At 43.0% G+C, this 268,406-nt stretch overlaps 6 protein-coding genes and 1 non-coding gene across 18 annotated transcripts; 2 read left to right on the top strand and 5 right to left on the bottom strand.

Annotated features, from left to right (window-relative positions):
• Positions 1 to 11,025: 11,025 nt before the first annotated feature.
• Positions 11,026 to 11,132, bottom strand: LOC132481394 (U6 spliceosomal RNA). The gene has a single exon (XR_009530816.1). It is a non-coding gene; the product is annotated as a U6 spliceosomal RNA (small nuclear RNA).
• A 51,675-nt stretch (positions 11,133 to 62,807) lies between these two features.
• SMIM19 (small integral membrane protein 19) lies at positions 62,808 to 75,633 on the bottom strand. 2 transcript variants are annotated; one of them, XM_060085753.1, is made up of 5 exons: positions 75,408 to 75,633; positions 73,691 to 73,810; positions 71,284 to 71,421; positions 69,633 to 69,757; positions 62,808 to 64,293 (listed from the first exon to the last, which is right to left on the bottom strand). In XM_060085753.1, exons 3-5 carry the CDS (start codon positions 71,415 to 71,417, stop codon positions 64,229 to 64,231), a joined length of 324 nt encoding a protein of 107 aa, XP_059941736.1. In that variant the 5' UTR covers positions 71,418 to 71,421; positions 73,691 to 73,810; positions 75,408 to 75,633; the 3' UTR covers positions 62,808 to 64,228. The 2 variants fall into 2 exon arrangements, with proteins under 2 accessions (XP_059941736.1, XP_059941735.1); XM_060085752.1 differs by lacking the exon at positions 73,691 to 73,810 and having other exon boundaries at positions 75,408 to 75,631.
• Positions 75,413 to 183,546, top strand: SLC20A2 (solute carrier family 20 member 2). 10 transcript variants are annotated; one of them, XM_060085747.1, is made up of 14 exons: positions 75,413 to 75,570; positions 79,481 to 79,875; positions 81,279 to 81,377; positions 82,191 to 82,249; positions 133,855 to 134,381; positions 140,024 to 140,164; positions 141,431 to 141,516; positions 144,203 to 144,299; positions 153,337 to 153,453; positions 158,179 to 158,382; positions 160,109 to 160,676; positions 169,699 to 169,884; positions 171,153 to 171,237; positions 182,072 to 183,546. In XM_060085747.1, exons 5-14 carry the CDS (start codon positions 134,093 to 134,095, stop codon positions 182,234 to 182,236), a joined length of 1,938 nt encoding a protein of 645 aa, XP_059941730.1. In that variant the 5' UTR covers positions 75,413 to 75,570; positions 79,481 to 79,875; positions 81,279 to 81,377; positions 82,191 to 82,249; positions 133,855 to 134,092; the 3' UTR covers positions 182,237 to 183,546. The 10 variants fall into 10 exon arrangements, with proteins under 10 accessions (XP_059941730.1, XP_059941729.1, XP_059941732.1 ...); XM_060085746.1 differs by having other exon boundaries at positions 75,413 to 75,647; XM_060085749.1 differs by lacking the exon at positions 79,481 to 79,875.
• Positions 131,888 to 133,496, bottom strand: LOC132481192 (uncharacterized). The gene is made up of 2 exons (XM_060085864.1): positions 133,440 to 133,496; positions 131,888 to 133,240 (listed from the first exon to the last, which is right to left on the bottom strand). The coding sequence occupies exons 1-2, from the start codon at positions 133,494 to 133,496 to the stop codon at positions 131,888 to 131,890; spliced, it is 1,410 nt and encodes a 469-aa protein (XP_059941847.1).
• Positions 183,547 to 193,603: 10,057 nt separating the features above from the next.
• Positions 193,604 to 206,125, bottom strand: VDAC3 (voltage dependent anion channel 3). Of its 2 annotated transcripts, none has more exons than XM_060085987.1 (9): positions 205,898 to 206,112; positions 203,656 to 203,724; positions 202,790 to 202,839; positions 199,717 to 199,869; positions 198,823 to 198,875; positions 197,514 to 197,741; positions 196,165 to 196,315; positions 195,281 to 195,338; positions 193,604 to 194,131 (listed from the first exon to the last, which is right to left on the bottom strand). In XM_060085987.1, the coding sequence occupies exons 2-9, from the start codon at positions 203,720 to 203,722 to the stop codon at positions 194,040 to 194,042; spliced, it is 852 nt and encodes a 283-aa protein (XP_059941970.1). In that variant the 5' UTR covers positions 203,723 to 203,724; positions 205,898 to 206,112; the 3' UTR covers positions 193,604 to 194,039. The 2 variants fall into 2 exon arrangements, with proteins under 2 accessions (XP_059941970.1, XP_059941971.1); XM_060085988.1 differs by having other exon boundaries at positions 194,053 to 194,131; positions 195,277 to 195,338; positions 205,898 to 206,125.
• An 11,114-nt stretch (positions 206,126 to 217,239) lies between these two features.
• DKK4 (dickkopf WNT signaling pathway inhibitor 4) lies at positions 217,240 to 220,717 on the top strand. The gene is given in 5 exon segments (XM_060086176.1): positions 217,240 to 217,350; positions 218,606 to 218,647; positions 218,649 to 218,757; positions 219,413 to 219,565; positions 220,467 to 220,717. Coding segments are annotated over 5 exon segments (666 nt in total).
• A 1,514-nt stretch (positions 220,718 to 222,231) lies between these two features.
• On the bottom strand, positions 222,232 to 242,767 carry POLB (DNA polymerase beta). Its single transcript, XM_060085800.1, has 14 exons — positions 242,571 to 242,767; positions 242,185 to 242,242; positions 239,635 to 239,701; positions 238,305 to 238,379; positions 237,631 to 237,689; positions 235,819 to 235,868; positions 233,661 to 233,712; positions 231,796 to 231,850; positions 231,626 to 231,698; positions 230,409 to 230,479; positions 229,728 to 229,814; positions 224,077 to 224,141; positions 223,445 to 223,584; positions 222,232 to 222,464 (listed from the first exon to the last, which is right to left on the bottom strand). Exons 1-14 carry the CDS (start codon positions 242,629 to 242,631, stop codon positions 222,370 to 222,372), a joined length of 1,008 nt encoding a protein of 335 aa, XP_059941783.1. The 5' UTR covers positions 242,632 to 242,767; the 3' UTR covers positions 222,232 to 222,369.
• Positions 242,768 to 268,406: the final 25,639 nt, after the last annotated feature.

Below are 268,406 nucleotides of genomic sequence, written 5' to 3'. Positions count from 1 at the left end.
AGGATACAAAGTCTCTGCTTGTCTTGGAGCTCACAGATGAAGTTATAAGGGACACATGGGGATCATTATAAACTTAGGACTCACCCGAAATGACAGAGTACCTCATGGGGCTGAGCTGCACAGGGGGCCACACCCAACCCCACGGGGAGGCAAGGGCCACTTCCAGGAAGAGCAGACCCCGGAACTAAGTCGGAGGGGATGAGCTAATGGTTAGGAGGTGAGGCTGCCCAAGGGTGTTGCAGGCAAAGGGGAAGCATGGAGAAGCCCATGGGCTGGAAACAGTGCAGTGAGTGTGGAGACCACCAGCATTCTGGCCTTGGTGGAACGTGAGGGTTGAGGGGAGGAGAGGTGGGAAGCAGACTGAACGGCGGCCTTCACCGCTGTCCTGAAGAACTTGAATTTACTTCTGTGGGCGACACGGAGGACAGGGTCTAGGAGAACAAGTTCAAGGCAGGAGGACCCAGCTGGGATGGTGCCGCAGTGTGGGGAGGGCAGATGAAACAGCCAGCCGCTGAGGGAGAGGGGAGGCTCACGACATAGACATGAGGATGTCAGGGAGGAGCAAGAATGACACTCAGGGTCTAGGAGCGCCGTCCAACGAGACCGCAAACACAGGAGAAGCAGGGCTGGGGATGGAAGCCCCTGAGTGCCTGTGGGACTCCAGGTGCAGCCGTCCAAATGTGGGGTGGGGGGCACATCCGGGTTAGAGAACCGGGTTGGTAAAAGTGCATTGGGAGCAGGTGGAGGCCGGATGCAACCGTGGGCTTGGGTGACATCACCAGGGGAGTGTGGGTCTGAGGAAGGGATGCAAGGGGGGTGGCACTTTTAGGCACCGGCAAATCTCACGGAAGGACTTCTCTCCAGAAACCACCTTCTTGGTCAGTCCAGCCATTCCACTGACCGTCATCCACCCCTGGCTGGACCAGCCATGCTAGTTTCCTTTGTGAAATAGGAACAGTGAGTAGACTTGCCCAGGCAACTTATAAACTTTGTTTCTCAGTTGCCCAGACCATTTACAGACTTTTATTTCTCACCGCCAGACTCTCCAAGAGGCACCAGAAGGCTGGCTGGCACGCTGGCCAGGGTCCCAGGATCCTTCTAATGAACTGTGAACCTAACATTTGTGGAAAGCATTGTGCAACTTCTAAGGTTTGTGGTCAAACGGGTTCATCCCCAGCTTAATTGTCAGTGCAGACCCTTAAGAACTAGATTATAGCTTCCAGAAGTTGTTGACTGTTTACTGAAAACCAAAGGAGAGTTCCCTTTTGCGATGTATTTGCAGTTCTGTATATTTGCAGTGGGGGAAGGAGGTTTTCTTTGAATCACCCTCTCCGCATGTAATTTTCTCTGATGAATACCTATAGTGTCTGTGTTTCATGTGAAACATGACTTGGTGTTTCCCCCTGGCTGTTTCCCATGAACTTGGTCCTCTTGGTATGATGGAGACAATAGTGTTGGCTGGAAGCCTTCACAAATTCTTCTCAGCTCCTCAGCCATTTCACTCCTTTTAGCACTAACCACATCTTTCGGTCATTCAGCTATTTAACCCTGATGATGGTTTAAATGATGAGCTTTTCTTAAAACATTTCTGCTTTGTTTCATGTTCCTATGTTCTTTTTTTTTTTTTGGATGTCTTTTTAAAATTTATTTTATTGAAGTATAGATGATTTACAATGTTAAGTTCTGCTGTAGAGAAAAGTGATTCAGTTATACATATATACATTCTTTTTCATATTCTTTTCCATTATGGTTTATCACAGGATATTGAATATAGTTCTCTGTGCTATACAGTAGGACCTTGTTGTCCATCCATTCTCTATATAATACTTTGTATCTGCTAATCCCAAACTCCCTGTCCATCCCTCTCCCACCCCCCCTCTCTCCTGGCAACCACAAGTCTATTCTCTATGTCTGTGAGTCTGTTTCTGTTTTGTAGATAAGTTCGTTTGTTTCCTATTTTAGATTCCACAAATAAGTAATACCATATGGTATTTGTCTTTCTGACTTACTGCACTTAGTATGATAATCTCTAGGTCCATCCATGTTGCTGCAAATGGCATTGTTTTGTTCTTTTTTTATGGCTGAGTTATGTTCCATTGTATATATGTACCACATCTTCCTTATCCATTCATCTGTCCATGGATATATAGGTGGCTTCCATGTCCAGGCTATTGTGAATATAGCTGCTATGAACATAGGGATGACTGTATCTTCTCGAATAGTTTTGTCCAGATATATGCCCAGGAGTGGGATTCCTGGATCATATGGTAGTTCTAGTTTTAGTTTTTTGAGGAACATCCATACAGTTCTCCATAGTGGTTGTATCAAGTTACATTCCCACCAACAGTGTAAGAGGGTTCCCTTTTCTCCACACCCTCTCCCACATTTATTATTTGTAGACTTTTTGATGATGGCCATTCTGACCCATGTGAGGAGGTACCTCATTGTGGGTTTGATTTGCTTTTCTCTAATCATTAGCGATGTTGAGCATCTTTTCATGTGGCTCTTGGCCAGTTGTCATACTCCTATTTTCAAAGTGCTTTTAGATAGAATAATTTTTGCTTCTTTCCTAAGCTTTATATTTTCTCTTTTTACTGGTGAAAAACTAAAGTGCAGACCTGGAGGCAGGACTTAGAGCCTCGAAGGTGCCTTCAGGTGGGTCTGGGTGTGGGCGTGGCCCCAGGTCCTGTCCCTTGGCCCTGCCCGGCCTCAGGTGGTACTTACTCACTGGAGGAGGATTTAGTCACTGGAGTGTGAGAACAAAGAGATTTTTGTTCTGCTTAAGAGTAAAACACTCCGCAGCTTCTGCTGTCGGACAGTTATGCCTGTGATATGGGGGGTATACAAGCTGGTGTTTCTCAAAGGTCAGCTAAGTAGGGTTCTGGAAACCCAGGTCTGTGTATAGTGAAATCCTCACCAATTTCTTGCAGCAAAATATAACCGTGTGAGAATGTCAGAGTGCTAAGCCCTACAATTCATAGTAGTATGGGGAAGGGTCTGGGCAAGGAGACAGGTTTTAATTTTAATTCTCCACTAATTAGCCCAGTAGCATCCCCATAAGTTACTTCTGCTCTCTGAACCTCAATTTTCCAATCTAAAAAGGGTTGAAGGAGATCAGTGCTTCTCACACTGGGAGATATAGACATATTCTTGGGAGCTCTGAGTTCTCTGTGAGAATTTCTTTTTTCCCAATTAAAAAAAAATTCAAACCTACAGAAAAGTCACAAGAATAAGATAAGAACACAGCTTTCATTTCAACTCACTATTTATTAGCCTTTGATCTGCTATTAATTTTTCATGTTGATGAAAACTCATGTAAGTTTTTACCTGGATCCTTCCACTGCCCCCTTCTAACCAAGGGCTGCCCAGCCCCGAGCCTGGGTGTCTGTCCGTGTTTATCTTCCCTTTGGCGTCAGGCAGGACTGCTCTCATTTCCAGGGGGTACCCAGAAAAGAACTGAAGAGGTCTTAACCATATCCACATTGAGTAAAGGCCAAATGATACCATGGAGCCCCCTATACATGAAGGTGGTCCAGTAATTTTAAAAGAAAGGAGTAGGAAGAATAGATACATGCATATGTATAACTGGATCACTTTGCTGTACACCTGAAACCAACACAACATTGTTAATCAACTATACTCCAGTATAAAATAAAAATAAAAAAAAAAGAAAAAGAAAGAGGAATAAGACATAGTCCCCCCCACAAAAAAAGGAGTGGACCTGTCAAACACAAGAAAACCCTCTCCATAGAGTCATTAGCATATTCACATCACCAGTAGCAATTTAGTTGAGCAAAACAACATCGTCTGGCAAATGAATGTTATTAAGTCAAATTGTATTGGTTTGGAATATTTTTTTGTTTTTTTGTTTCTTGTTTTTTTTGCGGTACGTGGGCCTCTCACTGTTGTGGCCCCTCCTGTTGCAGAGCACAGGCTCCGGACGTGCAGGCTCAGCGGCCATGACTCACGGGCCTAGCCGCTCCGCGGCATGTGGGATCCTCCCGGACCAGGGCACAAACGCCTGTCCCCTGCATCAGCAGGCGGACTCTCAACCACTGCGCCACCAGGGAAGACCCTGGTTTGGAATATTTTTATTGAATTGGTAAACCTGTTTTATTATAGTTCTTCCAGAGCTACGAGCGTAAGGAATTTATATCTATAATAACGTTGGTGCAGACTTGAGTAGCACTACTGTAAAAATAAAACTGGGAGCATGCAAGAATATGTTCCTGGGGCACATACACATTAATCCTGTTTGTAAACAATGAGCTGGAAGGTTCAAGTTCAGGAGCTGTGCCTCCAAGAGTACCTTGGGGAGAGGAGAGGGGAGAAGAATAAGGCAGTTGAAATAAGTAGGTTCCTTTACCCCATTTCAGTATAGTGGAATACTGTGTAAAATTTGATTTGGAAAAAAGGGGTTTGGATACCACAGGTCTAGATTATTTCTAAGAGTCCTTTCAGCTTTAGCAACCAAAACCCATTTATTTTCCCTGACAATGGAAAGTACTGGTAGCTTTGGACCCTTTCCCATGCCCACAACCAAAATGGATGTGTATATGTATATACACAGGAGAAAGAGAGAGAGAGAGATTTATTCTGAGGAAACAGCCCACATGCTTATGAAGGTACATGTCCAAAATCTGCAGGGTAGACCAGCAGGCTAGAAACCCAAGGAGAGCTCATGTCGCAGCTGAAGTCTGATGATTGTTTGCTGGCAGAATTCCTTTCTGCTCGGGGGAAGTCAGTCTTTGTTCTATAATGGCCATCAACTGTTTGGGTGAGACCCAACCAAATTACAGGGGAAAATCTACTTTGTTCAAAATTCACAGTATTAAATTGTTTTCTTTTTAATTTTATTGAAGTATAGTTGATTTTAAATGTTGTGTTAATTTCTCCTATACAGCAAAGTGACTCAGATATATATATATAGTTTTCATGTTCTTTTCCATTATGGTTTGTCACAGGATGCTGAATATAGTTCCCTGTGCTATACAGTAGGACCTTGTTGTTTATCCATCTTATATATAATAATTTGTCTCTGCTAACCCCAAACTCCCAATCTTTCCTTCCCTCACCATTCCCTTGGCAATTACAAGTCTGTTCTCTATATCTGTAAATATGTTTTTGTTTTGTAGATATGTTGATTTGCATCATATTTTAGATTCCACATATAAGTGTTATCATATAGTATTTATCTTTCTCTTTCTGACTTATTTCGCTTAGTATGATAATCTCTAGGTCCATCCGTGTTGCTGCAAATGGCATTATTTCATTCTTTTTTATGGCTGAGTAGTATTCCATTGTATATATGTGCCACATCTTCTTTATCCATTCATCTGTCCATGGACATTTAGGTTGCTTCCATGTCTTGACTGTTGTAAATAGTGCTGCTGTGAAAATAGGGGTGGCTGTGTCTTTTCAAATTATAGTTTTCTCCAGGGATATGCCCAGGAGTGGGTTTGGTGGATTGTACGGCAACTCTATTTTTAGTTTTTTGAGGAACCTCCACACTTCTCTCCATAGTAGCTGCACCAATTTACATTCCCACCAACAGTGCACGAGGGTTCCCTTTTCTCCACACCCTCTCCAGCGTTTGTTATTTGGAGACTTTTCAATGATAGCCATTGTGACTGGTGTGAGGTGGTACCACATCGTATCAATAGTTTCGATTTGCATTTCTCTAACAGTATTAAATGTTAGTCATCCAAAACACACCTTCACAGAAACATCTAGAATAATGTTTGACCAAATACTTGGGTACCATGGCCTAGGGAAATTGACATACAGAATTAACCATCACAACACATATCAGCTGGATTCACCTAGAAATAAACTATAATGGAGAAAAGAGTTTGTTCTCAACAACGTCAAGATTCTTCTGAGCTCTTAGATACAGGCTAGGTAGAAAGTACAGTTGACCCTTGGACAACATCGGTTTGAACTGTTGTGGGTCCACTTACACTTGGATTTTTTTCACTAAATCCTTCCTACAGCACTGCATGATCCACAGTTGGTTGAATCTATGGACGTGGAACCTCGGATACGGAGGACCAACTGTAAAATTATTGTGGTTTTTGACTGGGTGTGGGGGAGTTCCTAACCTTGCATTGTTCAAGGATCAACTGTATAAAAGGCAAGAACAGCAATGCCCATTTAGGAATGCCTCCCAGCCGACAGGACCTATACCTGTTTTGTTTATTACAGCATCCTAGGGTCTAATCCAGTGCCTGCTGTGCACAACTTATGTTTTATCTGTATCTGTTAACTGATGGAATTAGAAGAGATACAAGACTTTTTGTAATGGGAACCACAGCTGGGAGAAATAAGCTTTACTGAAGTAATATTCTATAAGTCAGGAAGGTGGGACCTGGTTTTATTCATTCTTAGAAGCTGAATTTTTAAAAATACCTTTTCTTTACTCTGTTAAAGTAAACATGACATAAAATTTACCATCTTAGCCATTTTAAAGTGTACGGTTTAGTGGTATAAAATACATTCATCTTATTATGCAACCATTACCACCATCCATCCCAGAACTCTTTTCATCTTGTAAATCTGAAGCCTGTACATATTGAAAAATAACTCCCAGGCTTCCCTGGTGGCAAGTGGTTGAGAGTCCGCCTGCCGATGCAGGGGACACGGGTTCATGCCCCGGTCTAGGAAGATCCCACATGCCATGGAGCGGCTGGGCCCATGAGCCATGGCCGCTGAGCCTGCGCGTCCGGAGCCTGTGCTCTGCAACGGGAGAGGCCACAACAGTGAGAGGCCCGCGTACTGAAAAAAAAAAAAAAAAAAACCTCCCCATCTCCCCTCCACACAGCCCCTGGCAACCATAATTATACTTTCTGTCTTTATGATTTTGGCTAGTCTAAGACCCTTCTATAAGTGGAATAGTATAGTATTTGTCTTCTTTTGTGACTGACATTTCACTTAGTATAATGTCCTCAAGTTTCATACATGCTGTGGCATTTATCAGAATTTCCTTCTGTTTTAAGGCTGAAAAATGTTCTGTTGCATAAATATACCACATTTTAGTAATCCATCCATCAGTTGATGGACACTGGTTGCTCCCATATTTTAGCAACTGTGAATAATGCTGCTATGAACATGGGTGCACAAATATCTCTTCAAGACCCTGCTTTCAATTCTTTTTGGTATGTACCCAGAAGTGGAATTGCTGGGTCATATGGTAATTCTGTTTTTAATTTTTTGAGGAACCTCCACCCTGTTTTCCATAATGGCTGCACCATTTTACACTCCCACCAACAGTGTACAAGGGTTCCTGTTCTCTACTCCCTCACCAATACTTGTTGTTTTCTATATTTTAATAGTAGTCATCCTAATGAGTGTGAGGTGGTATCTCATTGTAGTTTTGACTTGCATTCTCCTAATGATTAGTGACTTTGAGCATCTTTTCATGTGTTTATTGGCCATTGGTATATCTTCTTTGAAGAAATATCTATTTAAGTCCTTTGCCATTTTTGAATCGGGTTTTTTCTTGTTGTTGTTGTTGAGTTTTAGTAGTCCTCTATATATTCTGGATATTAATCCCTTATCAAATATATGATCTGCAAGTATTTTCTCCCATTCTGTGGATTGTCTTTTTTACTCTGTGGATAGTGTCTTCTGATGCACAAAATTGTTTTGTTTTCATGAATCCCATTGGTTTATTGTTTCATTTGTTATCCACGTTTTTGATGTCATATGCAAGAAATCATTACCAGAGTTGCCAAACTTTTGTCTATGTTTTATTCCAGTAGTTTGTTTTAGAACTTACATTCAGGTCCTTGATCCATTTTGAATTAATTTTTGTATATGGTGTTAGGTAAGGGTCCAATTTCATTCTTTTGCATGTGGATATCCAATTTTCCCAGCACCATTTGTTGGAAAGACTGCCCTTCCCCCACTGAATGATCTTGGCCCCCTGTCAAACATCATTTGACTGTGGATGCAAGAGTTTATTTCTGTGCTGTATTCTATTCCACTGGTCTATATGTCTGTCTTTATGCCAATATCACACTGTTTTGATTACTGTAGCTTCACAGTAAGTTTTTTTTTAATTGAAATAAAGTTGATTTTGTAGTAAGGTTTGAAATCAGGAAATGCGAGTCCTTCAGTTTTGTCCTTTTTCAGGATTATTTTGGCTATTCAAGGTTCCTTGAGAGTCCATATCAATTTTAGGATGGGTTTTTCTATTTTTGAAAAAAAAAGGTCATTAGGATTTCAATAGGGATTGCAGTGAATCTGTAACTTACTTTGGGTAATATTGACGTTTTAACAATTTAAAGTCTTTCAGTTCATGAACATGAGATGTGTTTCCACTTATTTATGCTTTTAAAAATTTTCTTTCAGCAATATTCTGTAGTTTTCATTGTACAAGTTTTTCACTTTCTTAGTTAATTTGTAAGTATTTTATTCTTTTTAACGCTATTGTAAATGTAATTATTTTTGTAATTTACTTTGCAGATTGTTCATTGTTTGTGTATAGAAATGCAACCAATTTTTGTGTGCTGACTTTGTATTCTGCTACTTTGCTGAATTCACTTATCAGTTCTAACAGCTTTTTTTGTGTGTGGAGTCTTTAGGATTTTCTATGTATAAGATTATATCATCTGCAAACAGATAATTTTACTTCTTCCTTTCCAACTTGAATGCCTTTTATTTATTTTCATTTCTTGCCTAATTCCTCTGGCTAGAACTTTCAGTACTATGTTGAATAGAAGTGGTGAAATCAGGCATCCTTGCCTTGCTCCTGATCTTAGAGGAAAAGCTTTCAGTCTTTCACCATTGAGCATTATGTTTGCTGTGGGTTTTTCATATATGGCTTTTATTATGTGGAGGTATTTTTTTCTATTCCTATTTTCTTGAATGTTTTTATCATGAAAGGGTGTTAAGTTCTGTCAAATGATTTTTCTGCATCAATTGAATGATCATGTAGGGTTTTTCCCTCGTTTTGTTGATGTAGTATATTACATTGATTGATTTTCATATGTTGAATGATCCTTAAATTCAAGGAATAAATACCACTTGGTCATGATGGGATTATAATACTCCTAATATGCTGCTGAAATTTGTTTGCTAGTATTTTATTGAGGATTTTTGCATCAATATTCATTAGGGATATTGGTCTGTAGTTTTATTTTCTTCTATTGTCATTGTCTAGCTTTGGTATGAGGGTTATCCTGGCCTCATAAGAATGAGTTAGGAAGTATTCCTTCCTCTGTAATTTTTTGGAAAAATTTGAGAAGGATTGGTATTAGTTGTTTATTTTAATGTTTTGGTAGAATTCACAAGTGAAGCCATCAGGTCCAGGGCTTTTTTTGGTTGGGAGATTTTTTTTTTTAGTACTGATTCAATCTCATTACTAAATATAAGTCTACTCAGATTGTCTATTTCTTAGTCTCAGATTTAGTCTTGGTAGGTTTTCTGTTTCTAGAAATTTGTTCATTTCATCTAAGTTATCAAATGTGTTGGCAAACAATTGTTTATGGTACTCTCTTACAGTCCTTTTTATTTCTGTGGGATCAGTAGTAATGTCCCCATTTCCATTTCTTATTTTAGTCCTTTGAGTCTTCTCTCTTTTTCTCTTAGTCCATCTAGCTAAAGGTTTGTCAATTTTGTTGATCTTTTCAAAGAACCAACTTTTGATTTCACTGATTTTTCTCTATTATTTTTCGTTCTTTTTTTAAACATCTTTATTGGAGTATAATTGCTTTACAATGTTGTTATTTTCTGCTGTATAACAAAGTGAATCAGCTATATGTATACATATATCCCCATATCACCCCTGCCTTGTGTATCCCCCCCACCCTCCCTATCCCACCCCTCTAGGTGGTCACAAAGCACTGAGTTGATCTCCCTGTGCTATGTGGCTGCTTCCCACTATCTATCTATTTTACATTTGGTAGTGTATATATGTCCACACCACTCTCTCACTTTGTCCCAGCTTACCCTTTCACCCTCCCGTGTCCTCAAATCCATTCTCTACGTCTGCATCTTTACTCCTGTCCTGCCCCTGGGTTCATCAGAACCTTTTTTTTTTTTTTTTTTAGATTCCATATATATGTAAGCATATGGTATTTGTTTTTCTCTTTCTGACTTCATTCTGTATGACAGACTCTAGGTCCATCCACCTCACTACAAATAACTCAGTCTCGTTTCTTTTTATGCCTGAGTAATATTCCATTACATATATGTGACCTATCTTCTTTATCCATTCGTCTGTTGATGGACGCTTAGATTGCTTCCATGTCCTGACTATTGTAAATAGAGCTGCAATGAACATTGTGGTACATGACTCTTTTTGAATTATGGTTTTCTCAGGGTATATGCCCAGTAGTGGGATTGCTGTGTCATATGGTAGTTCTGTTTTTAGTTTTTTAAGGAGCCTCCATACTGTTCTCTATAGTGGCTGTATTAATTTACATTCCCCCCAACAGTGCAAGAGGGTTCTCTTTTCTCCACACCCTCTCCATCATTTATTGTTTGTAGATTTTTTGATGATGGCCATTCTGACCAGTGTGAGGTGATACCTCATTGTAGTTTTGATTTGCATTTCTCTAATGATAAGTCATGTTGAGCATCTTTTCATGTGTTTGTTGGCAATCTGTATATCTTCTTTGGAGAAATGTCTATTTAGGTCTTCTGCCCATTTTTGGATTGGGTTGTTTGTTTTTTTTGATATTGAGCTGCATGAGGTGCTTGTGTATTTTGGAGATCAATCCTTTGTCAGTTGCTTTGTTTGCAAATATTTTCTCCCATTCTGAGGTTTGTCTTTTCGTCATGTTTATGGTTTCCTTTGCTTTGCAAAAGCTTTTAAGTTTCATTAGGTTCCATTTGTTTATTTTTGTTTTTATTTCCCTTTCTCTAGGAGGTGAGTCAAAAAGGATCTTGCTGTGATTTATGTCATAGAGTGTTCTGCCTATGTTTTCCTCTAAGAGTTTGATAGTGTCTGGCTTTACATTTAGGTCTTTAATCCATTTTTAGTTTATTTTTGTGTATGGTGTTAGGAAGTGTTCTAATTTCAAAAATATGGAATGCTTCACGGATTTGCATGTCATCCTCGCACAGGGGCCATGCTAATCTTCTCTGTATCGTTCCAATTTTAGTATATATGCTGCCAAATTGAGCCCCTCTAATGTTTTTCTACTCTCTATTTTATCTACCTCTACTCTAATGTTTGTTATTTTCTTCCTTCTGCTAGCTTTGGGTTTAGTTTGTTCTTCTTTTTCTCATTCCTTGAGTTGTAGAGTTAGGTTGTTGATTTGAGTTCTTTCTTGTTATAGCTATAAATTTCCACCTTCGCATAACGTTTGCTGTATCATGTAAGTTTTGATATGTTATATTTTCATTTTTACACATCTCTAAGTAGTTTCTAATTTTCCTTGTGATTTCTTCTTTGATCTATTCGTTGTTTAAAAGTGTGTTGTTTAGTTTCCACAGTATTGTGAAATTTTCAGCTTTCTTTATGTGTTTTTTTTTAAATTTCTAACTTCATCCTGTTGTGGTCAGAGAAAATATCTGTCATAACTTTATATGATATCATTTTTTGTCTACTGAGACTTAATTTGTGTCCTAACATATGGTCTACCTGGAAAATGTTCCATGTGCACTTGAGAAAAATGTGTATGCTGTTGTCATTGGGTGGAATGTTCTGTATATTCTTGTTAGATCTAGTTGGTTTTTTGGGAGTGAGGCATTGAAGTCTCCATTATTGTAGAACTCTCTATTTCTCCCTTCAAATTCTGTCCATTTTTGCTTCATGTATTTTGATAGTCTGTCATTGGGTGTGCAAATGTTTATAATTGTTATATCTTCTTGCTCTACTGAGCCTTTTATTAATATATAATATCCTTCTTTGTCTTTTGTAAACTTATATGATTTAATGTCTACTTTGTCTGATATTAGTATAGCCAGTCCTGCTCTCTTTTGGTTACTATTTGCATAGAATATGTTTTTCCATCCTTCTCATTTCAACCTATTTGTGTTTTGGAGTTTCAGATGAGACTCTTGTAGACAGCATATAGCTGGGTCATGTGTTTTTATCCATTCTACCAAGCTCTGTCTTTGTTGATAATAAGGGACTTACTTCTGTCATTGTGCTGTTTGTTTTCTATATGCCCTATAGCCATTTTTTCCCTCATTTCCTGCATTACTGTCTTCTTTTGTGTTCTGTTGATTTTTGTAGTGAAATGTTTAAATTCCTTCTTAATTTCCTTTTGTGTATACTCTATAAACTATTTTATTTGTGGTTATCATGGAGATTGCATTTAACATCCTAAAGTTATAACATTCTAATTTGAATTTATTACAGCTTAATTTCAATAACGTACAAAAACTCTTCTTTTACAGCTTGGTCCCCACCCCTTTTGGTTATTGTTATCACAAAATTACATCTGTATACCTTGTATGCTGAAAAACATAAACTAATAATTCTTTTAAATGTACTGGCCTCCTAAATTATGCAGAAAACAAGATCTGGAGTTACAAACCAAAGTTACAGTAATACTAGCTATTACACTAATAATTGTTGTTTTCTTTAAATGTATTAGTCTCTTAAATCATGTAGAAAACAAAAAGTACAGTATCATTGTTACCATGATACTAGATTCTACAATTGTCCATGTAGTTACCTTTAATGAGATCTTTATTTCTCCATATGGCTTCAGTTTACTGTCTAGTGTTCTTTCATTTCACTCCACAGGATTCCCTTGAGCATTTCTTGTAGGGAAGGCTAGTGGTCATGAACTCCTTCAGCTTTTTAAAATCTGGGAATGCCTTGATTTCTGCTTCACTCTAAAGGACAGTTTTGCCAGATATAAGATCCTTGGTTGACAGTTTTTTTCTTTGAGCACTTTGAATAAATCTGCCCACAGTCTTCTGGCCTCCAAATTTTTTGATGAGAAATCTGCAGATAATCTTATTGAGGATCCCCTTGTATGTGACTATTCACTTACCTTGCTGCTTTCCAGATTTTCCCTTTGTCTTTTGAAAGTTTGATTATAATGAGACTGTGTGGGTCTCTTTGACTTCCTTTTACTTGGAATTCATTGAGCTTTTTGGATGTTTATATTCATGTCTTTTATCAAATTTGGGAAAGTTTAAGCCATTATTTCTTCAGATATTCTCTCTGCCCCTTTCTCTTTCTCTTCTTTTACTGGGATTTCCACAGTGTGTATGTTGGTCCTCTTGATGGTGTAGTGTCACACTTTTCTTTAATCTTCTTTCTTTCTGTTCTTCAGCCTTGATAATTTCCATTGTCTTATCTTCAAGTTCACTGATTCTTCCTTCTGCCTGCTCAGATCTGCCTTTGAACCTCTCTAGTGAATTTTTCACTTCAGTTATTGTACTTTTCAGCTCCAGAATTTCTTTCTGGTTTCTTTTTGTGTTTCCTATCTCTTTATGGATATTTTCATTTTGTTCACACATTATTTTCTTGACTTTCTCCACATCTTCCTTTAGTTCTCTGAGCATCTTTAAGACGGTTGTTTTAAAGTCTTTGTCTAGTATATCTGCCATTAGGTCTTTTCCAAGGACAGTTTCTGTTGATTTTTTTCCCCTTTGTTTGAATGGGCCTTGTGATTTTGTACTAAACACTGGACATTTTAATCTAATGATGTGGTAACTCTGGAAACTGTCAGATTCTCCCCTCCCCCAGGGTTTGATGTTTTCTGTTGTCGTCTTTTGACTATTATAAGCTGTCTCTGTGCCAAGGATCAGCCTGAGTTGTAAACTTAATGTCTTCTCAGGTCTTTTCTGAGCCTTTCCCTGAGCATGCACAGTCACTTTTAAATTTTCTCTGTATAGTAAGCTGTTTTTGAATGTCCTAGTCTTAAAGTTCAGTCTCCCAAAAGAAGAAAAGCAAAAAATGATGGGAGGGGGAAAGGATGGGATGGCCCTTTAAATCTTCTGGCATTCACTTCAACCTGAAGGGGGAGGAACATGAACCAATGAGGGGAGGTGCAACAACAATGACTTCACCCTCTTTGTCTGTACCTCTGTGGTCAGCAGTCAGAGCACAGGTCCCCAGTATTTGGGGGACAGGGTCCTTTTACCCACTCCAGCTCCCACAAGTTGTGTGCAAGCTGCACAGCCTCTTGCCATGTGCCTGGGAGTGGGGATGTGTAACTGCTGATGAGTCAGGAGCTGAAGTTGGTTGCAATTGACTGCAATTTGCCTCCAAGCCTTCTGCCAGAAGTTGCAAGCCTTCAACAGACTCCAGAGTTCCAAAATAGTTACATCAGGTTGATTCTGCCATTGTAGTTGTTGTCTGGGTGGAGAGACAGATTCCTGGTGCTTCCTCCTCCACCATCTTCCCAGAATCCTCCCTTCAGAAGCTGCATTCTGACGGGGGAAGTCAAAGCTTCAACAGAACCTGGCCAGATTCTTTGAAACTGCCTTAAAGTAACAAAAGTATTGCTGGTCTTCCCTGATGGCGCAGTGGTTGAGAGTCCACCTGCCGATGCAGGGGACACGGGTTCGTGCCCCGGTCCAGGAAGATCCCACATGCCGCGGAGTGGCTAGGCCCATGAGCCATGGCCGCTGAGCCTGCGCGTCCGGAGCCTATGCTCCTCAACGGGAGAGGCCACAACAGTGAGAGGCCCGTGTACCGCAAAAAAAAAAAAAAAAAAAAAAAATAGTATTGGTGAAAGTGAACTTCCACACACTCTTTATCGAATGCACTGTGTGGATTTCCCTGCACACACTCAGGTATTCTCATATACGAGATAAAAAGAGTATGCCCCGAAGTTTTGCTGTGACCTTCCAGGCCTCCTCACTGAGCGAATGCTGAGAGCCTTCGTCATTAAGCAAAGAGCCCTGGTTCCAATTTGACCTGATTCTCAGCTTCCCACACTGTCCATCTGCTGCTAATGTGGCTCCTTATTGCCTGTCCTGGGAAGGGCTTCTCCCTCTGTGCAGAACCATAACTCTGCTCTTCCCCAGAGGAGGGACTCTTACAACCTTCTTTTGGATGATGGACTAACTTTCTGAGTGAAATGCAAGCTGAAAGTAGTGCCCTCCCCTCATGCCCCCTACGTACTTACCTTTGACCTGGTCGCAGTCCAACACGCTCTAGTCTCGTTCTATGGTTAAATGTCTGTATTCTGCTACCCAGTGACACTGTACATAGCCTGTGTCCTCCAGCATCATCTCCTAATAAAGCACAAGCCCATGTCCCAATAATTCTCCACAAAGCACCAATCTCACAGCACCTATGTAAACAGCTGCTCAACACAGTTAAAAAAGATTTTTTCAATCAGAAAAGAAAAACGTGCTCATTAGAAGAAATATGAGAAATACATAAAAGGAGAAAAAGGGTATCACTATGAATTTCACCACTGTTAACAGTTGAAATACTGTATTAAGTTTAACGATTCAGAAAAATATGGAGTAATTAAGTCACTCCCTAAAATATCTCATGTTAATATTTTGTCATAAAAGGTTTACAGGGTCCTTTAATTTTATAAAAGAAATGGAAGATGGCAAATAAAGTTGAGGTGGCTTTTTTCCTTCCCAGGTCATGTTCCAGGCCCTCCCCAGAGGTAACTACTCTCATGGGGGCAGGGGAGGGTGGGGAAGGAGAACAGAAGGAGAAAGGTAAGCACAGGAGTCCTACACAGACAGCCAACGAGGAAGCCAAGCTTTGGGCAGCCTCTTGGCAGCACGCTCAGCCAAGCCTGCTCCAAATGAAGCCCAGGCACCTTGACACTGGGCTCAGGGTGTCCATCCTGAAGGCCAGGCCTTGAGTCAAAGCGTGGAGTTCCATTTGCCATTTAGCAGTGCTTATGTTTGTTTCCCAGAGCTTGGGATACAAGCCATTTGGGGAACAAAAGGGAGATTTGGGTCAGGGCTTGGACCACCAGGGAGCTCCCAAGCTGGCTTTGCTCCTGGTTCAAGTGTAGCTCACATCCAGGACCCATGCCAGGTCTCTGTGGGGTCGTTTCCATGGGCCTCAATAGACCCACATCAGAATTCCAGAGCAGAGACGCGATCCCCCAAACAGAAAGTGACCTTCTGAACAGAGTGTGTCCACTTCTGTGTGAGCGTTCCCATGTCTTCCCCCACCCCCTGCCGCCTGGAAGCTCCTCCTTGACTCCATCACCTTGCTCCCTGATGGGGGGCGCACGTGGGAGCCTGGTCTCTCCTGTAGGCATCAGAGGGGAGGGGCGTTGCCTGGAAACCTGGTGGCGCCTGCTCCTCCTTAGAGGAAACAGACTGTGAGGGACCATGGGGCCACCGCATTCTTTTTCTGGGCTGTCTTGTCCGGCTCCAATTTGTGACGCTTCCATTTATGAAACAGGGCAGAGCAGCCCCCGCACTCAGCCTCCGCGGAGCACCGTGGTGAGTGGCTCAGCACTGCCTTTGCCAAATGCCCGGTGTTTTGAAAAAAATCAAGTTCCTTGTAGCTGGCAGCTGGTATGTTATTATCCCCTGGGGAGGTTGTCAAAAGGCCACATTTCTTAGTATGGAATTATCCTCTAATTAAAATTTAAACCAGTTTAGTGAGAAAGACACCTGAAGCCTCAGACTCTCCAAAGCTTAAGAACCCATATTTTACTCCAGACCATGTGACTTGCCCAGGATCATGAGATGAATAAAAGTCACAATGTCTATGGGGCTGCCAATGAATTCCTTTACATTTTGGTCTTTTCAAGTGAAAAACTGAAATGTAAAATATATTACTATTAAAATGTATATCTCTTTCATGGATGAGGCACTAAAGATTGCTTATATGATAAACAATATTTTTATAATAATTTTAGATAGCACTGTACTGTTTTCAAATTAAATACACGTAATCCACTTACTTGTTTTGATTTTCGGCCTCTGCTGCCTGCTTATAATAGAAGGGAACTCCCTGGCAGCCCCTAGTTTAATTTCCAGTGTCCTGTCCTTTGGGGACCTGCTTCTGGAGCTGTTCTTCTTTTCCAAAAGAGAAGAGAGCTTTCTTTCACAGCTCTGAAGCATAGTTTCCAGGGGTAATAGATTGAACCACATGAAATTGCCATTTTTGTAAGTCAGAAACAGTGGGTTACTGGTAACTTCATATGGTCCAACCTAATATTTTGGTCTAAACGAAATCTGTGAGCAAAAGTGCATGCCATTCACTAAAAGTTCACCTTGTTTGAATCCTCCTTTGATGGACTTCAAGAAAGTGAAAACTGTTCCAAATGCTTTAAAAGTATTAGCTCTTTTAGTCGTCCCCCCCCCACCCCCGCTTAAACTCATGAAATGTAGCCCTCTTATTAGCCACCTTTCACAAATGAGGAAACCAAGGCCCAGCAGATTCAATAAATTGCCTTCTCTCATCAGTTAGGATGTGACCAAGCCAGCTTTGGGCCTGGGCAGTCTGGGTCTGAAGCCTGTGCCTTTTGCTCTTCTAGAATGCCTTCTCACTGAAGGAAACCGGAGAGTGGAGAGCTAATGGGAGTGGGCAGTGGCTAGGAAAAATAACTTGCCTGAATGTCCAGAGGGGTTGGATATTTTCAGCTAAAAGAAAAGGTAAATTCTCAATAGAGCTCCCAGTTAGCACTCTAGAGACTGGGCAGTGGCGGGGCTCATTTATAGAACAGCAATGTCCTCAAGGGCCAAATTGCCTCTATCTTTATGTTCAGTCATCCTCCACACTCTGGCTTGTTTGCTAGGCTGATTCTCCTCATGGGCCCCAAATGGCTGCAGTGGTTCTGGGCTTCATATATCAACCGCAATATCCAGGCAGAAGGAGGGAATCAACCCTGTCTTATGTCCCATTTTAAGACTGAAGAAACCTTCCCAGGGTCCTCAGAAGATTTCTCACATCTCATGGTCTCACAACCACGCTTAAACCAATGATTTAGCAAAGGGAATGAGACAGCCATATTGGGCTAGACAAAACTAAGGTGCCCCCTTGGGGCTGGAGAGGGCCCTGGACTGCTCTGAAGGTCAAGGCCACTCAGAGGAGGGGGAAACAAAACTGGGTTCTGTTAGATGGAGGGAGGTGGGGGGTGGCTGCCACAGGTGTGTTCAGAGTTGGGCGGTAGAAAATGGGGCCAAAAGTTTGGAATCGGCTAGAGGTGGAGCCAGAATGAGGACTAGTGTGAGTACATGAGGAAAGCTTAGGCAATTCAAACAGCCTTGAGTATTCATGACCAATTTTATTGGATTGGTAGGTATTTGATAAGTGCTGTGAAGAGGAATAGAGTAGCACAGTCATTCTCCAATGCTTAGTATGTATATATTCATTAATAAAATAATAAACCCATTATATTATAAGATAAGGACATTTCTTAAGCTATACTTTAAACTATATTTTCCAAAACAAAAGAAAATTTAGTTGTTTTACATTTTTTACAAATCTCTTTAATGTCTGAGTTAATAAAAGACAGCTCTCATATCTGTTTCTGCATTCAATCTGTTGTGTTGTGTTGGTTGAAGTATATGAACAAAATCTAGCTTCACACAGATAAACAAGAAAGGGAGGAGTATTTTAATAGTTTTTTCAGATAATTATGGATATTCTTCTTTGATACTACACCAAAACTCGACAAGTGATAGCACTTAAAGTTTACTTACAATGTGGAATGAGAAACCATACTAATGAAACTGTTATACCATCTTTTTTTATATAATTTTTTTTTTTTTTTTTTTTTTGCGGTATGCGGGCCTCTCACTGCTGCGGCCCCTCCTGCTGCAGAGCACAGGCTCCGGATGCGCAGGCTCAGCGGCCATGGCTCACGGGCCCAGCCGTTCCGCGGCATGTGGGATCCTCCTGGACCGGGGCACGAACCCGTGTCCCCTACGTCGGCAGGCAGACTCTCAACCACTGCGCCACCAGGGAAGCCCTTTTTTATAATTTTTGAATTTTATTTTATTTTATTTTTTATGCAGCAGGTTCTTATTAGTTATCCATTTTATACATATTAGTGTATATATGTCAATCCCAATCTCCCAATTCATCACACCATACCATCTTAATGGTTACAATAAAATCCATCAGTCTATTTGACACTTTGAATGGATATTTTACTCATGAATATTTTTGTAACTTCACACATTTTTTTCATTTGGAAAATATTGGTTTACTGAGTTATGCAGATCTTCTCAATGTTGACATACTTCAAACAATACAAAATAATTCATTAATGTCATCACATAACATATAAAGAAAGTATCAGGAAGCTGTCAAACATATGGTGGTGAATTCAAGTTTTACAGTATTCTAATTTTCCCCTAAACGTTCAGTCTTATCATTGGCAAGAAAAGAAGTATCAATGTTTTCCTTGAAATAAAGGGCTCACTCTTTATTTCCAACACAATGTCAGCCAAATACCCAAGTCTGAATAATCATGATTTGTCCTCCTGCTGTTCTTGCAAGTAAAAATGGTGCTCCGTGACAAAAGTAGCTTGCTCAGATCACAAATGAAGCAGTTGACAGGAACTTTTCTTTGAGACAAACGCCATACTTCAGTTTGCAACACAAGTGCTCCCCATTTTGTTGGGGAGAAATACGAAAATGATGTGTATTCAAGGAGCTGAGGTCTGATGAGATTAACAACTTTTACAGGTTTATCAAGGACTTTCCTAAGTGAAACTGTTTTGTTTTGTTTTTTAACTACGTGGTGAAGAATACAAAGACAGTACAATTTAATGCCACTGCGTCGATTTGTGCTAAGGTGCCAGTAGTTTTACTCACCTTGGCTTTTGTGTCATCTGTGCAAATGTCAACAGACTTGTTCCAGGATAAACCATGAGCCTCAGAAAAGGTATTCAATGTTTCGTGTTTCTTGCCAAGCAACAAGTTTGTTGTCAGAAAAGTTCTTCAGCTTTTTGTGTTTGTTGCCACGTGTTCCCATGAAAGATCTTCAATGTTTATTAGCTGGGGCTGATAATGGTTTAAAACATGCAAAACAGCAAACCCAGCCACATCTATAGATTTGTCCCATTGATAAAGCAAAAGTACAATTTCTGCACATGAGAATTCATTTATACATCAGTAGCCCAAACTTTAATGTAACTAGTTACTGTCATTGGGAAGTGGCACTGCCATGATTTCTCTATGGACTTCATCCTTCAGGCATTCAGCATTGTCAACAGTAAACCTTTTGTAAGCCTCTCAGCTATGGTGTGCACTTCTTCAGCCAACATAGTAAGATAACTTACCCTGTAGGTTGTTTTGGAGGTTTTCCCATTTCTAATGTGAAAATCTGTAACAAATAACTTTTCACTTTCAAAGAGCTCATCGCACCTACGTTTAAAATGTTCAATTCCTTTTTCTGTATATGCTGAGTGACTGGTCTCCAAGTGATACTACAACTTAATTGGCATCATAATACTCTTTCCTTTAATTAATAAACTTTATTTTTTAATAAACTTTATTTTTTAGAGCGATTTTAGGTCCACAGCAAACTTGAGCAGAAATTATAGAGAGTTCCTATATACACCACATCCACACACACTCACCCTCCTCCACTATCTACATCTTGAACTAGAGTGGTATGTGTGTTACAACCAATGAACCTATGTAGACGCATCCTTATCACTCAAGGTCCATAATTTACATTAGGGTTTACTCTTGGCGCTGTACGTTGTATGGATCTTGATAAATGTAGATGACATGCATCCACCATTGTAGTAACATACAGAATAGTTTCTCTGTCCTAAAAATCCTCTGTGTTCTGCTAATTCATTCCTCTGCTCTCCTTCACTCCTGGCAACCACTGATCTTTTTACTGTCTACATAGTTTTGCCTTTTCCAGAATGTCATATAGTTGGAATCATACAGTTTGTAGACTTTTCAGATTGGCTTCTTTCACTTAGTAATATGCATTTAAGTTTCCTGCATGTCTTTTCATGACTTGACAGCTCATTTCTTTTTGGCCCTGAATAATACTCCGTTGTCTGCGTGTACCACAGTTTGTTTATCCAGTCTCCTACTGAAGGACATCTTGGTTGCTTCCAAGTTTTGGCACTTATGAATAAAGCTGCTATAAACATCCATGTGAAGGTTTTCATGTGGACACAAGTTTTCAATCCATTAGGATAAATACCAAGGGGTGCCACTGTTGGATAATGTGGTAAGAGTATGTTTAGTTTTATAAGAAACTGCCAAACTGTCCTCCAAAGTGGCTGTACCATGTTGCATTTCCACCAGCAGTGAACAGGAGTTTCTGTTGCTCAACGTCTTTGCCAGCATTTGGTATCTTTTGGACTTTGGCCATTATAACCGTTTTATAGTGGTAACTCACTGTTATTTTAATTTGTAATTCCCTAACAACATATGATGTTGAACATCTTTTTATGTGCTTACTTGCCATCTGTATATCTTCTTTAGTGGAGGTGTCTGTTCAGGTCTTTTGCCTATTTTTAAATCAGGTTGGTTTTTTTCTTATTGTTGAGTGTTAAGAGTTCTTTGTATATTTTGGAGAACAGTCCTTTATCAGATGTGTCCTTTGCATATATTTTCTTTTAGTTTGTGGCTTGTCTTATTCTCTTAACAGTGTCTTTCACAGAGCAGATGTTTTTAACTTTAATGAAGTCCAGCTTATCAATTACTTCTTTCATAAATCATGTCTTTGGTGTTGTCTCTAAAAAGTCATCACCATACCCAAGGTCATTGGGTTTTCTCCTATGGTATGTCTACGAGTTTTACAGTTTTGTATGATACATTTAGGACTACGCTCCATTATGAGTTAATTTTCGTGAAGGGTGTGAGGTCTGTATCTAGATTCTTTTTTTTTTTTTGCATGTGGGCGTCCATTTGTTCCAGCACCATTTGTCGAAGAGACTATATTTGCTTCATTGTAATGCCTTGCTTCTTCATCAGACCAGTTGACCATATTTATGTGAGTCTACTTCTGGGCTGCTCTTCTATGCTATTGATTTATTTGCTTATTCTTTTACCAATAATCACACTGTCTTGAATACTGAAGCTTTATAGTAAAACTTAAAATAATGTAATGTCAGTCTGACTTTGTTGTTCTTCTTCAATATTGAGTTGGCTCTTCTGGGGCTTTTGTCTCTCTATATAAAGTTTAGAATCAGTTTGTCAATATCCACAAAATAACTTGCTGGAACTTTGATTGGGGTTGCACTGAATCTGTAGATCAAATTGGGAAGAACTGATATCTTGACAACATTGAGTTTTCCTATCCATGAACACAGAATATCTCTCTGTTTTTTTCTAGTTCATTTTTGATATCTTTCATCAGAGTTTTGTAGTTTTCCTCAAATAGATCTTGAATATATTTTGTTAGATTTATACCTAAAATTTTATTTTTGGGGTGCTAATGTAAATGGTAATGTGCTTTAATTTCAAATTCCACTTGTTCGTTGTTGGTATGTAGGAAAGCACTTGGTGTTTGTACAGTTACCCTGTATCCTGCAACCTTATTATAATCACTTATTAGTTCCAGGAGTTTTTTGTTGATTCTTTTTTTTTTTTTTTTTTTGTGGTACGCGGGCCTCTCACTGTTGTGGCCTCTCCCGTTGCGGAGCACAGGCTCCGGACGCACAGGCTCAGCGGCCATGGCTCACGGGCCCAGCCGCTCCGCGGCATGTGGGATCCTCCCAGACCGGGGCACGAACCCGTGTCCCCTGCATCGGCAGGCGGACTCTCAACCACTGCGCCACCAGGGAAGCCCCTATTGATTCTTTCACATTGTTTACGTAGACGATCATGTCATCTGTGAACAAAGACACTTTAATTTCTTCCTTCTCAATCTGCATACCTTTTATTTTCCATTTCTTGTCTTATTGCTTAGCTAGGATTTCCAGTATGATGTTTAAAAAGCAGTGATAAGAGGGGATGTCTTTGCCATATTCCTGATCTTAGCGGGAAAGCTTTGAATTTCTTACCATCAAGCATGACGTTAGCTGTAGGTTCCTTGTAGATTTTTTTTATCAGCCAAGGCAGTTCCCCTGTATTCCTAGTTTACTGAGAGTTTTCTTTTTTTTTTATCATGAATGGGAATGGATTTTGTTAAATGCTTTTTGCATTTATTGATATGATCATGTGATTTTTCTTTTTTAGCCATGTGATGGTTTTGGTATTAGGGTAATTCTGGCCTCATAGAATATGTTAGGAAATATTTCCTCTGCTTCTGTCCTCTGAAAGAGATTGTAAGCAATTAGTATAATTTATTCCTTAAATGTGTGGTAGAATTCACCAGTGAACCCATCTGGACCTGGTGCTTTCTGTTTTGGAAGATCATTAATTATTGATTTGATTTCCTTAATAGATATAGGCCTATCAGGTGGCCTATTTCTTCTGCGTGAGTTTTGGCAGATTGTGTCTTTCAAGGAGTTGGTCCATTTCATCTAGGTTATCAAATCTGTAGGCACAGAGTTATTCATAATATTCCTTTATTATTCTTTTTTTTTTTTTACGGTACGCGGGCCTCTCACTGTTGTGGCCTCTCCTGTCGCGGAGCACAGGCTCCGGACGCGCAGGCTCAGCGGCCACAGCTCATGGGCCCAGCCATTCCGCGGCATGTGGGATCCTCCCAGACCGGGGCACGAACCCATGTCCCCTGCATCTGGAGGTGGACTCTCAACCACTGTGCCACGAGGGAAGCCCCCTTTATTATTCTTTTTAACGTCCATGAACTCTTTAGTAATGTCTCCTCTTTTCTTTCAGTTATTAATAATTTGTGTCCTCACATTTTTTCTGGCAAGAAGCTTATCAACTTTATTGATCTTTCCAAAGAGCCAGCTTTAGGTTTTATTGATTTTCTCTCTTGATTTCCTGTTTTGAATTTCATTAATTTCTGTTCTAATTTTTATTATTTTTTTTCTTCTGCTTACCTTGGATTTAATTTGCTCTTCTTTTTCTAGTTTCCTAAAAGAGAAGCTTAAATGCCTGGTTTTAGAAATCTCTTCTTTTCTAATATATGTGTTCAGTGCTATAATGTTCCCTTTAAGCATTGCTTTCACGGTATATTAAAATTTTAATGTTTTATTTTTTATTTAGTTCAAAATTAAAATTTTTCTCTTGAGATTTCTTCTTTGACCCATATGTTATTTAGAAGTGTGTTGTTTAGTCTCCAAGAGTTTGGGAATTTCTCCATCTGTCTTCCTGCTACTGATTTCTAGCTTAATTCCACTGTGGTCTGAGAGTACACATTGTATGATTTCTGTTCTTTTAAATTTGTTAAGCTGTGTTTTATGGCCCAGAATGTGGTTTATCTTGCTGAATGCTTCATATGAACTTGAGAAAAATGTGTAACTTGCTGTTGTTGGGTGTAGCAGTCTATAGATGTCAGTTGTATCCAGTTGATTGATGGTGCTGAGTTCAACTGTATCTTTAGTGATTTTCTCCCTGCTGGAGTCCATTTCTGACAAAGGAGTGTTATATTATGCATATAAGCATACATAACTGAATACATTTTGGTACCGTTATTTTGACCAAACTGTCATCTGTTAGATCAATTAAGAAAAATAAAGTTTTAATTGTGCTTTCACTTATTCCTTCTCCAATGCTCTTCTTTATCTAGATCTGAGTTTTTGATCTATATCAATTTCCTTCTACATTAAGAACTTCTTTTAACATTTCTTGCAAGGCACGTCTACTGGAAAGAAATTTCCCCAATTTTTATCTGAGAAAGTCTTTATTTCTCTCTAACTTATGAAGGATAATTTCACAGGGTACAGTACTATTGGTTGGTGGGTTTTCTTTTCTCTCAACACTTCAATATTTTACTCCACTCTCTTCTTGTTTGCATGGTTCCTGAGGTGAAACCAGATGTAATTCTTATTTTTGTTCCTCTATAGGTAAGCTTTTTTATCTTCTACCTTCTTTCAAGATTTTTTTCTTTATCTTTGATTTTCTGCAGTTTGAATATGATATGCCTATGTGTAGTTTGGGAGCATTTATTCCGCTTGGTGTTCTCTAAGCTTCCTGGATTTGTGTTTTGGTGTCTGACATTAATTTGAAGTAATTCTCAGTCATTATTACTTCAAATATTGGTTCTGTTCCTTTCTCTCTTTCTTCTCCTGCTGGCATTCCCACGATACATACATATGTTATGCCTTTTGTAGTTGTCTCACAGTTCTTGGATATTCTGTTTTTTTCAGTCTTTTTTCTCTTTGTTGTTCATTTTTGGAAGTTTCTATTGTAATATCCTCAAGTGTAGAGATTCTTTCCTAGCCATTTCTAGTCTACTAAGGAGCCTATCAATGGCATCCTGCACGTCTATTACAGTGGTTTTGATCTTGGGCATTTTTTTTTTTTTTAGAATTTTCATCTCTCTTTTTACATTATCCAGCATGTTTTGCATGTTGTCTGCTTTTTCCATTAAAGTTCCTAGCATTTTAATCACAGTTTAAAAAAATTCTTGGTAATTCCAACATTGGTCCCATATCTGACTCTGGTTCTGGTCCCTTCAAACTGCGTTTTTTGCCTTTTAGTACACATTGTAATTTTTTGTTGAAAGGTGTACATGATGTACTGAATAAAATGTATTGCGGTGAACAGGGCTTTAGTAAAGGAAAGGTAAGTGTGGCAGCGGGGTAGCATTCTATAGCCCTATGAGTAGGTCTCAGTCTTCTGAGCCTCTGTGAATAACCCCGGTGCTTCTCAGTTCCTCTCCTCGTCTTTGGTGGGAGAGGATGGGTAGAGGGGGCTGGAGTTGGAAGTTTTTCTTCCCCATGTGGAAAACTAGAGGGGGCTGCAGTCAGGTATTTCCCTTCCCCACAGTCAGTTAGCCTCTGATAAAGCCCTAGCAGGTTAGGCTCTGGATAAATAGTTTCTCCCAAGGGCAGACCATGTTAAGAAGAAAATTCTCTGGGTTTGTCAAAATGGTTACTTTTCCCTTCCCCCTGGTGGAAGCACAAGGGAATTTTTTCTGATATTCCCTGTGAGCTCCTAGAGGTAAAACTCACAAAATCGTGGGGACCCGTATGACTGGATCCTCCTGCAGTTTTTAACTCTCAGACTGTCCCCTCTGAGTCTCCAGCAATTCATCAATTACAGTTCAGGTTTCCCTACCTGGGCACTGGTTCCCACGGAGTTTTCTGCCAGGGGGGTTCAGATCTGGTAAATCGTGATTCTCTCCATTTACCTATTTGTCTCTTTAAATTTCTGGACAGCCGTTTGCCCTGTGACTTCACTGCTCTGATGACAGATCTAAGAAGAGTTGTTGATTTTTCAGTTTGTTCAGCTTTGTTCTTGTTGTTAGGATGGCGTGATCACTTCTAAGATCATGGTGGACCAGAAACCAGAAGTCACTCACCGTAATACTTTCAGAAATAATAATAAATTATTAACATGTATACAGCCAAGGAAAAGGTAATATTCACCATATTTTTATTTCTTATTCACAATTTCACCCTTTTTCTTTGAAAGTTGTTGCCTTCTGAGCCAGAGAAATGACTATATGCAGATGGTGAAGCTGTGGGCTGAGAAAGTAACCATTCACCTTTAAAAATAAGAAAGATATATTATAATAAATTTTCTTTTATTTTAGAATAAAATTTTATTAAATTTCAAAATAGTTTTACAAAATGTTTAAAATTTTAGAAAATATTTTAATATTTAAAAATATGATTGCAATATAGCCAATATTTTACAGTAACTATAAATGGAGCCTAACCTTTAAAAATTATGAATCACTACATTGTTCACCTGTAACTTTTGTAATATTGTACATTAATTATACTTCGATTTTTAAAAATATCAAATAAAAATGATTGCAACTCAAGACAACAAAATGTGCTTACTTTGTTTCCACGTAGGCTGGAGACAAACTTCAGGATTTCAAAATAACAATTGTTTTGAATAATGAGATTAAAGACATTATAGCAAGTATAACTGAAGTAGTAAGAGCTCAGCAAAAGTACTGAGAACAAACTTAGTTAATGTCTGAAAATGCACATATTTATATCCTAAGTATACTTTCTTGGAAAATTCTGGAAAACATTCCTGAGCAAATGATGTTGTAATATTATTATAAGAATAGTTTCAACCTTGAAAACTTCCTGAAAGGGTCTTGCGATCTCACAGGGGTCCCCAGACCACATTCTGAGAACTGCTGGATTAGCACAAAGGTCTGGAGATGGACAAACAGGGTCAAACACAGCTCCTGGCCTGAATATCAGTGAAAGAGGATGTGTTGACCAGGTATTTTCACTCTGGTGCTTATGGTGGAAACAGCGACTATTGTAGGTGCTCCTCTGAAGTGTTGAGACATTTTAAATTAAAGGAGAAAAGACAGTGTAAGTTGGAGGAGACGGCACCCACCCTGGCATCCAAAGTCTGCAATTTTAATTCATCACTTTTCAACTACCTTGGCCTTCTTCATCCATAAAATGAAAGCTTTAGACTAGATGCCTGATCTCAAAAATCCCTTGCTGTTCTCACCATTTCTAATGAATTAATATGCTGAAAGCATGGTGATTTTTACACTCCCAGCACTGCAGAGTTGTATCAGTTCACAAGAGGGCATGAAAATATGGCCTTAGCAATTTCTACAGACATACAATCATCCACACCAGTGGGGTCCTCGGAACAGATAACAGCGCTGCTGGCCTGCTTCCTGAGTGCTTGGCCTGGAGACTTGATGAGATCAAACTCCAGTTTTACCAAAAATATCTCCACTATTTGGCTTGAAGAAAAAAAGCATAAACAAAAACCTTGATTTGACTAAAATACCAGCAAAGAGGGACAGCATCTGTGACCTTGCTGAGGAAATTTGAAACTGAGTGGCTAAGAGAGAAATTTGCAAGAGAGCTGTAGTATTAACTTACTGTTCTCAAGGCTGCCTAGGAAACTTACCAAGAAAAAAAAGATTAAAAAAAAGCAACCATTACCGGGCTGGAACACTTCAGGTGGGTCCCGCCTAAGGCCCAACTGGGGGAAAAAATGTATAAATTATAGCCAATTGGAGGAAAATATAATGAAAGAAAAGACAGACATTTCAATTGTCCCACAAAAAGATAAAATAGCTAGAAATAAACTTACCAATAAATGTGCAGTTTCTACAAAGAAAATTTTTAAATTTACTTTTGGATACAAAGGAAAAGCTGACCAAGTGAAAAGTGTACTGTCTCTAGCTGGGAAGACTCAATATCATAAAGATATCAAGTCTCTATCAATTTAACATAATTCCAATAAAATTTTTAAATGAATTTTTAAATTCGAGAAGTTGAGTCTAAACCTTGTATAAAAGAGAAAAACAAATACCATTATGATTTCACCTACATGTGGCATCTAAAAAGCAAAACAAATGAACAAACAGAAGCAGAGTAATAGATACAGAGAGCAAACAGGTGGTTGCCAGAGGGGAAGGGGGAGGAAAGAAATCGATGAGGGTTCGAACATCAGTCACAAAGTAAAGGAGTGAAAGGTATGAAGTGTACAGTGTGGGGAACATAGCCAGTAACTATGTGATATCTTTGTGTGGTGACAGATGGTAACTAGACTCATCATAGTGATCACTGGAAATGTATAGAAATATTGAATCACTATGTTGTACAACAGGAACTAACATAGTGTTATAGGTCAATTATACATCAAAACAAACAAACAGACTCATGGAAAAAGAGATCAGATTTCTGGCTACTAGTTGGGGGAGGGGAAATTGGATGAAGGCAGTCAAAAGGTACAGACTTCCAGTTATAAGATAAATAAGAACTAGGGGTGTAAGGAAACACATGATAAATATAATTAGCACTGCTGTATGTTGTATATGAAAGTCATTAGGAAAGTAAATCCTAAGAGTTCTCATCACAAGGAAAAAATTTTTTTCTTTTTCTTTTATTTTGTATCTATATGAGATGATAGATGTTCACTAAACTTACTGTGGTCATCATTGCATGATGTATATGAGTCGAATCATTATGCTGTACGTAAATATACAGCTGCATGTCAATTACATCCCAATAAAATGGGAAGAAAAAACAAGATTTGCCACTAACATTTTTTTTTCTTTTTTTAAATTAATTTATTTTTGGCTTCACTGGGTCTTCATTGCTGCACACGGTCTTTCTCTAGTTGTAGTGAGCAGGGGCTACTCTTCATTGTTGTGCACGGGCTTCTCATTGCGGTGGCTTCTCTTGTTGCGGAGAACGGGCTCTAGGTGCGCGGGTTCAGTATTTGTGGCTTGCAGGCTCAGTAGTTGTGGTGCATGGGCTTAGTTGCTCCGCGGTATGTGGGATCTTCCCAGATTGGGGCACGAACCCATGCCCCCTGCATCGGCTCTCAACCACTGCGCCACCAGGGAAGCCCATTCTGTGCTTTATTGTTATTAAAACAGAAGAGTTAATTTTTACAAGTCTGTCTTTTTTGTCTTCTGCTTTGGTTTGAATGGTAAGAAAGGCTTTTCCTATTCCCAAATCAGATAAAAATGCATCCATATTTCCTTCTATTCTTTTATGGTTTAATTACACCTTTTTTCTTTCTGAAATGTATTTTGGTGTGAAGTAGGGATCTAACATCCCAATACCACTTATTGAATTAAAAAATTCATCCTTACTATTATTTGCTTGAATAAGTTTTCAGCTGATTCTCTGGGGTTTTCCGGGTAGTTAATGTAACTAGTGAAAAATTTTCTCTCCTTTCTAACATTTACACCACCTGTATTAGTCAGAATGTTTGGGTTACCCACAAGAGAAATCCTCCTGAAACTTTCTTAAGCAAGAAATGAAAGTACCAGAATGGGCAGAAGTTGCTTCCGACATGGTTGAATTTGGGGATACGTGTGAGGTCTTAATTTGTCTCTCTGGCCCTCCGCTCTTCTTCTTTCTGTGTGGTTCTCATCTTCAGATGGGTGCACTAGAGCAGAGGCAGGGTGCTCAGTCACCCGTGGGCCCTCACTTAACAGACTTTTCTTGGCCTGGTGACATAACTACACGGAGTCTTAGCAGGCTGCCTGACGATGTTATTTTTAATTGCTTGACTTGCCAAAACCCAATACAAAGGTTAGCATCTTGTCCTGTTGGGCCAGGCAGTTCTATGAATAACTACCAGTCAGCTAAACAGCTGGAGCTGGACCATACCTTCCTGTCTCATTTTAAATGTCTTAGTCTCGGCTTATGGAGAGGAAAAATGGACTGGGAAGGTTTCCATGGCATCGGCATCCACTGATGCTGCATTTCAAGCCCGTCATCCAGAATGGCTGCTAAGGGAGACCTGTCCACCCTGGCGCAGCGGCGGTGCCTGGAGGGAAGTGCCCAGTGCAGCCCAGGAGTTTGGGTTTCCTCCCAGTTCAGGATCCTCCCACACACCCCATTGCAATCACTCTAACTCAACGGGCTTAACCCTCAGCACTAGAGGTGAGAACAAAGTACAGAACTCAGTTGTTGCAATTCGGCCTGATTATTAGACTGGATTTCAGTATTTTCAAATGTTTGGCTTTCTTTGTTTTGTTTCCAGCCAAGCCACATTGGTCTGGAATTTGTCACTTTTCTGGTACATTTTATGCAAGACTTTGAGTCTGATTTAAGCCTTGACTTCAGGGAGCCTGAGACCGAAGGGCCTCCTTCCCTGACTACGTAGCTGACCAGCTTCCCTGCCTGGGATAGGGTAACCCTCAGGACCCCCAACTTCACATTTTCCCTGAGGGTCTTTTACTTACAGACCGGCTCTCTAAACCAATTTCTACCCTGATAAAGCCTTTTTGTATTTGAAAACCTACTGTTCCAGGACTTCCCTGGTGGTCCAGTTGTTAAGATTCAGAACTTCCACTGCAGGGGGCACAGGTTCGATCCCTGGTTAGGGGAACTAAGATACTGCATGCCGTGCGGCCAAAAAATAAATATAAATAAAAATAAATTTTAAAAGCACTTAAAAAAAAGAAAACCTACTGTTCCTCCCCAAAACTCCCCTCGGGCTTAGCCCTCTGCCTCTTGCCCATCCCACTCCCCCCACCTCCTTGGGAGGGGTCCCCACCCTCACTGCCTCACAGGGCGTCCAAGTCACCTTTGGTTTTACGGTTGCTGGGAGGCAGGTGAGGGAATATTCCAGAAGCTGTCACAGTGGAGCCAGGGGGCAGCAGAGCACACCTGTGGCAGGGGCCGGGCACCTCTACCCCTGTGGTTGCAGGTGAGAGCGTCTGTGGCAGAGTCAGGTTTCCACTGGTGTGAACTGGTATGAACTGGTGTGGATGCTCAGCATTTCACTGGCACTGGCTCTGGGTGTAGGTGGCTTGAATTTTCTAACCACATGGAAAATGAGAGACCATGGGGAAAAAAAAATAACAGCAGGATCAGATTGGGAGAAGATATTTGCAGAATATAAACCAAATATGGTCTCTTATCTAGAGGATACAGGGAAAGAAAAAAAATTTTTTAAAAAGGAAGTCCAATTGGGGAAAAAGAGAGAAGCAAATCCAAACAACAGTAACAACAAAACCAGGCAATTCAAGAAGAAGAACCCAGAAGGCTAATCAGCATATGAAGATACATACAATGTCAGTGGTATTGAGAAGTGAGGCAAAACAAGAATATATCCCTTTATACTTGCTAGAAGAGCAGAAAGCAGAAAGCTGATGATGCTGGGAGCCCGTGGGGATATGGGAACAGCAATGGAAGTGTGGATTGCTGCAGTGATTCTAGAGAACCATCCGGTGGTACTTGGCGGAATCAGGTGGTCGCTCAGCCTGTACCCAGTCCCCTCCAGAAGAGCAATTCGCACGCCCGCCCACAAGGGGGCATGTACGAGGATGTTCCCTGAAGCATTGATTGGAGGGGGGATTTGGAGATAACCTAGGTGTCCATAGCAGAGAGAGTGGATAAGAAAAATGTGGTAGATTACACTAGGGGCTTCTCTGCAGCAGTGAGAAGCAATGAACCAGATGTGCATGCAGCAGCATGGATGCCTTACAAAAATAGTAAGAAACAGAATGACATTACAGAATACCCTTATGTAAATTAATTATACATGCACAGTAGTGGTGATGCTTACACAACACAGTGACTATGCTAAAAACCACTGAACTGTACATGCTAAAATGGTGAATTATATGACATGTGAATTATATCTCAAAATACACATGCACATAAAACAACAGTAAATGTTTTCATACGAGCAAATAAAAAAATACTTAGCATCTCAGACACATTAGGATGCTTGCCTATGCAGGTTAGGAAAGAGGGAGTAAAAACGGGGGCAAAAGTGAATAAAAGAGTAAAGCTCGGGGCTTCCCTGGTGGTCCACTGGTAAAGAATCCACCTGCCAGTGCAGGGGACCAGGGTTCCAGCCCTGGTCGGGAAATTGAGACCCCACATGCTGCGGGGCAACTAAGCCCACGCGCCACAACTGTTGAGCTCGCGTGCCTCAATGAGAGAGCCCGTACGCCACAACTAGAGAGAGAAGACCTGAATGCTGAAACTAGAGAGAAGCCCGAGCTCCGCAACAAAAAGATGCCACGCACCTCCACGAAGATCCCGCGTGCCGCGACTAAGATCCGACGCAGCCAAAAGAATAAGGAAAATTAAAAAATAAAATGAATATATATATTTTTTTAATCCTATGTACAGCCTAGTTAGCTTTTATATATATATATATATATATATATATATATATATATATATATATATATATATATATATATATTTATTTATTTATTTATGGCTATGTTGGGTCTTTGTTTCTGTGCGAGGGCTTTCTCCAGGTGTGGCGAGCGGGGGCCACTCTTCATCGTGGTGCGTGGGCCTCTCACTGTCACGGCCTCTCTCGTTGCGGAGCACAGGCTCCGGACGCGCAGGCTCAGCGGCCATGGCTCACGGGCTTAGTTGCTCCGCGGCATGTGGGATCTTCCCAGACCAGGGCTCGAACCCGTGTCCCCTGCATTGGCAGGCGGATTCCCAACCACTGAGCCTCCAGGGAAGCCCCAAAATGAATATTTAAAAAAAAATTTTTTTTTAAGAATAAAGCTTTGTGCAGTGAATGGTTAAAAAGCCGGGTGAGGATTCTGGCCCAGCACAGCTGGGGGACCCCAAGGCCAGCCTCCACAGAGGGCCTCCTCTTGCCCACTCACGTGGCACCTCCTGGAAAACAGCCCGTTTTCAGAATGCACAACCACTTCTTTCCCAGCCTCCTCCAGTGTTGAGGCCAAGCTCCTTTCCACACCAAAAAAGCCCGGTCTCTCCTTTTCTTTCATAAGAGCTCTCGATTCTAGATTAGGAAAAGCCCTGATTGTCAAGAAACATTGAGCAGTTTTCCTTCCTCGTGGACAAAGAGGAGTGACTCAGCATTGAGATATCACAATTCTCTGGTCTCCCTTGCCTGGAAGGGAAGCGAATGTTTACTTTTTCATGGGACAAACTGTTTCCAAGGAAACAGAGACACTGAGTTCAGTTCTCCATCCAAACATCCTTCATACCTGCTTACGCAGGGAATAGAGATCCACTCAAACTGCCCTGGGCCAAGAAAAGGAGTTTACTCTAGTGTACAGGAGCATCTCTTGGAACTCAGAGGCTGAAATGTAGTCACACTTCAAGAAGAAAATACAACAGGAGGCTGGAGAGTTGCCAGGAGCCAAGGATTCAGTCCTCTGCCCTTCCCCCATACCTCTCCCTCCCCCTGCTTCCCTCTCTTTCTCCCCACTTTACTTTTTCATGCACAAGGTAGGATATAGGTGTCCCCACAGTTGGAACAACCAGCAGAGATCCATATGTCACTGAGCCTCAGTACCCAGTTCCTGGGAGAAAAAACTTGTTTGGCCCAACTTGGATCGTGTTCATTTAGCTCTTGGGGAGGTGGGATCAGGTGTGGCATGGGAGTGGAAAGCGAAGTCACATACTACGAACCCCCCCCCCCGAGGGGGAGGTGACAATTCTCAAAGAAGGGGTTCAAGCTGGCCAGACAGCTCCAGAAGGAGTCTACTGAAATGTTTACAAAAATCTATCATGTATTAATCAGAAATAAAGACTCCATTTAATTAAAAAAATTTTATTGGAGCCTAATTGATTTTCAATATTGTGTTAGTTTCAGGTGTACAGAAAAGTGATTCATTTATGCATATACATATATTCAGTCCTTTTCAGATTATTTTCCCATATAGGTTGTTAGAGAATATGGAGTAAGGTTCCCTGTGCTATACAGTAGGTCCTTGTCAGTTATTTATCTATTTTACATGTAGTAGTGTGTATATGTCAATCCCAAACTCCTAATTTATCCCTCCCCCTCACATTTTCCCTTTGGTAACCATAAGTTTGTTTCTGAAATCTGTGAGTCTGTTTCTGTTTTGTAAATAAGTTCATTTATATATATATTTATTTTTTAATATAAATTTATTTATTTATTTTTGGCTGTGCTGGGTCTTCATTGCTACGCGTGGGCTTTCTCTAGTTGCGGCAAGCAGGGGCTACTCTTCGTTGCAGTGTGTGGGCTTCTCATTACCACGTCTTCTTTTGTTGTGGAGCATGGGCTCTAGGTGTGTGGGCTTCAGTAGTTGTAGCACACGGGCTCAGTAGTTGTGGCTTGCTGGCTCTAGGGTGCAGGCTCAGTAGTTGCAGCGCACAGTCTTAGTTGTTCCCCACATGCGGGATCTTCCCGGACCAGGGCTCGAACCTGTGCCCCTCCATTGGCACCTGATTCTTAAACACTGTGCCACCAGGGAAGCCCTCATTTATATTATTTTTTAAATTAGATTCCACATATGAAAACTCCATTAATTTTCAAAAGCCAAAATCATATAGGCCACTTTCTGTTGTCACAATACAATAATTTAAAAAATTAAAATAGAAGTTTCAATGAAAACCAGTCAAAAATCATTTAAAACACTCCAATTATGGAATCAGGCAAAAATAGTATTTAAGAAAATTCATTACTTGAAATGGCTTTGTTGTTAACTAGGAAAAAGTTAAAATAAATACATCAAGAATTCTCCTCAAGAAATTAGTAAAGAAATAGCAAAAAAAATATGTGTTTTTTTTGTTTTTTATTTTATTTATTATTTTTTTGTGTGGTATGCAGGCCTCTCGCTGCTGTGGCCTCTCCTGTTGCGGAGCACAGGCTCCAGACGCGAGGCTCAGCGGCCATGGCTCACGGGCCCAGCCGCTCCACGGCATGTGGGATCCTCCCAGACCGGGGCATGAACCCGCATCCCCTGCATCAGCAGGCAGACTCTCAACCACTGCACCACCAGGGAAGCCCTAAAATGTGTGTATTTTTTAAATCTGAGGAAAGCAGAAGGAAGAAACTGAGAAAGACAAGAGCTCAAATAATGAATTTTAAAATGCAAAAATGATAGAATTAAATTCAAGAGCCATTTCTCTGAAAACAACAAACAACAATAAAATAGACATACCTCTAGCAAGTACAGTTCTGAAAAATAAACATATAACATTAAATATTAGAAAGGAGACATGTAGAAGAGATTTGATAAGTATAAGAGAAGGTCTTCTACAAATTAATATTAATATATTTGAAAAGTTGAAGAAAATAAATGATTTTTACATAAATGACCAAAATTAATGCAAAAAGGAGTAGCAGAACTGAAAAGAGCAGTAACTTTGAAAGAGATGAAATCGTCATTTAAAAAAATTGCCAGGGATTAAGAATCTGCCTGCCAATGCAGGGGACATGGGTTCAAGCCCTGGTCCGGGAAGATCCCACATGCCGCGGAGCAACAGAGCCCATACACCACAACTACTGAGCACGTGCGCCACAACTACTGAAGCCCACATGCCTAGAGCCCATGCTTCGCAACAAGAGAAGCCACTGCAATGAGAAGCCCACACACCGCAAACAAGAGTAATCCCCCGCTCGCTGCAACTAGAGAAAGCCCGCGCGCAGCAACATAGACCCAACACAGTCAAAAGTAAAATAAATAAATTTATTTTAAAAACTGCCAGGGACTTCCCTGGGGGCGTAGTGGATAAGACTCCATGCTCCCAACACAGGAGGCCCAGGTTCAACCTCTGGTCAGGGAACTAGATCCCACATGCATGCCGCAACTAAGACCTGGTGCAACCAAATAAATAAAAAAACAAGTAAAAATTTTAAAACTGTCAGTGAAACAGGTACCTATTCCAGCCAGCCCAACAGCTGAGTCTCTTCAAACTTTCTAGGAGTAGATAGCGTAAATATTACTTAAAATCATGGAGAACACAGAAAAAGATTAATGATCTCCCATTCACTGGGACCATGTTCAACTTCATACAGTTAGACAATGAAGCCCAGTGTGAGTGTTTCACACTTCGAGACAGCTTCCTTTTTTGGCATGTGTGCTGGGAGGTGGGTAAATTGAGAATTTAGTCCACATGGGGTTGGTTCCCTCCTTCAGGACGGGGGCTGACTACAGTTGTGGTTGTATCAAGAATTTACTGTTTTGTAAACTTTTTAGACAAATATATATTTTTATATAAAACAGAAGCTGAAAATCTCAAAATTACACCTAAACTTTCAGGTAAAGATATGCTGATATTTTCTGTTATTCTATTTCATTTTTTCAAGTGCCAAACAACACACTAAATTAATCTTCTACCATTAATAGGTGAAAACCCACAATTTGAAAAACACCTGAGAAACTGGGATCCCCTTAGGAAGTGCCATCCTTGGAAGAATGAGCATTTGCGTACGTGCATGCCTGTGTTTGTGTGTGTGACATACACTTGTTCTCCAAAGGCTGTCGTGTCACAGATATGTTTTGAGTATCTGCTCAACTCACAATCCCCTCTCGGATAATGCCTTTTTCCATCATGGGGGTGAGACCTGTTTCCTTGGTCATGGCCACTTGGACTAGGGCTGGAGCCTGAAGCCAGCTGGATTATGGCTCCTTAGATGCTCATCATGGCTCCTTCACCACGTTAAGCTAACTCGAGAGAGTTTCTAAACTTACAACCAAAGCAGCTCTCGTACAAGCGTAGAAAACATCTCTAAGGTACAAAGTTTGATGTATACTTTAAAAATTCATTATAAATTGCCTTATTAAATATATTATTTGAATTTTCCATTTAAGGGGTTGGCCCACTATGGTCTACAAGTTAAATCCAGCCTGTGGCTTATTTTTGAATAGCTTACAAACTAAGAAGGATTTTTACATTTTTAAAGGGTTGTAAAAAAAAAAAAAAGAGTAGAATCTGTGACAGAGACAGCATGTGGCCCACAATACCTAAAATATTTATTATGTGACACTTTGCAGAAAAAGTTTGCCACCCTCTGCTTCCTACCCTGCATATTTCTCATCTATTTGGTCTGTCAAATATTCAGAGTTTGTGTGTGTGTGTGTGTGTGTGTGTGGTACACAGGCCTCTCACCGCTGTGGCCTCTCCCTTTGCGGAGCACAGGCTCCGGGCGCGCAGGCTCAGCGGCCATGGCTCACAGGCCTAGCTGCTCCGCGGCATGTGGGATCTTCCCGGATCGGGGCACGAACCCGTGTCCCCTGCATCGGCAGGAGGACTCTCAACCACTGCGCCACCAGGGAAGCCCCGGTCACATTGTTTTAAGCTGTCTCTAACTTTTTTTTAAATTAATTAATTTATTTATTATTTTTGCTGTGTTGGGTCTTCGTTTCTGTGCGAGGGCTTTCTCTAGTTGCGGCAAGCGGGGGCCACTCTTCATCGCGATGCGCGGGCCTCTCACTGTCGTGGCCTCTCTTGTTGCGGAGCACACGTGCAGGCTCAGTAGTTGTGGCTCACGGGCCTAGTTGCTCCGCGGCATGTGGGATCTTCCCAGACCAGGGCTCGAACCCGTATCCCCTGCATTGGCAGGCAGATTCTCAACCACTGCACCACCAGGGAAGCCCTGTCTCTAATTTTTAAAAATATAGACTGACCTTATTTTTTGTTCAATCTGGAAATCTTTCACTTACAAGAAAGAATACAATAACAGCTTAGAGTATATGCATTTCTTGTTGTAATTTGTTTGGGGCCAATTCTTACCCCTTGTTTTTGCTTTTAGTCAGTTAAGAGTGAAATGGTATCTCAGCCACATTGCTTTTGCCTGCAAGTAATAACCTATTCTTTCTTTTTTAAAATTTTTTTAATTTTTAAAATATTTTAATAACCTATTCTTTCTTAAACAACCTTATCAATATGCGCCATATTCTGGCTATAAAACAAATTTTTTTTTTTTTTTTTTTGCGGTACGCGGGCCTCTCACTGTTGTGGCCACTCCCGTTGCAGAGCACAGGCTCCGTATGCGCAGGCTCAGCGGCCATGGCTCACGGGCCCAGCCGCTCCGCGGCATGTGGGATCTTCCCAGACCGGGGCACGAACCCGTATCCCCTGCATCGGCAGGTGGACTCTCAACCACTGCGCCACCAGGGAAGCCCCTATAAAACAAATTTTAGCACATTTTTAAAATTTGAAATCATATTAAACATGTTCCTTGACTATAACAAAATAAAACAAAAGTCAATAATAGGTACCTGAAAAATCTCAAAATGTTAAACAACACATATATAAACCATGGGTCAAAGAAGAAGTCTAAAAGGTAATTAGAAAATATTTTGAAATGTATGAAAATAAAAAGTTAACATACCAAGATCTGTAGAATGAACCTAAAACAGCTTAGGGGAAATTTATAGCACTAAATGCTTATATTAGGGGGGGAAAAAAAAAAGGTTTCCCACAGTCTCAGTCAGTTGGCCTATAACAAATATCCATAGACTGGATGGCTTCAACAACATTTATTTCTCACAGTTCTGGAGGCAGGAAGTCTGAGATCAGGGGGCCAGCGTCGTCAGGTTCTTGGCAATGGCTCTCAGAGAGGGATCCCATGTCTCCCTTTCTTTTTATAAGGGCCTCACCCTCATGATCTCATCTAACTCTATTCACTAACTGCAAATCCCATCACACTGGGGCTTAGGGTTTCAACACACGAATTTGGTGTGGGGACATGTTCAGTCCATGGCACACAATAATCTAAGCTTCCACCCTATGAAACCAGAAAAAGAAGATCAAATTAAACCCAAAGCAATCAGGAAGACAGGAATAACAAAGATAAGCCCTGAGTGCAATAAAATCAGAAACAAAAACAATAGAGAAATCAATGAAACCAAAAGCTGGTTCTTTGATTTGATTTAAAAGAAAAAGAAAGAAAGAGAAAGAAAAAACTTGAAAAACCTTTAGCCACACTGACCAAGGGGGAAGAAAAAAAGAGAAGTCACAAATTACCATTATCACTACAGAACCTACAGATATTAAAAGGATAATAAGGAAACACTATGAAAACTTCTATGCTCATATATATGACAATTTAGATAAAATCAACCAATTCCTTGAAAGATAAAAACAAAAAATCACTCAAGAAGAAAATAGATGACCTGAAATAGTCCTATATCTATTGAATACATTAAATTCGTAGTAAAATAAAATAAAATATAAACTTTCTCATAAATAAAACTTCAGACCCAAATGATTTCACTGGCAAATTCTACCAAATGCTTGAGAAAGAAATAATACAAACTCTACACATTCTCTTCCAGAAAACAGAAGAGGAATACTTCCCAACTTGTTTTATGAGGCCAGCATTACTCTAATACCAAAACTAGACAAAGATATTACAAGAAAACTACAGACCCGTATCTCTCATGAACATGTACTGCCAAAATTCTGGGCAAAATATTAGCGAATTGAGCTTGGAAATATATAAAAATGGTAACACATCACAACCAAATGGCGCTTACCCAGGAATGTAAAGGTATTTTAACATTTGAAAATCAATCAATGTAATTTATCATATTAATAGACTATAGAAGAAAATATTCATGTAATTCAGAATGTGCTAGATGATGTCTTGGTATAAGCCTTTAAAAATAAATTTTGTCTTAAAGTTGAACACTTTTAATCTGACTACATAGGATTTCTTCAGCCCAGGAAATTTTTTTTTTTTTATGTTGCTTTTGATAATTCCTTCTGTTTGATTTATTCGGATGTCTTTTGCAGGAATACCAGTTATCCATGTATTGGATGTCCTCTATTGTCTAAACCCACATTCTCTGTTTCTTTGTTATTTCCCCTAAATTCTGGGATTCCTTCTCAAGCCTTGTGTTATTTACTGCTATATGACAAACCACCTCAAAACAAAATGGCTTAAAACAATAACCATGTATTACTATTTCTCAAGAATCTATAGGTCAGCTGGGTGGTTCTGCCCATCTGAGCTGGACTCAGCTAATAGCTTGGTTTGCTCATGTGTCTGTGGTCAGCGGGAGGGATGATAGCCATGGGGTGAGGCTATCTTTAGCGGGAATGGCTTGGTTCTGCCCCATGTGGTCACTCGTCCTCCGGAAGGCTAGCCTAGGCACACGCTCAGGGCGAAGGCGGAGGACAGGCTGAGGATCCAGGATGCTCGAGCACTTTTCTAGCTTTTATGGGTCAAGTTTGCTGCTGTCTTTTTGTCACGTCACGCGGCTGAGCCCAAAGTCAAAGTGGAAGGAGCTCCAAAGTTATAGGGTAAAGGGCTTAGGCAGAGGGAGACTCTAAATTAGGGTCATTAATGTGATCCGTCTACCATGTGCTTCATCCATATGACCTATTCAATTCTCTACACAATCAATTCTGGTCTGTAGATTATATTTTGCTATTTTGTTTTCAGTTTCCATGTTTTCCCTTTTGATCTCATCCCTGACCCTTTTCATTCATTCTGATGTCTTTTCATCTTCCTCTGTTTACTCTTTATGATTTTTCTGTTGTATTTCATATTGACCATATCTTCCGGTATTCTGTTAAGGACAGCAGTTTCTGAATGTTTCTTCTGGTTTTTGGAATTCTCCAAGTCTTCAGTATGCTGCTCCCTTCTCTTTGTTGTGATATATGTTTATAGGCCTCATGTGATATCTTTTGAGTGAATTCTAAGACAACATTTATCAATAGTTAGAGTATATGGGTTGCCTCTGGCCTCACTCTATTTGAGTGATGATAAAAAAAAATCCCATCACATGGACCTAGAGATGATCATACTAAATGAAGTAAGCCAGACAGACCAAGACAAATATCACCTGATATCACTTATATGTGGAATCTAAAAAAAATAATGATACAAATGAACTTACTTACGAAACAAAAACAGACACACAGACATAGAAAATAAACCTATGGTTACCAAAGGGGAAAGTGGGTAGGGATAAATCAGGAGTTTGGAATTAACATATACACAGTACTATATATAACATAGATAAATAACAAGGAACTGCTGTATGGCACAGGGAATTATATTCAATATCTTGTAACAACCTATAATGGATAAGAATCTGAAAAAGAATAGATATATATGTATGTATAACTGAATCACTTTGCTGTACACCTGAAACTAACACAACATTGTAAATCAACTATATTCTAACCAAAAAATTGTAGGAGCAAAAAAACCCAAAAATAAACAAAAAAGTCCCATCACAGATCCACCTCTGGAGAGGAGGTGGTGAGTCCAGCTCTCAGTCCAAATCTAAGTTTGAGGCCAGTACTCACCAGTGTACTTAGTCTCCCTCTGCCTGATTCTGTAATATTCTAAACAAAGGAAATACACCTGGGGCTGCCCAGCTACCAGGATTCTTCCCAGCTACCCATGACAGCAATTCTGTGCTTGTGAGGAATATTCTGCACCCCTTCCAGCTGCCACCCGAGAGTTCCTGTCTCTTAATGTGTGTAGACGGATGACAAAGGGGTGTGGGTGGGCTGGAGGGGGGCAAGGTGGTGGCAGCTGTGCTCTGGCGGTCTCAACTCCGCCCCCCCCACAAAAAAAACAGTCCCAGCGTGGTGGAGACAGCTTTTCCAGTTTTCTAGCCAGGTTACAACTGCAGCACGGCCATGCCCGTGACTGTCTTGCCTTTGGGTTTAGCCCCAGTACAAGGACAGCATCTCACACAATACTTAGGGACTTAGTCTGTAATGTTTGTCATAAGAATGAACCAATAAATGGACCCAAACCTCTGAGCTGTGAGTGGGGTGTAGGTTTTAAAGCATTTCCCACCGTTTTAAGGTAGTGTCTGTTTTGTAAATTAAGAGTGGCATGCCGTGAGAAAGTTGAGTACATGTTTTCAACTCTCCTTCATTTGACTTATAATTAATTAGGAATAAGTCCTCTGAGAATCCTATTCATTGATGTGCATCAGTCTTAATTACTGGCGAGGGTATGAGCTTTTACCTTTATGGATATTTTAATAAAAGCTTGGGAGGTGATGCTTTCAAGAGCTACTTGTCAAATGTTACTTTAAACCAGATTTGGATGAGTAGAATTTTATTTTCAATAAGTAAAAAAATAAAATGCACATAATACAAAATTCAAAAAATAAAAAGGGTGTATATACCATGAAACATATCAGTCATATCCCAGACCTCCAACTACCTGGTTTCCCTTCCCAGAGTCAGGGAACTGACTCCTGTGAAATTATTTTACGTGTTTCCAGAGATATTCTGTACATATGTGAGCATTGTATACACATATTTATACACACACATAGCCACATACTAACCACTTTTTTCCTTTGTGATTTTCGTCTCTTAACAAATCTTAGAGATATTTCCATATATCAGTACATGTATAGATTTACTTATCTTTCAGCCTTTCTACTGAGATTTTTAAAGTAGATTTTAAATTTTCATCAAATAAATAGTTATACTTCATTTAAAAAGTCAAGTAGCACAAAGGGGTTATTACAGATTACAATAGCTCTCTTTGTCACTAATTCCTAATCTTCCTAGAGGAAACCACATTCAACTCTTTTCGTTATTTCTTCATGGATCTATTTCTCATATTTCTAAATATTATATAAAATATCCAAAATCTTGGATTGTGTTTTCCATTTTAAACATTATCCATTATCTTTTCACCATTCCCACATTTAGATGTGATGAAAGGAGCTAGCGAATGAGTTGGAGGTCAGACCAGTAGAAGGAGAATCAAGAAAGTAATATTAGAAGGGCCAAGAGAAGTGTGGATTTCAGGACCAGAGGGCTCAATGGTGTCAAGGGCCCTAAAGCTGATAAGGAGGTGAGGACCAAGTAATGTCCACTCTATTTGGCTATCCAGTTGTTGACTTACACTTCCAGCTGCAACAGCTTCAAGAGGGCTAGTGATTGTTGTGAAATGAACAGAACTGTTTGAAAGTGGCAAAGGGAACTCATTCTGGGTTGTCTGGACAATGACCTGGGATGGGGAGCGAGGAAGGCACAGGTGAGGACTGAGAACTCAAATCCCTGAACCCAAGCTCAGCTTCTCACCGGATGTGTAGCTTCCTGGATATTTTACGAACCCCAGTCTCCCCAGGCTGGGCGTCCGGAGTTCCCAGATAACTCCTTAAACAGCAGGCACCCAAACTGTCCTTAAGCAACACAATTTTCCCTCACTTGTCCTCAAAAGAAAGACAGGTGGAGGGAGAGCGCCTCATCTGGGATGCAATCCCAATATATCTCTCTATGAGATGACGGAAGGATCAGGAAATCCATGTCTAACCTTCTTTTTTTTTTTTTTTTGCGGTACGCAGGCCTCTCACTCTTGTGGCCTCTCCCGTTGCGGAGCACAGGCTCCGGACGCGCAGGCTCAGCGGCCATGGCTCACGGGCCCAGCCGCTCCGCAGCATGTGGGATCTTCCCGGACCGGGGCACGAACCCGTGTCCCCTGCATCGGCAGGCGGACTCTCAACCACTGCGCCACCAGGGAAGCCCCTAACCTTCTCTTAATTATCCATGGCCTAGTAAGTTTTTCCAACAACATGTATTTTTAAAATTTCTGCCATGTGATGTAACAGACGTCATCCTGAGCTCTGGTGCGTGACCGGAAGAGACACCGCGAGGACCCTGCCCAGCAGGACAGGACTTCTGGGGAAAGGACAGGAAGTCGGATTTCAGGAGGCTGAGCAGGACTAGAAAAGTAAGAATGTAGAGACAGGAAGTGAAGACTAATCATTCAGGAAGTCGGTGGATACGATGGAGAGAATGGGAAAAACGGAAAGAGTAAGAATCCGAAGGATTCAGGAGAAAGTGAAATAAAAACCACAGGTTCCTTTGTCAAGTTGCCTGTATGTCTGTTGAAGAAAATGCTTTGTGTGCTTGCTTTACAGTTCAGACCATCAGAACTCAGACCCGTTCAGATTTAAGAATGGACTCCAGGGCCAGCATCAGGAGTGAGGACCTGGACCCCCCGGATCCCAAATATGATTTGAAAAATCAGTTATTTAAATCAGAGATAATGGGACTTCCCTGGTGGCGCAGTGGTTAAGAATCCGCCTGCCAATGCAGGGGACACGGGTTCGAGCCCTGGTCCGGGAAGATCCCACATGCTGCCGAGCAGCGAAGCCTGTGCGCCACAGCTACTGAGCCCGCGCACCTAGAGCCCGTGCTCCGCAGCAAAGAGAAGCCACTGCAATGAGAAGCCCGCGCACCACAATGAAGAGTAGCCCCCGCTCGCTGCAACTAGAGAAAGTCCGCGCACAGCAACGAAGACCCAGCGTAGCCAAATAAATAAATAAATTTATAATAAATAAATAAATCAGAGATAGTAAGATACTTTCATGGGAATTCCCTGGTGGTCCAGTGGTTCGGACTCTTCACTTCCACTGCTGTGGGCCCAGGCTCGGTCCCTGGTCGGGGGAACTAAGATGCACAAGCCACACAGCACGGCCAGAAAAAAAAGGTATGCACTTTCAGATAGCCTTAGAAATGCACACCAGGCTTTGTCACGTCAAAGAAACCATCTGCTGAAACAGGAGGAAGTTACCAGGAGTAGGATGATGGTAGAAGAACTGAAATTAAGACAAGAGGTACCTCTTTTTTTAAAAAAAAACGGTGGTTTTTTTTTTAGGAATTGCTCTTTTTTATCCATTAAAAATTTTCACAAATGAAAAAGGCCCTATTAAAATTAAGTGGGGAAGGGCTTCCCTGGTGGCGCAGTGGTTGAGAGTCTGCCTGCCATTGCAGGGGACACAGGTTCGTGCCCTGGTCCGGGAGGATCCCACATGCCGCGGAGTGGCTGGGCCCGTGAGCCATGGCCACTGAGCCTGTGTGTCCGGAGCCTGTGCTCTGCAACGGGAGAGGCCACAACAGTGAGAGGCCCGTGTACCGCAAGAAAAAAAAAAAAAAAAAAAAAAATTAAGTGGGGCAATATACTGTGTGCTTCCTCCAAGAAAATTAGAGGTTGGGGCAAGACAGCTATGCTGAAGCCATACTGACTTAGTGACAAAAAGGAAAGTCCAAGACCCAAGAGCTGGTGGTTTTAAGCTACTACGTGGGCCTGGGTGTACGTGGGCACATGTGCTGGGAGTGGGGTGGAGGCCACCTCAGAGCTAAACCAATGGGGTGTATAGATGATTTCCCTAAAATTCTGTAAGTACACATTGAGAATGGTCTTTAGGAATTCATCTCGTCACAGATATTGCCTTCTTTAAAACAGTCCCATAAATAAATACTCAGCTTGATTCTTCTCTACTGACGCTGGGTTGTGTAACCTCCTTGTGCCCTGCAGGGCTGCGGAGGAAAAGCCTCCACGCTTGTAGCATGATTCTTCCTAAGTCAGTCTGCACCCTTCATCTGAGCACTGGAAAATCTGGCTGGGAATCACCTGAATGATGATATTGCGTCAAGAATAGGAGCTCCTGGGCTTCCCTGGTGGCGCAGTGGTTAGGAATCCGCCTGCCAATGCAGGGGACACGGGTTCGAGCCCTGGTCCGGGAAGGTCCCACATGCCACGGAGCAGCTAAGCCCGTGCACCACAACTACTGAGCCTGTGTTCTAGAGCCCGTGAGCCACAACTACTGAGCCCACATGCCACAACTACTGAGCCCGTGTGCCTAGAGCCCGTGCTCTGCAACAAGAGAAGCCACCACAATGAGAAGCCCATACACCGCAACGAGGAGTAGCCCCCCTCCGCCTCAACTAGAGAAAGCCCGCGCACAGCAACAAAGACCCAATGCAGCCAAAAATAAATTAATTAACTTAAAAAAAAGAGAATAAGAGCTCCTGTCACCTGGGCTGGCATTTGGGTGCTGCTCTTAGGAGCTGTGCATTAGGGATGTATTCCGCATCTCTAAGCCTCAGTGTCCCTTCTGTAAAATGGACAGAAGTATGTAAAAAGTGTCAACATAATATGCAATGCGCACTAGACTTTAATTAAGCTGAAAAAAATATTAGAACTTTTATCAGACTAAAAAAACATACTGTAGGGACTTCCCTGGAGGTCCAGTGGTTAAGACTCTGGGCTTCCACTGCAGGGGACAGGGTTCGATCCCTGGTTGGGGAACTAAGATCTCACATGCTCCGCAGTGTGGGCAAAAAAAAAAAAACAAAACTAAAAATCACGTTGTAAAGGGGCTACAAGGAAAGCAAACTGCCCCCCGCCCTCACTCCTCTGTACTTCTTCTCCTCCTACCACGGCCGTCACTTTTAGCCTCGTTCTATTGTTATTTATTCTAGGAGTTCGCTCCCTATCGGTAAATTACACATCTACACCATTGTGTATCTGTACCGCTACTGATTCATTAGCTTTAAATCTATTCAATTCCTGCCATAACAGTTAAGGATTTGGTGCCCTGATACCACTGCAGCTCTCACAGGACACTTCAACCTCCATTTCTGGCTCTATCGAGATGGACTCTTTCCCCCCAACTCCCCATGTTGTGTTATGAATGTTAGTGACCAGGCTCTTCCTCTCCGTCTCAACTCTGGGGGCTGAACCTTTATTTTAAAATATCAGAGGTGGTTACAAGCATAGCCTGTGTTGCAATCCTAATGCTCTTTTCTGCTGTTTGTCTATAAATCGATTCTAAATGTTAAAGATAATTAGCAGCATTGACATTATCATGACTGTCAAATAGTGTCTTTAAACACAGTGCTTTCTCCCAAGCACCTGTGTCCCTCAGATACGAAGGTTCTAACGTGCGATTCAAACAGGCCACGTTGCAGTTTGCCTTGTATTTGGAAAATGTCTTTCTTATACTTTTTCTCAGGAGTTTCTAATTTCTCTTTCGTTGTTGTAAGAAGGAACAGATGTGTTAACGTGATATGTCTTCTTGACCAGATCCCCACTCTTCCAGGTTCTTATATGTTATCTATTGCTTGGAAACTATTCCATTTTTCTTTTTGAAACTCCAGTTTTCTCATGTGTAGACTGTGGTTTTCTCATACAGCTTTTTGCTTTTCCTGGTGTCTCTGGTTACTTTCTTGGATCCAATGCTTTTATTATATTGGGTTAGCCAAAAAGTTCATTCAGGTTTTCTGTAAGATGTTACAGAAAAACCCGAATGAACTTTTGGCCAACCCAATATCTTTGTTTATATTTTCTGAGTGAATCATTCTATTTGGTCTAAATAAATGGTGGCACCGTCTTTCTCCCTGGGTCCTCCCCTCCAGGACCCCCATGCTCTGATCTGGACCTGGTCGATTTCTGGGCCCACTACACGGCCACCATCAGTACTCCCCTGGCTCACAGGCACTGTAGCCTAGACCCTACTCCTTGTTTTACCAGAAAACCTTCCCAAGTGTTTCCAGTAAAGGAGTGGGTGGGAAGTAAATTTCCTGCAGCCTTGCCCGTCTGAAGGGCCATTATCCTGCCATCACGCTGGTGGGACAGGTGTCTTATAAACCTCTTCCTTCCTGTTTGCTGTTTGGAGGCTTTTCGAATTTTTTAAATCTCTGGAGTTCTCAAACTTCACAGTGAGATTTCTAGGTATGGCTCTTTTTTCACTTATCTTTCTGGACAACCTGTAGTCTCTTTCCCTACAACGTTTTTCGGATAAACTCATTCCTTCTGTTTTCTTTGTTCTCTGCTTCTGGAAAACTTACTAGTTATAAGTCAGGCCTCCCAGATTAAGGCTCTATGCCTCTTATTTTTTGGTGAAGTTTTCTGTATGTTTGTCATTTTGGTTTACTTTCTGAGGGATTTCTTTGATTTTGCCTTCCAACCCTTCTGTTGAATTTGTAATTTCAAAAATCTTTCTCTTTGTCTTTCTAAGGGCTCTTTCTAATTTTCTGTTTCTTTTCCACGGATTCCTTTCCTTGTTTCATGAATGTATTTTTTTACTCATATCTCTGTTGGTACTACTTACAGTATTTAAAGTGTTATCTTCTGTTTCATTAATGAGTTCTTTGTCTTCTAGGGACAGTTTTTCTTTTTGTGTACTTGTTCTTTCTCTTCCACTTTGCAGGTCTGACTCAAATGTCCGATTAGCTTTGGGTATCTGCTTATATTTGGAAATGTGGACATTCAAAGACTGACTGCGAGTACTGGGTACAGAGGTGGGAGTTTTCCTCTGGACACACTTTGCTTTAGACTTAGGCAGACAGGCTGGCGGAGGCCGTGCTCTGCAGAGAACCGAGAAGCGGGGAGTTTTACTTGGGTCACCATCAGTCTAGCCTCTTTAGTTCTCCCCGGAGAATTCTTCTGATGTCTTTAGAAAAGATGTTTTGTCTTTGCTTGGGGTTTAAACGCCTGGCTATAAGGCATCGTGCATAGAGAAATAGGGGAGAATTATGGGGGAAGAGTGATTGTCATGTGTGAGTCTCTAACCAGTCCCTGTGTCCACCCTCACTTTGTGCCCACCATGGGATCTGAAGGCTCTTCAGGGCTGTCTATAGGTCCACTCTCACCCCAGTGCCTGCAATGCGGTCCCATAATCTGGGCTCCAGAGGGTCTGCTTCATCACTCAGCCCGCTACACACTTTTTGTTTTACAGAAGTTTGTCAAACTCCCTTGTTTGTTGATGACACACCTTCCTAGCCTCTTTATTGTTAAAGTTTTAAAGATATTATTTATTAGCATCTTAATGCAGAGTTTATACTTTTATGTACTCAGTCTGCCATCTGAGACTGAAAACCTTCCATTTCCTTTAGTAATCAAGAAATAATTCCATTGTTAATACTACTCAGCCATAAAAAAGAACAAAATAATGCCACTTGCAGCAACATGGATGCAGCTAGAGATTATCACACTAAGAGAAGTAAGTCAGAAAGAGAAGGGCAAATATCATATGATATCGCTTGTATGTGGAATCTAAAGTATGACACAAATGAACTTATCTATGAAAGAGAAACGGAATCACAGACACAGAGAACAGACTTGTGGTTGCCAAGGGGGAGGGGGCTGGGGGAGGGATGGAGTGGGAGGTTGGGCTTAGCAGATGCAAACTATTATACAGAGAATAGATGGACCACAAGGTCCTACTGTAGAGCACAGGGAAATATACTCAATATCCTGTGATAAACCATAGTGGAAAAAGAATATGAAAAAGAATGTATACATGTGTATAACTGAATCACTTTGCTGTACAGCAGTAATTAACACAACATTGTAAATCGACTATACTTCTATAAAAAAAAAAAAGAAAGAATTCCATTGTTGCTTCTCAGGAAGAAGTGGGAAGGATGTTCTGAAGTGCAGGCAATTTCAATGGCTAGAATGACTGCATGGGGGAAATTCATGGAAGATGAGAATGTTTCTCTTCTCCTGGTCCCCAAGCAGCCCTGTAGGAGAGCAGGGCAGGCTGAACTACTGCCTTTCCACATGCCACTTTAGACAGACTGGGTTTCTTTTCTCCCACAGCTTTGTGGGACTGAATTTGGCACTAATATGTGCCTTAACGAATGCTTTTTATGTACCATGTGTAAGACGCACATCATTTTATTTACTCTTAGCCACCTTACAAATTAAATATTATTATTTTTATTTTATAGTTGACTAAAGGGAGACTCAGTGAGATTACATATTATATCCAGGATGACACAGCTAATAAGAGGTAGACCTAGAATTTCAGCCACGACTGGTTCCCATACCTGTCCACTCTCCACTGTAGCAGGGAAAGCATATGGATGTGTAACAACTCATCTCCCCTTTCCCTCCACTTCCCCTCCCTACTCCTAAGTCTGAGGCAGTGTGGTATAGTGCAAAGTACTGACTCAGGAGCCAAAAAAGTTGGATCTGGGTTCTTGCCTCTGTCACCTTTGATGAGATGTTACCTTAGGTCAATCCTTAGACTTTCCGGACCCTTACTTTCCTCATCTGAATAGAAAAATATAATAAAATCAGCTCTGTCCCCACCACCAGATGCAGGAGGATCACACAAGAACCTGTATATTAAAAGGCTCTGCAGTAATCATAGCAACAGCTCACACCTGTATAGTCCTTTATAATGTGCAAAGTGCAACAATATTGTGAAATAATCCCTACCTGTTTTACAGAGGAAAACTGTGGCTGAGAGCATTTGGGTATCATACAGCTCATACTCTGCAGAATCAGAACTGAAACCCAGGTTTTATTACTCCAGATTCTATTATTTTCCCACACTCTAATGCTGCCAGCTTATTTGCAAGAAGATTCTTTAATTATTGGGCAATTAACAATAGAATTTCTTCACAGAGCTCAGTCATTGCAAATTCTATTCTTTCTACTCTTAATTTTATTTATATACTACTTTTCAGGAGCTCGCCTATTGCATTAAGTAGATACTAATAAGTAAATAATGTCAATTATTTATTATTCATTTATTACTTTAATATAGTAAATCATACCACAAAGGCCAAAAAATATGAAGCAATTCTTTTTTTAAAAAATAAATTTATTTATTTATTTTTGGCTGCGTTGGGTCTTCGTTGCTCTGAGCAGGCTTTCTCTAGTTGCGGTGAGAGGGGGCTACTCTTCCTGCAGTGCACGGGCTTCTCATTGCAGTGGCTTCTCTTGTGCACAGGCTCTAGGCGTGCAGGCTTCAGTAGTTGTGGCACGCGGGCTCAGTAGTTGTGGCTCGCAGGCTCTATAACACACTCAACATCACTAATTATTAGAGAGATGCAAATCAAAACCACAATGAGGTATCACCTCACACTGGTCAGAATGGCCATCATCAAAAAGTCTACAAATAAATGCTGGAGAGGGTGTGGAGAAAAGGGAACCCACACTGTTGGTGGGAATGTAAATCGATACAGCCACTATGGAGAACAGTATGGAGGTTCCTTAGAACACTAAAAATAGAACTACCATGTGACCCATAAATCCCACTCCTGGGCATATACCCAGAGAAAACCATAATTCAAAAAGATACACGCACCCCAATGTTCATTGCAGCACTATTTACAATAACCAGGACATGGAAGCAACCTAAATGTCCATCAACAGATGAATAGATAAAGAAGATGTGGCACATATATACAATGGAATATTACTCAGCCATATAAAAGAATGAAATTGTGCCATTTGCAGACACACAGATGGACCTAGAGACTGTTATACAGAGTGAAGTGTAAGTCAGAAAGAGAAAAACAAATATATTAATGCATATATGTGGAATCTAGAAAAATGGTATAGATGAACTTATTTGCAAAGCAGAAATAGGGACAGACATAGAGAACAAACGTGTGGATACCAAGTGGAGGAAGGGGGGTTGGGATGGATTGGGAGATTGGGATTGACATACATACACTACTATGTATAAAATAGATAACTAATGAGAATAGACTGTATAGCACAGGGAACGCTACTCAATGCTCTGTGGTGACTTAAATGGGAAGGAAGTCCAAGGAAGAGGAGATATATGTATACGTGTGGCTGATTCACTTTGCTGTACAGCAGAAACTAACATTGTAAAGCAAATATACTCCAATTAAAAAAAAATCTCCTCTTGGACCCGTCAAGACTTAATCCATAGTGTCCTTCACTGAAGAGATATTCCCAATTTTGATGAAAGTAAATTAACATATCTTTTGCTGGAGTCTGTTTGTGAGTGTTAATAATCATTCTTTAAGATTATTCTACTATAATCTGCTCCATGAAATTAGTCACCACCTCCTCTAAGATCTTGAAAGACTTTATTTATACTTCCTTTATTTTATCTGCTTTAAGGAATTTCTTGTGATGTTCTGTTTTGCTTTCTGAAGTCTGACCTCCTCAAGGGTAAGGACTGAGTGTTGTTCATCTCTGAATCCCCATTGCATTCTGACTCATGGTAGTTCCATGTTGGTGGAATGAATAAATGACCCATGGTAGTGGCCGTGTCGTTATCTATGTGGAATTCCAGTAAGTCATTTCCTCTCGCCCCTACAATGCATTAGCAGAGAACCTTCCGCTCCCATGGTCTCTTTTGTCCACAGTGACTTGGAATTGGAACTCAGACAGAGTGCGTAAAAGACAGCATCAGATGCTGGTCCCAAGAGAGCTTGAAGCAGGGCAGCCCTTCGGGGCATGTGTGCTGCTCTTCAAGGAGGGGAGGCTGTCTGCAGGGAGAAGAGAGCAGAAGTCCAAGGGGCCAAGGGAGGGAGATCAGGTTTTCCTTACTTCTTGACAGGTTTTCTGCTTCTGATCCCTCATGAAGCTTTGGTCATAAGGTACCTCTCTATTCCTTTACCTCGAGAAAGCTCCAGTAAGTATCCCAAGGATAACTAGTCACATGTTTTCTACTTAGTAACAGAGTAATGGCAACTTTCACATTTTCATTAGAGGTAATAGTAACTTACTCAATATTATGGCTAAGGCATCTTTTTAAAAAAAATATCTTTATTGGAGTATAATTGCTTTACAATGGTTAGTTTCTGCCATATAACAAAGTGAATCAGCTATACGTATACATATATCCCCATATCTCCTCCCTCTTGCGTCTCCCTCCCACCCTCCCTATCCACCTGAAGAGAGAGAGTGGTAAGGCATCTTTTTATTCTTTTAATAGCCATACAAAAGTGAACTCACATTCAACGTCTTCCACTGATCTCTTTTTTCCTTTAATGTTGAGCCTTCTTTTAATTTATTAATTTTTATTTTTGGCTGTGTTGGGTCTTCGTTTCTGTGCAAGGGCTTTCTCTAGTTGCGGCAAGCGGGGGCCGCTCTTCATCGCGGTGTGCGGGCCTCTCACTATCGCGACCTCTCTTGTTGCGGAGCACAGGCTCCAGATGCGCAGGCTCAGTAGTTGTGGCTCACAGGCCTAGTTGCTCCCGGCATGTGGGATCTTCCCAGACCAGGGCTCGAACCCACGTCCCCTGCATTAGCAGGCAGATTCTCAAACACTGCGCCACCAGGGAAGCCCCCACTGATCTCTTTTTAACTGGCTACACTTTTTGTTCTTTAGGTGGGCACACCATGCTTATTGCATCCAAAAATTTTCACATGAAAGTGGAAAACTCAGATAGCAATTTGGTGTGTTGGTGGAAGAACCCGATAAAAAGGTAGGAATCAATATCACTCATTTATTTGTGTGTTAATTCTATTTTATATGTTTTAAAAACATAATTAAACCTGAATCAGTCTTCTATGATTTCACGTTTGTAGTAGTTCATACAGTAACTAGGTTGAGTGAATTTTTCTTTTTTTTGGCTAAGACTTGTGGCTTGTGGGGTCTTAGTTCCCCAACCAGGGACTGAATCCGCACCCTCGGAAGCGAAAGTGAAGAGTCTTAACCATTGGACCGCCAGGGATTTCCCAGGCTGAGTGAATTTAAGAAAAAAATTTTAATTGAAATACAGTTGATTTACAAGTTTTTTGGGTTTTTAAAAAATAAATGTATTTATTTTATTTTATTTATTTTTGGCTGCATTGGGTCTTCGTTGCTGCGCGGGCTTTCTGTAGTTGCGGCGAGTGGGGGCTACTCTGCGTTGTGGTGCGCGGGTATCTCATTGCAGTGGCTTCTCTTGTGGAGCACAGGCTTTAGGCGCACGGGCTTCAGTAGTTGTGGCTCGCGGGCTCTAGAGCGCAGGCTCAGTAGTTGTGGCACATGGGCTTAGTTGCTCCACGGCATGTGGGATCTTCTCGGACCAGGGATTGAACCCGTGTCCCCCTGCACTGGCAGGCAGATTCTTAACCACTGCGTCACCAGGGAAGCCCCATTTACAATGTTTTGTTAGTTTCAGGTGTACAGCAAAGTGATATATATGTATATATGTATATTCTTTTCCATTATAGGTTATTACAAGGTATTGAATTTAGTTCCCTGTGCTATACAGTCAGTCCTTGTCTATCTATTTTATATATAATAGTGTGTATATGTTAATCCCCAACTCCTAATTTAGCTCTCCCCCCCCGCCCCCTTTGGTGACATAAGATTGTTTTCTATGTCTGTGAGTCTGTTTCTGTTTTGTAAATACGTTCATTTGGATCATCTTTTTAGGTTCCACAAATAAGTGATATCATATAATACTTGTCTTTCTCTGTCACTTGTCTTTATACTTCTCTTAGTATGATTATCTCTAAGTCCATTGATGTTGCTGCAAATGGCATTATTTCATTCTTTTTTATGGCTGAGTAATATTCCATTGGGGAAATGAAAAAATATATATATATACACATATACATATATATATATTTTCTTTATTCCTCTGTTGATGGACACTTAGGTTGCTTACATGTCTTGGCTATTGTACTGAGTGAATTTTTTATTTAAAAAAATGTTATTGTATAATACAACACAGACACCAAAACCCACACTAAACAAATGTATAGCTTAATTAGTAATGATAAGGCAGATACACCCTTGTTATTACCACTCAGGTAAAGAAATAGAAACTCGCTCCCCCCAGCCCATGTGCCCATCACAGTCACAACTCCCTTCAGGTTAAGTTTTAATTATACAAATGACAAAAGGATTAGGTAAGCAATTATGTAAATAATTTTGCAAAGAGAAAGTTTACATATATCATATTAATTTTTAGCACTTAATTTAAAAATCTTACTTGCAGTAAAAAATTTTATCATAATATTGGAATAATCACTACTCTATATAGTTTATTGTGTAGTCTCTCTCTAGATAGATAGATAGGCAGATAGATAGATGGATAGATATGTATATAGCTTTAATATATTATCTTAGACCGATAGACAGACATATATTTGGTTTTAATATCTTATCCTCACTACACCCCTTCCAGGGGTTTATTTAACAAACAATGAAGCTAAAGATCAAAGATAAAAAAATTTGTTCAAGGAATAAGGGTAGAATTGAAATCAAGCAGATCTAACCCCCTTTCCATGATATCCTGCTATGATAATTCTAAGTGGTTCTTACTTGTTCATTAAACAGGTTTGCCATAATCTATGCATGTTCTGTTACTGTATGTTACTGAAAGTAAGAAACTCCATTATTTTAAAAATTATATCATACAAATATTTCACTCCTGAGAATGGTCTTTTTTTTTTTATTCATCCTAGCAACACTTTACTTTATTTTTAGCATAAAACAAATAGGCTGGCTCAAAGCGAGTATACAACAATTCTTACGGAAGACATATTGTCAGACACTATGCTGAGCAGTTAACATTGGGAATTTCATTTAACCCTGAAAATAGTTCTTTGAGGTGGGAGTTATTATCTCCATTTTATAGGTAAGGACACAGCGAAGCTGGTAGAAAAAGAGCTGGGATGGAAATCAGGTCTTTCTCAGGCCACAGCTCACACTGCTAGCCCCTTGGATGCACATCCACCACACACACCTACTGACTTTGTGCTCACTGGGTCACTGATGGTACCTGCACTGTAGGAGTCTTCTTTTTTAACTTGTATATTCTTGAGTAAGTGAACTGAAACTGTAGCAGAAAGAGATACTAGAAAGAAGCAAATGAACCAATCCCACATCCTATATGTGCTCCTAAGCCTATGTCTCTTGGCTCTTTTCCTGATTTACAGCGTGTCAGGATAAGTGCTTTGGAGGAAAAGCAAGACTTCATCCAATCGTCAGTAGAAAGCCTTGGTGGCTGCAGTTTCTGTGACTTACAAAAAGGATACACAGGAGAAGAGGTAGGGAAAGCTTTGTGTCATACTTATTAATTACTGTGGATATCTTAAAAAAATATCAAAGAGTGTTGTGACAGAGTGGCAATGAAAGAATAACTTTTTCAATATGAACTAGAGTTATTTTGAATTTAGTGTGTGCAGCAGCTTATGTAAACCTGCCTGTCACTGTGAAAGCCCTTGTCTTCTTTTGTTTTCAAAGTCATAACTTAAATGACAAACAAATATGTTAAGTGGCTTTTGTGAACTGGCTACAAGCTTTGCATGCCCAGACTTGTCTGGTACAAAGTGTACAAAACAGACATGTGATTTATAAACTATGGGGTAATCAAATGAATACAAAGAAAAGGAAAGAATCCTCTATATTTGAGTATTTGGGAATGATGCTCTAAAAATACTGTAAGGAAAACTTGCTGCAATTTGCTTGACTTTTCTTTGATCTCCAAGGGAGTTGAATAAGACTGATAAATTAGGTGTGCTAATTTATTCCCCAGCAGTAACATTTGCATTATTTTCTACTGGAAACATGCTTGAACCTCCAAACCATTCTGTTTCTATGAGAATCATAAGAAGCACAGAGGGACAAGGATCTCAAGAGACAACATAATTCTGGTTTTTAACATTGGGCCTCTCCCCTGATTTCTCTGTGCCCATATTTCCATCTGGAAAAAATGGAGATATTTTCATTACTTGAAGGATGACACAGAGACCAAAGGGTTTTAGATGTCGTGAGATACCTAGCTGTGCATTCACATGTGGCAGTTTTGTTTGATGCTTGATTCCTGTACTTCATACGTTTTCATGAGCTGGCTGCTTTGCCTGGGACTGCAGAGAAAGCTGATGAATACATGCTGTAGGGACTCCATCCTTGTCTGATTCTGCTCCTTCGAGCTCTTAAATATAGACACTGATTACACAGTAAAAAAAATATTGAACATCACCAAGGATCATTCCATTGCCTTCCCAGGGGATCAGGTGGTATATCACTTAGGATGTGAACATCCCTGGGGTAAAGGCAGTCTTATTTCCATTTAACAGGTGAACAAATTGAGGCCTGGTGAAGTTAGTGAGCCACGCTCAAATTCAAATACATACCACACAGATAGAAATAGGCTGGAACTCAGGTTTCAAATTGGGTGTTCTATTAACTAAACCATTACCTAGTTCATTTTGTATCTCTATTGGTGCTTTCAAAATTGTCCTGAAACATACAGAAATGAAGAATTGTCTTTGATTGTATTAAATGTGGCTTGATACAAACTAAATCAAATTCAAATTATATTTTAAATTCTTAGGAGGAAGATGAACTAGATCCTTCTGATTGGCCAAAAATCACAAGTTATAATAGAGTTCAAAAGGAAATGGATTGTTTGGACCATGAAGTGGCTTCCCTCTATTCAGAACTGTTTCAGGCCAAATTTACCCTCAAATAGCTTGAAAAAGCAAATGTCAAGTGTCAGTCAAAGCTGTCAGCTAGCAGAACAGTAAGTGTATGGTTAATACATTCAACTCGAAGTTCTCCACAACAGTAATTAAGGACTAGTGTTTTTAAAAATCTTGTAACTCTTTTGAAGCATACTTGATTTGCCGGCGTCTTTTTTCCTTTTAATAAACAAACAAAGCATATATTCCACATATAAGTGACATCATATATTTGTCCTTGCCTGACTTACTTCACTTAGTATGATAATCTCTAGATCCATTAGATTTTGCTTAAGAATTATAAATTGTGGGAGATGGTGACTTAAGTAAATTAAAAATGTGAGGCTGTGGTAATCTACTAAACCTGAATGTAACAACAGAGAAATTAATTTGTAAAAACCTGCACCATGACTACTCTTTCAAAAGATGGAATTGGTCCACTAAAGATTGTCTGAAACCAAATGGCGCATCTGTAGATTACCTGCAATCCCTTCACAGCCCCAGGCCAGCTTTGTTCCCTTTGGAATTCAAAGAGCTTTGCATTTGCTGGCCTTTACTGTTAGCGTGAAGGAGTTTAAGAAATCACAAACCAATTAAAATACTGGTGTAGCAAAACGAGTTTGGAAAGGCAAAATGTGTAACCACACACACACAAAAGGTTAATGTTTTGGGATTGTTTGCTTTTTTTGACTTTCCAGGCGACCATTTTCATTGGTATGATGAACTGAGATTTAACTACCAATGTTTTTTGAAGAATAATTATATATATATATTTAAAATTGTAACACCTTAAAAATATATAGTATACTTACTGTGCTCTGGGATATTTTAAGGAAAATAAATCCATCCTTTTTTTTTTTTTTTTTGCTTTTAGGAGGGTATTAACATGATACAGCTCACATGGTGAAGAAGTGAGGTCTCCTGCCATCAGCATGTGAGGGAGCCGCCTTGGAAGCAGCCCTTCCAGCTTTCAGCTGAAGGTGACCCCACCTGAAGGCTGACATACTCACTGCTACCTTGAGAGACCCTGAGCCACCCAGAGACCCTGTTCTCGAATTCTTCAACTGTGAGAAAATAAATGTTTGTTATTGTAAGCCACTAAAAAAATAAATAAAATAAACTACTATATGTTGTTGGAGTTTAATCACTGTCACAAAGTATACAGGACTTCTAGCAAGGGCTGCAAGGATGGTAGAAACACTATTACTCTCTTGCACTGGGAAAAAATAGAAAACTATTAAGACAGCTTTATTCCATAGGCCTGGCTGCCTTCTTGGATGATTTAATTAAGTGATCCTTTGTTAAACACCTAGAATTTTTAAAGTATCCACTGTAGTGGATAAAGAAAAAACTTGACAGCAAACTATATGTTTGTCAGAAACTGCCTTTTTATATACCTGCCTTCGTACCTCTCTCTGTTTGCCCCTGGAGACATTTCTTCCCATTTAATCCATACATTTCTCAGTCTTGCAGAAGTTCAGGACTGGACGAGTCAATCCCGTTGTTCTCTTGTCCTCATTGGTAAAATGGTAACCAAAAGCTCATCTCTCTTCCTACCTCACTGGGATGAGACAGGGTTGACTGTTTGAACAGATACAAAACTGTAGAATCACTCTCTTTATTTAGGGATTCCAATGCATTTAATGATTTTGGTGGGGAAGAGGTGACATTCTCATGGCTAGAGTTTGAACTAAGATGATGGAGAAGCGCAGAATTGGATGTGGTAGCCACATGACTAGGTGGAGTTTAGTTAGTTGCTTACATAATGATTTCAGAGGCCGTAAAGGCTCTCTTATGCCTAAAAATTAAACTTCTCTGTAATGTCTGAAACCTCCATTCCTTTCCAGCTGAAGGCTCTCTCTGTTAAAATGCAGAACAAACATCCTGTTTTATCAGTCATTTATACTTTTGTGGAAGTGTGTTTTAGATTCTTTCTTGGAATAGATTTTGATAGACAGAAGGACATTGGAAACTGTGTGAAGAAGTAGAGAAGAGAGAAGCATCATGTTGTCCAAGACGCCTTCAGACACACTGCCTGTTTTTCAGTTTCGCCAATGATTGGTGTGATACAAAAAACAGATTCTGGTTGACTAAGAAGTTGACTGACAAATACTTTTTCTATAACTTAAAAAAGGAATTTCAAGCTTATAGAAGGTTAAAATAGTACAAAAAGTCCTACATACTCTTTATTCCCACTTGATAAGAGCCCCTACTTGCTCCATCATTGTCTTTCCCCAACGGGTCATCCATTAGGCCTAGACTTTGCTTAGATTTGAGTTTCCAGCTGCTATCACTTCTCTTTCTTTTTTCCCCCAAAGAACTTCCTTTAGTATTTCTTTTACAGCAGATCTGCTGATGATAAAGCCTTTCAATTATCATTTACCTGAAAGTATTTCATTTATCTAAACATATTTGTAACAGCTACTTTGAAGTCCTTGTCTGATAGTTCAACATCTGGGTCATCTTGGAGTCAGTTTACACTGACTGTTCTTTCTCTTGATGGACCATGTTGTCCCATTTCTTCTCTTGACTGTGGATCACATTTTCCTGCTCTTCTCTTTCCTGTAATTTTTGATTGTATGTTGGGCATTGTGGATGATACAGTGTTAAGAGACTCTAGATTCTTTTATCTTCCTCTGAAAAGTGTTGAGTTTTGTTCTAGCAGGTAATTAATTTGGCAGGATTCAAATTGTATCTCCAATGGTAGGCAACAGCTGAATACCCTGCTTAGTTCTTTCAGCCTTTCAGCTGTTTGTTTTCTGCCAGTCTCCTTAGGGTCTCTCATGTAGATTCGTAATTCAGGGATCAGCCAAGGACTTGGCAGAATTTACATATATATTTTGGGGTGCCCCCTTCTGGGGTTCACTTCTTTCTGTGATGTTGCCCCTCACTTTTCAGTCTAGAAGCTCTGAACACTGCCCTGTTCCTCAAACCAATTTCACTGTAGCTTTCTCCTTGAGTTCTAGCTATTCTCAACTGGTGGACTAAGAAATACCTTCAGGCAAAAAACCCATTTAAACATAAATCTCAGCCAGTGCCATTCCTTCTTTCAAGTGTCATCTTCTTCCTGGTTTGTCTGCTTATGGTTTCCTTCAGATAGTTGTTTTTATGCTTTGTTCTGAACTCATTATCTGTAAGAGAGTTAGTCTGACACAATTATTCCTCCATTACCAGAAACAGAACCTACAAACACTTTTTTAAAATATAAAAAATAAACATCAATTCTGTAAATTGTTGCCAGTAAATTAATTATTTCAGCAACTACCTACCAAGTATTTACTTTGGGCTAGTTACTCTTCTGGTACTGGGCGCTAGAAAGCATTTCAGATATAAGATTTATATTAGCTTGTAATCAACTTAAATGGGCCTTTTTTTAAAACCTCAAGATAAAATGTTATTCAGAGACACTTGCAATCCCTTCCCCCAAAATGAATATAATAAACATACATTAACTTGTTATGTCATAAATACTTTACATTTCTGTGGTGCATTTATTTTTCAGATTTCTGAGGCCAAAGGCATTTGCAGTTGAGTTTAATAACATCAATATTGGTTGCAGTTAAAAAGCCCCAACTTTCTTCAGCTAGCTTGCAATTTGTCAAAATATTTTTTTCATACAAATCCCTGGGATGGAGCCACTTTCTCGTAACAGTGAGACCTCTGTCATTTCTTGATTTGGAAAAGAAGAAACTTTGGAACTAGAAACATCAAAAATAAAAGACGTGAACAGCACAGTTGTCCTTCAGTATCAAATCTGGTGCTGAACGGCTACCAACAACCCCAGACAGTGACTGGCTTCCCCTTTGACTTATCACTTTCCTACCTCTGGTGTGGAATGCTGCATAAATGGCTTTAGCTTTTCACTATATCTAAACAAAATAAAGGTCAGCATAGACTCCAGTGCTAAAGGTCACTCGTTTATTTTGGGGCGAGAGGTCCAGGATAGAAGAAAGATGACCTGCTGCTGGAAGTTTCCATGTTCTTCCACCTCCTTAGTTCTTGGCTTAATTCCTCATCCCCACTCTTAAATCCTCAGTCAAGACCTGTCTCGTCCAAAGAGACTGATAGGAGGTTGAAAAGGGACAAAAAGACAGGTGGGAAATGTTTCTTGCTTTGTAGTTTTGTGTGAGTCTGGCTCTGGATTTATTAGGGTGTCAAGTGGGAAACAGTTTAAGACTAAGCTCCAGTCCCTCTTCTATGAGCCTCACTACTTTGCATACAGGTTGGATGTAAGCCAGGTGTCCTTTCTACCTCCGGTTCTCCAGCACCTATTCTTATTCTGTCATTAGAATCAAACAGCCTATAGAGGATGACATATGGCTAGCAAAGTTTGTCCTCCGTAACTGTGTGTAGAACGAATCACCTGGCTCCCTGTAATATGCTTTGATCCCTTCTCTCTTTTATTAAAAAATAAATAAATTTATTTATTTATTTATTTATTTATTTATTGGCTGTGTTGGGTCTTCGTTGTTGTGCGTGGGCTTTCTCAAGTTGTGGTGAGCGGGGGCTACTCTTCGTGGTGATGCACGGGCATCTCATTGCGGTGTCTTCTCTTGTTGCAGAGCACAGGCTCTAGGCACGTGGGCTTCAGTAGTTGTGGCACGCGGGCTCAGTAGTTGTGGCTCACGGGCTCTAGAGCGCAGGCTCGGTAGTTGTGGCGCATGGGCTTAGTTGCTCTGCAGCATGTGGGATCTTCCCGGACCAGGGCTCGAACCCGTGTCCCCTGCATTGGCAGGCGGATTCTTAATCACTGTGCCATCAGGGAATCCCCCTTCTCTCTTTAATTATATTTTCTAAGACACATTTATTCTTTTTAAAGAATTTTTATTTTATATTGGAGTATAGTTGATTTACAATGTTGTATTAGTTTCAGGTGTACAGGAAAGCGGTTCAGTTTTACTTATACATATATCCATTCTTTTTCAGATTCTTTTCCCATATAAGTTATTACAGAATATTGAGTAGAGTTCCCTGTGCGATACAGTAGGTCCTTGTTGGTTATCTATTTCATATATAGTAGTGTGTATATGTTAAACCCCAACTCCTAACTTATCCTTCCCCCACCCCTTTCCCCTTTGGTAACCGTAAGTTTGTTTTGTAAATAAGTTCACTTGTATCATTTTTTTAGATTCCACATATAAGTGATATATGAAATTTGTTGATTATTTTATATATAGTACTAAGATACATTTATTCTTAATATCTGAAATTATTTTTATTACCATTTCTCTCTTATTTTTACTCAATACTTAAATATATTTCCGACATTACAGCAATTTCACCCTAAACTCTGCATCTCGTTTTCTCATGAATCCTATCAGGAGCTCCACCTGAAACGGTGTGGGGTCATTAGCCAGCATCTGTGCCCCCTGGAGCAGCGGGCTGGGCCCAGCTGTGCACCCAGGGAGGCTGCCCCCCGTGCTTACCGCGGAGCATCTTATGCAGTAAAAGAGAGAAATGAGGAAACAGAGAACACAAGTGTTACTGACCTGTTTATTCGTCATGCCTTTTTTCTTCCAAAGAAAATAGTTCCATCGAACCCTTGGTGGATCCAGGGGCAGAAGCAGGACAGTCAACTGGTGTCCCTTTGAAGTGTGGCTGCAGGGCATCCCCCGCTTTCCCAGCTCAGCTGTGGAAGCAGAGAAGAAACTTCAAAGGCGGACTTGCTGTTGATCCTGCTGGTGGAGGCGTGACTCCCATCAGCGGGCTTTAGAGAAGAAATGAGGAGGAATCTTCCTCTCTCACTTGCCAGAGTTCCACTCTCACCAAATGATCTGTGAGGTTTTAGTCGTGGCTGTCTGTCTAGTGGATGCAAATAAAAAACCATCACAGTCCATTTCGTTGTGATGGATGTTTATTTAGGTGCACTGTACAAATCAGCTGAGTAGCCAGTTTTCGTAATTTGTCCAGATTTGTGCCCCACATCAGGGACAGCAGGTAAACTGCTCCCGTTCCTGATTACACCAGAACAAAGTTTAAGAAGACTGTCCCCTTGCTGCTCTGCTATCCCCAGGTCATAACTGTAAATGTTTACAATCCTTCAGTCCGAGTATTTATTCTACATACAGGCGGTGCGTTCAAACTCATCTGTGAGTTAAGAAAGAATTATTCCATTTGGTCAACAGTTCACCTTGTACAATATACATATATTTGAAAGATTTAAATTTTAAAAGTAAATGCAATTTCCCTGAAATGATTTTATTTGGTCTAAACCTTTTCATTTAAGATGTATATTCTTTACTTCATAATTATAAAGGAAACGGCAATAATGCTTGAAATATTAACTCTAACTCTTAAAATTATAGTTTTGATTCAAAAATGAATTTATGGACAGTTACATGGACAGTTGAACTTCCCTGCCACTATCTCCAACCGGCTTTTATTTAAATATGAAAAATTGGGTGAAAACATTTCAATGTACAGTACAAAAATGTACAGTACAAGATATGAGAGTCTGCAGGGAAGCTTATTATGTTAAAAAAAAGCCTAAGAAACCATACAGTTACATTAAAAACTGATAGTCACATGACCCAAAAGCAAGCCGCTGACACCAGTCAGAGATGCCCATGTATTCCGCAGTGTAGCCCCAGCACGGCCGAAAGAAGATTCTTCTGGTGGAAGAAACTCCTGGGAATACAATTAAGGGGAACAAACTCCAGTCACAGAAAACTTCTACAGTTAGCAGGGGGGTGCGCATCACAATTTCACAACACAGAAAAGACAGTTTACTGTGCAAATTGTGAAGTAGCAAAAACGGTTAATTCAGTTAGAGGTAACAACAGCCGTAAGAACACACATTAGTCCGTTATCCATATTATATTTATCCCAGAACACAGTCAAAGAGGAAGTTCTTCCAATGATTAGATTTTTATTTTTTAAGTTGGCAAATAAGTTCCAAAGTGGCATCAGCTCCAGACTCCTGCTTCCAAAGATGTGTTTTTATTTCCTGATTGTATCCTGAAGGGATCAAAGTCTTCACAAGGTAAAGTCACCGTCTCTGGTGACAGTCTATCTTCCTAGGTACGTGCAGACTCTCTGTGTTCAGGCCTTTTGAGGAATTTCTTATTTGTGGAACAAATGATTTGGAGATGAGGTTTAAAAAAGTGAAACAAAACACACCAAAAAAGTGGGGAAAAGTCACAAATAAAATGACTTTATGGAGACAAGTTTTAAAAAAAAATGCTGCTCATGATTTAGCAGCGTGAGGAGACTGCCCTCTTGCACAACGATCATTTCTGCTGCTCATTTTCTGAGATTTCATTCCAATGAGAGCTGTACACTGTCAGCTTGGCTCTGTGGCTGCTGATAATCATACTTTCTGGCTATTGAAAAACAAACAAAATAATAAGCAAGAAAAAAGGAGATACGATTAATAAAATCGCAAAATAATTATGAGCTCACATCATTAAATCACAGTCATGATTCTCAGTAAAGAACTAGCTTAGAATTAAACAATTTTTTACTCATTAGAGGAAATTTATTATACTTCATGATCCTCTAATTTCTCAGCAGTGCTGATATCTATTTTCGGATGTTTATTATTATTGTTTTGTACATCAGGATTATTCAGAGCATTGAAATATAGGGTAAACACTAATTAAGCTACTAAACTTAAATTAACATTCTGTAATGTCCTTTTTTCTTATTCCCCATCTCCACCTCAAGATAAGTTAATAATAATGCTTTTGTCCACATCATAAGGAACTTGACTATATTTTAAATGACAAGCCTAAGAGATTTACTGAACATTGTCATTAATACAAACTAGAAGAAAAAACAGACTTGCAATTCTGTGTTCTTTTTGTGCTTCTGAGAAATATTTATTGAAGGTCTTAAACTGAAACTAGAGAGAGTGCAGGGCTAAAGTCTTTGCAAATGTCATTCACTGCTTGGCTTTCAAACTTTCAGTCTCTTCATTAAGTTTTTACCAGCCAAGGAAGAAATACTATTTGTTTATATACTCAGGGTGGATCCAGATTATTGTGGCCGAAAGCTTTACAATTTGGGGAGTCCTCTTTAAGGAAAAGAATTTTGTTTGCTATTTCCTCTTGAACCTTCAGACTAAGTCAGGACTAGACATGCCATCAGCACTAAGAATGATGCAATGTGATGGGAATCTTTATTTTTTAAATTTATTTATTTATTTATTTATGGCTGCATTGGGTCTTCATTGTTGGGTCTTAGTTGCTGGGCGCGGGCTTTCTCTAGTTGCAGCGAGTGGGGGCTACTCTTTGTTGCAATGCACAGCCTTTTCACTGCGGTGGCTTCTCTTGTTGCAGAGCTTGGGCTGTAGGCGCCTGGCTTCAGAAGTTGTGGCACGCGGGCTCATGGGCTCCAGAGTGCAGGCTCAGTAGCTGTGGCGCACGGGCTTAGTTGCTCCGCGGCATGTGGGATCTTCCCAGACCAGGGCTCAAACCCATGTGCCCTGCATTGGCAGGCAGATTCTTAACCACTGCACCACCAGGGAAGCCCTGGCAGGTGGATTCTTAACCGCTGTGTCACGAGGGAAGTCCCTGGACTCTTTAAATGTGCAAATACTCACTGTTTACAGGAACAATGGCTTCCAAAGATGTCCACATCCTAATCCCCATAATCTGTGAATATGTTACCTTCTGGGGCAGAAGGAACTTTAAAGATGTGTTTAAGGTAAGGACCTTGAGAAGGGGGATTACCCTGGATTATCTGGCCCAACCTGATCACAGGGGCCCTGAAAATCAGAAAACCTTTCCTGGCAGAGTTCAGAGAGAGAAGGAACTATAAAAATGGAAGAATGATCAGAAAGATGCAGTGCTACTGGCTTTGAGGATGGGCGAATGAAGCCAGAAATCAAGCAACATGGTGGTTTCTAGAAGCTGGAAAAGGCAAAGAAACAGCTTCTCCTTTAGAGCATCCAGAAAGAAACAGAACTCTGCTGACACCTTGATTTTAGCCAGTGAATCTGCTGTAGGACTTTTAATCTCTAATTGTATGATCTGTGTTGTGTTAAGCCACTGAATTTGTGGTAATACAGCAGCAACAGAAAACTAACATGCCTTACAAACACAGGTGTTCTGATAAATTTCATTTCATGCCATTCTCATCACAGAAGGAAAAAAACAGCTTTACACTGGCTTTATAATTGTATATGCTATACTACTGAATACTTTTTGATTGGCTCTAACTTCTGATTTTTGTTTGTTTGTTTTTTGTATTTGGCTGTGCCTCCAGCCATGTGGGATCTTAGTTCCCTGACCAGGGATCGAACGGAGGCCTCTGCAGTGAAAACACTGAATCATAACCGCTAGGCCGCCAGGGAACTCCCACAAACTTCTGTTTTGACTAGGCATCAATGAAAACCTAACTCTTTACTTATAATTTTCTACAGAGCTTCTGGTTCCCTGTTTTTGTTTTTTAAATACTTAAATTTTCTTAAGGATATTTTTTTTTTGAGGTGAAATACAAAAACATAAAGCTTGCCATTTTAACCATTTTTAAGTGTCCAGTTCAGGGACATGACCTACATGCACACGGTTGGGCTGCCACCACCAGCACCTCTTCTCGATCCCCCCACCCTGACCTCTGTCCTCATTACACAGTAACTCCCCACTCCCTCCTCCCCCACTCCTGGTGACGACTCTGCTTTCTGTCTCTGTGAATTTGCTACACAGAAGAGAAATCACACAATATTTGTTCTTTTGTGACTGGCTCCTACCACTTCACAACAAAAATAATTACGAAGCATAATGTCTTCAAGGTGTATCCATGTCGTAGCATGTGTCAGAATTTCCTTCCTCTTGGGGCTTCCCTGGTGGCGCAGTGGTTAAGAATCCGCCTGCCAATGCAGGGGACATGGGCTCGTGCTCTGGTCCGGGAAGATCCCACATGCCGCGGAGCAACTAAGCCCGTGCGCCACAACTACTGAGCCTGCACTCTAGAGCCCGCGAGCCACAACTACTGAGCCCACGTGCTGCAACTACTGAGCCTGTGCTCCACAATGAGAAGCCACCGCAATGAGAAGCCTGCGCACCACAAGGAAGAGTAGCCCCCGCCCACTGCAACTAGAGAAAGCCCGCGCGCAGCAAAGAAGACACAATGCAGCCAAAAAAAAAAAAAAAAAAAAAGAATTTCCTTCCTCTTAAAGGCGAATAACATCCTATGCATGTATAGACCACATTCTGTGGATCCATCGGTCAAGGACACTTGGGTTGTTTCCATCTTTTGGCTACTGTGAATAATGCTGCTCTGTTACATTCAGTTTTACTTCTTATTCTGAACTAGTAAAACATGAATGCAAAAGGGACAAAAGAGGAAACAGGGAAGGTGTACCTTCCTCCCACCTGATTAGTCCTGCAGCTCCTTTCCCCAAAGGAACTGCTGTTACTACTTCTCAGGATAAAATTTATGCTGAAGAAATTTCTAGAGGTTCTACTTGTGTAAAAAATACATATATGGTTTTTCTACTTTTCACCTGAAATTCCACTCCACCTGAGACATATACCAGTAACATCTTGCTGATCACTCTTTCTTGCTTCTCTCTATGCGTGTGCGCAAACACACAGACATATTTCTTTTAAAAATATCCAATCTTTTCCCTTGAGTCCCACAGTGTTCCCATCAAGGTAATGAATGTTAATAATCTGATGTATATCTTTCCAAGCCTTCCTCCAGGCTTGTGTAATTATACAGAACATTTTTAGAAACAACCCAATCAAAAAATGGGCAGATGATCTAAATAGACATTTCTCCAAAGAAGACATACAGGCACGTGAAAAGATGCTCAACATGGTTATTTATTAGAGAAATGCAAATCAAAACTACAATGAGGTATCACCTCACACCAGTCAGAATGGCCATCATCAAAAAGTCTATAAATAATAAATGCTGGAGAGGGTGTGGAGAAAAGGGAACCCTCCTACACTGTTGGTGGGAAGGTAAATTGATACAGCCACTACGGAAAACAGTATGGAGGTTCCTTAAAAAATTAAAAATAGAGTTACCATATGATCCAGCAATCCCACGCCTGGGCATATATCCAGAGAAAACTATAATTTGAAAAGATACATGCACCCCAATGTTCATTACAGTGCTGTTTACAATAGCCAAGACATGGAAGCAATCTAAATGTCCATATACAGATGACTGGATAAAGAAGAGGTGGTGTATATATATATATATATATATATATATATATATATATATATATATATATATATAATGAAATATTACTCAGCCGTAAGAATGAAATAATGCCATTTGCAGCAACATAGATGGACCTAGAGATCATTGTACTAAGTGAAGTAAGTCAGACAGAGAAAGACAAATATCACATCACTTACATGTGGAATCTTAAAAAAAAAAGATACAAATGAACTTACTTACAAAACGGAAATAGACCCACAGACACAGAGAACAGACTTGTGGCTGCCAAAGGGGAAAGGAGTTGGGGAGGAATGAATTGGGAGGTTGGGATTAACATACGTGTACTACTGTATATGAAGTGGATCACCAACAAGGACCTACTGTATAGCACGGGGAACCATACTCAATATTTTGTGGTGACCTATAGGGAAAAGAATCTGAAAAAGAACATATATATATATATATATATATATAGCTGAGTCACTGTGCTGTATACCTGAAACTAATACAACATTGTAAATCAACTATATTTCAAAAAAAAAATTCTATAGAACATTTTTATTACACGTAGATAGGGATGTTTTGGTCATTTGATTTTCAAGGAGCAGTACCCTAGCAAATATATAATTACATCTTGCCTTTTCTCATTTAATGATACACCATGGAAACCACACCTCATTTTTTTAAATGGTGACATCAAAGGCTGTGGCTTGGATGTAAAATTCATCCTGGCTCTTTGCCTTTTAACCTTTGTTTTTTCTCCACCACTTACTCACAGGGTTTAGTACCATAGGACATGTTAATAACCTCTGGCCTGGAAGCCGTTCCTGTACTGCTATGGCTGCAGCACATAGTAATTTAATTGTAATAGAAGTGACCGCAAACTCTATAAACACAAAATTTCAAACCCAAACTAAAGTAGGTTCAACTCGATGTCCCCTCAGCCAGATCCCCAAAATGCTCTTGGCCACCTCAACGCCATTACACATGAGGGAAGTGCAAAGGAGGGAAATTAGAGAAGGATGAGACGGCAGCCACACCCATTGTTAAGGCATCTAATTTCTGCCCAATTTTCAAAACGTGAAACACGTTGCTAGGGCTTTTCTCAGGGTCTTGGAAGGGGCCCAAATAAGTGAAGTGTCCTGAAACACTAACTTCATGCAAACCGGGTTTGCTGATACTGTGTTGAGCATCTAAAAAAGGCCCTACGTTTTCATTACCAGCTATTTCTTTCTTAAAATAAAAAATATTTTTTTTTAATTGAAGTATAGTTGATTTACAATGTTGTGTTAGTTTCTGGTGTAGAGTTTCTGGTGTTGATTTACAATGTTGTGTTAGTTTCTGGTGTAGAGCAAAGTGATTCAGATATACATACATATATTCTTTGTCATATTCTTTTCCATTATGGTTTATTACAGGATATTGAATATAGTTTCCTGTGTCATTATCAGCTTTTTCTGATAACCTTTGCCAACGAGACTCAACCCCAAAGAGTCTATCTTAAATATGCTTACGTATGTAATTAAGCACAGAATATACTTACAAATGGAGTACATTTCCAGTTGCTGTCTTAAACGAATTTTGCTTATTGTGTCATAAAAGTTGGGTTCTGACAGAGAGTCTGCTGGAGGTGGCACACTGAATATCCTCATAATTTTCCTTTTATTTCTAAAACACAAAACCAATGCAGAAAAGAGATTTGTATTCATAGCTGTAGGACTGTAACATTCACACGATCGTAGTAACCAGAAGCTGCATTAAAAGGACGTAAGTGGCCCCGAGTCCATCTTCTCTTTTGTCCCCGTGAGATGCTTCCTGGGCTCAAGTATTCTTTCTTTCACTACAAGTATGAAGCTGTACGTGTACAGTCACTGGGTTATAAGAAAGAAAAGGCAGTAGCTGAACATGCCCACTTCATACAACAAAGCGTCTCCCCTCAATCCCCACAAAAAAGCCCTGTTGTTTGGAAAAATGCTCAGACAAAAAAAGTATGATTTTTTTCCCTCCCTCTCATGTCATGCAAATAAAACTAAGTTATTGCGGGCAGAGAATAAACAGAATGTGAGCAGACCTTAATTTTGAAAAACAATGAATAAACGATTTCTTAAATAGAGTAGCATGGCCTTAGTGGGGTCATCTAGTTAAAATTAACAACAGTCTGTCTCTGCCTTTAAAACAGTGGGGTGGGGAGGAGACGGTGGCTATTTTTAGGGGAAGGCTGTTACCTGCTAGCGGCTCCCCCATGCTCTGTGGAGGCCTCCTCTTGCCTTCCCCACCCCGCCCCCCCGCCCCAGCCCCGAGAGTCCAGGTGGCCAGCGGGCCAGCGGCTCAGGGGTCTCAGGGTCGGGAAGGGCGAGCCTGCAGGTCCCGTGGCAAGTGTGGGTCTGAACTGTTCCCCGGGCCGAGCATCAATTATTCTTGGTTGACTAATTATCCTGAACTGTTTAATGCCTTTGACCTTGGTAGAGGACGCCACGAAGCACATGGCTACGGGCAGGAGCAGCTCAATCCAACTACTGCTGTTTCTCCTCTTCAAAGCACGCCCCTCACTGTGCATTTTTTTTTAACTGTACTTGAAGGAAAGGAGCCAGGGAGTGTGGAAAAGAACAGCTGAATTACGCTACAGCATCTGGAATCACAGCAAGAAATATTTATTGAGGATTTACACCATGTGGCACATCAGAGACACATAGGTTAAATAAAAGTCCTTGTTCTCAGGGGACTGAGTTTTGGGGGATGGACAGACAAGTAATTGGATCATACCAATACTATGCACAAGAAACAGAAGGGAAGGCTTGCAATTTGCGAAGACAGAATTGCTGAACACATAGGAGTTAGAGTTTGTGCATTTCAGGGACACTGGCCCAAAATATGTGCTCATCCAAGGGTCACAGTGAAGCTGGCTGAATGAGAAAACTGAGCTATATCAGAAATGATAGAATAGGAGTACAGAGCATCTGGTCTGGGTGCCAAGAGCTGCACTTAAATCCCCATCTCTCAGAGAAGCTGGGTTTTCCAAGCCAAATCCTGCTGTCCAGTATGTGAGGGCTGACCCGACTAGACAGTGATTTCATAGCAGGAACAAAAATGCTGATGAAATTACTTTTGTGCATTTAACTGAGATCAAACCAACCAACCTACAAAACGTATAAATGCCCAGGTTCTTATCGACCCTGAGAACCTAAAGCCTTTACCTCTTGGCATACATGAAGAGCCCAAAGCTGACAAGTATCACGACCAGGTACACGTTGGTGGCTTCATTCCAGGCCTCGTGAACGCTGTAATCGATAGAGCCCTCGTCACCCATCACTCCGTAACCGCCAGGCATGGGACTGTAAGGCAGCAAAGAGGGCAGGGTTTCTTTCAGTTAGTGATGGTGTGACGGCTGGACAAGGGCTGGCAAACAGAGGGCCTGCTGGCCAGCTCCAGCCCCCTGCCTGTCTTTGTATGGCCCGGGAGCCAAGAATGGTTTTACGTTTCTAAACGGATACATTTTAAGCGGAGCATCTTCCATTTTTGCCTCACAGCCCTCAAAGCCTAAAATGTTTCCCATCTGGCCCGTTAAGAAAATGTTGGCCAACCCTGGTCTAGATCACTAAGGCATGGAACGCATTTTCGCCTATTTCTGACTTTGAAACATCACAGCTCCTACATAAAGGTTCAAACTCGGGATTTAAAAATCATATTTCTGAAAGGATAGGGGTTGAAATGTCACTGCACGGTTTCCAAAGTGTAACTATCACCGGGACGAAAGCAACTGAATACTTTAAACAGAGCTCCACACAACTGGCTGGGATGCTAAGGGAGAAGCACAGCGTTAGACTCGTGACAGCATTCTGGATGAGATGCGCCAGCCAGGACCGCGCTCTTCCACAGGCCCGACACACCTGGAAAACGAAAATGTCTGGAGCTTTATCGAGTTTTGGCCTCCTGGCCCACTGTGGAAGCTATGGGATAAAAAGTTACTTTTTGCTATTGACACAGCTGTGACTTCTATTCAAGGAAATGCATTCTTTGGACATTCCCACAGAAAATGAATGGTAACACCAAGTGTATCAAGTAGCAAGGGAAAGAGTACTGGTTCCTTATTTGCATTTGGGAAAAGTTCACTGAATTTTTCCTTAAAGAGAAAGTTCTGCTCTTGTGTTAAATCTAAACTAGGTTAAGTCTAAGTAAAATTACCTAATATGTGAAAGAAATTCAGAAGTGTTGTTTTAGATACTCTATCAAAAGGAGACAAACTGAACAAACGACAGGTGGTAACTGTACTGTAGTTTCTACTAAGATAGCCATTTTCTAATACCAACAAAAAAAGTATCTGGAATGTCCAAGAAATTGTTTTGCAATTTTTTCTAGACATCCTACAACAGTGAAGGCACTGCAGAAATTCCTCCACTGAAATATCTTGCAATCTGTCCTGTGAGCCTCCAAAATGTTGTTGTTTTTTTTTTTTAAAGGAGAGTGATGGTCTCTTTCTTTTTGTTAAATATTTATTTATTTATTTGGTTGCACTGGGTCTTACTTGCGGTAAGTGGGCTCCTTAGTTGCCTCTCCAGGGCTCCTTAGTTGCGGCTTGCCGGCCCCTTAGCTGTGGCATGCGAACTCTTAGTTGCAGCACGCATGTGGGATCTAGTTCTCTGACCAGGGATCGAACCCAGGCCCCCTGCACTGGGAGCGTGGAGTCTTATCCACTGTGCCACCAAGGAAGTCCCCAAAATGTTCTTTAGTGTAGATTTGGCTCAGTAAGTTAATAAGTGTACATTAAGGGCAGAGTCTGTTTTCTTTCTTACAGTTTGCCTCTGCATAAAATGAATGAAATTTCCTTGGGGTCTGCTCCCAGGCCAGGTGGCATGTTGGCCTCGTTCTGGCACCTGAAGTCTCTGTCAGACGTTTGCAGACAGACTGTATTAAAGCGAGTATCGTGAATGGCCATTTAACTTAAATTCTAGACACTGAGGGCAAGAGTCATTCCTCTGAAACATCTATTGGCGTCTGATGAGCATAAAGATTGGTCTTTTAAAAATTAGCCAGAGAATAATAAAAACAGAACTTAAAACTTTATAGATGCAAGATCTAAATATTATTAAATCATTAAACATACCCAATTTCTAGATATTAAAGATTGGCTATGGATTTTTTTTTTAAGAGAGTGGGAGGCGCAGGGGGATTTGGCGTTATTCACAGTTTCAATTCTTATTCCTTAAAATTGAACTCCAGAGTTTCTCTGGATGTAACATTATTCATAGTTACATGAATAGTTACATGATTCATAGTAATCAGCCTACCTTAGGAATGGATACTTTTGGACCATCAGAGACTATAACTGTCTTTACAATTTACGGAATCTAGAATTTTTTTCTAGATTTTCGGTGGTGCCAAAACATAAAATAACGATGACTGGCTTTGGCCATAAGAGATGACTTCAGAGGTCTGATTTGAGGGGCTGTGGAAGGGCCCGCACGGCCATGCAGTGACAGTGGCAGGTTTCAGGATTGGGAGTTACTAACAAATTGGAGAAGAAAAGGGGAGCAGCCGTAACAATGGCTACTGAAACATTCTGCAGGTGCCCTTTATCTGACACACTATGAAAGCTTTTCCTACCTGTTTTCTAACACCTGACTGGATCTGAGCCGGATGAATTTCTTGCTTCAGTGTTCCACAAAATTCTGTTCATGTGCCACTCAATAAATGGTGTATTCCTACAGAGCTGTCTTCCTCCTCCTATAAATATGACAGTTTTTCATTATATTTAGGGAAGGATTCTGAAATTCTGCTGACCAAGAATGGTGAAATTTTACTGTGAATTATACAACTTGATTGGTACGCAATGAACTACTGTTCTGGGGACACGAACTTGAGTTACTTAGTAGTATAGTTGTGAAAGAAGGGTAGGCCTCTCCTGCTTGGTCCTCCATCATGACCAATGGCATGCCTTTGTAAGACTGCCAGGAATAAGGAGCAGTCCTGTACAAAGTCACAGTACAGACCACAGCTCCCATGTGGCCTGAACTATGACCGGTCCCCTCCCAGGTCGCCACAGTCTAACCAAGTGTACACACGCATGCCTGCTGAGCGGCTACTGCACACCTCACGGCCTCCCTCTAAGTCTAATGCACAATGCCCAGGGGCGTTACAGTGGTTCGTTCCTGGCAAGTTAATGGATGTTTCAGCAAGACCACCATGTGCTTGGATTGTCATTCAGGGCTTTTCTGAGAAAACGGCACCTTTTCCACATTATTTTTCCTGTAAGTCAATGCTTGAGCTATTTCAGTAAGGAGTTGCTAGGATGAGCTGAACATAACTATCCAGAGATAAAGTTGGCAAAATGTGACAACTGGGGCTTGATTTCAGTTTGACAAACTTTTAAGTAGAGAACTAGTACTCTTCTTGGGATCAAGCGGCTGTATCATTAAGTTTTAAAATTTTTTCCGTATTTGGGGTTCCCGATGCCGTGTTGAGGTGGTTCAGTTTTGAGGATCACTTGTCATCATGTCTTGAATGGTATCCATTTCGTCTCTCACTTAGAGCTTTGCTATTTTGAAACAAGTTCAGATTGGAGTCACTCATACAGTTCTACGAGCTCCTTACAACACAACCCATCGCATCAATGTGGTTTTCCCTCAGTCCTCTGAAACGCTAAAGCTTGGGTTGCTGAAGCGGGAGGGTACAAAGTCACAGGCCTTCAACCAGCAAGACGAAGGCAATTAACATCTGAGGGGCCTGTGCTGGGCAGTCCACATATGCATTTAATTGTCACCAGCACCCTGCTGGGAGGCACGAAAGCTCCACTTGGCAGACGACGCGGGGTGGGGGGGGCTGGGCATACAACTCGCCCAAAACCACCCAGGCTAGAGTCGCACGCTGGACTCCCAAACGTGGGCGCTTCCGGCCCTGCCCAGACTCGTGAGACCTGCCAGTCCCGGAAAGAGGAGCAGTCTAGCGGGCAAACAATGTAACCCCCACCCCGGCAGGCGGCGGGGGCCGGAGCCGCCAGGGCTCGGCCGCCGCGGGCGGCGCGCGGTGCGATCCTGAAGCGCGCCCGCTCCACCCCCCCAACCCCCCATCCTCCCATCCCGGGTGCCCTGCGCTGCGCAGGCGGCGGCCTCTGCCTTTCGATCCGCGATTCTGGAGCTGCGGGCCTCACTGTTCCCTCCGGCCTGGGGCGCGGCGGCAGAGGAGCTGGGACGGCCGGGCGCGGGGCTAGGGGCGCCCTCGGGCTCCCTCCGGCTCCCTCCCCTCCCTCTCCCCTTCCCCTCCCTCTCCCCTTCCCCCTCCCCCCGCATGGAGGGGCGGGGCGGGGCGGGGCGGGGCGACTCACGCCGCTCGCTCTGTAGGCGGCACGCGGCCTGGCTGCTCTGCTCCGCGCTCTTTCCCCGGCAGTCGCGGCTGGACGCGCGGAGCCGGTTACCGCACGGACCGGACGACCACTGCTTCGTCATTTCCTGCCGGCCCGGCGGCTTCCGGATGGAACGAGGAGCCAGGTCTTTCTCCCCCCGCCCCCTCTCAGTGTGCGAACCGGAGGGACGCCGCGACGGCCCCGGTGCCGCCCCCCGGGCGCGTGAGTGCAGCCCGGCTCCCTTCCCCGGTCTCGCGGCGCGGCGCTGGCCCCGCCCCCGGCCCCCTCCCCGCGACCCTGGGCGGCGACCCCGGCGGTGGGTCCGGCTGCCGCCGCCTGGATTCCACGTGGGTCTGGCCGCGCCTCGTCCGAGCGCGCGGGGAGAGGGGACGGGTCCTCCCGAGAGCGCGAGCAGCTTCCAGCCCCACCTCGGCACGCCCGGGCGCCGTCTCGGCGTGGGAGGGGGGAGTGTGCATTGGCCCAGGGTCGAGATTAAGCTGGAAACGCGAAGATTTTCCTTTTTCGTAATGAGGGCATAGGGTTATTTTTAATATTTGCTTAGGAAAGCACGTGCTCTCACTGGCTTTGCATGTTCCCTGTCATAATAAATGATGTGTGGCCGAGGCTATTGAAGTGTTCTAAAAACTGGATGTGCCCAGGATGCTGTAGTCTTGTCAGTTTAAGTGACTTTTGGATATTTAAAATTTTTGTAAGGACTTGCAAAATTCTAGCATGAGACAGGTAATGAATTTATGTAGGATTTCAGCATGAGTATTGAAGTAATCAGATTTCAGTGGTTGGCACAGCCTTGCAAATAAATGGCCACTTGTCCACGTGCTTGAGGTCTTAACTATTCATTTTGAGCGAGTTCTCCAGGATCAGCTGACTGCTGATTATAATTCATACTAGGCCATGTAGAGGTTGTATCCTTAATTGATAAGCAGAGATTAGAGGTAACATTTAACATCCTACCCCTTATCCAGCTTTCTCTGCTTCTTTGTGGATCACTCTGTTAAAATTAAACTCACCTCTGGATGAAGAGCATGGCTTGGTACATAACATAAAAGCTTTATTTCTAGTAGTACCACATATTAGTTAATATATATTATATATACATAATCATGTGCATTACTTTGTAACTGTTTAGTATGATTACAGAGTTGGAAAATTAGGAACGATAATAATGTGCAATGTTGAGTACTGATTGCTTGCCAGGCCTTTGCCAAATGGTCTACATCCTTTTCTCATTTAATCTTCCGGATAGCTTTTTGCATAAACATAGGTTGCTTAGAAATACTTGAGTACACGAGTTTGATTTGAACGTGTCCAAATGCGGAATATGTACATTAATTGCTTCTGTTTCTGTTTTTTGTAAAATAAGGGTGTGGGCAATATAAAATGACTCATAGAGTAATTTAATGTGTTTTTCAAGTTGGAATAAGGCTTTGCATTTGCACAATTAGTCCCTTTATTGGGGTATTCAATAGTTTCCAAAGCCCTGTGTCTCTTTATCAGAGTTCCCATTACATGTCATTGTCACCCAATAAACAGGCTATGCTTGGATGTTGGAAAAAAGTAAATGTTGGGAAAGCCTTCATGGTCCCTTCTGAAAGGTGCCCCTTTTCCATATATAATTTCTAAGCAACGTTCCTAATGAAGGGTTAACGAATGACAGTGAAACAGGAACATGATTTTCCAGTACCAAACCAAGGAAATAAAAACGGGGTTGGCTGTTACTTTGTTGATGAGTCTAACTTACATGGGTATGTAAATGTTGAGAATGTTAAGTAATCTACATTGTAGGGGTTCTACCTTACTTTTCAGTTTGCCTTTACATGTCTTAAACATATTTGAGTCCAGTACTTTGTGCATGAAGAAGTTAAGATTTTGACTGGATTTAATTGAGTAGTTTTGACTTCCTTAAACAAGAAGTTTATTCTGTGTTTCCAGGGGTACAATGTAATAATTTATGTAGGCGTAACAATGATGAGAATGATGGTGGGATCCAGCAGTTTGCATCTTGGGAGAGTAGGATCGGGTGAGAGGCCTGCAGAGGACGAGCGAAGCGCTTGGAAATGTGTCATATTTGTGATTAGAGCATATTGGACTTAACGCATCTTCAGACAGTGGTCCGTCATTGGAGAAGAAAGGAGTGAGAATGCTTTGCCAGTCGGTATTTATAAGAGGGTTCCTTTACCTGAAGGCGTTCTCTTCTGGGAGGAGATGAGTGGACGGATGTAGGAAGACAAAGATGCATGTGTTAACACTTCCACCCACCGTGACTAACTGATTCCTGCCAACACTTGTATCTTCAGGCACTTTTCTAGTAGATATTTGATATCTGTGGGCAGCCACTAGTAGAAGAAGAAGCGAAAAGGGTGGGAGGAGACAAAGCACAGGGCTTTAATGAATAGGCTTTCATTGGGGCAAAATTGAGCAGCTGGGCCTCCGCAGCCTCTATGACGAAAACTGTTCCAGTAATACTGTGTGTGTCTGTAAATCTCTTATACGTTATCTGTATCCAGAAATCTGGAGAATATCTCTTTAATGTGCTTCATAAACAGTGGAAGATATTTAGAATACAGTACATGAGAAGTTATTAATTTCTGTATGTTTGCCATTGTTGGAAGCCGGAGTGACTGTAATGCCAGCATTGGCTCCTGTTCATGAGACATTTAAGGGATGTTGTGTTTCATCGGGTTGGCGGACAGGTCCCTCTTCCTTACTTCAGAACTTGGCTCTCACGTGGAGTGAGTGCCCTTTTAGGTCCCGGGGCGCAGGGGCCGTTTCTGGGTCCCTCGTGGCCGTATTCCAAGAGCCAAGGACAGAGGCCGGCCTACGGAAGGTGTGCAGTAAATATTTGTGGAATGAGCAGATACACTGGAATCCTCTCTCTGTTCCCACCTGTCATGGAAATCCAAGTCACCTCTAGGGGCAGGGCCACTGCAGGCTTGCCCTCTCCAACGTCCCAGCTCACAGTGAGCCCTTTGAATGGTAGCTGTTTAAACCACATACTTTGGCATTTAATCTTTTATGGCTTTATATGGTTGCATGAGCGTTTCCTGTGTTTTGTTTCCCCACCCAAAATACAGGCTACTCGAGGGCAGGGAATACATGTTTACACAGGTCTGTGTTTGAGAACTTCCTTGTTCATCCAGTATAATAATTTGTACCGAGTAGGTTTATTTTTACCTATTGAGTGAATATTAGGTGCCATGAGGGGAACATCAGAAATATTCAAAATGTGGTCCCAGTCCTCGAGTAGGTAGCATTTCAGGTGGGCAAACATCGTGTACACACGTGGAAGAATACGAGAATTTGGAGTTACATAAAGCAAATAATGATAGCTAACATTGATGTAGTGCTTAAAATGTGCTTTTACATGTCAGTGTATTTGACTCTCACAACAGTCCTTTGACGTAGGTACAGTTATAATCCCATTTTTCACATGAGGAAACTGAGGCACGGGGAGGTAATTAAGTCACCTGCCCGAGACCACAATGTGAGTAGTAAGCAGGGAGGTGGGATATGAACCCAGGCAGCCTGGCTCTTGAATCAGTGTGAGTTCTCTGGGGAGTTGTACTTTATCAAAGACAGAAAAGAGAGCTAAAAGTTGACCCTAGTTCCTCAGCTGTAAAGGAAGCTCTTTAAAAATTTCAAAGTAGCATACATGGTGGCAGTGACTCTGAGCTGCAGAAACAATGCTGGATTTTCCAGGCAGAAGAGGTTGATAACGAGATGGTTGAGGGGACTGTATTTTGAAATGACTGAGGATAAGAGGAGAAAAACCAAATTTTGAACCTCCAGGCTGAGGGGGACTAGGACTCTTGCTAGGTGTCGAATTCTAGGACAGTGATTCACCAGGACAAAGGGCAGTGGCTGTTCAAGGTACTAATTCAGTGTCAAATAACTCATGTGAAAGAACTCTTCTTTTTTAAACACTTTTAAGCCCCTGGTGAATGTAATTTACCAGGATGGGAGCATTACTAAAGGCTTCCTGTGCCCATCTGTCCGTTTGCCTTGTCCTTTTGTGAAATCTTGACCCACTTTTTCAGCTTGTCTTGGACAGTGGAACACACTCTTGGGGCCCGGAGGCCTCTTCCAACCAAGTGATATTTATTTGGTGGAAAAAAACTGAACGGCACTGTTGGTTTGGTGACAAACCTGGAGTGAGGTCACTTTGAAGCCATGTGGACTTGGATGAGGGCCTGCAAACAAAATCCAGCGAGATGAAGGGAAGTGGTGTACTCTGAAAGCCCAGTTTTGTATCCCTTTAGTCGGGAGCTGACAATATTATTTTGGGGGTGCTGGGCACCAACAGAGCCCATTGAATCCACGTGACTTGGCCGATAGGGGAGCGCACACGTCACCGTGCCCGCTGTCCAGGAATCAGAGGAGGAGGTGCCCTGGAGTGAAGCCTGGGCCACAGCCCCGGTTAGCAGCTCTGCAGGTACGGCGTTCTGCGTGACATGTCGCTTCTGCTGGGGAGGAGGGTGTGACCTTTGTCTTGGGGGCAGCTTTTTTTTTTTTTTTTTTTTTTTTTTTTTGCGGTATGCGGGCCTCTCACTGTTGTGGCCTCTCCCCTTGCGGAGCACAGGCTCTGGACGCGCAGGCTCAGCGGCCATGGCTCACGGGCCCAGCCGCTCCACGGCATGTGGGATCTTCCCGGACCGGGGCACGAACCCGTGTCCCCTGCATCGGCAGGCGGACTCTCAACCACTGCGCCACCAGGGAAGACCCTTGGGGGCAGCTTTATAATTTGAGTAAGAAATGGCATGTTGCTGCTATCATTTTAACATCAGCTCATATTTTGGGATGGCCTGTCAGAGCAGCAGCTTATGACTATGAATATTGTCCTGCAGTTGTGTTCTATTTAAATATCCGAGGATATAGTTGGGACAATTTGGGCTAAAAATAATCTCCATTGAAGTGTTTATCCAATTGGCACGTTAGCCTTAATCTTAGTTTTGGCATCTTCTCTGAACGGGGGATTTTTAGGGAAGGAGAAAATGACACAATGATTTGTTTGTCTTAAACCTGTCAAGCTGGAGTAATGGCATCCCTACTGCCCTGTTTTATGACTCTTAGGGCTGTAGAGCTGCGTCCCGAACGTGACCTAGTGTGGTGGTTCTTTAAGTATGAGTGTAGACAGAATGACCCAGGGTTCGTTATACAGTAACAGGAACAGATACCTTAGCCTAATCCCAGAGGTTAGAGCTCTTTAGAGCTGGAGCTGGGCGGGCATCTGTATTTTAAGCCATCCTCAGGTGATCCTAGTACCCATCTCCCCATGTAAGAAGAACCAGCCCTGTCTTTTATAGATGAGCAAATCAGGGCAAAGTCAGATGGCTTGCCTACAGCTGGTTCAGTGGTGTCTAGATTTTATCACCAGATAGTATGCAATTTCAGAATTTTATGGCTAGAAGAAATTTTCCAGGTCATCAGTTCTGTAGCTCACTTTACAGCTCAGTATAAATCATGCTTGTTCATACCATTTCCAAATAAGATATGAACGCAGAGAAATTGTGTTTTCTCAAAGCCCATCTTCTATCCTGGCCATGGTAAACATCAAAACATCAGTCACCAGAATTTCTTTACAATTTTAATGGATATTTTTTGTTAATTTCAGGAACAGTCAATTATTTGCAGTATTTTTTATTGTATAAACTGTGATGCCCTATAAAATTTTTTTGAAAATATATTTAAAGTTGAAGTGAAGGATTGAAATTTTTTATCTGAGTTACTTATTTTTCAGTCTTAGCGAAAATGTAACACTGTGTGAGAATTTTCACTATTAGAGTTTTTTTGTTTTTAAAATCTGATTGATTTTTAGCTTTTTTTTTTTTTTTCAAGGCATCTTACCTTGGAAACAGCACAGCTTGGCTTCCGTGTCATCGCTGAGTTCAGAGAATCCTAGTTTCACCGTGTCCTCAGTAGAAACCAGAGAACCAGGTTTGTTCCTTCAAGAAGTGTCCCAGTGCCTTGGAATTCAGCAGCTGTTTCCAGAAGTAAATAATCATGTCAGATGCCTGTGAATGGACTGTATGGCCAAGTGACCTGTTACGATATTCATGGAAGAATGGTTTAAAAAAAAAAAACAAAAAACACTGAAGAAAAGGCAAATTTCAAGAATCGGCCCAATGCCATTTAGGATTTTTGAGCAGCTGAAAGAAGATAGTTCTGCAAATATGAGCAACAAGACTGTAGCATATTTCTTTACATGTTTCTTACATTGTCTTTGTTAACCCATTGCTTTTGTGTATAATATTTGAGTTATTTTTCCCCTGCTGCTAAAGCTGGTAATCTGCTTACGATCAGAGTTTCAATCTGTGTGGATAGAGAAATAGTAGATACAATAGGAGAAATGGGAGCTGATAATAGGATGTTGGCCCTCAGAAATTGACTTTCACTGAAGAATTCCTCAAGGCGCGGGATGGTGAGAAACTGCTTCTTCTCAGTGATTGTTCAAAGCTTTGCGGCTTTAGGTTCCTCTTCCTTTATCTTCCTCTCAGCCTCTGTGTGTGCCTGCATTTTTTCTTGCACAGTTTTTTTGGACTGAAAATCTGATGACTCTATTTTTTCAGCTTAAAAATAAGAGTTATACGAATTACAGCTTCATAAATAGACCTTTGGTAAGGTAGCTCTTCTACCCTTGGTTATTTCCTAGGATTAAGAGTAGAATAATTTCCCTTCTTTTTCAGAATAGCTCTTCCTTATTGTTTTTATGTTCTTGTTAAGTGTTTTGTTTTCTTCTGTTGTTTCTAGATGGAAATGAAGGATGATCTCTGTGTTCTGTTTTCAGTTATGTAGGAGTCCAGAATAAGGTGGGTCGTAGAAATTTATAGGAAATTTTCATCTTTTCACTGTTATTGTTTTAACCTTGTGTTAAGCTTCCATCAGACTTTTTTTTTTTTTTTAGCAGTATTGGTGTAAATGTCACCTTCTTACTCTGCCCTTTCTTTTTTAGGGCAGTATTAAGAAGCAGGGATTTCTCCAAATACTGATAAGCACAGAGAGAGAAAAAGTGAGGGAGAGAGAAAGCTTTTGTGATTAGTAAATGAAGCAGTTGGTCACTAAGGTCATTGATGTGTATGTGTCAGTGTGAAAATTAGTTTGTGGAACAATAAATGCTGGAGAGGGTGTGGAGAAAAGGGAACACTCTTGCACTGTTGGTGGGAATGTAAATTGATACAGCCACTATGGAGAACAGTATGGAGGTTCCTTAAAAAACTAAAAGTAGAACTACCATATGACCCAGCAATCCCACTACTGGGCATATACCCTGAGAAAACCATAATTCAAAAAGAGCCATGTACTATGGAGAACAGTATGGAGGTTCCTTAAAAAACTAAAAGTAGAACTACCATATGACCCAGCAATCCCACTACTGGGCATATACCCTGAGAAAACCATAATTCAAAAAGAGCCATGTACAACAATGTTCATTGCAGGTCTATTTACAATAGCCAGGACATGGAAGCAACCTAAGTATCCATCAACAGATGAATGGATAAAGAAGATGTGGCACATATACACAATGGAATATTACTCAGCCATAAAAAGAAACGAAATTGAGTTATTTGTAGTGAGGTGGATGGACCTAAAGTCTGTCATACAGAGTGAAGTAAGTCAGAAAGAAAAACAAATACCGTATGCTAACACATGTATATGGAATCTAAAAAAAAAAAATTCTGAAGAACCTAGGGACAGGACAGGAATAAAGATGCAGACGTAGAGAATGGACTTGAGGACACGGGGAGGGGGAAGGGTAAGCTGGGATGAAGTGAGAGTGGCATGGACATATATACACTACCAAACGTAAAACAGATAGCTAGTGGGAAGCAGCCACATAGCACAGGGAGATCAGCTCGGTGCTTTGTGACCACCTAGAGGGTTGGGATAGGGAGGGTGGGAGGGAGACGCAAGAGGGAGGGGATATGGGGATATATGTATACGTATAGCTGATTCACTTTGTTATAAAGCATAAACTAACACACCATTGTAAAGCAATTATACTCCAATAAAGATGTTAAAAAATAATAATAATACAGGAGGGAGGAAATAGGTATGGATGAAACAAGTTGACTGAAAAAAAAAAAAGAAAATTCGTGTGTGGATTAGAGCTAAGATGGTTAACTGACATAAGTAAATTTTATTGTTTTCAGCTCTTCTTAGTTTTGCTGCTAAGTCAGTTGACCTCATCAATACTTTTCTCCTCTGGAGACTGTGGAAACCATTGTTCTCAATCAAGTTTTACCCAGCAGAGAGAAACAGGTTTAAAAATTTAATTAAATATAGTGAAATTCCAGAAACCATTTGTCTCCTTTTAATATTTCCATTTCCAGAGGTTTCTTTTACTTTATCCCCCCCTTTTTTTTTTTTGCCTTCTACCCTACTTATTTATCACCTGGTCTCACTTTCACGTTTTTCCTCATTTGTCCAGAATTTCTTGTTTGGTGTCTTTGCATTTTGCCTCCTTCCTTCCTCTTTCTATGACTCATCTTCCATTGAAAATGCTGTCTGTCCCTTGGGCATGCCTCCTCCCTCGCCGGCCCCGCGTCCTTTCTTGTCCCCTCTTGTAATTCAGTTCCTGTCCTCTCACCCCTGCCTGGTTCCTCCCCTCTCACCCCTGCCTGGTTCCTCCTCGCCTCTGCTCACTTCTGTCACCTCCCGTGGGTGACGACCTCTCCTCCACCACCTCCGTCTGCTTCTGTCCGTAGAGCTCACTGATCTGTCACGGCTTCCATCGAGTTCTGATTCCTGCTCAGCCCTACATTTATGCTGTTTTCTTCCTGTACCTTTTGTGCATTTGCTCCGTGAGCTCTTTTTCTATTTTCCTTGTCCCTGGGTGGCAGGTATTACTAGATGCATTTGTTGTCTGTACTTGCATAGAACACAGGTCCTTGCTGTGTATTTCCTGGGTAGCCAGGATGAATCAATTATTATTGACTTTTCTTGGAACATTGAGCTTCCTGTGTTTTCTGCTTCTAAGAATTAGATTGGTATTCTAGAAGACTAATATTACTTTAAAGAGAGGAGAGTCATATGATTTTAACATATGATTTTAACATTTTTAACTCTTTATTCAAGAGTTCATGCCATTTCACTTCACTGCCTTGTCTTGAAAAATTAAAGACAGACATCCAAAGCAGGTTTGGGGGTAGGGGTGGGTGGAGGATGAGAAGAGAAAGATAAATACCACAAAAGGACTCGGCAATCAATTTCTATAACTGGACGGAAAACGGAAACCACAAACCGCAGACTCAAAGATTTAGTAGGTAAAAGGTCCCCTAAAAGAATAAAAAGTATCAGTAATTCTGTTAACTAATATGAGTACTAAGTCATCTGTATTTTTATATGTTCCTTGAAGTTCCAGGACTTTAATAACAAAACAGAAACTTAATCTTGTAAATATTCATTTTATTTTGAAAGACTTGATGACTCCTTAAGTATTAACCTGTGTCATTTTGTAATTATACGGTACCAGTCTCCAAATGTCATGAATAACCAACCCTGTTAGTTTCCTGTGTGGGAAAGCGTATAAATTGTGTGGTCTTGCCCCTCTGGACTCTGGAGTCATGTTGTAATGAAAAGGTAGCTTTTTGGCAAAATCTTAACGTTCTGCTGTTGATGGTTTACACTGTCGTATATTTTTCCTTCATTCTTGCATGCACTATGAGTGTCGTGCTGTCCTGTAATTTCGTTTTGTGCAGTGAACTACTGGAGATGGACTTATGTGAGTGCAGATGCAGCTTTATTAAACGTGAAAAAGAAAAACCCTATATACCACATAATGTAGTGTCTAAATGCTATGTTAAGAACAGCCCTACAGATTCAAGCTGATCACATTGAATCTCCCTTCTGCCTGCGTCTGCCCTCCTTGAGGTAGTGGTTGGCAGGTATCTTGAAGCTGGTTCTGTAATGTTCACCACCCATGAGCAGAATCAACATCAGAACCACTGTTAAATACTGACAAGAAATGCATGCAGATGTGCTAAATACAGGACTGTGTTCTGGGATTACAGAGGTGAGCGAGGTGTGAGCCGTTCTCGCTGGAAGCTCATCATTGAGTAGGGAATGTTGATAAGTGAACAACTGCAATACAGTAGGGCAGATGCAAAAATATACGTAAGTAGCTGCTGTCATAGGAAGAGATTAATTGGGAGAGTCAGAAAGTAGAGGTCAAAACCCTCAAAAAGTCAGATATAATGTGTAGGTAACGGGGGATGTGCGTGTGTGTGTATTGCAATTATGAAGTAATTGCTGGTCTCTCCTTATTACCTGTGTGAACTGGGTCAGTTACTGAAAGCACAGAGGCTCAGTGTCTTCACTTTGAAATGGTGATAATTGTCTAGTAATGTTACACGGGTTCAGTGAGGTAATACATACGAGGTGCCAGTATGGTCCATTAGTCAGTTATTGTTTAAAGACTGGAGAAGGAAACACCCGGTAGAGAACATGGCAGATGAACATACTCTTATTATGTAGATAATGTTGCTGCTCCACATGCTTGGAATTCCCACTTCAAATTTGGTTTTATAGTTTTTTTTGTTTTTTTTTGTTTTTTTCCGGTACGCGGGCCTCTCACTGTTGTGGCCCCTCCCGTTGCGGAGCACAGGCTCCGGACGCGCAGGCTCAGCGGCCATGGCTCACAGGCCCAGCCGCTCCGCGGCATGTGGGATCTTCCCGGACCGGGGCACGAACCCGTGTCCCCTGCATCGGCAGGCGGACTCTCAACCACTGCGCCACCAGGGAAGCCCTGGTTTTATAGTTTTTAGGAAAACTTAACCTTGTAGTCAATCCCCTCTTTTTTTTTTTTTTTAACCAAAAGAAGTTTATTTCACTTAGTCTACTTGCCAGGTGTAGTTCTCAGTGACGGTGATTTCTTCCCATACATCACATCCATTCTCAAATTTAAAATTTGCTACAGTTAAGCATATTTGACAGAAATATGCCACAGGTTTTAAAGTGTTTAGCTAGAATGACATCACTGGGCTAGGTCTCTGTAACGACTGCTATCAGGAAAATTAGAGTAAGATTTATTGGATACAGACACTTTGGAATGTGTTATAAAATCAGTCTTTGTAGAGTTGTAATCACAACACTGGGTTATATATACGAACCTAAATTTAGTTTCTGGATTATATCTATGTTTTTGTTATTTTAAAAGCTGTTTAAATTAACTTCTTTTAACAGAACCAAACTGAACAGTCTGCATTTTCTAGTGTAGTAGAAAAAATTGGCACAGTGATTTAATATTATTTTGCTTATATTATGGTTGATTAATTTCTTTAAAATCTGGGTCTATGTCCTAGACCATAGGATAAACCAGGCTGGGTAAACTTTTCACTTGAAACAAATGATTCTTCTGTTCTGGGTTGTTGAGTCTTGTTATAAAAGTCCACTAATTCATTGCATGATTAGACTTGTCTATTCTGTCGTGATTTTGTGTATTGTAAGTGTTGTATTTGGGGTAATTTTTAAATAACAGTATTGGAATGGAACTACCAGCCCAGAATTTTGATCAAAATATATGTCTTGTCTAAAGCATCTTTAAAGTTCCTTATTTACAGTCAAGGGATTTAAATCAGTTTCGTTTGTATTTTATGGCCGGTGTTAATTTGTATTGATGTTACATTCATTTCCATAGCAAGGGAGACTTGGTGCATTAATATTCCAAAGTTTAGTTTAAGCTGGCTGTGATTAGACAAGTGGCTTTCACTTGTATTCTCTGGAAGATTCTCCACAGCAGTCCTGTGGGCATGTTAACACGTTTAATCACCCTAATGAATGTCTAGTTAGCAGAGGGCTTTGGGACATCACAGCAGATTGAGGTGTTGGTTTTGTCTTTCAGTGCTCCATATTATATACTTTGAGAAATGAAATGTTTTTCTGATAGTGTTTTATTTTTTCTTGGATTTTTGTATATTATTATTATTGGTAACAACAACAATTACCATTATGGAGCCTCAGTAGGGCCAGGCTCTTGACATACATCGAACTCTGCTACTAGTCAGGTAATTTTCTAATAAAATTTGAGGTTATGAAATACATTTATGTAATATACATTTATGTATTATGTGCAATATGTGTTTATATTGATAAATAAATAGGCAGATAAATGTTAGGGCAGTTCTGCAGATGCATAGGTTTGTGGTGAGCGTTACATCTCCCCACTGTGAAAGTGAGGATGTTGAGCTTTTTGAGCTGCCCAAGGTCACACAGACGGTAAATGGTGAAACCAGGATTGTACTCCAGGTCTGATGAAATCCCATGCTTTCAATCACTTTTCTGTTCTGCCTTTAAAATATTTCCCCTTGAAAAAGTAAAGTTTAGCTGTCTTATAAATGCATCTTATTTTGAGCTAAGGTGGTCCTTATTAATTCTATGCTGTACAGCTACTTTTTCCCAAAAATAAAACAACTGTGTTCTTGACGGTGGGAGTACTGAGGCTCAATGTTAAAAGTAACCAATGCTTAGTGGAAAAACAAAACCAAATACTATAGGAAAGTATAAAGGAAGTGGTGGAAACCACTAGGTGTGTGGTTTGATGTATGGTTGGTCTTCCAGACTTTTTGGTGTATAAATACATATATGTCTATTTTTAAAGCAAAAATAGATTCATAACATGCATGTTGTTTAGTAATTCTTCTTTCATTTATTATATATTGGCCATCATTCCACAGCATTATAAGTTTACATCTTCATGAAAATTTTTCTTTTTCATTTTTTAAAAATAATCCTTTTATTTTAGAACAGCTTTGGGTTTATGGAAAATCGCAGAGCTGGCGCCAAGAGTTCCCTGTTTCCCTGATCATTAACATCTTACCTTCGTGTGGTGTGTTTGTCAGAACTAATGAGCCAGTATTGATACATCGTTATTAACGGAAGTCCATGCTTCCTCACATTTCCTTAGCTTTTTTACCTCCTGTCTTTTTGTGTTCCAGGATCCCGTCCAGGATTCCATACTTCAGTCCTCAGGTCTCCTTCGGCTCTCCGTGCCTGTGACGGTTTCTCATAGACTTTTCTTGTTTTTTTATGACTTGGACAGTTCGGGGGCATACTAGTCAGCTGTTGCAGAGGGCCCCTCAACTGGGGTTTGGCTGATGTTCTTCTCATGGTTCGACTGGGGTTGTATGTTTGGGGGAGAGAGACCCCTGGGGCCAAGAGCCGTTTTCATCCCATCGTTTCAAGGGGTCCCGCTGTCTGTGTGACGCTGACCTTGGTATCCTGACTGAGGCGGCGCCTGTCAGGTGTCTGTACTGCAAAGTTACTCTCTCTTTCTCCCCTTCGCATCTGTGCTCTTGGGAAGAAGGCAGCACCCACGTCAGGAGTTGGGGGCCACGCTCCACCTCTTTGGGGCAGGGCAGGGGACCTACCTACAGTGTTTGGAATTCTGCAGCACAGGAGCTTTGTCTGTTCTCCCCAGTATTCATCTGTCCAGTCGTTTACTTATATCAGTGTAGACCAGTGGGGATTTATACTTGTGTTATAATCTGACACAACACTACTGTATTGCTCAGATCGTTCCAGCTTTGGCCATCTGGAGAGCTTTCCGCTGGTTCCTGTCTCCCTTTGCCACACCCTGTTATTGTGGGTTAATGTCTTCCAAGCAGCTAATACCATAGCTGCTTGGTATTCCATTGTAAGAGAACACCATAAAATATTTAATCCCTCTTTAATGATAATTTAGGTATCAGGTTTCTCACCATTGTAAACAAGCCTGTGATGAACCGTCTTCAAAAACTGTATTTATGAAAATATTCTTTGATCCTTCAGGAAAAGCTGCAGTGTTAAAAGGACTGCCCGTTGTACATTTTAGGTGTCCCTGACTCTTTCTCAAGGATATTTAAGCGGACTTCTGAGGAGTGTGAGCATTTCCACCTGACCTGGGAGAACAGTGGTGTGTTCATCACCGTAATTGCCTCCGTTCTTTTTGCTTTTTTTCATGTGATCGGGGCTGGTGGTGCAGGTAGCACCAGTGGTCCCCAAAGCTGCTTTGAGACTGAATCTCCGTGTCCCTATCACCCAGCTTTATCTGTCAGCTTGTGGCCAATCTTGTTTAAAACTGCCACCCACTACCCCCACCTTATTATTTGCATTGAATTTATGGATGGAGTGATAAAGGGCAGAAAGTTTCCTTTTGCTTTTTTCTAAGCCATACCGAAGCCAACCTTAACTGCATTATTGTATTGAAAACTATTTTATGGCAAATAAATATTCATCTTGCTAGCCCCTGTTGTTCATTGTATGAGGATTCTGGTCTTATTCTAACCTCATTCAGACTCTCCTGCCTGGCACTTGACGAGATCGCAAGCTTTCCCTTTTCTTTCATGGATAGGCTTTGTGACAGTCAATCAGCTTTATTCCCCCCCCACACGCCCCCCCCACACCCCCGTCTCAAGTGCCTTGTTTGTATTATTTCTGAATTCTGGCTTCCTCTTATCTACCTGTTTCCATTCAGGGAGCACCTTTTAAAGAGGAGAAATCAATGTTACTCTTCTCATTTCTAAGCAAAAGTTTAAAAGATAAATAAAAAATAACCACAGTTTCAAATACATCTCTGGTCAAGTGCATTCAGTTGTCCAGGGCTGATGTGTATTGTGGATTTAAGTTCTTGGAAGACACGCTGTGCAGCAGGTGTGCTGTGGGCATATTTAAGATTTTACATCTGTAGTATTTCACCTACTCTACCTATATTAAGCTACTGTTTAAACCCTTCTTGATACAGTCATCATCCTCTTTGCTTTGAGATGGTCTTAACTTGGACATCATTGCTACGTGCCAGCTGTGTGACCTTGATTGAATTTCTTACCTTTCCGACTACTCATCTGAAAAGTGAGGCTGTTTAGCAGCCACCACCTCACTGGACTGAGTGTTGAGTTGAATGAGATCAGCTGTAGTGCCTGGTGTGTGATAAATGCTCAGCAAATATTATTCGTCATCTTTTCCTCTCCAGCCATCTGGTATATCTCCCCTTACTTGTTTATACCTTCACTTAGATGAAGAAAAACGGTTTATTGTAAGTAAGTCACCACCTTCATGTTTGCCTCAAACTTGTTTTAAACTTTTTGTTTTGAAATGGTTACAGATTCACAGGAAGTTGTAAAAATATAGAGTTCCCGTGCATCCTTCACCAGTTTCCCCCAGAGGCAACTAGTACCAGAGCAAGAGTGGAAAATAGACCTCGGTACAATCCACAGAGCTCAATCAGATTTCTCCGGTTTCACATGCACTGTGTGTGTGTGTGTGACTATGTGTGGGTGTGTATGTATATGTGGTGTGTGTGACTGTGGGTGTGTATGTATATGTGGGGTGTGTGTGTATATGTGGGGTGTGTGTGTGTGTGACTGGGTGTGTGTGTATATGTGGGGTGTGTGTGTGACTGTGGGTGTGTATGTATATGTGTGTGTGTGTGACTATGTGGGTGTGTATGTATATGTGTGTGTGTGTGACTATGTGGGTGTGTATGGCTCTGTGGGTGGGTATGTATATGTGGTTGTGTGTGTGTGTGTGTGTGTGCAGTTCCATCGCGTGTAGATCTGTGTAACCACCACCACAACCAGGACACACAACTGACCCATCAACTCAAGGCTTCTGCTTGCTACCTCTTTATAACCTTCCCTCTACCCACCAACCCTTGGTAACCACTAACGTGTTCTCCAGCTTTATAATTTCGTCCTTTTGAGACTCTTATATAAATGGAATCATGCAGCCTGTGACCTCTTGAGATTGGCTATTTTAACTCGGCATAATGCCCCGCAGATCCCTTCACACTGTTGCGTATATCAGTTTGTTCCCTTTTATTGCTGAGTACTGGCATGGTATGGATGTATCACAGTTTAACCTTTTGTCTTTTGGAAGAACATTTCGGTGGTTTCCAGTTTGGGGCTGTTCCAGATAAAGCTGTTGTGAGCATTTGTATACAGGTGTTTTGTGTGGCCCTGAGTTTTCATTTCACTAGGATAAATGCTTAGGAGTGCAATTCTTGGATCAACACTCCTTTGATGGACCGTTGTAAGCTTCTTTGAAAATATATGCTAATGCATATATATTGTAGATATACCAGCCATTATAAATCATCTAAATAATATACATTGTCCTTTGTTTTAAACTACCTTTCTGTATAAATTGTGGCATGCGTCCAAAGTATAGAATTCTGTCTTTTTTGTACTGTAATGTAATATGTACTAAATAAATATTTCATTTTGTTAATGAATCCCCTTTCATACTTTATCAAAAATTTTCTTGGACATATAATTGTTCTCAGATACTAAATTTGGATGGGGGAGATAGTTCATGCAATGTTTTTTCTTTTTATCAATTTTCTGCGATGTGGAGCTGAATTTTTAAAAATACTTAGATTAGCGCAAAAAACCAGCAAGTCCATTAATTGACTAATGTCTGGCAAAATTTCAGATAATCAGTAGAATAGTGCTGGCACTTTTGCTTTCCAACATAATGTTTGGCATCCTAAGATGTTTCATGAAATCATTGTCTCCAAAGTTTATAATAAATGATAAATTATTCAGGTGAAAATACAAATACTCTTTTGACATGTGAAGGGTCCTTAATTGTGGTAGCCATGGATTTATCTAACTTTATTTAATTGGGGCATCAAAAGTCCACATAAGGCCGATATGAATTATAGACGGTGGACAGGGTCAGCTGGTTGATCGGTTTTGGCTTTCCCAAATGTAGCCTTAAAATAACCGATAAAGAAAAAGCTCTTTGTAAAAGATTGGGAGAAAGGAAGGAAGAGGATGAACTGTAAAAAGCAGTGGTTCTTAACTCTGTCTGAATTATCTAGTTAGCTTTAAAAATTAAACAAGTACCTACACCCAGGCCAGTTAACTTAGAATCTCTGGAAGTGACGCCCAGGCACTGGTATTTTTAAAAAATGCTTCCAGGTAATTCTGATGTTTAGCCAAGGTTGAGAACCCCTGAACCAACAGGAATGGCATCTCTGCTCATATGTCTTCACCTTAGAATTTGCTAGTGTTTGTGTTTCATGCATCCATCTCCTGCGTATTGGACTAATGTGGATTCCGCATACCTTTTATTTACGGCTCTGCTGAGGTGCGTATTTTCCTAAGGGGGAAAATAATCACACTTGTGAACTGTGGACACGTTTAATCTACAAAGCACAGCTTTACTCTGTATTACAGAAGAGTGCCTGTGACATGGAATCAAGTACCCCAAACAGTGAAAAACTCAGAATCACTGAAAAGTCAAAAAGGAAGTTAGATTTCATCCAAGGTATACTGTGGGTGGGAAACTTTGGGAGAAATTAGGCATTTAGAAAACCTGCCTGGGACTTCCCTGGTGGTCCAGTGGTTAAGACTTCACGCTTCCATTGCGCGGGGCACGGGTTCAGTCCCTGGTCCAGGAACTAAAATCCTGCATGCCGTGGGGTGCAGCCAAAGAAAAAGAAAACCTGCCTGGAGTGTTGGGATGAGAGAGCTGAATCTATTTATAGATCCTATTGTCAGCTTTATTTAGTTTCTTTTCTTTTTAAAATTTATTACCTTGCAAAAGCAGCATTTGCTTGTAACAAGTGAAAGTATACAAGGATGAACAAAGAAAAAAAGAATTCATCCCCCACCCATGTTCACAGATGTGAATTCTTCCACACCTTTTCCTGTATTCAGAAAAAGTATGTCTAAGGATGTAAGGTTTGTCGGGTTTTTTTGCTTTTAAGTAGGATCATACTCAACATATTATTCTGAAGCTTGCTTTTCCTCCTTAATGTATCATGGATATCTCTCCATTGTCAATAGATCAGCTCTAACTCTTGTTTCCAAAAAATGAATTAAAATTTTCAATATACCATAATTTATTCAACCATTTCCCTGCAGATGGATATTCAGGATGTTCCTCCCCACACACTTTTTTTTGTCACTACAAACAGTGATGCAACACGTATCTTTGTACGTATAACTTCAGGTGCTTGTGCTTTTGTGTCTAAAGTATTCTTAAAACCTGTGGTTTGGTTTTAGGCAGATTTCTTAGTTTCTGGATATCTTCTCTGATAGAATGAGTGAGTTAAGTTCAGTTGAATTCCAGTTAATTGGCTGCTTCTGGGTATTAAGTTGGGCATTAGATAGGAGAATCAATTATTTTAGAAATGGATCTGAATGAATTCTAGTGACCGTAGGTGTTTTTCATAGGTCCTAGAATTCCTAAGGTTTCACCTTAAACAGGCCAATAGATGGGCTTCATGGGGCTCCAGGGATCATTTGATATTGATTGCAAAACTGTGTACATTTTATGGCTTTCATCAGATTTTCAACAGGGCTGTTGCCTCGAGGAAGGCTGGCATCAACCTAGGAGAGATGACTAATCCCACACATAGCAGACTGGATCCAGAGTAATCTGAATAGGTTGTGGTCATGTTCTAAAACCAGCAAGATGAAGTAGCCTCAGGAGGAACCATCTGCAGGAGTTGAGGACTGCCCCACATGCACCTGAGACAAAAACGAGCTATGAGTTTATTTGGCCACAGGCTTCTGTGAGCCTCTCTGTGATGCGGCTGCTGAAAATAGACGTTAGACCACACCTGGTGAATGTGTTTACTCCGGTGACCCATGCTGAGGTGAGACGTCAGCAGGGGAGGGAGACCGGTGGTGGGCTGAGAAGTGAAGTCGCGGGAGGAAGCACCGGAGCAGGAGTTGGGTTGTCGGAGCAGAAGGAGAGGGTGTTGAAGAGCGACGTGCGTTAGGCACTGGCAGGACCGGAAGGTGGTGTGGAGAGCTTGTGCGTGTGGACGCACAAGTGCTCAGTAAATATCTGAAGGAGTGGACATCACAAGGCAAAGGATTGTGACCTGCTCTGAGCTCTGGTGAGAGTTCTCCAGTGATGGGGTGGGTGCCCTGGAGAGTAATGACTTCAAGCGTATGATGGGGGACCAGGACAGGGGCTGTAGAAGGCATTCCTGCTCTAAGTGAAAGGTTGTACCATAGGACTTCAAAACCCTTTTAATCGGATTGTCATTTCTTCTCTCAGGTGCTTAAATTCCAAAACAGGAGAAAATTCTAGGATAATATTGTAGGCTCTTTTAAAGTACTTTTATAGAGGGGATGGTTTTAACTCAAAGGTTACATGATTGCCAGTACAGGTGTTTCAAAGGTGCTGAAATGTTAAAATATAACAGGTTTTTATCTGAAACTTGCGGCGCATAAGTTATTCCACTGTTAAACCTGAAGTAGCTAGTCTAGGCCTGTAGTGTGTGGACTTTATTTTTGTTTCTTTAGAGAGGAGAAAAGCCACATTCTTTTCATGCTGCAAAAAGAGAGTAAAAAAGGAAATTTCACCACTTCCTGGCTTCATTGTGGCCTCCGGAAACATAGGACACTATCTTCATTAGACTAATTGTTCTGAATCCTGACTCAGATGATAATAACCCTGCCTGGAATTTGCGTCTTGCTTGTTGTCTGCACAGGCCTGCATCCAAGTTTGCATACTGCCCTGTGCAGATGTAGCTCTGATATTTCACTTGGGTGACACAGATATCTCTTATCGCCCCTCAGTAACTGAAACAATATAAAAATCCTTTAGGTTGTGGAAATGGATACATACTGTCAAGTTTTTTTTTTTTTTTTAATTATAAAGCTCTGAAAAAAACCAAAAAACCAAAAAACCCTGTATCTCACACTAGTGGTCTTAGAACAGCTCGGGGGCTGTTGCCACTTCCGACCATGGGTTCCATTTCTTTTTGTGGCGCCAGAGAGGTCTAGGTTAGGGCTTAAGGAGATGGGCTCCACCACTTGCTAGCTCCGGGACCTGATCTCCCAAGTCTGTTTCCTTGTAGAGGGAAGGTAACGATAGCGCTTACGCCCCGAGACAAGCCCTTAGCACGGTGCCCGGCTCACGGAGAGGACTCCCTAAACATTCTACTGCTATGTCGTCTGCTGTCCCCTCTTGAGCTCCTTTCTATTTTTTTCCTGACGTAGCAGATAGTACCACTGATATGTCTTACACTGTCTGGAACACAGCATGTCTAAAACTAATTTGTGTGTTCCCTCCCCCCCCCCCCGCCCGCCTCCTCTCATCCTCAATCTACTTCTGCTCTGTCCTGTCTCCTCTCCACCCTCCAGAGGTGCGGGGGGCACCGCAGGCTCTGGAGGATTGAATTCCTGCTCCGCCACTTAATGCCGCATGACCTTGGACAAGCGCCTTAATGTCCCTAAATCTCAGTTTCTTCGGTGATCAACCTGATTGCAATCTGTCTTCTAGAATTGGGAAGATTCCCTGAGAGGAGTACACGTTAAGTGCTTAGTGTCGCTCCTGACACTTAAGTAAGTGCACGAATCCATGTTTATCACTAACAATTCTAAAGCTAGAAGCGGTGGTGTCAGCCTGAATCCCGCTTCCTTCCCCTCCCCTGGGAGTCATCAATGCTATTGATGCTACGTCAAGAGTCTCTCCTCTGTCTATCACTGCTTTTAGGTCAGGGTTTCTTCACTTGAGTCCACTGCTCAGAGAGGTTCATAATCCCGTGAAATTATGTGTTTATTTTTTGACCTAGGTGCATTTTTCTTGAGGAGAAGGCATCTGACCTTTCTCATTGACTTTCACACAGGTCAGTGACCCAGGAAAGGTTATACTAACTACTGGCTTGGACTCTTACCTCTCGACTGTATTCGGTAACCTGTCCATTGACATTCCTCCCCGGGTCTCTGTGCCTCTGATCTACTCTTCACACTGTTGCCCAGTTATTTATTTATTTTGTTAGTGTTCTTACAGCCCCATCCTGTGCATACGGTTGTGTTGACTCCCTGTTGCCTGTAGTGGCTGTTCTCACCCCCGCCACATAACAGAGTCACGTGGGAAGACTGTTAAAAAACACCAATGCCCAGTCCCCATCCTGGACCAATTAATTGATACTAACAAACACCGGACATCAATATTTTGTTTTAAAGCTTCCCAGGAGATTTTAATGTGTAGCCGGAGTGGAGAGCCTCAGGGCTACCAGACAGTGGACCACCGAGTTAGCCTGGCACATAGGGACCTCAGCAGTCGACTTTTGCAGCCTAATCTTTTGCCCCATTCACATCCTGTCACTTACACTCTGGGCACATAGTTTTTGCTATTCTCAGAACAGGCTCCGAGCTTTTGCCTGGACTGATCGTTCTTCCCCAAATGCCTTTCACTCTTTCTCTGCCTGGTCATTTCCGTCGCAGACCCTCCCCAAGTCCCAAAGACAGTTGCAACCCTCCTTTCGTGCAGACTTCTATTACAGGCCTTACACTGTATTGCAATTATTTGTGTCTGTCTTCCATACCACACTGAACTCCTAGAAGGTAAGATCCTTATTTATTTCACCTTTCTCATGCTTGGCACCAGCTTAACAAGTTCCCTGAAAGTCTGATGAATAAGTCAATGAGAGGGGAAAGCAGCCTGCTCTGGGGAATCAGAAAGTCCATGGGGTTGGAGAGTGTAAGTAAATATGCTGTACCAGATGTGGTGAGGAAGGCTCGGCAGAAGTTCATCCTCTCCTGTTGCTTTTTTGTACTTTTATAAAAAGGAAAGATCGAAGTATATGAGTTTCTCACCTGGGACTAGGAAAGTCGAGACCAGACAATAGCTTCAAACATTGTCGAGCGTAAAGTCATGTCATGTTTGGCTGCTGAGATGGTACAGAGGTTTCTGAATGAGAGATGAAGAATCAGCCACTCCGATGATGGCAGCTGTTTATTTTGCCCAGTGGATTATCCTAACTTAGTTACTGATTTAAAGATACCCTTATATGGACGGCTCTCCAGACATTATATGTTTCTAATTTTGATCTCATCTCTGACCCTTAAGTTTTAGCTGCCGTCTTCTCTTGGCTGTTGTTAATACTTTTTTTCTCAGTGTGTCTCAGAATTGTGCAACACATTCTAAAGAATCATAACTTAAATGTGATTGATTCCTCCTTTTCTTCAGTGCCCAGGATTAAATTTTGAAAGAGATTACTTTAGTGAATGATCTCAGAGAGATTCTTTTGGATACTGTTCGGGGTTTTATCTTAATTATTTTTCCTGTACACTGGCCTACCACTACAATCTTAGCAGAAGATATGGCTTATTTAACACTTTTACACAAAGAACAGTAAGTACTAGTCTGACATCATGATTTGCATGTTTTTCTGATAGGCTGTGTATGAACAACTAGAATACCCTTTGTCTGACTGGCTGTTTATTATCCTATAATCCAATATCATATCTTAGAGTTGAATAATAACAAGAATTTTCTTATTCAAAATCAAAGTGTTAGTTGGAATTTATTAATATGCTACTCTTTTACGTGTCCATCATCTTATTTAAAAAGAGGGTTTTTTTTTTTACTTTTTAAAATTCAAGTATAGTTGTACAATGTTTTATAAGTTACAGGTCTACAATGTAGTGATTCACAATTTTTAAAGGTTATGCTTCACTTATAGTTATTATAAAATATTGGCTGTATTCCCCATGTTAAGCCTTAAAGAAATCTGGATTTATCAAGAACTCCTCCTTTCAATATAGTTGACGTGAAAGGATCTTAATTAGTGAAACTAAAAAGAATTATTTTTAGTTATTTTTTAGGAACTTTAAAAAAAAACAGATCTGACTCAAAGAACTGGGAAATGCACCCTTTCCTGGCAATTAGAGAGACAGGAAGAGAATGTCAAGAAAAAGAAGAAACCGAGTCTTACAATGTGAGCACTAAGGTCTAAAATGGATCACTGTCTCCTGTTTCACAGTCTACAATCAACCCCAATACCCTGGTACCGTTTGTCCACGCTTCTTTTTGTGAACCAGGGTCTGTGTAAAGGAGCCGGTCTCTGTGTTTCTGAGAATGGCCTCTTGGATTATTATAATTTCTGGGCTATTACAGTTTTAAGAGCTGAGTCGTTAATCCTTCTGTTTTTTTGTTTATTGCTGATATTCTGAAACATGAGCCCTCATTGGAGCACTTTTAAAAATGAAATATACAGTACTTAAGGGATAGAATCATGTACATTTATCTCAAGGGACTAGGCTCTGTCCTCCTATTGAAACCAGCCACCTACCGAGTTCTTGTAGCCAGGTGAAGTTAGAATCTCTTATGAATATTTCAGCTCTTCTAATTTGAGGTTGATTTTGAACTGCTTACCCCCGAAGTGACCACTTCTCAGTGTGTCTGGTTGAGAACAGACCACATCCATTTACAACAAAACTTAAAAGTTAGAAAGCAAATCCTTGATTTCCCAACTGTTTTGGTAAACTGGTACCAAGTGTCATGTTTTCCCACACACTTAGGCATCTTACGAATGCTTGGCAACTTGAGAATGGAACACAGGAGCCATGAGAACTTACTTGAAATTATTATTAGTAAAACGGGCAGCCTTGGGCTGCTATTATGAGGGTCCTTTCAGCTTTACCCAGCAAGTTTCCTGTAAAAACCCAGAATCCCAAAGTAGATTCTCTACTATGTACAGGTGGTTCAAACAGGAATTCCCCTACATCATTATTTTACATAGGTAAAATAAATATTTTTTTTAAAAATCCATGCCAAGTACTGTTCTGAGTGTTGTATGTCCATTGACTCATTTTTACAACAGTCTGTTAACTTGCCTATGGTTGCTAAGCTAGTAGGTAATGAAGTTGGGATTCGAATGAACCCAGCAGCACGGCTCTATTAAAGGGCTCACCTACAGCCCTCTTTTAGTCCTTACCCTGAAAAGAGATTGTAGGAGCTGTTGAAGTTGGCTTAATTGCTTGTGAAACAGCGTGGCTGAAATAACAGAAGTGAATACTGAGTGCTAATGTGCCAGAAGGTTTTGGAGGTTAATAGCTTGTTGTCTGATTCTTAATAGTTTCCCTATAATTGGATGGAGTCGACTGAGAAGTGGGCATTTACGATTAGCAGTTCAGCATAACTTGTTAGTTCACATTCTGTTCACCAGTGCGGAATTGACACTACAGTTTGATCTGTGGTGGGTGAAATTTTTACTGCTCCATTATCTATGAAAAAGAGGTTTCGAAACAAATAGTGTAAGACTGCAGGAAATTTTTACTTATTTCAACACAGCAGAATATTTTCAAGTACTTTTAGCAGTATTTTTTTAGTATAATCTGTATTTTCATCTTAAAAACAGAGGGAACTCAGTTTAATATTTGTTAATAGGTTCAAGTAATAAAACTGCATTTAAAAGTGTTTTCAGTTTGGATATATAACTACTTGAAGCCAAATTAGACTAGAATTAGTAAGATTTCATTAACCTACCTTTTGAATCATGTGGCTTTTTCTACTTTTTTCCCCCTGAAATCTCAAATTTAAGTACATTTAAGGTTTCTTGTTTTAGATTAGCTTCAATACTAATAAATTATAGAGGTTCCGACTGTACTTAAATGAGCCTATGCTTATGTTTCCAATGAAGGTACATTTATTACATGAGACATTAGTACAGCTTTGTTTGAATCTGGCAGCCGTGCTGTGTCTGTCTAGCAGTTTAAACCTAGCGTCTCACATGCACAACGGTTGCCCCAAGAGAGAAGGGGAGGGACAGTCTCTGATCTTCTGAGTGGAGGCTAATGTTGAGGCACAGGAAAACATGGCTGACCCTTGTGTTCTAGTACAGTGCTCTGTGAACTTCAGACGAAGGAAAAAATTAAATATATCTAGCACCTACTACATACACGTTCTGTCCTTGGTGATACAGCTCTATCTGTATTTCTGTATTGATACACATCTATCTATTGGTCTAGCTATCTAACTATCTATCTATCTTGCTATGTATGCATGAACATTAGTTTGTTTATTTAACAAAATATTTATATATTAAGCACCAGGCACTGTTCTGCATGCTTTACAAATATAAACTCATTTAATCTTCATAATCACCCTATGAAATTTGTATATTGTTATGCCCATTCTAAAGATGATGAAACTGAGACACAGAGAGAATAATTGCCCAGAGTCAACAACTATTAAGTGTGAAACTAGAAGGAACCCGGGCAGTCTTGCTCTGGACTCCATACAGTCATTGGACACTTTGCAGCATAAACTTGGAGAAATTAAGGAACTTTATTAGTGATCTAAACAGCTATTAATTGACAGAGCTGAAATCCATTTCCCAGACATACGGTCTACAGACATGCATCACAGCCTTCCTTTTTCTCCATCTTTGCTCATGTTGTTGGTTCTGTATAATGTTCTTTCCTCTCCTTTTACTGTTGAAAGCTTATCAGCAGGCAGAGGCTCAATTCACATGCCACTTTCTCCACGATGCCTTTCTTTTTTTTTTTTTTTTAAATTTTATCCAGTTTTATTGAGATATAATTGACATACAGCACTGTATCAGTTTAAGATATACAACATAATGATTTGACTTAACAAATGTCATGAAATAATTACCAAAATAGGTCTAGTGAATATCCATCATCTCATATAGATACAACATTAGATATAGGAGAAAAGCATTTTTCTTTGTGATAAGAATGAGTAAAATTTTAAAAGCAGATTAAGTGATGCATTTTGCTGAGTTTATGTCAGTCAAATGCTCCTTTTTTAAAAGGTCTAAAATTTTTTGTTTGAAGTCCTTGGAGCATTTTTTTTCAGTTTAGAATTTTTCCGTTTAAAAAAATTAATACTGTATACATGCTACATATTATATGACATCCACAGCAGGACCTGGGTACAACCCAATAATCAAACACATTAAAATTTCTGAGGCAAAACATATGGATAAGCATTCAAAAAGTGGTTTTCAGGGCCCACAAATAGCATCACACTGGTTCAAATGAAGCCTGCCATCAACAGAGTTATGGAAATGCTGTGTTCACAGAATTTTTAAATTATAAAATTGTGGGTTAAAATTGTGAACCTATGGGTTTTTTTTGTTTGTTTGTTTTCTAAACACAACTTTAAACGTAAGACACTGTCACAAAGAAAAAACAACTTGGTGAATAATTTTTTTTTAAAGTCTCCAGCTCTCTCCAGCCTACATTTTTGGCATTCTTCCCCATAGGTATCAGTTTTTAATCAGAGGTGGCACGTTTTGAGACACTGAGCTGTTCTTTCCCATCTTAGTTTCCGAGCTTAGTTTCCGATGCCTTTCTTGACGAACCCAACTAGAAGCCTCCTCTTCTTTTCTTAGATTCCTACTGGAGAGGATTTTTACCCTTTGGGATGCTTACTGATTACCCTCTTATATGGTAGAAAGTTTATATATATACTGTCATGTCTCCTATCAGATTATAAGCCTCTTGAAGGTGGAAATGTCACTAACACCATTTTCTGCTATAGTCTTGGGCAGCCTGCCGTTTGTTCAAATCTTGCAAATGCTTGGGAGTTTCTTAGTGGCAGGAAGCAGTTGTTTAACAAGTGTTTGTTAAATGGATGACTATTAGGAATGTATGGTGAGGATAAATTTCCCCCAGAGACTTCTAAGATACTTAAAAAATTAACTCTGTTAAAATAAGTATTCAAACAACAGCAGTAATAATGCTGCCCTTATTTTCATAGTCCTGATATAATTGTTATAAATTATGCAGAATTAGCTGTTTATCAAAGGCTGAAAAAAGAACTGTCTTGAACTTGCTACTATGTGTATATATATTTTTAGCTTGCAAAAAATGCTGGAGAAAAAGTGGTTTATTCTTTGAGTCAGATTTCTCTGCTCATGTGTGTGTAAATGGTACTCTTAATCCACTTCTGAAGTATTAAGACGGACTGAAAGGCTGTGAACTCTGCCCATGTAATCACTCTGAAGGCCAGGATGGAGAAGTCATTACTTCAGCACAGAGAGTTGTAGCATCGAAGGCCACTTATATTTGTTTCCAGTTATAGGATGAAATAAATAGAGTACTTACCTTTTTAGCAATTTTATCATCAGACCATATCACTGTTTCATTTTAGTTTGATTAACGTGATAGTGGAGATGACAAAGTAGATGTAGTCATCAGAATTGTGGATTTTTTTTAAAGCTAGAATTGTGAATTTTTAAGAGTAAGATAGACGTAGATTAGTCTTAAAGGATTTCGTTTGGAAGTAAAAGGATGCACTTTTACAGACCTTTTGAAGATTGTATATTTGTGAGCGTTTGCTATATAACAAGCCACCTAATTCTAGCAGCTGGGAAAAGGAAACCTTCTATCTCACAGTTCGGGAGGTCACCCCGGTGGCTCTTCCGGTTGGAGCTAGCCCGGCTGGTCTTTGCAGTTAGCTGGTGGCTTGGCTGGGGGCCGCATGGCCTGGGATGGCCTCCTGGCCCGTCGGGCCGTCGTCGGGCTGCCCGGGGTGAGGCTTCAGTGGCAGAGGGCAAGTCTGTGTCCACGTGGTCTCATCCTCAGAAGGCTAGCCGGGAGTCTCCAGGTGGTGGTCTCAGGGCTCCGAAGTGCAGCAGGAGGCGGCCGGCTCCCCGGGGCCCGCCCTTAGGTCTTTGGGTGATGTCTGCAGGCCAAGCCCAGGTCAGTGTGGGCAGGGGCTCTTCCAGGGTTTGGATACAGGGAAGCAGGAACAGATAGGGGGGCTATTACTGCATCACCTACCAGATATGAAATTTGGGCATACTGTTGGTCAGTGTCCCTGAATTCTGATCCAGCCTTAGGCTTGCAGCCCGAGCTGCTCTAATAGAGGAGAACTGAGCAGGCTGTCCAGGCCACAGGGTTTTCAGAGACAGTTGGCAGACCCTGGCTCCCCTGAAATACTTAACAATTGTTTGAAGCCCCTTTCAACGTTTTCTTTTTTGAAGCTTGGAAGTATGAAAGTAGGGAGGCTTTCACCCTCACTCAGCGACATCCCAAACTGACCTTCAGTGAGGGCTGCACTGAACGTGGAAAGGGTGCGACCCTAAAGGCGCAGTGGTGTATTGAGAGCGCGTGCGTGGCCGTGCCTGACCCGGTGTCTGGCCGGCCCGGAGTCCTCACGCCGCCCCTTGCTGTTGCACCACCGCCCCTGTTTTATGGGTGGCGAGAAGCAGACTCACAGGCCCGCTGAGCTGCCTGGGGTCATACAGCTGGTGGGTGGGGCTGCCTTTTGAACCAGGTCTTACTGACTCCCCAGCTATGGTCCAAAGAAGACTTTCTCCCCAGTGGGCTGGGGATGTTTTTTTCAGCACGAAGCTTTTGAGTACTTTTTGCCATCCTCTGAGAAACTGGGGACCGTGGGGAGATGTGAATTTTTTCCCCTTCCTACTTTTTTCCTGCCTTGTACCTTCACTAGTTAGGCCAAATAACCAGGTGTAATTTGAAGATGATAAATCACTCAGAGGGGAAACTTTACTGCTGGTTCCAGATGTCATTTCTAAATATTTTGGAATAATATATCTATGACTCTTCTAGATTCCAAAATTCAGAATCCTGAAATACTCTAGGACATATATTTAAAATTTCAGTGGGGGGGGATAAATTAGGAATTTGGGAGTAACATGCACACACTACAATATAGAAAGTAGATAAACAACAAGGACCTACTGTAGAGCACAGGGAACTCTACTCAATATTTTGTAAAAACCTATATGGGAAAAGAATCTGAAAAAGAAATATCTATATGTATATAACTGAATCACTTTGCGGTACACTTGAAACTAATACAAAATTGAAAGTCAACTAGACTTCAATAAAAAAATTTCATTAGAAATCACTTTCATTTAAAAATGAAGCTGCCCCCCTCCCTTGTGCTCCCATGGCCCACAGCACATAACTGCATTGCCCCATTTACCAGAGCCGTGTATTTGCCAGGTTGGGGCTGGGGGGGTCCCTCCCTCTCACTCAGCCGTGAGCTCCTCGACATAGAGACCTTGTCTTTCCTTTCTGTATCCTCAGCAGCACGTCCCGGAACGGCTACATTCCAGTATTCCGGGAACAGTATTTGTTACATGATTCTATAACTCGATTCCGTACCCAGGGAGAAACGCTTTTCTCCTTTTCATCTCTCCTCGTTTTGGTCTGTTTGTCCTCCTTTTAGTCCTTTCTCTTTTCTGAGTCGTTTTCTTCCTGTTTGTCTGAGTTCCTCGGCTTTCCATTTCTCCCACCCTCTCACTGGCGATCTTTATATTCATTACATGTTGAAATGACAGCATCTTGGGTGTATTGAGTTAAGTAAAAAATGTGATTAAAATTAATTTCACCTGTTTCTTTTTACTTTTTTAATGTGGCTAGAAAATATTAAATTATAGAGGTAGCTGCTCCGGAGGGTCGTTATCCAGGCCAGTCCAGTAACGTGAGTTCATCAGAACAGTTGTCTTTGTCTGGATGTCATGGGTCTGTGGGACTGAAGAGCCCCTAGGCGCCGGCCCCCATGCGCACAGCTCCTCATCCCTGCCACCCACAGTTCAGGACAGCGAACGGGGAGGCTTTACCTTGCTTTAAAATGAGGCACAGAGATTTTTCTCTACTGTCACAGGTATGCCTGGAACAAGAGTACAGCTGACTCTCACATTCTTTTCACTAATGAAAAGGAAACAGCAGGGTGACTCGTACATTGGAGGCTACACTATTTTCTTTGGAATGTTTTAGTTCTTGCATTTTGGAACAGGTGTGGCCTCTGTTGAAAGCAACAGTGGAGTCATACCCAGCATATTTGACACGTGAAGAACTGGAAAACCGCTCGGCGTCCCCTGCCTTCAGTGTACGGGGTGTGGGTCCATCATCTTGGCCCTCTGCGATGCCAGATCCTATGCATAAGTATTTAGGGTGTATTGGCTTTTTTCCTTTTTTTCAGTTTAGGCTAGAAATAATGTTTTGGCTTAGAAACTCTTTGACTGAACTGTGACATAATAGGATAAGGATAATTGTGTCTAAAATAGCCTCTTGATGTCCTCCCTTGGCATTAAGAATTCCGGAGTAAGTCCGCTGTGGATCACTGAGAACTGATATGTTAATCACAGGTCAGCCATCTTCGATAAGTTCTTTTCTTTTGGCGCAGAGTTGGGGGGCCCACTCCAGTGCCTGGGGTTGGGATGGTGAGTGCAGGGCAGCTACCATCTCACGGGGGTGAGCACGTGCTGGCTGTAGCCGCCTAAGGCTGGGCCTGGGGGTGGAAGCCCAGACTGGCAGCCAGCAGTTTTTGTAAACAACCGGGAGGGGGATTGTGCTGGCGGCTGCCAGCTCATGCCAGTGAAAACCAACCCTTCGCCACTTTGGGTGGCGTGCCACAGGTGGCCAAGTGCTTCATAAGGACACAGCCAGGTCTTATGGGTCCATGTCACCTGTCTGTACCAGGGAGTTGGGGTGTGAGCCTCAGAGCTCAGACCTGGGATTTGGGAGCTGAGCAGAATAAATCTCTTGAAATCTAAACTGACATATGACATTGTAAAATTGGGAAAACGGACAGCTCTGAAAAGATTTGTAGGATTATAGCTGAATAGTTAACATGGAAGACATGTCATAGAGAGGTTAGGAGCAGAGGTGGAATAATCCCGTGTTGATTCAGTGAGAAGCGCTGGACAAGGCATTGAATTTCCCTGTTTACCCATCTGTTGAAAAAACAAAATGGGAAAATGACATCTCCCAGAGATGTTTGGAGATTTGATTACTGTTCGTAGTGTGCCTGGATAGCTCTCATAAAGGGTCCAGTAAGAGCAAAATATGTCATAAGAACTTAAATATCTACACAAACTAGTCTGAACCATCTTGTGTTAAGCAGTTCTGTGTCTTTGATCCAAGTTGTACTTATTAAGGCAATTTGTATTTTTCAAAGAAAGTTCCGTGTTACTTCCAGTTTTCTTTTGAATATCAGCTCTGTACTTGGGGTCTTTAACTGTCAACTTGAGCTTCAACATGATTTATAGGTGGTCTGTCCCCTCTAAGGGACAATTGACCAGTTCCAGACAGCCAGGCAGTTAAATACACTTCAACATGCTTCTTGCTAAGGACGATGCCTTTTGCAAATATTTGAGATATTTGTTCTCAGTTGTCATTTATTAGTGAACCTGTATCCTCACAGCGGCTCCTTGGGAGGTTCAGAAGACAAAGCCAGAAGGCAAACGAAATTCGTTCATTACGTATCAAAAAAAAGAGCTTTCATTTACCGCTCTTTGTTGGTAGACTTGCTGGTATGTGTCTTTGATGCCTGTTTAATTTCACGTAGTACCACGTCTAATCATGCTGTGTAAATAACCTGACAGAATATCCCTTTACTTGGTTTTTCCTCGTGAAGATCATACAGCACTGCCACCTTGTTGCCAAAGTTTTGTCTGATTTGAAAGCGCTTAAAAATCAAGTGAACGCCTGCTGTGAAAAAGAGCTTACTCTCTCCCCCTCTGTCAGTACTTGCGAAAACAGGAAAACAGCGTAAAAGGAGATAGCACCATGGGACTGAATTCAATAATTAGCATAATCATGATGCTCCGTATTGTTCCCCAGGGCACGCCCCTTGGCCAGATCTCCCATTAAGAGGACACCGATGTTGTCCCAGTGAATAAATCCCCGCACACATGATGCAGACCAGCGAGTTCCTGCCCGCTGCGCCGGTGCAGTTAATTTTAGCCAGGGTTTGTTCTATGAGTTGTAAAACTGTTTACCCAAGTAGAAGTTAGCAAGCTGAAATGTGACTTCTCCGCCCCGTGTGAGAGGCGTCTATTTTAGACTCAGGTTGTGCTGGAGATCCCCAGAGAGCAGTCTTGGAAGAATTGCAGCCCTGATTTTCTTTGAAAGTACTTGTGAGTACTGGGTGAACCTTTCAGATTTCTCTTTGTTCTTTTCTCCTTAAATCTTCCTAATGTTGCTATCATAGTAATTTTTTATCTCTTGGGAAAACTGGGAACTCTGGGGTGGGCACTTTAGAGGCTTCTAAGAATGGTGGCGAAAGGGCTTTCCTTAAATGTATCCTAATGTAAGAAACCTGCCTTACTCGATTTTCCCAAGAGAAAGTATGTGATTCTTACTATTTTTATCTTTGCAAAAGGAATCTGTGGACTGTTATATACTTTATCTGCTCAAATATTTGATTAATGGAATGGTGTGTCATTGAGCTTTATTTTCAATGGTTACCTAACTCTTAGAGGGAAAAAAATGTTGAAAGTGGATTCCTGTTACACTTACTGTGAGCTACAAGTTTATGCGCAGAAATAATGGGAGTGTCAAATGTAATTTTGTAAAATGTGTAGATGGACAGTTTTTGTTAAAGGAGCATTTGGTGCTTAAATCCATATACTCCTGGAGAGAAGCCCTTAAAAAATAAAATGAATTTAGGAGGAAGCTTTTGGAAAGTAATTGAAATTATCTTCTGGAAGAATTCCCTAATCTTGACTGCTCTTACTGTAACAAGTCGCCAGCTTAAATTTGGACTGAAGAAAACTAAAGATTTTAATGTAGAATATTTTCAATTAAGTCTGAATCACCTTGCTTAGTTCGAAGTGTGTTTTAATTCAGAAGACTCTGACTTCATGCCACAACTTGCTTATGACACAGAACCCAGCAGGAATTTCTTTATCAATTAATACATACATTATCTCCCCCCCCCCCCCGCCCTGGAATGTTGATTTTAATGAAACAGTTCTAACAGGGGGTAGTAGCTGCTCCCAGGCGTTAGGGCTCCATCATCTGTGGGCCGGGAGGAAGGCTTGCCCTCAGATGCCATTTTCCATTTGGAAAGCTGCATTTAAAGACTTCTTTGTTAGTATGTATTGTCTGATTTTAAATCCGAACAACCCAAGGTGCCAACAATGAAAGGAAATGTTTCACTGGTACATTTAGTAGGAAAAGAATGTAAGACGGGAAAATAGAACTGAGTTCTTAGGCTATTTTTAGAAATAAACTTTTTTTTTTTAAACTTAAGTCTTTTTATTGAGTAGAAGAGAAATTTGCCATCCGGATTCATTGTAATTATAACAGAAAAGTCTGTAATGTCATCTTCAGCAGTTAAAGGGACTTTGTTCCAGGATATTCTTCAGAATATATACTTTTATCCAAAGAGAGTAACTGCTCTTCCTTTTGTCTGTTAATAAGGCAGCATCAGAGTCTCAGTGGAGTGTTTCCTCAGTGGAGTGTTTCTAGAGGTACACTGTGGTTGTGTATTACATCCTTTTCAAGCTATTATTCATCTGCTCAACTGTAGTTTACTCCTGCAAAAAAGAAAAGCTGTCTAAGATTTATCCATGTTTTTAATTTAACAGAAAGAAATTTCCAAAGGTGTCTTTACTACAAGGAAGCGTATGTTCTTTTAGGAGGAGTTACTAAAATGCTCGTAGACACTTTCCGAGTGTTTGCTTTTGTGATTTATGCCCTTTGAGAGAGTGATCTAGGCCAGGAGGTGATGTCAGTGTCAGCGTGGGAATTTCTCCTGTTTGCTGGAGCCGCGATTCTCCTCCTGCGGCTCACCCTGGGGGGCTGGTAAAGGGACAGTGGTCTCGGTGCCCTCCTGAGAAGAGGCTCTGTTGACTACTTGTGACCTTGGCCGTGACCAATCACAGTGAGCTCAACCTAGAGTCACCAACAGGGGGTCCAGATGCTGAGAAACACGGGCAGCTTTGTGGCCTGTGGAAGGAGCCCGGGACCCGTGGTTTCAGCCGTGTGCCGGGGACACCTGAGCCTCCCGTAGCCCTCCTGCACTTAACTTTGTGCAGGTGTGGCCTCCAGCCCTGTTTAAGCTGCTCTCCCTGGCAGCCTGCCCTCCTGTCCTAGTCCTCTCCCTCTTAAAATAGGTATAGCCCCAGAGGCTCTGAGAGAGTAACTCCTGATCGCAGTAGATTTCTTTTACTGCGGCTTCAGTCCTAGAGAAGAGTCTTCTGATCTGAAGCTTTGAGGGCTTTTCAGGGACGTGGAGAGGAACCTCTTCTCTGGCTCCCCTATCGTCCACATGCGGTTTTTAATAGGTAACTGTGTGGCTAGACTTACATTACCTAACAGGTTGCCTTTTGGTTGGGAGCCTCATGCATGTGCTCAGTGATCACACTTCTAGAATGTTCTCTGTCAGAAGGGACTCTTGCAGGAATAGGAGTTGATACAGTGAGTTCTGGGTGAAAGGAGCAGGAAGCAGAGGGGTGTCTTCAGCGCTGCCTGTCTTGGGCACAAGTGTATGGTAATAGGATCTGGCCCTCGGCAGGAATGCCGATTGCTTCTGGAAATGCTGGGACGGCTGTTACTATTTAGCATGTATTAAGCACCCCCAGAGCCATACAATGCACAAAGAAAGCATAGTTCCTACACTCAAAGAGCCCACGTGCTCAGATGAGGCGGGACAGAGCCTGGGCCGCGACTTGCTCACTGAGTAAACCTGCAGAGCGAGGAATAGAAGGAAGGAAGACACATGGGGAGGGTCGGGGGTCCCCCGCGGGCTGCTTTCAGCCCCTCTGGGCTTCCGCCTTGTAGGACTCGGGCAGCCGGCAGTGCCCCGGGGCCCTGCTTCCCCGTCTCTTCCAGCAGCTGGGGAAGTGATGGAGGTTAAGAGGGGGATGGCCCCCAGGGCCTGATCCACAGCCCCAGGTCTCCGGGACCATTCCCCACACAGGGAAGGAGATCAGGAGTTTCACCTGCACCTGGAAAGGGACTGTTTATTAGTCTATAAAGGAGGAAACTCGATACCGCATAAAAGCAATAAAAGTAAGGAGCATCTTTCTCCACAGAGTGATGTCTGGATAGAAACCTGAATTGGGGTTCCCGATGTTCTCTCCCTCTTAAACTGATACATGATTGAACAAGTTACTTCATCCCCAATCTGGCTGGGGATGTCGAGTCAACAGTTGTGTTAGTTAGAGAAGTGCTTTGAGCTTCTCTGAAGAAAGGCGTTTCGAAGGTCAACTCAGCATTACTGCAGCCCATAACGGTGTCAGAAGGGCAGGACTCAGAGGGGGCTAACAAGGCAAGCTCGGGTACTGGACATTAGTCAGAGGAGGATGTGGTATGCATCTGTGAGTCATTTTCCCTTTATACTCAACCTCATACCATCTCTGACTAAGGTTCTGGGTCTAGTTCACGGCTCCACAACTAAAAGGGACTTGGAGAGATCCCAACAGAGAACCTCAAAAATGATTAAAGGGTTGAAAAATGGTGCCTATAATAAGATGTTAGGGAACTTCTATTATTTAGGCTGAAGGGAAAAAAATGACCAGGGGACTCTTGGATTGTGATTCCAGTATCTGTGTGCCTCTGGACAGGGGGACGATGGCCAACTAGTATCCAGTTCTGTTGAGGATGTAAGGGTTCGGTCCAGTAAGGGTTAGGTTAGAACCGTGGTCCTCAATGTGTGGTCCTAGTACCCTCAGCATCAGTACCACCTGGGAGCTTGTGAGAAATGCACGTTCTCAGGCCCCACCCAAGACCTGTTGATTCAGGAACTGTGCAGGTGGGACCCAGCAATCTGGTTTTAGCCAGCCCCCCAAGTGATTCGGATGAAGTTGGAGGACCACTAGATGGGGTACAAAGGACAGTATTACAAAATGGGGAACTTGGGTACTGGAAAATGTGAACGTTTTTCCTGAAGTCATCTAAAACTGGGTTTATACTTGCTTGCAGTGTTTTCAATATTCTGTCTGAAGTCAGGAGTTAAAGGACCTGTCAGAGCCCCCTCTAGCCCTAACTTTGCTCTGGATTTCCTCTGTCACTGAGAGAAGACTAATAATTACCCAGGAGAATTTTGCAATTACTTTTCTGAACTCAGTAGTTAAGACAGTGCCCATTTCAGACGAGGAGCAGATGGCATATTGTGACAGGAGCCCTATTGTGTTAGATCTCCTGCTCCCCGTGTGACTTGTCAGCAGCCACCTGGGGGCAGGTTTGGGCAGCTGTGAAAATGGGGAGCCCCTTGATGTTGGCCCGTGACCCCTCTATGCCGCAGACTGCTGTAACAGTCCCCATTTCAGGGGGGCTCTTCCCCATTTCAGAAGAAGCGTGGGGACAGGGGACAGGCTGTGATGCCACCCCATCTTCCCAACTCTGTCCCTTCCGCCTGCAGGATGCCATCCCTCGTGCCTGCAGGGGGAGTTCCACCTGCCACCTGGGAGCTGGGGACAGGGGGACCTAAATATATTGTGGTAGTGGGTCTCCCTTAGAGCTGGAGGATAGGGACCTGTTTATCCTTTTGTTTTGTATCCGCAGCAAACAACCAACGGGACACCTAGTAGGCACTTAACACAAATACCTAGTGAATTATTCTGTTGCACCGTCCAAGGCCACAGGTGCTCCGCCCTTGCCCATGTAATTAATGATCTCGAATCAGGCAGCTGGCAGTTCTGACCGTCCCCAGTCCAGGTACTTATTCCTAAGAGTCTCTCTCCTCCCCCTGCAGCCCCCCATTTTGCACATAATAAAAATGCATCTTAATTTAGTTGTCTTTGCCCTTTTGTGTATTTTTCCTTTGTACTTTTGCTTGAAGGAGTTGTCTGGGGTTGAAAACAAACTACGGAGAGTGTGTCTGTTACACTTTGTATAGCGTTTAGGACAGTCAGAGCTTCCTGTGATCAGAGTGAAGAGAGGGTTCTCTGAGGACATGTTTTGCCAGTGCTGCGTAGAAAGTGTCGCCCCAGGATCGCACCTTTGTCCCCAGAGAGGCCACGTCCTGCCTTAGCCCGGCTCTGAGGCCCTCAGAGCTCAGCGCTGAGAACTGGGATAGTGGCATCCTTAGCTTTTATAGCTGTTCTTTATCACACATTTGCAGAGTATTCAACATTCCTTCAAGCGAGGGCAGTCTGGCGCAGACTCGTTTGCCTTGTCATGGGCGACAGAGGGTGAAGGTGGCAGGTGAGTATTCCAAGGCTGTCACTGAGTCTTCAGACCTCATTATGTTGGAAAAAACTAACTTCTCAGACATGAGGCCGCGTGTACTGTCACGTTCTACATCTGTGTCCACGCACAGAGTATGTGAGACCCGGTCCCTGTGGTGGTTGCACACAGAGAAGACAGGTTTGTCTTAGTGATTCACAGAGCAGAGACGACTGACTTCTAACGCCCTGGATCAGTCTCTGAATAGAAAATACTGTCTTTAAAAACCCCGTGAACTCTCAATAACTATATATCCAGTAGAGGAAATGCAAATGGCTGCTTGATTTGGTTCGTCATGGTAGCAGGCAAAAGGCTATTTTCATTTCTGTACAAAGAGAAATGACAAAATAGTCTTCTTGGGTATTTCGCCCTGGCAAAAGTAATTTTGTGTCTAAAATCAGTCATATCTAGTCCACAGATGTGTCATTAAAAATGAGAGTGGTGGGACTTCCCTGGTGGCGCAGTGGTTTAAGAGTCTGCCTGCCAGTGCAGGGGACATGGGTTCGAGCCCTGGCCCAGGAAGATCCCACATGCCGCGGAGCAACTAAGCCCATGCACAACAACTACTGAGCCTGTGCTCTAGAGCCCGCGAGCCACAACTACTGAGCCCACGTGCCACAATTACTGAAGCCCGCGTGCCTAGAGCCCGTGCTCCACAACAAGCGAAGCCACGCAATGAGAAGCCCGCGCACCGCAACGAAGAGTAGCCCCCGCTCGCCACAACTAGAGAAAGCCCGTGTGCAGCAACAAAGACCCAACGCAGCCAGAAGTAAATTAATTAATTAAAAAAAAATTTTTTTTAAATGAGAGTGGTTAAGTGGTTTGGGATTAACTTTGTCTCATGGTAGTTGTTGAGTCAAAAAAATTAACTTCTTCGAAAGGAGAGGAAAAAAAACTCCTTAGCTGGTTATTAGACTACACAAGAATTACCTAATAATTCAATAAAAGATCCCCAGAGACAACCAAATAAGGTACAGGTTAAATAATTTATGGTGTTGCTATATAATGCAACACACTGCAACCATTTGAAATGAAGATGTTGGATGTACATGGAGTAAAACTAGCAGGTTACAGAAAACGTGTATCGCCTCATTTTTTGAATGGAAGGCATTTTTAAATGGGCTAATGGCTTTAATTCCTGTTTTAAAAGGAAGGCATTTATATGTACATAAAAAAAGAATGCAGTGCACCAGATATAAACAATAGCTATCTGTAGGAAATGAGCTCATGCATCATGTTTCTCCCCCTGGCTTTTTGGTTACCTGTATTTTAGACCTTTTTTCTTCAACGAGCATATATTACTTATGTAATAATGAAAAACTTTCTTTTCAGAAAGGAACTATTGTAATTAATTTCTTTTTAATAAATTTATCTACTTATTTATTTTTGGCTGCGTTGGTCTTCGTTGCTGCGTGCGGGCTTTCTCCAGTTGCAGCGAGTGTGGGCTGCTCCTCGTTGCAGTGCACGGGCTTCTCATTGCGGTGGCTTCTCTTGTTGCGGAGCACGGGCTCTAGGCACACAGGCTTCAGTAGTTGTGGCACATGGGCTCAGTACTTGTGGCTCGCAGGCTCTAGAGCGCAGGCTCAGTAGTTGTGGCGCACGGGCTTAGTTGCTCCGCGGCATGTGGGATCTTCCCGGACCAGGGATCGAACCCGTGTCCCCTGCATGGGCAGGAGGATTCTTAACCACTGCACCATCAGGGAAGCCCTGTAACTCATTTTTACTTTGACTTCTATATTTTATTTAATTCACCAGTGGCCTCCCAGTGGCTTACATAATTAATGTCTACCACTGTGGATAAAACTAGTACACCAAAATGTACACAAAAACAATGGTCATTTTGCAGTGGTGGGCTAGGAGCATTGTTCCTTGCCTTACTTTCTCCTTTTCCATATTTACCAAAATTTTTATATGCATGCATATTATTTTTACAATGGAAAACTGGAAGAGACTTGAGATCTTGTTTCTTGGGAAGAGGCCCACATAGGCTGATGTGTAGCAGTTACCAGTGGAGGTGGATCCTGTTAATTCTGCAGTGTGAAGGGCATTCGGCAGGGGTCTGCCATCACTACTGGGTGCTCTGGAGGTTCCGTGAACCCTCACCTGAATGTCCCATTGGCCAGGGTCTCAGGTTCAGTGTTACGTGGAGAGCGAAGGCAGGGAGCTGGGGAATCCAGCATATTTTAAAAAGTCATTAAAATGGTGTGCCTAGTGTTATGATTACCCACTTAAGTTTTGTCAGGGGCCATCCTTCTGGATCGTAGATCCAGAGTAGTGGGTGGTGGAACCATGTGCTGGGGGCCTCGGGTAGTGTTTCCACAGAACTTAGCCGTGTGGTATCTGAGTGTATCTCAGCAGCGTTTACTGAGGTGAGTGATGGCCCTGTAGGGGAGCACCGGCTGTCTTAGTTACTTCTGCCACAGGCTGCCAGCATGTCCCTGTGGCCTTATTCAGAAGGCTGTTTTGGGGAGCTGTTTTGGTACGGGTGGCCGTTGATTTAAGAAAGTCTTGAGCAGAAGCAGGAGACCTCCCTTTCTGCCCGCTTTGTATGGTGAGGCGAGAGGGTAAGTCCTTTTGATGGTTACATGAAGGGTCTCTCATTTCAGTCTGTTCCTAAGCCTTAGCCCAAATGAGTGGATCCACCCCCGGGTTCACTTGAAGACACAGGTCTGGACTGAGATTCAGTTGAATCCACTTTCAACAGGACTGATACCTTAAGCTTAATTTAAAGCCAAAGAGCCTTGAGAAACCAGAAGGAATCTAGGATCCGGTACAACCATGTTTTGACCCTAGTCTTTGGTTCAGAACCTTTGTTACTCATCAGGAGTGTTTCCTGGAATCCTGAGAACTGAGAAAGCTGGTTTTTCAAGTTTCCTTCTTACTGTTTTCATCCTTACAAGGAGCGTTCTTCTCCTCATCCTCTCTTTCCTTTCTTCATCATCTTTGTTGCTTTCTCCTGCACTTATACAGTAGGAATAATCTCGTAATCCTTCTCCACACTCTTGCCTCCCCGAGGAAGTATAGGCACATCCCCCATGGGCTTATCTTCATTTTCTCTGGGCAGGGGAGGGGAAAAGAGCAGTGGGTGAACCATTTAACCCAGATAGTCAGATACTCAGTGGTTGGAGCCCTGTTCCCAGTGAGGACCGTGGAGGCCACTTCCGCACATCCTTGCCACCAAGTGATTCCAACTTCAGTGAGACACAGAGCTGTCCGCACACAGTGAGAGCACAGATGTGTATCAAGATGAATAAGCAGGTGGTCACGGTTTGATTGATAGAAGGCTTTGCCAGTTGAGTGGCACGAAGGAAGGAAGAGAGCATCTTTTCAAAAGGGGTAAAGCAGGGACTTTCCTGGAGGCGCAGTGGTTAAGAATCCATCTGCCAATGCAGGGGACACAGGTTCGAGCCCTGGTCTGGGAAGATCCCACATGCCGCGGAACAAGTAAGCCCGTGCACCACAACTACTGAAGCCCGTGCGCCTAGAGCCCGTGCTCCGCAACAAGAGAAGCCACCGCAATGAGAAGCCTGCGCACTGCAACGAAGAGTAGCCCCCACTCGCCAGAACTAGAGAAAGTCCGCGTGCAACAACGAAGATCCAACACGGCCAAAAATAAATAAATAAATTTATAAAAAAAATAAAAATAAAAACAATAAAAGGGATAAAGCAGATAAAAGTATTTCGTGAAACTATAGGCTACATTAGAAAAGGCAGGAAACTGGTGGCTGTCGAGGGAGAGTGTGGCTTTTGTAAGAGCAAGAGGAGAATGAACCTTGGCTTAAAAATTTGGACTGAGTTTCTTCCTTTTTGTTTTTTTGTTTGTTCATTCCCTTTTTGTTTTGTTTGTTTTTGCCTTTACTCGGAAGATTAAAAGCAAAAATGAGAGGGTATGGATGCACTCAGCGTAGCGAGGTGGTTGGGAGTTATAAATGAGCTCATCTACTATCGTAAAGGTTTAAAATTAAAAAAAGAGGGATTGCTTTCAACTTGACCTGAAATTAAAGTGGCGACTGGTGCGGGAAGAGAGTCTCGCTGAGTTGTTCTGTCACTCTGTGCCTCAGCCTGCTGTACAGACTTGAGGATCCCTGGGGACCCAGCAGGCTGTGCGTCCAGCCTCACACCTCGTCTGTCAGGCCTGATTTTTGCCATCTCTACTTTTGTTTACATTCGCTTGATTTTTCCTGGATCTTTAAGTCATAGTGTCTTCAGGCTCTGTGGGCCTTGTCAGTAACGATTAAGGAAATCCAGAATTTTTACTTGAAGAAAAATGACGACGTCTAATCCAGAAGAGACTTCTTTGGTCAGATATAAAAGCTTGACCTTATCATACTAACTATTAAGCATTAGAAGGATATGTTTTTTTAAGTTTAGTTTGTATTGTGTTCTGAGAAGAAATGACCCCCAGTAGGCAACAGTATAATAAGAAAGATTTTGTTTTCTGTCCCCCTATTAAATATTAAGTCCTGAACTTTTAAGAACCCAAGTGATAAAATTGGATCCAGCTGTGTAAGAGCAGTACCGGTGTAGAGGTATCTTTTCTTAAAAGGCAAATCCAGTCACTTAAAAATTTACATACAGTAAAGTTCACTTTTTCTGGTGTACAGTGGTATGAGGTTTTGCACATGCTCAGGTTTTTATGGCCACCAGCACAGCCAGGATACATAATAATTCCAACTCTTGTGCAGCTCCTTTATATTCAGACCTTCCCTCCACCCCTTGCTCTCTGAACTGTGAAAGTAGTTTCTAAGCCCCAAACGTCATGGTAGAGGGTGAAACTCTAACTAGCTAAGGGGACTTAAGCACAACCTTTGACCAGTAAGTGTCTTATGCTGTCCCATGGGTGATCCCTAGCAAGCCAGACTAAAGTATATAAAAGGGAGAAATATCTGAGCAGAGACATCAACAGCTGTACCCTGTAGGGAAAGTAGACTTCCACAGAATTAGTCCAGCCAAGTAAACAAACAACCAAATAACAACAACCTCTGGTGGGGAGGGAGTAACCAGTAACCAGAGTTGCTACAATATATTGTCTAAAATGTCCATTTTTCAACAGAAAATTATGGGACATGTTAGAGAAACTGGGCAGTAGAGACTGCTTTTGGAGGGGCCCAGTTACTGAACTTAGCAGACAAAGACTTCAAAGAAGCTATTATTTTATTTTCTTAGTTCAAAGACTAAAAGAAACCATTCTTAAAGAATTAAAGGAAGATGTGGGAACAGTGACTCATCGCATAGATAGAGACTCGTTAAAGAGATAGAAATGATAAAAAAAAAAAAGAACCAAATGTAGATACGACACCCAAAGCCAAAGCAGCAAAAGTAAGGACAGATAAATTGGACTACCTCAAAATTAAAAGCTTCTGCATGTCGAAAGACACAATCAGTAGAGTGAAAAGCCAACCTACAGAATGGGAGAAAGCATTTGTAAATCATGTATCTGATAAAGGGTTATTATCCAAAATATAAATGTGTAAAAAACTCCTACAACAACAGCACAAAACAACCTGGTTCAAAAATGGGCAAAGGACTTAAATAGACATTTCTCCAAAGAAGATTTACAAATGGCCAGCGAGCACATGAAAAGATGTTCATCATCACTAATCATTAGGGAAATGACAAGCAAAATCGCAGTGAGACATATCACCTCACACCCATTAGGATGGCTACTATTAAAAAACAAAATAAAATAGAAAATAATGTGTTGGTGAGCATGTGGAGAAATTGGAACCTTTGTGCACTGCTGGGGGGAATGTACAGTGGTGCAGCTGTGGTACAAAATAGGACGGCAGTTCCTCAAAAAATTAAAACCAGAATCACCATACGACCCAGCAATCCCACCTCTGGGTGTATACCCGAAAGATTTGAAAGCAGGGACCTGAAGAGGTATTTGTACACCCATTTTAGTAGCATTATTCACAATAGCCAAGAGGTAGAAGCAACCCCGAGGTCTATCAGCAGATGAATGAATAAACAAAATGTGGTCTATACATACAATGGACTATTACTCAGCCTAAAAAAAGGAAGGAAATTCTGACACATACTACAACATGGGTGAACTTTGAAGACATTATGCTAAGTGAAATTAAGACAGTCACAAAAAGATAAATACTGTATGATGTCACTCATATGATAGAGTAGTCAAATTCATAGAGACAGAAGGTAAAATGGTGGTTGCCAGGGAGAATGGAAAATTACTGTCTAATGGGTACAGAGTTTCCGTTTGAGATTAAAAGTTCTGTAGATGGATGACTGGGATGTTTGCACAATCATGTGAATGTACTTAATGTCACTGAACTATACACTTAAAATGGTTAAATGGTAAATTTTATGTTTATTTCAACCACAATTAAAACATTTTTTTAAAGTGGATATTTTCAAGTTGAAAAGTACAGTAACCAAAATGAAAAACTCATTAGGGGGCTGCACCGTGGATGTGAGTTGTCAGAAGAAGGAATCAGCAAACTAGAAGATAGAATGACAGAGATTATGTGGTCTGAAGAACTGAAAGAGAGAAGAATGAAGAAAAATGAACAGAACCTCAGAAAAATATAGGCCACTGTTAAGTGTCACAATGGGAATACCAGAAGTAGAAGAGAGAGAAAGGGCCAGAAAAAACACTCAAAGAAGTCATGGCTGACAACTTCCCCAAGCTGATGAAAAACAGTAACCTACACACCCGAAATGCTTAACAAACGCCAAGGAGGATAAACACAAAGAGATCCACACCCAGACATATTATAGTCAAAATGTTGAAAGTGAGAAAATCGGAAAGCAGCAAGGGAGAAGTGACTTGGGGAGTATGAGGGAAGCCCACCAAAACTACAGCTGACATCTATCTCATCAGGAACAGTGGAGGCCTGCAGGCAGTGAGAATACATGTGAAAGTGCTGAGGGAGTCCTGCATCCTGCAGAGCTGTCTTTCAAAATAAAAGCATTCCCAAGAAAATGAAAACTGAGAGAATCCCCTCCTAGCAGATCTGCCTTACAAGAAATACTAAAAGAAGTTCGTTAGGCTGAAAGGAAGTGACACAAGACAGCAATTTGAATACACACACGAACTCCAGTAAAGGTAATTAAGTAGGTAATGATAAAAGACAGTATAATTACATATTTTTCTTCTCTTAACTGATTTAAAACATCACTAAAGAGTAGCTTATATCTGGTTGCTTTCTGGTTATTTTAAGAAAGCTCTTTATGTTCACATCAAAGCATCCTCCCCAGCTCTAAGTTTTCTGAAGGAAAAACTGAGGCAAAGGGAGCTAGTGACTTGCCCAAGAAAGTTTATCTTAATCATGCATAAGGAATGAAGTGCCGGGATCACTCTCAGAATTGGGAAATAATTTTCAAAGAAATCTTATAAACTGTCTTATCTCTCTTTTATGTGTGTGTGTGTGTGTGTGTGTGTGTGTGTGTGTGTGTGGTACGCGGGCCTCTCACTCTTGTGGCCTCTCCCATCGCAGAGCACAGGCTCTGGACGCACAGGCTCAGCGGCCATGGCTCACGGGCCCAGCCGCTCCGCAGCATGTGGGATCTTCCTGGACGGGGGCACGAACCCGTGTCCCCTGCATTGGCAGGAGGACTCTCAACCACTGCGCCACCAGGGAAGCCCCTCTTATATTTTTTAACTTCTGTCTCCGTGGTTCTTTGAAGGTGATATCAAGTAAATGCTTATGGTTTCTTAATTTAGTAACAAGACTTTAATTTCATAGTCTCAGAGATATGAAGAACTGCTAAATTTTCACCTGACTTACCAACCAGATGAACAATTTATGGACTTATTGCCTTGTTTGGGCTGCTTACACTGCTGTTTTGCACTTACTGGTGGAATTGAATCAAGCTTGCATTGCAGCCTTCTGATGAGGCACTTCAGAGCCTTGAACAGACTTTGCTACATCACAGAAAGTCCGACTAAATCATTTTCATAGTTATCTGTCCTCTCTTGCTTCTGCTGCCTAAGAACTATTGCCTAAGAACCTCTGGAATGAGAACAAGAAATATGGGGCTATAAGTTGAGCATGGAGAATACTTAAGATAAGAATCTTCATCTATCAACTCTTCTATTTATACTAATGTTCCATTAATAGAAATAATACGTAGTGGTATCAGGAATCAATGTTTTTGTGTCATTCACATTTTTATTGAGCTTCCATGATACTTGGAACAGAATTAGCAAGTAAATATGTAAGAACCAAGATATCTATTTATATACATAGTTCCATTTTAAACTGTGGCTGGAGGAAAGTATTTCCCTAATATAGTTCCTGGAACTTAGCCAAGCAGCCCAACACTTCAGGGCACAGAACTGGAACAAGTGATCCTAGGTTTGCCAGTTGATAGAAGGGATGTTAAGTGATTTGCTCATGAAAACGCATCTATTTTTGGTTATGAGTGAAGAAAAAAATTTACCTAGAATATTTGGAGGTAATCTGTCTATAATGCCTACAGAAAGGGAAAAACGTTCAGGAGCCACTTCTGTCTTGGAGTGGAAGGAAAATGTGTAAAGCTCAGCTATTCTAGTCCCTGGCTTTCAAGCAGTATCACACCTAAAACACTCCGCAAGATGGTAATAATCTATCTTTCAAATCTTCGCTGCAAGTAATTCCACACTTCCAGTGGGAGCTTATGGAAGTGTGTGGCAACCCATTCAGTTACAAAGTTTTTTCCTCCTGAGTGTAGTTTTTCTTCTTACGATGAAAGACTTTCTTTTAAAATTGGGGTATAATTGCTTTACAGTGTTGTGTTAGTTTCTGCCGTATAACAAAGTGAAGCAGCTCTATGTATACATATATCCTCTCCTTGGACCTCCCTCCCACCCCCTAGCCCGCATCCCACCCCTCTAGGTCGTCACAGAGCACTGAGCTGAGCTCCCTGTGCTATACAGCAGGTTCCCACTAGCTATCTGTTTTACTTACACATGGTAATGTATTTATGTCAAACCTAATCTCCCAATTCATCCCACCCTCCCCTTCCCCCTCTGTGTTCACATGTCCGTTCTCTACGTCTACGTCTCTATTTCTGCCCTGCAAATAGGCTCGTCTGTACCATTTTTCTAGGTTCCACATGTATGCGTTAATATATGATAATTGCTTTTCTCTTTCTGGCTTACTTCACTCTATGACAGACTCTAGGTCCATCCACGTGTCTACAAATGACCCAGTTCCGTTCCTTTTTATGGCTGAGTAATATTCCATTGTATGTATGTGCCACATCTTCTTTATCCATTCGCCTGTCGTTGGAAAGAGTGTTTGCTGTGTCTCCAACTGGGTCAAGAGTGGCTGATAATGTATTTCCTTTTGGTAACCTTTTCATGGAATCACTGAATTATCCGTTTAAAATGGAAACAATAGGTAGGGGCTTTGTTGCTCTAACCCACCACTCAGTCATTCAGGTCCCATTTGAACACCTCCAGGAAACTAGCACTTATGCCTCCTGAGGCCGTCTTTCCGTTTCTAAGAAATATTTTTCATGTAAGTCATGTAGGAACTCCTAAATCTTCCCTTCTTCAGGCCCAAATCATCCTAACTCCTTTAACTTTTAATTCATTTGAATTAATTTTGCTTTTATTTCTTCATCCTTTAAAAAATATTTTTACTTACTAGGTTTAGACAGTGCCTTCCCAGGGAGCAAAAGGCTGTGTGGAAAACATCTGAATAACACACACGCTTTATGAGCCAACAAGAAATTTAAATGTCAGAATGACAAAAATGCAGGAGGGAGAGTGAATATATCCGGAATGGGGCCTGGTACGGAAGAGCTGAGCCGACAGGCTCTGCAGTGGAAACTCTAGCTAGAGGACCAAAATAAGTTTGTTCACGTTCCATAAATTCATGAAGGCCGTTGACTGCACTGCTCAGGAGAGGGTCAGAAATTTCCACTCCCTCTCCCCACAGGACAATCCTGTGGTTCATAGTTCCAGGCTAAACTGCCTCTTCCCGGCCCTGTGGTCTCTGGATGATGTAAAATAATAGAGCTGGACAGCACTTGAGACATCAGCTGACCCTGAAAACATTCCAGGGTGCAGGCTCTGCAGCCTTCTCGGTAACGTGCTCTCTTTATCACCCTCTGCTATTTCCCCATGGTCTCTGCCTCCCCACCCCTGGCTGAGGCCAGGACCTCGAGGTATCCCAACCCCCGGGGTCAGGAGTAGTGTCATCAAGAAAGCCCGATGCATGTCAGCCAGGGGCATCACTTCCGCTGCCTTCACACAGGTTTGGTTTGAGCGCCGCCTACACAGTAAGTGGGTGATCACAACCTGTACTCTCAGTTGGGACAGTCACATCTTCAGAAGGACCAAAACTGGAATAGATAACTTCTAAAAGTCCCTTCAGATCAAACGTTTTATGATTCTCTAATTCTGTGACCCAAGATAGGCTAAAAGAGTGAATCATAGGTTGTTTCTTGTAAACATTAACCTCAACTACTGTGAAGTACTTGGACCATCAGGAAATTTTCTTACTCTTTGGGTGAAGTTCAGTCCTGATGGCCAAAGCCTCCAGAGGAGCATGAGAAGGATGAAGCAAGAATCCAGAGAAAGAGCACATGCGACCGAGGAGGAACCTTTAGACTCCTGCACATCGAGGCCACAGACCATGCAGAGACCTATCCACCGAGGGCTCAGGCACCAGAACAAAGGGACAGCCATGAAAGTGAAAAACAAAGATAAGATAAATGAAGAGAACAGAAGACGTATTCTGCGTCTTAAGTCATGGGTCGTAAGGAAGCAAGAATTGTCTGAGAGGCCTAGGCTGAAAACAGATTCATATGAAATTCATTTTCTTTACTAGGAAAAACTAAGCATATTTTGGTTGTACATGCCTAACTTTAAAAAAAAAGTACTTTTCTTTGTAGTGTTTGAAGGTTTTTTTAATTGATAAAAGTAGTAATTGCTCATTGTAGACAATTTTCATAATATCAAAAAATGTAGGGCTTCCCTGGTGGCGCAGTGGTTGAGAGTCCGCCTGCCGATGCAGGGGACACGGGTTTGTGCCCCGGTCCGGGAGGATCCCACATGCCACGGAGCGGCTGGGCCTGTGGGCCATGGCCGCTGAGCCTGCGCGTCCAGAGCCTGTGCTCCGCAACGGGAGAGGCCACAACAGTGAGACGCCCACGTACCGCAAAAAAAAAAAAAAGTAAAGAACACCTAGAGAGAGTCGCTCTTACTGGGCCTGTTTCTTTAGTCCCTTAGCCCCCGGTGCATTCTTCAACACGGTTGAAATATGGCCCAGGCCATTTTGTGTATGGATTTTTCACTTAGCATTATTACTATGTTCCAATGTCATGTAAAACTCTCAAGTTACACCATTTGAGTGACTACATAATATTTCATCTTTAGAAGTCACCCGTGTTTCTGCAGCCATTCTCCTGTCTGGGGACAGTTAGGTGGTTTCCTCTTTTTCATGATCATTATAAATGACCCTGTTAATAAACATCTTTATACGTGAGTATTTCTTCACATTTTAAGTTATTTACTTGTTTTCTTTTTTTTTTTTTTTTTTTTTTTTTTTTTCTTTTTGCGGTATGTGGGCCTCTCACTGTTGTGGCCTCTCCCGTTGCGGAGCACAGGCTCTGGATGCGCAGGCCCAGCGGCCATGGCTCACGGGCCCAGCCGCTCCGCGGCATATGGGATCCTCCCAGACCGGGGCACGAACCCGTATCCCCTGCATCGGCAGGCGGACTCTTAACCACTTGCGCCACCAAGGAGGCCCTATTTACTTGTTTTCTTGAACTTTTGAGACTGATGTCATAAAGAACACCCATTCCCTACCTGAGTCCTCCTCGTTCAAGGTAGAGGACTGGGATGGCCCTGCCTCTGGCCCAGCCTGGCAAGTGTACAAGCACCGTTCCTCACATGAAAATAAACACCGTTGCTCGGAACTGTGTAAATCATTTCTGACTGTACTTTTGGGAGATGACATTACTGGACCGGTTTTTGAGTTTGGAGTGTCAAACAAGGTGACACTTTTATTATCTCATGCTCTCGTCTACTGTAACTGACCTCCCGGAAGCTTTGGTCCATGAGATGTCCACAAGTTCACATTTCAAGTACCTGCCGTCTGTGGCCCTCCACAGAAGTGATTTTCAGCTGAAATGCTTATATTTGCCCTAACCTTGAAGGGAACCTCTTTTTGGGTCCTGCGGCACTGCTGTAGACTTACCTCCACGGGAAGGCCGCTGTTCTCTTCTCTGTGGAAGCACTCAGTGCCCATCTTGAAGGGCGGTCAGTAGGCTCTCCCAGCAGCAGGCCTTCCTCTCTCGTCTCTGGCCTCGGAACAGCTGTGTCTGCGTCCCTTTCTGTGGGCCTTTCCCTGTGCAGTGCAGCCTTCTCCTCTGATCCTGGTGTGCTCTTTGCTTCTTGACATCATTGTCTGCAGCAAGGGTGACAGCCTGCCCCTGACCCCTGGCTCCACTGGTGGCCCTGGCTGGTTTTACTGTGTCTGAGTGGAATGTTCCTTCTTTCCTCAGGTAAGGGAGTGGCTCGCTCTTTCTGTTTTTAACTATTTAACTTTTATACCTTATCCTAGGGGACTTGGGGGTTGGGGGGACAGTGTGGCAGTACAGGAAGGGGAAATATCAAAGATGACCCTGTTGTTTTCCTTCTTTTTTTCTCACCTTTGTTGAGATATAATTGACAAATAAAATGGTAAGATACTACCATTTAAATGTTACAATTTAAAGTGTCGGGCTTCCCTGGTGGCGCAGCGGTTGAGAGTCCGCCTGCCGATGCGGGGGACACGGGTGCGTGCCCCGGTCCGGGAAGATCCCATGTGCCGCGGAGCGGCTGGGCCCGTGAGCCATGGCCGCTGAGCCTGCGCGTCCGGAGCCTGTGCTCCGCAACGGGAGAGGCCACAGCAGTGAGAGGCCCGCGTACCGATAAAAAACATAATAAATAAATAAATAAAGTGTACGCCGTGATGATTTGATATGTATTTGTACATCTACATCGCGAAAGGATTCTTGTCATCTCGTTAATTAGTGCATCCATCACCTCACCTATTTATATATTCCAGTGTTATTTTCTAATCAGCTTGATTGAGGCATAATTTATATACAGTCAAGCCCACCAGTTGTAAGTGTACAGTTCCATGAGTTTTGGCACACATGCACAGTAGTGTAACCACCACCAAACTCAAGAGAGAGAACAGAAAGTTTCCTGTGGAGACGTGTGTTTCCATTTCTCTTGGGTAAATGCACCTCAGAATGGGACTGCTGGCTTGTATGCTGTATTGTATAAGAAACCACCAAATTGTTTTCCAAAGCGGCTTTACCATTTTGTGTGGATTTTTTCTCTTAGTACCTTTTAGGGTTCTTTTTTCTCTGCCTCTTCGCCTCCCTCCACCCCTCGAAGAAGTCCCTGCGCCTTACAGTGTAAGTCAGTCTTCAAGCAAAGACAAGGCCAGAGTCGGTACATCGAGGAAGAAGAGCCGCACTGGAGGGAGACGGGGGCATATGAGTGAGAAAGATGCTTCTAGAAGGATTTGGGAACCTCACGCTGTTACGATTCCTGTGACTACAGTGATACCATAACTTCACGTTGCTTGAGGCTAACCGCAACTTACAAAACACTTCGCATGCATTAGGTTTGCTATTCCTGTCCCCCTTTGCAGATGGTGAGACAGGACTTACCCATGGTCACGTTGCTAGTTAGTAGCGGCTCCAGGCTTGGGCTTCAGGTTTCCTGACCATTGCCCAGGGCTTTAGCTGCCAGTAACGGCAGGTCGCCACGTGTGGATCCCTGGCGCTGAGCCGGGGGCCCTCACCCACCACCATGCTGTGTGCTGTTCTTCCTACTTTTCAGATGAGGCGTTGATATGACTCTCCCAGGGCTGTGGAGCCAGGAGGAGGCTGGAGTGGCATGGACCCGGGGCCCTGACTGGTCCTGTGCTCTTTCCCTTTCTCTGGGCAGGAGAAACAAATGCTCCTTTCTAACAACAGAGAGAAAAGGAGGAGGCAAAGGACACACGGGGCTGGGCAGGGGCCGCATCTGTTGGCCGACGTCCTGGCCACTTCTGTTCCAGTTTGCGTCGTTCCCTTTTTTTTTTTTTTTTTTTAATTTATTTGGTTGCACCAAGTCTTAGCTGCAGCAGCCGGGCTCCTTAGTTGCGGCGTGCCTGCAGGATCCAGTTCCCCGACTAGGGATGGAACCCGGGCCCCCTGCATTGGGAGCGCGGAGGCTTAGCCACTGCGCCACCAGGGAAGTCCCACGTTGTTCACTTTGCACGTCATACGTCGTCGTTTCCAGGCTCTGTGTCCATGCTCAGGCCCCAGCGAGGACACCTGCTTCTCCTGCCTCTGTTACCTGCGTCCTCTGCCTCCAAACCCCTGTTCCAGGTGGTGCCTGACCTCTGGCTGCGTTGTCACCTTGCCTTCTGACGTCATTTTCTCCCTCTTCTCCTCTCCTCGTCCCCTGTGCCCATCCCCCTGCCTCTGCCGTCATCAGAACAGCATCCACCTGCCTTTCTCCAGGCACGTCTGCTCCCAGGGCCGCTCCGCTTACCTGTGAATATGCTGTTTAAAGGGGGCGGAGGCCAGTTTCAGACCCATTCTAGTAATGTTTCCATTTTTTTTTATCATTCGTGTGAAAATATGAAACTCAGCGTTATCTACCCTAAATATACTATTACTTTTGAAACTGTCTTTTTTTTTGCGGTACGCGGGCCTCTCACTGCTGTGGCCTCTCCCGTTGTGGAGCACAGGCTCCGGACGCGCAGGCTCAGCGGCCATGGCTCACGGGCCCAGCCGCTCCGCGGCATGTGGGATCTTCCCGGACCGGGGCACGAACCCGCGTCCCCTGCATCGGCAGGCGGACTCTCAACCACTGCGCCACCAGGGAAGCCCTAAACTGTCTTTTTAACATTTAAGCGTTTGCCGTCAATGTTTCCGTGAGCTATTCAAGAATGATGTTGTTAATAGAAACTCCTTATGACAAGATCTACATCCTGAATGGTGAAAGAAAAATGTTTCTGCTGTACTGTTCTCTGCAAGTCATAAGATTCCAAAAGTGAATCTTCCGTTTTATTTAAATATTACCAGGAAAAGCTAGTCGTTTCTTTGTCTTACTAGTCAGGCTCACCCACATGTAGCAGAGGGTCACTGGATTTTACGTCGCACCCCTGAAGAGATATTTCAACTTAAGTGTCAGAATTCAAGATCCAGTCCTGGTTTCCGGGAAAGCAGGTGGTACATTTTCAGAGGGTGTGTGTGCAGCACTTGGGCCTCAGGGGAGGTGTTGGAAAATAAGTTCAGAGCCCCAGGTTCTCTGCATGGGGGACCTGGCTCTTTCCCGTCATCTGTCAAAGGGAGGGCCTGGCCTGGGTGTGGCCCCTGAGTGTCAGGGAAAAGATCCGCACAGCCCAGAAGCCACCCAGTGGATACTGTCCTCGTATCTGCTTTTGGGTGTATCAAGCTGGAGGATGTAAGCAACTATTAATTATGACTCAGCTCATGTCAGTAAATGAGATGAAGCCTGGTCAAGTAGGACCTTGCCCTACTTAGCTGTTTCCTAGCAGACCCAGGAAATAAGACATTTTACAGATGTATTGAATTCCTTCTGCATCATAGGGACAGGAGAAGGACTGCAAAGTTATTGGGTGAAATGTAAGGGCAGCTCAGTAAGCATCCTTCAGGATGAGAGGCGTTCTTTAAAAAGCTGAGTTTGGAATTGGCACATGAATTGATGAAAATAGGTGTGTGCTTGGGGAAGAAGCCAAAAGTCATCTTTGGGATTCTTTTCTGTGTGGGTCTGAGCTCCTGAACAGGCCACAGTCTGCCACCAACCTGGTTGTCTGGGGCTGGTAGCTGGACTGGGGAGATGGTTAGACCCCAGGCTTGGGGGAGGGGTGTGCAGGGTGGAGGGGGGCTGGAGCAGCACCTTTGCTGGAAGGTCCAGGGGTCTCCTCGGGTGTCGCCTTTGGCAGCATTTCAGAGCAGGACCCTCCCACCCACGCTCCTCTGTGCACAAATGTCTATTAAGTGCTACAACTCAGCAACATTGCTGTTTTTAAACAGCATACAAACGTGACTAGAAATATCCTGAGAACGTTTGTTTTCACCCTTCCTCTAACATTCAGGTTTCTAGGGTGGAGAAGAGGGTGTTAGGGAGAGTTGAGGCGGAGGCTCGTGGAAGAAGAGAATCTGTAAGCCCCAACTCAGGAGCCCTGAGGAGGGCTCATTCAGAGCTGAAGGCCTAGACACGAGGGCAGGAGAGCCGAACCGAGCAGCTTGTTCAGAAGGCACGGAGGAAAGACGGGACCTTGTGAACAGGACGCGTTTTGACACAGCTCATGGAACCCTCAGTACCTCCTGTGATAAGTCCAACAGTTGAAGGGCTCTGTTCCTCCAGTGCAGGAGGTTGATGGCGTCTGAAAATTGACGACTATCTCGTAACGTTCGGTCCTGTGAATCCCGGCCATTTAGGGGCTTTCACACTCGGGGAAGGAGAGGCAAAGAGGAAGCTTGTTCCAACCTCCCCCCTCCTCGTCTTGACCGTTTTCAGAAAAGCCCTCCTAGGGCTTCCCTGGTGGCGCAGTGGTTGAGAGTCCGCCTGCCAATGCAGGGGACACGGGTTCGTGCCCCGGTCCGGAAAGATCTCACATGCTGCGGAGCGGCTGGGCCCGTGAGCCATGGCCGCTGAGCCTGCGCGTCCGGAGCCTGTGCTCCGCAACGGGAGAGGCCACAACAGTGAGAGGCCCGCGTACCGCAAAAAAAAAAAAAAAAAAAAGAAAGAAAGAAAAACCCTCCTAGGAGAGTTAGAAGGAAGAAGGCATTTGCTGGAGGTTTCAAACAGCACGGCCCCTTGTTGAGAACCATTGCTGAGGACGAGAAGAGGCATTTCCAAGTGATGCTTCCACACCTCAGACTCCTCTGTCTCCAGCTGCAGGATTCCCATGAACTCACATGTGTTGATTCTTTCCATTAACCGCCTTCAATGTCATGTCTAGGCTTCCCCATCCCAATGTTAAGTAAATATTTACCTATGTTCTAATTTTCTTCAGGTTTCAATTTTTACAGTTAAATCTTTAACTTGGTGTGAGGTAGGGATCTCACTTTTTTCTTCCTTCCAGATAGTTAGCAGCTAGCACGTTGTCCCAGCATCATTTATTGAATAAGTCAGATTTCCCCACTGATGTGATCACCTCCCTTCAAAATCCTACTTTCAGACACCAGCACTCCCCGATGGCATCCTGGTCGGGCCTCAGCCGCTCTGAATTTGGGCCATGTTCTTGGCAAACTCCCACTGTGGCCTCCTGCACAGTGGTCCTCTGGCCCGCCAAGGGCTCGGTTTCAGTGGCGTTGCTATCTTTTTCCATAGAGCAGATTGTGTGGTTATTTAAGCTCTGTATTTTGCTCACATTTGATAAAAATCAATGGAGAAAGTCAGGGTGTTGGTACTTGCAATAAGAAGCTGGCCAGTTAAATATGCAAGATAGAAATCATCTGGTCTCAGAAAAGGGGCAAGCATTTCTCCTCAACCAGCTGCTTTTGGACTTAAGCTGGTTGGCTGAGGGTTTGAGTGTGGAGGAGAAAACATAGACACAGTTGTGGAGACAAGTTATCTAAGGTCATCTAAGTAGGAGAGGGAATCCCTGCTCTGAAATGGTGCCAGGGGGACCATAAAGACAATGAAAAGCCTCACTCCAAGCAAATCTGGGCTGAGGGCATCGCTGCTGAGCTGCCTTCACCCCTGTGTATGCCATGTCCAGCCACGAGCTGTGCTCAGACACCATCCTGCCACCGACACACAAAACCAAGTACAGTGCAGAAGGGAGAACACACCCCGCTCAGTGACTTTTCAGCCCAGCTCCACAGGTAGGCGCCAGCTCTCCTCTCTCCACCGCTGTTGACAAGCCAACGCCATGGTTGGCTTCTTTACATCACTTCTCTTCCCCGTCACCACCCCTGCCCTGGGCCCAGGACACCCCGTCTGCGCCGAGCAGGGGTCTCGTAGGCAGTCTCCCCACGTCCACCCCGGCCTCCATCCTGTCCCCGCTTCCCACTGTGGCCAGGGGGCCTCCCAGAAGGAGGGTCTGAGCACGTCAGCTCCCTTTCAGCGCCCCTTGTTGTTAGGCGGTGACCACAGTCTTTAATATGGTCCAGCTCAGCTTCCATCGTGGGTCCTCTCACCCTGGCTGCCACCGGTCCCCTCCCCTCATCCCGCTCCTTCCCAGCTGGGAACCGCCTGGAACGTCTACCCCAGTCGCAGGTTGACCCCCCATCCTCAGATGGCAGGGGACCCTCTCCTGCCCACGCAGACCAGGACTTGCCCCCATTCGTGGGCTCAGGATGCTGCACGTACAGCAAGAGCCTCCTGCCTCCATAGCATCGGCTGCAGCTGATGGTCTGACGTGTGTTTGTCGATGAGCGTGTGCTTCCCTCCCTGGACGGGAGCTCCGCACGTGCAGGACCCTGTCCGTCATCACTCAGCGTCCTCGTGACGGGCACACGGGGGCATGCAGTAAATATCTCTTGAGCATTGTCCTTGTTGGCTCTCTGGGCCACCTACCCTGACAGATGAGCTTTCATCTAGAATTCTTTTATATTTTAAGATAGATAATATTGGTCCAGAATGGTTTAATTTTGTATTTTCATTTATAGAACGTTGTCTCTTGCCTTTAGAGTGGTTTTTCCCGTGTCTCCGTTGGACCCAAAATCTCCAGAATTGCATGGACTACAAAGCTTAGAAAATGCGAAGGTGGTCAGGGCGCAGTTTTTATTTCATCGTGTGCCTTGTAGCATTGCCTACCCTGCCCTCCCAGCACGCGTACTCACCACATTTTAGTGAATTATATTTTTTAAAAAGATGGTTCTCAATATATGTTTATTGATTTGTTTTTTTTTTTTTTTTTTTTTTTTTTTTTTTTTTTTGCGGTACGCGGGCCTCTCACTGTTGTGGCCTCTCCCGTTGCGGAGCACAGGCTCCGGACGCGCAGGCTCAGCGGCCCTGGCTCACGGGCCCAGCCGCTCCGCGGCATGTGGGATCCTCCCAGACCGGGGCACGAACCCATATCCCCTGCATCGGCAGGCGGACTCTCAACCACTGCGCCACCAGGGAGGCCCTATTGATTTGTTTTTTATGTATTATTTTAATTTGAAAAGCACGTCACCATGGTATACAGTTTTTGGAGGAAAGGAAAAAATTATCTCTGACACTGCTTCTTAAACTCAACCACTGTTACCATTTTAGTGATTACCTTTTGGTCTTTTATATGCCTTTTAACATTGCCACAATCACAGGTACATAAATTTTATGTCCTGCTTTTTTCCCTCTAAATAACCTTAATGTTGATTGATCATATTGTGTATGACGTGGTGTATGAGCCTATTTTATTCAGTTCAGTTAGCATTTATGGGCACCATTCCCGATGCCTAGAACCACTCAAAGGAACTACACAGATGTGGTACTTTGACTATATAATAATAGAACACCACCGGTCTGAGGCTTTTAGTGACATGTTTACTTCATATATGCATTAATTTTGTGATGTCACATCTTCATCCCAGGAGGAAGCCTATGCAAGAGTTATTTCATTTGTTTAACAGCTTCTTTCTTCACTTGTTCAACAGCTTGATTAGGGCTTACCCCGTGCCAGGCGCTAGTCTGTGTGCTGGAGACACAGCAAAGTCCTTGCGTCCCGTGAGGGGCCAGACAGGAGTGAGTGAGTGAGTGAGTGAATGAATGAGGTGGTCGGTAGAAAAGAAAAAAGGCCGGGTGAGAGAGAGGGGTAAGGGCATGGGGGGTGCTCCTTGACAGGGTCAGGGGGGGCTGCTCTGGTGACATCTGGGTGGAGAGGGACTTGGAGCAGGCGACGAGCTGTGCAGCCATCAGACAGGCTGTTTCTGGCAGAGGGACCAGAAGGTACAAAGGCCCTGAGGTGAGCGAGACAGTGAGGGTGGGGGTGGGCAGGAGCTGAGGTCAGTGAGCCCGGGCAGGGTTGGGGGGGAGGCATGAGGAGGTCGGGCGGGGAGCCCGAGGAGATCTGGTGGGGGGGCCCTAGGAGATCTGGTGGGGGAGGAGCCCAAGGAGATCTGGGGGGGAGCCCGAGGAGATCTGGTGGGGGGGCCCGAGGAGATCTGGGGGGGATCCCTGAGGAGATCTGGTGGGGGGCCTGAGGAGATCTGGTGGGGGGGCCCGAGGAGATCTGGTGGGGGGGCCCTGAGGAGATCTGGTGGGGAGGCCCGAGGAGATCTGGTGGGGGAGGAGCCCAAGGAGATCTGGGGGGGAGCCCAAGGAGACCTGGTGGGGAGCCCTGAGGAGATCTGGTGGGGAGCCCCGAGGAGATCTGGTGGGGGGGCCTGAGGAGATCTGGTGGGGAGCCCTGAGGAGATCTGGTGGGGGGGCCCGAGGAGATCTGGTGGGGGGGTGAGATCTGGTGGGGGGGGCCGAGGAGATCTGGTGGGGAGCCCCGAGGAGATCTGCGGGGGGAGCCCTGAGGAGATCTGGTGGGGGGCCCCGAGGAGATCTGGTGGGGGGGCCCGAGGAGATCTGTTGAGGGACCCCCAAGGAGATGTGGTTGGGGAGCCCCGAGGAGATCTGGTGGGGGACCCCCGAGAAGATCTGGTGGGGGGGCCCGAGGAGACCTGGTGGGGAGCCCTGAGGAGATCTGGTGGGGAGCCCCGAGATCTGGTGGGGAGCCCTGAGGAGATCTGGTGGGGGGGCCTGAGGAGATCTGGTGGGGGGGGCCCGAGGAGACCTGGTGGGGAGCCCTGAGGAGATCTGGTGGGGGGCCTGAGGAGATCTGGTGGGGGGGCCCGAGGAGACCTGGTGGGGAGCCCTGAGGAGATCTGGTAGGGGGCCCGAGGAGATCTGGTGGGGAGCCCCGAGGAGATCTGTGGGGGGAGCCCTGAGGAGATCTGGTGGGGGGGGCCCGAGGAGATCTGGTGGGGAGCCCCGAGGAGATCTGGTGGGGGGCCCAAGGAGATCTGGTGGGGAGCCCCGAGGAGATCTGCAGGGGGAGCCCTGAGGAGATCTGGTGGGGAGCCCCGAGGAGATCTGGTGGGGGGCCCCCAAGGAGATGTGGTTGGGGAGCCCCGAGGAGATCTGGTGGGGGACCCCCGAGGAGATCTGGTGGGGGGGCCCGAGGAGATCTGGTGGGGAGCCCCGAGGAGATCTGGTGGGGGAGCCCCACGGAGATCTGGGAGGGCCTCCCAGGCCGTGGTCAGGCCTCTGGCTGTTCCCTGAGCGAGGTGGGAAGCAGGGCGAAGTGACCTGATCTGCTTCTTGCTCTGACAGGGTGGCTTCACTCCAGCTTCCCTGTCCCCGGGAGCCCCTTCAGTTCCCACCCTGTCACCTTTTGAAAGAGTCACTTCATGTCTGACCGGGGCCTGCTGAGCTCAGGGTGTGCAAATGGTCAGGTAGAGAGTTGCCACACCTCACAGTGTCACAGAGCCACATTGGGTCACCCTGCTCCAAGAAATTAGGCACGATCCACATATTTGAAAAACTCAGTAACTCTGAATTTCTCGTTTCCTTATCTTGTGCTCATCCAAGGCAATTTTTTCTTTCTAAAGTAAAGACCACATATATTTTTCAAAGTGCATAAAAATGTATCCTATTAAGACTTCCTATCAGTCTGTGATCATAAAGCAGCTCCACCCTGGAAGGTTCTAGAATCAGCTTTTCTGGGGGTGGGCTGGGCAGTTAGCCTGATGATAATCTTCCTTGGTCAGATCTGCCACATGCCAGCGTGAGATCCTGTCAGCAGTTTCCAAACATTTCTTTCTGAAAGAACAAACTGTTGTCACCGGTTCCTCAGGGTAATTGATCTCTTTTGTCTTCTTCCTGTTACCAGACTGGAAAGGAAAATATGGAATGTGTTTTACCGCTGACTGAACACAACCCAATGAACTGTCCTGACAGTAGTTTGAAAACCAGCAGCTAGCAGTTTGTGCAGCTCCAACATCATCCGGCACTTTCCAGAGCAGGCTCATTGTTGATGAGAACTCTCGGCCTGACGACGTTTGAACCTCAAGCTCGGTGGCTTTCAAATACTTCTGCAAAAGAAAAGTACCCAGAGCTCCCTTTCCAAAATGGCCACAGATGAGTATCTGTGGATGGTCATCTTGGGTTTTTTCATAGCTTTTATCTTGGCGTTTTCCGTGGGTGCCAATGATGTTGCCAATTCGTTTGGTACCGCTGTGGGCTCGGGTGTGGTGACCTTGAGGCAGGCTTGCATCCTGGCTTCAATCTTTGAAACCACCGGCTCGGTGTTACTGGGGGCCAAAGTCGGAGAGACCATCCGGAAAGGCATCATTGACGTGAACCTGTACAACCACACCGTGCAGACACTCATGGCCGGGGAGGTCAGTGCCATGGTCGGTAAGTAGCCTCGTCTTTCCACCCGTGGGAATGTGTCCACTGACCCATTTCTCATTTGTCATATCCATAAATGAGATTTTTGTTTTAACTTTTCAAAAACTGGTTTGATGGTTCTTTTTTTTTTAATTGAAGTCCAGTTGATTTACAATGTTGCATTAGTTTCAGGTGTACAGCAAAGTGATTCAGCCATATGTATATGTATGTATACTTTTTCAGATTTCTCATTTACTATATCTTATTTGTGCTCTCTGTGTTTTAATTCAGTTATGATTTTGGTCAGTGTTCAAATATCAAGCAACCATTTCTTTCCTTGAATGTATGGCAGACTTGCTTGTTCAAATAGATTTTGGCTAAGTCGGCGCTTTTCATAAAGTCCAGAAAAAGATATTTGTAGCATAGCTCTTTGTCATTTTAAAGCTGTTTAAAAGTTATTAAAGAAAGAGCACGTCTAAGTGAATGTGTTTGAGAGGTTTACTTAGGTTTATTTATAAACCTTGAAGGTTCATTTCTATTTTTTCATAGATTTTTCATCAGTTAGGAAGTAATGTTTCGAAAACTTGGTTGCCCAAAACCAGTATTTATTAGCTTAACTTCTGTATTCTCCGTTGAAGTTTTAGATCAGTTGCCAATTGACTCTTAAGTGACTGTGTTTTCAAGAAATTCTGGTCTTCTCTGTCATTTGTGTTCCTTTTGTTAGTGTTTGTTTGGATTTTCTGATTCCACCCCTGGGAGCTCCATCTAGTATGCTTGTGGGTTTTTTTTGTTTTTTTTTTGTGGTACGTGGGCCTCTCACTGTTGTGGCCTCTCCCGTTGCGGAGCACAGGCTCTGGACGCGCAGGCTCAGCGGCCATGGCTCACGGGCCTAGCTGCTCCGCGGCATGTGGGATCCTCCCAGACCGGGGCACGAACCCGTGTCCCCTGCATCGGCAGGCGGACTCTCAACCACTGCGCCACCAGAGAAACCCTAGTACGCTTGTTCTGTTTTCCACCGGAAGATCACTTGTATGTCACCTGTTTGCAGTAGGACCTTTTACTGGTGGTGTCGGGCGTGTGGTTCCTCCCCTACCTGAGGTGACTCCACACTGGCAGCACCGTGGGCGCTGCCCTTGCTGAGCTGGAAGATTCGGGCAGCAGGGCCTTAGGTGCCGCCGGCAAGCTCCTCCTGTGCTTGCCTCTAGGTCGAAGTGATGCACAGCAGATGGCGTGTCTACACGGGTAGTGGGGGAGGGGGGGAGAGGGGAGTCCTGCCACCTTCTGCTTTCAACAGGGCACGTGCTTTTGTGGGGAGAGCCCTGAACCGGGAGGCCGGATGCTGGTGGACCAAGAACACGGCTACATCCCACGGATCCCCAGGGGTTTGCCACCACCAGCACTTCTTAAGCCCCCAGAATGTGCAGGTCATTTGCCAGGTTGAAGATGGACCATCATCTTTTCGTTACAGTGGGTTAGTTGGAGAAGTAGAGTTGTTGAGGCCTTTGATTGGAAGATGGATGTCCTCAGTAAGGGATTAAATACTACTAAAGCACAGTAAGCAGGTCATATGTGCTGAGGAGTTCCTCTTTGTCAGCTGCACATGTTGTTTGAAAGATGTAAGGCTCGTGATTACTTTAATTCGTCATTTTTTTTTTTTTTTTTTTTTTTTTTACGGTACGCGGGCCTCTCACTGTTGTGGCCTTTCCCGTTGTGGAGCACAAGCTCCGGACGCGCAGGCTCAGTGGCTATGGCCCATGGGCCCAGCCACTCCGCGGCATGTGGGATCCTCCCAGACCGGGGCATGAACCCGCGTCCCCTGCATCGGCAGGCGGACTCTCAACCACTGTGCCACCAGGGAAGCCCCCATCATTATTTTTAAGAATTAAAAATCATTTACTACAACAGCTACTGTAACGATTGAATTGTTCACCTTCACTGAACATGTACGTCTCATCACAGTCCGGTATAACTGACATTTCCCTGACAGTTTGACAGTTGTTTGTCAAATTCACCCTCAGTTGTCATGATCAATATCTAAGACGTAATCATATCAAGTGGAAATTAAGATTTTGCCAGTCGGTATGATGCGGACAAGATATATTGAAAGTAGAAGAGAAATAAAGAAAAACACTGATGAAATTCAGTCTTTTTTTTTAAATTTTATAATTGGAGTGTAGTTGATTTACAATATTGTGTTAGCTTCAGGTGTACAGTAAAGTGAGTCAGTTATACATATACATGTATCGGCTCTTTTTATAGATTCTTTCCCATATAGGTCATCACAGAGTATTGAGTAGAGTTCCCTGTGCTATACAGTGATGAAGTTCAATCTTAACAGAGGTTCCTTCTTGCGTTGGATGAGCCCTTTGGGGAGTGGTGGTGCTTACTGAGGAGGTTTGTTTGTGAGGCTGCCCCAGGACCCTGGGTGGACGGAAGGCCTGTGGGCTGAGCTCCACATCACCACTAACTTGCTGTGTAGACAGCATAAGTTGTCCAGTTTTGGGGTTTTCCCACCCCTGGCCCTGGTCTCTACACTCAAAGAATGAAGGATACTTACCTCCACTAGAATTTAGGTCAACCAAAGCATTTGGGGGTTTTGCTTGAATAACTTGATTTTGTTTGCTTTGGTGTCTTTTTTTTTTTTTTTTTTTTTGGTGTGTGGTTAGAAGAATCTCAAAGCCTATTTTGTTGGGAATTGGTGAGAGTTACCTAGACTTTTAAAACTGGGTTCCTTGTACATGGGAACTGGGGAATTTTAAGATGGTGGTATAATCATGATTGGCCCAAACCAAGATGATTCTGTTCAGATGCCTGAGTTCTCCCAATCTTCCTCTTTCAAAGTCAACATCCCTTTCTTTGTCCCTTTTCTCCCTGTCTCTTTATTTTTTTTTTTCTCTTTTCTCTTTATAATCGCCACCCCAAGCCCATGGGTCTCTGTGCTTGCTGGTAACGTTGTGATAGAAGCTGTTAAGTTGATTGGGTAGGAGAAATTGTTCATGCCAGCCACACTCCCTGAACAAGGCATCTCCGGGGACTCTAGCTCAGCCCTAAAGCAACAGTCGATCCGCTTAGTATGAAACCGCCCATGGCTCCCCAAATCCACTGAGAATTCAGAACGCGCCATCTTTTCGTGGGAATACCCACAACAGCACGACCGAGCCCTCTCCTGGAAGCACCCTAGGAAGTGCTGAGTCTTCTTTGCCTCCGCGTGACCTGTACCTTCTCTGCCATTCTTTCATCCTCCAGGAGCCCGTGGCCTCAGACACCCATTTTAACTTCCACTTTGCCCAGGTTTTGTCTGGCAGCCTCATCCTGGGCTTAATCTCCTCCTTCGTTGCAGGACATCATTATCTTAGGTGAAACTCTCTCTTTTTCCCTCTTTTTCTTAACGTTAATCCCATTCACCTCCAGGAATTCCCCAGGTCAAGGAGGGCCTCCAGCCCACTCTCGCCTTGCAAGGCCCCGTCCTCCCCTCTGTCCCCTGCTCCCCAGTGCCCACCGCCCCCTTCCTCCCTCTCTCAGGCAGCCCCGTCCCCCTACCTTTCCTTACAAACCCTCCTGTTATAAAGTCAGCCAGAGAGAGTGGCTTTCAGGATTGAAAACCTCATGGTCTGAATTCACGTGAGTGAGTTTATCCCATTCTCTTAACATCACTATTTTACTTTTTGTAAGAATATTTGCTTTTTAAGTTCTGGTTCTGTGGTGTGAAACGCGCTCCAGAGTCCAGCTTTATTTTTAAAACAACTAGTCCCTGAGGAGCCCAGGGCTTAGATGTCCGGGCTTGCAGGACTGCCCGCGGGGGAGCCTGGCTGCTGCCATCAAGCCTGTCACTGGTTTGGCAGCCCAAGGCTGGCCCTCCTCCTCCCAGCACACGTTTCAGGGGGTAGGTTCGGGGTCACGGCCCGCTGCGACACAAAGGTCAGCCTGCCTGGCACTCCCAGAGCAGCTGTCAGGCTTGCTCCGCGAATGGGGACCCGCACGACCTCTCACGAGCCTCCGTGACGCAGGTGTTTTTGGAGAAAATGCCAGGGGTCTGTTTAAAGCTGCTGCTACCAAGCAGCCAGATTTCCAGAGTTAACACTTGGGATTAATGCCGTGCCCTGCTTATCAGCCAGGCCCTTTGTCCCCTGCAGCCCTGTGTGAGCTTTTCAACAGCTGTTTCCGAAAGTGACCTCTCCCCAGCCGATGCTTTTAATACTCCTTGCAAAACTTGATCTGCTTATGAAAATATCTGAAGTGAACTGTAGCCTGGAAGAACACGAAGCCTAGAGAAGGGTGGCGAAATCGAGGTAAAAGGACACAAAGCCCGAACCCAGGGATCCTCTTAATTCCTGAGAATTAGAAGGCCTGGAGGGAGCGGGCCAAAAAAGGCCCAGCCGCCCGGGCAGGCACAGAGAGTAGATGCCCAGCGTGGGGTTAAATATCATAGCTACTTCTCACAGGAGAGGCAGAACTGCGAAAAGTAACGTGGGATTACACACACTCGCTCTTTGTTTTTATTGAGGTATATTCGACGTGACGTTATATTGGCTTCAGGTGTACAGCATCGTGACTTGATGTTTGTATTTTATACTCTCTCTTGTACCGACTACTATACATAGGCAGTATCTAGCCTCCTCTTGATGTGACCGAACAGCGTAACTACAGCAGAATCTTTTCCAATACGCAGCCTTTCCTGTTTCTCCGTGTTCATTAGTCCTCAGCCTCCTGCTTGGTCCTGGCCACACTTCACATCAGAACTCACCTCATCACCAGCACCCTTGCTTGACCGTGACAAAGGCAACTAGGAACTGACATCACGGGGCTTTTCTTTAAATACTTTCAAATACTTTCCTTTGAATAAGTCAGCATTATCCCTTCAGTGTTGAAGAATGTTCCTTTGGCTAAAGTTATTTGAGTGGTTTCTCTCGGGGCTTTGTAAAGAAACAAGAAGATGTGGCACATATATACAATGGAATATTACTCAGTCATAAAAAGAAACGAAATTGAGCTATTTGTAGTGAGGTGGATAGACCTAGAGTCTGTCATACAGAGTGAAGTAAGTCAGAAAGAGAAAGACAAATACCGTATGCTAACACATATATGTGGAATTTAAGGGGGAAAAATGTCATGAAGAACCCAGGGGTAAAACAGGAATAAAGACACAGACCTACTAGAGAATGGACTTGAGGATATGGGGAGGGGGAAGGGTAAGCTGTGACAAAGTGAGAGAGTGGCATGGACATATATACACTACCAAACGTAAGGTAGATAGCTAGTGGGAAGCAGCCGCATAGCACAGGGAGATCAGCTCGGTGCTTTGTGACCACCTAGAGGGATGGGATAGGGAGGGTGGGAGGGAGGGAGACACAAGAGGGAAGAGATATCGGAACATATGTATATGTATAACTGATTCACTTTGTTATAAAGCAGAAACTAACACACCATTGTGAAGCAATTATACTCCAATAAAGTTGTAAAAAAATGCTATATTATTTTTAAGAAACAAAGATATCAAATTACAAAAAAAAAAAAAAAAAAGAAAGAAAGAAACAATCCAGAGACAATTAACCCCAGGGAGGCATTGGGAAGGAGAAGGTAATTTGGGTTTCTTCCTTCTATGGCTGTTTGAGACACCCTGCTGTATATCTGGCTTTTTTCTGTCTTTGTTTTTTATCTTCAACCCGCAGGCTCCGCCGTCTGGCAGCTCATTGCATCCTTTCTGAGGCTCCCGATCTCGGGGACTCACTGCATTGTTGGGGCCACCATTGGATTCTCCCTCGTAGCAATTGGTACAAAAGGTGTGCAGTGGATGGAGCTGGTCAAGATTGGTAAATGCCATTTTCTTTCACTTATAAGCAGGAAACTTTACATTTTCTAGAGTAAGTGTTATTAAAAGTCACCATTATACTTTTTTCTTTAAATGTTAACATTTAGAAGACCTATATGGATAGGTCTATGAACGTTTTCCCTTAAAATTTCTGTTAGCAGAGATTGTGAACTGTTAGGCAGTTTTTAACTCCAGATGCTCTTTTCAAATGCTACATTGTCATCCAGCTTTGAAAATAAGTATCTCTTGTTCCCCGGGGTTAAGAAATTTATCTGGTTGAAATCAGTGTGCAGGCAGAGAAAAACTGGGCCCTGGTCCAGGAGTCAGAGTTCCTGGTGATGGGGAAGCGTGGAAGTGAGCCGAGCGCTACTTGCCCCACTGCATCCAGGAGACGCCCAGTCTGCCTGGTGCTCCTTCTGGGATGTGGGCTGCCCAGTGGGGACTGTTAGGAGAGGTTTGACAACCTGCTTCCTGGGTCTGACTTTTTCAGTGAGGGGGAAGTCCTTTCAGCCCCATAAGTACCAACACGCCCATTGTGAAAAACACTCTCTCTCACCCATCTCCAACCTTTTACAAATCATAGTGGCCTTAGGAGCCCTAGGATAAGCGGATCCCTGAACTGCAAGCAGGACACAGATTGCCAGGGAACTCTGCTGACCCCAGGAAACTCACCTGACATCCCAGGAAACTCATCCGAGGTCCCAGGCTTCTAGAACAGTGGTGCTTGATTCTGGCTGCACTTTCAAATTACCTGGGAGAGCAATTTAAAGATATCAGTGCCCAGACCCCATTCCAAACCTTTTAAATCAGAATTCTGTGGGTGGACCCAGAATGTAACTAGTTTTTGAAAACTCTGCAGATGTTTCCAGTGTGCAGCCAGAGGCTATGGGGTGACAGTGCCAGGCTGGCCTTGGAAATTGAAAGGGAAGGTGGTCCCCTTTTCAGTGGCCCTTACAGCTGGCACAGGACGGGGCTGCATGAAGGTCAGGCAGAAGGGGCTCAGTGGGAATCAAAGGAACCATCGTCAGAGGCCGGAGCTGGGAGGTGGTGTGTGTGCCATGGCCTGGGGTCTGTGTGTGAGGATGGTGACCCCCGTGTGGAGGTCAGTCTGCCAAGGCAGTGGGTTTGTTGGGTTCTGAGTCAAGGTGAACAATTCCAGGAATGTTTACTAATGTATGTGCTATATGTTGGTATCACTGTATTATATAAATAGGACCTGAGTTATGTAGAATTTTAACATTCATTAGATTTTCTTTTAATTATTCAGTTGCTTCTTGGTTTATATCTCCGCTGTTGTCTGGTTTCATGTCTGGCGTGCTGTTTGTACTGATCAGAATGTTCATCTTAAAAAAGGTAAGTGAGGCTATTATTTTTTTAATTAAGTTTTAGACCTAGTTTTGGTTCCACTCAATAGAAATTAATAGTGAGAGGGGTCAGAGGAATAATTGTTAAGGCACAGCCCCCTGAAGTTGGAATTAGACATTATTCTAAAGTAGGCGGGAAGAGGTGGATAGAGTACCCAGGGGCTCCCCCAGAACCAGCACTGGACATGAGGTGTCCTGCCATATGACTTAGTTCATTGGTCAGCATTCTTGGGCACTGTGCTCACACCTCAAAAAAGGAAAGGTAATTATTTTGTGAACAGTAAACAGAATAGAGAAAGATAGTGTTACAATTTTGAAATTAACTAGCACTAAAAACAGCTGGAGAATTTCTTTACCCAAATGTAAGGTGTTTTCTGTTTTTTAATGGAGAAAGGAAGCTTCAGACACTGGTTTTCTTCCTATCCTTGAGGATAGGATAAAAAGAAGGAAATAACACCTACGGGGGCAGGGTGGTGGTGGTGTGGGTACATTTTTATCAAAAATAAAATGAGATGAAAATGGAAGCTTACTGAGATCAGTATTCTCGGCAGGAAACAAAAAAAAAACCTTGGTTACGTTTTGATTTGCCTGTCAAGGGGTTGTTGCAGCGTTTCATAAGCCCTGCTGCTTGCCTTTGGCTGCTCAGCACACGCAAGCACATAGGGATATGCCTGCCTTCAGCCATCTCCTTGCTTGAAGACACAGCTCTTCTTCTAGGCGGGGCTCAGTCTCTTGGATGATCACAAACTTACCAGCCCTTCTCCGGGGTCCAGCTGTCCTAGGACCCAGTAACATCTTGGAAGGTGCCACCCACTCTTGCCCCCCCTGCACCCCCGTCATCTGCCCCCCGCCAGGAGTCACTTCCCAGGTGCTCCTGCCCCAGCCTCCGCTTGGGGACCTCCCTCTGTATCCCCACACGCTCACTGCCTTCTTATCATTGCACTCGTGTCGTTGTGCAGCGATTTATCTCCTGCTTGGCCCCCTGTTCGCTATTTGACCGTAAGGTCTGTGAGAGTAGAAACCGGGACCGTCTCTTCGCACGTGTAGACGGCGCCCAGCGCTGCTTAGCCCTTCAGAGACGCCGGTTGAACATCTGTTAAGAGAGAGGGATGGCTGCCTGGATGGGGGCAGGTGATGGGTGCAGGGAAGGAAGGAAAGGAAGGAGGGAGGGAGGGATTGAGACAGGAGGAGGAACGGAGATGGGTCTCAATGAGACAGCTGCCATTTGCGTTTTAAGAATAGGTTATTTGAGAAAACTTAAGGTGATTCAGTTACAACACGCAAACTGAAGACTTTACGCCTTGAGAAGTTACTGGCTGGGAGTCTTTCTGTAGCAGCCGTCGTCCCCCAGAAAACAGCATTTTGGAAGCGGAGGCAGTGGCATGTGAGCAGCTCAGCGTTTCGTTTTCAGTTCAGCCTGGGTTCCTGTCCCGGGTCCACGGCAGATCGGCAGGGGACGTGCCTCATCCCAGGCTCCTGCCCATCCCTTTGTACCTGCCCTGCCTGTGACTGTGGCTGGGACTCCCGTGCGGCTGAATCACCTTCCACCCCAGCTCTTCCTTTCCTGACATCTCACTTCCATTCACCTCAGGCCTCCTGACAAGGGTTGGTGGCCGCTTGAGACACTGCAGGCGGGGTTCTTGATGAGTTTACAGTTCTGCAAATGTACTTGATTTGCACACGTTTGCACTTGACAGTAGGAACCTGTGAGATAGTCTACTGATCCTGACTTCTGTAGCTCACATCAAGGCTTAGACCTAATTTTCCTTTTATCATGGGTGGGGTCACAGACTCATACCAATGTACAAGAGTGTCTTACATGGTCATCAGAAATTAGCCCATGTTTGAATTATTTAAGCATCACCTACATGCCAGTTTTGCGTCAGGGAGTTCCGGTTCATATTTTTGCTTCAAAATCCTCTGTAGATCTAAACCCTCAAACTCTGTACTTTTCCTCTGTAAACTCTAAATTTCGAATATTCTCCCAGGTGTGACTTTGCCTAAAACACGTGCAGTACTGTTCTCGCTGAAATATTAGATTTCGGAAGTGTTGTACCAGAAGCCCAAGGTTGTAAAAAAATGTTTTCTTAGACAAGGAACCCACAGTTCTTTTCACTTTTTAATAGTTGAAGGTGAAATGCTCCACCTCGTGAAAGGATTCTGAAAGTCATAGCACGTGGTCCTGTATTTCCTTGCTTTATATATTTCAACACAGCAAACCCGGATCGTGTCACGGAGTACCATAAAATCTAGTAGTAATGCCGTGGTGCTGAAGTCATTTGACTTTCTCAGGGCATCCTCAGAGGGTCAGGCCTCAAAATATTTGTTGCAAGTGGATTCTGGGGCCAATGTCAATGTAGCTAGAATAGTGAGTGCTCCGGGTCAGGGCTTTAGTCCCAGAAGCTGGCCTCACCAACAGCCCTTCTCTGTCCCCACATCTGCCACCACCTCATGTGATCCCAGCACATTAACGTGTCTGCTGGTCACCATCGTGGGCCCTTTGCCACAGCACTCGTGTAGGAGGAGGGTCAGCCCAGGCCAGCCCTGGGTCTGGAGGTGCACACAGCCCGCGGCAGGGACAGGGCTTTCCCAGAACTGACTTGTGTCATTTTGCCTGTGTTGCCTGCAGATGCCCCTGGAGTCCTGACCTGCCCCCTTATCTCCTTATCCCGCAGGAGGACCCCGTTCCCAACGGCCTCCGGGCGCTTCCCGTGTTCTATGCCGCTACCATCGCGATCAATGTGTTTTCCATCATGTACACAGGAGCCCCAGGTAAGAGTCCTCGGAAGGTCACGGCCAGCAGGTGGTGTCAGAGTCCAGCAGCCGTGGTGGATTTGTTGGCCAACGGTCAGAAGCACTACTCAGGATCCTTACTCATTACGGAGCAGTGAAAAGAGTAGGAGATGCCTTTACTTGTTCTAAATACTCAAGAGAGGTGTGAAATACACAGGCAACAGACTAAAGGTTAAAAAAAGAAAACTGCAATCCGCCTTCTGCCTCCGATTCCCGGTGCTGAGTCACAGAACATGATCGGACAGCCTGAGCCTCCCGGAGTTGGGGGGGCCCCCGGAGGCAGGGGGGAGCTCGCATAAGCAGTAGGTCACCACCTCGGGACAGTCCGGGGCGGGGCTGTCACGTGGTCTACAGCACAAACATCTAACCCCCCCAGAACTCGTCAGACCAGTGAGTCCAGGGACTAGAGCCCTTCTGTTCTGGTTCTGCGTTTCAGATACTGGAACCAGTGATGACTTTCTTTTCAGAATTGCTCCTTTTCTTCCCATTCCGATGTCTTTTGTTCTTTCTTTTCAAGGGTTTGGGGTTTGGGGTGGAGCAGGGTTAAAAGTTCCTTTCTTTTACGTTTTCAGTGGGTAAAGAAGAACTTACGTACAGTACTGTCATTTGCATAACATTCCCGTGCGGAGGAGGTGGTGAACCGTTCTCACTCACCATTTCCATGCGTATCTTGGTAGAGAGGGTCCCCCATTCCCCTCTGTGAGATGTGCCTCTTACAGCTAGATCCTGAACACGTCCATTGCTGTGGGATGTCCAGAGTCAGCAGAGATGTTTGTGTGCGTCGTTTTCCTTCTTGTAAGTGTCCTTTAAGGATTAAGATTCAGTTACGGGCCATATCTGATAAAAACCTCCCTCTCTCTGTTCAAAAGATAAAGTTTCTGCTAAATGGTGTGTCGTATTACAGTTGAAAGCGCCCTCTTCCCAAATGGGGGAAATCCTTATTAATTTCTCCAGCCGGGTTTTCTCGGGTTGTATAGCCATACCTAATTCTATGTTTGTGTACCACACTCTTTGTGAATGATTCTGAACGCTGTGTAACCTTCTACTTTGGCATCTTCTCAGCGCTCAAAGCACTGCTCTTACAGCTTGAATGCTCGCGGTCCGGGCTTTCAGACTTTGGGTGAAGGGAGGGAGCGTGAGGCATCACAGCGGCTCTAAGTTATCTGAAAAGCACCAGGCTGAACGTCATGGTGAGCTGGAGGGAGATGAAACCCTAGCCTCGGATGACAGTGGCCTGACGGCCCTTCGGGCTTGATCCTTCACGGAATATGAAGTGTGTTTGTCACAGACTGTTTTCATGATCCATAACAAAACAACAGAGGCAGAGAAAAAGCAGTTGCGTACCATGAAGTTGAAGTTCACCCACCCCAAGTCTGTGAATCTCACGAAGCTTCCACGTGGTGCTGGGCGGGTCCCGGAGCGCCAGGTGGGAAGTCAGCTGTAGCAGAGAGATGTCTTGTCCACCTGAGCCCGTGTTCTTGGTTCTGTGCAGGCTCTCAGAGCCCAGGGTAACGGAACAAAAAGCCTACCGGCCGTCAATAGCCAGACACCTCCCGGGCTAGTGATTTAAGAGATTAAACAAATGAAGGCCGGGGTGCGAGTCCTGGAAGTGGGAACTGGTGTAAATGACGACCATTTAGTTCTGTTTCTGCATTTTTTTTTCTAGCCTCTATTCTTCTCGCTCCCTGGTTCTCGGTCTGAATGTCAGGAGACCACAACTGTATGATTTTTATTAAAATTTGACTTTTCCCATACTTACCTATTTTTTCCATCACTTCTTTTTCTTTTTCTCATCTTTAGCTGCAGTTTTATTGCAAATTTGCTAGAAGAATCAGATCACTAAGAGAGTAAATTCTAGAGAAAATGAAACTAGATAACGGATGAGGCAACTAAGGGTAATATAAATACATCATAGAGAAGTTGTGAAAAATAAATAATAAATAAACGCTTTTACTGAGCTGAGTTCTACAGGAATTAATCCTTTGCGTCCTCTGAACTCCACTGGGAAATTGGTAATATTGCTAACGCCCCCTGACAGGTGGGCAGCAGGCACAGTGATGCTGACTGAGTGCCCAAGGTCATATAACTAGTCAGGTGCAGAAGCAGACTTTAAGTGGGCAGCCTGGTCCCGAGCCCCAGTTATAGGACGTTCTTCTGACACACGATGGGGCAGGGCTAAGACACGCAGTATCTAGTGCCTGTTAATGATGATCAGAATACACTCAGTCAGAAAAGGACTTTGCTAATGTCTTGGCTCCTGGGGAGTGCTTATGGGATATTCAATAGGTGAGTCTAAATCCTATTTTTATGTAAACATCTAAGGTTAAAACTAGACATTAATTCCATCCTATGGTCATCTGTGGCTGTGGCGTCATAGGTGGGGATAGGGTTGGGCTGGGAAGAATCACTTCCCCAGTGACTCGGTCCTCCGCCTCTTTCAGAATTTGCCTGCGTTTCTGCCTGTTGGAATTTATTCTTCCTAGTCCTTTTCTTCCTTAGAACGCTTCCATTCAACACAGAGGCCCCAGAGATAAAAAGAAAGAATGAAAAGTTTGCTCACAAAAAAGAGTGGCAGCGTTCACCTTACCCCGTGTCAACTCTCAGAGATTCTGATAAGTCGCATTTTTCTAGATGGACGTGAATTCAGTGGGGACCCGTGGGCTGTTGAGTTACAGGGTTCTGGTTTGACTTCCTCTGTTCCTCCTAAGTTATTTTGAAGTTGTTTATATCTTGAGCCTAGTTTGATTTGTTTTACTTTGCATTTGACATGACTTTTCTCAGAAGTCATCCTTCAGAAACTGAGTTGCACTTTAAAAAATTGTCTTTGCATTTTTGTCCTTTAAAAAATAATTTGCAAGCAGCAAAAATAACTTGAGGAAAATAAAGTACTCACTTGGGTTGGGTTAGATAGAAGCCTGAAGTTTATTTTTAAGGAAAGCCTTTGGCTGTACAGGACCTGTTTTTTGTTCAGCATTTAAAGAACAAACGCTGAGGTTCATGGCACACGGCTTTGAGGCGTCAGAGCAGATCAGCTAACGAAGCTTTCTAAGTCAAAGTGTGGTCCCTAGACCGGCAGCATCAGCATCACATGGACACTGGTCAAGAATGCAGATTCTCAGGCTCAGCCCTCGACCCGATGAACCAGAAATGCAGCCCAGCAGTCTGTGTTTACCAGGGAGACCCTGGGTGATCGGATGCGTGTGCATTTAGAGGACCCCTGCCCTAACCACCTCTTTATCATAACCTTTTACCGTAAACGCTGCTGGCTTATCACGGTCCTCATGTAAGGGGTGCTCTTCTAAAGCTCTAGCTAGCAACCTTTGCTCACTCCTTACTAGCAGATGAATTCTCAGACTTAACCAGGCCTGGTTTCTGGCTTCCCCAGAGTGGTCTGCACCTGAGATGGGGCTGCCTCCCCCTTCTGTTCCATCTTCTCTTCCTCCTCCTCCCCCCTCCCCTCCCTCCTCCATATCCTCCAGCTCCTCCTCCTCCCCTCCCCCTCCCCCTTCTCCTCTCTCATCTCCCCCTTGGCCTCCCTCCCCTCCCCCTTCTCCTCCATCTCCTCCTCCTCAGTGGCAGCTCTTCTGGTCCAGCACCCCCGAGGGAACCAGAGCATCAGCCACCCCTCAGGTCCCCACTGACTTGGGAGAAGGAGCTTTGTTCCCAGAGGACCTCTGTGTTCCGTGTTAGCTGTAGAGAATGTTCCGGGCTGTAGAGAAGCTGGGCGTTGGAGCTGCAGTGATTCCCAGCCCAGGGCCCTGGGTGGGGAAGGCCTGGGCTGAGAAGCGTCTCCAGGATCACTGAGAGCTTGATTCAGAACAGAGTGATTTCAACTCACTTCCTTCTCGGAATTATTATAAACGAACCCTGGTTTGAGAAAGCTGGTACCATATGCATAAAAGAAAAATCCCAACTATAGGACAAATTAGGAAATAGCATTTTTGAATTTCAAAACAATGCTTCATTTTCTTAAAGTTGCCCCAGGATTCCTTTCACATAGGGAGGTCCTCTAATGCTTGAACGTGTTGATCTGAAACAAAACAAAAACTAGAAACTTCACTTATCAGGGAAGGGAGGACTAGTAAAAAGTGATTCTACAAATGAGGCAGACGTGTGTCTGTGTGTGGGTGTTACTGTGGAAAGATGTCCATAATATATTGTTATGTGAGAAATAAAGGCACAGAATATATATGCAGTGTGATTTACATCTATTAAATTTAAGGAAAAGAAAAAAAATTCTCACAAACACTCTGCACCATATGTGTATGTCTAGAAAGTGCCTGAAAAGATACACACCGAATAGTTAACAGTGTTACTCTGGGAAGTGGGGTCAAGAAGGACGGACAACGAGGGATTTTCACACTTGTACGTGATACGGTTTTATACAGCTGACATTTTTTTAATTTTTATTTTGTATTGAAGTATAGTTGATTTACAATGCTATGCTAGCTTCAGGTGTACAGCAAAGTGATTCCGTTATACATATATATATATATATATATATATATATATATATATATATATCCTTTTTCAGATTCTTTTGCCATATATGTTATTACAGAGTATTGAGTAGAGTTCCCTGTGCTATAGAGTAGGTCCTTGATGATTATCTATGGCTGATATTTTTATAACCATTTATTATTTATAAAATTAAACCCGAGAGAGAGAGAGAGAAGAGAGGGTGCAGGAGAGGCTGATGAGTAGTATAAGGGAAGTACTATGGGCTAAAAAAGCCTTACTGGTTTTATAGAAGCTTAATTTATTTTATTAGATTCTAAAATTGATGGTTATATATGAAAACCAAGAGATGTAGCAAAGTAATAATGACTCCAGAAGACTGTGTTTCTAAAAAGTTCTCTGCTTTTCCCCATGTCACTTGGATATCCTGATCTTCGGGGGATCTGGGAGAGAGTTGCAAGGATGCTTGTGGTTAGAGCTAAATCACTATTCATCGTATCTTTGCTGTTCAGAAAATGAAAGAGCTTGAGATGAAAGGCCATTTAGGGGCTGGAGTGAGGCCTGGGCTTGCGAGCGCCCAGTGTGGGCTCCTGGCAGCCGCTCTTGGCCGCGGGGACCGGAGCAATTCAAGCCGAGTCCTGCTTTGCCTTCCGCGGGGTGATGGCGCCGGGCGTCAGTGCCCTCTGGCGCGTTGTGACCGGAAAACAATTTGAGATCCTCGCAGGAAGGCTGATCAGTGCGAAGTATTTTTGTCAAAACTTTTGTTGTGAAAAGGTCAACCTTGAATTTTCAGAAGAAAAAAAGTTCTCCCCTGGAGGTACGTTGATTCAAAGGCTTTTCCGTGCTGGACTTTTGCATTTAATTGTTTTTTTATCCATGAAAGTTGATTTTATGTATTTAGTACAGTTTAGAGCTGCGTCCCGTAACTGTCAGTCTGCATTTCTTATATGCAGGCTTTAAAAGTAAATGCTGGGCTTCCCTGGTGGCGCAGTGGTTGGGAGTCCGCCTGCCGATGCAGGGGACATGGGTTCGTGCCCTGGTCCGGGAAGATCCCACATGCCGCGGAGCGGCTGGGCCCGTGAGCCATGGCCGCTGAGCCTGCGTGTCCGGAGCCTGTGCTCCGCAACGGGAGAGGCCACAACAGTGAGAGGCCCGTGTACCGCAAAAAAAAAAAAAAAAAAAAAAGTAAATGCTGGTGCACTCTTTTTTTTTTCAAGTGTACAGTTTCAGGTGTCAGTTTTACACACACACACACACACACACACACACACACACACATATTCTTTTTCAGGTTCTTTTACTGTAAGATTTAACCTTATAGCTTATTTCAAAATACTGAGTATAGTTCCCTGTGCTATACAGTAGATCCTTATTTATATATTGTAGTGTGTATTTGTTAATCCCCAAACTGCTAATTTACCCCCCAACTTTCCCCTTTGTAACCATAAGTTTGTTTTCTGTGCCTGTGAGTCTGTTTCTGTTTTGTATGTACGTTAATCCTGTGCACTTCTGATGCTCTGTTAATTTACTAAGTTGGTATAATAATTTGGTAAGACCCAAATCCTGTCCCCGTTCTGTTCCTCTCTCCTCTTTTTTTTTTTTTTCCAGTACGCGGGCCTCTCACTGTTGTGGCCTCTCCCGTTGCAGAGCGCAGGCTCAGCGGCCATGGCTCACGGGCCCAGCCGCTCCGCGGCATGTGGGATCTTCCCAGACCGGGGCACGAACCCACGTCCCCTGCATCGGCAGGCGGACTCCCAACCACCGCACCACCAGGGAAGCCCCTCCCCTCTTACTGCCCACTGATGACTGCCCCCGCTTTCCTGGTTCCTTTGCTGTGCTTCGCACGCTTGGTTTTATCGTCTGTCTCCCACCCCTTCCACCCTCAGTGATGTGTGGAGCCCCTGACCTCCCGTCCAGTTCTTGTGGCTCAGAGGGTGACTTCGGACCTTCTTGGCCACTTCCCAGGACAAACCGATGGCGAAGGTGGTTGTGATGGTAAAGGTTCAAGGGTCGGGTGACATTGTGGCTTATTGTCTAAGAGAAGCATCAGCAGTCGTGTAGCCGGCCTCAGTTGCTCCCTTTCGGATGTGGGTCCTGACACCCTCCAGAACTCACGTGACCTCCGCAGAGAGCGTGGAGACGGCCCAGGAGGCGCCATGTAGAGCTGCCCTGCCCCGCCTTGTTGTGTGCTCCTCTCAGCAGGGAAGGAAGCAAACACGGCCTGGGAGCAAAAGTATTCACTCGTTTAAATATTCCCATATCCAGCTCCCAAACTGCATCCCCTCCCCAGGGTACCCAGAGCTCGCCTGTCTTAGATCAAGTTAACGCAGTGAAGCCAAAAGTAGCCCAAGTAATAATTTTGTCATCAACAGAACCAGGAACCACCAAGGAAACCGTGAAACCTCTTCAAAAGCCAAGTATTTTTAAGCTGTAGTTGGTGTTGATGTTCGTTCATCAGTTTGATGTTGGTAATTAACAGTTAGCAAGAAACAGCTTTGGAGTGGTCTTTTACCACATGTATCAGACACTGGCATGAAGACAGAAAGCAGAAGCAGGAAGCCGTGGCCATGAGCGCGGCCAGTGAGGTCAGCCTGAGTGGTTCTACAAGCAGCTCCAAGCCTCGGATCCGAGGCCACAGCCGGGGCTGGACCAGGGCTTCCAGGTGCCTCAGTACAGCCCTGCATGGGGCCATATGCTTTCTGGTGTAACCGGGCATTTGAGGGTGGAGTGGCCTGACCTCTGAGTGTCTGCTGGCCACCAGTGACCCCTCCACTGTACTAAGGCTGGGTGATCTTGGTTTTCTGTTTTTTATATTTATATATGTTAATCCTGACTCCCTGTTTAGAGTATTAACTACCTGTTCTCCCTCTTACCTTTACCAGAATGTCTAATAATACCTTACCTGAGTAACTAACTGTAAGTTGGTTTGTAGGTATAGAGTGGCTAACAGTGTAACTAACAAAGCCTGTATCATTAGAGATTTAAGAGCAGAGTTTTAAATAGTTCACTCCTTTCAAACTTTGAAAAAAAGTTTAACAATTTACAAATTGTTGTGCCCGTTATAAATTTTCAAAGTTAACAGTACAAAAGTATATGTAGTGAGAAGGGAGAGCGCCCTCCAATTTCTCGTCTCTCCACAGGAGGAACCACTGATTCTTTCCAGAACTTTTTCTGTCTGTTCACACATATGGTAGGAGTGTATGTGTGGGGTTTTCTCTTCTAAACATAAATTGGGTCATGCTACACACACCATGATCCAGATGGCCTTTCTTACTTAACTAGATCGTGGCCTCTTTCCTTATGAGTACGTTTAGATCGACCTCATTTTTACACTCTGCACCACACTGACTTCACGTTTCCATGGAATGATGCGTGTATCAGTCGTCTTGAAAATTCTTCCCATTACAAGTAATGCTGTAGTGAGTGCTCCTGTGCCTGTATCTTTGTGCCTGTGCAAGGGTGCACCTGTGAGCGTGTGTGAGTCACGCCTGTGCGGCCGGGAGAGCTGGGCTCTGGGGCCCACAGGGCTAGGAAGCCCGATGCTTCTCCACCCTCCATACTTTCACTGGCTGATGGAATGGCTGCTTCGTGTGCTGGACTGGATAGTAATGAAAAGTTTTTCTGTGTTGTAATTCCATGAGTTGACACTTCAAAGGAGAGTTGAGTTTGAAAGTCAGTGTCCTTTAAAAAAACTTTCCTATCTAAGTTTTTATTTTATTTTAACAGTAGAAAGGGTTGATTTACGCATATGGAGGCCTTCACAGAAAAGACATGAACACGCAAAGAAGCAGTTTGACTTTGGGACTTATATACCATTTTGACAAAGGGTGATGAATTATGGAAAGTGACTAGGAAATACAGGGAGGAAACAGAATAGAACGGCTATTTTAGCAAGGTCTGTCTGTGCAGACTTATCTTGGTATTGGTGCCTTGTTTCCAGCGGTGAGGGTCACTTTGCTCTTCCTGGAACAAGGAAGGCACATTTCTCACAAGAAATTTACGCCCTGCTTTCAGGCACTTACGAAGGGGGCAGCAGACTCTTCCTGTGTCTGCTGTTTCTCAGTTTAATCTGACGTTAAAAAAGGTTTGTGTGTGTGGTCCGAGCGTCGTGTCCATTTAAAGCCGGGCTGCTGACTATTGAGAAACCAAAGAGGCAGCTGCCAGCCTTGCTGTGCCCGCTGCAGCCCAGGGCTTCGCGCTGCCCGGGGGCGGGGGCGGGGGCACTAGGAGGGAAGGCAGACCCTTTGTTACCCCTGTTTGTCCACTCAGGAATTTAGATATTGAGATAATACTGTAAATGGGTTTATTCCCAACTTAATATGCCATCTGTGCCAAGTTGGTCGATTTTTAATAATTAGGTTACTTACTGATTTAACCACATATTTGCCAAGCTGTGTGTCTTAAACACACAGCTTTGTACCCCTGAAAGCCTAGCACATCTGTTTTGGTTGAGAGTTTTATTAAACATGGAATCCAGGTGATTTCGTTTCAGGTTTGGGGAATGGTAGGGATGTGGATGTGATACCCAACGTTTGAGAAGTATCCCCTTTATCCCCAGTGCTGGGCCTGGTCCTTCCCATGTGGGCGATCGTGCTCATCTCCTTCGGGGTCGCGCTGCTGTTCGCCCTCTTCGTGTGGCTCTTTGTGTGTCCGTGGATGCGGAGAAAGATAGCAGGTAAGGGCTTTGCTGTTCTCCTGATCTGCAAGAGTGCTCTGACTGCTGAGCCCTCGCTGTCATCCACGTGATCCTGACTGACAGAGGGAACACACACCGAGGTCAGGCCAGTCCTTGGCTGATGGCTCCTGACGGCTTTCTGGCTCAAACTTTTCCTTGGTAACTTGGGACCCAGGTGACAGTGAGGTCCTAGTTGCCATGGCTAATGGAAGGTAACTGCCCGATGAGAAACATTAGATTATACAGATCAACACCACAGTCAGACAGCACTTCCCTCCCTCAAGAATGGCTAAGGGTAGAAAGACTAGATTACAAGTGTGATAACTGGAATTCTCATATATTTATGGTGAAATAAAAACTGGTACAGCCATGGGGGAAGTTAGTTGAGCAGTTTCCTGTAAGGTTAAGCAAACATTAAACATGTGGCCCATTAATTCCACTCTTAGGTATTTATCCAAGAGAAATAAAAAGACTTGTACACAAATTGGTCAGTCATACTAGGCAAAAAATGGAAACAACCCACATGCTCATTAACAAGCGAATGGATAACCAAATTATGGTCTATTCATACAATAGAAGATGAATTAGCAGTGAAGAGGAGAAGTACCAGGAGAAGCCAGACACAAAGGAGTGCATACTGCATGATTCCAGGGAACGGTAATCCACAGCGGTAGAAAGCACTGGTTGCTGGAAACCGACTGCAAAGGGGCACAAGGGACAAGAGGGAACTTTAGGGACAGGAGGGGACTTTGCAGGGACAGGAGGAGAACTCTGTAGGGACAGGAGGGAGCTTTGCAGGGACAGGAGAGAACTCTGTAGGGACAGAAGGGAGCTTTGTAAGGACAGGAGGGAACGTTGCAGGGACAGGAGGGAACTTTGTAGGGACTGGAGGGAACTTTCCAGGGACAGGAGAGGACTTTTCAGGGACAGGAGAGGACTTTTCAGGGACAGGAGGGAACTTTGCAGGGACTGGAGGGAACTTTGCAGGGACAGCAGGGAACTTTAGGGACAGGATGGAGCTTTGCAGGGACAGGAGGCACTTTGCAGGACTCTGTTAATTGGGGAGTAGTTACAGGCTGTAGTCATTTGTCACAGGTCATCTACCTGTACATTTAAAATGTATAAATTTCACTGTATGGAAATTATACCTCAATGAAAGCAATAAAAAAAAAAAGAAGAAGAAGAAGACGACTGTGGCTCAGAAAATTGCAGGAGGTATTTTCCTGTCAGTGGCAACATGATTGAATTCCAAGTCTGGAGGCCACACAGAGCCTTTTACAGGGCTCTTAAAAGAAAAGAAGTATTTACTTTTGGCCTCAGAGTGTACCTTACAATCGCACGTTCATACGGATATATCTGAATTTGAGAAACCCGTATTTCAAAGAAGAACAAAACAAATGAGGAGACATACCATGCTCATGATCACAAAGACTCAATACCGGAAAGATGTCAGTTCATCTCAAATCAATCTATACATTTAACACAATTTAAATAAAAATCCCAGCAGGATATTTTGTAGATTTAGACAAGTCACTTTAAAAATTTATATGGAAAGGGAAAGGAAATGGAATAGCCAAAGCAATTTTGGAAAAGAGTAAATTTGAAAGACCTGTACTGCTTGGCCTTAAGAGCCACTATAAAGCTACAGGAAAGTGTGGAATTGGTGAAGAGAGACACCTAGATTAACAGAACAGAGTAGAGTCCAGAAACAGAGCCACAAATATATATGGCCAAATGATTTTTGACAAAATACAAAGTCAGTTCAATGGAGGAAGAATAGTCCTTACAATAAATGGTATTGGAACAGCTGGATATTGAATGCCAAAAAGAGAACCTTGACCTAAGCCTTACACCTTGTAAAAATTAACTCAAGATGCATCATAGATAAAAATGTAAAATAGAAAACTATAAAACTTCTAGGACAAAAAAAGGGAAAACTTTTGAGACCATTGGTAAAGCAAAGCGTTTTTAGATATGACATCGAAAACAGTTCATAAAAGAAGTTGGTAAATCACACTTCATCAAAGTTAGAAACTATTGCTCTGTGAGAAACACTATTAAGAGAATTTAAAAAGACAAGTTACGGGCTTCCCTGGTGGCGCAGTGGTTGAGAGTCCGCCTGCCGATGCAGGAGACACAGGTTCGTGCTCCGGTCCAGGAAGATCCCACGTGCCGCAGAGCAGCTAGGCCCGTGAGCCATGGCCACTGAGCCTGCGCGTCTGGAGTCTGAGCTCCGCAATGGGAGAGGCCACAACAGTGAGAGGCCCACGTACCACAAAAAAAAAAAAAAGACAAGTTACAGACTGAGCAGCAGCTGGAATGCTCGTGTACTCCTGGTGGGAATGCAAAATGGTGCAGCCTCTCAGGAAAGCAGTTTGGTGGTTTCTTATAAGGTTAAATATACACTTACCCACTCCTAGGTATTTACCCTAGAGAAATGCAAATTTAAATTCACACAAAAGCCTGGATATGAATGTTTATGGCAGCTTTATTTGCCATCACCAAAAACTAGAAACAGCATGGATTATCCACAGAACGAATAAGCAAGCACATATTTATGTAAATATTTATATAAATATTTACATATTTATGTAAATAAATACATCCATGTATTAGAACACTACTTGGCAGTGACGAAGAGTGAGCTACTGAAACCCGCAACAACTTGGATGAACCTCAGACGCATTAATCATGCCAGGTCAGAGAAGCCAGCCTCAAAAGCTCATGTCTTATGGTTCCATTTATATGACGTGTGGAAAAGACAAAACTGTAGGGACAGAGAGCAGATCAGTGGTTGTCACAGGCTAGGGATGGGCAGAGGGGCTGCCTGCCAGGGGGGCTTTAGGGGCTGATGGAACCCTTCCCTATCCTGATTGTGGATTGTCTGTAGGAATCTAGACATTTGTTAGACTCAAGATTCTACACACACAGACAGAGCCAATTTACTGCATGTAAATTTAAAAACTAATAATAAAAAAAAAACATACAACTTGAAACTAAGTGGTGAAGCCACATTGATGACAGATTGATAACCAGCTGCTGCTTCATCTCCTGTGTAGCCGTTCCCACTCTAGGCTGAGAAGGAGCCCCCCTTAAACATCCTGCTTGGCTGACTTAACCCCATGGGAAGTGATAAACTATACTTAAATGCTCTGATATGTAAAGGCTTTTTCTAATAGCTGAACCTTAATGTGAAATGGACCATAAAATCTTTTCTTCCACATTTAGGCTATAATGTTACAGCAGGAAACTGACATCACTACCCATACTGGCTTCCCAGGAGATTTTTTTGGTCAATGCCATGTATTTTGACATTTCATTATATACGTATCTTTTTCTATTAATTTAAGTACAGACTGTGGTTAAAGGCATGGACAGAGAGTAAACTGACTGCATTTTGCTACCTATGTGACCTTCGGCAAATGACTTAATCTCTCTGGGCCTCAGTTTGCTGTTTATAAAGGAGAGAAAATAATAATACCTGTTTCATGTGTTAACAGGTTTTTTAGGGAATTCCCTGGTGGTCCAGTGGTTAGGACTCCACGCTTCCACTGCAGGGGGGCACGGGTTCGATCCCTGGTCGGGGAACTGAGATACCACAAGCCACGCAGTGCGGCCACAAAAACAACAAAAAAAGGTGTTTTTAAAAAATTGTTATTATAATCTTTACAAATATTATCTTTTCTCATCTAGATTGTAAGCAACTTGAGGTCAGAGATCTGTATGCACACTTTTTTTTGTTCCTTGCAGTACGTAATAAATTTAGTTTAAAAAAAAATCTATCTTGTATCTGACTATCTAGGTAAGTATAGAAATAGAGGTGATGCTGAGTGTGTTCAGAGGAACAGAGAATGTCTCCATCTCAGCTGCGTAGGTAAGAGCTTAGACATCGCTCGGGTGAGGGAGCGAGGTCATAAACCACCAGCACCACACACCAGATTTGATTAAAAAGAATGCTCTCCAGCTTCAAACTGTTTTTTAAAAATCCCTGGTTTCTTTTGAAAGTAAAGGATTTTAAAAAGTAAGTAGAATCTCTCTGTTCCTTTTTTTTTTTTTTTGCGGTACGCAGGCCTCTCACTTTTGTGGCCTCTCCCGTTGCGGAGCACAGGATCCGGACGGGCAGGCTCAGTGGCCATGGCTCACGGGCCCAGCCGCTCTACAGCATGTGGGATCTTCCCGGACCAGGGCACGAACCCGTGTCCCCTGCATCGGTAGGCGGACTCTCAACCACTGCGCCACCAAGGAAGCCCTCTCTGTTCCTTTTGAGGAAAATGATTTATTTGTTTGCTAAGATTTGGTGACCTGAAGAAATCTGAGAGCAGTCATTTATTGAACAGAAGAAAACCAAGCAGACTATAACAGTATCTTTGAAGACAAAGAGGATAAACATTTCAGGGATTCTGAGGTTAGTTTAAGAAAACAGAAGGCCAGTCTAGATGGTTGTAGAACTTACAGATTGTTTACCTTGGGAATCAGTCTAATCCTGCTTTTTTGTTGGTCTTGGATGAGATAACTCAGGCCTAAGCCTCCATCTTTCCCTCCATAGCTGAGTTTTCTAGCCTGTGTTTCCCAGATGATTGAACTCTCCACTTTATTTTGTCTAACTTTTTTCTTCATTCCCAAAGTAAGTACGTAAGTAACAAGATAAATATTTATTTTTATATTCATTTGTCAGTAACAAGAATTCTCTGACAAAATTTTCAGTTATGATTCTATTTTCTTTAGGCAAATTACAAAAAGAAAGTGCTTTATCGCGAGTCTCTGATGAAAGCCTCAACAAAATTCAGGAAGCAGAGTCCCCAGTGTTTAAAGAGCTACCGGGTGCCAGGGCTCATGACGACAGCACCGTCCCCCTCACCGGGTCGGCCGCGGAGCCGTCCGGGACCTCAGAAAGCACGACAGGGGGACACCACCCCCGCGTACCGTACGGTAAGACCCCTGGGGGCTGGGGTGGCGCTGGGCCTGCCGGCCTGCGTGTGGCACTGAGGCTCCAGTGCACACAAGTGTCCCCCAGGTTCTGCTTTGAGAAAACCCAGGCGCTAAAGAGGCCTCAAGGACCAGGCAGTTGCAGAGCAGGCTTACTCGTGTCCTGTGATTTTCCTCCAAGAGCCATTTACCTACAGTCTCCCAGTGGCGCCCAGACCCCCCCGTACCACCCCTCTGAGTGCCTCACCTGCATCTTCCACGTGCAGTCACCTAACTGCTGGAGATCAGAAGGTCGGTTTATCCAGCTTAATACGAACGCCTTCCTCCTGGAAGACGCAGGGCGAAAGCTGACATTGGAACGGGAGGGGGTCCCGCTAGAGAATCACAGAAACCATCAGGACCATGTTGGGGGGGTGGGTCCTTTGTCCTACAGCATCTGTGGACAGTGATGGGCAGGCACCAGCGTCTGCCTGGCCCGCCTCCCTGCAGGGGCACTGGCACCGATTTCCAGGCTGCGTTTGGGACTTCGCCAAAGAAGGCAAACAAACTCTGCCCACTGATCTGACAGATGCGCCTTTGACTGCCCAGACTGGCCTTTTTTTTTTTTTTTTTTTTTTTGTGGTACGCGGGCCTCTCACTGTTGTGGCCTCTCCTGTTGTGGAGCACAGGCTCCGGACACGCACGCTCAGCGGCCATGGCTCATGGGCCCAGCCGCTCCGCGGCACGTGGGATCCTCCCCGACCAGGGCACGAACCCGTGTCCCCTGCATCGGCAGGCGGACTCTCAACCACTGCGCCACCAAACCCTGGCCTTTTTTTTTGAAATTGAAGTATAGTTGATTTACAATGTTGTGTTAATTTCTGCTCTACAGCAAAGTGACTCAGTTATACGTATATATACATCCTTTTTAAAAAATATTCTTTCCCATTATGGTTTATCACAGGATATTGAATATTGTTCTCTGTGCTATACAGTAGGACCTTGTTGTTTATCCATTCTCTCTATTATAGATTACATCTGCTAATCCCAACCTCCCACTCCATCCCTCCCCCAGCCCCTCCCCCTTGGCAACCGCCAGTCTGTTCTCTATGCCTGTGATTCTGTTTCTGTTTCATAGATGAGTCCATTTGTGTCATTTTTTTTTTTTTTTTTTTGGGGGGTACGCGGGCCTCTCGCTGTTGTGGCCTCTCCCGTTGTGGAGCACAGGCTCCAGATGCGCAGGCTCAGCGGCCATGGCTCACGGGCCCAGCCGCTCCGCGGCATGTGGGACCTTCCCGGACCGGGGCACGAACCCGTGTCCCCTGCATCGGCAGGCGGACTCTCAACCACTGCGCCACCAGGGAGGCCCTGTGTCATATTTTTAAGGAGCACCTACAGCGTATATCTCACAGGGTTCTGGGTTGGGTCCCTCTTGTATGAAGTTTTTTGTAAAATGAGCTCCTTACAGGGAATCCTCCTTTTACTGGTTCCTAGAAAAGGAAGAGAGTGCTACCGCGATTTCTGGAAGACACATTTAAAGAGACCGTAGAATCATTTTTTAACTACCATATTATTAGTTTTACTTACCCTTTGTTGTATGTTTCCAAGTTTCCCTTGTTATTTGAACCATACTGCAGGGCCTTCATAGTCAAGTTAGAAAATGGAGCACGTGGGAAAAAGCAAAAGCACCCGCCACCCCGCCTTCCCCAGATGACCTCGGCTCTCAGTCTGTCCCCTTGTCCCCCTGCAGGCCGGGCGCTGTCCATGACGCACGGCGCCAAGTCGCCCGTGTCTAACGGGACCTTCGGCTTCGACGGCCCGGCGCGCGGCGACGGCCATGTGTACCACACGGTGCACAAGGACTCGGGGCTCTACAAGGACCTGCTGCACCGCATCCGCGATGAGCGGCCGGCGCCGGACGGGGCCCCGCGGCTGCTGCGGCGCAACAACAGCTACACGTGCTACACGGCGGCCATCTGCGGGCTGCCCGGCCTGGCCACGCGCCGCGGCGAAGTGCCCGCGCCCGAGGACAGCGAGAAGCTGGTGGCCGACGCCGTGGCCTACTCCCGCCGGCGGCTGCGCTACGACAGCTACTCCAGCTACTGCAACGCCGTGGCCGAGGCCGAGATCGAGGCCGAGGAGGGCGGCGTGGAGGTGCGCCTGGCCACCCCGCTGGCCGAGCCCGAGCCGCCGCACGACGACGCGGCGGACGACGAGAAGGAGGAGAAGGACTCGGCCGAGGTCCACCTGCTCTTCCACTTCCTGCAGGTCCTCACCGCCTGCTTCGGCTCCTTCGCGCACGGCGGCAACGACGTGAGGTCAGTGCCCAGGGCGCGCGGGCGGGGTGGGGCGGGGCCGGGGGGGAGGCGCACGGCAGACACACGGCCACCCTGGAACCTCGCGGCTCTGTGCTGCCCGGGTCCACCGACATGGGCTTTTCCCCCACGAGTGTAGCACCCGCATCTTCACTGCACGGATCTTTAGGTGAACTAGGTGTGGGGGAAGGTTTGTGTTGGGTCGGAGAGCACAACAGGCGGGATCAGAAGCCGTGGGGTTTGAGCCCTGACTCTGCCCGCCCCGTTCCAGCTTCCTGCCCTGCCTGAGTCATTCATCAGCTCCTTTTGGTTTTGAGTCAGAGGGAGCAGTACCCGGATTTCCGCCGAGTTGTTCAAGGGTCACCTGTGAATAAGTAGCTCCTGTAGTGCTCCAGACGGTGACACGCGTTAAAGGGAAGAGAAGAGTAGAAAGGGGGGTGGGACCCCTGGGGGGCTGCCGTGTTGGACAGCTGCTCGGGTCAGGAGGGCTCGCTGAGTGGCACCTGCAGGGGCTGAGGGCACAGCCGTGTGCTCGTCTGTAGGAGAACATTCCGGAAGAGGGAACAGCAGGTGTGAGGGCCCAAGGCAGGACATGCCTTGCCGGGGGGGTGTTCCAGGAAGAGCCACAAGCAAGAGCGTGGAGACGCTCAGGTCGGTGGATCGTGGAACCCCCAAATGTGTAGTCTCTACCCCCCTCTCACTGGCTGGGCAGCTCCGAACCAGTCACTGAATTTCCCAAAGCCTCAGTGTCCCAATCTGTGAAGTGGGAGTAAAGCTAGTACCAACCACATGGGATTTCTGTGAAGATTAAGTGAGATGCTTTATATAACAAGCTCAAGACAGTGCTCTCCCATAATCAGTATCCCTACATTTTCACTCTTACTATTATTATAGTTATCACACAGGCTAATGTTGCTGTCCAAATCAGGAAAACATGCCACTGTTGCTTTTTTGTTTTTGCTCAGTTATATGACTGTTTTACACTGTCTACCCACGTGCAACAGTGTTTCTGTTCTTTTTAAAAGAAGTCTTTGTTCCAGAGAAGAGGCCTGGACATCTTATGTTCTGCTCAGTGCCGTCTAGGGGTCGCCATGTTACTTAATTGGGGGCACCATGTTCTGTCTCCTCTTAATAATTTTTTTTCTGCCCTCCCCCACCAGCCCACTTCCTCCTCTTTATCCACAAATTCTTTATTGAAAGCCTGGTACTGTCAAAGTGTTATGAATTGGGTCCCTGTCCTTTAGGAGTTTAAATTCCAGTTAAGGAGACAAGAAAGACATACACGTAGAAAAGTAACAGAACACCCCAAAACAGCATTTAAAGGCCAGAGGAAGGGCTTCCCTGGTGACGCAGTGGTTGAGAGTCCGCCTGCCGATGCAGAGGACACAGGTTCGTGCCCCGGTCCGGGAGGATCCCACATGCCACGGAGCGGCTGGGCCCGTGAGCCATGGCCGCTGAGCCTGCGCGTCTGGAGCCTGTGCTCCGCAACGGGGAGAGGCCACAACAGTGGGAGGCCCGCGTACAGCAAAAAAAAAAAAAAAAAAAAAGGCCAGAGGAAATGTCTAGGCGGTAGCTGCTATAGGTGACCAGAGTTTAGAGCAACTGTTTGCAGTTTGGGGGCTGCTTTTGAGGCTTTTGAGCAGGGATATGGTCTGATGAAAGCAAGGTTTTAGAAATGATAGTGTGATGTGAAGAGGGGGCTTCTGTTCATTCCGGAAGAAGTTATCAAGTCTGTACCAGGGCTCGGAGCTGAACCCCTTGTGACTTACCGTAACCCTCCACAGAGCAGTCCTTTGCAGTCCTAAGTGGTATACTTCAAAGACAGGGAATCTGAAGCTCAGAAATGTGACTTTCTTGCCCAGAGTCACACAGCTGGAGAGAAGCGGACTTGGGAACTGGCCCTCTGTGACTCAGTCTGCAGAGTGGAGGGTGGGCTGAGAGCTACAGAGACTGTTGAAAGCCCATAGGGAGCCTGGAAGTTGTCACTCCACCCTAACAACAGGAGAAGACCGAATGGACTGAAAAATCAACAACTCTTCTTGGATCCGGAAAGGACAGGAGGACACAGGACAAACCACTGCCCCCAAGATTGGAGGGACAGACAGATGCAGGGAGTCCTGGAAGAGTGACTCAGGAGTGGAAGCTGCCATGGGAACCAGGGAAACCGGGACTGGAATGATGGACCCTGGAGGCTCAGGGGGGACAAGTAGAGAGTTAGAGGCTCCAGGGGACCCATGGTAGGGGGACCCCATGATATTGTGAGTTTTACATCCAAGAGCTGTACCAGGTCCTCACAGTGAGTATCAGGGAAGAGAAATCCCCTCCTGCTCCTGTCGGGGGAGGGAAAGCATTTGACAGAAGAGAGCAACTGTGTGCTTAACCAGGCCTGCTCCCAGGGGAAACCAGGTCACCGGAGCCCAGGCTGCAGGGGGATTACCACAGCCTAACTGACCTGGGGAGGGGAAATACACTCCAGACTTCCCTCACCTTCCACTTGGGCGAAGAGAAGCACCCACCTCCAGCCATCCTGTCCCACTTACAGGGGAAGCAGAAACTGAGAAACACTTGTGAAGTTCACAGTCCAGAGGGACAGGCTCACTGAGAGACCGAGACCTCATCAAAGGACTACCGAAGGCTTCTCCATCCCCAGACCTACCACCACATCACTAAAGGCCTATTTACAGCAGTTCCTTCTACCCAGGAGATCATGTCGGGTTATCAAGAAGAATTTACAAGGCATACCAAGAGGCAAAAAACACAATTTGAAGAGACGGAGCAAAATTCAGAACCAGACACGGCTGGGATGTCGGAATTATCAGACGAGGAATTTCAAACAGCTACGATTCATATGCTGAGGTCTCTAATGGATAAAGTAGGCATCCATTAGATGAGCAAGGTAAGCAGAGAGAAGGAAATCCTAAGAAAGAACCAAAAACAATACTGGAGATCAAAAACACCGTAACAGGGCTTCCCTGGTGGCGCAGTGGTTGAGAGTCCGCCTGCCGATGCAGGGGACACGGGTTTGTGCCCCGGTCCGGGAAGATCCCACGTGCCGTGGAGCGGCTGGGCCCGTGAGCCATGGCCGCTGAGCCTGCGCGTCCGGAGCCTGTGCTCCGCAACGGGAGAGGCCACCGCAGTGAGAGGCCCGCGTACCGCAATTAAAAAAAAAAAAAAAAAAAAAGACAGAGATTGTCAGAGTGGATAAAAAAATAAGACCCGGGCCTCCCTGGTGGCGCAAGTGGTTGAGAGTCCGCCTGCCGATGCAGGGGATACGGGTTCATGCCCCGGTCTGGGAGGATCCCATATGCCGCGGAGCGGCTGGGCCCGTGAGCCATGGCCGCTGAGCCTGCGCGTCCGGAGCCTGTGCTCCGCAACGGGGGAGGCCACAACAGTGAGAGGCCCGCATACCGCAAAAAAAAAAAAAAAAAAAAAAAAAAAAAATAAGACCCAACTCTATGTTGTCTACAAGAAACCCATTTAAATATAAAGATGCATATAGGTTAAAAGTAAATGGAAGGAGGAAAATATAGCATGCTAACACTAATAAAAAGAAAGTAGGAATAACTGTATTAATTTCAGACAGAGCAGACATGTACAGATCCAGCAAGCAAAAAATCAGTAAGGACATAGCTGAGCTCAACAAATCATCAGTCCACTGCAAATAACATATCTGTAGACTACTTCTTCCAAAAACAGCAGACTTTACATTCTTCTCAAGCTCACATGGATCATTCAGCAAGATAGGCCACGTTCTGGGCCATAAAACACACCTTAGCACATTTAAAAGAGTAGAACTAATACAGTGTGTGCTCTCAGACTACAGTGGAATTAAACTAGAAATCAATAACAGAAAGATAACTGGAAAATCCCAAAATATGTGGAGATTAAACAACACACTTCTGGGTTTCCCTGGTGGCACAGTGGTTGAGAATCTGCCTGCCGATGCAGGGGACACGGGTTTGTGCCCTGGTCCAGGAAGATCCCACATGCCGCGGAGTGGCTAGGCCCGTGAGCCATGGCCGCTGAGCCTGCGCGTCCGGAGCCTGTGCTCCACAACAGGAGAGGCCACAACAGTGAGAGGCCCGTGTACCGCAAAAAAAAAAAACAAAAAAACCCCCCACACTTCTAAATAACACTTGGATCAAAGAAGGAATATCAAGAGGAATTTTAAAATATTTGAACTAAATGAAAATGAAAGCACATCAAAATTTGTGGGAAGCAGCAAAAACAGTGCTTAGAAGAAAATTGAATTGAATTGCTGCACGCAGAGTTTCTCTAGTTGTGGTGAGCGGGGGCTACTACCGTTGTGGTGCACGAGCTTCTCATTATGGTGGCTTCTCTTGTTGCGGAGCATGGGCTCTAGGCATGCGGGCTTCAGTAGTTGCAGCACGCGGGCTTCAGTAGTTGTGGCTCGTGGGCTCTAGAGTGCAGGCTCAGGAGCTGTGGTGCGTGGGCTTAGTTGCTCCGTCGCATGTGGGATCTTCCCGGACCAGGGATCGAACCTGTGTCCCCTGCATTGGCAGGCGGATCAACAAACTCTTAGCAAACTGAATCCAACAATGTATAAAGAGAATTATCCAGCATGACCAAGTGAGCTTTCTCTGAGGTATGCAAGACTGGTTCAAATTGCATTGAATTCATATATTAGGAAAGAAGGAAGATATAAAATCAGTAAATAATAAATAATAATAATAATAAAATCAATCTAAGTTTCCAGCCTAGAAAAATAGGAAAAGAAGAGCAAATTAAATCCAAGGTAAGCAGAAGTAAAGAAATAATAAGAATTAGAGCAGAAATAAATGAAATTGAAGTCAGGAAACTAATAGAGAAAATCAATGAAACAAAAAGCTGGTTCTTTGAAAATATTAATGAAGTTGATAAGCTTCTAGTCAGGCTAACTCAGAGAAAAAGAGAGAACACAAATTACTAATATCAGAAAGGGAAGAGGGACATCACTATAGATCCTATGGACGTTAAAAGGATAATACTACAAAATACTATAAAAGCAATACTATGAATAACCAATTTGATAACCTAGGTGAAATGGACCAATTCCTTGAAAGACAGAACTGCCCAAACTCACACAAGAAGAAATAGACTATCTGATAGGCCTATATCTATTAAGGAAATTGAATCGATAATTAACACCCTTTCAAAACAGAAAGCACCAGGCCCAGATAGGTTCAATGATGAATTCTGCCAAATATCTAAGGAAGAAATTATACTTGTCTACAAATTTCTTTCAGAGGATAGAAGCAAAAGGAATACTTCCTAACTCATTCTGTAAGGCCAGCATTACCCTAGTACCAAAACCAGTGAAAGACATTATAAGAAAACTATAGACCTGTATTTCTTATGAACTTCGCTGAAGAAAAAACTCAACAAACTATTAGGAAATTGAATCCAACAATGTATAAAGAGAATTATCCAGCATGACCAAGTGAGCTTTCTCTGAGGTATGCAAGACTGGTTCAACATTCGAAAATTAGTTAATGTAATCCATCATGTCAATAGGCTAAAAAGAAAAAGTCACATGATCATATCAATAGATGCAGAAGAAAAGCATTTAACAAAATCCAATACCGATTCGTGATAAAAACTCTCAGTAAACTAGGAATAGAAGGGGAACTCCTCAACTTGATTAAAAAATACAAAAAAACTACAGCTAATATCATACTTAATGGTGAGAAACTCAAAGCTTTTCCACTAAGATCAGGAACAAGGCACAGATGTCCCCTTTCAGCACTGCTTTTCAAACTGTGCTGAAAGTTCTAGCTAATGCACTAGGACAAGAAAGGGAAATAAACGTATACAGATTAGGAAAGAAGAAATAAAACTGTCTTGGTTTGAAGATGACATGACCATCTATGTAGAAAATCTGAAAGAACTGACCAAAAAAAAAACCTCCTGGAACTAATAAGCAATTATAACAAGGACGCAGGATACAGGTTAATATACAAAAATCAATCACTTCCTACGTATTAGCAGAGAACAGGTGGAGTTTGAAATTAAAAAACAGTGTACCATGTACACTGGCACCTTGAAATACTTAGGGATAAATCTAACAAAATGTGTACAGGATCTATATGCGGAAAACTGTAAAACTGATGGATGAAATCAAAGAATGAAATAAATGGAGAGGTTTTCCATGTTCAAGGATAAGAAGACTCAATATTGCCAAGATGTCAGTTCTTCACATCTTGATCTATAGATTCAATGCAATCCCAATCAAAACCTCAGAAAGTTATTTTATGGATACTGATAAACTGATTCTAAAGTTTATATGGAGAGGCAAAAAACCCAGAATAGCCAACGCAAAATTGGAGGAGAACAAACTTGAAGGACTGATACTACCCGACTTCAAGCTTGCTAGTAAAGCCGCAGTAACAAGACAGTAGGATATTGGTGAAAGAATAGACAGATAAATCAATAAATCAGAATAGAGAGCCCAGAAATAGACCCACATAAATATGACAGTCAACTGATCTGAGAACACCAAGTGCTGGCAAGGATGTGAAGCAACAGGAACTCTCATTCATTTCTGGTGAGAATACAAAATGGTACAGCTGCTTTGGAAGACAATGGGACAGTTCCTTACAAACCTAAGCATACTCTTATTATACCATCCAGTAGTCGTGCTCCTTGGTATTTATCCTAATAAGCTTATATCCACACAAAAACCTGTACCTGGATGTTTATAGCAGCTTTACGCAAAATTGCCAAAACACAGAAGCAACCAAGATGTCCTTCAATAGGTGGATGGATAAAAACTGGTACATTTACACAATGCTATTCAGCACTAAAAAGAAATGAGTTATCAAGCCATGAAATTACAGGCAGGAACCTTAAATGCATATGACTGAATGGAAGAAGCCAATATGAAAAGCTGCATACTGTATGGTTCCAACTATATGACTTTCTGGAAAAGGCAAAACTATGGAGACAGAAGATCAGGGGTTGGGGTGGGAAGGAGGGATGAATGTGTACAGCACAGGGGATTTTTAGGGCAGTGAAAGTTCTCTGTACGATACCCTGATGATGGATACATGTCATTTATTATCCATTTGTCTAAACCCATAGAATGTACAACACCAAGAGTGAACGCTACTGTAAACTATGGGCTTCAGATGATTCTGATGTGTCAGTATGGGTTCATCGGTTGTAATACATGTTCCACTCTGGTGGGGATGTTGATGATGGGGAGGCTATGCATGTGTGGACCAGAGGGTATATGGGAAACCGCTGTACCTTCCCCTCAGTTTTGCTATGAATCTTCAACTGCTCTAAAGAAATAAAGTGTTAATTTAAAAAAGAAAAAGAGCTGTGGCATCCCCCCAAAAAAGTCAGTGCATGCCTGCCAAGGGCCTGAGTGATGATAGCGGGTCTGGGGGGAGGGGTAAGCACCTGAGTGAGTCCTAAGCTCACACCCCAGTTCTGCTTCCTGCTAGGGACATGACTTTGGCATCAGTTTTCTCATCAGTAAAATGGGAGTGACAATAGCCAGTTTAAGGGGTGGGCCTGAGAACTAATGATTAGCAGTAATGTTTGTGATCCCATAGTGGGGAGGCTGCCCCAAATTGGTAGCTAATGTTAGTAGCTGTGCTGGCAGTGAAAATGGAAAGAAATAGAGAAAGAAAGAAAGGAAAAAAAAAGAACTTGTATCCACTTCTTGTGATTTTTCAGTACTTTAAAAAAATTAGGGACTTCCCTGGTGGTGCAGTGGTTAAGAATCCGCCTGCCAATGCAGGGGACATGGGTTCGATCCCTGGTCCAAGAAGATCCCACATGCCACAGAGCAACTAAGCCCTTGCACCACAACTACTGAGCCTGTGTTCTAGAGCCCACGAGCCACAACTACTGAGCCTGCATGCCACGACTACTGAAGCCCGTGCACTCTAGAGCCCACATGCCGCAACTACTGAAGCCTGCGCGCTCTAGGGCCCGCGTGCCACAACTACTGAGTCTGTGTGCTGCAACTACTGAAGCCCGTGCGCCTAGAGCCCATGCTCCACAACAAGGGAAGCCACCGCAATGAGAAGCCCGCACACTGCAGCAAAGAGTAGCCCCCGCTCACCGCAACTAGGGAAAGCCCATGCACCGCAACGAAGACCCAACACAGCCAGAAGAAAAAAAAATTTACAAATCACACAACCATTAATATGGCTACTCTAAAACCAAAATAAGTGTTGGTAAGGATGTGAGAAATTGGAACTCTTGTGCACTGTTGGTGGGAATGTAAAGTGGTGTAACCACTGTGGAAAACAGTCTGAAGATTCCTCAAAAAATTAAAAATAGAATTACCATATGACCCAGCAATCCCACTACTGGGCTTATACCCAAAAGAATGAAAAGCAGGGTCTCAAAGAGACATTTTCACACCCGTGTTCACAGCAGCACTATTCACAATAGCCAAGACGTGGAGGCAACCCCAGTGTCCATCAACAGATGAATGGCTAAACAAGATACGGTGTGTGTGTGTGTGTGTATGTATACACACACAAACACAGTGGAATATTCCACCTTAAAAAGGACGGAAATTCTGTTATATGCTACAACGTGGATGAATCTTGAAGGCATTATGCTAAGTGAAATAAACTAGTCACAAAAAGACAAATACCATACGCTTGCCCTTAAGGAGAAACCTCGCAGAGCTACTCCAACTCAGAGATGAAGTTAAATGGTTGTTACCGGGGGTAGGGCAGGGGCAAAGGGAGTTCTTATTTAATGCGTACAGAGTTTCAGATTTCCACGATGAAAAGTTCTAGAGGCCTGTGTCACAACAGTGTGAATATCCTTCACACTACTGAACTGTACACTTAAAAATAGTCAAGATGGTAAACTTTGTTTTTTTTAAACCACAACCAAGAAAGTTACTAAATCATTTTTATCACCTGTAGATTACATAGGCAAGCCACAAATGCGACAGATGGGCTGTTCTCAAGAAGAGAAGCCCCTGCATGTCATGTACAGCGTCATCTGTATGCACGTACCATGTTTGTACAATTAACCTCTTTTTTCCTCCCAGTAATGCCATTGGTCCCCTGGTAGCTCTGTGGCTGATTTACGAACAAGGTGCGGTCCTACAAGAAGCAGTGACTCCCGTCTGGCTGCTGTTTTACGGAGGGGTTGGAATTTGTACAGGCCTCTGGGTTTGGGGGAGAAGAGTGATCCAGACCATGGGGAAGGACCTCACCCCCATCACGCCGTCCAGGTAGGCCGCCGGGGCGGCGCGGAGGGGGTGTGTCTGGACGTCCCAGCGTGGCTCTCTGCACAGCCGAGTCTGCAGCGGGGTCCCCGTGCGCCATCCTCACCCGTCACCCTCATGCACTGCTCAGCCCTGGTCCGCGGTGGCACGAGGTGAGGGCGGGAGTGGGAGGGATGGGAATGGAGGGAGAAGCAGGAAGGGAAGAGAAAAAGCGAATCCACCGGCAGCCACACCCGCACCCAGTTCCCCTCCCGCACTCCCACTGCCCTTATCCCGCCTGAGGTCCAGAGAGCAGGTGGGGAGGGAGAGAAGGGCTCTTGGGCCTGCCTTTCCCGAAAATCCTCTGCTCACCAGCGCCACCTGCTGGCTGCAGGCAGCTGTCCCCTGCGGCCCTTCAAGGTTTACTCTACAGCCTTCCTTTGCTTCCTGGGCTAAGCCGGCAGGAGGGGTGCCCATGCCCTGGGGTGGGGTTTGGAGACTCCCACGTGGTTTCCTATGGTCCTTCTAGTGTGTATCCTCTAGAGCAGGGGTTCCCAACCCCTGGTCCGCAGACCGGCAGCGGTCCGTGGCCTGTTAGGGACCAGGCCACACAGCAAGAGGTGAGTGGGAGGCGAGGGTGAGCCAGCCAGTGAAGCTTCATCTGCCGCTCCCCATGGCTCCCCATGGCTCGCATTACCGCCTGAACCATCCCCCCTGGCTCGCACTACCGCCTGAACCATCCCCCCGTGGAAAAACTGTCTTCCACCAAACCGGACCCTGGTGCCAAAAAGGTCGGGGACCACTGCTTTAGAGCTATTGGTTAAATACCAAATTCACAGGAGAACTTTCCAAATACAGCTAAAACTTGAAACTACCTATTGTAAGAGATCTTTTCCCCCTTGAAAGTCATTTTAATGAAAGATTCTCTTATAAGATTGATTTGAAGAAAAACTAGTGATCCGAGAAAAAATTCACTCCTTTATGATACGTACACGTCTTAAACACGAGAGCGTAGTTTTCCCTGCGCCACTTTAGACATGACAATTCACCGTCCGGCTCAGCAGGAATTTCTGACCCAGCTCCTACAGGGTGTGGTGTTTGAAAACATACCGGGAAAACAGGGCTCCTTAGGGCCGCAAGCAGCCTCATGCCAAGCGTTGGTGCCAAGCGCAATCCCTGGTTCTGCGGATGCCGTGGGGCGCAGTCCACCCAAGGAGCGTCCTGGTGACGCCTGGGCACCCAGGGCCGGCAAGCCACCGGCAGCGCCCGTGACGCGTCCCCTGTCTCCTCCGCAGCGGCTTCACCATCGAGCTGGCCTCAGCGTTCACCGTGGTCACCGCCTCCAACGTCGGGCTGCCCGTCAGCACCACGCACTGCAAGGTAGGCCGGCGCCCGCGCGTCCTGCCCGGTCACCCGGGGCCGAGGGGAGCTCGGGCAGCGCTCGGCACGCGGTCGGTGGAAGAGTCACGGCGGGGTCTCCCGGGGGCGTTTGCCTCCTCAGACGGCCCCTCCCGGCCCTTCCCGCCGACGGCGGTTCGGATCGCCTCCCGTCCCGCAGACCTGGCCGCTCCACGCGTGCCCGGCGGGAGCTCACCCTCCTTCCACATGTCCTGGTTCTCTTGTTGTTTCCACAGTGGCTTTTGCATTGAGGTTGTGCGTCCACGAACCGTGTTTGTAGGCCCAGGGGCCCAGGAGTTGACAGGGGGACAGACGCAGGCAGAAACCGTTTCCATGGAATCGTAAGACACGGTTGTTTCAGTTCTTTTTTCTTCTGTAAGGTGGTTGAAGCGACTCAAGTTGCTTCGAGTGAATTCCGGATGATATTAACCACTGTCGTGTGCTCTAGAACTCAGTGGGAGAGGGAATTCCTTGTCTAGTACCTGGACTGTTGGAGCCACAAGGAACCTTAAAGATGAAGGAAGAGGAAACAGGCCCCGCGAGTTTCAGGGAGTTACCCAAGGACCCCAGGGGTGGGCTGGGGCTGGAACCCAGGCCTCGTAACCCAGGGCTGCCCAGTACCTGGAGGAATTCTAAAATATCTCCAATGGGCCCCCTGTATACAAATATACCCACCAACAACTTCAACAAAGCAAAAGCGACTTGCAGATTTTCCTAGGTTCGTAGATTTCTGTCATTTCTGAAAAGCTTGTTTGTTCCCACTCTGGGCACCAAGGGTACCGCAGTGACCAAGACAGCGAGGGGCTCTCCATTTACACACAGCCTGAAAACTCTAACCAGTGTGTCTGTAAACAAGCACCACTAAATGTGAAAGGCTTATAAAAAAAAAGAATGAAATCATGCCATTTGCAGCAACATGGATGGACCTAGAAATGATCATACTCAGTGAAGTAAGTCAGACAGAGAAAGACAAATACCATATGATATCACTTATATGTGGAATCTAAAAAATGATACAAATGATCTCACTTACAAATCAGGAACAGACTCACAGACATAAAAAACGAACATAGTTACCAAAGGGATAATGGAGGAAGAGGGATAAATTAGGGGTATGGGATTAACAGATACATACTGCTATATGTAAAATAGATATAAACAATGAGGACTTACTGTATAGCACAGGGAACTATACTCAATATCTTGTAATAACCTATAATGGAAAAGAATCTGAAAAAATATATATATGGCTGAATAATTTTACTGTACACCCGAAACTAATACAACATTGTAAATCAATTATACTTCAATTTAAAAAATAAGTACAAATAGGACCACTAGCCTCTAGGTTTCAGTTTCTAATCTGGAAGATGAAAGGGCTACCTTAGATGACTCGTAATATCGATGCTGTCTGGTTCCCCTACTTCTCAGTAATTCTGTTGCTGTTAGTGCCTGGTGATGGACTTAATCTGGAAACACACTCAACTTATTAAGAGGCAAGTCGGAACGCAGCAAATACCACCTTATATCAACAGAAGACCTCATCAGTAGTGAAGACATGGGACTCTGGGCCCCTTGTGATCCAAATAACATAACGACTAAAAACATAAGGCAAAAGCTGTTAGGACTCAGAAATTAATGTGTCTAAGTCTGTGACAAATGAAGACGACAGAAGTACTTAGGAATATAAAGGATTTGATTTATAGCAGTATAATTAATAAATATATATCAAATTTTTATGCCTTCTTGTCAAGTATCATGAAGCGTTTATAAAAATTAGTCATAAATTCAGAAGACCATGATAAAAATCACAACTAAATTTATAAAATAAGAACAGATATTCTATACAATCTCTAATCCCAAATAAATTAAACTAAAAATATATGTTGAAAAAAGGAAGTATCCCCTTGGACATTTTTAAATGCTCTTTTTAAGTAACAGTTGAATCAAGGAGTTGAAAAATGATACTCATAGATTTCTTGGAAAAGAGAAAAAAACAAATTGTGTGTCCGTGTGTGTATACATAGCAAACTTATGCTCAGATAAAAATTCATATATTTACATGCTTTAATTGAGCAAAGGGAAAATAAAAGAACCAAACATTCAGATTAGTATTTTATAAAAAGTTCAGAGCAATAAAAATTCTCAGGAAACAGCAAGAAGGATATAAAAGCAAAATAAATTTTAAAACAAAACTAGTGAAGGAGAAGGGGAGAGGGAAGTGTTTCCTAACAAAATAACATCAAATTCTTAGAAAAGGATGGGAGGGGAATTAACTTAGAAAAGCGAAAGTCATCCTAACAGATTTGGGAGAGAATTTTAAAATATAAAACCATAGAGCTGTATGCTAAGGATTTGAAAACCTCTGTAAAATGAATTATTTTTTGCAAAAATATACATGACAAATAAGTGTGACACAAAAAGTAGAAAAAAAGTGGAAAACCTGACCAGAGCAATAGGAAGAAATTAAGGAAGTTCTCCAAAAACAATTCTTCTCACCTGAAAAGGCAAAAAGGAGGAGGACACTGCTGACTCCAGTTGTAGATGGATTCACTGGCTAATCTTTTCCATCTTAAAAGAATAGATAATTCTCACATTATATGAACTTTCCATAATGTAGGAGAAAAAACCAAAATAAAACAGGAAACTCTCCAGTTTGGTCTATAAAACATATACTGAATAACCCTAATACCGAAACCTGATTAAAAACATCACAAACAATGAAAGCTGTGTTTACACATGAATGTTGATTTTAAAACTTTAAGATGCTAGTAAATGACATCAACAATATCATGAAAGAACATTTCGGCAGGACCACATTGATCTTCTGGATTATCAGAATGCAGGCTCTGAACAGGGCAGGGCTGGTGCCTATGCAGGGCTGGCCCCTCACAGGGCTCAACAAATGGGTGTTTACAGACATCCTCAATAACACACGGCTCAGCGATCCATTAGAAAACAACGTACGGTCATCTGTTGAAATACGTGCCAAAAAGACATTTGAAAATCCTGGTAAAGTGAATGATGTACATGAAAAAGGCACAAAGCTTTGCTCAGAGGTAAAAGAAAACCTGAATGTGAGACACACTGTCATTGGGTGGGAAAGTCCTCAAACACTAGCCCACCCAAATTTTTCTCATAACTTTCCAAAATAAGGCTAAAGTTAATTTGGTAGGTTAAATTAGCAAGAATATAAAATGATCTACAGAGAAAAGCGATGAAGAAGGAGTAGCCTCACCAGATAGGAAGTCTGCTATAAGGAAACAGGAGGCAGGAGGGTGGGGGGAAGGAGGGCTGATGGGCAGAGAGTTTCAGTTTGGGATGACAAAAAAGTTCTGCAGATAAATGGTGGTGATGGCTGCCAAACAGTGAGGATCTATATGCCACTAAACTGTACACTTAAAAATTGTTAAAATGATAAATTTTGCATTATGTATTTTACCACAATAATAAAAAATTAGATACTTGTATGAAAAAGTAGATAGACCAGAGATAGAACCTAGTATATATGAGCATATAGTTTGGGGCAGGAAAATTTTAACCAATAAGTAAAGTTGAGTAACTGGCTATCACCCTAGAAAAATAAAAGTAGACCCACAGTTCTCAAAATACGTGAACATATATCTGATGGCTTGATGTTTTTAAACTATTTTAAAATTTAGAATAAAATAGAATTTTATTTTAGAAAATTTTAAATAAATGAGAATTTATCAAATATTCAAGCTAAGGATAAATCACAGAAGAAAAGCATAGCATATTATATTGCATGAAATTAGAAACTTAAAAGTGAAAGCAAAATACTGGATTGAGAAAGTATTTGCATTAAATATCAGAGTTAATATTTATTTAAACTCCACATAAACAAATAAGAGACACATTTAGATTCCAATATGTAAATGGGCAAAGTACATGAAGAGACTTTTTTATGTTATCATGATGTTATTTTAGCTGGTGCTTATTAAATTGAATTATAGTTGACTTACAATAGTAGTTCCAGGTGTACAACATAGTAATTTGATATTTTTATAGATGATACTCCATACAAAGTTATTATAAAATATTGATTATATTCCCTGTGTTGTATATTACACCCTTATAACTTATTTATTTTATACCTAATGGTTTGTACCTTTTAATCCCCTTCATCTCTTACCCTTCTCCCCACCCCTGTCCCTTCTGGTAACCACTAGTTTGTTCTCTGATTCTGTGAGTCTCTTTCTGTTTTGTTATATTTATTTGTCTTATTTTTTAGATTCCACATATAAGTAAAAACATACAGTATTTGTGTCTCTCTGACTTATGTCACTTAGCATAATACCCTCCAGATTCATCCATGTTGTTGCACATGGCAGCGTTTCATTCTTTTTTATGGCTGAGTAATATTCCCTTGTGCCTCAGTACTTCTCCTTTATCCATCTGTTGATGGACACTTACGTTGCTTCCATATCTTGGCTCTTGTATGTAAATAATGTTGCTGTGAATGTTGGGTGCACATATCTTTTCAAGTTAGTGTTTTCATTTTCTTTGGAGAAATACCCATGAGTGGAATTGCTGGATTATATAGTAGTTGTATTTCCAATTTTTTCAGGAACCCCCATACTGTTCTCCATAGTGGCTGCACCAATTTACATTCCCACCAACAGTGCACAGGGGGTCCCTTTTCTCCACATCCTGGCCAACACTTGGTATTTCTTGTCTTTTTGATAACAGCCATTCTGACAGGTGTGAGGTGATGTCTCATTGTGGTTTTGATTTGCATTTCCCCGATGATTAGTGACTTCGAGCAGCTTTTCATGTGCCTGCTAGCCATCTATACGTCTTTTTGAAAAAAAATGCCTGCTTAGGTCCTCTGCCCATTTTTTAATCTGGTGGTTTCTCTTTTTTATATTGAGTTGTATGAATTGTTTATATATTTGGATATTCCCCCCTTATTGGACACATCATTTGCAAATATCTTCTCCCATTAAGTAGGTTGCCTTTTCATTTTGTTGATGGTTTCATTCACTGTTCAAAAGGTTTTTAGTTTGATTAGGTCCTGTTTGTTTATTTTTGCTTTTGTTTCCCTTGCCTGAGGAGACGTATCCAAAAAAATATTGCTAAGACCAATGTCAAAGACCGTACTGCCTTTGTTTTCTTCTAGGAGTTTTATGGCGTCAGGTCTTGCATTTAGGGCTTTAACCCATTTTGAGTTTTTGTATATGGTGTGAGAAGATGTTCTAATTTCATTATTTTACATGTAGCTGTCCAGTTTTCCCAGCACCACTTATTGAAGAGATTGTTTTTTCCCCATTATATATTCTTGCCTCCTTTGTCCCCATTGTATATTCTTGCCTCCTTTGTCATAGATTAATTGACCATAAGTGCGTGAGTTTATTTCCGGGCTCTCTATTCTGTTCCATTGAACTGTTTGTCTGTTCTTGTGCAGTAACATACTGTTTTGATTACTGTAGCTTTATAGTGTAGTCTGAAGTCAAGGAGCATGATACCTCCAGCTTTGTTCTCTTTTCTCAAGATTGCTTTGGCTATCCAGGGTCTTTTGTGGTTCCACACAAATTTTAGGACTATTTGTTCTAGTTCTGTGAAAAATGTCATGGATATCTTGATAGGCTTTGCATTAAATCTGTAGATTGCTTTGGGTAGTGTTGACATTTTAACAATATTATTCTTCCAGTCCATGAACACAAGATATCTTTCCATTTATTTGTATTGTCTCCAGTTTCCTTCATCAGTGTCTTCTAGTGTTCAGAGTACAGGTCTTTCACCTGCTTGGTTAAATTTACTCACAGGTATTTTATCCTTTTTGGTTTGACTATAAATGGGATTGTTTTCTTGGTTTCTCTTTCTGATAATTCATTATTAGTGTATGGAAACCCAACAGATTTCTTTATATTACTCTTGTATCTTGCAACTTTACTGAACTTATTTATTAGTTCTAACAGTTTTTTTGTGAAGTCCTTAGGGTTTTCTAAATATAGTATCATGTCATCTGCAAACAGTGACAGTTTTACTTCTTCCTTTCCAATTGGATGCCTTTTATTTCTCTCTCTCTCTCTTTTTATTTGATTGCTGTGGCTGGGATTTCCAAAACGATGTTAAATAGAAGTGATGAGAGTGGACATCCTTGTCTCATTCCTGATCTTAGAGGAAAAGCTTTCAGTTTTTCACCATTGAGTATGATGTTAGCTGTGGGTTTATCATAAATGGCCTTTATTATGTTGAGATATGTTCCCTCCATACCGACTTTGTTGAGATTTTTTTATCATAAAAGGATGTGGAATTTTGTTAAATGCTTTTTCTGCATCTATTGAGGTGATCATGTGATTTTTATCCTTCATTTTGTTAATGAGATGTATCATGTTGATTGATTTGTGGACATTAAACTATCCTTGCATCCCAGGAATAAATCCCACTTGATCATGGTGTATTATCTTTTTTATGTATTGTTGAATTCAGTTTGCTAATGTTTTGTTGAGTTTTGCATCTGTGTTTATCAAGGATATTGTCCTGTAATTTTCCTTTTTTGTAGCATCTTTGTCTGGTTTTGATATCCAGGTAATACTGGCCTCGTAAAATGGGTTTGGAAGTGTTCTCTCCTCTTCAATTTTTTGGAATAGTTTGAGAAGGATAGGTATTAATTATTTAAATGTTTGGTAGAATTCCTCTGTCAAGCCCTCTGGTCCTGGACTTCTGTTTACTGGGAGTTTTTTGATTATGGATTCAGTTTCAATACCAGTTATTGGTCTGTTCAGATCTTTTATTCCTGACTCAGTCTTAGAAGATTGTATGTGCCTGGGAATTTATCCATTTCTTCTAAGTTGTCCAGTTTGTTGGCATATAACTGTTTGTAGTTGTCTCTTATGCTTGTTTGATATTGGTTGCAACTTCTCTTTCATTTCTAATTTTGTTTATTTGTGCCCTCTCTCTTTTTATCATGAGTCTGGATAAAGGTTTGTCAGGGTTTTTTTGGTTTGTTTTTTGTTTTTTTTTTTGAGGAAAAACATCTCTGGTTTCACTGATCTTTTCTATTTTTTTTTTTTTTTTTTTTTTGGTCTCTGTTCCCTCTCTGATCTTTATTATTCCTTCTTTCTGCTACTTTGGGCTTTGTTCTTCCTTTTCTAATTCCTTTAGATGGAAAGTTAGGTTGTTTATTTGAGATTTTTCTTGTTTCTTGAGGTAAGCCTGTATCACTATAAACTTCCCTCTTAAAACTACTTTTGCTGCATTCCACAGATTTTGGACAGTTGTGTTTTTACTTTCATTTATCTGTCAAGGTATCTTTTTATTTCCCCTTTGATTTCTTCATTGACCCATTGGTTTTTCAGTAGCAGGTTGTTTAGTCTTTTGTTGTTTAGTGTTTTTTCCATTTTTTTTCCTGTAATTGATTTCTAGTTTCATACTGTTGTGGTTGAAAAAGATGCTTGATATAATTTTAATCTTCTTAAATTTATTGAGACTAGTTTTGTGTGATCCATCCTGGAGGAAGTTCCACGTGCACTTGAAAAGAATGTATATACTGCAGGTTTTGGATGGAATGTTCTGTAGATGATCATCTGATGTGCCATTTAAGACCAGTGTTTCCTTTCTGATTTTTTTGTCTGGATGATCAGTCTATCCATTGATGTAAGTGGGGAATTAAAGTCCCCCACTGTTTTTGTATTATTGTCAGTTTCTCCCTTTATGTCTGTTAATATTTGCTTTATATAAGTGTTCCTATGTTAGGTGCATATATGTCTCTAAATGTTATATCCTCTTCTTGGATTGACCCTCTTATCATTATATAATGCCCTTCGTTATCTTTTGTTATAGACTGTGTTTTTAAAGTCTATTTTGTCTGATATGAGTATTGCTACCCCAGCTTTCTTTTCATTTCCATTTGCATGGAATACCTTTTCTCATCCCTTCAGTTTCAGTCTATGGGTGTCTTTAGCTCTGAAGTGAGTCTCTTGTAGGCAGCATATAGATGGGTCTTGTTTTTTAATCTATTCAGCCGCCCTGTGTCTTTTGATTGAAGCATTTAGTCCATTTACGTTTAAAGTGATCACTGATAGGTATATACTTATTGCCACTTTATTTGTTTTCTGGTTGTTTTTGTAGTTCTTGGTTCTTTTCTTCCTCTTTTAGTCTCTTCCCTTATAGTTTGATGATTTTCCTTAGTGTTATGCTTGAGTTCCTTTCTCTTTGCTTTTTGTGCATCTGTTATAAGTTTTTGATTTGTGGTTATCATGTAGTTCATATACATCAACCTATATCTACTTGTTTTAAACTGATAGTCATTGAAGTTCCAACACATTCTAAGAGCTCTACGTTTTTTTACTCCTCCCCCACCTCCCATGTTTTATATTTTGGTGTCATGTTTTGCATCTTTATGGAAGGGACAATTTTTATATCTAAAGACTAGAGGGAGTAAAATTGGATATATAAATAAAGTTCAGCCTTAGTAGTAATTAAAGATATGCAAATAAAAGCAACAGTAACACATGTTTTGTTGATTGATTAGCAAAAAGAACAATTTACAGGATCATTATAGTATGCTGAAATTCACAGATTATGGATGCCCTTGTACATTTACAACTGATTTGGCAGTAGGTATCAAGATCCTAAAATGCATTAGGAGAGGAAAGAGTTCTTTCTCAAAGTAACATTGCATCTGATAACATGGGAAGGGAGTTGGTAAATCACCACTTTGCAACCCCTGTAATAAAGCTTGGATTGCTAAATCTTTAGCAGAAGTTTGTGGGGGGGCAGGCGGGCAGTTGGTGAGGAACAGGATATTTCAGTGGTATTAAAATGTTTCTTCATGATTGTGGCAAAATATTAAAAATTGGTGAATTTGCGTAAGGGGTGTATGAGAGTTCTTGCAGATTTTCTCTAAGTTTCCACATGATTTCAAGATATTTTTTAAACGCCCCCTGTAACTAATAATCCATTTCAAGGAATATTATTTTTTAAAGCCTAAATATAAGCTATATGAATGAGTATATTAATCATGAAATTATTTCTAATAGGGAAAAATTAGAGGCAAATTGGAAATGTTTAAATAAATTAAGGTACATCCACCTATAGGGTGTACCGTTTTACATGATACTCATGAAGTCTGTGAGCACTACGGGAAGATGCTTACTTTCTTAAAGAAAGGAAATAGTAGTGTACCCTATTGTTTACAAATAAAGGTATATTTATAAAAAAATAGTAGAAAGGAATATATAAACATGACAATAGTGGTGTTTTGGGGTAACCCACTAGTAGTGGGTAATTGTCCACTCCTATTACATAAACTTGCTATAATATGATTATATTACTTCTATGCTTTTCTAAGAAAAGTGTTTTAACACAGGAAGAGGGCATAGATAACCTTGAGACTTGAGCATGTTCTCTGTGTGTGAGCCGAGCTGAAGTGCGCTGAAGAGGGACAGGCCCTGGAGGGATGGTAACAAGGAGAGTCTAATCTCGGAAACTAGTGTTAGTGGATTTGACCATATTCGAGGACCAGCAGAACCTAGCTAGTCCTTTTGCAGTAAAAAAGTCTCAATTGGCTGGCGTGTGCTAGGAACTGCTAAGCAGGATAATCAGGTTCGTGCAGTACACTGGTTATAGACAAAGGGTTTACACAGAATGATCATTTTGATGCCCCTTTGATGGGTTGTTCGTTGCTCCCTGGAGGTGTATGGAATCGCTGGTTAACCACGGCTTGGGTTGTCAAAATGTCAGATTAACTGCCTTTAAATATGCTGCTGGTTTTGGTGTTCCAGTTTGCTTCCATAAACAAGCAAAGTGTTGGATTTTATTTTTTCTGTTGACCCCAGAATAGACCCCAGTTGCTCTTTGAACCTCATTGGCCCTTTCTGACTCTGAAGTATTTGTGGGTCAGTAGAGACGAAGCCTGTTTCCTGGAGATCTTCAGGGGCCACCTCCCAGTGGCCAAGGGCACATCTCTAAGCTTTATCAGAGCCTGAGTGAGGCGTGAGATGCTACAGGATTTGTACTTTCTTATGATTTCCATTTTTAGATACTTAAAGTTGTGGGGTTTTCCCTTGTACATTTTCAACAAATCACAAAATGAACTGCGAGTGTACAGAAGAATATCTTAATCCAGGTTAACATTCTGATTTTCAAGTATCTCTATCATTTTGTGAGGCATGATTGACAGTTTAGATCCAATTATATTTATGCTCCATCTAGTTAATTAATTTTTTAATCAGCTAAAGTACAAGGACTGCAAGGCAGTTGCAGATAGTGGAGAAAACCAGTTTAAGATCAAGAGGCCTCAGCTCTAGTTCTCAACCTGCCGTGATTTACAAATCTCCTCATGCCCCAGACCCTCTGGAAATGTTTTATTCTCTGCAAACTGAGCCACGGGGATTAGATGGATTAGATATTTGCAGAGGTCTCCAGCTCCAACATTTTATGATGCTGTTATTCCAGGAGAAGGATACTTTATTGCCATTTCCTTGTGTACTTATAGCAGGTTCACGTACTGTAATAAGAAGTATCCTGCCTGGGATACTTTAAATCTTTAAAACGAGGGCGGTCATCGCTAGTTGATAAAGTGCAGGGGGAATAGAAAACATTTGGTTGGCTAAGCTTCCACTCAAATAGAGCAGAATACAGGTGGAAAAGTGCATCAGAACCGTATTCTGAATGGAATAATTGTACCTAAAATCTAAAAAGTCTTTTAAAAAGCTTTTACCCAATTTAGGGGGAAGAATTGGGAATCCTGTGGTGTAGTTTATTTCTGAGATTAGCCAGTTAACATCGGTCCAGTGTGTAGACTGTGTCTCGCCTCTGGTTTGACTCTGAAACGCCTGTGCCCCTCCAGGTGGGTTCGGTGGTGGCCGTGGGCTGGATTCGCTCGCGCAAGGCCGTGGACTGGCGCCTCTTCCGGAACATCTTTGTGGCCTGGTTCGTGACCGTGCCTGTAGCAGGGCTGTTCAGTGCTGCTGTCATGGCTCTGCTCGTGTACGGGATCCTTCCGTTCGTGTGACCGGTCCTCTTCCAGCCGGTAAACGAGGGATGGGCCGGGCTGCGTGTGGGCGCTGCGTACTGTCTCCCGCCAGCGCCTCCACGACCCTCTGTGATGTTCCAAGCCACACCGTCCACCCAGGTGTAGAGTCGTCCTCCAGAGCTAACTTGACTACTGTACATAATCATGTGCACTAAACTGGTATCGTGGTGATATAACATGGTGCGGTTACTTATATATTAAATATATATGGTATACATAGAATAATAGGTAGTGCTATTTCAGACATACTCGAAATGGGAGTGGAGACACTTGCCTAGGATTCGATATTCAACAAATCTTTGTACATACTGATTTCAGTGGCAGATTTTAAGAACCTTTGAAAAGGAAAGTGTAGATTGGAAAACGGTATTTTTTCCCCCATTTAATATACTGTAACGTAAGTGAGATACAGGATGGATGATACCCATTCGGGAGGTGTATGTGTGTCAGTGTGCTATTGAATACTGGAACAGGAGTTCACAAGTGCTTTCACTGAAGAATTTGTTCATATACTGTGTATTGATTATGTAATATATCATAATTGCTTCTGTAAATACTTAAAACTGTAATTTTCTAATGGTGTGCTTCCCTTATCCTTTTTTGATCAGAGAAGTTTGGAAAGTACCAAAGAAGCGGGGGAATAGTTTGCCAGTATTATATTTTCATACTCTTTGTTTCCCCTTCTCACTAATCCTACCATTAGCCTGGGGTGCAGCAGGACCACCATGCTCTGAGCTGCCCTGGAGCAGGGTGTATGGTGAGGCACCAGCCCCCCCACGTGCGCACGTCCCACTTCCGGTCCCCCTCCCCGCCACCACGCTGCTACCGCTGCCCCGGGCCAGATCTTGGCCCTTCCTTGTTGTCCGTGTAGAGAAGGTACAAGCGGTGAGGACGCGTGATCGAGCACTACATATCAAGTCCAGCTTAAATGTCCGCCCCCTCCTCCCCTGCAGCCTGAAGGATGGACCTCTAACCTCAGACACGGAGGCAAGTGCTTTGACATTGTGGAAGCTCAGGAGTGGGGAGGGCTGAGCTGTTAGACAATACACTGGACTTGAGGAGTTCCTTGAGGCCTTCACCAAGTGGGGCTGCTGGAGCCCCACTGGCGTCTTCTTTTTCGATAGCGGGAGGAAGTGTGACTAATGCTAGAGCCTGAAACTATGGAAATGCTGCTAAAACTTTTATATTGACAAACGTTTTCTCGGTACTTCATTGTGATTTTTCATTAATCAACCATATTACATTTATAATAAAAACATGCCCCTCAAAAGTTTGGCCTCTCAAGTCTTTTTCTAAATACCTATATAATGTTTCTTATTAAGTTTCCACAAAAATAAAAGCTATAATTTGTTTACTTCTATTTTTCAAATACCTTTTTTTCTCTTGTTTTACTACTACTACATGTTTGTGCAGAAAGTACACATGAGGGAGAAAAGGAAAGAATGGCCCGCACAGCCCGCCATCCCAAAATTGCCGTGCGTTCACACACATTGAGCCTTCGGTGATGAGCCGTCTGCCAGGAGGGCTGGTCCCCCATGGGACCTTTGTTAAAGGGACCGTCACACTCTGCTCCGTCTTCCCACTTCGCTCTTAAGTCAGCCAGACTCAGGGGAGTTGGGGCCGCAGCTCACATGTCCAGAGCTGAGGACCCAGCAGGAACGCATGTCCTATCTCCCTTCTTGCTCAAGCAGCTCAAAAACCCAGCTCCCTGAAGCATCAGGAGCTTCAGAAGGAAACTCTTCCAGTCTCTGCAGCAGGAGTCCATCTCCTCTGGAGCCAGAAAGGTAAGAGGTGAGGAGAGCTGGCCAGGTGTAAACAGTTCTCCACAAAGAAACCTGCCCACCCTGATTTTTAAATGGCATTTTAAGCCTTTCATGTCCCTGCTTTTGTTAAAACCATGCATTCAAGAAGTTCTCTTTCCTCCTAAACTTTGTAAGAAGAATAACAGCACGACACGGTGTCAGTTTGCAAGCTGTGTCCTGGGAGAAAGGCTGTTGTCTCAGCCCCGCAGAGGCCCTGGATATGAGGTGGGACAAAGGTCACACCCACACTGGGCCCTCAGTGACAGCCTCCAAGAGAATCATTTAAGATCTAGACACACAGGGCTTCCCTGGTGGCGCAGTGGTTGAGAGTCCGCCTGCCGATACAGGGGACATGGGTTCGTGCCCCAGTCTGGGAAGATCCCACATGCCGCGGAGCGGCTGGGCCCGTGAGCCATGGCCGCTGAGCCTGTGCGTCCAGAGCCTGTGCTCCACAATGGGAAAGGCCACCGCGGTGAGAGGCCTGCGTACTGCAAAAAAAAAAAAAAAAAAAAAAAAAAAGATCTAGACACACAGACTTAAAGTGAAAGGATGGAGAAAGATATTCCATACAAATGGAAACAAAGACTGTAACAGAAGACAAGGACATTACATAATGATCAAAGGATTAATCCAAGGTCAATCCAGGAAGATATAACAATTGTAAGTATATATGCACCCAACATAGGCGCACCTAAATCCATAGTGCAGATATTAACAAACATAAAGGGAGAAACTGACAGTAACACAGTATTTGCAGGGGACTTGAACACCTAACTGACGTCAGTGGAGAGATCATCCAGACGGAAAATCAGTCCAGAAACACTGGCCTTCAGGCCAGTCCATTGCTGTTTATAAAACATTCTATCCCAAAGCAGCAGAATACACACCATTTTCAAGCGCACATGTAACAATCTCCAGGATAGATCACATGCTAGGCCACAAATCAATTCACAGTAAATTTAAGAAAATTGAAATCATATCAAGCATCTTTTCCGACTACAACACTGAGACTAGGCAATGACTAAGCTGTGTGCAGAGACAAGCCTTCCCCGCTGCCCGTCCCTGCCTGTTACATGACTGGGATGAGGGCAGAGGAGGGATTCCCCCCACCCAGGGGAGGGGATGCCTGATAGTCTTTCCTTTGAGTTAATCAGCCTCTTCCTCTAAAAATGCCAACACTCCTCGGACAAGGGACCCTCCCACATCCCTGGCACCTTACTGTGACTCTATCACCAGATACTGCGCTGTGCAGAGACAGTGGCGTGCAGCTCAGGAGCACCTGGGGACACGGCCTCCCCTTGGGGCAGAGCCTGCATGCAGCACAGGCTGCAGAAGGAGCTCGAGCTCCGGGACAAGGTTCTTGTACATCATTCTCTGCTTTTCCAAATGAACTGACCTCCTGAGCAAATATGTAAACACATTTGTTCATTTTCTAGAAGATAATTTAAAGAATCGATCTCCCTGTCTCCTCAGAATAAGCTGCACAGTAGAGATTTGAAACCATCTCATCCCTCAGAAAACGGTAGAGTGTCAAGATCTGTGGCATCAGCGAGCTTATCCAAGTACAGAGGGAGTCAGGAAGAGGGCGCCTGAGGGAAGATTACACAGGCTCTGCGGGGCCTCACAGGAGGCTGTGTGTAGGCCGCCCCACCCACTGCCTCCAGGTTCTCCGGGGGGCACCGGGGCGCACGTTCCTCACGGGGCAATGGGACCACACGGGCCATGAGGGTCCCTGGGACAGTGGCAGGAGAGGGGCCGCTCCAGGCCTGGCCCACAGTAGGGCTCCATAAACGGGCCTGTTCTCCTACCACTTTTCAAGAATGATTTCCCACAGGAGCGCTCAAAGGGCATCGTTGAATTAGGTGATGAAGAAAAGTAGATTAACTGCGGTAAGCTGAGCGAGGCAAAACTAGAGGCTAAAGAACGGGGAGAATGACTTCTCTACAGGCTTGGGGACGCCGGTGGAATGTGGTTAAACTCTCACGAGGGGATGTAACTCTGTTCTCGGACTGTCACCTTTCTAAATACCTCTACAGTACATCATCCTTTATTACTGGAAAGACAATGAAATGCCCCCGAAACATATTAAGAAAAAAATCACCTACACTCCGTCACCCCACCACCATTCCTTTTGAAACATTGGCCTTTGAAACCTGGAGCTGGCCAGCCACTGGGGAAACTGAGGCACGGGATGAGAAAAAGTTCAGGCAGCCCAATGGTAACAGGACAGAGCAGCCCCGGGCCTGACTGGATCTCTGTTTCCTCCGGTTCAGCGGCTGTCAGACCGTGTCCACAAATGTGGTCTCTAGATAAAGGACGGTGCCACGGCCAAGAGAGGGTCAGAGAAGGAACACGATTAAGACCTTGGAAAGGAAGCCCAGGAAAAAGGGTGAGAGGGTTATTCTGTTTTTATAAAGAAACACGAGGAATTAAATCGGATTTTAAGTAGGGAATTTCAGACTCAGTAAGGGTGAGCAACCGCTCTCAATCTCCACTGCCTGGAACAAAACGAGACCATCCACAGAGCCAGAGCAGGATGGATTTGCTGCCTGTTCCCCAAGGCCTGAAATTCAGAGGTTAAACCAAACCCAAATGTAGATTCCAAACTATGAGTTGGGAGGTGTTGGGGAAGCGAGGGAGGAGGTCAAAAGGAAGGAGACAGACTGACCTACAGGACAGAAGGCAGGGACCCCACCCCCGGGCCAACATCTTCCATGGGCAGCGACAACAGCGGCACCTAGTGGGCTCAGATGTAATTGCGGCCACGGCCCTCTTTCCAGAACTTTTAAAATTGCAGCAGTGAAGTCACCTCATGGAATGTTCATTATGTCATAATTCAAAGAGTTCCTAGAAATGTCAGGAATTATCTGTGCTGCTCTGATGGCCACAGGTAACTATGAGTACCTGCCAAAGGAGGACCGCAATCCGGATGCAGAAACTCCAAACCAGGCCCACCTGCCTGACGGCTCACTTTCTTCATTCAGTAAACGACCACTGTACGCCCATCATGTGCCAAGTGCTGGCCTGGCCACAGGAGGCTAGAGGACAGAAGGCTAGGAGGATAGAAGGATCGGTCTCTGGGAGCTCATCTTCAGGGGGCGTTGGGAAAGGAAATCTGCCGTAGGGTGACTGCCGCCGGGAGGGATGTTTCTGGAGGCCGGGAGCCTGGGGAAGGGAAGCTTTCACGGAAGAGGCAGGAATTTGGCGAAGATTCCCAGCGCAGCGTGGCAGTGAGAGCACTGGTTCTGTTGGGAAATGGCACCTTTTAGATGCCGGCGGAATAGCGGAGAAGAGGCGTCTGACAGGCCGCTCGCAGGAAAGGTCCGGAGAGGCTCCGCCGTCCAGGAAGGAAGACGGGCGCGGTGGGCGGTGAGGGATGAGAAGCAGCTCGAGGCCGTGGAAGGGAGCACACGCCGCACTCAGCGCCAGCCGGGAGCCTGCCTGGCCATGTCTCCAGGGAGGGAGGGTTAAAAGCGCACACAGCAGGTGTGAACATGCCGGACGTCTCCGTGTGATGGGCCACCGTCGGCATCACACTCCGGACTCTCTGTGGTAGGGAGTGCGTCTGACTGCTGCACTGGGGAGAATGACCGGTCGGAGCACAAGCGCCCCCCTCCTCCGTGCCACCCAGGCTGGGCAGCCGGCCCAACACTGCTGACTGCTGTCACTGTCGCCCCGAGCTAGTGTCAGGTAGCATTCACAGTGGTGAGGACGAAGCCACCTCGTCCTGACCCGCAGTCTGTTCACAGCCCCAGGGAGGGCGGACGGAGCTGTTGCCCTTACACTGAGGAGGACAGGCCAGTGCATTCGAAAAAGCTCCTCACTCCAACATACCCCCAGGGCGTCGAGGTGGAGAATGACCAAGGCTGAAGGCAGAACCTGAACGTCAAGTTTAACTGGAGGGCAAAAGAACAGGGGTCTTCTGCCCATTTTTGGATTGGGTTGTTTGTTTTTTTGATATTGAGCTGCATGAGCTGCTTGTAAAATTTGGAGATTAATCCTTTGTCAGTTGCTTCATTTGCAAATATTTTCTCCCATTGTGAGGGTTGTCTTTTCCTCTTGTTTATGGTTTCCTTTGCTGTGCAAAAGCTTTTAAGTTTAATTAGGTCCCATGTGTTTATTTTTGTCTTTATTTCCATTTCTCTAGGAGGTGGGTCAAAAAGGATCTTGCTGTGATTTATGTCATACAGTGTTCTGCCTATGTTTTCCTCTAACAGTTTGATAGTGTCTGGCCTTACATTTAGGTCTTTAATCCATTTGGAGTTCATTTTTGTGTATGGTGTTAGGGAGTGTTCTAATTTCATACTTTTACATGTACCTGTCAAGTTTTCCCAGCACCACTTATGGAAGAGGCTGTCTTTTCTCCACTGTATATTCTTGCCTCCTTTATCAAAGATAAGGTGACCATATGTGCGTGGGTTTATCTCTGGGCTTTCTATCCTGTTCCACTGACCTATATTTCTGTGTTCGTGCCAATACCATACTGTCTTGATTACTGTAGCTTTGTAGTATAGTCTGAAGTCAGGGAGCCTGATTCCTCTAGCTCCGTTTTTCATTCTCAAGATTGCGTTGGCTATTCAGGGTCTCTTGTGTTTCCATACAAATTAAATAGACATTTCTCCAAAGAAGATATACAGATTGCCAACAAACACACGAAAGAATGCTCAACATCGTTAATCATTAGAGAAATGCACATCAAAACTACAATGAGGGCTTCCCTGGTGGCACAGTGGTTGAGAGTCCGCCTGCTGATGAGGGGACACGGGTTCATGCCCTGGTCCGGGAAGATCCCACATGCCACGGAGCAGCTGGGCCCGTGAGCCATGGCCGCTGAGCCTGCGCGTCCAGAGCCTGTGCTCCGCAACGGGAGAGGCCACAACAGTGAGAGGCCCGTGTACCGCAGACGCATATACCACAAAACAAAACAAAAACACAAAACAACTACAATGAGATATCATCTCACACCGGTCAGAATGGCCATTATCAAAAAATCTATGAACAATAAATGCTGGAGAGGGTGTGGAGAAAAGGGAACCCTCTTGCACTGTTGGTGGGAATGTAAATTGATACAGCCACTATGCAGAACAGTATGGAGGTTCCTTAAAAAACTAAAAATAGAACTACCATATGACCCAGCAATCCCACTCCTGGGCATATACCCTGAGAAAACCATAATTCAAAAAGAGTCATGTACCACAATGTTCATTGCAGCTCTATTTACAATAGCCCAGACATGGAAGCAAACTAATTGTCCATCAACAGATGAATGGATAAAGAAGATGTGGCACATATATACAATGGAACGTTACTCAGCCATAAAAAGAAACGAAATTGAGTTATTTGTAATGAGGTGGATGGACCTAGAGTCTGTCATACAGAGTGAAGTGAGAAAGAGAAAAACAAATACCGTATGCTAACACATATATATGGAATCTAAGGGGGAAAAAAAAGGTCATGAAGAACCTAGGGGCAAGACGGGAATAAAGGCACAGACCTACTAGAGAATGGACTTGAGGACACGGGGAGGGGGAAGGGTAAGCTGGGATGAAGTGAGAGAGTGGCATGGACATATATACACTACCAAACGTAAAACAGTAGCAGCCACATAGCACAGGGAGATCAGCTCAGTGCTTTGTGACCACCTAGAGGGCTGGGATAGGGAGGGAGACGCAAGTGGGAAGAGATATGTGGATATATGTATGTATATGTATAACTGATTCACTTTGTTATAAAGCAGAAACTAACACACCATTGTAAAGCAATTATACTCCAATAAAGATGTTAGAAAAATAAATAAATAACAGGGGTGCTGTTTCTAAAGGGGAAGAGGCCAAGGGAACTGACCCAAGAGCACACAGAGCTGCGGGCTTAAAGGGAAGGGGGGCTCCATGTGCATATGCGTGCAGAAAAACGGCAGGGTGGCCCACAAACAGCCCCGGCTCTCTCTCAGGGCTCCTTCTATCCCAGGTTCTCGAACCTTAGCCTGGCCAAGTTGGCAGTGAGCTTCCAAGCACAGACACTTAGTAACTAAATGAAGCTTCAGGACATTGATTGTCCTCTGCCCTTTGAGCAGTTATGCTCAGACTATGATGATGGATTAGCGATGCACAGTCTCTTGCAGAGGGAATTAATATTTAAAATATGGTGTGTGAACTTTCATCTCTTCTTACAAAATCTAATAAAAACCTCATGCCTATTAGTTTCTCATCATGAGTAACATCAACACTTTGCTCAATGTCTCTGTCTGGGTAACTTTCCCAAGGGGAGAAAGCAGGAACCACTGGTGTTTGTTGCCTTGGCTGATGGCCAGCCTCACGGACCCTGGGACCGGGGTGTGCGTCCTCTGCTGAGCCCTGAACGCACTCACCACTGCCAGATACGCTGCCTGCTGTGGCCCGTGAGGAGACCTCTGCCTTTTTCACAACAACATTGATTAGGAGAGCTTGCCCCGGGTTACAGAAATAAGAAATTCACTTTAGAAAACCAGAAAAATTGTAGTAAAACATAAAACAAATAAAAATTAGTTATGATCCCACCTTCCTGAGGTAATGAACATTAATATTCTGGAGTATTTTCTCCAATATTTGCATAAAAATTTTTCTTAAATAAAACTGACATTAGTTTTTCACCTCGCTTTCTCTGTGTAACATTGTGAACAATCCTCAATGATTCTTACTCCTCAAAAACATGATTTTTGATGGCTGAGTAATATTCCACTTAATGGAGAGACATACCATCATCCCCTGTTCATTTCATCACCCCCATTTGCACAGTGATCAATTTGTCTCTATTATACAGAACACTGCAGTGAGAAACCATGGACATCCATCTGTGTGCATCTCTGATGGTTTCCTTAAGGCAAATTCCCAGGCACGGAGCCACCGAATCAAAGAACCACCTGACATAAGACGTGTCTAAACCAGAATGTTGGTTCTCTGCTCCCAGGCTGCACTGAAGGGCAAATAAGCTACCTTGAGGGTAAGGCTCAAGAATGAGGATCCCAGCCGGGTCCTGAATGGATCCGTTTTTCAAATTAAATAAGATCAAATAAATGAGTGGCCACAGGAGTTACAAGGCTAAACTGGAGAGACGGGGGCGGCAGCGGAGCGGGGAACTGCTCAGGTGCATTTTACAGGGAAGGAGAGCTAGTAGTGAGGATTTCCACAGGACCCCTGGCATGGCCTCCTCTCCCGGGCGACTGCACGCCAAGCTGTTTGTGTGAGCAGCCAGCAGGGTACGTCACGTAGGTGACCAGGACAGGGCCTGGCACAGAAGCTAATAAATGTGCTTTCCTTTCTGCTACAATGTAATGACGAGGGTACTCAGACCACAGCCCAGCCAGCAATATGAGTCAGTAAAACTGCGGAATAAAGGCTGAACTTCACGTCCCTATGTTCACGTCTGGGTTATTGGATCAACCCCAAGTATGGCTCTTTAGCTCTGTGAGAACACGTCACTTAAAAGGAAGAAGGATAAAGCACCGACCTACAGCAATCTCCTTCCCATCTAACTCAGGCCGCAAGTACAACCAACCTCATCAGGTAAGTAATGAAGCAGTTAATTAGGGGAGCATCTCAGCAGCATTTCCTTGCACCTCCTCATGCCCCAGCCCCATCATTTCCGTCCACCGCCCCTAAACACCACCACACTGAAGAGACACGTCCACAGCCACACCCCTCTAACCCGAGGAGCTCCCGGCGCGGCCGCCAGCCCAGCTCAGCATCCCATCCCCGTTCAGTCTGCACAGAGTTCTCCCTGGAAGGTACAGGTGTCAACAACACAGAATGAATTTGTCGTTTACGCCCCTCATTCTCTTTTCCTTTTCTGTTATACTTAATCTCCTGTAATGGTGGCTCAACCCACAAAGACAGTGAGAAGATGAAACTGTATCATGTGGCTGGTATCACAGATATCTTCTGACATAAGAAGTGGTGGTTGGAATTTGGATTCTAGTAAAGGTCATCTTTGGTGGTGGTAGGGAAACACCTTGCAGCCCTGCAATTTTCCAAAAGCAATCGTGTCCAGTTGTTTTTAAGATGACTCATCTGGAAGCTGAGCAAGGAACTTGAATAGGCAAATCAGAGAATTATAAATGATTAGTAAACATACGAAAACAGCTCCATCTCACTGGCCATTAGGGAGATGCAATTAAAGCAAGGTATCATTTTTCACCTCTAAAACTGGTAAACATCTTGACGTCTGATGACATTCGGCGTTATTGTGGACACGGGGAAATGGGTACCTCTTCACCACCACTGGTAGAAACACAGATTGGTACAGAATTTCTGAAGGGCGATTTTGTACTACTTATCGAATGTGCACAACCTATGACTCAGCAATCTCACTTCCAGAAACCGATCCTGTAGACCTGCACCTCTCATATGACAGCCCCTACATGTGGCTATTCAATTTTTTAAGTAATTTAAATGAAATAGAATTAAAAACTGAGTTCTTCCACTGACCTACTTACATTTCAAGCGCTCAACAGCTTCGCGTGGCTAGTGGCTGCCGTGTGGGACGGTGCAGACATACCTCCTTTTCATCACCACAGCAAGTTCTACTGGGCAGTGCTACCATGGGAATACTCACGGAAGTGGACAAAGATAAACGGACAAAGATATTCAACGCAGCACTCTTTGTAAAGCAGACTGGATATAGGAAAAAGGGGAACAAATAAATGCCACATTTATACAAAAGTATCAAAAGAAAAAATATGAGGCATATTTATACAAACAGAAAGAGGACTCTGCTGTTAACTTTATAAGTACGTTGCAAGACAAGATACGCATTTTAACATTTTATATAGATAGATAGATATTTATGTAATCTCTAAAGACACTGAAAAATATCCCAAGGACCTATGTCAAACTGTTAGTGGCAGTGGAAGAAAGAGGGACTGGAGAGAGGAATGGGAATTTTCACTTTTATTTATGTCCACACTGACGGAATCTGTAGCAACCAGCACATATTTTGTTAAAAAAAAAAAAAAAAGATTTTCAAAAGGAGTTCTACTCTTAGAGAGATGATTTACCAGTAAGCCCTGAAGACATGATAGTCTACTCATTTCTTTTCTCAACTGCTATTTCCATCCTCTGGCCATCATTCTTCTAGATCTAGTCATCAAAAGCACTGTCCTGATGCCCGGGCGGGCCACGGATGCGCCCCATCCAGCTGGGGCCCCGCCCACCAGCCTCTCCCGGGCAGCATTTCCCCCAATTGTACTCTTCCCTTTGCCCTCTTTTCATCCACTCACACGCTCACTCTCCTTCAGCAGCTTTACAAACTACCAACAGGATACAGTCTCTCACACTGCAACAGGTAGCAAGGACCTCGGCAGATGTGCTTCTAACCCCCCAGAACAAAACGCACGGTTTTGACAGCTCGGCCTGACCGCAGAAGAGCAGCAGGAGGGCGGTAAACAAGGGTGGTGGGGACGGGCGGCAGCACAGATGATTCAGACACAAATCCCACGGATGAGCGTTTTCCACAGCAACATCAGTCACACCAAATATAAGAAACCAGCACTGGCAAGTGAGATGAGCAATTATGTTCCAAACGTGATGGGTTCATTTTATTTATTCTGACGCAAAACGAAAGATTCCACTACCGCCGAGACCTATATATTACAAGGTCATGAAAAAGTGGTGTGGGACATGCAGGACGTGATGGACAACTGGAGGGTCGGGTCATCTCCTTTGTAACATGACACTACACTGTCGCTGAGCAACACACTGAAAATAACACCGCGGAACTGAACTGAAATGTGGCACGGACATGACAACTTCCGGGCATGCCTTCAGGCACACCTCCCTTAGGCTGGACTCGATATCTAGGCTTCTGTGTGAGGAGGATTACAATTCTTTGGAAGAAGAAAAAGTTCACACTTTTGAAATTTCACAGAAGAATTTTAAGGCCAAAACATAGTGGGTTCCTTTCTCTTCCCCTCCAGGGACAGAGCTGATGCTTTATTCACGAGCACATTAAGCTTCCAGCTCAAACCCCAGCCCGACCTTGTGCCCTCCTGCACTGAAGTTCTTGCCGTCGATCAGAGCTGACAGGGTCAGTTTCACTCCTAGGAGGAAGCAAACACCACAGTCACTTGTAACAAGCATTACGATCAGATCTGCATTTCCTAGAAACAATGGGTGGAGTCAACGGCATGGGCTACAGCTGGCTATGAGATGACCTCTGTTACTAACTCGATGCCAGGGTACCCACGGCCACCTGATCCGTAAAGCACAGTCATGGCACGCTTTATTTGGAGTTCAGGGTTAAGAATGATGAGTGATCAACCAAACTCACAAGCCACAGTAACCAAGTTATTATCAGGAATACAGTAAGTCCCCTATACACAAACCTCCAAGTTGTGAACTTTCAAAGATGCGAACGTGTGTTCACGTGTCCAGTCATGTAAGTTAGTTCACGTGTCTGGCGTACATTGTCACATGTGTGCATCCTCTACAGGTGGTTGTGCTTTTGTGCGCTTTACTGTACAGTATAGAATACAGTAGTGCGGTATCTCTATTTCAAGCCCAGCATGTCCAGAAGCAAGCATAAAAGCAGTGGTGATGTAGCTGGTACAGTACTACCCAGACATCACTAGATCGTTTCTTCAAGAGGGTAGACAGAATTGAATCCAGCAAGGAGCCAGAACCTGTGCCATCACCGTCAGCCATGAGGGAAATGGCCGCTTGCCCTCCATCTCCTATTGCTGACGATCTTTCAGCTCTCATCTCCCACCTGCTCTCCCTCCTCCAGTCAGTAACTCTTCTTGCCTGTCCACTCGATGCCAGCCCGTGTGTGCCAGCTGTTGTACTGGACTACTGTGCTTTGAAGGGTACTGTACTGTGAGACTAAACATGTTTTATTTGTTGTGCTTGTTTTTTTATGTATTATTTGTGTGAAAAGTATTATAAACCTAGTACAGTACAGTGCTATAGCCGATTGTGTTAGCTGGATACCTAGGCTAACTCTGTTGGACTTACGAACAAACTGGACTTACAAATGCGCTCTTGGAATGGAACTCATTTATATGTAGGGAACTTACTGTACAAAAATACTTTTTTAAACAAAAGTGCTTCATCTGTTTTACTTCGAACAACCAAATGTTACAAGACGGTCTGAATCAACCTAACGTGATTGCAGGTTGCCTGTAGGTTATTTTCATTATTCCTCAATCACCTTCTACCCCAAGCCCATAGTTATTCACTCCTTTACTCACCTGGTCGAAGGGTCTGAGTATAACCCAGTCCAATCAGGCTGGCATTATTCACTTTAGCCTAAGATTAGGAGATGAAATAGAAACAGTTAGAAAACAATCAATTTCATAGTATATAAGTCCAACACAACCACTCCATGCATCAGATTTCCAAAGCTGAAACACCTTAGGACCAATCCAGAATTAGTAAAACTGAAAACTTAATTAATAAAAGATAAATCTTTTAAGAAGTCAGTAGGGGACAGAGGGGACCTTGAGAATGCATGCTTAAAGGCCTCGAGCAAAATTTTAAAACACTGTGCAGCCAAACACCCCTCCTGTGAACTGCATTCTTTTGAGTTACCAGTTTTACAACCTCCGACAGTGGTAAGAGCATGAACTCTGGTGACAGACAGATCTGGGATCAAATCTTGGCACTGTCTCTTACTGTGTGACCTTGGGCAAGTTACCTGACCTCTCTAAGTCTCAGCTCCCTCAGCTATAAAATGCGGATGAGGGTAATCCTGCTCACCAAATAGAGTAGTTGTGAGGGTTAAATGAGATAATACACATAAAGTCTTAGCACAGGACCTGAGATTTAAGAGCTCAATTAGTGTTATTAACAAGAATTACCAATGACAACAGGAATAGTCATCGAAACCCAGGAACTTATAGATCAGAAAATGTTGAGGCCAAAGAGATAAAATGACTTTAGAAGGCCGGACGACAAATACAGGAGGAACTAAGATTAGAACCCACAGTTCCTGACTTCAGGTATATGCTCTTTTCACTACACAGTGAGTAGCTCAAAGTTGATAAAGAACATGCCAACTACAACCACATCACAGCATCCATTTACGACTCAGACGAAACCCCAAGAGCAGACCCGATCTGCAGCCCGTCCTTACACATAGGGAAGTTCTACAGTCCAGCTTGTACTTGGCGGCGATGCCGAAGCGGGTGTTGTTGCTGCCGGCCGTCCACGCGAGGCTCACTGACGTCTCGACCTTCTCGTTCACCCTCTGGTAGATCGAGCCTCCAAACTCCGTGCCGTCGTTCCTGTGTTCACAGCACAAGGAAAGTCATTAGTATCTAGTTTGTTACAACATGGAAACAACGTCTAAGACTACCTAAATCAGGGTCTTATTTTACAGCTACAGACTTCAGCAGACTTCTAGCAGAGCTGACTTCCCAACAAACCGGTTATGTGATTTATAGCCACCTAATTAAAGCACAGTAACATCTGACTCATTTACTTGGCTCCTCCACATGACATGAATTTCTTAGACACAATTCAATTGTGCACAAAGGCAGACACCTCAAGGAAGTATGAACTGTATGTCTCTGAGATGTTCACAGTATTTAGAAACTCCAAAGTAGGGTTATATAAAGATTCTGCGAAAAATAATATATAGTAGTACAAGCCAATTCTGGACTTCACTCGAAACACAACCTTAGCATTAGAGAGCACCCTCCAGACAACAGCTACAGTGCATGGCCCCAGGGAAGTACGCGACGTATTGCTTCAGAGCACCTCAGCAGTCAGTTCCTGAGTTTTCATAATACTGTTTCATCAATTTCAATGCCTCTTTCTACACCACTAGCGACTTTATTTTAGTCACCATAAGTGGAATAGAGTGTCTAGTGGAAAGCAATCTGCAACACTTCAAAAACACAGAGCTGACGCTTTTCTTCCTGGGACAGCAGCAGTGCCCAGTAGGCCAAGACATAAAATACAGTTTAAAAGTTCAAATCCATGTAACCAACAGCCTAAGACTTGAACCCAGGACTGCTCTGAGGACTTCTGAATACAACCCAGGTAACTGGGTTCTGACCAGGGTACCTGAAAACCTCCAGAGAATTACACCGGGGATGCTCCAGGACGCTCAGATCAATTAGGGGGTTGCTCATGATCCTAACAGACCTGCTTCTAGAAACTGACAAGATGAACAGGGAACCGGAGGAAGCAGGAACGCCTCCAAAGGATCCCTTCTACCTGCCCCGGGCTCCCTCCATCCCAGTGGCTGGGGTACAGGCTCAGAGGCCAGCAACTGCCAGCGGCACAGCACCAGCGCCAAGTGCACTAACTCTGCAGCGCTTTGCCGACTACGAGCGGCGCAGTGAGGCTGGATGTCCACCAAGGCATGACGTCATGCCAGCACCACCCCTTCCAACCTTCTCCTCATGCTAATGGCTACCATCCTTCTGGGCAACTGTGCCGGCACTAAAGGAGGAACTCTGAACTATGAACACTCACACGTGAGTGTGCAGCTGGAAGTCTGAAGCCTTGTAACCCAGGGCGAAATTATTCTGTGACAGTTTGGATTTGGCTGTGTCAAAACTCATCTGATAGCCAGCAAGCCAACCTTCAATGGCCAACACAGCCCAGCCATAGATGGTTGGTCCAGAAAAATCTATATCAACATTACTGCCAACACTGAAACAATCCCGTTTATAGGAGGCCTTCAATTTCCCACTCTTCTTTCTGTAAAAAAAAAAAAAAAAAATGAAAACAGTACAAGTTTTCACTGCTGTCCAGAAATCTTTAGGGTAAGATCCCTCCTCTCCCATAATGTAAATACTGTTTTGGCAGGTGGCACATATACAGTAAAAATGTTTCAAATGACAGCTCTACAAATGTAATTTTGTTAGGATTAGAAATATATATACTATTTTTTACCTATTCCTCACTGTAAGTTCAAATGATAGGGTATTTCATGATTAATTTCATGAAAGCGTAAGTATAAAAAGGTGTAAGATATTTCAGTACCAAATTAATAATCTGAATGTGTATGTATACAGACATACAAGAAACCAAATTCCTTTAAATGTTTCCAAATGCTACAAAAGGTAACACCCGACAGACTTCTAAACTATTAACCTGTCATAGAGAGAAGTGTACTTTTTTTTTTAATAAGCATATTTATTTTCCTTAGGCCAGTGTTTTCTCCCTGGACAATGTTAGATGGATGGAACAGAAGTGTACATTTTTGAAGGACAATACTGAAGACACGAAATCAGTTCTTAGTAGTCCTGCGCTTGTCCTGCAGACAACACAGGTGTGTAGCAGGAAGGACGCGCCTGCTGTTACAGTGGAGGAGAAATGCCACGTGGCCCCCGTCGAGCGCCTGTCCTTTAGAGACAGGCAGGTGGGAAACAACATAATCCCCATTTTTCAGATGAAAAAACTGAGTCAGAGAAGTTGGGGGATTTATAAAGGCTAAGAAATCAAGTAAGTGGAACTATTCTTTGCAGTGTTCTGGTGCCAGGAGACTACACTCCTCTTAAGATGTTAACTTCTCAGCAAGACATCACATCCATGAATCTCCAGGACAGCTTAAAAAATATCTCGTCTCAGACCCCTCTAGCTCCTAAATTTTTTCTACTATGTGCCTCTTTGAGTGTCACATAGGGAGTGTCCTCAGGGAGGGTCCCACCCTCCCTCCTGCACACACAGGTCTCAGTGCCCCTCACCTCCAGAGCTCCTCCTGCAGCTCCCTGCCCTAGACCTCTCTATCCCTTCAAGCCACAAGACCATTTCAGAAAATGGGGTTGGGAATAATTACCCTGTGTTCGGTACAAATATGGTATCAAGAGTCAGTTTCAACCCTTCAGCCAACTGAAAAATAAAGATTTCAAATTAACAATCAGAAATTTTTAATTCTTTTCTTGACTTGAAAAACCAATTCTAAAGTTTTCTCTAACTTCCTCTCTAACAAATAAGAAAGTCATTAAAGAAAGCCAAATATTAAATGATTTAATAAATTGCCTCTTCTTCCTTCCCTGCCCCCTATCCCACTCCCCTCACCCCCAGGCTTCATCATGATTCTCTCACCCAAAAAAAGGCTAAAACATATAGGTCAAATCCTGTTATAGCCAATAATGTAAACTAGAGTACAAAACCACAAAATCCCAATACAACAAAATAACTGTGATACTCTCTTGAAATTATTATAACTGGACATTTAACAAGCCAACCTAAGTAATTTATTCAGCTATACATACATATGCATTATCTATATATGGTAATGTGCAAATAAACATACTTCAAAAAATAGTGCCCTGAATGTAGCAGGCACTTGACAAATAACTGCTGAAAGATTTTCTCTTTGAAAACATTCAAGAATTTTAGAAACACTTTTCTGTGGAGTCAATTTTGCAATGATTACAAAACAAAATTAAATTAGATCACTACAAATAGCTTGGTCTACTCAGGAGAGGCTCAGCTGTGTAACAGTAAGTATTTTAGAACTGGTCAGAACAAAAGATATCATAATTATGTACGTAGCAACAAAACCTTACTTTCTAGAAACATAAAACATACCAAAGAAGGCCACATGCAGAGAAAAAATACGAAAACTAGACAGGGCGCAAGATCTCAAATTATATCTTGGGGATTTGTTCATCATTTTATCCCCAAGATAACTTTACCCTACAAATAAGTTCCAACGCTCTCTTACCTTATTCTCCAAAGAGATTTCTGTCCCAAGAGTATTGTCTGTGTTCCACTTCTGGGTGAAGGTCAGTCCATAGTCACAAATCTTGTATTTGGTCTCTAGGTTGCCTGATGCTTTCCCTGTATCAGTGTAAGCATGACCAGAAGTACAAAATTCCTGGTAAGAAAAAATAATTACTTTAAAATCAGCTCATCAGATAGAAAATATTCATTCCAGAAAGTAATGTTCAATATGGCAGAAACCAACACAACTCACTTTTCACCACTTTTCCCATTACTCCACCTCTCTTACTGATATTTCTGTGCCATATACTCTCTTACTAAATGGGAATCTCTCGTTTAAAAGAAAAATATCTTTACTGAAAATAAACGCCTTTTCTAAAAAGACAAAAATACTGAATCTTAAATATGTACTTTCATGACATGAAAAAGACTATCAGTTCTCTATCATACCTTTTGAACTATTAGTTAACTTTAAAGTCCTTAAAAATCCCCAAACACTAGAAGCCCTAGATTGCCCCCCTTTTAATAGGGCCAGAACTTTAATGCATTAAAAAGCCTTATTTTTATTGTGGTGAAATACACTTAACATAAAATTTACCATTTTAACCATTTTTATGTGTACAGTTCACTGGCATTAAGTACATTCACACTGTTATAAAAACTTTATTGCTTTTGTCCACAAAACTATCCGTAAGACTATCAGCATAAACAATTTCAATTGAAAGTACCCATTTTTCACAAGAAAATGGAATGTTGTAACTTATCCTTCTTCCCTGTCAAATAGTTACTATGAATGCCTTAAAATATATCCTCCTCCCAGTTAGGTGTCCCTCAGTCGTATGACAATAAGCAATTAGAAATAGATCTCCTTCTAGGGGAAGCAAACAGTCAACACCTGTCACTGTCAATCTATGAACTGTCAAGAAAAAAACGTTTCTGATTGGCCCCGTTTTTAAAGAACATTTCTGAAATATTGCCAACAGTAATGAAACCCCACCAACCCTGCCCCCTAACGCTCGTTCTACAGGCCGATGAAACAACTGGGAAACTGTGATCTGTTTATCTACACCACGCAGAAAGTTTTCAAAGAGAATATCACACTGCACACTAAGGGCAAGGCCTCGGTAAAACACGATAAAATGCTAGTCATGTTTAATAGTTTACATCACTTTCTTTTAGTAGATCCAGCTACCTAGTGTTTCATTTTTCACATTTACCTTTCATAAACTTGCAAGTATAGCAAATATAAACCTTAATTTTGGTGCAAAAAATAAAGGTAAAAGAGTATTTAGTCTATATTTCTTTCTTATCATCATTTCTTAGTCTGAAGCTCTGTCAAAAATCTAAAATGCCAGAGGTACAAATCTCAAAGAAAAGGCTAGAATTTTCCTAAGTTGAGTTCCAGGCTCACAATTGCTTCAGTTTTTGTCTGATTTCATAATTAGCTCAAACAGTGCAAAATATATTTATAACATGCACATAACATCTACGGTTCTGCATTAAATGCTAGTATGCAACAAAACAATCATGAAAATGTGACTGTTATAGATAGCATATCATAAAAATACCAAGATACGATCGAGAAAATTTGGAGCAGTGGATGAAATTTACCCTCAATCAGTACCAGAGAACAAGAGCAACCATAAAAACAAGCACACAAATATACTGTTTTTCTTACCATCTGAATGAATATTCACACACAACAGCAGCATGAAAGGGAGATAAAATTTTAGTTGTTGATTTTTGCAACACAAACCTACCTTGAGCAAATTCTGAAGTACTAATCAAAATGAGTATAACTTTTCTATTTTAATAGACAATATAACAAAATCCAATCCTAGTAAGGTAGCTGCATACATATTTATTTACTGCTAGAAAACCCAGGGAAAGAATCATAGTGACAAACCAGGACTATATGAAACATAAGACAAAGCACCATAAACACTCCACATGCTTCTTGCCCTTCTAATTTAATCATTATATCCAGAAATAAAATTTGTGCTGGTTTGAATAGGTAAATACCAAACAAAAAAGATGCAGCCAATAAAGAGAAATCAGAGAATAAGGTGAAGGTAAAGTTGATCTATTTGCTGAGACTTACTTAAAGAAAGCTCTGGTTAGTGATGCTTTGATAATACACTGATATATCCTTTACCATATTCTTAACTTCCAGTAAAAAAGACTTTATGAACATTAATAAAAACTGTAGACTAATCTTCTACATGCATTTCTACATTTGTTTCAACTAATCATGAAGGGACAGAGACTAAAATTAATTTGTTTTTGCAAAAGGGCAACAAAATTTGCATGAACCCAATACAAGGGAAGCAAAGATTTTAGTGTCCATACACATATTCATGAAAGTATAAAGATATGGCATGGGTCAAATATATATATATATATATACATACATATGTATACATATATTCTGTATCTTCTGAGAATAAGACTCAGAATACTCTTATTATGACAAACACAAAGGGTCTCCCTCCAAATTCAACCTGACTGTCCTTGAGCTCAAGTGGCTGAGCAGCTCACTGAAATGTGAGAGCAGGACAAAGCTGTAGGGAAGACAGCATAGCACCAAAACTATGTCGTTTCAAGTAACTTGACTAAACAATGATTTTTAAACAGGTTCCTTTAAGTTAATTATGCTACATCTATTAAAAATATATTAAGGGGCTTCCCTGGTGGTGCAGTGGTTGAGAATCCGCCTGCCAACGCAGGGGACACGGGTTTGATCCCTGGTCCGTGAAGATCCCACATGCCATATACGGGCCTAGAGCAACTAGGCCCGTGCACCACAACTACTGAGCCTGCGCTCTAGAGCCTGCGAGCCACAGCTACTGAGCCCATGCGCCACAACTACTGAAGCCCATGCACCTAGAGCCCGTGCTCCCCAACAAGAGAAGCCACCGCGATGAGGAGCCCGTGCACCACAACGAAGAGCAGCCCCCGCTTGCCACAACTAGAGAAACCCACGTGCAGCAACAAAGACCCAACGCAGCCGAAAATAAAATTAATTAATTATTTAACTGAAAAAATATATATATATATATATATTAAGTACTTACCACTCCACTACATGACTTGGTTCTCAGATCCATTTTGACCATGCCAAATCCTAGACACACACACACACAAAAAATTAATGTACAAAATGTGACATGCACTCCAGTCTTTGCAACTTAGAAATTATGAAAATAGTCCATAGTACATTCCATATGGAAAATACTCAGTATTCTTGTTAGGTGAGAGTTCCACAAGGAACTGAATTATAACAAAATAACTTAAGTTTAATTTCTAAGTCCCTCAAAATAATGACATATTATGAAAATATAAGTTAAAAAAACAAATGGATGAAAGGAATATGTACTATTTTAAGAACCAAAATTATTAGAAATTATGTATATATATACAAGCTTAAAATATATAATTAACATTACTAGTTAATAAAAAATCAAATGTGTACAGCACAAAAAATTTTAAATGTAAAGACTAAATTTTTAAAACTAAAAATAAATGTCCACTTGCTTTCAAACACTGCATGTTCCTCCAAAGAAGTCAAAAGCTGTGTCTTCACCCTCGTGAAAATACTGCCATTACTTGGAGGAGGAAAACTACACCCCGTACGTTAGCTGTCCCCAGGGCTAACCAAAGGAGGCACACATATTACAGATTTATATGATTTCACCTGACAGATGATATTAAATATGCAAATGCTATGCATGTGTTAATGTACATAACAGCTTTTAATGCCTGTGGGACTCTACCTCTAAAAACAGAAGTCTAGTAACCTGCTAATGGTGATCCCCTTAAATCTTGTAAAATAGATTAATGCTGACTTAACCTCATTTTACTAAGCACAGTATCTCCCATATAGTAGGCATTCAGTACTAATGCTTACCCCCAAATTGGCAATTCACAATAGCATACTTACCATATCCTTTGTTGAAGACATCCTTGGCAGCCTTTCCTAGGTCACAGTAAGTCGGTGTGTTACACATATCTTATGAAGAAAAATGAGGACAAGGGAATAAAAGTAACTATTTAGTAGTTATTCACAGTTCAGCTGTTTAGTTCTGTGAGAAGAGGTATATAGTTTTTTCTTCCTTTGCGTCTTTAATGCTTATGCCCTAATGCAAGCCAAGTTGAGAGAAAGCATGCTGCTCCTTTAAAAAGAGCTTTCCAGAATGCTAGCGGATAAAAGGGTTTTTCATGAGATTCACAAAGATCATCTTTCTGATTGCACTGCAAAGAAAAGAAATTTCTCCCAGGCTGAAGGAGATGCTCTGTTAAACTGGACTTTTACTTTTTAAAAAAATGCAAAAATGTACATTAGAAAAACATTTCTTGGGTTGTTATAAAGGCAAAGAGCTGTGTAAGGTGTCAAGGTAAATTTTCTGAGGATCTGTAAAACAGATGCAATTAAACATCTTCGGGGTTACCGTTTTTGCCGCTCTGACATTCAGTTCTTAAGAATTACCACACTAATTGAAATGTATTCACCCAGAGTATGCCCTCTCTCAAAACTCTTCTTAAAATAAAGTGCTATAATCTTACCTAGTAACCAGATATAGGACAGGGTCTACCTGCAGCAGTCTGCTCCCCCAAATCAGTATACACTCTAAAGTTACAGCCTTCAAAACCCAAGGGGCTTGACTTTTCATCTTGCCTACTTAGTATTCAGCCAGCCTTTCTACTGCCAAGATGACCCTCACATCAAAATCTCAGGCCTATCGACACTGCTGGACATACCACTCCTTTGCCCTGTGCACCACGGGAAACCTCTTCCTGCAGCAGCTTCAAAAGCCACATCCAACAGGTCGTAGAACCACCTCAAGCAACCCCAGTGGCCCCAGTACTACACCAGAAACATCCAGAGCACCAGCTAGCCCCTGAACCACCTACACAACCGAAGGTATTTACTTCTATTTGGCCGAGCTCTTAGTCTGGCCTGATAAGCTTCTGCCTATTCCACCACACCTGAACACTACACACACTTTATAGTGCACTTCGTAATTGTGAATTCACTTAAAATTTGTCCCTTAACCTAAACCTGTCAACCATGACAGATATTAGGATATGTTAAGAGAACAGAGTATTAAAATATATATAAAGTTAAGAAGAAAGCCTAAAGGTGAGAGGAGATAAATGTACTGACTCATAGCATCGTAAAGCTTTGTTCTAAGCCACAAGGTTTCATAGTTCACTCCCAGAGCAATTGATTTACAATTCAGTCCTTTGTGTTCAAAGGATCAATTTTTGGCTTTTTACACATTGCCAACTGCAATCTGATATTACTCTTTATGACCACAACCGATGCCGGTATCTGTTGAAATGTTTCCCGAAGTTCAGTCTAAAACGCAGGCACTACGTATTCAAATAGAAATGTTAAGGTTTTACAGTCTGGTTTTTTTCTCTACCGACAAGAGAAAAGATACACTTAAATGTTTAGAAACATCCATCCAGGGACCCATTACAGTCTTTTAGCATTTTGCTTCTTTTTCAAAACGACCTGCCAGACACTTTGCAAAAGTCGTGTAGGGGGTTGGACCTCAATTTTGCCTAGTTCCAGATTACTTTTTCAGGCCCAGGATCCTGATGGGAAGTGCACTGCTGGTATGATCAAGCAAAAACTCGAGAAGCCCCGGAGACGTCACGTTCCGCACATTTCCATGACTACAAATGCACTTGTCCGTGGGCACGCACAGCGCACCGGGGTTGCAGGAGCCGCAGTCGGGGGGTGGGGGGTGGCGGGTTAGTTATAACCCAGCTTCACAGGATTACTAACGGGACCGTCAGCTCGCCTCGCCCCTTGAAGGTGCACATTCAGCATCCTCCCCTCGGCGGCAGGGAGTGGAAGAGCCCTCCTGATGCTGGACTCCAATGCCGGGGAGGAAGCCGGGGGCGGGGGTGGGTTCGGGGTTCGAGGACCCGACTTCCCTCGAAACCAACCTCCCGTCCGGCCTGACGCCCGGAGAGTCCTGGGGGCCAGGCGGGCGCGAGCAGGTGGCGGCGCGGCGGTTCATCACCCGAGGGGCCGGTACCCGCCGACCCCGCCCGCGGGCCCGCGCCCCGTTAGGCGGCCCTTCCTCCCGCAGGGCCCTGCCGGTCGCCGCCCCGCCCCCGCCCGGCCGCCGGCCGCCGGCCCGCCGGCCCGCGGCCCCGGCTCGCCTTACCTCCGACGGGAGGACCTGTCCGCTCAGCCAGGAGGGCGCGCCCGCTCCGCCAGGGCACCGAAGAAGGTCTTCTTCAGAGCAACGCCGTCCGCGCCTGCGCGGCCCCACGCCCGCGGCGCCTGCGCGCCCCGAGCCCCGCGTCGCGGCTGCGCCGGAGTGTCGCGCCGGGGTCGGACCTACATCTCCAACCGTCCGAGTACGCGCGTGCGCGGCAGGGCCCGGCGCGCAGGGACGGGCGGGGGTTGACGTGGGGCGCGCAGGCCGGGGGACCGCACCTTTGTCCGCGAGGGGCCCGCTCTCGCGAGAGGGCGCGTAGGCTACTAGTTACCGTTGCCAGGGGAGGGGCCGTGGCGGCGGATGCGGCGGTACCAGCCACTCCGCAGTGGATCCTGGCACATTCATACAGTTCCAAAGTGTCATCCCACAGGTTACTTAGTGAAGAGAAAAGGGTACGTTCACATCAAAGAAGTCACCCTCAACCGAGTGATCAAACTTGACATCACCAGGGATGGTACAGACTGACATCACATGCTCATTCTTGCCAAAAAAGTGACTTCTCTCTATTCACAAGGAAACAATCAGATTGAGGGACAATCCAAATTGAGGGACATTCTGCAAAACAACCGCCTGGTCTCTTCGTAAATGTAAATTTCATGAAATATTAAGAAAAAGGCTAGTGTTCTAGATTAAAGGAGACAAAGATATGACTCCAAGAGCAATGTGATCCTAAATTGCACCCAGGATCAAAAAACAAAAAGCATCTGTTGAGGATCATTCTTGGGTCAACTGAGAAAACTTGAATGTCGACTATAGTAGTATTGTAACATGTAAGATTTTCTGAGAGTCATGATTATACCTTGATTATGCAGAAATGGCCTGGTGTTTAGGAGATACCTGCTGAAGTATTTAGGAGTGAAATAGCATGTGTCTGCAACTAACTCTCAAATGGTCAAGGGAAAAAACATGCGAAGTGTTAACAATTGGTGTAGCTAGGTGGAGCATATGTGGATGTTCGTTGCATTATTCTTGAAACTTTCCGATAAGTTTAAAATTTTTCAAAATAAAAAGTTGGGAAGAAACCCCCCCCCCACAAAGTCTTTGATATTCAGTTCCTGGTACCAGATTGCTGCTTGAATCAAGAGGCAAAGATTATTTCCCTGCGTGTGTAAGGCATTTCAGGCTAATAAGAGATAAGATAAATGCTCCCAAAGGACTCATAATGTAAGATTTGGACAAATACCTGCCGAATGAGGCAGAAGATGATAAATGTCATCAGCAAAGCAATAGAACTTAGTAGGCTAAACAAAATGAGCTTTGTAGTCAAAAGAGGCTGGGTTTGTATCTCACATCTGCCAACTCTGTGGTGTTTGGCGAGCAACTTAACCTCTCTATGCCTCTGTTTCTACATCTGTGAAACAGTAAAGAAGTAAGTAAAGAAAATAATGTAAAGAAAATAATGTATCCAGAGCACGTAACAATCTACCTGGCATATGGAAAATGTTCATTAGTTAATAACACAGATGAAAATTAATATGCTATAAGTGATTAAAAGCTGTACAGGCAAAACTACGTTTATTCACATACATACGGATATCAGAGCCACAACTTCAGCCTGTACTTTGGCACAGACCTGGACTTTGTCGAGTACAACAGGCCACTGAAGGCTGTAAAGAGCACTTTGAATGGGAATTTGGCAACATTCCTTCCTTGGGCTTCTTTATCCGAAGACCTTTCTTCTGAAGGGAACTGATAACACCAGTCCCAGGTCATGCACCAAGAGACCTCCTCTTTCTCCCAGCACCTGATGCAGGAAGGTGGTAAAAGAAATTGTTAAGGAAAACGGCGGCTGCAGAGGGAATCACTCCTTTGCTTGCCATCTCTCTGGCCCCGTCGGCTTAGCAGGATCCACGTTAACCCTCAACGTCCATATCAAGCCTCTGGTCTCTGCTGCCTCCGAACTACAGCCATTGCTCACCTCCGACCCACAATGGGCTCTAAGCTCTTGGGAAGCATAGAAAGGACTTTCTCAGTCCAACTTCTAATCACCTGGCATTCTTCGCCTATAAAATGTCTAGAACCAGAATTTTAGGGCAGGGAAGGGGCTTTGGACTCCTTCATTTGTGACACATTTGCTACATGCTTACTGCGTACGGGACACCATGCTCAGAGCTGACGGAGGAGCACACGCCCAGACACATCCGTGTTGTGTGTGTCCAGAGGCCCCGGTGAGCAGGCTCCCAGCACAGGTCACCTGCTGTAGTCAAGGTAACCTGATCGTCTGCCTGTGTTACCTTTGTGAGAGAAAATCTCAGAAGGCTAGTATAGTTTTACCCTCAAAAATGAGAAGAAAAAAGAAAAACCCTAAGAACAGAAGCCCCACTGTGAAGATTTAGTAGCTCGATTGCCCTAAGTGTAAGGAAAATTAAGATTCTGAAGCCAGCGGTGTTATTTAATTCCCTGTTTCTTTAAAGAAAAAAGGGCCCACTTGTTTGTTTTCAAGGACTTCAGAATTCTGATGAAGGGTGAGGATCCCCTTGGCATCTTTGAAGAAGAGGAGGGACCAGCCCCATCCCTGGGCCTCCTCAAGGGGGCAGCAGAGCACAGGGACCCAGCGGTGAAAGCGCCTTGCTGTGCCAGGGATGGGTCCGGTGGACAAGAGGGGCATGGCTTGCAGTGCAGAGGGACAGACATCCAAGACTGTGTTATTGTATATTCAGGGTGTATATCATACCCTGAAATTCCATGTCTGAGGACCCTTCTCAAGGAAACAGACTCGTGCAAAGGTTCATCTTGACTAGCTTGAATGAATTACAGTCGTAAGAAATTAAAAACAACTTAATGGCCAACATTTAGAGGATTCATTAAATTATAATACACCCGTCTTCTGGGATATGGTACAGCCGTGTGCTCTGATAATATCTGATGATCTGCGGGAAAGGCTCAGTTAAAAAAGGGGGGGAGGGGGCTTCCCTGGTGGCGCAGTGGTTGAGAGTCCACCTGCCGATGCAGGGGACACGGGTTCGTGCCCTGGTCTGGGAGGATCCCACATGCCGCGGAGCAACTGGGCCCGTGAGCCACAATTACTGAGCCTGCGCGTCTGGAGCCTGTGCTCCGCAACAAGAGAGGCCGCGATAGTGAGAGGCCCGCACACCGCGATGAAGAGTGGCCCCCGCTTGCCACAACTAGAGAAAGCCCTCGTGCAGAAACGAAGACCCAACACAGCCAAAATAAATAAATAAATAAATTTAAATCATATGGGCTTAAAAAAAAGGGGGGGAGGAAACAAAAGTTTAAGTACAGTGTAATTCCGTGCGTGTGTGTGTGTGTGTGTGTGTTACAGTTTTACTTTAAGAAGAAGCAAGGCAGACAGACAGACTGGGTAGAGGAGGCCCACATGGGTAGATGTAGGCTTTAGTAATGGCTAATTCTGGACTGGTGATAGATTAATAATATATATATATATATATATATATATATAATAAACAGATGCTGTATATGTGTGTGTATATGTATGTACATAGAAAAAAATCGGGAAAATGTTTCCAAAATCTGACAGTGACTATCTCTGCTGGGTCAGAGTATATGTGATTTTTATTTTCTTCACACTTCTCTGTATTTTCCAAAATTTCTAAAATTTGGAGACGTGTTTCTGTTATAATCAGAAAAGTTAAACTCACTTTCATAAGGTGGAGAAGTACCTAGGTTCATGAGAAGGGCATGCTGTTCCGTGGGCAATTTCCATCCAAAATTGGGAAATGCCTCTGGGATCAGTCCCTGGAATTTATTTTGGGCCTTCTGGGAGCTCCCTTCACGCTTGGCCACAAGGGGGCGCAAGAAACCAAGGTAAAGAATAGCTAACCCTGCTGGTGGGCAGGGGGCTTGAGACTCGAGTCAGGGTGATGACCCCTGTCCTCCCCTTGCCCCCAGAGCCTCATCCAAGTTCTCCATACGGTTGTGAACACAGTTATGGGGGCTTTCCTACCCAAGTTAGAGTCCAAGTTGAATGTCAAAAGGGCAGCAAATATTTACAAATTGTTTTTATGAGGAAACCAATTTTGTCAACGTTCCACATGTGGATTAGGGTACAGCCTGGCTGACACAACCTGCAAATTAGCTCATCTTAATCACTTGCTAGTGAAGCACTATGATCACTTATAGGTGAAACATAAATTAAGAAAAAAGAGGTTGGCATACTCATACAGAACCTAAAAATAGTTAATAGGCAGTGTCCCCTTAGTGAATATATAGCTGTGTTTCAGGCAACTTGATGTTTTGGGGAGTGGCCTTAGGTTAGTGAGCTGTATAGTGTGGTGTAGAGGGAAGAATCAACTTTGGAACCAGAAAACTTATGTTAAATCCGAGGTCTGCAACTCACCAGCTGTGTGACCTTGGGCAAGTTACTTGACCTCTCTGAGCCTTGGTGTCTTCATCTTTAAAACGGAGATCCCCAGGAGTACACCGTCCATCCAGATGGGGCCCACCCAGGGGGTTCCACCAGATGGCTTTCTGTGGCCAAATTTCTGAGGCGGCTTGGACCACACACCACGGTTCACCCGGGGCCGGAGCCAGATCGTTCCAGTGAGTCACACACATCACAAGCCCCAGGACGATGGAGCAGCCAGACGCAGACTCACCCTGAAGGGGTGTGGAGGGGCTGCGGGGAGGGAGTCTACAGCTAGGGGCCCCTGGAGAACACCCCAGGGAGAGGCGAGGCAGGTAGCCCCACCCCTCCAGTGGGGACTCAGGTGAATGGCAGAGCTCAGGGCAGCCATTCACCACCCCACCTCACCCCCTCTATGGAGATGTGATTGACATGAACCACGGTGTAAGTTTCAGGTGTACAGTGTGATGATTTGATACAAATATATATTGCAAAATAGAATTACCGCAGTAAGGTTGGTTAAGGGTGTCCTTTACCTCATATAATTACCTTGTTTTTTTGTTGTTTATTACGGTGGGAACATTACAGCTCTGCTCTCACAGGAACTTTCAAGTTCACAGTACAGAACTGTTAACTATAGTTGCCAGAGCCATTCATTTAGAAAAATTTATGTCTTCAGAATTGGGACTCCAGGCAGGTCTGGGATCTCCTAACGCTATGGGATTCACCCCCTACCTTCAAGGAAAAAGAATCAGACCCCAGGTAGGGTCCAAACCCAAAGACAGCAGAACCCATCTTGTCTGCAGGCTGGAGGATTCCCCTTTGCACGCTCCTTCCCTGAAACAGGCGTCCTGGGATGTGCGGACCGCCGCAGGGGTCCACTCTCCATCCCTCAGAGTCATACGCAGTGTCGCAGGGGGGCCTTCGTTCCTTGCTCTCCCTCTACAACCCTCCAGCCTCCCACTTAGAGACTTCACTCCTGCTTACAGATCACACACCCCCTCACCCACCCGGGCCTGGAGGCCACTCCCTGGCCTGGACGGCTGCCACGGGGTGATCCTCAGGTCAGGTGACCATGCCCCCAGGCTCTGAAAGGCTACCAGAACACCATTGCCTAGGACTGGACACAAGGGAAAAGAGGAATAAGCGGGGTTAGTTGTGGGGATGCAGAGGGAGGAGACAATAAGAGAATGAACAAAATGAGGCAAAAGAGAAAGACTCAAATGAAAAAGAATGCGGGGGACAAAGGTGGAGAAGGAAAACGATGAAATGAAAAGAAGAATGAGGTTGAATTCCACTCAGTTTTACAGGTTTCTGCCCTCCTCCCTGCAGTGTATTTACTCTTAAATTACAGTCAGTAAAGAGAATAAAACAAACTGGACTCTATGAAAATACCTTGCTTTCCAAGTCGGTGCTCCGTATGAGAGTTTCATAGAACCAAGGGGCTGAAAGGGCCTCGTGATCTCCTCTAGAAACATAAATGTAATCCAGCTGAAAAAGAAACCACCCAAAATCGCCCACACATGGGGAGTGCATGCTGCTGGGACCCTCAGTGGCATCGGTGAAAGGACATCTGTTCCCCAAGTCACAGTGCTGCCGACCCTGTCCCAACAGGCTGACTCCTGCTGTGACCTAAGATGAGTGACGCTGTTTCCAGCGAATGTGTATCGAGATACGGTCAGCTTTTTACAAACCTTTTCTTGCCTTTTCATCGCAGCATCTGCTGTCACTACCCCCACCTCTGTGTCTTGTGTAACACGAGTGTGTCAGGGACTGCAGGACGCAGAAGAGGAAAAACACTGCTGTGGCCTGAACGCTCGTGTCCCCAGATTCATGCGTTGCAGTCCTAATCCCCAGTGTGATGGTGTTAGGAGGGGGGCCTCTGGAGGTGCTTAGTTCGTGAGTTGAGGCCCTCATGAATGGGATTCATGCCCTTGTGAAAGAGGCCCCGCAGAGCTCCCTCTCCCCCTCCTCCACGTGAGGACACAGCGAGAAGGTGGCCGTTTACGAGCCAGGAAGCAGGCCTTCGCCTGACATAAACCTGACCACACGGGCACCCTGACCTCAGACTTCAGCTTGTATAGAAGCACCTAGTCCGTGGGATTTTTGTTACAGAGAGGTATGGAGAGTGCCCAGGAATGGGGTAGGGTGGACAAGGCATTTAGGATTGATGAGTCACACACAACATCATCTAATTTTTTTAAGCAAAAAGAAGTCAGAGCACAACCTTGACGAAGGAAGCTCGGGGCCCCTAGTGCTGTTTCCAGCTGGACGCCAGGTTGGGGTCAGGAGAACAGAGGCTGCCTTACGGGAAAGGCAGGTCCCAGCGCCACGTGGTTGGTTGGCCAACGCCAAAGGGAGCCGCTCACACAGACTCCGGTCTGCATGGTGCCCCTGGGGTGAGCCTCATGGTGGCTGATCCCCCAACCCCTCCTCCCCGCCACCACCACCCCCACCCCTGGCATCACACACTCCTGGAAAACTGGTCTGGAGGAGCCCTGCAGGCCGCGAGGAGCTGAGGCTGAGAGGTACGTGAGCTAGCCAAGGCCACACAGTTGGTGATGGGCTGGACCCAGTCTCCCAGGCCGTTTCTGGAAGCAGGCCTGCCCTGAGGGGCAAGACATCTGGTAAACCCGCTTCCTGGGCCGGCAGCTATGTGCCTCTTGACCTCAGGTACCTCAGCGGCAGCGCTGTGATTACACAGATCCTGTAATCTTTGTCTCCCCTCATCAACCCGCCCCCTCATCTTTCATTTACTCACCATTTCCCGGGAGAGCCTGCCAAAGACCCGCTGGTTTCGGCTCCTTTGATTTGCTTTTAAGAAAACCAAAGTGTATGGAAATCACACTGGTGCCGACACAGGAGACGTAACAAATAAAACTGTCGTTCCGGAGTGAACGTAACTCACGGCGCCGCCTCTGCCGCTGTCCCCGGAGGATGCAGGTGTCACACCCACACACCAGCCCACGCCGCACCTCTGCCCTGGCCAGGAGTCACCCAGGGGCCGGCATCCCCCGCCGTGCTGAACCAGGAGCCCCGGGGAATTTCTTCTCGAGAATTTTCATTTCCTCTGAGCTCAGTCAGTACTGCCCAGCAGCCCCCGGAGGCACGAGGAGGACCAGCGCGGGGTTGCCAGTTGGCCCGCAGTCCTTGCCAGGGGGCTCCCCGTGGCAGCATCCTGGCCGAAAGTGCACGGGAGGGCTTCCTTCGTTGTGTGGCTAGCGGGGCCACGGCTCCCCGTGGGGGCAGTGGGCTCTGCACGTGCTCTGCTGTCTGCGTCTGGGAACTCCGGGCCCTGACCTAAGAGCAGAAAAAAAAATGCCTTTTAAGCAGAAGCACTAATAAAGCCTTCCTCTCCCCACTGCTCCATCATCTCCAATCCCCAGTCATTGAGCTCAGCCTTAGGGCGGTAAGTGTGCCCACAGGGCATCCTGGCTGATGAACAGCGATCATTAGCGCGCAAGCAGCCTCAGCCGATATGAAAATACACCAAAAGTCATCTTCCAAGGAGACTTCTCGTACTTAGTTCCTCAAAATTGCTCTGGCTTTTGGGAGACCTAGAAATAATAGAGTAATTAGGGGAGATTTTTCTTCGGTGCGTTGGGTTGCACATACTTCTCCTGAAATCCTCCGTGGGAGGGCTGTGCGTCATGCTAGGTCCTGAAGTTTACGTGAGGATGGGAAGTCCAGGCTTGGAAATGAGTGAGGGACATTGGTTTATAGAGTTTTATGAGTACCAGTTATGGTACCAGGCCCTCTACATGTATTCACACATTAAACCCTCAGAATATAGTCATTATGGGGAGGTCGTGCCCGCTTGACAGTTGTGTAGATACAGCCTAGAAAGGTGAAGCACCTTGTTCAAGGTCACAAAGTCACTATAAATCCATTTATCTCTGCAGCCATCCATCACATAAAACAACTTATGGAGCTTCTATTATATGCCCGGCCCTCAAAGCATGAGGATACAAAGATGAACAGCTACAGCCCTGCCCACCCAGAGCTTATCACCTCGTTGTAGAGACAAAGAAGTACCCACTCACAATAGAGTTTTATAAACACCATGGTGGGCAGCTGGATGCCTGGGAGAGTGGGGGAATCGGGGGCTATAAGGGAGGCCAGACTGGTGCTCAGATCAGGTCGGCCTGACTCCAAAGCCTGCACTCTTACAAGGCCGAGAGGAAGTCAAGCGGAGACAGAGACAGAGAGGAGCCTGCTTTTCGGTTTTGTTGCCCTGTTTGTAGCCTCCTGCGTCTGGTGTGTCTGCATCCTCACCCCTCTCGGTCTGTGGGAGCATCGCTCCCGGAAGACACGGGGGTTAATCTTCCATCTTCCACGTTAAGGTACCCAGCAAAGCCTTGATGATTTGGATCGCATTTCTCCTGGCCTCTGTCACCCTTCCCCCCCAGTCTGCTTTCCATCCCGAATTCCATCTTCAGTACCGTAGCCATCCACCTGTGTGTGGAATTAGAAACGTCAGGGTAACCTCAGCTCTTCTGTCTCACTCACCCGCCACCCCCCACATCAAATGATAGGGACTCCAGTGCACAATCCCACCCTTGGCTGGTTCTCACTGTCACCGTGTCACTGCCTTACACTGGCTCTCCTCTGCCTCCTCCTCCTCCTCTTCATGGGCCCAGCGTCCGCTTTCAACCCACTGCAACCCTAGCTCCACACCGCCACCAGCACTGCTTCCCTAAAAAGCAAATTAGATCCTGCCATGTTCAAGTTCAAATATCGCGCCGATGACTTTCTACTGCATATGAAATAATACCCGGTGTCCTTTGCCTGTTATCAGGTTCCTCACAGTCTAGCCTCCGCTTGTCTCTCCACCATCTGCCCCAGCCACACAGATTCTCTAGAACCAAAATGCACCTCCCTTCCCCTGCACACACGTCACCCTCTGAGCCTGGGGTAAGACCATCCCCTACTTCTCAACCTAGGAAACTCCTATTCATCCCACAAAACCCAGCTCAGATGACCCCACCTCTGTAGAGGCATTCCTTCATTCCTCCAGAAGGTCCAATCACACCCTCCTCTGTGATCCTTCAGCCCCACATTTCTATCTTTATCTTAGTGCTTGTTATAATATATCAAAATCATCTCTACATGTAGATCTTCTTGGACACCAACCCCTCAGGGGCAAGGACTGTGCTTTATCTTTTATTCCCAACACCTATACATAGGTTCTGTTAAGTACAAAGTACTCAGTGAACGTTTGGCTCCAGTCCTTTTTGTCTGTGTGTTTTGCCAGAGGCCTCTGGTGCCCTGGTATTCTCTCTTCTGTTAGGGAACAGGAAGCAGGGAAACCCAGCAGAGAGCAAAGCCTGGAGCTCTCTCCTTTATGTTTGGCCATAATTGTCCAACTTCAAAATAAATTCTGTAACACCCCTAGTCACCAGGAGTATCCTACTATCAAAGGGTGTTTGATGCTCTCAGTTTACATGAAAACAAGTAGTACTTGCAGAAGAAATAGCTCTGCTGTGCCACACGATGGGGACAGGCATCCCACCCCAGGAAAAGAGCCAGGTAACAGACCCTCAGGTCACCTGCCCCAGCCACTGGGCACCAGGCGTCCCTCGAGGCTGGGAATGGTCCCCTGACACAGAATGTCCAGGTACCTCTTGACGGACTGATGTCAGGTGTTTCTGGAGGAAGACCCAGTAACACCAAGGTCACCATTGATGGCATAGATAAGGGGCACTGGTAGATTTTAAACGGCGCCTTACACCCCAGGTACGGGGATGAATTTACCCTGAGAACAAAGCAAACAATGAAGGGATTTTGGGACCCAGATCTACCCTTAAAGGACTTAGGCAGTGATAAGCACATGTCTAAATCACTCGACTCTGCTAACAGTCTGGCTGGAAAAAAAAAATCAGAGAAAAAGGGATGAAGCATTTTTAAAAAAAAATTCAAATTAGGAAACTTGAAAATGCATGAAATCCCATCTGAAATGAGTTACAGTCTTGGAGCCTGTTCTGCTTAAGTCACTTCAACATCATATAATGCAAATTAAATCCATTGCTCATAAAATACACCTAAACTTCCTATTAAATTGTATAAAACTGTATATAAAATGGGCTTTCTGCGGTTGTCCCTATCATTAAAAAATGGCAATTTTTATAAATCATTATCTTCCTAATTAAATAATCCTAACGTCAAACAGTTCCATTTTCATTTTAAGGAGAATTATTTTCCAACTGACATTTAGTCAGGGCAGGTGCTGTTACATTCACAGCTCTTAAGCTATTGGGATTTTTACATCTGAATACCAGAGACACTCAGTGGGGCATTTTGTCTCTTTTCTATCTGTCTTCACTATCTGAGCACAGTGTAAAGTTTCTCAGTATAGTTTTTGTAACTCATTAGTTTTTGGCATCCCGCAGAGCGTATTGGCTAACAGGATTCATTCTTTCTTGGAGCACAACTAGCTGTGAAAACAGACCTTAGAGCAGACTCCCTCCACCCTCACAGGATTACAGAAGGTAGGACAGGCAGGTGATTATCAGAGTTCGCTTTTGATACAGACATCCTGCTCTTCTGCTGGCCCTTTGAACTGACTCTGCTATGCACTACTTAAGAGGAATTCAACCCCTGGAGGAGCAGCGGCTGCAGCCCTGCCTCTGCTGCCCCTCTGTTGAGTCCTTGTTTTGAACTATTGATCAAACAGATTTGAGGGGATTTGTTGGAGCCTGTGTGGGGTAAGAAGGAAGGAAATGAAGGAGGAAGGAGGAGGAGAGAAAGGAGGGGGTGCGTCTATGAACAGTTTCAGAGGGAACCCTCCGGTCAGACCCCGCTCGTCCGATTTCACACACCTTCCTCCAATGGAGATTTGCTTCTCTTTCAGAAAAAGCAATCCCAGGCGACTTGCCGAGTTCCCATTTTGGCAAAAGCTCCATCGTGGGTTCAGAGCAGCCCAGCTTCGAGGAGGACGCAGGGAGGGCTGAGAAGGTCCAGGATGGTGGTGGTGGTCCTGCTGCGGCTCGGCTGGCTGTGCGCCCCCCTGGGAGTCCTGGTTCTGGATGCCAACAACATCAAGAGCTCTGCGGATGTGCAAGGGGCCCAGAAGGTAACGCTCGGTAGAGGAGGAGGAGGGCTGGGCGCTGGGCTCGAGTGAAGCCATCACGCAGATGAGCATCTGAAATGGCTCATCTAGACGGTGGGCTGGATTGAGGCTGTGGAAGGCACCCTGGAAGAATCCAGTCGCTTTAGCATGAACTCACCAGATGAGCCAAGTGGCTTTTCAGGGCATTGAGCTATCAATTCACCTATAAATCAGGGAGTAAGCTAACATTTAGAAAGCTATACACCACGTGCCAGGCCTTTTATACATACTCTCTCATTTCCTCCTCCTCAGAGCTTGAGACAGCTATCACATCTCCTAAAGACAGATGGCGGAAATGGGCTCAGAGACGCTGAGGAATTTAACCAAGGCCACACAGCCAGGGAATATGGGAGTCAGAAGTTACATGCTGCGTGCCAACCCTCTCACTTCACAGAATTGTTTTTTTTTTTTTTTTTTTTTTTTTTTTTTTTTTGCGGTATGCGGGCCTCTCACTGTTGTGGCCTCTCCTGTTGCGGAGCACAGGCTCCGGATGCGCAGGCCCAGCGGCCATGGCTCACGGGCCCAGCCGCTCCGCGGCATATGGGATCCTCCCAGATCGGGGCACGAACCCGTATCCCCTGCATCGGCAGGCGGACTCTCAACCACTGCGCCACCAGGGAGGCCCCACAGAATTGTTTTATAGGAAATGTTTCATATACATATGAAAAAGCATCAACCGTAGATGAGAAAACTGAGTCTTCGGTATCTGTTTCCCTGCAAATGAGGCATGACTAGAAATCAAAGGATGGTTGGGTTGGCCCACGGAGGGGCCTACGTGGCAAATGGTGACTGATGTGATTCACTGGAGTAAAAAGGTCAAATAGGGAGGCCACAAACACCAACACTTCATTAAACTATCGCACAGCATCTAGAGCTTCTAGATACATATAAAAAATCTCATAACCGTCTCGAAGACACACGTGGGAAAACATTTTCTTCCATTTTCACAGAGAGCATAAAAGATGAAATTCTATGTTTAAAAGTAGGACACTTTTTCAGGCACAAATAACCTTTGCAGCACATAGGCCTCTTCGTTCGTGATTTGCTCTCCCCTTTGTGAAAGAAAACCAATTCTTGTGAAAAGTCAAGATGCTGCTTGAGGTTTGCCTCAGCGTTTAAAGTGCCTCTCTTTTTGGCTTTCTCCATCTCCTGCCTGGAATAAAAACTCTTCACATCTCGCTGGATTCCCTAGCCCTGTGACAACAGCTTCTCTTTACAGGGTTCACAGTGCGTGTCTGACAAAGACTGCAACACTGGAAAATTTCTGCCTCAAACCCCAGGAGGAGAGGCCATCCTGTGCTACCTGTCGTGGATCACGGAGGTGGTGCCAGCGGGCTGCCGTGTGCTGCCCGGGGACGCTCTGCGTGAATGGTGAGTCAGCACGAAGACTTGCAGGACTGCAGCGCTTCCAAAGAGCAGACACAGCATCCGGGTCTCTTTTTTTTTTTTTTTTTTTGCGGTACGCGGGCCTCTCACTGTTGTGGCCTCTCCTGTTGTGGAGCACAGGCTCCGGACGTGCAGGCCCAGCGGCCATGGCTCACGGGCCCAGCCGCTCCGCGGCATGTGGGATCCTCCCGGACCGCGGCACGAACCCGCGTCCCCTGCATCGGCAGGCGGACTCTCAACCACTGCGCCACTAGGGAGGCCCGCATCCGGTCTCTTAGACTAGGGTATTCCACGACAGGCACTCTCTAAAGGCTCCCAAGTGGTTCTACAGAGCTGCCTCTTCCCGATGCAGCAAAATAGTTTCTTTTCCGGCAACAATTCTTGCCAGCAACTTGGAGATGATTTTAAAGCAAGGGTTCAAGTTGGAATCTTTCAAGTTCTTCTGTTTTCACTTAGATTCCATTAATTACTTAAGCACCTGCTTTGCCATATGTGAGATGTAAATATTTAGTGCCTGTGTCCCGGAAATCTAGAAAGTTATACAGAAACTGAAGGCGGAAGGACTGCCAAACCCCGTGACAGTCTGATAATGAGCCTGTGTGGGGTTCTCATCCTCTAACTCCACCTGCTTGTCTCTCAGATGTTTGCACGGCAACGGAAGATGCAACCCCAATACTGGAGAGGCAGATGGATGACCAAGACGACACAGATACACAAGGAACAAGTGAGCACCCAATTCAGGAAAACAAACCCAAGAGGAAGCCAGATATTAAAAAATCACAAGGCAGTAAGGGTAAGAGCAGCATTCTGAGCATATATAAATATAAATAAATAAATAAATATATATATATATATATATATATATATATTTTTTTTTTTTTTAAGAAAAACATTTTCTCCTCCTTAGGCTCTTAAGGATAGGCTGAAACTGACTTATGCCTCTCCACCCCGGAAACACCTAGGGAGCATGTCCTATTTCCAATCTCTTTCCGTAAACAGCTATGGAGATCATGGTGGGAAGAGCACAAGGTAGTTGGCAGGCCAAGAGGACGGGGGATACCTATAATAACAGGCTGATTAGCAAGAAAGCCTTTACTTGTTAAATTAAATTTTATATGCACATCTTTTTACAGCCTATAATTTAACAAATAGAAATTTCCCTTTCTAGATCCTCAGAATACAAAATAAAAGAGAGATGAACACAGATGCAATAACTTTTCATTCTTGCACAAAATATAAACTTCACTAAGATGCTTTTTATGGAATTGTAGTCTCAAATTCCAATCTTGGACATAAAGCAGCTAGGATTTTGAAGGTGGTGAATTGGCCATTCTTGTTTGTTGAAGACGGCTAATCGCCCGCCTGTGTAAGCGGTGGTCTCTCTTTGGGTCAGTACAAATCCCATTTAATAAAACACTGATGAGTGATACTTATTTCACGTCTCAAGACTGGAAATCCCATCTTTCTTTAATAAATGTTTTAACTTTATAAAGCAGTAAATTCTGTTCGGGAAGACTGAGATGTCCACTCCATTGTTGCTTTCAGCCCAGGAGCCAGGCATGCTGTTCTATCTTTACTTTGCGACCTTATCCTACACCCCACGCCCTAACCCAGTCATGCCCTAACCCAGTCATGCCCTCACAAGCCACCATTCCCCCTGCTTATTACTAAAGCCCGTATCAATCTTGTTACAGGACAAGAGGGAGAAAGCTGTCTTAGAACTTTCGACTGTGGACCTGGACTTTGCTGTGCTCGTCATTTTGGGACTAAAATTTGTAAACCGGTCCCATTGGAGGGACAGGTCTGCCCTAGGAGAGGGCACAAAGATACCGCGCAAGCTCCAGAAATCTTCCAGCGCTGTGACTGTGGTCCTGGACTATCATGTCGAAGTCAGGCAACTGGAAATCAGCAACACTCACGGTTAAGAGTGTGCCAGAAAATCTAAACGGCTGCACGTCTTCAAGCAGAAGTCTCAGACAAGAACTTAAAAATCTTCCCATACAAATAACTCTTAAAATCAAATCTTGTAGTAAGTGAAACAGACTGAGCTGGAGAAGCTGCCTTGTGATGAATGGAAACTAGTTTGGGCTTGTTGTCTATTTCTGCAGAAAAGTGATGTGATTCTATAACAAATTTAACTTTGATCTAGGGATTCAGTTAGTTCAAATAAATCTTTATGTAATTTCTGGTTAAGTTATGTACCTGACAGTAGTTAGCAGGGAAAATTATCACAGCAAATACTTTATTTTTCCTTAAAACTCCCATTGTTTATAATCATTTATTTCTTGGAAGGGAAATACCGTTTTGCTACAAAATAACTTGGTTAATAAAGAAGTAAGATTCAAAAGGTAGTATCTTATGTTTGTATAGCCCACTGCAAGTTACAAAGCATTTTTACATTATTTTGTTTTCAATAGCTCTACTTACCATTTGAGAACTTCCTATATTTTGTATTTACATAATTTCTATATTTCAAAGCTAGGGCTTTCAAGGAGTGCTTTACTTATACATTTTTTTTTTTTTTTTTTTTTGCGGTACGCGGGCCTCTCACTGTTGTGGCCTCTCCCGTTGCGGAGCACAGGCTCCAGACGCGCAGGCTCAGGGGCCATGGCTCACGGGCCCAGCCGCTCCGCGGCATGTGGGATCCTCCCAGACCAGGGCACGAACCCGCATCCCCTGCATCGGCAGGCAGACTGTCAACCACTGCGCCACCAGAGAAGCCCTCTACTTATACATTTTTGACCATCTGAACTTAAAAGTTACACTGGAGGAAAACCAGGGCAAAAAAAGTAAAACCTTTGTTCGAAGTTTAAGAGACCATATTTTATACATACGGGTACATATTAAAAGTGGTTTTAATTAGGGAAGCTCTTTCTGATGGATTACAATCAACTGCTACAGATTTCATTTAAGAGATAAACCACACACCTGTTCTTGGAATTAGGTTATATGTTACAAAATCGCATATGGGCCAAGCATAGAAAAAAGTCTCTAAAAAAGATTGAACCCTCTTCCAAAGGCTTGCCCAATTGACTAATTTACAATCAGTAAATAGGAGGAAAGGTAATGAGGTAATGTGGTTTATAGCATAAGGGCAGAAAATGAGAAAACAAAAATTCCCATTTAAGATGTGTTATCATCTCTTTTTTTTTTTTTTTTGCGGTACGCGGGCCTCTCACTGTTGTGGCCTCTCCCGTTGCGGAGCACAGGCTCCGGACGCACAGGCTCAGCGGCCATGGCTCACGGGCCCAGCCGCTCTGCGGCATGTGGGATCTTCCCGGACCGGGGCACGAACCCGTGTCCCCTGCATCGGCAGGCAGACTCTCAACCACTGCGCCACCAGGGAAGCCCTCATCTCATCTCTTAATCCTCTCCACTGACCCTTAGTAAAGTGTGATCATGAACAGGATATATAAATTTAAACATATTTGCTAATAAAATAAGCACAAGATCATCTGATAATAGTACAAGAGGTTTTATTGACTAATGCAAGCTACAGCATGAAGAAACAATTATTTAAAAACACCACAGACCCTTATGTAGCAAAGGTTAAGAAATAAATTAAGACCTATTGGGCTGTGCCGGGGAGGACGGGCCTCATTCACTTCGATCCTTGGGTTCCCGGTATTTCCACTGGATGTAGTCGAAGATGTCCTTCTCACTATCCACGGGCAGTGGCTCTCCAGCAACTCCTGCAAGGAGGGAGAACACAACCTTCCTTATGAGTCAGAGGTTTCAGGACTAAGAGCTACACAGAACTCACTTCCAGAGGAAAAAGAAAATAGTCCCCAAGCCACTCAAAAAAAAAAAAAAAAAAGATATTGACCACCCTCCCCCTCCCCCATGAGCTTGTGTCTGTGCTTGGCCACACATATTACTGGCGCTACACAAAGAACCTCAGTATCCCAACTCTGGCCATCTGAAGTGGCCCTAATCCATGATTTTTCTGTCTGCTGGATCTCCACTGTATTCGAGAAGATACTCTAGTGAGTTCCTTTGCAACTCAATATACGGTCCCCGGACCAGCAGTACTGGCACCACCTGGCAGCTTACTGGCAATGCAGAAGCCCACTGAATTAAAATCTGCATTTAACAAGGTTCTCACATGGTTTGTATACACACTGACATGTGAGAAGCACAGCCCGCATCTACCAGGGATGAAAAACACTTTTAGGACAAAAAGACAAAATCTTCATCTTCCTAGAAGAGAATAGTAAACTACATAGTATACTGTGAAATGTTAACAAGAGCCATAAAACAGAGATTAAGAAATTCTTACTCTTTAAACTTTAAAAGCTTGGAGCCAAAGCTACCAAGTTTGGCCTGGCACTAACAGCAAAAATAACTGGGTTCTTTGGAAGTCTTGGAGATACATTTAAGAAAACAAAAACACTTTAGATCAATAAGATTATTTACTGACCATCAGAGGGAGAAAGAATTTAATCCATTCTAAGAGCTGGAAATAAATGAATCTTGTCATCATGGGCCTTCAACTGAGGGCCTGGGAGCACCTATGGATTAAAGCTTTTTTTGTTGCCTGAGGGACTAACAATACCAAAGAAACTGCAATTAACTGGCATGGTTACTAAAAGGCTTTTTAGAAAAACCAAAGTTGCTAAACCAAAATATCCAGATGACTGGGATTATCTCTAATGCAGACAAAAATACTCACCAGTGACTCCCAAGGGACGGATTGTGTATTCATTGATTGTGAAGCCTTTTTCTAGGGCATGAGCTCTCATATTCTTATTGAAAATATCACTCCCAGTGAAATAGAGCACACCACAGTAATACTGATCCTTAGGTATCAACCTACAACCAATAAACAATTCACCAATCTTTTACTACATATTTTCAATTTAGCAAAAATAGGACTCTTAAAATCATTGAGGCACAAAACAAGTCTGTGTGGTCCAATAACTGAAGAGGACACCATCATTAAGTAGACCATTCAAATGACCTCAACCTTGCAGTTAGTTGAGGTTTCAGTAAACTATGCTCTGCAAGAGGTGTGGACAAATGCAAAGCAGTATCACTTGTTACAACCAACTCTCCCCAGGCAGGATCTACTTTGAGCTGCAGAAGGCACCATGGTGAACCTAGAGATAATAAAGTAGGTTCTGTAGATAGTCATTATTCTTTACATACTTTCAGGCTAAACATTGTCTATTGCACAGACACATGGCACTTTGGAATGAAAAGGGGTCTTAGACATTTATGCAAATTCCAAGACATACAGAGGGAGGGGGAAAAGGGGAAAAGAAGGGAAAAGTTAATACGTCAGCAATAAATGTTGAGTAATACCTGATATCAATTCTCCTGTGTGGATATTCCTTTTCATCATTTTTACTGGGAAGCTGGCAAACACCCTAAAATGTATATTTAAAAATAATGTTTAAAGATTTTTTTTAAACTTAAGGCTTAATTCTAATCAAATATTGTTAACTGTGAAGTTATTTTTGCTTTAAATGGAGGCAGTTTTAGAATTGTGAGCGCTTGTAACTTAGTAGCTTTTCTATGCACTATATATTATCCCTGCCTTCCTACTGTGCTTCATGATAACTAAAGAACCACATGAAACAGCAGGCAAGGGTTCCGGTTATGAGGGTCTGGCTTTTGTGTGACTCTAAACAAGAAGCTAATCAAGGAAAGCGTGAAAGACAGAGACCAAAACAAACAGAAAAAAGCAACTTGGAAGAAACAATGATTATTCAGGGAGAAGAAAACAGACACAAAAGCTATCAGTAATATTTTCAGATCTCAGAATAAGGACAGAATTCTACAGAAAAGGAAAATTCAAGGAAAAGATTTAAATAAAAATTTAAAATATGATAGAAGTAGAAGAAGTTGAAATTGAGGAAATCTCCCAGAAATCAGAAAAGACAGAGAGAGGAAAATTAAGAAAAAATTAAAAGAAAATTAGAGGATCGTTTTCTTCCTTCTCTACAGGTGAGTTTTCATTATACTTCTGCAGTTTTCTTTTTTAATACTTCTGCAGTTTTTAAACAACAATTATCAAGGTCTGTTTTGTTATCTTTTCCTTTTCCAGGAAAATGGGGAAAGTTTATGGACTGGGCGGCAACGCATAAATATGTAAAAAGAAATACAAACATCACCAAATTTCAAATATAAAGCTTCAAATGCCACATTCTAAGAAAACTACACAAGTGACAGGTTTCTGGTCCTAAAGAGCAGTCGAGTTGGTACACACGTCACTAAAAGACATACTTTTCACTCAACAACATAGAAAAATCAAAATCTAAAATGGGTATTTTCTTTAGCAACTCCTATTCCTGAAAGATTAATGAAACCTGTTTATCTTCAAATATGAAACCTACCTTCTTAGGCACTAACAAGCTCCAACTCAACCTTCAAATGGAATTACCATGAGGCATTACCTTGCAGATCTGGATGTCTGAACCCACAGGCAATGATCTTTCTGTTTGTCACATCAGTAATAGGATTTCATCTAATGGCTTTGTTCCTTTCCTCAAGGCTAATTTTATTTCCTGCACTTTTTCTGAAGTGCTAATGTTAAAGCATTTCTCTGTATTACTGTAAATTCTTTATTCGATTGAGTGGATTAGTTTTGTTTGGCATTTCAGTTAGGTCGCTTCATGCTGACTGTCTGAAATAAAGCCTCTTTCATTTCCCCAGTGTAGCCAAGGTATCTTCTATTGTCCTGTGAATCCTCGCTGTAGATATTTCACAGAAAATCATCCTCCGAGCTCAAACCTGCACGAAACGCTAAAATTTGAGTGGTACTCACCATATATAAAGTAAAAAGGCATCTAAATGCAGAGGAAATTGGTTTTTCTTCCAAATGTTATTATATTCACAGGAAGAATAGCTCAATTAATGAAAGACCCTGAGTTTACAAGAAGATCTGGAATAACCCTGGCTTTCCTAAGCTTTGATTACTGTTAGTTTAAGAGAATTCATGCTTTGAAGATAACTTAAAAAACACACAGATGGTCATATCTTTAAAACTATTTAGTCAGTGCTTATAGCAACAAGACATTCTGAAATCAAGTGGATCAATATGGAGTGGAGTTTATTCCACTTCATAAACTGAATTCATTTTGCAGCCAATTTCCTTTCAGAAACCTAGAGATCTTAACTCCTTTGGTGAGCTCTGCTCATGTTCATGTGCTCAGGGTCACTGCCCTGACTCCTGCCTGCCTCTCTCTCCCCACAGAGACCTGCCTGCCTAACTTCCTTACTTCAAGTCTTTCCCCAGGCCTCATCTTCTCAATAAGGCCGTCCTCTTTAATACCGTCTCCTGCACTCCCTTTCTTTTTTAAAAATAATACTTATTGGGCTTCCCTGGTGGCGCAGTGGTTGAGAGTCCGCCTGCCGATGCGGGGGACGCGGGTTCGTGTCCCGGTCCGGGGGGATCCCGCGTGCCGCGGAGCGGCTGGGCCCGTGAGCCATGGCCGCTGGGCCTGCGCGTCCGGAGCCTGTGCTCCGCAGCGGGAGAGGCCACAGCAGTGAGAGGCCCGTGTACCGCAAAAAAAAATAATAAATAATACTTATTATCTTAACCTAACGCTTTACCTACTTAATATGTTCACTGTTAAGTAGCAGTCCCTTCCCATACCCTCAAATAAAAGTTCTACATAAATTCACTGATCTATCCCATTCTCCTAGAGCAGAGCCTGGAATGTAGTAGATGCTAAGTATGTATTTGGTGAATTGACTGAATACACCTTCTCATTCCTACTGACACTCATTCTCCCCACTTTGTTCTTTCATAGCACCATCTTCTCTCTTTCTATCCCTTTTTCTGTTCCCCAATTTAATTCTTTCCAGGTTACTACCTTCTTCCAACTGATCTATTTCCAAATAGAAATATATTATTTTTATATTATTATTATGTATTATACTAGTATAACACTGCACAACTCTTTGAAGATTCAGTATCTTCAAACGATATTTGTACAAACCCTTCAACGTTTCCACATATATTACTTAATCTGATCTGCGTAACAGTCCTTTGACAGAGGGCAAGGATATCATTTTAAAAATAAGAAAATTAAGGCCTTAGAGAAGTAAAGCAACTTGTCAATGTCACACAACAAATTGGTAATGGAGCCAAAAGATCTTAAAGCCTCCGTATCCAAATCTACTTTCCTACGATGCAACATACCAACACCCACCGTGTTTGCAACAAGATACAAATCACTTCTTATTGCCTCCAAAATAAAATGATTTGAAAGTTGGCCTGGAGCGCTTCTCATCCTAACAAACACTAATTATAAATGTCAAAACAGCAGGCTCAAACATGGCATTTTCTAAGCTTCAGTAAAGACATGAACTATATGTACAGTATACAAACTTTATATACAGATCATCCACTAAGATGGATTCCTATGTCACAACATACAGGCCTTAGTCTCTTATTGTGGCCTAAGTCTTCTATACTTTAAAAACAAACAAAAAGCCTGCTTTCTTATTTTTTAACCTGTTTTCTTCTGGAAAGAGGTTTGGAGGATTCCCTTTCTGGCAATACCTGTACACGTGCTGCCAGGTATGACCGAGAGAACGGAAGGCAAGATAGAGCCAGGATTTCCACAACTCCAGCCTGTATCCTAGGATGGGTGAGTGCTCCTAGTCTTTCACATACCACACGTACTGTGAGGTCTGAACCGGCCGACTCTGCAGCACCACTGGCATTTGGCTGCCTCTGACCTTCCTAGACAAAGGACTTCTCCTCTTTGAGCAGCTACTAGGATAACCCAGTTCCACTATGTCAGCAACTCTTTACGTTCATATACTTGGCTACCCACCTTCCTTTGCAGGTTACACCCAGCCCACCAGCTTGTAATTTTTCCTTGTATTCTTGCTAGCTGGATTACTACAGCCTCTGTAGGTCTTTCCTCTGGATCTCTTTGGGCACAGAAGAATACTGTTCAGACTGTAAAAAAATGCTTCTGCTTTTTTATTGTGTAAACACACCTTCCTGGTGGCTAACTCTGAAAACAGCTGCTGCACTTCCCCAGGAGAGAGTCCAGTGCTTTCACAGAGATGACTACTGAAGGAAGAGAGTCAGGCCAGAAGGGGTCCCCAGTGGCATACCAGGACACTTTCCTACTATTTAAAAAAAACAACCTATCTTGTCTAGCACATGATTTTTAGAATTTTATCTGATTGAATGGTCTTTAAACGTAAGATTTATGCACATTCATTTTGAGTCATTTAAAGTCAATCTACATTTAAAAGGGTGTTCATATGGCATATACAAATCCTATTTTTATTAATCTCTCATGTGTGCATATATTTTTGGGCATAGGGTAAGAGCTCAAAACTGACAGACTAGGGAGAACAGCTCATAAATGTAATTCCCAAACACTGACTAGAATTTTTATGTTTACCTTTCCCAAAGTTCTTTTGAAAATATTGATAAAGTGTGACAACTTAGCCAATATACTTTCATAGCCCATTAAAATCACCATGCTGAATCAAAGGACGTGTTTTTGCATATATGATTAAATACACATAACATAAAATACACCACTTTAACCCCTTTTAAGTGTGCAGTTCAGTGGCATTAAGTACACTCACACTGTTGTGCGACCATCACCACCGTCTTCAGGACTTTTTCATCTTCCCCAGCTGACATTCTGTCCCCATAAACACTCACTCATCTCCCCGCTGCCCCGCCCATGCCCTGGCAACCACCGTTCCATTTTCTGAATGACATGGTAATTCAATTATCTATCTCAACCATCTTCTTCTACTTTTGGCTAAGACGGTCAAATCTACACAGTGAGACTCTCGCTAAGTTTAGCGTGTCCATGCTCCAAAAGCATAGTCTCTTTCCTTTCAGTCACATGACTTAGGAAAAGGGGGGCATGGAGAAAAGAGCGCCCAAATGCTGTATTTAAGTGAGCAGCAGATAAATGTAAGCCTTTATTACATTAGCCCTAGATTTCTATTTGCCTTTGGTTTTTATACAGGACCATTTATTTATTTATTTTTTTTTTGCAGTACGCGGGCCTCTCACTGTTGTGGCCTCTCCCGTTGCTCAGCGGCCATGACTCACGGGCCCAGCCGCTCCGCGGCATGTGGGATCTTCCCGGACCGGGGCATGAACCTGTGTCCCCTGCATCGGCAGGCGGACTCTCAACCACTGCGCCACCAGGGAAGCCCAGGACCATTTATTAATGTTCTTAATCCATTTGCTATTTGTCTTGAATCCTCAAATCTTAATCCCCTAGGAAGAACACAGGACTTTGACGGTCCATCACAATGGGTTTCACTGGGACGACTCCACAGGTGCCCCCTCTACGAGCCCCCTACTTATCATTTCACACAGCATGGTTCTTCCCCTGGACGTTCTATCACGTACCCTGATGCCTTCTTTCTTTGGTCTTGTGATAGATTAATACTCTTCAGACAATTCTAATCTCACTTATTAATGTATTCTGAGTCAAAGAGTATTTGCTATTTTAGGGAAAAAATATAATATATTAAAGTCATTATGGATATTTTAAAAATAGCAGATTATGCATAATTACCTATTCCAGTGGCACAGATTATTTACAAGTGGGGAATTTAGAATAAAACTCTTTACTGGGACTTCCCTAGTGGCAGAGTGGTTAAGACTCCACGCTCCCAATGCAGGGTTCGATCCCTGGTCCGGGAACTAGATCCCACAGGCATGCTGCAACAAAGATTCGCATGCCACAACTAAGGAGCCCTTGAGCTGCAACTAAGGAGCTCACCTGCAGCAACTAAGACCTGAGCAACCAAATAAATTAAAAAAAAACAAAAACAACAAAAACACCCTCTTTACTAAAATATTCTCAGATTAGAGAATATATCTCCTCTAAGGTCTAGGATGTCCTATTTACTGACCGTGACACTAAGCTACAGTGAGGTCACACTCAGAATGGTTACTGGGCAGTCTCCACAGTTTTTTTTTAAATGTGTTAACTCAAGCGAGTACTTACCATGAACTTGGTTTCCCCTTTTGACAGAGTGTCTGTAATAAAATGGACCTTTTGTAACTGCTCCACAACACGATGTAACAGCTTTGGCTATAGAATCATAATTAGGGAATAAGAAAAGAAGCAATTAGTCTGTTACAGCAAGAGAGCATTTTTAAAATGAGTTTTCTGATGCTCTATGCAGAAATGCCTAGTTTTCCTATGTTCTGAGTACTTTTTCTTCTAAAAGAAAATTCACCTTATCAAATGAAACCACCACTTTTCACCAATATCATGATACCCCCAAATAGACATCATTTGTCTTTATCTGTTTCATTAAACAAAAAGTTACCTGCTTCATCTTTAAAAGGTATATATTCCAAAATCAAAAGCATTTTGCCTTCATGGGTCTTCTAACAGAGCTTAAGTTTCTTGATAGACAATAAATAATTCTGGAAGTAGTTTACGAAATTTCATCTCTTTCAAATGTTAGACTGTCCTGCCAGTTCTTTGTGGACGAACAATGCGCATCCCTTCCAACAACGTACTCTACCTCTCAAAGAATTCAGTCAGTACAAAACACTTCAACTGACTTTCAGAAAAATTAAAACACAAACTCATTCTGAAAATATCCAATTATCATTTAGAAAAGGATATTCACTGCTGTGTACGACGGATCACATTTGCTTATAAATTCTGAGGCACCTGTTTGGTTGACTCAGAGGTAAAGTGTGGATGGGTCAGAAGAACATCCATGTCGCCACTGGACTCTGCACCTGTGAATGCAAAAAATACGTATGGAATTCTCCTCGCAAATGTATCAATTAGGCAAACACAGAACCAAGCTGATGACACACATAGAAGAGTCTTACTTCTTACAGCCTAACTTTCTATTTCAATGTGCTTCATATTCAGAATTAGTTAAAAGAGTTCAATTTTCTGTCCAACTATTCAGATATATTGATGTAAACAGCAGAATCTGGGATAACAACAGTAATTGATGTTAGATATATGTTGCATACAATTGGTTAAATATTATTAAAAATGTACCTAAGTAACTACTCAATAATGAATAAAAATAACATCTAAATATACCTTTAAAATATATCTATGAACACTAAATATTTAAAAATCTCAAATTAAACAATATGCTCTAACTCTGCAAAGGTTAATCAGAAAATTCATTTCAATTCTTCTGAATGAATTCACTTAATGAGTACTGGTAACAACTACGATTATGGCATCATAGATAAGAATGCTAGATTCTTATAGCAGCTACCCAGAGAATTTCTGATAGCCTATTACCACTTCCTAAGCAAAACTCCAGAGGTGGCCAGAGATTCAGTCAGACATCTAGTTCAAGGTTTTAAATAAAGTTCTATTTCAATTTTTTAAGGTAATATTTTAAAATTTAGGTTACCCTTCCAACATTTTGAGACAGTAAGAGACCAGGATTGTGTGGGTCTCACTTTGTTCACATTCACAGAGTAAATCAAGATCTTCTGAAGAACCTGGGTGTTTTGAGAATTGGTTCTGAGCTGATGTCTCTGAGACATTAAATGCAGATCCATTAGAGAAAACTTAGAAAATTAAATAAGGTAAACAACAAACAAAAAAACTACTCATGGCTTCACTAGCATCTAGCCAGATAACCACTATTAGCATTTAATATACCTAAAATTATTTTATAATAATTTTATTAGAACTAGTCATCAAAAAAACCCATCCTATAGTAAAATCAGGATGAATTTCCTCTAATTTATATTCCCATTTGTAAACAAATAAATTTAGTTAATACTACTAGATCTTAGTAAATCTATAAAGTAACATAAATTACATCTTTTTAATCCATGTTTTTCATATACATTAGGCAATTTTAACATCATTTAACATGAATAACCTAAGCTTAGGAAGTATGTTACCTCTTCTGAAACTGCCACAGACTGTAGCAATGTACTCAGAATCCACTTTGCCAACTTCACTTAGTATAATATCCTAATAGAAGAAAAATTAAGTCAGTATTCTAAAAATGGCTTTTCACCAATTGACATTCTCAATTCTAATCAAAGAATACAATTCAGCACACTCTTACTTGCATTTGTAACATCTCTTCACGAGGAATTCTTTTCTCAAAGTCCTCAAAATATCTATAAAGACAGAATAAGTAGACAAAAGATTTTTTGGGAAATTTGAATCTTAGAAATTAAACTGCCTACTTTATCAAGTGTCCTTATACAAGCAGATCTTTCAAAAATCAAGACTAAAATTCATTACGACAAGAGTAAAATTGGGGGGGTGGGGAGAGGTTTATTCCTTAACTTGGATCAAAATCCTTAAGTGTCATGCTTTGTGATATTCCAGATATTCCATCCAAACTTATTTTAAATAAACTTCGCATTCACATACCAAGAGTAAATAAATATATTTAAGTTAATACGGTTCCAAGTTAGACTGCTCCCTACTGGCAAATCCAGGGATTACAGTTCATTGCTCTTAGATCCTGAAAAATACTTGTATTTTAAAATATCCTACAATATGGATGAACCGAGACAACATTATGCTAAGTGAAAGAAGTCAGTCACAAAAGACCATATATTATGATTTCATTTACATGAAATATCTAGAATAAACAAATCTACAGAGACAGAAAGTAGAATAGTGGTTGCCAGGGGCTGGGGGAGGGAAGGGTAGTTGGGAAGAAATGAGGCATGATGGCTCATGGGTTTGGGCTTTTCTGGGGACAACAAAAATGTTCTAAAATTGACTACGGTCATGGCTGCACAACTCTGTGAATATAAAAAACCACTGAATTGCACACTTTTAAGTGGGTGAATTACATGGTATATGAAATGATATTTCAATAAGGCTATTAAAAATACTATCTTAGGGCTTCCCTGGTGGCACAGTGGTTGAGAGTCCGCCTGCCGATGCAGGCGACGCAGGTTCGTGCCCCGGTCTGGGGGGATCCCACATGCCGCAGAGCAGCTGGGCCCGTGAGCCATGGCCGCTGAGCCTGCGCGTCTGGAGCCTGTGCTCCGCAACGGGAGAGGCCACAACAGTGAGAAGCCCGCGTACCGCAAAACAAACAAACAAACAAACAAACAAAAAAACTACCTTAGTATTAAATAACATCTAAGAATGATAAAGTGCCTGTTCAAAACCAATTCTCACAACAAGCAAGTTCTTCAGAAGATCTCCATTTACTATGTAAATGCAAGGAGAGTGAGAACTACACCATCCTGATCTTTTACTGGTTCAGAGTTTTGGAAAGGCAGTGTAAGTTTTAAAATATTGTGGTAAGGCATCAACAGGGAAGTTCAGAAGGTTATTAGGACTGAATGGCCAACAAGACAACCTAAGACCAGAGGAGATACGTGCTTATGCATGTACACTATGTTCTGTAAATAATCAGTCATGGTGGGGGGGTCTGTATCTTGCACTTGACAAAGTAATTACCCATGCTGACAGACGACACGTCTACTAGTTATTCCTATTCTGGTATTTAGGTGTCTGGGTTTTCTTCCTTTTCCTTTTTAAAAAAAATTTAGTGTTTCATGGTCATGTCCCGTCTTCTCAGGTAGACTCTCAACTTCTTAAGAGCTACACTGAACCTGTTTATATCCTAACCTCAGAGGCAGTGCTTTCTACAATGTAAGCATGAAATAAACACCCTGACTGACTGAGGCCCTCAGTTCTATGTATTTTAAGGAGAAGTTCCCAGCTAAAGTCAAGGGAATGTGGGATATACTCAAAACAAGCAAACAAACTAGAAGGCAGTAAAAAAACACGTGTGAATACAGGCTTATTCTCTATAGGAGTCTGCAACAAATCTTAGCATTTCTGAATAGTAAAATGACTGTGTTTAGCTAAGTCTGAAGACTTATGGTGTACGGAAGAATGGCTATAAAATTTTTTACTTTTACATTTCAAGTGTCAAAAGAAAATTTGCTATCTTACTTTAGCCCAATTCGCTGATGATGGTTCAATTTATCTTCATTTTTTCTGAGATCTGTATAGAAGATAAATAAAGTTGAGATGCTGATTTAAACATTTTTGAAAAAAAATGCTAATTTCAGTGATCCTTTTTTTCAAAGAACTACCTGGAAAACACACTGAAATGACTTTGAAAAGAAAATGAAAAAAACTTTCAGATATTAAGAACTAGATAAAAGTGATTCTTCAAGTCAATAGTAAAACCCAACAGTGACTGCATAATCATTTTTATTTACTGAATCAAAATTTCAATTATAGTTACATAGAAGAGTAGATAAAACATACCAGGATCATACCAAACTCCACTGAGTATAGCAAAAAGCAGCCTTCTAAGAACGTATATTGCTTAATTTACGGTTAATAGCAGCAGAAGTTCATTCATACTGTTCATTTGTTCATTCACTCCTTCACTGGATTAATATTTACTGAGTACCGATTTGTGCAGGCACTATGCTAAAAATCCCATTGAAAGGAGAGGTAGTATTATCGTTTTTTTAATCAAGAAAACTATAATATCTTAAATTGAAAGTGACCGAGTTCCAACTGGGTGGTCCTTTAGTGGGTACAGGCACAGGAGTGAGCCTTGTTAAAGAAACGGCAAGATAAGTATGCTTCAAAAGCAATTCCTATGGTCGCCCTTATATTCACAAACATAAACTCTCTCTGGAGACATAAATGGAGAAAAATAAGCACCTTTATTATTAAAAATAAGCACGTGATATTTCTCAGAATTGTGTGCACACAGAAAACACTAAGGTGTATGACCGAAAATGCCACAGAAATACTGAGTTTGTTATATACGGAGAGAGGGATATCGACAGCTATTACATTACATATCTGTGAATGGTGAAATAATGTAAAACCACCACAGGAGATCCTAGACACTCCCAAGGGATGAACGAATACCTTTGAGAAACAAACTCTTGACCTCTTTAACCAATATTTCACTCAGGTAAATTATATATGCCACAAGCAGAAAAGCACAAACCCTCTCTGAGATGCATATATTAGAACGATTCATTCTCTAGTTATGTGATTCACACAAATTCTTAAGTTAATAATATTACTAATTAATCATGCCTTTTAAGAGTCAGTTACTATTTTTAAGTACTTACTAGGTACCAAGCACTATGCTAAGTCTTTTACATACATTATTTCATTAAATCATATGAGAGAGATATTATGATACCATTTTGTAGCTGAGAGACTGAAGTATCACAGTCAACTTTTTTTTTTTTTTTTTTTTTTTTTTTTTGCGGTACACGGGCCTCTCACTGTTGTGGCCTCCCCCGTTGCGGAGCACAGGCTCCGGACGCGCAGGCTCAGCGGCCATGGCTCACGGGCCCAGCCGCTCCGCGGCATGTGGGATCTTCCCGGACCGGGGCACGAACCCATGTCCCCTGCATCGGCAGGTGGACTCTCAACCACTGCGCCACCAGGGAAGCCCCCACAGTCAACTATTTTAATAAAGGGGTGGAGACTGGATTCAAACCCAGGTCAGTCTCCAAAATCTGTCCACCTGACCATCTGGGTTGCTTATAAATAGTTGAGCCCACAAATATTAATCCCCAAGTGCCACAGATGTGCTGTAATAAATCCATATAGTATACACCCTTGAAAGCATGAAGAGGTAAATTATATTTAAAAGATTGCTATATTAGGTTTAAGGAAAATGTTTTATAATTACTTGACTTTTATTTTTATCACTTCTTTGAAAGCAAAAATCCCTTCAATAAGCATTGCAAGCCTCTTAACAGAATTTTTCTCAATATACATAACTTGGCTTTTAGGCTGAATGTATAGGACTTTACGGTCTAGAATTTTATTAAAGAAACAAAAGCAATTTAAAAATCGTCTAAAAATCTACAAATGAATCATTGCCTTTAAACCAAGAAGCCACTTCTTGTTCCTCTTGATTTTTTTCTAAATTGTAGACCAAAACATGTTTAAAATGGGAATATAAACTATACTTTATATCTGTTCTCTACTGTAGAGTTAAAAAGAAAATCTTACCATTCGTTTCTACTAATTGAGAAAGGGTTTTTCAAATTCCAGTTTGTTAGAGCATGGTCCTTCAGGACTATATCTGACCTGAAATTAATGACCTACTGTACAGACTCACCTTCTAATGTCTTAATTCCTTCATCTACAAACTTCCTTGCAGCAGATGGACTACAAAGAAAGAAAAGCATTATCTCAGTATCAAGTGAAACTCAGGATCCTTGTAACAAATAAACAGTTATGTCTCCTCTTGTCAAACATAAAAGCTACTGCTGAGCTAAAAAAAACACCTGCTAAACTATTGTGTAGTTACTTTGGTAATGTTCAAATTATCGAAGCCTTAATCTACGAAGACAGTCATAAATTTAGATATGAAAAAGACATCCAAGCAGCTAGGTGGCATAATGCCCATGTACATTATTCATACACCAGAAATACAGGCACTTGAAAACCATTCATTCAAATGAGATTTAATGAGGGCCTATTATGTGTCAGATATTCTTCTAGGTGCTGAAAATACAGCAGGAATAAGACAAATAAGGGCCCTGGTCTTACCTGTTTACATTCCAGTGGTTAGAGAGAGACAATAAACAGATATATAAACAAAGAAAAATATCTGGTAGGTGAATTAAAATAGGGTAATATGACAGAGTGGCTGGGTCTTCTTTAGATTGGGTGGTGAGGGAAGGCCTCTCAGATGATATTTAAACTGAGATTTTAATGACAAAGAGCCTTGGTACAGAAACTGTGCAGTAAAGAAACTGATATTCATATCAGGAAGGCAATGTGGCATAGAAATAATAGGTCTGAACTGGGAGTCGGGAGACCTAGGCTCTGATTCTGGCCCGGCCACAGCTATCTCACCTTCTGCATTCAGTTTTCTTGCCTGGACAATGAGAATAATGTAACAGATGCTCTCTAAAACAAATATTAACATTTTATAATTGTCTTGGGTCCCCAAGGAGTCATGCTCCTTTTCAGTATACTAGGTTTAGGAATTTAATCTATTTTAAAATAACATTCATCAAATGGTTGCCATTAAGGAACAATCATCATATACCTAAAAGAATGACCTCATTCCATCAAGATGAGAGTTAAGGAAAGCGCTGCAGCCCTAATGTTTCAGTGTTAACCTTTACTCTCCTCAGTGTCAAAGAAGCTTCTGCCAGCTCAAAGTTAAGATAGAGATGCCTTCATTAGGAAAGACCTGAGTGCTTGTTCCAAGCTCATATGCCAGGTACTACAGAAAAAGCTTAAACGTTTAGGATAAATACCACGCTCAGAGAGGCAAAAGAGCCACAATTTGGAGGGAGTGATAATAAGTCCACAGAGCAAGTGCTAATGGAGCTTAGAGGAAGGAGGGATTATTTCTGGCTGGGGACTCAAACTGGATTCATGTGCCTTGAATGGGGCTTTTAAAGTCGCGGCAGCCTCTGAAGAACCAGCCTGAGACATGTAAAATATGGGTGAGTGAACTGCATGGGCAAAGGTGCAGAGGTGGAAAGGTACAGGCTTTGAAGAGAAACAGCATGTACTTTAGTTTGGCTGACATAAAAAAATTAAACAACCCTACTACTGTGTCTGCTTAAAAAATAATTCTTGGGGCTTCCCTGGTGGCGAAGTGGTTGAGAATCTGCCTGCTAATGCAGGGGACACAGGTACAAGCCCTGGTCTGGAAGGATCCCACATGCCGCGGAGCACTAGGCCCGTGAGCCACAACTACTGAGCCTGCGCGTCTGGAGCCTGTGCTCCGCAACAGGAGAGGCCGCGATAGTGAGAGGCCCGCGCACCATGATGAAGAGTGGCTCCTGCTTGTCACAACTAGAGAAAGCCCTCGCACAGAAACGAAGACCCAACAGAGCAAAAATAAATAAATAAATAAATAAACTCCTACCCCCAACATCTTCTTTTAAAAAAAAAAAAACAGTCTTACCCAATGCCACTAACTCGAGTCAGGAAATTGATGGATGAACTCGTATCATCCTGCCGAATCTTTAAGGAAAAAAAAAAAGTCTAACAATGATTTAGGAATGCTTTGAGGACTCAAATGATCTTATTAGAAATACACTAGGCTGCTAAGAGACTTGAAGAGCCATTTACACTGCCCGGATAACCCATGCAGAAGGATTCATGTAAAACCCCAGTGGTTACAGGTTAGTAAGAAAGCAGATGAAGATGGCTCTTCTCTGAATTATCTAATACTTTTAAAAGGCTTATTCATAAAAAGACCAGAAGTGATATAATGACTATCATCAGGGTGAAATAAAACAATAAAAATGCTTGTGAGAGTTTAAGCATAGAAATTCTAAAAGATAACAATCATTTAGTCAAAGTTTATAATCTCCCTTCTAAATGCTACTGAAAGTAAGAAGTAATTCTATCACAGATGCTAATAGTGTCTTAAATGCAACATAAAATAAGTAAACAGTTTATAAGAACAATATTCAAAATTTAAAATATAGGACACTTACAAAGCCATAAACTGCTCCTTCCTTTTCTCACTGAATCTAACAGAGGGTGGATGACGTCACCCACCCTGTAATGGTGCTACATGATGGCTGCCATAAAGGCAGACACTATAAGCAAACAAATAAGTTAGCATTTTACCTTTTCCAGTTTACGCAATTTTCCAGTAGCTAAAAACTCATCAATCTTTTCAGCAATTTTTGTTCCTACTCCAGGCTACATAGAAAATAAAAAATATAAAAGTCACATAAATATTATACTTACCAAATCACTAAAAGATAAAGGAAAAAATGAGAAATGAAAAAACAGTGATCATCACATGACCAGTTTTCAAACAAAGGACACAGAAAATTGAGCAGCAGTAAAAATATATTCCCCCAAAGACAAAATGTTTAAATGATTGGCAAAAGAGGAGCCCTAATAAGACAATTCTAAATGACCTTGCTTTTTCAAAATTAACTTTTGTTGTAGAAAAATTAGAAAATATAAAGTTGCATAAAGAAAATATTAGAATCACTTGTTAATTTCATCACCCTGAAAATTAAAATAACCTGTAACCTTGCCACTTAACATCTGCTATATACTGACTTCTTTTTTGCTCATATATATATGCAGTTACGTGCGTGTATATATATATGCGTGTGTGTGTGTATACATACGCCTACTTTTTTCTTACAAAAATAGAATCATACTGCTTTGTAAAGTTCTTTAACTTAAAAATGCATCATGAACAAATTTCTATATCGATAAATAAACTACATCTTTAATGACCGCATAGTGTATTATTGTATGAATGTATCATAACTTACTTTAAAAATACCCTACAGGAGAACATTTAGATGTTTTCCAATTTTTGAAATTATAACAATGCTGTCGTGGACTTCCTCTAGAACAGAAGTTCTCAGGCTTTTGCATACACCTGCATCACCTGAGGGATGTGTTAGAACAGAGAATGCCAAGTCCCACCCGAGAGGGACACTATGAGCACACAGGGCTTCATGGAAATTACAGAGAACAGGGCTAAATGCCATAATATGCAAAGGGGCTTAATCATGTGCTTATTAGTGGGTGAGGTCTCCTTGGGAACACTAACTCACATAAGTTCCTCTAGCTGGGGATCAGAAGGAACAGCTAGCGAGCAGACATGTTAGTACCACTCTGTTACCGCACTCTCTTGAGGACTAACACTCAAGCTGAAATTCAGTGTGAGAATGAGTACACACATATATGGCAAAGTAGAGAAAGAAAATTGTAATTACATGTTAAAAAAAATTTAAATCCACCCCCTCCCCCAATAAAAACACTCCAAGCTTGAAAAAGTATGCTTGAAATAGCATTAATCTTATTCCAAGAAAGCAGTGCAATCTGCCCGTGTGGGTCAAGGCAGCTTCGGAGGCAAATTTCATTTTGTGGGAACCCATCAGATCGGGACATGTGTGAGCTCTTCGATCAACTCGCTCCCTAAACTTACCAGTTTCTTAGCTTCTGCTCCACTCTTTATCTTGTGTGGGTACTTTGCTATCACAGATGCTGCTTTTCTACAAGTAAAACGAACAAAAAAAGGGAAAACCAATTAGAAAGCCAGCAAAGTATTAGTTTTTCTTAAACTGGAATATACATACAAACAAATACGCAGCTTAAACTTTCACCAAGATGAACTTATTTTCCACATCTGTGTAAAAATTTAAAACTCAATGAGCTGACAGACCACCTGCATCTCTAACTTGTAAAAGTATCCTGAAAACCCTCGCATTTGAGAATGACACAGTTTTAACCGTATATGTAAAACTAGGGAGATTCAGGAAATCAGTAGCCTTTCCTTTCTGGGATTAAGTGGAAAACATCATTGAGCTTTTTTTTTAATAGCTAGTTTTTAGAAATTGTTCATAACTCTCTTTTCATAAAAAATGTGCCACCTAGAAGTATTCAAACTACTACATACCAAACTGGCTTACGGATGGTTATTTTTAAATTCATGGCTTACAACCGTATTCCCCTATGTCCTTGTACCAGTTCTTTTTTTTCATTGCTCTCATTTCGGTTCCACATAAAGCAGTGACCTGTATCCTTGCCATCTCCACACATACCTAGCTCAGTAGTCTGGTGACAGATTGGGTCCACCCTGGGAGCTCACTGATGGTATCCTGTCTATAATTTCAATGCTAAATGTAGTTTTTGGATAGTCTTTGAAGCCTTAGTTTTTCACTCTGTTCTAGCACATATAACCTTCAGATTTGGATTTCGACTTCTGTATTAGCATGTTACTGATGATGAGTCTGCAAAGGTAGGTTGAGGGCAATTTGTGGAGGAAATTGTTTCAGCAAAGACAAGCAGTTCCACATAATTGGCACTATGGCACAAAGCCTGAAAGGGAAGAAGAATTAAATCAGGAAAGGCCTTTTGTATTCAGACGCTTTGGGGTTTCATCAAGGTAAAGAGGAAATATTTCATTCAAGAGAATACTTTGGTCACATCAAGAGAAACGTATATGGGGACTGGGGGCTGGGGAGGAGCCTGCAGGGGTGGTAGAGCATCACCTGCTTTTCCAGACTTACTGCCCACTCAGACTATACCCCTTATGCAAACTGAATTACTGACTTCCTAGAAAATGCAATACCCCTTCATGTCTCAGTGCCTTGGCTCATTTTGTTTCCTTTCTCTAGATTGTTCCTCCTCTCCCTTATCTCCTGATGGGCTCCTTGAAGACTAACCACCTCCTCTCTGAAGCCTCCTGAGACTCAAGTAGAATACGGAGTTGAATCTCTCTCGGATGTTGAGATCATCAAATGTGTGGACCACAGTACAAATATTTTACAGAGGAATTCACAGGAGGTAAAGAAAGGGAGTGTAATCAGTTTTTAGTTATGGTGAGTGAGAAGGAAAGATGGGCGTTGAGTTGAGTTTTGAGAGGGTAGAGACAAAGGTAACACAGGTTTGAAAATCTGGAGAAAAGCCCAGTGAATACAGATCTGGAGTCACTGACTGGTATTCAAAGCCAAGAATGGTAAGATTGCCAAGGAAAGTATAAAAGTGAGAAAAGAGGGCTAAGGGCAGACCTCTGGGAACTACCAACATTAAAAGGTAAGATAGAAGAGGCGAAAGAACAGAGATCGTGCCATCATGGAAGTCAAGATGAATGCCACTGAGCGTCCAATAAGATGAGATATGGGTGAGAACCTTTTCAGAGGAATGGCAGGATGGAAATTACACTGCAATGAGATAAAGGATGACTGGGGGGCTTCCCTGGTGGCGCGGTGGTTGAGAGTCCGCCTGCCGATGCAGGGGACACGGGTTCGTGCCCCGGTCCGGGAGGATCCCACATGCCTCAGAGCGGCTGGGCCCGTGAGCCATGGCCGCTGAGCCTGCGCGTCCGGAGCCTGTGCTCCGCAACGGGAGAGGCCACAACGGTGAGAGGCCCGCGTACCGGGGGAAAAAAAAAAAAAAAGAATGACTGGGGATGAGTGGAGGAAAGAGAAAGGTGCTAGCTAGAGGGCAGAGGGAGGTGAAGAAGATTGCTTTGTTTTTGCTCTTAAGAGCTGAGGGACTTGGACAGGTTTACAGATTAAAGGGGCGGAAGCAGGCGGATATGGCATTAACGGCTAGGATAAGGGCCCTGGTGAAGTGGACAAGGATGAGATTCCAAAGGTGACAGATCAGCCACACACCAACCAGATGGAAAGACTCCCCTGAACCACATCTATTTCACAGCACAGACCTCACCCACTATGTTTCATTATGACTTAAAATCAAACTGCATTTTCAGTAATTCACGTTCGATGATGGGAAAAATATGTATTAGCCTATTGTCAATCAGAATTGGCAACTAATCGAAACTGATCCTACAGAACTCTGGCCAAATTCTCTCAGAAATATCGCAGTAAAGTACCATCAGAGTCAATACCCTCAGTTCTTGCTTTTTTTCTCCTCCTACAGACGGTCCTAATATCCACTGGACCCTCAGCCCTGTTAATTGCCACACATCCGAGAACGCATGCTAACAGAGAATGCCGCTCCGTCCCACCTGTAGGCATTGTACTTGTGGATAGCCTGGTTCACGTTCTTCTCAAAGTTCGCGAGTTCTGAAAAGGCAACAAGAGGCTCGGGTGAACAAGAACCACGAGTAAACAAACGAGAACTGAGTTTCCTGGAAGGGGGCGTAACGACCTCTTAAGGGACAGGGACCCCCGCTTGTACACCGGCCAGGCAGGCCAAGGGCAGCCCAAGCGTGACTCAAGGGTCCCCAGCAGGACTGACAATCTGCCACCGGCGCCGGAGGGAGATCCGCACGGAAGACTCCGGGCTGCTAGGGGCCGACCCCATCCTTGGGCTGTCGGGACTCGAGAGAAGGAAGGGAAAGCAGCGGGGAGGGAGGAGAGGAGAAAGGCAGCGGCGCCGGGCCGGGCTAACCTGTGAGCATGTCGGTGATGCCCCCGTTGAGCGTCTCCTGCGGCGCCTTCCGTTTGCTCATGGTGGCCTGCACCCGAGGACCGCAGAGAGCTCACAGCCAGGGATGGTCCCCTCGCCCAGCTTTCGGGAGGGGCTGGAACCTGGAGAGAACGCAGGATCAGCCCAACGCGGCGAATCCAGCGCGACTGGCTGAACAATGAGGGCTTCTGACTGGGGGGGCGGGGGCGCGGCGCGCGAGTGACGTCACGCGCTCGGGGCGGGGCGGGGCCGGGACCCATGGGGCCGGGGGCGGGGCCGGGGCGGGGCCTCAACGGCGAGAGAGAAAAAGGAGCCTGGAGCCAGCAGGACCGGGAGGAGGATGTTGGACCCGAGCTTAGATTTGGCGGACGGGAAATGGGAGCCTCAGGATTACAACCCAGTGGGGTTCCTATGGGGAAGACCTGGACTCCTAACCTAAGGCGTTGTACCTGTCTTCCCAGGCATAACGTTTTCTGCAGTCCTCTCCCTGGAAGGGAAGTCTGGTTTTGACTCTGAAGTCAAAACTTCAGATGGTGGGGTATGTAAGATGATGGGGTGCGAGTAGAGTACATAGACCTCAGTTCAGTCCACGCTGCAGAGGAGTGCTGTAAGTCTGCGGCAGGAGCCTGGAATGAAATCTGCCGATCACAGGAATGCCTCCCATACTAAACTTTTTAGCAGATATGTCACCCAGTGTCAAAAGATATTTTATGTTTTATTCCCCTCCTTTTGCGGCAGGGGCCAAAGTGAAAAAACCACTAAGAACCCCTTAACCTAGATAATGAGCAATGCAACTGTCATTACAACATGAGGACCTATATCTGAGAAATTTACAGTTCTGCTTAAGAAACGGAAATGTGACATCAGCAATATGTTACTTGCAAGAGTAACTCCTGGGGTTCATACTCAACTGCCAATTCCAGGCAATTGCTTTGTGTATAAATAAATTAAAAGCTTAACAAAATGATACATGGTTACTGTAGAAAAATCTAAGAAATATATAAAAGGAGAATAGAAAATAACACAAATGTTTATCTCACCATCCTGTTTAACCACTATTAATATTTTGGGACATATACTTCCAGTCTTCTAATTCAGTCCTTTCTAAATCCTTTTCAATAATGGAATAATTATTTAGATATAATAAGTTTTTGTGATTAGGTTGTGTGGGGGGTTTTTTGTTGTTTTTATTTACATTGTCAGTGTACATCTTAAGTTATGCTTCTTGGACATTTGTATTCTTTTCTGAATTTCCTATTTATATCCTTTGTTCATTTTTCTTATTTATTTACTTATTTATTTATTTTGGGCTGCATTGGGTCTTTGTTGCTGCGCTCTTGGCGCACGGGCTTCAGTAGTTGTGGCACACAGGCTCAGTAGTTGTGGCGCATGGGCTTAGTTGCTCCATGCATGTGGGGTCTTCCTGGACCAGGGATTGAACCCACGTCCCCTGCATTGGCAGGTGGATTCTTAACCACTGCGCCACCAGGGAAGTCCTGTTCATTTTTCTAATGGGGTAGTTATCTGTTATGAACTTGTTAGATTTTTAAAATATTACTACTAACACTTTTTTGTATATTTTACTTGTAAAGTTTTTGTACATATTTGCACTATCCTCTTGTCCCTTACCTTTTAACTTTATTCTAAAGCTTCTTACCACCTTGATTCCCACCTTCATTTAGATATTCTCTGTTCTCCTTTTCTCCTATGCAATCTCTATTCCAGGTTATGTTCATATTATTTGGTTCTGAAGAATGATCATTTCTCATTTAAAAAAAAAGTTTTTATTCACCTCTGGGTAATGAAAGTTACAACTTTAGGGAATTGCGGGATCCCTATATGAGTTATGTCAACCTTTAAAAGATCAGGGCCAGAAAATCCAAGGAAAATGATCAATTCTCTGTCCTCATCTTCTTGGATAAACTAGTAACATCTGATCCACTCATTCACTCTCTCCTGGAAACAATTTGTTTTCACTTGGCTTCTCAGTTAGCCCGTGCTCTGGGTTTTCCTTCTTCCTCAGTCTTCCTTACTAGCCACCCCTTCTCAAGTGTTGGTTTGTTTGTGTGTGTGCTGGTTCCCAGCCCTCCTCCACTCTCCAGCCTTGTGGGAAAGTGCCTCAGGCTTTGATCCTTTAACCAGCTTTTCCACTCTGTCCTGTTTCGCCCTTTTAAATGCGAAGTCTAGCTTGAAGACTCCTTTTATATTTCTAGCCCTGATCTCCCTCGAACTCTAGTCTCATATACCATCTCAAAGACAAAATGTCCTACAAACTCTTGCTTCTTGCCCCTCTAGCTTCTCCCTAACTTTCCCCCATATCCATTAATGACATTTAATCCACCCTGCCATCAGGCCAAAATCCTAGGAGTCATTCTTAATTGCTCTTTTCACACCCCACATCCAATCCGTCAGCAAGTCTTGTCTGGTCTGTCTCCAGAATATTTATTCTGAATTGGATCACCTCTCACGGCTTCTGCTGCCACCACCCTAGTCCAGTCTACCATGATTTTGCTTCCCAATGACTACCATAGCCTCCTAGTGGCCTCCTCACTTCTGCTCTTATCCCCTAAAGCAGTGGTCCCCAACCTTTTTGGCACCAGGGACCGGTTTCGTGGAAGACAATTTTTCCATGGACCGGGGTCGGGGGGGGATGGTTGTGGGATGATTCAAGCGCTTTACATTTATTGTGCACTTTATTTCTATTATTATTACATTGTAGTATATAATGAAATAATCATACAACTCACCAGAATGTAGAATCAGTGGGAGCCCTGAGCTTGTTGTCACTTGCCACTCACTGATAGGGTTTTGATATGAGTCTGCAAGCAATTGATTTATCACGGTCTCTATGCAGTCAAACCTCTCTGCTAATGATAATCTGTATTTGCAGCCGCTCCCCAGCACTAGCATCACCACCTTGGCTCCACCTCATATCATCAGGCATTAGATTCTTAAAAGGACCGCGCAGCCTAGATCCTTCACAGGCACCATTCACAGTACGGTTTGTGCTCCTATGAGAATCTAATGCCACTGCTGATCTGACAGGAGGTGGAGCTCAGGCAGTAACGCGAGTGATGGGGAGAGGCTGTAAATACAGATGGAGCTTCACTCATTCTCCTGCCGCGAACCTCCTGCTGTGCTGTGCAGCCTGGTTCCTAACAGGTACCAGTCCGTGCCCTGGCGGTTGGGGACCTCTACCCTAAAGGCCACTCTCCAAATAGGACAAGAGTGATTTTTTAAAAACATGTATCAGCATATGTCATTCATTTGCTTAAATACCCTCTCATTGCACTTAGAATAAAATCCAAGCTCCAACTCCCCTGCTTCACTTCTTGCCACTTTCCCCTTTGTCTAGGACACAGGTGTGCACACAGGTACCTGCTTCAGGGCTCATGTCTCATCGTTCCGGCCACTGCCTGGCTGCTTTCTGCTCATCATTTGAGTCACAGTCCTGAACAACCTTCAGGCACTCTCTGTCCCATTACCACCTTTTATTTTCTTCTTAGTATGAACACTATTTGAAACATGTTAGTTGCCTATTACCTGCTCCCTGCCCGACCCTCCCTCCCGCCGACATGGATTGTAAGCTCCATGGGAGAAGGGGCTTCATCTTTGTTCGCCACATAGAGGTGCTCAATAAAACTTGGATGAATATCCTACATTGTAATCTTGCTGAAGTGAAGTGTCAAATATTTCAAATTACACAGGATACTGACCGATTATGATGTGGGATGGCTGATCATCCCAGGTTGGCAAGGACTGAGAGGTTTACTAAGATACAAATGGTTTATTAAAGAAGAGGTTTACTAAGATACAACTTTCAAGGCTAAAACCAGGAATATTCTGGGCAAACCGAGACAAGTGGGTCACCCTAACTTTTGTCACCATTTTAACAAATCGTGACACTAACAAAACCTAATTTGGAATATAACACTGAGCACTCTTTCAGGGCTCCTAATTGGAGCAATTTAAAAAATAAATATTTATCGAATGTCTATAAAATTGATCATAGGAGGGGAAAAGGAGGAAGAGGGATTGAGAGCTATAGAAGCCACAGGACTCATTGGGAGAACTGGAAAGGTTCACACACAGTACAAAGGAGAGAGCCAGAGGTGGCCGGGGTGGAGAGGAACTCAAGTGGTGAGCAGGGCCTCAGGGCCCCACATGGAAATAGCATTTGGCTCTGGACAAAAAACCATTCTCTACTTTAGAACCTACAAGTCTGTGGACTCTCTTGGGAAAATGGGACATAAGAACTGCTGTAGGGGATAATATTTTTGAAATTTGATCTGTCAATTTCCTCCTCCCTTCCACCAATCCCAAGACAATAACTGTAGTTGTTTCATTTGTTCAGGAGAAAAAAGTAACAGCAAAAAGCCCCTGTCTTTCGTTTTAGGATTCCCAAAGCCTGAACCATTTAAAGAGAGCGTGCTTGGTACTTCTGAGATAAATGTGATTGAGGGAGTTTCTCTGGGGTAAAAGGTGCTCATTCAATCAGCAAACACTTATTGAATACCTACTAAGAGGCAGGCACTGCTCTGGAGTCTGGGTATACAGCAATGAACAGACCGAGTCCCATCTTGCGGAGGGTTTTTTTTTTAATTGAAGTATAGTTGATTTACAATATTGTGTTAGTTTCAGTAGCAAAGTGATTTGGTTATATATATATATATATATGTATATACATATATATATACACATATATATTTTTGACCAAATATATATACATTCTTTTTAAATATATATATTCTTTTAAAATACATATATATATAACCAAATATATATATACATTCTTTTAAAATATATATACATTTAAGATATATATACATTCTTTTTGAAATCTTTTCCATTATAGGTTATTACAAGATATTGAATATAGTTCCCTGTGCTATACAGTAAATCCTTGTTGTTTACCTATTTTGTATATGGTAGTGTGTATCTGTTAATCCCATGCTTTGTGGAGCTTTTTAGTGGGGGTGTGGAGGGACAAATAAATATATCAGATGGTGATAAGTGGCATAGAAACAAAGAAGTTGGACCTCCCTGGTGGTGCAGTGGTTAAGAATCCTCCTGCCAATGCAGGGCACACGGGTTTGAGCCCTGGTCTGGGAAGACCCCACATGCCGCGGAGCAACTAAGCCCATGCGCCACAACTACTGAGCCCACGAGCCACAACTACTGAAGCCCATGCGCCTACAGTCCGTGCTCTGCAACAAGAGAAGCCAGCGCAATGAGAAGCCCATGCACCACAACGAAGAGTAGCCCCCGCTCGCCTCAACTAGAGAAAGCCTGCGTGCAGCAACGAAGACCCAACACAGCCAAAACAATAAAATAAATAAATAAGTAAATAAATCTTAAAAAAAAAAAACCAAAACAAAGAAGTCAAGACAACAGAGTTACAGGGCAGTGCCTGGGAGGTGGGGAAGGGGATGGGTACCAGGATAGAGAGGATGAGCAGGAGAGGCCTCTCTGATGAGGCCACGGATGAACAGAGATGTAGGTGAAGAGGAAGGGACCCAGGAGGATATCTGGGGAGAAAGTGATCCAGGCACTTAACAAATGGTGATACTAATGAGACCACATTTGGAAGGAAATCTTTTTCTTTTCTACGAGGACCAGCAAGGAGGCTAGTGTGGGTGGTGCAGAGTGAGCGAGGATGAGGGGAACAGGTGACGAGGTCGGAGGTGCCTTCAGAGGAGGATGCAGCCAGCCCGAGGCCAGGGAGGTGGCCAGAGCACAGCATCAGAGGGAGGGTAGGAGGTGAGGTCAGAGAACAGCAGGGCCAGATCCTACAGGGCCACTGTGAGAACTTCCGGCTTTACTAAGAGCAGGGTGGGAACCCTTTCAGGGTTGTGAGCAGAAGAGTGACTGGATCTGACTTGGTTTGAAAAGACTTATTCTGGCTGATGTAGGGGAGCGGGGACATAACAGGAGTGGGGAGACAAGTTAGGAGGATAATGCAATAATGCAGGCAGGAAGTGATGATGCCTTGGGCCAGGCGAGGCTGGAGGAGATGGTAAGAAGTACTCACATTCCGGCTCTAGGCTGAAGGTTGAGCCAACAGGAGTCACTGATGGATGGGAGGGGGGATGTGAGCAAGAGAGAGAGGTCAGGGATGACTTCATGGTTCCGTGACTGAGCCACTGGAAAAGTGGAGCTGCCATGTAAGGAGATGGGAGACCATGGAGCGCACACTGGAAGGGAGAAATCGGGAGCTGACTTTGGAATGTGAGATGCCTGTTCCACATCCGCTCAGCAATGCTGAAGGGGCAGTCGGGTACATTATTCTGGAGTTCAGGGTTGAGGTGAAAGAATCAGCATAGTGTGGTATTTAAAGCCATGAGGCAGGATTAAATCACCTTGGGAGTAAAGATAGATTACAGAAGAGAACTCCTGGTCGGATATGGGGAGGGCAACTAGTTTAGAGGTCAGGGAGAGGTCACGGAATCAACCAAGAAAACAGGAGGAGCCACCAATGATCATGAAAAGGATTAGATTAGGTGATGCATGTGAAAAACCTTCCATAAAGAAGAAACAGTTGGTGTATACAGAGGAATGTGAAGTCAGGAACCGAGATGAGTGCAAATGAACTTATTTACAAAACAGAAAGAGACTCACAGACATAGAAAACAAACTTATGGTTATTGAAGGGGAAAGGGGGGAGAGATAAATTAGAAGTGTGGGATTAACAGATACACACTACTATATATAAAACAAATAAACAAGGACCTACTGTATAGCACAGGGAACTATACTCAATATCTTGTAATAACCCACAATGGAAAAGAATCTGAAAAAGAATATATATATATATATATATATATATATATATATATATATATATATATATATGTATGTGTATATATATATATATGTGTATATATATATGTGTGTGTGTGTATATATATATATATCTGAGTCACCTTGCTGTACACCTAAAGTACTATACTTCAGTTAAAAAATTTTAATTAGAAGATTGAAAAAAAAAAGAAACCAAGATGGGATCATGTATGCCAGGCTGTGGAGACTAGACTTTAATCTTTGGGTGCTGTAGGGTCACTGGAAGATTTCACATAGCCAAGTGACGTTTTTCAATTTTCCTTTAGTAAAATCACTCTAGCAGCACTGTAGAGAATGAATTTTTGTTTTGTGGGAGGTGTTAGAAAGTGGGCTGAAAACAGGGAGACTATTTTAAAAACTAAGGCAAGAGAACATGAGAGAGAAAATGAAAAAAAATTAAAATGTAGAGGGGCTTCCCTGGTGGTGCAGTGGTTGAGAGTCTGCCTGCCGATGCAGGGGACACAGGTTCGTGCCCCGGTCTGGGAAGATCCCACGTGCTGCGGAGCAGCTGGGCCCGTGAGCCATGGCCTCCGAGCCTGCACGTCCGGAGCCTGTGCTCCACAACAGGAGAGGTCACAACAGTGAGAGGCCCGCATACCGCAAATAAATAAATAAATAAATAAATAAATAAATAAAATGTAGAAAATAGGGAGGGAGTGAAGAAGATGCAGGGGTCCAGCACGATCACTAACCTCCAGTTTATAGGACTTAGTGGAAGGCAATGCTAATACTTGAAATCAAAAACATACAAGTAACAGGTTTGGGGGAGGGGAGATAATAAAGTCAGTGTTTCTGAGGTAATGGGGTATGTTCACCACAGGTAGATATACAAATCTGAAATTTGGGGTTAAAAATGTAGATTTATGAGCCATCAACATAAAGATGACAGTCCATGTACATCAACCATGAGAAAAAAAAGAATTTCCCTTCAATTTCATAAAATATACATTCTACTTTGAGTGCCCATGGAAAAAGTATAGGCCCATTTCAGATATTAAAATAATGTAAAAATATCAAATAAAATATTAGCTGATTTTCAAAACAAAAAATTATACGGCAGCAAAACTACTCTGTACAATACTATAATGGTGGATACATGTCATTATACATTTGTCCAAACCTACAGAATGTACAACACCAAGGGTGAACCCTGATGTAACCTATGGCCTCTGGATGATAATGATGTGTCAGCGTAGGATCATCAGTTGTAACAAGTGTACCGTCTGGTGGGGATGTTGGTGGCGGGGGAGGTGACACATGTGTGGGGGCAGGGGGTCTATGGGACATCTCTGCACCTTCTGCCCAACTTTGCTGTGAGCCCAAAACTGCTTTAAAAAGTAAAGTCTATTTTTAAAAATCTTGAGCAAGTAGAGTTTATCCTAGCAATACCAGAACAGTTTAACACCGGAAAAATCTAACAATGCAATTTCTCACTATAATGGGATAAAGGAAAGAATACATCACATGATAATCTCAATATATAAATAAAAAGCATTTGATAAAGTTCAAACCAATTTATGGTTTTAAAAGGACTCAGAAAACTGAACAGTAGAAAATATCCTTCACTTGACAAAGACTCTGTTAAAAGCCTAGGGTAAACACTCTTTTTGACAGGGAAACTTTAGTCTCAGAAGAGGGCAAAGATGTCCACTATCATCACAACTGTACAAACAGTACTGGAGATCCTAGCCAATGCAGTAAGACAGGAGAAAGAAATAAAAGGTATCAGGATTAGAAGGGAAAAGACAAAGCCATAATTATTTGCAGCTAAAAATAACTTTTATACAGATAACACAATAGAGTCAAGATAAACTATTATAACTCATAAAAGCCCAGTAAGGTTCTCAGATACACAATTGATTTATAAACATTAATTAATACTTTCCCATGAGCAACAGCCAGTAAAAAAAAAAAAAAATTGTAGAAGTAAAATATATTGGAAAAAATGACCTAAGTTAGGGTCTTCCCTGGTGACGCAGTGGTTGAAAATCTGTCTGCCAATGCAGGGGATACAGGTTTGAGCCCTGGTCTGGGAAGATCCCACATGCCACGGAGCAACTAGGCCCGTGAGCCACAACTACTGAGCCTGCGTGTCTGGAGCTTGTGCTCCACAACAAGAGAGGCCACGACAGTGAGAGGCCCACGCACCGCGATGAAGAGTGGCCCCCGCTCGCCACAACTAGAGAAAGTCCATGCACAGAAACGAAGACCCAACACAGCCCCCCCCCAAAATGACCTAAGTTACAATAGAACAAAACAACAAACTGTCTAGAAATTTTTTAATGCACAACATCTACATGGGGAAAATATTTAAGTTATTTAAAAGCTTTACATAAGACCTGAATAAATGGACAGATACAATACAGGGATGAATCTCACAGCCATATGTTAAGGGAAAGAAGTCAGACACCAAAGAGTATATACTATGTGACTACATTTATATGAAGTGCAAATAGGCAAAACTAATCTACAGTGAGAGAAGTCAGAATACTGGTTCTCTCATAAAGATCAGAGCAGAAATAAATGAAATAGAAATGAAGAAAACAATAGCAAAGGTCAATAAAACTAAAAGTTGGTCTTTTGAGAAGATAAACAAAACTGATAAACCTTTAGCCAGACTCATCAAGAAAAAAAAGGAGAGGATACAAATCAATAAAATTAGAAATGAAAAAGGAGAAATCACAACTGACACCACAGAAATACAAAAGATTATAAGAGACTACTACAAACAAAAATATGCCAATAAAATGGACAACCACGAAGAAATGGACAAATTATTGGAAAGGTACAATTTTCCAACAGTGAACAAGGAAGAATTAGAAAATATAAACAGACCTATCACAAGTAATGAAATTGAAACTGTAATTAAAAATCTTCTAACAAACAAAAGTCCAGGACCAGATGGCTTCACAGGTGAATTCTATCAAACATTTACAGAAGGGCTAATACCCATCCTTCTCAAACTCTTCCAAAAAATTGCAGAGGGAGGAACACTCCCAAATTTGTTCTATAAGGCCACCATCACCCTGATACCAAAACTAGACAAAGATATCACAAAAAAAGAAAATTACAGACCAATGTCACTGATGAATATACAGGCAAAAATCCTCAACAAAATACTAGCAAACAGAATCCAACAACACATTAAAAGGATCATGCACCACGATCAAGTGGGATTTATCCAAGGAATGCAAGGATTCTTCAATATATACAAATCAATCAATGTGATACATCATATTAACAAATTAAGGAATAAAATCTATATAATCATCTTGATAGATGCAGAAAAAGCTTTTGACAAAATTCAACACTGATTTATGATAAAAACTCTCCAGAAAATGGGCATAGAGGGAACCTGCCTCAACATAATAAAGGCCATATATGACAAAATCCACAGCAAACATCATTCTCAATGGTGAAAAACTGAAAGCATTTCCACTAAGATCAGGAACAAGACGAGGAGGTCCACTCTTGCCACTCTTACTCAACATAGTTTTGGAAGTCCTAGCCACGGCAATCAGAGAAGAAAAAGAAATAAAAGGAATACAAATTGGAAAAGAAGAAGTAAAACTGTCACTGTTTGCCGATGACATGATACTATACATAGAAAATCCTAAAGATGCCACCAGAAAACTACTAGAACTAATCAATGAATCTGGTAAAGTTGCAGGATACAAAATTAATGCACAGAAATCTCTTGCATTCCTATACACTAACAAGGACAAATCAGAAAGAGAAATTAAGGAAACAATCTCATTTACCATCACAACAAAAAGAATTAAATACCTAGGAATAAACCTACCTAAGGAGGCAAAAGATCTATACCCAGAAAACTATAAAACACTGATGAAAGAAATCAAAGATGACATAAACAGATGGAGAAATATACCATGTTCTTGGACAGGAAGAATCAATATTGTGAAAATGACTATACTACCCAAAGCAATCTACAGATTCAATGCAATCCTTATCAAATAACCAATGGTATTCTTCACAGAATTAGAACAAAAAATTTTACAATTTGTATGGAAACAGAAAAGACCCCAAATAGCCAAAGTAATCTTGAGAAAGAAAAACGGAGCTGGAGGAACAAGGATCCCCAACTTCAAACTATACTACAAAGCTACAGTAATCAAGACAGTATGATATTGGCACAAAAACAGAAATATAGATCAATGGTACAGGATAGAAAGCCCAGCGATAAACCCACACACCTATGGTCACCTAATTTATGACAAAGGAGGCAAGAACATACAATGGAGAAAAGACAGCCTCTTCAATAAGTGGTGTTGGGAAAACTGGACAGCTACATGTAAAAGAATGAAATTAGAACACTTCCTAACACCACACACAAAAATAAACTCAAAATGGATTAAAGACCTAAATGTAAGGCCAGACACTATAAAACTCTTAGAGGAGGGCTTCCCTGGTGGCACAGTGGTTGAGAGTCTGCCTGCCGATGCAGGGGACGTGGGTTCGTGCCCCAGTCTGGGAAGATCCCACATGCTGCAGAGCGGCTAGGCCCATGAGCCATGGCCACTGAGCCTGCGCGTCTGGAGCCTGTGCTCCGCAATGGGAGAGGCCACAGCAGTGAGAGGCCCGCGTACTGCAAAAAAAAAAAAAAAAAACTCTTAGAGGAAAACATAGGAAAAACACTCTTTGACATAAACCACAGCAAGATCTTTTTTGATCCACCTCCTAGAGTAATGAAAATAAAAACAAATGGAACCTACTTAAACTTCAAAGCTTTTGCACAGCAAAGGAAACCATAAACAAGACAAAAAGACAACCCACAGAATGGGAGAAAATATTTGCAAACGAAGCAACAGACAAAGGATTAATCTCCAAAATATACAAACAACTCATGTAGCTCAATATCAAAAAAAACCAAACAACCCAATTAAAAAATGGGCAGAAGACCTAAGTAGACACTTCACCAAAGAAGACATACAGATGGCCAAAAGGCGCATGATAAGCTGCTCAACATCACTAATTATTAAAGAGATGCGTATCAAAAGTACAATGAGTTATCACCTCACACCAGTCAGAATGGCCATCATCAAAAAATCTACAAACAATAAATGCTGGAGAGGGTGTGGAGAAAAGGGAACCCTCATGCGTTGTTGGTGGGAATGTAAATTGATACAGCCACTGTGGAGAGCAGTATGGAGGTTCCTTAAAAAACTAAATAGAACTACCATATGACACAGCAATACCACTACTGGGCATATACCCTAAGAAAACCATAATTTAAAAGGGCACATGTACCTCAATGCTCATTGCAGCACTATTTACAATAGCCAGGACATGGAAACAACTGAAATGTCCAATGACAGATGAATGGATAAAGAAGATGTGGTACATATATACAATGGAATATTACTCAGCCATAAAAAGGAATGAAACTGGGTCATTTGTAGTGAGGTGGATGGATCTAGAGTCTGTCATACAGAGTGAAGTAAGTCATAAAGAGAAAAACAATTATTGTATATTAACGCATATATATGGAATCTAGAAAAATGGTACAGATGAACCTATTTGCAGGGCAGGAATAGAGACATAGATGTAGTGAAGGGACATGTGGACACAGGGTGGGACGAATTGGGAGATTAGGAATGACATATATGCACTACCATGCATAAAATAGACAGCTAGTGGGAACCTGCTATAAAGCACAGGAAGCTCAGCTCAGTGCTCTGTGATGACCTAGAGGGGTGGGATGGGGTGGGGGTAGGAGGGAGGTCCAAGAGGAGGGGATATAGGTATACTTATAGCTGATTGACTTAATTGTACAGCAGAAACTAACACAACACGGAAAAGCAATTATACTCCAATAAAAAATAATAATTAAAAGAAAAGAAGAAGAAGAAACACCAGAGTCAAGCTCAAGGAAAAGCTCCCCAGAGAAGTGCCCCTTGAGCTGAGCTTTACGGAAGGAGTTGAAAGGGGGGCAGTTGGGCAAGGTGGCGGCAGAGGAGGAGGACGGAGGAGGGAGGAAGGATGGGCATCCAAAGGACACGTCTGAAGGCCCGAGGCTAGAAATAGCTTCCTTTAGAGAAGTTCAAGTAAGTCCTTTTTTTTTTAATTCATAGCCAATTATTTTAAGCACTGATTTTTGTTTTTGTTTTTGTTTTTTTTGGCTGTGTTGGGTCTTCGTTGCTGCGTGTGGGCTTTCTCTAGGTGTGGCGAGCGGAGGCTACTCTTCATTGCGGTGTGCAGGGTTCTCATTGCAGTGGCTTCTCTTGTTGCGGAGCACAGGCTCTAGAGCGCAGGCTCAGTAGTTGTGGTGCACGGGCTCAGTTGCTCCGCGGCATGTGGGATCTGCCTGGACCAGGGCTTGAACCCGTATCCCTGCATTGGCAGGCGGATTCTTAAACCACTGCACCACCAGGGAAGTCCCAAGTAATTCTTTAAAGCAGATACAAAGGGTAAAGTTGAAAAATAAAGGAATAGTGGGAAATACAGCTTAAGAATCAGGAAGAAGTTATATCTTGAAGGGCCTTGTGTGCTGATTTTTTTTTTTTTTTTTTTTTTTTTTTTGCGGTATGCGGGCCTCTCACCGCTGCGGCCTCTCCCATTGTGGAGCACAGGCTCCGGACGCGGAGGCTCAGCGGCCATGGCTCATGGGCCCAGCTGCTCCGCGGCATGTGGGATCCTCCCGGACCGGGGCACGAACCCGTGTCCCCTGTATTGGCAGGCGGACTCTCAACCACTGCGCCACCAGGGAAGCTCTTGTGTGCTGAATTTGAACTTTGTCCTGAAAGCTACGGGAAGCTCTTGAAAGATTTTAAGTAGGAAATAGATGATACAATTTGCTTTTCAGAAAGATCATTTTGTCAGTAATGTTGAGGGCACATAGGAGGGTTGAGTAGATTGTAGGGAAACCAGTTAGAAGATACTGCAGTAGTGCCTGATAGAGGTGATGAGAGTCTGAATTGAGGCAGTGAGAGTGGCTGTAGAAATGAAATTGAGGGAGGACAGGGAGAGAGGGAGGGACTGATACAAGAGGTAATAAAAAGAGACCCGGGAGAACCTGATGACTGAGTGTGAGGGATGAGTGGGAATGAGGAATAGAGGAAGGTTCCCAGGCTTCTAGGTGAGGTGTCTGGCGACTTGACGATGCCACTTACTGAGACAGAAGCCAGAATTGGAACAGGAAGACGATATGTTTGGTTTGGGACATATTTAATTTGGTGTGTCTATGAGACATCCAAGTGGGGATGTCAGATAAATGGATAACTGGGTCTGGAGTTCAGCAGTGATCAGGGCTGAAGATAAAGACTTAGAAGTCACCAGAATAAAAATGGTGGCTGAAGCTCTGGGTTAAGGAGAGTGCTTAGTTAAAAAACAAATTAGGGGGCTTCCCTGGTGACGCAGTGGTTGAGAGTCTGCCTGCCGATGCAGGGGACACGGGTTCGTGCCCTGGTCCGGGAAGATCCCACATGCCGCAGAGCGGCTGGGCCCGTGAGCCATGGCCGCTGAGCCTGCGCGTCCGGAGCCTGTGCTCCGCAACGGGAGAGGCCACAACAGTGAGAGGCCCGCGTACCGCAAAAAAAAAAACAAGACAAAACAAAAAAAACAAATTAGGGAACACCGATTTAGCAGGCCATCAGAAGAAGAGGAAGCCTTGAAAGATATTAAGAAGGAATGTCCAGAAAGGCAGAAGGAAAACATAATGATAAGCACCATTTTGGGGTATACCTACTGTCTTCTAGTGAATGGCCTGGGACCTTTATATACATCATTTCACTGAATTCTTATGGCAACCCTAGAAGGTAGATGTTTTCAAACAGAAAAACTTAAGTTCTGAGAAGTTAAGTCATTTGACAAGAGTATGTTTGGCCTCTGGAGTCAGATGAAACCCAGATTGAAAACCCACCTCCCAGTAGCTATGGGACGTGTGCAAATTTGTCATCTCTCTGAGTCTCGATTTCATCGTCCACATAGGATACAAATAGAACCTACCTCTGAGGATTTTTGTGAAGATTAGATGAGATGTTAGCCTACGTAAAGTGCCTGGCACTGAGTGGGTACCCAATACCTGATAGTTATTACCCTTATTAGTAACTATAACCACATATAACTATGTTAACAAGTTACTGTCTCTCCTTTAGCTCCAAATTCTCACCTAAGGTCCTTAGTGTACAACTGAGACCTGAGCCAGGCGAAACTATTATAAGGCTTTGCTAAAGACTTAGGCATAGCTAGATGGGAATGAACACAGAGAGCAACGTAATGCTTGATAATCTGAAAGTGTATCACTTCATCTTAGGATCCCCTACAGGGGGATACTGCCTTCCTGCCTAGCCCTTGGGAGAAGCCATTTTTCCATACCACCAGGGAGCATCATCAGATAGCCAGTCCACCTAAAAGCCCAGCAAGAGTGTGGTCCCACAGGAAGTCAGGAGTTCTCACCCCAGTCTAAGACCCACCTTCCAACATCTTGACATCGGTCTGAGGAACTGCCCTTTCCAGATGATTGATGCAGGGATACTCACTTTCTTCAGAGAAGATCATGTCTACCTCTACAAGGATGGCCTTACAGCATGGCCTCAATAGCAGAGCCTTATTAGAACACAACAGAATAAGTCCAATGAGGGTTATACCCTTTTCGTAATTCCTAGAAAAGATGAGATTCCTTATACAAAGTCTTCTTAATCTTTCAAAACCCTTCTATGCAAAAGTCACTCTGAAAAGTGAGTTTGGATAAAGCCAGAAACTGACTATAGTCCAAGTACAACAACAAGACATATATAGCAAAAGGGACCTACCAGACTGAAAGTAAGAAAAATGTTTTGTCAGTATAATCGAGAAAGAACCATAAATGTATGTCTTAAAAATTAAAAGATGTAAGTAGATGTAGAAATGAATGAATTATTGGTTAGGGTTCAAAAAACTGTAGAAATAAAATATATTGGAAAAAATGGCCTAAGTTACAATAGAACAAAGCAACAAAGTGTCTAGAAATTTTTTTAACGCACAACATCTACATGGGGAAAATATTTAAGCTGTTTAAAGCTTTACCCGAATAAATGGACAGATACAATACATGGATGAATCTCACAGTCATATGTTGAGGGAAAGAAGTCAGACACCAAAGAGTATATACTATGTGACCATATTTATATGAAGTGCAAATAGGCAAAACTAATCTACAGTGAGAGAGGTCAGAATACTGGCTCTTTTTTGGTGAGGGGGGTAATTGCCTGGGAGGGAAGGTCCGGAGGGTGTGAAGTTGCAGGAGTGCGTGGCTCAGACCCCTTCAACACTAACTGATGTTGCTTCCTCTTCCTCTTTCTCAATCCATGCCTATGGCCTCTTGGGGGTGCTCTTTATGGCCAGCGGACTAAAGAAGAAAATACTGAAGCCTGGTTTGTGGATGGCTCTGCATGACATGCTGATACCACCTGGAAGTAAATAGCTGCAGCACTACAGCTCCACTTGGGTAGCTCGGAAGCACAGAAGTGAAGGCCAAGCCTCTCGGTGAGCATTACAATTCTGAGCGTTACAGTTCTTGTCCACTTTGTCTGGAATAAGAAATGGCCAGAAGTATGGATCTACTCTGATTCCTGGGCTTTCACTCATGGGTGGCTGGATGATAAGGGACATGGAAGGAGTGGGCAAGGGAGGTTGGAGGAGAGGCACGTGGATGAACCTCCCAGGATGGGCAGAGACTGAAGATACTTGTGTCTCCTGTAAATGCCCACAGAGAAGATCCACCGCAGGGAGCCTGTTAATAACAAGGCGGGCAAAATTACATGTTAAGTGGATGCTGGTCAGTTTCTCTGCCCGGCCACCACACTGTTTGTTCAATAGTATGACCTTCCTCTGACCAAGGCAGAGCTGGATAATGCTGCTGTTAACCGGCCAGCAGAGACTCCCACGAGCCCCCAGCGTGGCACTGTTCCCAGGGAGACAAGCCAGCCAAATGACGGCAGCTTGATTATAGTGGAAGAGGCAGAGATTCATCCTGGGCAGCATTCCACTGGAACAGCTCCGCATTCGGGATACGGACTTGCTCTCCCCATCTGCCTCTGTCAGCACCACCGTCTGCGGACCCATAGAACCACATTCCCTACAGCACTGCTTCTGATGAAGGAGCTCATTCCACAGCAAAGGAAGTGCGGCCACATACTCTATCGTCCGGAGGTGGCTGGGAAAACAGAAAGTGGAGTGGCTTAATGAAGACACAGTTACAGTACCAGTTGGGACACAACATCCTGAAAGGATGGGATTCTGCCTTATAGGATGCAGTCTACGCATTGAATCAAAGGACATTATATGATGCGATCTCTGCCATAGTGAGAATGCATGGGTCTGGGATTGAAAGGGTGAAAGGAGAGACTTTGCTCACTATATATACAAAAAAAAGCCTTGCAGAATTTTTGCTTCCCACACTGACAGTCTTGAGCTCTGCTGGTCTGGAGGTCTTAGTGCCCAAGGAGGGAACACTTCAACCTGCAGCGTTCCCCTGAATTGGAGCATGAGACTGCCACCTGCACATTCTGGGTTCCTGACGCCACTGAGCCAACAGGCCAGCAAAGTGCCTACTCTACTGATTAGAATGATTGATCCTGACTGCCAGGAAGAAATTGAGTTGCTGCTATACAATCAGGGCAGAGAGAACTGTGTCTGGATCCCAGGGTATTCTCTGGAGCGTCTCCTGGCACCTTTATGTGCAATAGTTAAGATTAATGTAAAATTACAGCAAAAAAAAAAGGCTTTATGATTTTGGATTTGGATTTTTTAGGAATGAAGATTTGGATCACAGCACCTGGCAAAGAATCCCGACCAGCTGAGGCTCTGGCTGAGGGCAGGGGAAATATGGAACGCGTCGTGGGGAAAGTAAGCCATCTGATCAGTTCCAGCCTCATGGAAGACAAAGGTATCAGGTACAGAAACAAGGACGCAGGGGCTGTGTGCAGTTTCTCTTTGCTTGTTACGTGTGTGCTTACTTGTACATGCGATCCATTTTCTTCTCTCTCCTTCTTCCTAATAGTATTTCATATACAGGTTGTTGGAGATAAAACTTTATAATTTAGTGCGACTCAATTAGGGGAGTCATTCATATAGCTGGTGATGGATACAGTGAATGTATCTCTTGATTTGGGGGTAAGGGTGAGAACATGTTCATTTCTGTGTGGGATGCTCATCTCTTGTTAGGTGGAAACAGAGTTGTTTTATTGTTGGAAGGAAGTTTAAGTGTATGTGGGAGGACGGATATGGAAGCTGACGGTCAAAGGGCTGGACTCTGCGCACCACTGGCTTATTGCCTGTTCATCCCAAATCCACCCTTCACGGTCCTGCTTTTGATGCTGGAACATCTCCGCCTTGCCGACTGCCCCGGTTATCAGCTTTGTCACTGGGAACACTGGAGGGACACAGAGGAGGAGGGACTCTTCCTGCTGCTCGGATGTGCTCCTATTGGGGGCCCACGCCCATAGGCAGTTTCTCAGTGAGTTGTGTGCTGTGATCCATGCAGGAATGGCACATCCTGTGAGAGCCAGCACCATTCCAACAAACTGGGAGAGTCTGTGATGGGGAAAATCTGACTGCTGTCCTCACCCCACAGCCAGCTCTTCCTGGAGAGAGAGAGCCACTTCTGAGAGACCTCCTGGGCCCCATAAGAAGATCACGTTTAATTTAAGCTGATTACAGCCCCAGTTTCCTCGTGGATAAAATGAGGATAATGATAGCACTTAACCTCATCAGAATCGTGAGGGCTACCAAAGGCTGTATTTCAACAACCTAAACCCACTGAACTGTAAGAAACACCATGATTTTCTGTACCAGTAAGAAAAAAATGCCATCAACGAAACTTTGGCACCACGTCTTAGCAGTAATCGCCATGACAAATGAATGAGTCACGCCAGGCTCTTGTTGCTTTAAGTTTTTTCAGCTTCCCTGAGGGACCTGCCAGTTTCTCTTGCCTTCCATTGCATTGCTTGGCATGCGAGATAGGCCTTTGTCCTTTGGCTTGTGTTTCAGTGACAGACAGGCTCGCCTTTTTGTAGGTATATTCTGTTCTTATGACCCATTAGAATTTGGTAGAATTATGCTCATATCTCCACATGAAATATTTATTTGACCAACATCAGATTTATGCTCACTGCTGTTTCTATGCGTTTCTGCATACACAATACAGTTCTGTGTCAAGTTGAATCAAAGGGTAATCTTTCTGGGACTTCCCTGGCGGTCCAGTGGTTAGGACTGCGCACTTCCACCACGGGGGGCACGGGTTCGATCCATGGTTGAGGAACTAAGATCCCGCGTGCCATGTGGCGAGGCCAAAGGAAAAAAAAAGAAAAAAGGTAATCTTTCTGAAGAGATTTTTAAAGGCAATTAGATTCAACGTGGGTAGTACCAAGTGTACATGGCTCAACTGAATGACAGTTATGACTGAGTTCCCACATGCAAATGACAACTGTAAGTCAATAACCATAATTGTGACACGACATTGATTCAAAAACATGTCCCACGTTGAAAAAATTACACACTTTTTATCGCTGATGAAACATATATTTCAAGTAAAGTTAGTTCAGTGCCCGGCATATTTCAACCAGTCTACACATGCTGGTCCTGCTCCAGATACAGCTTTCAAAGACAGTGTTTTCCTTCTAGAATGCACTGTCCAATATAGTAGTCACTTGCCACACATGGCTATTCCCATTGAAAATGCAATTAAATAAAAAGTAAGATGAAAAATCTAGTTCCTCAGTTGCACTCACCACATTTCAAGTCTCAGCTGCCCCCTTACTGGACAGTGCAGATTAGATGGCTCTTGTTGCCACACGAAGTTCTACTGAGAAGCACTTTTCTAGAAACTTCTATTAATAAGGACATATATATATATATTTTGGGGGGGGGTAAAATTGAAATTTTATTCTTCATAACATATGCAGATATTATTTTAAATTAAATGCTAAACATAGAAAGCTTCTAAAAGTAAATGTAGATTATGAAAATATCTTCAGCAACTTGGAATAGGCAAAAATGCATACCTTTGTTTTTAACAATTTTTAATCTCACTGAGATTGGCGTCAAGGTGACACGGGGTGAGGAGAGTAAAGAGGATGCTACCTATTATTTATTAATCAGAACGGGTATAGAAGAAAAGGATAAGATAAAACCAGCATTGCTAACTAGAAAACAGATTGTCAATTTGTTGAAGTACTGAGCACTTCTTTTTTTTGAAGTATAGTTGACTTACAATATTATATTAGTTCCAAGTGTACAACATAGTGATTCACAATTTTTAAAGATTAAACTCCATTTAAAGTAATTACAAATCACGGCCATATTTTCCTGTGCTGTGCAATAGATCCTTGTAGCTTATTTATTTTATACATAATAGTTTATACCTTTTAATGCCCTACCCCATCATATCCCTCCCCCATCCCTCCCCCCTCCCCCCTCCATGTAACCATTAGCTTGTTCTCTATATCTGTGAGTCTGTTTCTGTTTTGTTATGTATATTCATTTGTTTTGTTTTTAGATTCCACATATAAGTGATAACACAGAGCATTTGTCTTTCTCTGTCTGACTTATTTTACTAAGCATAAGGCCCTCCTGGTCCATCCGTGTTGCTGCAATGGACATACACTTCTTATATACACAGAATATATTACTAAGTGTCCATGTCACTCACATTCTTTCCTTTTCTACCATTACCATCTCTCTGTCCACACCTTCCTCTTCTCCCCAAGCCCCAGCCCAACACCCATCCACAAAACTGGGCTTCTACCTCCAGGGATTTTTTGCTCTTTTTTAAAAAAACTTTTAATTTTAAAATAACTATAGATTCACAGGAAGTTCCAAACAATTACAGATTTACAAGAAGTTGCAAATACACTATAGAGAGGCCCCACACACCCTGCACCTAGTTTTTCTCAGTGGTCACATAAAAACCAGGTAACTGACACTGATTCAATGTGTGCGTATAGCTCTCTGTCAACACATGCAGATTTGTGCAACCACCACCAGACTCAAGATACAGAACCATTCTATTACCAGAAATATCTCCCTCGGGTTATCCCTTAAACACCGCCCTCCACCCCTCCAACGTTACTAATTCCAGGAAATCACTCATTTCCCTTTATTCTCCATCTCATAACATAGTCATTTTGAGAACATTATATAAATGGAACTACACAGTATGTGACCCTTTGAGACTGGCTTTTTTTTTTTTCACTCAGCATAACGTCCCTGAGGTCTATCCAAATTGTTGCATGTGTCAATAGTTTGTGTCTTTTTATTGCTGAGTAGTACTCCACGCTATGATGTATCCCAGTCTGTTTAACTATTCACCTGTTGTGGGAAATATTGCTTCCAGTTTTTGGCTCTTAAAAATAAAGCTGCAATGAACACCTTTCTGTGTGGACGTAAGATTTCATTTCTCTAGGATAAATGCCAGGAATGTGATTGCTGAGTCATATGGAATCTATTTAGTTTTTTTAAGAAACTGCCAAACTATTCCAGGGCACCACTTTATACACCATGAGCAATGTCTGAGTGATTCAGCTCCCCACAGGTTCACTCAGACTTGATATTGTCACCATTTTAAAATTTACTTGCTTTGTAAGTGATAATGATATTGTATCACTAATTATTTTAATTTGAATTTCTATTGAACATCTCTTTACATGATTGCCACCCGTGCATCCTTTCTTCGTGAAATATCTCTCCATGGCTTTTGTCCATTTTCTAATCAGATTGTTAGTAAAAAAAAAAAAAAGTTAAGTTTTGAGAATGCTTTATATGTTCTAGATGAATCCTTTGTGAGATATATGGTTTACAAATATTTTCTCCAAATCTATAGCTTATCTTTTCATTCTCTTAAGTATATTTCACAGGGGAAAAGTTTTCAATTTTGATGACGTCTACTTTATTGATTTTTAAAATTTTACAGGCCATGATTTTGATATAATGTCTGAATACTTCACCAAGCTCTACACCCTGAAGATTTTCTGTATTTTTCCTAAAAGTTTTGTAGTTTTACATTTTACACTTAAATCTATGATCCATTTTGAGACATTTTTTATATAAAGTGTGAGACAGGTCAAATTTTTTTTTTTTTTGCTAATGGATATCCAACCATTTGTTGAAAAGACTAACCTTCCTCCATTGAATTACTTTTGCACCTTTGTCAAAAATCTGTTGGTTGTACTCGTGTGGGTCTATTTCCAGTTCCTCTTTTCTGTTCAATTGATCTGTGTGTCTACTTCTCTAACCACTAGAATATCTTGAAACTGGTAGAGTCATTAATCCAATTCACTCTTCTCTTTCAGAATTATTTTAGCTATTTAGCTCCTTTGTCTCTCCATATAAATTTGAGAATAATCTTGCCTATATCTACCAAAAGTATTGCTTGGATTCTGATAAAAATTGTGTTAAACCTGACTATCAACTTGGGGAGAACTGATACTTTAAAATGTTGAGTCATCCAATCCACAACATGGTATTTCTCTCCATTTATTTAGTTCTTTGGATTCTTTCATCAGCATTTTATAGTTTTCAGCATACAGGTCCTATACACGTTTTGTTAGGTTTACACCTAAGTACCTTTTTTTTTTTTTGCCTTTGGATCCATTTTTATTTTATGATTTTCAAATTCTTATTATTCTCATTTTTTATACAATTTTAAAGGTTACACTCCATTTACAGTTATTACAAAGTATTGGCTCTATTCCCCGTGTTGCACACACACCCTTGTAGCCTGTCTACCCCCGTTTGTACCTCCCACTCCCCCTTCCCTACAATGCCCCTCCCCACTGCCCCCCTCACTGGTAACCACCAGTTTGTTCTCTACGTCTGTGAGTCTGCTTCGTTTTTGTTATATTCACTAGTTTGTTGTATTTTTAGGTTCCACATATAAGTGATATTATACAGTATTTGTCTTTCTCTGTCTGATTTCTTTCACTAAGCATAATGCCTTCCAAGTCCATCCATGTTGCTGCAAATGGCAAAATTTCATTCTTTTTTTATGGCTGAGTAGTATTCCATTGTATAGATGTACCACATCTTCTTTATCCACTCATCTGTTGATGGACACTTAGGTTGCTTCCATATCTTGGCTATTGTAAATAATGCTGCTACAAATAGTGGAGTCTATGTATCTTTTCGAATTAGTGTTTTCGTTTCTTTCAGATAAACACCCAGGAGTGGAATTCCTGGATCATATGGTAATTCTCTTTTTAGGTTTTTAATGAATCTCTCTACTGTTTTCCACAGTGGTTGCACCAATTTATATTCCCACCAACAGTGTGCAAGTGTTCCCTTTTCTCCACATCCTTGCCAACATTTGTTATTTATGTTCTTTTTGATTATAGCCATTCTGACAGGTGTGAGGTAGTATCTCATTGTGGTTCTGATTTGCATTTCCCTGATGATTAGCCATGTCAAGCATCTTTTCATGTGCCTGTTGGCCAAATGCATTTCCTCTTTGGAAAAATGTCTATTCAGTTCTTCTGCCCATTTTTTAATCAGGTTGTTTTTTTTAACATTGAGTTGTATGAGCTGTTTATATATGTTGGATATTAATACACCTAAGTATTAATTTGGTTTTGAGTAATTATAAATGCTACTGTATTTTTAATTTGGGGTTTCATGTGCTCATCTAGTATAGAATTTTGAATGTTTATCTTTGTATTCTGTGACTTTGCTTAAGTCACTTTTTAGCTTTAGGAGAGCTTTTGTAGATTCTTTGGGATTTCTACATAAACCATTGTGTCATCTGCAAATAGGGACAGTTTTATCTCTTCATTTCCCATCCCTATGTCTTTTATTTCCTTTTCTTGCCTTATTGTGCTAACACTTCTACTACTATATTGAACAGCAGGGGTGAGAGAGGACATCCCTGCTTTATTTGAAACGTAAGGGGAAAGCACTCAGTCTTTCATCATTAAGTAAAGTGGTTGCTGTTGGGTTTTTGTAGATGCTGTTGGGTTTTTGTAGATGATTCAGTTGAGGAAGATTCCTTCCATTTCCATTTTTCTCAGCCTTTTACCTTGAATGGGTGTTAAATACTGTCCAGAGTTTTTCTGCATCAACTGATATGATCGTGTGATTTTTCTTCTTTAGCCTCTTAATATGTGATTACACTGATGGATTTCCAAATATTGAACCAGCTTTGTATCCATGGGAAAAAAACCCACACTTGGTCACGGGTTATAACACTGCTGAATTTTCATTAATATTCTGTTAAGGATTTTTGCATCTATATTTGTGAAGATGTTTATGCGTTAACTTTCATTTTCTGTACTGTTTTTGTCTAGTTTGGTACCATGTTAATAGTGCGTTCGCAAAAAATGAATTGGGAAGTATTTCCTCCTATTCTATTTTCTGCAAGAGATAGTGGAGCATGTGTTAATTCTTTCATTGTTTGGTAGAACTTTCCAATGTAACCATCTGGGCCTGGAGATCTCTTTTTCAGGGATTTTTTAAATTACAAATTCAATTTCCTTCATGGCTATAAGGCTATTCAAATTACTTCATATTTGATGAGTTGCGATAGCTTGTGCTTTTCAAGGAATTGGTTCATTTAATCTAAGCTGTCACACTTATTGCATAGAGTTGTTCACAGTATTCCTTTCCTATTCTTTTGATATCTGCAACATTGATAATATCTTGTTTTATTCCTGATATTGATAATTTGTGTCTTCTCTCTTTGATCTTAACAGAGAAGCAGCTCATTGTTTTATTGATTTTGTTTTCCTTTTTGTCAATGCCTTTGATTTCTGGTCTTTTCTTGTTTTGTTCCTTCTGCTTGCTTTTGATTATTTTGCTTTTCTTTTTTTAAAGTCCTTGAGGTCATTTGGTGCTATAAATTTCTCTTTCAATTGGTTTAGCCGTATCCCACAAATTTTGATATGTTGTATTTTTATTTTCATTCAGTTCAATGTATTCTTAAAATTTCCTGTGAGACTTCCTCTGTGGTCCATGAGCTATATAGAAGCATGTTTTTTAGTTTGCGTATGTTTGGGATTTTCCTGCTATGTTTCTGTTGCTCATTCCTGGCGTGATTCCACTGTGGCCAGAGAACACACTCTGTATATAAATTTTTTTAAGTTTTTTGAGGTTTGTCTTATGAGCCAGGATTTGGTCTATCTTAGTATATGTTCCATGGGTGCTTGAAAGGAGTATGTATTCTGTTGTTGGGGGAAGGCTCTATAAATGTTGATGAGATCCTGTTGGGTGATGGTGCTGTTGAGTTCTTTTATATCCTTTATATATTGCTGATTTTATATAGTAGTTCTATGAATTGTTAACATCCCCAACTAACTTGTGGACTTGTCTTTTCCACCTTGCAGCTCTATCAGTTTTTGCTTCATATATTTTGCATCTCTGTTGTTTGGTGCATATAGATTTAGGGTTGCTGTCTTTCCATGGACTGCTGCAATTTATTACTATGATGTTCTTCCCTGTCACTGGTAATTTTCTTGGCTCTGAAGTATAATTTATCTGACATTAATATAGTCACTCTTGCATTTTTTGATTAATGTTTGCATGGTATATCTCTTCCATCCTTTTACTTTCAACCTGCTTTGATCATTATATTTGAAATGAGATTCTTGTAGACAGCATATATTGGGGTCTCTTTCAGATCCGCTCTGCCAATATCTTTTAATTGCTGCATTTCAGTCTATTTACATTTAATATAATTATTGATGTGTTAAGGCTCAAGTCTCCCATTTCATTTTAGGTTGTTTTCTGCTTTTCCTCTGTGCTTCTAGCTTCTCTTTTTCTTTTTCCTCCTTTTCTATAAGTTTCTTGAACATCTTTTAGGATTCCATTTCAATTTATTTATGGTGTTTTTGAGTGTACCTCTTGGTATACCTTTTTCAGGTTGCTCTAGGTGTTCTATTATATATGCATATCTTATCACAGTTTGATACCTGAGCCTAAAGTGTCAATTTATGAATTCCCTCTGAATTCAAGTGAAGTATAGGAACCTTGCTTCTCTTTGTATCTTTTACTCTA

Source organism: Mesoplodon densirostris, chromosome 20, assembly GCF_025265405.1.
Source record: "Mesoplodon densirostris isolate mMesDen1 chromosome 20, mMesDen1 primary haplotype, whole genome shotgun sequence".
Taxonomy (NCBI): domain Eukaryota; kingdom Metazoa; phylum Chordata; class Mammalia; order Artiodactyla; family Ziphiidae; genus Mesoplodon; species Mesoplodon densirostris.
This window is presented reverse-complemented; position numbering and strand designations above follow the sequence as displayed.

What these genes read in the sequence shown, in the direction of transcription:
- SMIM19 (XM_060085753.1), bottom strand. Translation starts at nt 71,417, where the DNA reads ATGCCTGGCGGTTACGGAGTGATGGGTGACGAGGGCTCTATCGATTAC. An exon ending in CTCTTCATGTATGCCAAGAG is followed by an intron (nt 69,758 to 71,283) that starts GTAAAGGCTTTA and finishes TTTGTGTTTTAG; the next exon opens with AAATAAAAGGAAAATTATGA. An exon ending in ACTGGAAATGTACTCCATTT is followed by an intron (nt 64,294 to 69,632) that starts GTAAGTATATTC and finishes GTTTTTCAATAG; the next exon opens with CCAGAAAGTATGATTATCAG.
- VDAC3 (XM_060085987.1), bottom strand. Translation starts at nt 203,722, where the DNA reads ATGTGTAACACACCGACTTACTGTGACCTAGGAAAGGCTGCCAAGGAT. An exon ending in TTCCAGCTGCACACTCACGT is followed by an intron (nt 196,316 to 197,513) that starts GTGAGTGTTCAT and finishes CTGTGAACACAG; the next exon opens with GAACGACGGCACGGAGTTTG. An exon ending in ACTGTAGAACTTCCCTATGT is followed by an intron (nt 195,339 to 196,164) that starts GTAAGGACGGGC and finishes TCCTAATCTTAG; the next exon opens with GCTAAAGTGAATAATGCCAG.
- LOC132481192 (XM_060085864.1), bottom strand. Translation starts at nt 133,496, where the DNA reads ATGTGGATCGTGCCTAATTTCTTGGAGCAGGGTGACCCAATGTGGCTC. An exon ending in CAATGTGGCTCTGTGACACT is followed by an intron (nt 133,241 to 133,439) that starts GTGAGGTGTGGC and finishes CACCTCGCTCAG; the next exon opens with GGAACAGCCAGAGGCCTGAC.
- POLB (XM_060085800.1), bottom strand. Translation starts at nt 242,631, where the DNA reads ATGAGCAAACGGAAGGCGCCGCAGGAGACGCTCAACGGGGGCATCACC. An exon ending in AATTGCGTAAACTGGAAAAG is followed by an intron (nt 237,690 to 238,304) that starts GTAAAATGCTAA and finishes TTTTCCTTAAAG; the next exon opens with ATTCGGCAGGATGATACGAG. An exon ending in CACAGGAGAATTGATATCAG is followed by an intron (nt 223,585 to 224,076) that starts GTATTACTCAAC and finishes TATTGGTTGTAG; the next exon opens with GTTGATACCTAAGGATCAGT.
- SLC20A2 (XM_060085742.1), top strand. Translation starts at nt 134,093, where the DNA reads ATGGCCACAGATGAGTATCTGTGGATGGTCATCTTGGGTTTTTTCATA. An exon ending in CACGGCGGCAACGACGTGAG is followed by an intron (nt 160,677 to 169,698) that starts GTCAGTGCCCAG and finishes TTTTCCTCCCAG; the next exon opens with TAATGCCATTGGTCCCCTGG. An exon ending in ACCCCCATCACGCCGTCCAG is followed by an intron (nt 169,885 to 171,152) that starts GTAGGCCGCCGG and finishes TCTCCTCCGCAG; the next exon opens with CGGCTTCACCATCGAGCTGG.